At 41.3% G+C, this 202,545-nt stretch overlaps 10 protein-coding genes and 1 long non-coding RNA gene across 20 annotated transcripts in view; 5 read left to right on the forward strand and 6 right to left on the reverse strand.

Moving 5' to 3' along the window:
* Positions 1 to 1,902: 1,902 nt before the first annotated feature.
* On the forward strand, positions 1,903 to 3,636 carry LOC118160362 (heat shock transcription factor, Y-linked-like). Its single transcript, XM_035315010.1, has 2 exons — positions 1,903 to 2,521; positions 2,995 to 3,636. Exons 1-2 carry the CDS (start codon positions 1,955 to 1,957, stop codon positions 3,634 to 3,636), a joined length of 1,209 nt encoding a protein of 402 aa, XP_035170901.1. The 5' UTR covers positions 1,903 to 1,954.
* Positions 3,637 to 9,554: 5,918 nt separating this feature from the next.
* Positions 9,555 to 48,447, reverse strand: TXNRD1 (thioredoxin reductase 1). 5 transcript variants are annotated; one of them, XM_035341471.1, is made up of 15 exons: positions 48,295 to 48,447; positions 35,033 to 35,142; positions 32,719 to 32,841; positions 29,951 to 30,023; positions 29,715 to 29,834; positions 28,658 to 28,800; positions 28,416 to 28,531; positions 26,400 to 26,625; positions 23,986 to 24,078; positions 22,236 to 22,312; positions 20,413 to 20,569; positions 18,253 to 18,360; positions 16,081 to 16,176; positions 13,893 to 14,027; positions 9,555 to 10,887 (listed from the first exon to the last, which is right to left on the reverse strand). In XM_035341471.1, the coding sequence occupies exons 1-15, from the start codon at positions 48,368 to 48,370 to the stop codon at positions 10,825 to 10,827; spliced, it is 1,716 nt and encodes a 571-aa protein (XP_035197362.1). In that variant the 5' UTR covers positions 48,371 to 48,447; the 3' UTR covers positions 9,555 to 10,824. The 5 variants fall into 5 exon arrangements, with proteins under 5 accessions (XP_035197362.1, XP_035197390.1, XP_035197381.1 ...); XM_035341499.1 differs by lacking the exon at positions 48,295 to 48,447 and adding an exon at positions 38,208 to 38,214; XM_035341490.1 differs by lacking the exon at positions 48,295 to 48,447 and adding an exon at positions 35,702 to 35,811.
* A 7,749-nt stretch (positions 48,448 to 56,196) lies between these two features.
* On the forward strand, positions 56,197 to 74,597 carry NFYB (nuclear transcription factor Y subunit beta). 3 transcript variants are annotated; one of them, XM_035344524.1, is made up of 7 exons: positions 56,197 to 56,351; positions 66,481 to 66,574; positions 67,078 to 67,208; positions 69,035 to 69,232; positions 70,940 to 71,021; positions 73,863 to 73,942; positions 74,149 to 74,597. In XM_035344524.1, exons 2-7 carry the CDS (start codon positions 66,481 to 66,483, stop codon positions 74,179 to 74,181), a joined length of 618 nt encoding a protein of 205 aa, XP_035200415.1. In that variant the 5' UTR covers positions 56,197 to 56,351; the 3' UTR covers positions 74,182 to 74,597. The 3 variants fall into 3 exon arrangements, with proteins under 3 accessions (XP_035200415.1, XP_035200424.1, XP_035200433.1); XM_035344533.1 differs by having other exon boundaries at positions 56,212 to 56,379; XM_035344542.1 differs by lacking the exon at positions 56,197 to 56,351 and adding an exon at positions 57,493 to 57,520.
* A 965-nt stretch (positions 74,598 to 75,562) lies between these two features.
* Positions 75,563 to 79,369, reverse strand: LOC118177127. Its single transcript, XR_004755680.1, has 3 exons — positions 79,180 to 79,369; positions 78,908 to 79,025; positions 75,563 to 75,787 (listed from the first exon to the last, which is right to left on the reverse strand). It is a non-coding gene; the product is annotated as an uncharacterized LOC118177127 (long non-coding RNA).
* A 4,658-nt stretch (positions 79,370 to 84,027) lies between these two features.
* On the reverse strand, positions 84,028 to 105,270 carry HCFC2 (host cell factor C2). Its single transcript, XM_035341582.1, has 16 exons — positions 105,071 to 105,270; positions 103,257 to 103,405; positions 102,711 to 102,871; positions 100,964 to 101,172; positions 100,377 to 100,461; positions 99,264 to 99,367; positions 98,485 to 98,673; positions 97,010 to 97,195; positions 96,491 to 96,594; positions 95,326 to 95,488; positions 94,167 to 94,367; positions 92,895 to 92,965; positions 91,541 to 91,678; positions 89,405 to 89,590; positions 88,208 to 88,493; positions 84,028 to 86,994 (listed from the first exon to the last, which is right to left on the reverse strand). Exons 1-16 carry the CDS (start codon positions 105,234 to 105,236, stop codon positions 86,969 to 86,971), a joined length of 2,424 nt encoding a protein of 807 aa, XP_035197473.1. The 5' UTR covers positions 105,237 to 105,270; the 3' UTR covers positions 84,028 to 86,968.
* Positions 105,271 to 105,575: 305 nt separating this feature from the next.
* Positions 105,576 to 122,866, forward strand: GLT8D2 (glycosyltransferase 8 domain containing 2). Of its 2 annotated transcripts, XM_035341636.1 has the most exons (10): positions 105,576 to 107,047; positions 108,953 to 108,997; positions 110,379 to 110,474; positions 111,670 to 111,838; positions 113,701 to 113,818; positions 114,403 to 114,487; positions 116,791 to 116,903; positions 117,624 to 117,790; positions 119,400 to 119,512; positions 120,303 to 122,866. In XM_035341636.1, the coding sequence occupies exons 2-10, from the start codon at positions 108,979 to 108,981 to the stop codon at positions 120,473 to 120,475; spliced, it is 1,053 nt and encodes a 350-aa protein (XP_035197527.1). In that variant the 5' UTR covers positions 105,576 to 107,047; positions 108,953 to 108,978; the 3' UTR covers positions 120,476 to 122,866. The 2 variants fall into 2 exon arrangements, with proteins under 2 accessions (XP_035197527.1, XP_035197536.1); XM_035341645.1 differs by lacking the exon at positions 108,953 to 108,997 and having other exon boundaries at positions 105,577 to 107,047.
* On the reverse strand, positions 121,050 to 134,205 carry TDG (thymine DNA glycosylase). Of its 3 annotated transcripts, none has more exons than XM_035341619.1 (10): positions 134,085 to 134,205; positions 132,276 to 132,424; positions 129,443 to 129,672; positions 128,856 to 128,925; positions 127,328 to 127,463; positions 127,154 to 127,236; positions 126,978 to 127,072; positions 125,272 to 125,443; positions 124,857 to 124,985; positions 121,050 to 123,200 (listed from the first exon to the last, which is right to left on the reverse strand). In XM_035341619.1, the coding sequence occupies exons 1-10, from the start codon at positions 134,186 to 134,188 to the stop codon at positions 123,061 to 123,063; spliced, it is 1,308 nt and encodes a 435-aa protein (XP_035197510.1). In that variant the 5' UTR covers positions 134,189 to 134,205; the 3' UTR covers positions 121,050 to 123,060. The 3 variants fall into 3 exon arrangements, with proteins under 3 accessions (XP_035197510.1, XP_035197500.1, XP_035197518.1); XM_035341609.1 differs by having other exon boundaries at positions 121,050 to 123,203; positions 134,085 to 134,204; XM_035341627.1 differs by lacking the exon at positions 134,085 to 134,205 and adding an exon at positions 133,964 to 134,068 and having other exon boundaries at positions 121,050 to 123,203.
* C1H12orf73 (chromosome 1 C12orf73 homolog) lies at positions 134,134 to 135,499 on the forward strand. The gene is made up of 2 exons (XM_035341655.1): positions 134,134 to 134,294; positions 135,143 to 135,499. The coding sequence occupies exons 1-2, from the start codon at positions 134,187 to 134,189 to the stop codon at positions 135,236 to 135,238; spliced, it is 204 nt and encodes a 67-aa protein (XP_035197546.1). The 5' UTR covers positions 134,134 to 134,186; the 3' UTR covers positions 135,239 to 135,499.
* A 2,967-nt stretch (positions 135,500 to 138,466) lies between these two features.
* HSP90B1 (heat shock protein 90 beta family member 1) lies at positions 138,467 to 148,411 on the reverse strand. The gene is made up of 18 exons (XM_035341596.1): positions 148,242 to 148,411; positions 147,836 to 147,935; positions 147,040 to 147,181; positions 146,844 to 146,960; positions 146,295 to 146,626; positions 145,333 to 145,444; positions 144,510 to 144,626; positions 143,799 to 143,915; positions 143,033 to 143,170; positions 142,872 to 142,949; positions 142,723 to 142,788; positions 142,191 to 142,460; positions 141,724 to 141,969; positions 141,317 to 141,453; positions 140,854 to 140,932; positions 140,603 to 140,758; positions 139,959 to 140,057; positions 138,467 to 139,087 (listed from the first exon to the last, which is right to left on the reverse strand). Exons 1-18 carry the CDS (start codon positions 148,288 to 148,290, stop codon positions 139,058 to 139,060), a joined length of 2,385 nt encoding a protein of 794 aa, XP_035197487.1. The 5' UTR covers positions 148,291 to 148,411; the 3' UTR covers positions 138,467 to 139,057.
* A 22,489-nt stretch (positions 148,412 to 170,900) lies between these two features.
* NT5DC3 (5'-nucleotidase domain containing 3) lies at positions 170,901 to 195,826 on the forward strand. Its single transcript, XM_035341693.1, has 15 exons — positions 170,901 to 171,033; positions 171,073 to 171,209; positions 173,914 to 174,098; positions 181,059 to 181,133; positions 181,639 to 181,694; positions 185,313 to 185,403; positions 187,051 to 187,188; positions 188,281 to 188,341; positions 188,560 to 188,662; positions 188,787 to 188,888; positions 189,836 to 189,917; positions 190,282 to 190,368; positions 191,493 to 191,633; positions 191,992 to 192,056; positions 192,708 to 195,826. Exons 1-15 carry the CDS (start codon positions 171,002 to 171,004, stop codon positions 192,967 to 192,969), a joined length of 1,617 nt encoding a protein of 538 aa, XP_035197584.1. The 5' UTR covers positions 170,901 to 171,001; the 3' UTR covers positions 192,970 to 195,826.
* A 1,371-nt stretch (positions 195,827 to 197,197) lies between these two features.
* STAB2 (stabilin 2) overlaps positions 197,198 to 202,545 on the reverse strand; it is an 86,419-nt gene continuing 81,071 nt past the window's right edge. Inside the window, 4 exon segments of the mRNA XM_035341679.1 lie at positions 197,198 to 197,314; positions 197,962 to 198,081; positions 199,158 to 199,286; positions 201,455 to 201,562. Coding sequence (XP_035197570.1) covers positions 197,264 to 197,314; positions 197,962 to 198,081; positions 199,158 to 199,286; positions 201,455 to 201,562 — 408 coding nt within the window. The 3' untranslated portion in view covers positions 197,198 to 197,263.

The following is a 202,545-nucleotide window of genomic DNA, read 5'->3' on the forward strand; positions in this document are numbered from 1 at the left end:
AGTGGATATAAGTGGATAAAACACTGGAATTAAACTGTAATGTAGAGATCTTGTTCGCATGATACACATATGTGAATTCAGCTTAAAAGTCTAAATTCAGGCTTCTCTCATGTTGCAGAACCGGCAGTGAAACCTCTGCACACTGTAAAAATAGCACAGAACCAGTAACAAGGATGTCTGATTTACCTTGCAGGGGAGATATTTGGTTAGTTCTTTGTGTTTTTTTCTTTTTCATAGGTGTATGTACTTCTGTTTTTTAGAGAAATTACCCAATTAAGTTAATCCGTATTGCTTCATATTCCTGCTTCATGCATTCAGTGTATCTTTAGATATATCTTGAAATAAGAGAGCCTATAGTGGGCACACGGAAAAAAACAGGAGCTACGATCAGGTGAGATGTTAGTGACTAAGATGTGTAACTTCTTTTAAAGGTCCAGCATCCTACTGCAAAAATGCTTGTGATGGCTTCCCACATGCAAGAGCAAGAAGTTGGAGATGGAACTAACTTTGTCCTTGTTTTTGCTCAAGTCCTTCAGGAACTAGCCTAAAACCTTCTGAGACTGGGATTATCAAACTCAGAGGCAAACTCTATCGTTATTGCAGCTTGAGTTCAGATTGCCATTGGTCAGTATTCATAGTACTGTGAAGAGTTTGCTTCCTTCCAAACTAATTTTTAGTCAGAGGTGTATGAAGAAGAACACTGTATGTTTTTGCTGCTTGTGATTGTTTGCTTCCCTTGTAAGCTTTTTCACTTGTTTCTGTTTTATGGCCCTTTTACAAGGAGGTAGAAGCAATACGAATGCACAGCGAGGTGAAATATTTGTTGTTTGCTGCACAGGTGATTGAAAAATATGGAAAAGTTGGCAAGAAGGCCCTAGAAATTCTTCCAGACCTGGTGTGCTGTTGGCAAGGAACCTTCGAGATTTTGAAGAAGTGGCATCTTTGTTGCATGGTTCAGTGATACGCAGACAGAATGGCACTGAAAGTCTTTTGTTGAAGCTTATTGCTCAGGCCTGTGGTAAGTGGATAAGAACATATCTGTGCACGCATCTAAAAACTCGAAGACTAACATCTTCATATAAGATAAAAGTTGTGGTTAGTTTATCAGGTTAAACTGATGGAATATATCAGCCTCTGAAATTAGTACAACACTGAACTCTTTGTTGACATTGTGGCTTGGAAAAGGCCTGGCCTTTCTACTAAATCTTTACAGAAATAGCTCACTGCTTTTATCTTTCAAGCAGAACACCATTTTTCATAGTTTTTTGGTCATTAAGAGGATACACGAAGAGAATTCTGCAGAGATTTAAAAGGCTTAGAGAACACACTGATTTTGTTGGCTTGCTCTCTAAATTGCTAAAATATCAAATCAAAGCATAGGAAGTGAATCAAGAAATGAGGGGTTGCACATCTTCCGTTTATGGCATTAGCAAAATAAGACGTAGTGTCTTATTGTAGTTGGACCTACAGAGCAGCCTCTGGCAGACCACTGACATTGCAGAGCATCACCTTGCTGAAGCAGCGCTATTGAAGTCACTAAGCATTTGCAAGAAACAGTGACAAACTGGTAAGAGATTGCTGTTTGCTTTTGTTAACATTGCCTGCCTGGGAGACTGATTTCCCTCCCCAGCTGGAGAACCAAGAGGGTCACCAAGGAGGCCAGAAGGGGGCTATTCAGGGGACCACACAGGGAAGGGGAAGCAAGGTCCAGGTGAGGAGGGATCCCCTTTAAATAGCTTTATTTGCTCCTTGCTCTTGAGTCAAAACACCCATAGCTGTGTGCAGGACCAGCAACATGTCTGCTCTGGCTGCTCCAGCCAGAGCCACACTGTGATATCATCGTGGTGACACAGGGGCGTCATGGTGACGTTTGAACTTCCCCCACCAGAACCCCCAGACAGTCCGTTCAGTCTCACTTGCTCACTGGCAGGACAAAAAGTAGCTGTTCACAGAAATGGCTGCAGATGGAAACTCCACTGACAACGAGAGAAATGAAATTAAACAGGAGCCACTTCCAGAAGAAATATCATACGTTTTTGCTCCAGACAAGCTGCTTGAGTCTTCGGACTCTGCTCCTCCTGAACCTCTGGGACAGGATAAAGGAGCAGCTTGTGATGCTCCTGTAGCATCAATGCAGGAAGAAAAAGATCCCCAGGCTCTCACTGATGACCATGAGACCAAACATGTCCCTCATAATTCTTCTGAGGAGAACGCTGGCAATGGCAATGTCTTCTCATCCCTCAGCTTCCCAAAGAAACTCTGGCACCTGGCTGAAAGTGACGAATTTAAGGCCATCTGGTGGGGTCACTCTGGAAACTGCATTGTGATCGATGAGGAAATATTTAAAGTGGAAGTGCTGGGAAGGACAAGACCTCTGAAAATTTTTGAGACCAAAAGTATTAAAAGTTTCATTCGTCAACTGAATCTGTATGGATTCACCAAACTGCAACAGCGCTTGCAAAGATCTCCCTCGCTTCCTGAATTTCTGAAAGAAGAGGATGCGTTTTCTGCTCGTAGGAAGGTACCTCAATTGCTCCTCACGTGAACCAATTCTCACAATATTCTGGTGGGACAGATGGATGTTCCAATAAAATAAGCCTTGGCAATGGAGGAGATGAGGATAACAGTAGATGTTCTGATCTTAATTTCTTTTTCAGGCTACTTCCAGGTATTTTTGAGGTAGCATTGCTGAGTAGTAGAAATGCAGATAATACATTTGGGTTGTACCCAATGAGTTTGAACCCATGGAACAGAAAGATAAATAAATCGGGCTATGATGAGCCTATTTATTTTAAGATATTTGCAACGTACCAAAACTGTATCATCAGGACTGTATCATTAAGTTTTGGTCGGCCTAAGCTTTGGGCTTAAACTGACCAACAGATGTTTGCAACCCATGATTGCCTTTAACAATTAAAAATCTTAGTTCTTGTATCTTGCTGTTTCTCAGTCCCAGACTGGTAGCAACTAATTCTTCTCCTCTGCATTTTTTAGATACTCTACTACTATAACCCCATCTTCAAGAGAGATTCTCCCCACTGCAAGCGACGAGGTGCCTTGAAGAGGAAAGCCCTGCAGGCAGAGCTGGATGAGAGCTGCCCCAGCAGCACCCTATATGCCCAGCCTGGGTGGATAGGTGCTGATATGGATGAGGAGGACCCGCTGGCAGCAGCTCCAGCAGAAGACACACAGCCAGCAGCACCCGCGGGGTCCCCACTCCCCAAGCACTGGGCAAAAGCCAGCCCTCAAGCCAGTGGTGCCCATACAGCCTCGCAGGGAGCTGCTCCCACCCTGCCAGATCCTGCTGCAGCAGCAGGTAGGGACAAGCAGCAGCATCTGGACCCCTCCCTGCTGCTATCAGGCAGCAGCCAGACCTCAGCCGCCGCTCCTGCCCCCTCCCCACACCACATCCTACCTTCCCAGATACCCCTGTGCCCAAACGCAGGAGCTCCGAAGGCTCCCTCGGCTGCCCTGCCTCCCTCCGGCCACCCGCTCTTTCCAGAGTCCTTGCTGGCAGCAGCCTCTGCTATGGCCATGCTGCAGCCACCCAGCTGGCAGCCCCTGGCAGCCCCACACTGCCCGACCTGCACCTGCAACCAAGACAGGGCAGCTGCAGGCGACAGAATGGCACCCTAGGATGGGACAGCAGCACCCCCTTACAGGTTCCTAGTCCGTTAGTTCATAGATTGCTTGTTCTGGAGTTAATCTGCTTGAATAATACAACTTTTCCAGTTCCAGTTGTCTTTTTTTATTATTTTCATATGGGGAAATCCCAGATTGAATTTGTATTTTGTCTCTCAAAGGGAAGTAGAAGCAACCATTCTAACATCAATTTGATGGTTTTCCATAAGAGACAAGCTCTCTAGGTTCTTAGCCACAGAGAGTAAAAGACTGGATAATGTCTGCATGCCACATACACCAAGGATGCTCTTCCTCACAAAATCACAGAATTGTAGGGGTTGGAAGGGACCTCAGGAGATCATCGGGTCCAAACCCCTGCCAAAGCAGGTTCCCTAGAGCAGGCTGCCCAGGTAGGCACCTAGATGGGCCTTGAATATCTCCAGTGGAGACTCCACAACCTCCCTGTTCCAGTGCTCCATCACTCCCACCGTGAAGAAGTTCTTTCGCACGTTGGTGTGGAACTTCCTGTGCTCCATTTTGTGGCCATTGCCCCTTGTCCTGTCCCCACAAACCACTGAAAAGAGGTTGGCCAAATCCCTCTGTCTCCCACACGTAAGATATTTGTAAACATTAATAAGATCCCCAATTCACCGTAGGGTGAATGTTCGCAAAGTTAACTCTAAACTGGCAGGCAGTAACAACCCTTGATTTAATTTCTGAGCTAACATTTACAAAGGAGCTGAGAAACCAGTTGCTTTGGAGAGCCCAAACATGAAAAAACAGAGAACGGAGTTCAGAAGCTATGAAAAGATACATATTGAGCTTTTACATATTGAGCCTAGTTATAGGAATGTTATAATGGATATAAATTTGAGAAGTATTTTATATTGAAAACCCCCATTTCTTTAACATCCCAAATACCATTTGGATCTTCTGCTGTCAGTCCTGGGGAAAATCAAGTAAAGAGATGTCCTGGTTTCAGCCAGGATAGGGTTGTTTTTCTTCATAGGGGCTGGTATGCACATGTTTTGGATTTAGAAGAAAAATAATGCTGATAACACACGGATGTTTCAGTTGTTGCAGAGCAGTGCTTACACAGAGCCAAGGACTTGTCAGCTTCTCATGCTGCCCTGCCAGCGAGGAGGCTGGGGGTGCACCAGGAGATGGGAGGTGACAGAGACAGGAGAAGTGACCCAGACTGGCCCAAGGGATGTCCCACAGCGTGTGTGTGGTGTCATGCTGGGCAACAAAACTGGGGGGGGGGGGGGGGCCCACTGCTCAGGATGGGGGCTGGGCATCAGTCAGCGAGTGGTGAGCATTATGCATCACTTGCTTTGTACATTCTCCTATCATTACTATTATTTCCCTTCCTTTTCTGTCTTATTAAACTGTCTTTATCTCCACCCACAATTTTTTTTTTTTTCTTTTTTCTTTTTTCTTTTTTTTTCTCTCCCCATCCCACTGTGGGGCAGGGGGAGTGAGGAAATGGCTGTGTGGTACTCAGCTGCCTGCTGGGTTAAACCACAACAAAGCTGCATGTGAATACTCCGAAAAATATATATTATTCAGCTTTGTTTACTGGTCTTTTTCAGAAGTTTCTCATTGTTTTGTTGGACACAATATTTATACTGAAGCAAAGATTACATCCTAAAACCATCTCAAAATATTCAGTTGCAAAGTGGAAGCAGTGGTAATCCCATTTCAATATTTTTACATCCTTTAAGATAGGTCATGGCCCAGAGCAGGGGGGCTGAAACTTGATGATCTTTAAGGTCCTTTTCAACCCAGGCCATTCTAGGATCTGCGCTATATACAATGTTGTTACTATCAAAAATAAGTCTTTATGTGTAAGAAGTTACGTGGTTTCAGGACTGCTAATAACATGCTTTAGGAGAACTCCCCAAGACAAGCCGAAAACTGGAAAAAAAAATAAATGTGAAGAATAAAAGGGAGGAAAGACATCAGCAGATTAAAGCAAAAGTCAGTATGTTTCAACACGGAGGTTTAAAACTCTGCGAGATTTCAATGCAAGTCGGTTCCCTTCCTCCTGCTACAAGAGACTCCAGAACACCTTTTCTTCTGTTTAAGTCATAGGAGGCAACACGTCTAAATCAGGGACACTGCTTTAAAGTGTTCTATGGCAACTTCCCCACCGGGTTCCTTTTCAGGTTGCTTTGATTTCCACCGTGACTTTACCTTCAAAGCTACTTCACAGCACACCAGCCGATTGCTCCTGTGCCCATCCCCAGCATAGTCAAGGTTGCAGCTCTTGCCCTGACACGTGCTTTTTCTCATCATCTTCCTAAGCAACCTGAGGAAAAAGTACTCCATTCACGTGCAACCCAACGCGAATTTGTGTATATAAGACTACAAAGTGATGAAGTCTGTGTTCTGAAGGAAATAATTTTGCAAAGATCCTGGATTCAGAGTTGAAGAATGTTTTTGTAAACAAATGTGCTTGTAATGAGCAAAAAAGCACAGAAGGTGGAATATATGCAAATGTGCCTTGGCATATGATTAGAAAAGGTGTTTTGTGTCCATTCTATTACGTAGCACTTATAGACACCGAGAGTCCAGTGCAGAGCCCCAAGGATGATTAAGGGAGTGGAGCATCTTCCTTATGAGGAAAGGCTGAGGAAGCTGGGTCTCTTTAGCTCAGAGAAGAGGAGACTGAGGGGTGACCTTGCTAATGTTTATAAATATGTAAAGGATGAGTGTCAGGAGGACAGAGTTGGGCTCTTCTCGGTGACATCCAATGACAGGACAAGGGGCAATGGGTGCAAACTGGAACATAGGAGGTTCCGCTTAAATATGAGACAAAACTTGTTTTACAGTGAGGGTGACAGAGCACTGGAACAGGCTGCCCGGGGGGGTGGGGGGGTTGGTTCTGGAGTCTCCTTCTCTGGAGACTTTCTAAACCCACCTGGACGCATTCCTGTGTGATATGATTTAGGTGTTTCTGCTCCGGAAGGGGGATTGGACTAGATGATCTTTCAAGGTCCCTTCCAATCCCTAATATTCTGTGATTCTGTGATTCGTAGTCTCTGAGAATGGCAGCTTTCCCCGAGCAATTCCTCCTTCTCAGACCGTCCGTTGCTCTTAGAGTTCCCTGCCTTTGCCCTTGGTGGTGCTATCTTCAGGAAGCCTCTGGTTCTTAGGTACCCTCAGGCTGCACATGCAGGAGGCCAGCAGTGCCTGCCAAGGATGCTCCGGGTTGCCAGGCCCCTTTCCCCAGCTGTCAGGCATTCTCCACTGCCAGGCTTTTAGGAGACTTTTGCTGTCAGCCTTTTCCCAGTTGGGCCAGGTCACCTCTGTGGCTGCTCCCGTCCCCAACAGTTTCGCATTCCCATGGTGACTTCTCATTCCCTAAATGACTTCTCATCCCCAAGTCTCCCCTGGGGACCAGCCACCCGCAGCCATTCCCCATCAAGAGCAGACATCCCCAGACCATATTGCAGCACAGGCAGCTGGAGACGGCTGCGTTCAGGCCCCCCACTGACTGATGGAGGAATAAGTGCAGGCAGAGGCTTTGCAGGGTGGAAAAGTCAATTTAATACTGGGGTAATTGTGGCTGCCACCCACAGCCCATCCCCAGGTGAGGCCCTGCTCAGGCCTGGGGCCTGGCCTGCCGGCCCGCGTGGTCACCGGACCCCGGTTCCTCCAGCTGGACCCTTCGCAGCCAGAGTATGTCCCCGATGTTGTCATCCTGCGGGGACCATGGCAGTCAGCGCCCCGAGTGCCATGAAAAGCTTCGGGCAAGTTGTTGTGCCATGGAGGGGCTGCGCTCCCCGTGCCTGGGCGAGATGCTGCGGGACTGGTAGCTGGAGGGGCTCCTCTGCCACTGCACAACAGCTCCAAGCAGCGACTTCTACTAAAACATGAAAAATTGTACCTGTCTAATGTCCTCATATTAATGTTTCCTTCAAAATACAGTAGGTGTATGAGCTTAGGTGGCTGACGAGGCCAGCAGCATCCTGGCTTAGTCAGACAGTGTGGCCAGCAGGACTAGGGAAGTGATTGTCCCCTTGTACTTGGCTCTGGTGAGGCCGCACCTCGACTGCTGTGTTCAGCTTTGGGCTCCTCACTACAAGAAGGACATTGAGGCCCTGGAGCGTGCCCAAAGCTTGTGAGGGGTCTGGAGAACAAGTCTTACAACAAGGAGCGGCTGAGGGAGCTGGGGTTGTTTAGCCTGGAGGAGAGGAGGCGCATGGGCGACCTCACGGCTTGTGAGCTGTCGAGCCCAGCTTGGCTGCGTTGATGCTCTTTCTGATCAGCTAAATCGCTGTGCTAAGGAAGAGGCAGCACGTGTGCAGCGGGCATTATCCATCTGACTTCAGCTACCGAAAGGGAACCTCCAAGTCTCGTTTCAGCTGTAAATGTGCCATGAGCAGCAGTTTCAGCATGCGGCATTGGAGTGACCAATGCAGGCTTACCAGCTTAATGCAAACACAAGCTATTAACTTAAGGCAGGTTTTTATAGCAGCCATACAGCTAAGGGAGAAACAGTGCCAGCAGAGCCAAGAAAAGCACGAACGAGGCCGCTGCAAGTTTCCTGCATCCCCTATACCACCGAGGCACTGACCTGCTGTGCCCCCACCACACACCGCTCTGCCGCAGCCTGCCTGCACCACACAGGAACTTACAAGTAGTGTGTTTTGTTAGTTTGGGTTAAATACACTGATGGCACTGGGACAAGAAGCCCCCTCGTGGGAAAGTTTCATTAGAACACCAAACAGCCTTTGCTTATGGCCTGCAGCCTCTCTGGGGTCTTCTTCCCAACACCCAGGCACCTCAAAGTACCACCGAAGGAAGCATTTGTCCAGAGAGGCCTTGAGTCACCCCATCCCACAATTCACACCCGCGGGAGCACAAAGCAAGGAGCAGTGCTGCCTAAGCGGCAGGTTTCTTGCTGCGTGCCCCAGCCAGCTCCCACTGAAGTCTCAAGGTGGAGATGGAGACATTATCTTCTCTCTCTATCATCACACACAGATGACAAAAATACACACCAGAAAATATTTTCCTTCTGGAGGAGGAAAAGAAAAAGCCCTAGGAAAAAAGAAGAGCCTTGGACTTTTAAGTTTAAAGTAAATTAAAAGTAATAAAACCCCCTTTCTGAATTATGTCATTAATGTAGCAATGTACATCAACACTGATAACAAGACCCATGAGAAAGAACAGGTACATTTGGTCCAATCTTGCAAAGCCGTGCTCATATATGTCTTTATTCCCTACATGCCAAGCCATGCTCATTAGAGCATCAGATCTTTATTCCCTGCATGCCAGGATCAGACCTTCTTAGAGACATGCTTGAAAATAACGCTATTCCTGTGCTTCAATATGAAGAGCTGAACTGCTGAACAGCTCAGGAACCTGTGCTCCTGGCTTTCCAGAACACCCATAGACAGTAACTTGTGCAAACACTGGTAGAGTTGGTCCTAATTCATTCTTTATTTTTAAGCATGTCCTCCTGGTATGTTTAACATGGAAAAACTGCACATGAAATAGCCCCATACCCTGTTTCCAGAGAAGAATCTGCCTTCAAAACTCAAAAGACTAAAATGAATCACAGCTGGGATTATCAAGGTGCCCTCTTCTGGCCTGTTGAAAAAGTTGTCTCGCTATCCCCTGCTTTCTTTGCCTGGAAGAGCCATCAAAGCGAGCACCTGTTTGTGCAAACATTCCATTTATTTAATAAACTGGCCAGAGAAAAAGCACAACACACCATTCTTAATGCCATATAAAACTTTTTTTTTTTTTTTGTTTTGTTTTTTTTTTAAGAAAATCCTTCCATTATGTATGACTTTACAAAAATAACTTAAAGCACCATTCCAGGAATCTCAGTAGAAAACCATGGATTTGTTGCTGGGTAGAAGTTTAGGTACGAGGTGTTCTGCCCAGAGGGTGGAAGAATTTACCCCATTTTCACACCGCAATGAACTCCCAAGAGCCATTTAATTAAAGTAATCTGAACCTTCCTGCTAAAAGAGAGGCAAATGAAAAACCAGATCAAAAAGCACAACCATTTCCGTTACAAAGAGGCATTTTACCACTTCCTGATAAATATGGATGGAGTTTACCCAGCGAGAGAGTGAGCTTGGTTGTACTTTTCATGGAAACCTCCATTTCAGAAGTATTGTCTTCTTAATCAAATACAAAACAAAACATACACGAAACTAAATATAGCTCTTAGGCCTCGTCTACAAAGAAGAATTTTCACTACAGGTTTTCAGAAATTGAGTGGTGGTGGTTTGCCTGTTTGAAGGAAAGCCTCAGTACCACTGTGTTTAAAGTGGCCAGTTCACACCTGAAACCGTGCAGTATACAACTGCTCACCTGAAAAGGAAGGATTTATTCAGATTGGATACAGTTACATAACACACTTGGAAGTATAATCCATTCCAAATTGGAATTCTGTCAGTTCTAAACTGGACTGTTATCACAGAAGCTGTAAAATACAGCTCAGATGATCCGTGTTATATGCAACGTTGTTACTATGAAAATAAAAAGGCTTTATGTATAACAAGGCTTTGATAAAAACTATTCTCTTTCTCACCCAGAACATTTTTGTAAATAAGCATCTCTAAAAAGTCAAAAGAAAGTCATTTTGAAAGCCAAGAGATGTTATTCTAGATGATACTAAACTTTTTTCAGTGATACCTTCTTCCTCGTGATCAAACACGCAGATAATTGCCCCTCTGTTGGTACACAGCTCTGATCAGGTAAAATGCATGCTCACGAGGAGGACTTGTAATTGCAGTGTTAAAACCTGGTACACAGGGGCACTACACAGTAATCCGAACTTGTGGTGACACTATGGAGTTAGGATGCTCTTTGTTCAGCTAACAAACTAAGGAAGAAAAAAAAACAAAGTTGTTGCTCAGCTGTGCCAGCAGTTCTTCCATCACCGCCCACCAGACAACGCAGGTTTTAGGCTATGACTTCATGAAAGCACTTGTTAAATGCCCTGCCAAACAACAGCTGAGTTCAATATGCCCATTGCTTTGCTGATTGCCAGCCCATCACCACTAGTGACCGGCTCCCGCAGAGCTCTTCTCAGATGAACGGAGTGCTCTGGTTAAGATGTACACACTTCTGCAGACTTCTGAGGATGACTTCTCTCAAAACCTCTCTTCTTAAGTGCACGAGTCAGCCATAGTGATGAAAGTCAGTCTCTGGCAATAACAAGAATGGGGGTCTTTAACCTCAGCAACCAGCCTGAAGAGTATTTTCACCAGAACGCTTAGTCACGGACAGAGTGGTGAATACCTTCAGGGAAAGAAAAAAACACAAAAACAAATACTTTTTAGTACAGCTAGAATGAATCTTCTCTTCCGAAGATTAATTTGGGCATAACGTTCAAACCACAGCCGTTTCTTACAGTAATAAAATAATAATAAACCCCCCTACATTTTAAATCCTTGCTACTAAATAGCACACACACAAATCCCCTCTGTTCCCTTCATTTACCACATGGCCTTACTTTTACCGTGGAAACAAACAATCAAGGAAATCTCATGGCTTTATAGCACCTTTTGCCTTACTGCTGGTAAGTTTTTACAGTGTGAATGAGCTCAGCAATAATACTCTCCAGCTACTGTACACCTAACAAGTAAGTGGCTTTATTGCTTAGACAATTTCTTCGTTGGGAAAGTGAAGTTAACCTAAGGCTATAGCATTTGAAGAGAACTTAACGTTTGCCTCTGTGTCTTTCCAGATATTATGGAAACGTGGAGCTGATTGCTGATGAGGGTATTATGCCTGGGTTTTGTATCCTCTGGACAACAGCTAAGAAACACTTAAGCCTAGCTTGGAAAAGTCAAATCTTTACTGCTTTCAAGTCACATTAAAGAAAAGGACATATTGAACAATAATTATTGAAAAATTAAATGATATCAAAATCCAAAAAGAAAAATTACACAATACTGTGTTTAATATTAGAACTTTACTATGCAAATGATTGCATTGTTTTGCACATGACTGCATTGTTTTGCACAGATGCAATATAGAAGGGAAAAAAGGAAACCAAACTAAACCCACTTCTATTTAAATAGTTCAGAGTTGCAATAATTAGCCATCAAAGCCATCTCTCAGGAAGAATAAACTTAGCACAGAATAAAGTACATACACATTTCATTTATGCAAATAGCACCGAAATATCTAAAGATAATGGGGATCTGAAAGCCCTACAGTCCTGTAAGTAGAAGCTTTATTGCATTAAAGCTGCCAGAGCTCGTCGGAGAACATCAATAAATGATATGCCTCTTCCACTTTCTACAAGCATGTAAAACATTATGCAAAAGTCAGGAAGACAAATGCCTGTTTAATATATTATGGCAGAAGAACCAAAATATATTTAAACTATGGTGCATGGCTTGATACCGGGTTTCTAACTCTTCAGTTCTGATCCATGGACTGACAACCTATGGGAATTTTCATTTGTTGCTATAGAATTACAGAATCATTAAGGTTGGAAAAGACCTCCAAGATCATCTGGTCCAACCATCACCCTACTACCAATGTCACCCACTAAATCACATCCCTAAGCTCCAGGTCCAATCTTTCCTTAAGCTTCATCTGCTTTCTTCTTGTCCCAACTGCAAGCTCTGGGTCTGCTAGCCAGTTCCAGCAGCTCTGGGCACCACAGAGCTCCCCAGTTCCAGTAAGCCAGCTGGGAGTCTTTTGGTAACTAACTTTTTAGCTAACTCACAGAATCATCCCAGCTTTCAGAAAATACTTTTTCTTCATCACAGATGCTCAACTATATGTGCCCGTATTTCAAGCAGGGCAGTACAGTCCAAAGTGAGAGGTAACTCTCTATACTCCTGACATTCTACCAATCTGTACTTGCAGTTATTTGTACTTTGCCTTGCAAGAAATTCCATTCAGAGTTCAGGCTTTCTGCAGAATAAAATGCTGTTCAAATATGGGAAGTGAAATCTCGCCCTAACTTGCAAGCAGCGAGAAATAGGACCCTCAGTCTTAGTCTTCTTCAAGTTGAGTAATACTGTGTTTCACGAGTCTCTCTGAGCAGTCAGTTAGCACTAAAGCCAGCGAAGACGTCAGTATTTGATCCTGCAACACTGTCCCTTTACTGCTCAGATCAGAGCTCATGTTCTTTAGCCTTTATATAGATGCATCATAAACATCATTTTATTCAGCCAGATATGCACAGCCCTGACAAATTCCAAACAATTTTACATCTTTTTTTTCTTAGTAAAAGAGTACCATCTTGCACTTTGATTTTTGTTTACTGCATAAGAGATTAAATTAAGTAACAGGCATAAAAAACCTTCTGAAGACTGGCATTAAAAATGATCAGTGGTCCCTGGAGCTTTTTTTTTAAATAGTGTATTTCTCCAGAACCAATTTCTTCCTCCCCCACTCAAACAAATATGATTATCTGAAATTACCTCCCTAAATTACGTCTAATCATCGTTCTATTCAGTTTCAATTTTAGCAGCTCAGATGTCCAGAATAAATTATGACTATCAGCCTCTCTTCACACTGCATATGCTAATATCCTGCTCAAGTTCACAGGTTTGAATGCCTCACTCAAAGTTCCCCCTCTACAGGGCCCCTGATAAGATAAAGACTTACTGCCCCTCTTTGAGGGCTTGCAAGAACACTGCTAGATGATATTACAGGGGAAAAAAAAAATAGAATCCGTATTGCAGATGCTTTGAAGATGATTCAGATTGCTAGCAGTCCATTCCATTAAAGCAGCTCCTATTAAATTGCTTATACCACATCAATTTGAAAACACAACAGAAGTGGGCTTCACTTCTACAGACTGGTATCCTTGTGTACTTCAATTTAAATGCAAACAGCTAGAGAGTAAAGGAGAGATCTTCAAAGGGATAGAATTTAATAGAAAAACTGGCATGTAGCTGGTCCCCTTCCACAGCACCAGTTTATATGCCTATTTTGAGTACATATATCCAGAAAAATTAGCTCTGACAACCACCTCAGCAGAAATAGTACTGGAAGCCTCCAAAAATGTGGGAGGAAAATTCTGTACTTCCCAGTAGAGGGAGCACTGGGTTAGTGGAGACAACAATTATTTCATTTAAAAAACAAAAAAAAAAAACACACCACACATTAAATCTAAATGTTAGTTTTTTAAATATTAAAAAGAAAATTTGCTGTCTTTCCCTCCCCTCTAATTTCCCCTAATTCTGACTTCTTTAATAAAATTCTGATGTTTGGGTTTCCAGCAGCTTATCCCAGATTGCTACGGTAGCTGGGATAGGAAGGTGACTTCATATACAAACCTCTGCACAGACTGGATGGATTCCTATGGTGCTGTCTAGCTGTTCTTTGGTCAATCCACATTTAATAGCAGCTGCAAAACCTTGGGTGACTTCTCCAGCATTTGGGCCGAGGACATGGAAGCCAATGACTCTCTCCTAAATAACAATCAAACGCAAGCACAGTTATCTGTAAGGTCTTCTTACTGAGAGCATTCAATTTCACCAGTTCACAAAACATACCACAAATTAATGTAACCACAAATGTGAACTATCATTAGCTCCAACAGAAGAGACTTAGTGGGAAAAACTTCATCCACTCCAAGAAGGAAAAGATTAAACTAAGAACTCACGAATCTGCTTCCGTACACCTTCGTGCATTTGTCTTATGTTTACATCAAGAACATTCAAATTTAACACACATCATGATCTACGCTCAATTATTGTGTATATCCAAATTGCAAACGTACTTAAACTTTATTCAGGCAAGCTATTCCACTCATTCCAGTAAGACTAAGTAAAGGCAAACATCTTGCATAAAGGTTTGCAGTATCAGGGTCTATGCTAGCTGGCTGTGGTACATACCTACAGAAGAACTCACAACTTGATAGTCACTCGGTTGCTTAATAGTTGGAAAGAGCTATAAGCTAAAATTCTGGCTAAGAGAAGCGACAAGAGGTGTGTGGTAACTAAACTGACTACTGCTGTAGTGGTGTTCACTGCCACTGGAAGATAATATACCTAGAAATCCGCCAAACAAGCTAAAAGACATCTAGTTACAAAGAAGATAGTATGACTCCATCCATTACTTCTCATACCTCCACTACTGTTCAGCTGCAAAATATGCCAAATCGTGCACGTATCCTTACTGAACGCTCAAAGGAACAAGCCCTTTTAACGTGACATTTTATTTTCTTCAAGAGAGTTTGTCTTCTTCAGCAAAAGCTAGCTGCTGTGGGCTTCAGTGGCTTTCAGGACATTAACTGGTTTTTGCTAATCATCGACCTAGCCCCATTGGGAATCAAGAGTTATCTGCTCCTTCTGCTAAATAGCACACGTAAGGGAGTGGGATAACCAGTACGCTGGGAGGTTATTTTCTTTCAGTACAGCTGACGACTGGGAATTACCAGAAGGCTCATTTAAATAAGAAAAGCAATCGAGAGGTAGTAACTAAAATGGAATTATCCTTATTTTCCATTAAAAATATGCACATATGTAAACATAAAACCAGAGAAATGAAGTTGAGATAACTACAGTTTCCCCTATACATTTAAATAGTTACTGAACAAGGTTTCAATCCAGGGTAAGTTTCAGCTCAATCTCTAGATGTTTAAACGTATTTCTAATTTTCAGGACAAGAAAACATTTTAAATCACCATAAAGTCTTCCTATTTTCTTAAGTAACTTTGGATTAGGAACATAAGTATGGGTTCTAAAATAACTTCCATGTTAGTGCAAACTCCTCCAGAAAAAGGAGATGGGCAAAACCAAGCAGATTTGCAGACTTCACAAAATGACAGAACGCTTAGGAAGACTGCAGGAAGACAAATCTTTAACTGGTGATAAAAGAAAATAGGCAGAATAGATACAAAACTTCATTAGGGCTTGAACCTATATGCTAATAGCTTATTATTGCAATTAGCAATTTTGCTTGTGCTTCAGCAGGTACTGCGTGTTTCCTTAACCAGGAAGTCCAAGGATAATCCTGGCATTATCGCTCTAAATGAGATTTGTGCAGGCAAGATGTATTAATCCTGTTAGAACAACCTCAGGAGTTTTATAGACACACATGGATTTGCAGAGGTCATAAGATGCAGTGATTTCTGAGTGACCTCCACTTCACAGAGAAAAATATCCCAAAAAATCATATCCTGGTTTGGAAGGGGGAGAATAAGATAAATGGATTTGACTTCTAACCATTTTTTTCTAAAGTGAATCAATGGTTAGAATTAAGGAGCAGTCACAGAGCTCTCTTTTTGTCATATACAAAAAACACCATATACAAATGGTGACTGCAAAATTTTCTATTTTACTGATGGCTATTTTTGTATAAACAGAAGTATCACTACAAATACTTTTTTACGTTTCAAAAGGTAGGGAAAATGTAAATTCTTTTTTAACTTGATAAAAATAACCTATTTATCATTGTGGTGTCAATGGTCCCTACGATGAACATACAGTTTGTTTTCTTTGGAAGTAAAGACGTACTTACATTATCTCGAATATTGCAAATTATCTTCGCATAGCATTTGTTGTTGTCTCTGGATGGCACAGTCCATTCCAGTGGCCAGAAGTGACTATGGTACACCTGGAAATACAGCACAGATGATAAAAAGTTCTAATTACATAGCAGAGAGCATCTGCTCTCTCAGAGAGATCTTCCAAAAACTGCCAGTTTATCTTAAATTTGCATTGTCTGCTTCCAAAACCAGAGCTTTACTACTGACTGCAACTGCAACAGACTTAGGAGGGCAAAGCACTTTTGGAAATCATAACTTGTAAAGGCTTTCAACAACTGAGATGTAGCACATGGATGAACCATTAACTAACAGCTCTTCATTAGCAATCAGGCATGCACATAAGAGTTTGGAATACTTTAAGTCAGGTAGAGAATTCTTCCCCTTCATAAAAGCTGAAGAAAGCCTCTACAAAACAGGCATTACTGTCATCCAGTAAATTAAGGAAAAAAACACGGCTTTAAGTATATTCCAGTTCCAGAATGTGGTAACCATGCTCTCACTAAACTTGACAAATACAAGCGTTCTTCACAGAAGGCTGCACAGTCTCTGGATCTACCTGAGATGAAGGCAAAAATGCTCCCCAAAGTGAGAAAAGGGAAGAAATAGCCTCAGAGCCTTGGTTTAGGGACAGATGAGGAAATGCTTTTTGCACGGTCTCTTAGATTATGGAAAAGGACAACTGGAAAAAAAATAAACAAAAAACGGAAAAAAGAGGAAAATTGGAAGAAAAAAAGAGGGGGGAAAAAAAGGAAAACTGAAAAAGAAACCACACACCCCCAAACACATTTTCCTGTCTACCCCAAACGACATCACTGAACAGACTCCTGGCTGCAGATAAGGCTGCTTGTCTGCTCATCCACCTGTGTAGGATTTATCCCAGAAAATTATGGGGGTGTTTTGAAGCACAGGTCTACCCAGTACTCCTGATTGCTCTCATTATAAGCTAACCTCAACCTAATTACTATTTGAAAGAAGTTCCTAAGTGATTGCAACTTGAGTAAAAATATGCCCCTTCACAAAGCTGGAGAGAGAGCTCAATGCTTTCTGTATTAATGGAGCTACAAAGCAATTATAAACATTGCTATATAAAACCGAAATTCAATTTGGATGACAGATACAACTCAATATTCCTACTGAAGCTTACAAAGCAAAAGCCAATACACTGACATGATAAAGAGGTCAGAATCAACTAAATTAGGACTTCGCCAGAACGTCGATGTTTCTGGATGCACATTTTCAAAAATGTGAAACAGAAGTAGATTTTCCACAATAAAGGGTCCAGTGTTTCAAATGGAAGAGCACACACTTGACTCAGTAACAAAAATTTGACTCTGTATAAACAAAGTCTGTGAGCATAGCAGAATTTCAGCCTCTGTCCTGTAGTTAGGTTAACAGAACTCGACGTGCAGCCATATTAAGTCATATTTACCTCTTTTCTCAACATACCAAAAGTATATTTGACAAAGCTAAGAGGAAGACAATTCTCAGCTTTGAGAACCACCACTTATGTGCTTATTTCCCCAAATAGTGCTCCTCAAGTGATCCAAGTGGACATAAAAGAAGTTCAGATTACTGTCAGACACCCTCCCCTCATGCTTTCTGTAACGTGGTCTCCACAGTACTTTGTGAGAACAGTTTGGGACAGCAAGTGCCTACATATTTCATTCCCGACAGCAATCCCAGTGAATGAAAAGGGATTATTCAAGTGAATAAAATTAAGCACGTATCTGCCTACATTAGTCAAAATAAACAGGAAAAACATTTGTTTTTATAAAGTACAAATCATAATGACAAAGAATTTGCAACATTGTAGCTACAAAAAGCTCAGCTTTGACATTGAAACCAATTTATTACTTCCAACACCTTTAATTTATCCTGAAGTATTTGCAGAGAAGATTTTTTAAAATAATAAATATTCTACCTACAAGCTCTGTTTGTCAAGGAGAGAACATATTTACAACTAGAACTATCAGAATTGGGGACTATTTTTAAAGCATACTTAGGAACTGCCAAGAAAGACAAAAATATACAAAGTCTCCTTCTGCCCTTACATCAGAGTACAGAACGCTGTTTTAGTCAATTTTCAACATCATTTTAAATTACAGACTTGGAACTTAAAATCTAGATGAAATTAAGGCATTTACCTCAATGTTTTCCTCCCCAAATTTCTGTATTGCATTCTCTTCAGAATATCCACAAGCTCCATATTCTAAAGGAGTGAACACCGTGGTTGGAACATTCACGTAGTCACACTGTGTGGTATTCAAAATAAAACAAAAAACACACACAATATTAGTAATAACATCAGCACATTGAGTAAAAATTAAGCAGTCTTAAAGTCAGGAATAAAAGTTGTATTATTTGTAACTCTGAAAGCTGCTTTTTCTTTATTTTAAATGAAGCTACAGTTCTGGTGTTGTCCCTGTCAGAGGTGTTAACTACAGCAAGAACAGAAAGACAGTTCAAAGCCACGCTGACATTAACATGCATAGAGTAAGAAGGAAAAGGAAATGCAGTAGTGCCCTGCTTTAAAACATACCAGATCACAAGTGACACTGGAGATAAAAAGCAGTCAGATCAACTGCTTCTACAGAGCATTCTGTGTTTAGGAGGTAATGCTACAAATACATCACCATCCAAAAACCATCATCTTTTTCATCAACTGCAGCCTAGAAGATGCCAAAGGCATGAACTACAGCCATTTGCAGAGATAGCTAGAACTAAAGCTGTGTCCCCAGTCACATCCCATGAGAGTCAAAAAGGCCCGACTACTCTGCTGGCAATGATCTGCCAGGATGCATCTGCAGGACACAGCCCAAGATGCTGCTGGCCTTTGCCATGAGGGTAGATTGCTGGGTCAGAGTAAACTCCTTGTCCCCCAGCCATCCCAAAGGGGCTTCTTTGCAAAGCTACTTTCCCTCTGCTTGATCCCCAACCCACACTGGTGCATGGGTAACACCTTCCCAGGCACTGAACAGCAAGGTTCCCCTTGTTGAACCTCACGAGATTACTGTCAGCCCACTTCTCCAGCCTGGTGAGGTCCCTCTGAGTGACAGCACAACCAGCTGGTGCATCATTCATTTCCACCCCCATTTGATTCATCTGCAGCCTTGCTGAGGGATTCTGTCCCATCACCTACATCATTAAGGAAGATGATAAACAGTATTGTACCGAGTACCCGAGTGCTATGCCACAGCATTAATGCCTGGCCTCCAGATGGACTTTGTAAGGGTGATCACAGCCCTTTGAGCCCAGCAATTTGGCTAGCTTTTGGTCTACCTCACTGCCCACTTACCTCGCCCGTACTTCAGCTTGCCTATGAGAATGTTACTCTAAGCTTACTAGAATCAAAGTAACAACATCACTGCTCTCCCCACCTTCACCAAATCATTCTGCCGCCAAAGGCTAGCAGGTTGGTCGGCTCTAATTAATTTCCAGCGACTTTATTCTATTAAACTCTAATTTCTTTGTGTCTAGGTATCAACTAAGGCTCTGTTTACTATTCTTTCCCCACCTATCCCTAATACTTATGTTTCATACAATCACCCTTTCTAGATTAGTTAAAACAGCAGTGTAAGCCAGGATCCCACCTAAGCAGTTATTTATTTCTTGGATTGATTCAGAGCGATGATGCTTTCTTTAGCAGCATAAGGATTTTCATAACCTGAGAGACAGTTATTTGGCATCCAATGTAAATTCAGACCTATCTGTAGTACTGCAGTAAGAAGAAATCCTGGCTCCGGCTATGGTTTACTTAAACTTTGCTTGACTGATATAATGACATTAGGCACACTAATTCAAGATTCTGTTACTGCAATACCTGCCAACCTAAAACAAACAACTCAGTCAAACTCTAAATTCGGCTGATAACAGAACCTGATATGAGTAGAGCAGGCTCTACAATTGAAAAATTCTTCTACTTAATCCCCTTTCTACTTAATCCCATACCAATGCTACTCGGATAACATTGCTTAAAGGCATCTTCCTTTACAACTTAAAGTGTAAGAAGTACCCATGTTACTCCTATTTGAACTGGCATAACTTGACTGAAACCTACAATCACGTTATGATATGTAAACACTGGATTCATTAATTCAACTTCTCAGGTATAAATACGTGTTGACTTATTTGCACACTTGATCCTTCTTTCTTTGTATCCATATTCAGTTTGTAGCAAAACTGCGTACAACACTGAAAACATAAGGAAATGAAAATACTAGTGCAAGTAACACTGAAAATTAAGAGCATCACATCTCCTTAGAAGAAGTAGAGCAATGAGTGTTTTGTAGCAATAGGTTACTTACCTTAGTGGTTGCCCCACCATAAAGCCTCTGAACTAACAGTCTTCCTGCCTGGATTGCCACCGGTGTGAGTTCCAGCCTGTCCTGCAGTATGTCTCCGATAGCGTAGATATATGGCACATTTGTTTGTTCCATATCATTGACAGGTATTTTCCCTGTTCTGTGATTTGCATCAACAAAAATAAGATATAAGTATTCTGCTGTGAAGACTCAAGTGGTAAATAATATTGCAGCAATTGGGCCCTTTAGGCTTTAAGAGATAGGCATGTACTTGAAATCTGAGGAAAAGAAGTCATATTCACAATCTCATAACCTTGGTCAAGAAAGTAAGCTAGTGTAAATTTGGTCTCTACCAGAACTACAGGAATTTACACACTGGATAAGGAGATAGCCCCTGAAGTTGTGATTCATCTCCTGAATAAATTCTTTGGTGAGACATAACTGCTTTCCTCAAAATACACTACTACCAGCTGAACTGTTTACTGGAAACCTTGAGAAATGACAGGAAGAGAGATTCTCCCACTCAAGCTGTAGGTCGAAATAATTTCTCCACTACTGAAATTCCAGTCCAATGGATGAAGTAGTTTCTATAAACTTAACCTTCAGGCTTCTTCACAGAGACAAGTCAAGTTGTAAGACACCCTACTTAAGGAATACAGCAAGCTTTTTAGCATTAAATGTATTGAGCTAATGAAAGCTTTTAATTATTAATATTTCCTACTTCATTAATAAATGACATAGTGCAGTAATCACTGCAGGAAACTTATCGAACAAATCAACCTAATCTGACAGGCACAGAAACAGTCACAGTTACTTGAAGGACCAGTAGTGTTTTTTATAGAAAAATTAAGAAAGTTGTATTTTTAATTTTGTTAACAACAACGGAGTTTATACTACTAATTCTATAGTTAGTTCTATTAAATTAGTAACAGATGTTCCAATGTCAAACAAATACAGGCATGTACTCTTCTACAAGACAACATGGGTCTGCCAATTTTGAACTGAATTTTGAATTTTTTTTACTTTAGAACATTGCAACAGTTCTCTTTGGCAACATCAGTCACAGTATTCATACACAAGCTGCTCTGCGCACTGCTCTCCCACATGCTACCAAGTCACGTTCATGGTCCTGCATCTTTTCATCAAAGGGAACATGGTCTACATCCCTCATATCTAGAAGACATTTCCAAGTTATCAATATCGAAAATGCTACTAATAGCTCCACTCCCTGGTGTGATGACCTCACTATATTAAACCTGCAATTCTCTGCAGGAGAAAGATCGTTTCCAAAGGTAGAAGCCATAAGGCAAGAAATAAACTCCTCCAAAAACTAAAACACATCACTAACTCCAGCTGTGAGTTTAAGAATGCTACTTTGATTTTATATTCCAAAATAAACAGTCAGTAGTATTTACATTAAAAATGGAAACGAACCCTACCACACTAAAAGTCCATATGAACAAACAAATCTCTGTCCCAAGAGGTGGTAGAGATAAAAACAAGGTGATGGGAATAAGAGAGTATGAGAAACAACTGACAGATCCTAGAAAGCCCAGTCACTGGAAGAAGCTGACAGACCAGTCTTTGAACTGAGACAGAATGGAAGAGACACATTTGACTCTCAGTATTTAGGAAGTGACATTTCAGTATAAAAAAGAAAATGTGGTAGTACTATGCAAGGTAACACAGCTATCTGCTACATAGTCTCCTATCCAAACAGGAAACAAATTTCTCCTCAAAGCATTTGACTGAAGACTCACTGCTGCCACTGCACTAGTCAATGGCACCAGCTGTGTAGTCAGTGATATAAAGGAGTCTCTTCTTACTTTTCATTGATTTTCACTCCAACTTTGTCCAAACCAATTTTTCTTGTACATGCATCTCTTCCAATTGCTAGCAGCACCTGCAAAACAGCAATGCACATGTTACTGATTTCCTAAAACCTCAAAAGCACACCTGCTTGTTGCTATCTATTATTTTAATTACAGACTAAGGATCAGTACCTAAGGTTTGGTCGCATTAAGATGAATACATTAGTTACCCATTGTACGTTCACTGAGTTCAACACAAGCCACACCACCATCTTGACCTAACAATACCAAGTTTTAGCTATACGATTAAATGCAGCCAAATATCTTTCCCTGGAAAAATATACAAACAGTATTCTAAATAAATCTGTTATCATTTTTCCTTGCAAATTCATACTAAATTGTTATACCATATTCCTATATGTTGACACTAAAATGCTCTTTAAAGAAAGGGCTCTTTAGGAAGGAAACTCAGGTGCTTACGTACATAGAAGACAAAATCTTTGTTTTGATCAGAAAATAGCATTTACTTACATAGGCCCTCAACCAAGCTACTGCCAAATAATATTTGTTGAATATTATTTGTTTCTGCATTTGTTCAGAGTGATTTTTTGGACATTTTCTCAGGCCAAATTCTTACCCAAACCATAAACTTGGCTACCTTAACTAGAAAAACAAATTTCAATGTATAATGCCATGCAGAAAAGTGTTTTGTGCTTTTCAGTCTTGGACAACTGCCCAGTTAACTACACGACGTACAAGTGACAAAAGAACTTTGTTGAAGTTGTCCAAAATCTGCTTCAAGTCTTTTAGATGACCAAACCTGCCAGATCTTCAGAGCTAAAGGTTTTCAAATGCATCACACACAGATCATATAACAAGTGACAGTATTTCAGTGAAAGATGTAGTAGCAATGAGAAATCAGAAGTTTCCTTAAAACAAATAAATAGAAAAAGGCACTGATTTGGAAGTTAAAAAACATATTTCAGTACCACGGACCAAGAAAAATAGTATCACAATTCTGTGAAACAGCACTGCTGTTATTGTTTATCTTTCTCGTAATATTAGTACTCAAGAGGAACTGATGCATATCCTTGCTATGGAATAAGCACTGTGCAGGTAGATGAAGTCACTGGCACAGACTATTTTTTTGCTTTCAAGGCCTAAGAAAATGAATGGTGTGAGAGGTGATGGCAACAGCTAAACATACAAAGGCATACCTGCATGCATTTGCACTGTAATTTTACTGCTTTCAGTGTATAATGAAATTCCTTGCCTGACTTGCCATGGGGTGTTTGTTTTTGTGAAGATGTGGCATCAACAACCAATCTTAACAACACCTTAACAACAACACCTGTTTTGTTTAGCTCTTGTAAGGACCATTGTTCTATGCTAACTCCAGAACAGCATGCTTCAGTTACTATAACAGTTATTAAAAATCATTACTTATCGTTTATGACAAATATTTCCCTGGGGAAAAATCCTGCAACTGATTCCACATGACCGCGCTCCTCTAAATCCCTAAGCTAAAAAACAGGTTTCAAAAGCATGCAAGTGATTTGGTAAGGCACGTGAGACTCATGTCCATGGATTCTAGGACTTTTCTCACATTAATTACATGTTGATTGTGTAACATTAGCCTATTGTAATAATTGAAAATATATATATTTTTTTAATTAAAGCTAAACTATGGGTAAAAAGACCCCAGGAATCTTAACATTAACTGGAAGGTTATTCCATGTTCTTTACATATGTAGACAGGACTCACAGTATTGTATTCCCCTTCAATTACTTCATTCCCCTTTGTGGACTTGGCTGTGACTTTCAGTCTTCCAGGAGTTCCTTTCTCAATCTGCTCAACCTACATTTGGGGAAAAAAAAAATAATAAAGGTTAGTTTCAAATTAAAGTATACATATATATCCTAGTCCCACAATGTATCTTATGATCAAAAGTGAGTGCTTAATCATGACCTAAAATTCAAGCATTTGTTCTAAAGATATTTTCACCACTCTCTAGATTTGTATTACTTTCATATTTAAATATTTTGTTTCGTCTCCATGCATTTATTCTTATAAGTAACATAATAAGACCTCATTTCTGTTTACAACAGTTGTATTGACTGCTAAATTCTTGTCCAAGAAGCTGTTAGCATCAACTGAAGACAGATAAAGTGAGGAGAAAGGGAACTCCTAGACCTGGAAACAGAATCAGAGATTTTCTTAAGCCACATCTAGAGGACCATTGTGTCTTCCACGCATGGGGAAGCCACAATCATAGCCCTGCCCTTACTCCTGTTGAATGACATTAGTCCAATACATAAAGCTGCAATTGTCTTGCAGGAGAGGGCAGCAGCTGGCTCTAAATGGCTGTAAAACATCAGCAGCTTAAAAAGAAGCGAACAAGAAAACCCAGCCCTTCCAAGTTCCTCAAAGTAAGATGAAATAAAAATTCCTAGTTTTAGCAAGAGATCAAGCTTCTCCTCTCCCCCCATCCTGCTAACTGCAGTGGGTTACAGCCTATTCCAGTAAAGCAAAAACACCCCCACGTAAACAACAACAAAAAGATCTTTGCAACTGTGCTCTTTGTTCAGGGTAATAAAATATAAAGGCTTGTATAAAACAAACACCCTCCCAAAACACATGCAACCTCTACATACCAGAAAACAAAGTAGAAAGTGATGCTACTGGCTTTTTTGACCCCTAAAGGCTCCTTTTTCCTCTAATAACCAAACAAGCAAATGGAATTTGAAGCTACATAGGCGAGAGTTCTCTTTCGCCTGGACTGTGAGAGGACTATATGTTTAACTGCAGCCTTTCTTTTACCATCTCAGGAACAACTGCCATAGCTCTTACTTTATATTCAATATCTGGAGTCAGGAAATGAAATTTTCTGATTGTTTCCCTGTCCTTCATTTTTTTTTTTTTAATTTAAAAGAACTCAAACCTTCTGTCCCATCCTATCATCTTTAAAAGATCACTCTTAAATTGCTCCTATTTGAAGGTGGCATTATTTATAATCATTTTCTGTCTTCAAGTGTCACACTGAATAATAAGCAGAACATGCATAACTTCAAAAACAATGCAAGAAAGAGATGAAAAGATCTACTAAGGAGATATCCAGCAGTTAAAAGATATTCTCAACTAGAAACAAGGCCATATATTTTATTCACACTGAAATCAAAGACATACTGAAGAGACAGGCTTAAATAGACAGAAGTGTACTTTATGACTAGGGTGAGGGACTCTTTGCACAGCACATCTGGCTGGAGGAAACCACTTGCCAGTTAATTGAAATGATTTGCTTCTTTTAAGACCAATTTCCTCCTTTCCTATCCCACCAGAAGAATTTACAAAAAGATAAATTTGAAACAACCAAAAGCTAGATAGTCATCCCTGACCCTCTGTAGGGTCAGATCTACAGAGTGGTAACTGGCAAGAACATTTTTTAAATTACTCTTGATATTGGTAAGTGTGAAGAAAAAGAAACAAACTAAAAAAAAAAGCAACAAAACCACCAGTTTTCACTCTATTTAATACTTTAGTTCCTAAAGTGTTAAACTCAGTAGTATACTAGCTTAACACCAAATCAGAAAAATGCTTAATATATTATTTCCTATTTCATATTTAAGTACTAATCATTGTGGAAAAGCATTAAAAACAACAAACAAACAACACTGTTAGGACTCTCTGAAGCCTTTGGTAAGGCAATTTAACACAAGAAAAGCTCCAGAGCTTATCTCATCTACTTTGCAACCTGAATTTGCCTATACATATACCTAGCTGCCTGCATGCGTACCCCTATGGAATTCCAAGAAAATTAGGCATGTATGTAAGGTCTCTGCCAAGTAAAGGATAGAGATAGATACTTTAAAAGCTCCTTTCCTTTCTGGATGGTCCACTGGTCCTGGGCACTGTAAGCAATATTTACTGGCTGAGAATTTGAGAACTGACAAGATGACGACTAATTGTGATGTACTAGCCCTGGTCTTACAGGAAGTATACATCTTCCTACTTATCAGTCCACAAGAAGCCTTAAAGACTTCAGAACAACTGCTAGAATTTAAGTATATTCAGTATTTTCAGGATCTGGACAAGTAGGTAAAACAACATTTTAATGTAACCTCTACTACCTCATTAGGAAAGGTGTTTTACAATCAACTGTAGTACCACCTCAAACCTACCTTGATCGGCACAAACTCTCTAATAAATTTGATTCCATGTTCTTCCATATATTCACCAATTTTGTTGGCCATATCCTGGTCAAATCCTCTTAAAAGAATGGATCTCACCATTACAGTGACATCTAACCCAAGGCCTGCAAGAAATCCTGCACATTCCAAGGCCACATAGGAAGCTCCAACCACCAGGGTTTTCCCTGGACAGTAAGGCAGGGAGAAAAGATCATCACTAGAAAAAAGGGGGAACAACAACAACAAAAAAAGTTAGAGAAAAACAGGAGACTATGTTGCACTTTATATTTTTCTATTTTCTTTTGTAAGAATAGGATTTTATTCCTTTTCCTAATCACTATCAACAAAACTTATTTTTGGAAATCATGCCAGAATACTAGATCAGCATATGATAGATTAAAAAATTCTAATTAGGAGCACACACAAAAATCTGAAATACTCCAGAGAGCCACTAAAATATTGATTTTTTTAAAACAAACTTCTGAAAATTTATTGAAAAAAAAAAACAGGATATTTTTTCTGAATTGCTTCAAATATTTGCAAATTTTAGCTCCCGATAGCTAGAAGGAAGAGGAAAGGGTTTAGCATATAAATAAACACACCACCTTACCATCTTTGAAGACCTCTCCTTTTGCTAATTAATTATACACAGTGCTAAATACGCACAGACAATAAAACAAATTAATGTAAACCACAGTAACAGGCAGAGCTAGGAGTACAAAATTAGAGCAAACATTTATTTGCCTGCTTTCCACTTCTTTCAACTGCTTCATCAACTGCTTTGTCATTTCTGCCACACCTTAGAGTTAGACCCAGGCTATGAAAGCAGGGCCTGATGGAGGCATCATGCTTGCTCAGCAGAAACTCAGGCAGAGTTTGGCAAGAAAATTCTCCAAAGATTTAAATCTAAAAAAGTGTTGCTTTTTCAGACATCAACTGCAACCACTAAACAAGATGCTTTCTGCAAGTTTTGCAGTGGAATGAAGTGTGACTGTGTAATTAAAGGCTACATCATAGTTCCTAGCTCTCAAAGAACCCAGTTAAGATTATTACAGACAGCCTCAGTCAGGTAGTCTGTAACTGGCATTCCTGACCCTTCCATCTTATTGTTATTTTAAAGCTCTGCTTTACCAGCTATGTAATCTAATACCTTTAATTTCACTACCACTTAGTATTAGGGAATCATACAACATGGTGTTTGGGTTTCACAGGGCTTATGCCAGTTATTTACTTCATTATTATAGGTTTCATTATTATAGGTTTCTAAGCCTGTAATTACTACAGTAAGTAATATAGCAGTTAACCTGATACGAAAACACATTTTATCCATTTATCAATTTTATCTGCATATCACTTTTTCTTTTGTGTGTGTGTGCATGCAGTTGTAAAATTGTGCTAAAGTTGCTTGGTTTTAACATCTAGCCTGACATTTGAAGCAGGTTCTCCCAAAGTTGAATTCACTTCACTAAGTAGCTGGGAAAAAATTGGTTCAAGTTTCAAAACTGAGACTCCCAGAGTGCATGAAGGCAGATACATTTCAACCAGCTTCACAACATCGGCTACTTTTGAACTCCCTCTTTCCCTGACATTTGAGACGGAGTTTTTCTCCGTGCAGACTCTGCTCTTCATTACGAACAAAACTCAGTACATGAACAGAAAGACCATAAAGAATAAGGAGAAAGTGCGAGTATAACAGTAACAGGGGCACCAATGATGAATTAATTTTATGACACACACGCAAATGATTTCCGGTATTCTCAAGCTGCTAGAAATGGAACTGTTCTAGCCTACCACCCCCAGTCCAGTGGTGTCTACCAGACAATGTTCCCAGCACCTTGACATCTCTCTCTAGCTCTTCCCCTTCTCCTTACTTTCCTCTAAGAAGCAGAAAGAAACAATATAGAGAAACAACAGCATACAAGCAGCGGTGCTTATGCTTTACCACCATCTCTTACAGGTTAAGCATTTACACACAGTGAATGACTTCACATTCTTCCCTGTTCTTACCTGCTAATGCAGTATTCCTTGTCTCCAGGGATACCCAGGTAGCGTGGTCTTTCACCAGTGGCAATGAGAAACCTCTCAGCTGTGTACAGTTTTTCAACTCCTCTTTTATTTGTTGCCTGTGAACAAAGCAATGGTCCAAAGTGAGTATTTTGTAGTCCCACTAAGGGAAATATTATTCTTTGATGAACATCTGTATTCAGAAAACACTACAGGAAGACCCAGCAAACAGGGCTAGGCAGTACCTTAACTGTGTGTGGCCGAACAAATTCTCCATATGCGTTCTCATACGTGACTTTCTTCTCTCTCAGTGCTACTCGATAACCCCAGTTCAGTGAGCCAATGTAATTCTGAACCGATTCTGTCATAGTCATCCAGTTGTGTTTGACTGTTGGAAACAAAACATGTTTGTCTTTCATTCTGACAGACCTTTAGTTCCATAGCTAGCCCTATATTCCCAGACAGACTTTTTTCATGACCCAGTCACCTTTGTCCTATTCGTATTTCACTCCAAGGTAACTCTACTGAAATTCAAAGAACTACATCAGCAGAGACAAAACAAAAGGTCGATGAACCAGATACGCCTTAAGCAATGAATGACTTGCCTTCTGCCAAGCATTTGAGATATTCCCCCCCTCCCCTTTATTAGCATAGTCATAGCCTTTGACACATGGAACACTTAGACTTTGCATATCATCAATCGTTTTCTAATGACACATGCTCTGAGCAGGTGACATTGCTCAACAAATGAAGATTGTGCATCTCAGAGGTGCCTCTGTATGCTCCCCCTTACAGAATTACACCCTAAATAGATCCGAATCCTATAACCATGCACACTAGAGCTAAAGAAAATCTAAATATCTAATCTAAAGAAAAATTCAGCTTCTGATGTAGTAGCAATGCAGACTGAGGGAACAGTAATCCTTACCTGCAATTATTAGGAAGTTTCTGTTTCTAACAAACAACATTCTGGGGTATTCCTTTGGATGTTGAGTTACATCCAGAAATGGAGTAGTATCTTACTGCTTTTAGTCACACAGCAGTGTGAATAAATCAAATACTGACACAATGAGAACATATTAAAAACAGATCAAGTGCTGCAACGCAGTAAGTCCTGTGTCTTTAAACTTGAAAAGCACTTAAGTTTATGAGTAGTCTCTCTGAAGTTGCCTAATGCTGTTAAAGCCAGCACATACTAAAGTGCAAGAAGCACTTGACTGTGAAAAGAACCTCTGGATTTTCAGCACAAATGACAAAACTGCAAAAAATAAAAAGAAAAAAGAAAAAGTTCTCCTTCTGTACCTTCTTCTGTAAACTGCCATCCAAATTTGCGTGAATCTTGCAAGGCTTGCCCCAGTAAGGCTGCCTGGTGCATCAATTTTTTAGGTATACAGCCCACATTTACACAAGTTCCTCCAAGACCTGAGAGAAAGGAACAGAATGCATTTTTCACATCAGTGTGGCCGATCCCAAAGAACAATCAGACTCTTAGTAAGTAATGCTCCTTTACAACAAATTTGCAATGAAGAAAATTTTACCCCATGAATTTCCCAGAGGTGTAGGCGTGACAAAATCCAGCACCATCACTTTCTTTTCATATTTGGCAGCCTCCTGCAAAACAGATTAAATAAGACATGTATCTAAATATTAGAGGTTAAAATTGGAGTAGATGATAACATCATGCATTGATGAAAAGCTTTGTGACTTTTAATTAAGCAATAACGAATGATTTGCAAGAGAACAGCCAGACAGCCATTAATCTTCAGAATTAGTCTGTGCAGTCAGTAGGAAAAAAAGATGAAGGGGAAAAACAGGCATTTACTCTGCTAAACAAGAGCATGGCACCAGTTGATAGAGGACTTGGGGAGTCAAACCTCTTCTCGCCTCCATCCTGTCATTTTGTTTACAATATTTCCCAACATGACATTTACTTTTAATATGTTTAACAAATTCTTCATTAATCCAGTATTCCATTCATAGATGGTTCCTCAAATGTTTGTTTGAAACCACATCACACAATGACAGCAGCATTCACGTGGCCAAGAATTACCACTACGCCCATCCAGTCTTTCTCCTTGTAGGAAAGAAACACTCAATTTTGTGTACAATATGCAGTTGTCAGGATCAGCTCTTGCTCTTCACCCTAGTCAACATGCGGTAAGCTGACTTGACTTTCAGGATGCGCAGATGTCATCCATTCTGGAAAAGCAATGATTTATTTTATGGTAATTCCCCTGAGAAGTTTCATTAGCAAATCTAGAAGCAATGTGTGTGCATGATTCTGAGGACTGGAATTTCTATACTGACTCCAATATTCCCTTTGTGCTTTTAAGAGAAAGGCAAAAATCTGTGGCAATAAGTGGTACCAGAGAAAAACACTTCAGCACTACAGAACTGAGAAACAAAAGATTCCTCCATGAGATGCAGCAAAATAGCTTTGGTCCTTTGAATAACCACAACTGTGCTGCATCACATGATGAATTCTCAGACATGTAATAGCAACTATAGGCACAGGATATTACCCTAAGGCCTTGGGTTTGGTTTGGGAGGAGTTGGGAGTTGGACAGCTTTCAGCATTAGATTACTAGTAAGACTTGTTAATCCAAATAGTTGACAATCAAAATTTCAATTTTAAATGCATCTTATTTCATGCAAAACACAAATCATATTTCAAACAACTTAGGCTGTAGACACCTTAGGAAAATGTTAACGTATGAGATTTCTGCTTCCAATTAAAGATCAAGGTTGGCCAAGAGGCTCACTTCTATGCATTAGTAGCACCTTTGATAAAGTTTCTCAGAAAGGTGCTTAGGGATTAAGACGTGTTATTAATGCTTCCTTACAACAACAACTCTTTCAAACAGCAGTTTGAAAGAGCATTACTGGCATTAGCTGTCTAACCAGAACACACAATTCTCAAGCTTACACTCTGCTACATGTTCACATAATAGAGCACTGCACTGTACTGCCACCTCAATAGAGATCACAAACAGATATAACCACTTCTGCACGGTGATAAGCCCACACTAGCAAAACTTGCCCTGTAGGCTTTCAGACCTTGCTGGATTTAGTGCAATGCTGCGTGAACACACGGTTGCTTAGGGCTGGAGCTGCTCTCTGTGAACTGGTAGTGGTGGCCTGGCAGTGCTGATCTGGGTCTGTGGTTGAGCTTCTCAGAGTCAGCTTGGCAGCACTGGCACTCACTGTGGAGACAAGGCTCCAAAATAAAAAGTTCTGAGCACCATATGGAGAGGAAAGGGAAGTTGTTCACACAAAATTGCATGTGTTATAATGAAAAACACACATTTAATCAACCTAGTTAAATTGCCGTAGATATCCAGAATTTGGTACAAGAGCTATATGGTTGCTTTTTGTTGTTCTTGATTTGTTTTGATTCTTAAAGCACTAAACATATTAAATAAGCTAAGTATTAGTCAGAAGCCTACACACATAAAACAGCTTCATTTCAACCTAACGAAGCTGTTTTGAAATACACACATTAGCACTGATAGCGATGTTGACTTTATTGATCTACCATCCTTTGCTCCACAATCACATGAGTACACACTAAGAGGCAATATACTTTATATGCTGAATATTTATATGCTGAATAAGGTAATTTATCTCTCTGGCCATACACCTTTTCCATCCCACAGCTGAGAAATGATGCAATAATCATCACAGCTACAGTCTCACAACCTCGCATACGCATACAGCAAAGCAAAGCAGCCTCCTTATGGAAATTTCAACAGATGGCTTTTCATTACACCAAGCCGGTTTTGCATTCCTGTAAGTCTCTTTTACTCTTTTGTATTAAGCACCCCTAGACCCTGAAAACTTCTCTTTCCAGGTCCTCTGAATTTTTATAGATCTTATCTTTCACGACAACAGTGCCTTATTGACGGGCAAGCAGCAAACTACCAAAATAGATTACAGACATCCTGCATGTTGCAATCCACCACAGCTGTGCACTCTCCCACTGTTAAGATGTCTACCTACTGGTTTCTAACAGCATTATCTCTGATCAGTGGGCATACAGAAGAACCAAGTTTCACTCCATTGAAATGTCTACCATGACGTTTTTTATGTTTTTCTGCTTCCAAACATATGGAAAATAATATTGTATTCTATACCTATGATATGGATGAGACTGTCTTTAACCTGGAGGTAACTTCAAAAGAACTCCTGCTGAACAGGCAGAAATATTATGCCCCTACAAGTGTTAAAGATATTCAGATCCAAGATGTTGAGGATGTCAGCCACCCACTTAAAAGGCAAGTATAAATCTGTATTTTCTGTCCCATACCTTGGCAGCAGCCAGACCACCCGAGCCCCCACCGATGACAATGAGGTCATAGTCGTAGGAATGGGGCACTGCTGTATGCCCGTTCATTTCCAGCAGTTTCTGAGGATTGCCTTCTTTATGTGCCTGAACAGAGAAAGCAAAAAGGATTAGAGAATATTGAAACATTACCTATGGTGCTCAAAAATGAGCATTTTCATCAGCAAATATTGTGATATGGGAATGTAAGTGCATCTGTATTTTCTCAGCTCTGCTCTAAATTAGCTTTTTTAATCTTCATCTTCTTAATTCGTTGTTGGAGTTGTCAATCCGAACTATGAATTTCCTTGCTCTTTGGAGACCTGGGTTTCCTTGCAGAGCTTTGTCTTCTGCACCACCACAACTCCAGTGCCTCCTCATACTGTGGGCACCAGGATGAGATGCTTACCTGCTGACACAGGCATTCTATGGATTTATTTTATTCTTTTCATCTGCCTTGGACTTCCCTAATTAGTTTTTTCCCCCTCCTGCTGCATGTATGAGTAGGAAAATACAACAATATACAACACCATGACAATCTGCAATTACCAGCCTTACCAACTGAATTAACAGAAATGAGTGAGGAAAATACTTTCTGAAAACGACTTTTTTTTTTTTTAACATGACTTGTTTAGCTAACTTTGGAATCAAACAGATCACATGTGATCACTAAAGTTTCATGAGAGGTTTTGTTTTGTTTTGGATCAGATGACTACTACCACAGAAAAATAACCACCTAAGTCCTAAAATGCATTCTGACAGCTGTGTGTCACAAAGAACATTACATTAATCTTCATATATTTTTTCTAAAATGACTCTTTGTACTCAAGTTGTGGAGTTCCAATGAATAAGGACTTCAGACCCTCACGTCCTTCAAGCTGCTGGGAAAATTCTCAATGCCTCTCAAAATGCCCAACAAGATTTGGAGTGAGTAAACACAAGATGCCTCAACTGATACAAATTATTGAGTATCAGCTAAACACATGATAAAACTTCTAAGACTTAAAAAAAAAAAAAAGTAAAGAAACCTCACTACATCACTTTACAAATCTGGTCACTTTTATTCAAGTGTTTCTGCCATGGTAAACAGAATACAAGAAAACAGACACATTTTCCCTCTCTTCTCGTCTAAATTTTGTCTGGCATTAAGCTTTCCTTTGTGCTCAAGCCATTCTACAACTGCCTTCCTCTGAGGTTAGATTAGTCCCTCTCTCCAAGCATAACTGGTGCCAATGCATCTGTATTAGTGACAAAAAATCCCTGTCACTCCACCAGACCACACAGCAATTTCAGCAAAAATTCAGACTCTACTTCTGCCTGTAGAAAGTTACATTCATATTAGTCTTTCATAACCCTTGGCAGCATGATATTAGTAGAAACAAAACCTAGAAGACATCTGTCGTTGCTGTGAAAACATCCAAAAATACCTTGTCTTCCTTCCTCTTCTCTTCCCGCTCTGCCACACCAATATAAAACCCTACCACTGAATCTTGTCTGCACTCAGTTCTCCTTTTTTCTATTTTTCTAACAGTCATAAGCCAAACTTCCTACTGCAAACAGAAAGACTGAAAAGGAGCATGTATTGCATTATGATATGCAGTTTCACTTTATTCTTATTTAGGGACACAGAACAAGAGAAAGCACGTTGTTCATTTCTGAAGTATGCCTTCTTGTTTGCTCAGCGACAACAGGACGGTGTGAAGCTTAAGGGTAGACTCAAACTTACCTCCCACGCAGTCATCAGACCCAACTACCAAGAATTGCATCTTCACGATGTGTACAGATGTAAATTCTAAAGAATCTACAATATCTACGCATGGATTTTGCTTAGATCACTGATTATAATCATGCCATTTTTTTTTCTTTTCCTTTTTGGAAAAACGCTTTGTATTTTTACATGTGGATTAAGAAGCTTCAGCTTTTATTCCATTGATGGTGGAACCATTAGCTTTGTTTTTATGTTTCCTTTCAATGGAACAAACCTATCGTTTGGCTCATTTTTCATTAGCTCTTGATGAAAACATACTAAAAGCTTAGATCACGCTTAGCAGATTATAACCTTCCCTGCTGAAACCATCTCCTAGAACTCCGCTCTAAACCAGCCAGGATATTGACAAGCTTTGCTTCCCATTTAAGGGGGAAGTTTGTTCCTGACCATCAATCAGGACTGTGACCCCATACTGAGAATGGATCTCTTCCTTTCTTCTCCCAAGAACTGTACTTTTTTAAAAAGTCTACAGTCTTCTTATTTTTCCACGTCAAAACTAAATTACAGAGTTTAAAATGCATGTCCCCCTACCTTCAAAGTTTTCTCATGACCTCCTATTTGCTTCTCTTGCACAAAAACACCTGGCTGCGAAGTCTCTGTGGTTACTTCGCACTGCACTTCTTGCAGCTTCTGTGCACCCTCTGTGGAATAAAGGATAAAACAATGTAGTGTCTGGAGTGGCGCCCTTTATGTAGGTTGTGCTCCTGAAGCGAAATTGTCTGGGGGAGTGGCCTTGGCGGCTTCATCACTTCCTCATCAGCAGCACGCCTGTCTCAGGGGAGTGTTTCCTAAGGCAACTGATGAGTCATTTGCAACGTTAGGATGACTTGCTATATTTTTGTCTTTAATAAAAATCCCATACGAGAACTGGCTGGGATTCCGGGACGTTTTGCCAATCTGACCAGATGCCTGAAACAAAGCAAGGAAATACGGTCTGCTGTGGCTGAGCCTGAAACTTCAGTTTAAAAGCAAAATGGTGATTTCTACTTTTCTTACTCGGAAAGTAACTTTTTAATGCTGTTGTGCTATTATTTTTTTTCAGCCTAAATGTTTTAAAGTGAATTAGAAGTTCTGATTTTGCTCTTTCAATTAGTTCCTGTGGAAACTTCTCTGAAATAAATTTAATGATATAATTGCTTTTCTGCGCCCCCTCCCCCCCCAGCCCCTTTCTTTCCCCTCCAAATAATTTTTCTGCCTTACAGAGTTTGCTCCTCCTTTGAAATCCTCTAAATAACCATTTTCAAAAGTCTAGCAAAGATCTGTGCCTGCTCACTGGTCATAACTGATAAGGATATCCTACAGAAAAGGTAAAATATTAGCAGCATGAAAAAAATAACATCTCTACACATGGTGATACTTCATTTGGCAGTGCATGGCAAAAAAAAAATAAATCTGATACATGACTGGAAGCCACTATCAGCTCTGCCTCCCTATACGTAACTCTGAGTTATGTTAACCTTCATTTCCAACAAATGGGTCAGTACAGACTTGTTTGTGCTTAATCACATACATCCTTCGCACTGCACAACCATCATTAATTAACAAACTCTGACACGTGCACATAGTTAGACAAACAGCCACATTGAGCATGTATACATTCCTTGGGCAGGGAGCCTGCAAATCTGAAGAGCGTTCACCCAGACGCACACAAACACAAGAAGGCACTCACTGAAAACTGGTTTCTAAGCTTGCTGCCTTGGTTTTCCTTTCTGCAGCTTGGTGATAAAATCCCTCTATCTCACAAAGGTGTCAGGAAGAGTACTCGACTGATGTTGACAAAGGGGTTTAAAGATCTGAGTCATTACACAGGAGTTAATAGCAATATTAACAATGGATAATTCTTGGCCTATTCTAGCCTGGGGAAAGAACCCAGGAATTCATGTCTGCATATACACACAGACACACCTGGGAAAAGCAAAAACACAGGTTTGAACACTGGTCACCATCTGAGGAATTTTTCTTCAATATATTATCAACGCTACAGTCCTGAGGGTACCTAAAGCAACTGAAGCCTTGTAGTTTTTTTCCTGCAAGTCTGAACAGCCTCAGGAATGCTCATGTAAAATTGTATCTTAAATCAGATAAAAGCCTACTAGTTAGACAACACAGACATTTATATAAGCACCTCTATCTTCAGGCAGATCTCTGCTAGCGGTTCACAGCTTTAGCAAGAGCCCCAAAACCCAAAGGCAACCGTAACCTCTGGCAGAAACTTGAAAGACTTTTGTCTGCAGGTTGTTACTGCTAGGGGCCTCTCCCTTGTTGGCCCGGGCAATTTGCCACAGACAGAATGACAAAGCAAAAAATGCTTTTGCATCATGTGCTTGTTCCCCAGAAAAGTCCATCCATTAACAACAATTATAACAGCCATTGGTGGTGAATCGATGCCTTCCAGAAATCGATCAGCAGATACCATTTCTCAGACTGAGATTGCTCAACACCACCTGGGTCAGTGAGCTGCTCTGGACAAATCTGAGATATGCAACACATGGGATTATTCTTTTTGCTGGCCAGCATCAGCACGGACTTCAGCAAACCTGCAGCAGTTTGTGGCTACCTCAGGAAGATCCAGTGAGGCTCCAGCCCCCCACTGCCACTCTTTGGCTTTCGTTAGGCCCAGTCCAGGTGGTGGCTGCTGCCCGCCACCTCCCCTGCTGTGATGGTTTCGCTCGGGTGGGTGACCGAGCTCCACCACAACCGCTCTCTCACTCCCCCTCCTCAAAGAGGAACAGGGAGAAAATATGATAAAAGGGGCTCAAGGGTTGAGATAAGGACGAGGAGATCGTGCAGTAATTATTGTGATGGGCAAAACAGACTCAGCATAGGGAGATAGTAAGATTTATTGCCTATTACGAATGAGCTAGAGAGGTGAGAAACAAAGGAAAGAAACCAAAAGCACCTTCCCCCCCCCATCCACCCTCTTCCACCTCCTCCCCCCGAGCGGCGCAGGGGAACGGGGGCTATGGTCAGTCTATAGAAATTCTTCTCTGCCGCTCCTTCTTAGTCACTCTCGTCCCCTGTGCTGTGGGGTCCCTCCCACGGGATGCAGTCCTTGCTGAACTGATCCAGCGTGGGCTTCCCACAGGCAGCAGCTCTTCAAGAACTGCTCCAGATATGGGTCCGTACCACGGGGTCCATCCCTCGGGAGCAAACTGCTCCAACCTGGGTCCCCCACAGGCAGCAGCTCCTGCCAGGTCACCTGCTCCTGCGTGGTCTCCTCTCCACGGGCTGCAGGTCCGGCCCGGAATCTGCTCCGGCAGGGGTCTTCCACAGGCCGCAGTCTCCGTCGGTGCAGGGCCACCTGCTCCACCGTGGTCTCCTCCACGGGCTGCAGCGTGGAACCCTGCTCCACCGTGGTACTCCATGGGCTGCAGGGGGACAGCCTGCTTCACCATGGTCCTCACCACAGGCCGCAGGGGACTTCTGCTCCGGTGCCTGGAGCACCTCTCCCCCTCCTTCTTCACTGACCTTGGCACCTGCAAGGCTGTTCCTCACTCCTCTCACTCTCCCAGCTGCTGTGTGGCGCAGCGTTTTTTTCCCTGTCTTAAATCTGCTCTCACAGAGGCGCAAACAACATCACTTATTGGCTCAGTTCTGGTCAGCAGTGGGGCCCTTACCAAACATGGGGCAGCTTCTAGATCCTTCTCACAGAAGCCACCCCTATGGCCCCCTGCTACCAAAACCTTGTCACATAAACCCACTACACCTGCTGCCTGCCAAGTGCTCCCTGACGTGGGGTGAACTGAGGCACCAAGGCACTGCTTTGGAAGGGGATAAGCCTTCTTGGGTCTAAGCCTACTCTCGTCCACCATGCTGTTTTTATTCCCCTTCCTGCCTCCATACTCTGTCCGCATGCTTGGCACCAGCTCTGGCAGCCAACAGACCCTTACATGAGCTAAACGAATGCACTAGCCCTGGAGAAAAGAAAACATGGGTGGTTTTTGGTCAGACTCCTTCTGCTCGGAGAAGGATTCCCCAAGTGCCACAGACAGTACAAGGGAGCCAGCACGTCCACACTGAGCAGAGGAAGAGGAGGCAGCAAGATTTCTCTCACTGGCGGCAGCAGAACTGCTAGGCTGGCTCAGCGGGTCGTTAAATCCGCCAAGAAACCGCCCTTCTGGCATTTACCTGAATAAATTTCTGACACAGACCATGCTAGGCCTCACTGCCACTTCTTGTGCAGATCAAGAACGAACAACTGTGGTATTTTAAACCCATATCCTTACTGGGAGAGAACTTCCTCATGAACCAAAGTTCACGCTGGTACCGAGGCCTGGCCTCTGAACTTTAGACTTGTGTAACTCCTGGTGGGGGGTGAAGAAAGGCACGATTGGTTTCAGAAGGCCTTGACCACAGAGGAACCTGACAAGCCCTACAGAACAACCCAGACCCGCTTCGTGAGCAGAAATACTTCAGGATAAGAATTGCCTTATTCTGCAGAAGCGTTCACCAGCTGCGCAGGCAGGACGCGGGGCTAAGCAGAAAGCCCGGGCCTTGCAACTGCTCACCGTGAAGTAGCCTGAGGTGCTTCAAGGCAGAAGTATGTGGTGATTTAGCTGGATTCTGTATGTCACACAGAAGCCATTATTAACGAGAAGGAACTTCGCAAAATTTTTTACAAAATCATGTAATTAAAAAATAGCTGTCTTCAGTAGTGTAGAAGATGCCTCTAATTTTGTAATGCTTATGAACAGTCATGTGGCTTGCTTTAAAGTCTTATCCCCAGGCAGCTGAGGAATGCAGGATGTTTCATACGACAATGAAGATTTACCTTTTGCTCAAGTTAGCTTTGTAGGTGGAGAAAGTTTCAGCTTTTCCTTCTCTCTGCTCATTTCTGCCCTTGCAGCACAGGTCACTACCTCCCCAGTTGCACAAGCTCAAATATTTGGAAGTGATGGGCAACGGAGCCATTACATGATCCAGATTATATCAAAAACCCAAACCTTTAAAATATGCATGCCTCCAGCCTGGATTGTATCACAAATCCATGCTGAAAGGCTGCCCTGCAATCAGCTGAACTAGTGAAACTATGACGGAACAGAAACAAGGGACAGAAGGCAGGAAAGGATGAAAACCTCTTAAACTGGCTTTACCCCAGAGGAGCCACAATGCACCCATACTTTCAAGAGATGCAGGACCAGGGGATGAGAAATTTAAAAAATGGTAAGTAGAAACTGTACTTTGATGAGGCAGTGGTATAAGTTAGACCCTCAACCTACCTCACTTTTTTTTTTTCTTTTTTTTTTTTTACGGTGCCAGAGACACAGAGCAGCCTTGCAGCTAGCCAGAAGTAACTGAGCTGGCTGGTGTAGAAGTGTCAGGGCTTGCTAAGATAAGGACTGCGCGTGCTGTGCTCTAGTGATCCTGGCCAAAAACCACCGTTACCTTTGACAGGGTAAACCAGCAGCCCTGTGGCTATTCTCATTCCTTCCAAGAGCTGATTCAGCACTTGGCTGCCCCATCAGAGGAAGTTTAAAGATAGCTTAGGGGTACATTTGCCTCCCCACCTGTACACAGCCAAAGTCTGATCCCACACTAAGTCACTAACGTTAAGACAAACCAACCTGACATCATTTATACACACAGAATTCAGCGCCCACTGACGAGCACTGTTAATCAGAAGTGAGCACTGAGTGAGCGAGTGCTACTACTGAAGGCTGGTGTATGCGAGCCTTGAATCCTGCTGCCTACACACAGGACCAGGATATATGCTACGCCCTAGTACACCTCTAGCCTTCTCTCTGCAATTGGCTACTTGTCCTTAAAGATGCGTAAAACACCACGAGTCATCACTGCACAGAAATTACACTGCTAGATAAGATCTTTGCTCTTCCTCCTGAACGTCAAATATTAACAAATCAAAACCCAGAAGATGAAGCAAACTGCTTTCACACGCACGCGCACCAGCAGAAGCTTGCAACACAGAGGAGTGGCCAGCAGGTGGAGGGAGGGGATCGTCCCCCTCTGAGCTCCTGTCTGGAGCACTGCATCCACGTCTGGGGCCCCCAGCACGAGAAGGATGTGGGGCTGTTAGAGCAGGTCCAGAGGAGGGCCACAAGCTGAGAGAGCTGGAGAAAAGAGGGCTCTGGGGAGACCTCATTGCAACCGTTAGTATTTAAAGTGGACTTATAAAAAAAGATGGAAAACAACTTTTTACATGAACAGGTAGTGAAACGACAAGGGGGAACAGTTTTTAACTAAAAGGGGAGATTTAGATGAGAGGTGAGGAGGAAATTCTTCACTCAGGGGGTGGTGAGGCACTGGCACAGGCTGCCCAGGGAAGCTGTGGATGCCCCATCCCTGGAACTGTTCAACCAGGTTGGATGAGGTCCTGGGCAACCTGATCTAGGGGGTGACATCCCTGCCCATGGCAGGCTTCCATCCTTTTCTCCCTGGATCACAGGTCTGTTCTCTTATCTGCCAGCTTCCCACGCGTGCATTCTTCACATGGCACAAAGCAGCACCATATGTGGAAGCCTAGAAAATAGCAGTGACTTGACATATTGTTGAAATGCCCCAAAGGTTTTTGTGTGTTTGCAATGGTTCTCATAGGAAACATCTCTCCAGAAAGCAGATGCACAGGTTTTCTTGGCTTTAGAATTAGCTTGGCTTTATGCTCTCTCCATGTCACACCAGTAAATCCTTAATCCCATTGGTGCAAGTTAAGTAATTACAGTTTTCCTTGCAATTACTGACTATTGATACAAAAGAGCGTAGATCCAAGCCAGCCTTAACTTCACCAAAAGACTGGGATGTGTCACCTGGCCCTCTGAAGCCCTTTTCGACACTCATTGCCCTAAACCTCCTGAATTCAAGAACAAATGTGAACAGGGCATTTCATACATAGTTGGATTCTGACTCCCTGTCAAAACCAAAACCCACCAAGCTTCAAGACTTACAAATGAAAGAGCAAAGCATGTTCTCTTAAGAAATCTGAAGTTTTCTGTGCTCTGTTATGGTTTATATCTATTCAGTATGCTGTTGTAAAGCGCTTTAGTTTCAATTGCTAATTTAGTTTCAATTCCTAATCCACTTTTTATACCTAAGAGCATGAGACTTCTTCCATACATAAGTAAAGCATAGGTTGACTGGGAACAACATCAAGACATAACGAGGAATAATGCAACTTTGCACTTGGTTGAAACAGCTACATTAACAGAAACTGGGGGGGCTCTACTTTGGCACGGATTTCTGTTAATGATGAAGGGCCATAGGGTTATCCCAGAACACAGATGTACTTCATGAAAGCATAAATTCTTTTTTATCACAGCTATCTGGGCCAAAAAAAAGGCATTTAAAAGCATTTTTGTAAGTGGAAAAATCATGTATAAACAAATTTTCTTCTGAGTGTTTTTCAACTTAAGTTCCAAGCAATAGGAGAAAAAAATATAATTATCCCCAGCAAATTAAATGCAATTAACCTAAGAACAAGATAGGAAATGATGGAATGCTTCGTAGCTGTTTTCTCAAAGAACAATAGAAGTGTACTCAGAATTTTTAAACAAACCTCTACCTAGCAAAGCAAGAATTATAAAACCAAGACAAGACAAAGAAGAAACCCTGACAGAGGAATGATGAATGCCACAGCACACAAAAGACATTTTCAAGTGACTTCTCTCTGAGTCTGATTCAAAGCCCACTATGGCCCTTCAGAAACTCTTGCTCGAATGAAGGCCCTAAGTGACAAGATTCACTCCTTTCAGCTCAGTTTTCTAATGAGCATCTGGGGACCAACCGAGCAAAATCCTTCAGTCTGCTTTTGACTCAGGATGGGTCAGCCTTGTATTGTGAGAAGACTGCAAGGCACCAACTTTGCATCCAAGAACAAGAAGAGTTGCTAATGTAGGGCAAGAAGCTCAAAACCAAAATATGTCCTACTCAGCCTGCACACAACCAGGCACTCCAGGCCATTATCTGTCCCATCCTGACAGTGTGCAAAAGGGCTTCTGAAACTGGCCTCAATTCCTAGCAAAAGAAGTAACTCCTTCTTCCAGTTATTTATTTTCCTTCTATTTTTTCTAAGCATCCATGCAGCAGTGCCACAAAGTCCAACTCTAATACGACAAACTATTTTGCTTTACTGATTTCAGCAGGGACAGCATCATACTCCATGGCTTGTGATGAAAAGTCTTGAAGCATGTTTTTACCATAAATATTGAGGAACTTGACAGCCCACTCCAACAAGATCCAGATTTTCACACAGACTTCCCTAATAGCTCTCACACTACCAAAGCCTTTGGCAATATAAGACCACTGATTGCTACTTGTCTTAGAAAGTCTTCTTATGTAACTGTTTACAGTGAACCATATAGGATTTAGTGAGGTTGCTCTAATTAGCATTAATAGGGATGTTTTCTGTGAGCATAACATCACATGCTAACCTCAAATATTTCTAGAGCATCTACAGTATGAACTACTGCCTGAAACAGAACAAGCTGTATACGTTCACCAGAGGTAAACTTCAGACTCTCTCTTCCTTAGTAAAAAAGCAAGCAATGCTTAATTAATTAGGTATCTTTGAACACTTCCATTTTTCATTTTATTCCATGTTATTTCACTGTGAACTAAAATAAATAGGTTATGAAAAACTTAGGATAAAGCTTCTCTGGCTTTGGAACTTTAGTAAAACTTTTAACATCCCATATAAAGCTTTATATGCAGTCTCCATGGAAATAATCACCTGAGAGTACCAGTAACTTTTAACATGAAGTTTTGCCTATTCCCATCAAAAGTCCCTGCTGCTTTTGGATTTACCCTTGGTAGTATAATGCAGTGAGTAATCCAAATCAAAATAAAGGAAGCTGATTTCTGGTATGACTACCTGTAGGTGTATCATTCTTGCTGTGCTCACCCTTCATTTGGGATGACCTGCAAAAGCTGAGCTTCCTGATTTTTTTTTTTTTTCTGGAAATTCCTGTGGCCACTACAAACTGTGATTAATACTCTGATGCTAGAGGAGGAAGTACCACCAGCCACACTTTAACAACTGTGGCACCTGAGGCACTGGGAGGTGAAACTCAGCAGGGTGAGCACTCAGCAGGGCTGGGAACAGGATCTCCTGGTACTCTGCTGTTCATTAGACCTTACTGCCACCAGCCGTGCCTTTACTGTCTCTACCACAGTTAAAACCATTTATCCAGCCCCACACATCTCTTTGTAATTAGGGTTGCGTCTGAGTCATGTAAAACATCAAGAAATTAAGAAAAAGGTTCCACCCAGAATCATTCTTTCTGCCAAACAAGTCAATATTAATAATGAGCAAGGCTAGAGGAAACACAAAGGTTTTGCAGATGATCTCCTAGAACGTGCAAAAAGTTTAAGGCAGTTATTACACTGTGAAAAGCATTTGGGTGCTTTGTTTGGATGCCTGACATACTTGTTTTTAATCTGACCAGGGCTTGTAACAGGAGGAAAGAAGCACTTGTTTTTAACCCAGAGTAATCAACGTTTCTCGTCCTTGAAAAACAGAAGAACTTGGGTGGAACAATTTATTCCTGCTTGTAGCAGCCCAGCGAACAATGACATTGCATTTCTACGAGCTGAAGAAAACAGCATAACCCAGCAGATCATTGCCCTCAAACCCTTCCTGCAACGTAACTACTACAACCCACCACCAACCTGCCGCATGCAGATTCCAACAAAGACCTGACTGGAAATGGTTGTGAAGGATGGGCGGAAAACAACAAACAGCTCACTTTCGTGAAGCGAGAAACAACGCACACAAGCGTGCTTGCTTTGTGTCAGGCTGTGCAAACAGTGGTGGAGTTGAGGAAGTAGAGAGCTTCCTTACCGCCACAGTGGGAACGCAGTGCCAGAACACACAGGGGGGCGGCGGTGCCAAACGATGCCTTCTTCTCTGAGCAGCTCAGTCAACAAGCAAAACAGGCAAGTTTGCTACTGCAGAAGATGAAGTAAGAAGATATCTTGGTTTACTGCTTTAAATTGCACTACAATGCATTAGCACATTCTTAAAGAAAAGCTCGGGACTATGCTAGAATAGGCTCCTATTGTTTTCTATCCCACGCCAAGTAATAGCACCAGGGGAAGAAAAGGACACGCACCATTAGAAGGGAGACAAAATCTTATCTGCAGACACTACCTTAAGATTCTCATTGCAGGAGATACAAATACAAAAGGAGGAAGCACACCTTAAAAAAGAAAAGTATGCAAATAGAAGTGCTGGGTAGATAGCGTTGGGGCAGCCAACAATAACAGGGGTCACACAGGGTTTAACACAGATAAGTCTGACTACAGCATCAACAGTACGAGACATTGAGAGTACAAACAGCAATGAAAATAAGCTAAAGAAAGCAGCTGCTGTGAGCTTTTTAGAAGAAAAACAGAAAGTAAGCCAAGTTGAAGGTGAGGAAAGAGAGAAAACATCAGGTATGGCTTGACAAGTCAAAGGACGGCTTTTTCAGGAAGACATGTGATGTGACACCATGTTAAAAAATGAGGTTATTGGAAAGTATGAATGAGAAAAACAAGACCTGAAAAAGAATTTCTCATGAAATACCTAAGTCCAGGTGCTATGGACTGGAAGGCAGCTGCACTAGAATTGAACAGTTCAGTTGGAAGGGACCTAGAAAGATCATCAAGTCCAACTGCCTGACCACTTCAGGGCAAGCCAAAAGTTAAAGCATATTATTGTGGGCATTGTCCATATGCCTCTTGAACGCTGGCCACCTCAGTAAGAAGCCTGACCCAGTGCTTGACCACCCTCACAGTTAGGAGATTTGTCCCAGTGTCCAGGCTGAACCTCCCCTGGTGTAGCTTTATGTCACTGCCATGCGTCTATTCAACAGGCAGATAGCAAAAATATAGGAGGCATCAAAGCATTTTCTCAGGAGACAGCAGGTGTAAAGTTCACTCACTTTCAATCAATGGAAGAAGGAGATTAAGTTACCAATTCAACATACTGAATTAAGCCATAAGGCATTATTTCATCTGGTACTTGGTTTGCTTTCTGCAAGCACAGCCAAACAGATAGCAAAACATCCTACCAAGGGACGTCCAAGATAGGCTTAATGCAGGAACAGCCTTCAGACAGGAACAAACCACCACTGCTCTCCAAAAAAGTCTTGGAAACAGAGAAACCATACCAATGGCCTGGAGTAAAGGGACCAGTACAGTACATCATGAGGGACAAACACTGCTCCCAGTCACAGTGGAAATCAAGGGGGTGCCATAACTGTGGAAAAGAGGAGAAGGAAGAGCATGGACAACCATGATGTCACCTCCAGGAGCCAGGTCTGCTCCACAAAGGGTGCGATGACACATTTGTTATTGTTACACCTGAGCAGTTCACAGGCAAATTATATGGTCAAACATTTGCAGGAAATACTACAGAAATAATTTTTAAAAAATTGGGGCCTCATTACTCACGTGTTCACCACATGTGAATGTCGGTGCAACTCAATAACCACCAGTGTTGGTAGCCCAGCACAGAGCTAGGACCTCTCATATTAGCACCAGAAACGAGCAGCAACGATTTGAACAACACTTTGTTAATTCACTTGCTAGAATCCAACCCAAACCTCACTCCAAGTCTACTAGACCTTTCCAGGTCCACCAGGGGGTATGTGCTGTGTCCCAAGTGCCCAGTCCTGAAAGGAGCTGGACAACTTCAACTTACATGCAGGTCAAACTGAATTGAAAACACAGCCACTCATAAAATTCATCTAGCCTGAGGATCTGGGCTGGGGGGGAGAAACAGCACTTGAGAAGCCCTGCAGAAACCTACAGTATATTTCAGCATATTTTATAAGGCAAAAGCTGCAAGTCAGGATATCTTAATTCTGAGATGTGCAACTTGAGTGTCATTTTTGATATTTCTCATGATTCCTTTTTCAATAAAATGTCTGTTTAATAACACAAAAAGCTAACTTGTGTGGAGATAAATTAACAAGAAGTCAGGAAAAGCATTATCTTCTGAGTTATTTCCAATTTTCATACCTTTACACCCACAAAGTGCGTCATAAATACTGCTTATTTGAAATGCAACTGGTAACTAAACCAAATACTATCTGAGGATCGTAGGATAACCTTTTTAAAAGCACAAGCTAAGGACAAGAGAATGTTTTTAATAGCTACGTTACGCAAAATATATATGCGCATTTTATCTTAGAATTTTTACTTTTTCCTATGATAGCCATCATTTTCCTTGCCAGTTTCACTCATTACTGGCGTACTACTTTTTGGTTTTGTTAAACACCATTTTTGATCTTTCAGTCAATTTGAAACTCTGCATTTATTATTCCCATTACTGAAATGGTGGAAAGGTGGGAAAAGATCCAGAAAGTAATTAAGAAATTCTTAAAGCTAGGAATGACCAGATTTCTTCCTCCAGCTACCAAGAGGACACATAAGTTTAAATGCACCTTGTCTGAGAGATGTAAGTAGAGGTAAAAATATATATATAAATAAATAATCAAAACTAATCTACTCCCTGGTATGACTAACTGTAGAAAGTTAATTTAAGATAGTCCCTGTTTCAGAGGCATTTAAACAATGAGTAACTAGCTTATTTGAATTATGTTTCAGTTTTCAAGTAAATTACACATCACTATTTGCATTTCCGTAATTATTTGTTTTTAATCTTCTACTTAACCTCTTTTAACACCACCCACAACTCCCCTCATCTCTTGTCCTTGACGGATGTTAAAAAATGTGACTTGCTTCTTCATTGGGCTTGACAGAATAATCCACTAGTATGTGACCATCCCAGAAGCAAAGCTACCTAGATGCTGAAATATAAAGATTAACATCACAGTTTAATGCAACTTTACTGGAGAATTACGTTAATATACTCCCAACATTGTAGAACGGGTAGCAGGGAATAGTCATGTCTTCCACTGAAAAACCAAGATACAGCGGAGCATATAAATTCAAGGCCAAACAATATGTTCTTTTAAGTCAGGTTAGCCTAAATGACTCAGATTCACAAGGTTGAAATAGCTCATTAAGATGCAGGCTTCCTTTCTGAGCTTGTGTCAGCAGATACACAGTTGGCCAGAGGGTTGGATACAACTAAATAGCTATTTTTTTCTGCCCCAAACTCAGTGTTACCATACCTGCCTAGCTTTTGGTATGTGATTTAAAGCTTAAATGGGCATTTCTACTCTTAATAGGAACGAGGTAGTGGCAGCATTAGGTGAGGAACCTTCCCTAATGGGGTAACTACTGAGTGTTAACCCGAAGTGCTCTCAGGGAGCTGCATCACCCTGAAAGTACAGGGACAACTGGATGCTTTTGACAAATGCTTGAAAATGTTCTTTTTTTGTCTTTCCTGTCAGGGTGAAAGACCATCCAGCACTCCCAATGCCATGCCTTTAACTTTATGTTTGTATAACTGGAAGTTACTAAGCAATATGCAGCCACAACAATAAGCCTTTTTCAAGAGTTTTAAAGTGTTTTAAAGCTCCTGCCTTGCACAGGCACCTCTACTCTTTCTTTGCCAAGCCACTAACGATTTCCATTCTGCAAAATAAGCCTTAAAACGTTGTGTGTTACCTGAAGGCTGCCAAGGTGCTTTCGTTTTAGTGCTCTTCAATCACCGAAAACGTAAGACGGGCTTTCCAGACAAGCCCCTCTCCCAGGCACTCAGCAGAACCGAAAACACCCCTCGGGCAGCAGATGCCCACCCAAGCACTGCACCCCGAGTGCTTTTTCACTCCGGCGGGGCTCTGCAGCACACAAACACCCCCACAGGTGCGTTGTCAGCCGCTCGCCACCCCAAGCTCACCGCAACCCCGGCGATTCAGCCCCCACCCCCCAGCGGCAAACCCCCCTACCTGCCGGGCGCCTTCCCTCCGGGCAGCCTCCGGGCGCCTGCCGCACCGCCTTGCCCTTCCTCACGGCTCCCCCCATGCCGCGCCTCAGCCCCCGGCCCGGCTCCAGCGCGATGGCGCCGGGCTTAGACTCAGCCCCGGGCCTGGCGCGACCCCTGGCGGTGCCGAGGCGGCGCCGGGGCCCTCGCAGCTGTCGGTGCCGGGCCGGGGGCCATGAGGCGGCGCCCAGCGGGGCCGGGGGGTTTCGACCGCGGCTTCCCCCTCCCGTTGTTTCCCCCCCTCCCGTGAGGCGGGCCCCGGGGCTGGGTGGGAGGCAACGCGGCCTCTGCCTTAGCCCCCGGCCGGCCCGGGCCGGGCCGACTTTTGGAGGGAACTCAGCAGGTGTCTGAGAAGTATTTTTCTGGCAATTAATGCTCAGAAATCGTACCGAGGAGACCCTAATGGAAGCTGTGCGAGGGACCAAGACTGATGAGGCTCATCGCCCCGCTCCCCTCGGGGATCCGGGTGCTACTTGCCATCATCAGCTCTCAGCACTGCCTCGCTCGTGGCCCCGTTGTGGTGGCTCTCACACAAAAACAGGGCAAGAGCAGCGCTTGCCAAGGAGATTCCTGGCTTAAACAGAGAAGACAAAAAGGGTGGGATGAAAACCTACTGAACAGCATGCTGTTGTTACTGTCAGCTCCAATTTCAACTTCACCCTTCACCCTTCCTTGTTACACCAAACGTGGCAATTTATCCAACCTGTGTTCTTGCTTACAGCAAACGATGACTTTTTTGAGAAAGGTTTAAAGCAAATAGATTTTTTTTTTTTTTTTTTTGGTGGATGAAGCTTTTCAGTTGCACAAATTGGCTGCTGGGCCACAGGCTGGGTATGGAGGCTGCTGGGCTCAGAAGGGACGAAAGCTTAATGCTAAGGCACTGCAACAAAACGCATGCTGTAGACTCAGGAGCTCCTAGTCCAGTTCCTACCACCACCGTAGAATTGCTCTGTGGTCCTGAGGAAGTCACTTATACCCCAACATAAACTATAGGGTCTAGTCACCCTATAACACCTTCAGAGTTGTGATTACTTTGCTAATGCTTGTTATACCCAACGCCAACACACACAGGCTCTCTACTCTGACACAACAGTAACGATGAGTGACAGGGGAAAGGACTAATAGGAAGGGAAGACAACAGGGTAAAAACTTTGGAATCTTAAGGCTTGAGGCATTACATCACAGTCCTCAGCTTTTTTGCACACAAGAACTCAGCAATTCCCATTTGTGATGCTGTATTACTTGTATTACTCTTTCACTCTGCAGTGAGATCTCCAGGGTCAGCTGGAGTTTCTAATTAAAAACAACAACAACAACAACAACAACAACAAAAACGACAACTTTATAAGTGGAAAAAAGTCTCTGAACTCACTACGGAAATGATCACTGAGATTTCAGAAATAATGTCTTCAATACAGATATCTGTAATAGTATAAATTATGATGATAATGGGGATAATAACTGTTACATGCATTCAGGGGTTATTACCGCTTCAGAATTAAAGTTATTAAATTCATTTGCTGAATAAGCTTAGGGAAGGAACTCTATTCTGCCAAACCCCATCTCAATATTTCCATAAAATAGGGACTACAAGCTGACAATCAGTCAATGTGAGAAAAATCGAGTTTAAAGAATACCTTGGTGTGCTATTTCTGTCCTTGAAATCATTCACAATATTTCATTTTGCTTATTGTTTTGCAATTATGTTCTCATCATGTTTGCTTTCATTAGGAAAAGGAAAAAAGCTCATGTTCCTGTAGTGAAGACATTGAAGAAGGAGAAAAAAACGATGTCTAACATTTGAGACGTTTCATAAGACTGCAAAACAGTGCATCCAAAATACTAATTTTCCAAAATTACTTAAAAATTTTAAGTATAGTAACCCAGAGTCTGTCATTGCAGAACAGAGCCTTGATGCTGCAACCAAAGACTAGCATTCATTTTCACCTTCTTCATCCCACTCCTCCCAATCTGCTGCTTCTTCCTACACAGTTTTACTTGCACACCTCACCTCTTAACCTAGTTATTAGAACCGCCTCACTAATACTGCCTTCAGGCCATTCGAAGTGCAGCCTGAGAATTTATGTTCCTTAACTGTTCTTTTAATCAGACCACTCCTGATCTCAGCCTTCGTAAGGTAACTCCTTTCCAGTTTTTCCATAGGCTTCATGCTTTCTCATGAGTCACAGGTTGTGATTAACCCCAAGTTCCTATTAAATCCATTTTTTTTCTGATTTATTATTTTGCCAGATCATCCTCTCTCCAGTTATATCTACTTCTTTACCATGTTTGTGTGATTCTCCATAGAGGCCTTCTGTTTGCTTTTACAATGTTCCCAAGCTTAGAGTTCTTTCTGGGCAAGTCCAAGAAGTTTCTAAGTTTTTATTTTAACTTCTTCTAGAAATTACACTTTTTGAGGCTTATGAAAAGCCAGGCACGTCCATTTAGCTTAGAATTTATTATTAGCTGTCTGAACTGCACGCGTACATGAGGTCCGGTGCTGGACCACTGAAATGAAAGCAGAACATGATAACAAGAATGCCACATGGAAGAGGATGAAAGAAAAATACAGTATCACTATTGAGATCTCCTGATGCCTTGTCTGTCCATTACACACCTTTTCCTTATTCTCTGCCTTTCTTTGTTTTGACTCTTTGGGAGAGAGACTTTATCTTCCTCTCTGTTGCTTGACATTTCAATTCCTACTGCTGTCCCCCTCATAAATAATCTTCGCGCTGTCCTTTTCCAGTAGCAAGGACACACACAGGAGAGCAGTCTTCAGGATCATAAAAGTTTAAGGACACCCTGTATCCTCTAGTATCTCCTTGATACAAACATGAATTTAAATCCCTTTTGGAGTCATAGATAAGTCTGAGCACTGAAGTCTTTGGGAAACTGAAAACCTATTTCAGTTCCATTCCAAAGTACTGATTTAAATCTGCTTTGGGTTTGTCTTCTAGTCTGTTAGTTCCATCAACATGAAAATTTAGTGCAGATCTTCAGAAATGCTATGATAAGAAGCAGGACAGCAACGACTGTCTTGTTAAAAATATCTGTAGAACAAAAGAAAGTCTTGAAAATCTCATACATAGCGTCCTGTCTTAAATACTGGACTACCATAAAGCATAGACTGCATAAAATACCATGGTTGGTGCTAAGAGATCAGCTGTGATAAATTCAATTAATGTATAAGAAGTCTACAAAACACTTATTAATAAAAATAGCAATTACGTTAAGATATTAACTTAAATGAAATGTAAGGTGTCTCACACAGTTTTGAAATCTTGGTAATTTATAGCAAACATATTTGCTGCATGACTCCCAGTGAAGAACCCTGCAACAGAGACCAGCCACCTAAGAGTTTGGTCTCTCTCAAAAGCTCTTGATCTAAGCTCGTTCTGTAGCCAGCAGAGAAAGACAGGCATCTCCAGATGGCAGCTCATCTTCCAGAGACAGGCTTCCACTTCTAAAGAGTGGGCCTATCCAACCCTAGCCCTTAGTTTGGACAAATTTAAGTGAGAATTCAAGCTTTCATGATGAAGTTGACAGAAGAAATCTATGTCTCTGCCTACACTACAAATGTGACAGTGTCAGTATCTTAGCAATAGTTAAGGGGCACAGTTAAGAACCGCCTGTTATAATAGATTCTGACTTGGAAATCAATTTTGTTTTAGTGATGCCACTGACACAGTGGTAAGCTTTCATCTGTGCAGTTTGGAATCCCTACAGTCACCTCTACAGGTGAAACTACAAATACTGACAAGTGTCACAGCCTCTGAAAAGGTCAGCTACTTCCAAGGAAATGCTGAATTCCTCCAGTCATTCCAAGCAAAACTGAGTCATCAAATCTGTTACCATTGTGCAATTCCAACACATGGACAAAATGTGGGAACATACCCTTTTGAAAAGAAGATCTGATGATACAGAGCAAAATTTAGCTCTGTAGTCCTCTAGAGCCCCTACTCCATAGGCCAGGTGTATCAACACTGGCAGGCTTAGGGTTTTCCTAACTGTAACTTTGTAATCACAACTGAACTGGGCAGTAGTCCACCTCTTCACATCAGATCTTCATCCAATGTGCCTTCTGGGCTCCCTCGGCAATGCCCAAAACAGAGCTGTAATGGAACACGGCTTTTCCACCCATGGGAGATGTCGGGTTTCACCGCACAGCCATTAAGCAGCTGCTTGTTCTCTTGCACAGTAGAATTAAGTAAGATGTCTTTCACCATACTCATGCTACTGGGTAAATTCAATCCCACATATAGCTGATAATAGGAGAAGACCAAAAACACATAACCACAGAATACAGCTGAGTGCAGATGATAACAAATAAACCCATGTGAATGACAGTTGCAAACGTGCCATATAGGTAGCTACAGAAAACTAAGTTTTACTAGAGATACTGAAGCTTTTCTTTCTATTCTTTGTAGTACTTGTCATAAAGTTTGAAAAGCCAAATAATTTTATCCTTTGCCATTTAAAATGAACATTGATTTGTTCCCCGTGTTTCGAAAGGAGCCCAAACCATTGCAAATGTTTTTTTATCCAGGAGGCTATAATTGCATAATCGCAAAGCAAGGCTCCTGTCAGACTGCATCTCAATAAAAATGTGGCATTGCTTTGTGAAAAACAAAGTTAGAGTTTCAACTCCAACTGTTGCTGTATTATTCATGGCCAAGACTTCTGCCAAGATCTCAACTTATCTTTTAAATGATTCTGTCTGGACCACCTTCTTGCACGTGTACTTTGATGTTCTTTGTTGCTCTTGTGGTACGTTTATACTTGATGCTTTAGACATGTTTTAACAAATCAATTACCTGATTACAAGTCAGTTCTGCTGCAGGTACATTTCAAAGGGATTGCTGCTAGCCATATTTAACCCCACCTGGCTGAGAGTAACTAGTACATCTAAACTACAAGTAGTATCTTTGGATCTACTTGCTTGACTAGCTGTTCCATGGGTGAAAACAATGAGTTGATTTTTCTTTTTATCTAAAGAACAAGACTTATGCGTTCATGCACTGCCTATTTGTCTAAGCTCCCTCAGTAATTTTTGAAACATTGGCCAATTTTAATCAAATTTACTTAGTGTACATATCAACATACTAAATTTCTGTACATCTTATAAAAAAAAAAAAAAAAAAAGCAGTAATTTGCCCAAGGTTATATAAGAAGCATGCAGGAAACTGAATCCAAGCTTGCACCGTGCTCTTTGGACCATACCACCCAAATGGGCTGTAGTCACTTCAAAATCACACTTTGTCCAGCCCCCTTTTTGGCTGGATACCAATCTGCTGTGAATAAACACCTCCTTTGGTCCCCATGGTGGGGCTGTCAAAGCGCTGCCTTTTGGGTGCACTGTCACAATACAGCCCCTGCACATGACTCCCTTTCAGAGCTGTGGGACCAAACCATGAATGCTTCCTGAGCACTGAGTTCCTTCAAAATGTGGCAAAATTTTTACTGTTTAAAGGGCAAAAATAAAAGCAAGCTACAATGGGGTAACTAAACATTCTTTTCAACATATGTGAGAGCTACAGATCTATGGGAACATTAAAAATGTCCTAAACTTTAACTCATTCTATCTGATCTGACCCTACTGTGACTCCTGAGCTTGGTTATTTACCTGTAGAAAACTTCTGAATTTCCATATTCAGTCTTTTTTTCACATAGCACTGTTTGGCTCTGTATCATCTTCTGAGTATCTTTTAATTAGGACCGTCCTAAATGGATTGACTGCAGAATGTAAGTAACACACTATGGAAAGGAGAAATTATATTCAGTCCTGGAAAATTTAACATCTAAATGCCGTGATGAGGAATTTGAGACTGATAAGCAGCTAGGTAACAAAGCAGCAAGCGTTATACTAGATGATTTATCAAGGTTCTCACAAGACACCCCTAATACTGTACGGAGGGCAGATGCAGATCAGACACATTGCAATGCACCTTGTTGGGGTATACAGGATGACTCTAACACATGGTGTTGCAAATATATGGAGCTTAATGTGCTTAGCATATGGGTAAAATAATTAACCAATTAAAGACTCCATGCTAAATGTGTGATAAAAGCTGTTACTAATGGAGGAACACAAGATAAGAGCTATGTAAAGAAGAACTCTGTCTTGGATCTCCTGGTTTCAGCTAGCTGGCATACTTAACTGCTGAGAGCTCTTCTGTCACCAGTAACTGTGAGCACTTGTTCCCACTATGCTGTCCTAAAGAAAAACATTGAATAAAATCATTGGGCAAGTAATTTTTTCATCAATACAACCATGAGAAATGTCAGCAAAACCATCACAGGTAAAACACTTAGTATTTTTGTTTAGAGTTTGAAAAACATATGGTAGTAAGATTTAAGGGCCACGCTTTCAAAACGTCAACTAGCTGTTCAAAACAAAGGGCACCTTGTACGCTGTGCCCTGAAGAACCTGCACAACGGTCAGCATTTGTCTTTCTACTCACTTGTGAAATTCCAGGTTGAGATGAGAGAATCCATAGAAGGATCTTAAAACTGCAGAGCAAAGCGAATAGGGTATTGTCACGGTATTATATTCAGCGTACACAAGCTATAAAATACACAAAGGGGAAATGCATTCCCTAAGGCCCCAAAGTTAGCAAATGTTCTTTTATTACATCTTCCAGGTATTAAAAAAAAAAAAATAAATAACTAATTACTGCTCACAGTACCCAGGAGGCAGAATGAAGCCACATATAGCATTTGAAGCAAAAACCTGAGGCCATGCAAAATTTGTCTCATTTGATGTTTCCTTTTAAACTTGAAACTCAGTCCAAATCCACGGACATTTTAAGTGAACACGAATCTTTCTGATATATTGAAATATAGGAAACTAACATTCCTAAGTGAAAACAAGGGGCAATTTCTAAGGTTTATTGGCTTTTGCTTTGTTTAAATCCAAATGCCAGAAGAAAATTTGGAGAGGAATGTATTTGTGTGTCAGGTATTAACTTGGTAAAGAACGCTAACAATGGCCATTGTGAAACATGAGTTTCGTATCACTTCAGTAAAATACTTGAGACTCCCAAATAATGAAGAATTCCTACAGGTTATTAAGAGAACTGTATGAAATGAAGTCATGCCTGTTACCTCTACTGTGGAGGCCACAAAGAGACACACGTTGACGGCAGGTGTGGGGAATGTCTTTGGCTGCCTTCACCTACCAAAAAAATCACTCTCTCCCATCTTAGTGAATGGCAGGATCGGTGGATTATGAAGTGTTTCATATAAATGCTTCGTAAGAGAGGTTTATAAATCTCGGTGGAGAAGCCAGCCCAACGATCATCTTCACCGAGCAGACCGTATATTTTAAGAACAATAACAAAGCCTGAAAGTGGAAGGAAACCAGGCCCTTTAGGTCCTGTGTCACGGGGGGGGGGCGGAATAACGCTTTCAGGCCTGCAGCAGGATTTTATTTCTGTAGAGGGAAGGGGCAGGACGGCCTCGCAGCACCTCTCACTGAAGTTTTGTTCCAAAAAACGTTTGGGACTGAGGTGCGGTGGGCAACCCTCCTCCCTCAGTGACCTCGCCTTCCTCAGCCTCTTCCTCCTTAGCCTGCAGGAGGCCGAGGCAGGCAGCAAAGCCACTGGGGGCACGTAATATATTTCCCCCACAACTAACGAAGCCGGGCGCAGGTGTGGGGCAGCCCTGAACGAGGCCAAGAGAGGGTGCGAGGACGCTCGTAAGCAAGCAGGGCCCCGCCACCGAGGCGAGCGGGGAGGAAGGCGGCGGTGCGGGGCGAGGACAGCCCCTCTCCGAGCTCTGGGGGGTCCCAGGCTGCCCGGGCCGGGCACCAGGAGGCGGGCAGGGCCGAGCCGAGCCGTGCCGGCGGGAGGCAGCGCGCTGAGGGGAAGAGCCGGCGCGCGTGGCGGGGAGGCGGCGCGGAGGGAGGGCAGGCCGGCTGCGGGAAGCGGGGCTCCGCGCTGGGACTGGTTCCTTCGCAGCCATTTTCTGTCCAACCAAACAGCCGATTTGCGGAGGGAGCCAACCAGGGCCGCACTGGAGGTTTGTGCCTGGCTCCGGCCAATGATTGGTAACCGGTTCCACTGCAGGCTCGAATGAAATGTCCGTCTCCCTCCCCGGGCCCCGGCGCCGCCGCCGCGGGGACCAGGAAGTGGGGGGCGAGCAGCCCCGGGGCCCGGCCGCTCGCCGCTTTGTGCCGGGAGCGGGGGGAGCGCCGCCGGGGAGCCGAGCCGAGCGGAGCCGAGCCGAGCGGGGAGGCGAAGCGAGGCGGGCGGGGAGGGGGGGGAGCAGCCGGGGGGGGGGGGGGGGGGGGGGGGGGCTCGGCTCGGCTCGGCCGCCCCCGCCGGTGCCCCCTCCGTCTGCGGGAGGCGCCCCCCCCCTCTCCCGGCTCCATTTTGTGGCCGAGGAGGAGGAGAAGGAGGAGGCGGGGACGGGAGCGCGGTTGCCCCGCGGCCGTGCCCGCCGCGGGCCGGCCTGCCGCCGAGCCCCGGGCTGCCCCGGGCCCCCCCTGCCCGGCGGGGGGCGGCTTTGTGGCGGCAGCGGCTTTGTGCCGGCCCCGCCGTGCCCGCTCCGCTCCCTTCCCCTCCCCTCGCCCCGGTGCGGGGGGCCGCGGCCCCGTCGCGCTTCTGGCGGGCCCCGCCACCACGCCCACGGCCGCCCGGTGCTGGGCCCCGGGGCCGGCGCCGTTGTGGCCGCCGCCGAGGCTCCCCCGAAGGGCGTCAGGCGCGGGGAGAGGCCCCGGGGTGCGGCGGGGCCCCGGCTCCCCGCGGCGTGGGGAGCCACAATGAAGCGGCTGCCGGATAACGGGGAGCGCGGGGCGCCCTTCGGCCCGAAAGCAAGGGGCGAGAGGCACCCGGCGAGCGGGTGTGCGGGGCTCGGAGGGCGCAGGAGCGTGGTGCAGAGCGCTGGAGGTGTGGGTAGGAGCGTTTCGCTCTCCTGCCCCAACGCCGGGTGCTGTGGCAGCGTTGAAGGTCAGGGTGTGAGATCGATCAGCTCGCCGGGCTGGCGAACCCCAGCGACACCGGCGGGTTAACCAGTACCACGAGGGGCAGGTGGGAGAGATGGGCAGCTCGTCCCTCCTGGGTGTCTGTCTGCGAAGCCGGCGTGTGTTCTGCGAGCAAGACTCGCCTTGTTCCCAGGCGTGCTTCCGTGTGCCAGCCGCTGCTCCGTCCAGAAACTGTAGTCAGTGATCCCGAAAGGAAGAACACCGTGTAGGTTATTCAATCACATTGGAAAGGAAAATAACCACGTGCTCTAGTAATATTTCTGCAGCTATTAAGGTGCACGGGATGAAAGAAACGTATTGCAGGTCCCCTTGGAAGTGTAATACTACAAGAACACAAAATTGGTCAAATCCTAGCTTTACCAGTTCCATTGAGACTTAGCCAAAAAGCTTTGGGTTTGTAAAGAATTGTCAGGTAAAAGTTATCTAGTGGGCTTGGATTGGTTTGGGGGGGGGGGGGGGGGGGGCGCAAAATAATTGCTGACAATGACCTGAATTTTTCAAGGCAGGCAGGGAAGCGAAGATACGGATTTCAGCCCTTGGCTATGTTGCCCATACATTGTTTGATTTGGATAGACCTTATTGCCAATTTAAAAACAAACAACAGCAAAGCATTGCTGCTTTCTCAAAAGGAGCCCAGGTAATAGTGGCAAAATGGAAGGATCTGCTTTGGGCATTGTTCACAATCCAGCTTTAATTGGCTTGCAGGAATGGAGAAATGGTGTCTATGCTTAATCATTAGCATAGCGTTTTTAAACAGCAAGCTTAGTGATTACTATTTTTTTATGTGCTTTTGTGGCCTATGGCATGACAGCTCAATGTAAAGGAAGGATCTATTTGTAATTCTCTGGGAGATGCACGGTGGTTTAATCTGAATCGTTATTTATGAGGTCTGCATGAGTTCCTTGTGCTCGGCATTGTGCAGGTGATTATATATGGTCTTGGCTGTTGGCATTTATAGCCATGCAGTTACATTTGAAAGAAGCCAAGAAGACTGGATATTACTCATTAGGCTTTAATATTTGACAATTACAGCAGTTCAAAGTTCAATACAGATCCTCTTATTTGTGGTAATCATTACATGAAGGGAGGGAGGCAGTGTACAGAATTTCAGGGGGAAAAAGAAGGCAGTCCAAGATACTGCAAGGACAGGAAACATGAAATACTATTAAACCGTTTTGAAGTTGCATCTTCTTTTATATATATAAAAAAAAAAGTGGGGGGAACACTTGTGAGCCTCTTTTCAATTGACATTTTTGCAATAGTACTTTAGAAAAAATGTGGTATTTGGGAATTAATATTTTAGTGGCAGGATGCTCAGAAAAAGTGCAAAATATGCCACTGTACGCACATGCTGATGAACATTTATAAATAACATTGATAGAATAAATTGACGTGACAACAGTTCTGGTGATTTTGCCTAAAAATAGTGGCCTGTCCTGAAACTGCTTTGTGAAACTCTTACTTGCCCTGTTGCTTGAGAGGAATAAATTGTTCTTGACACTTAGTATCGATAATACCCCAATGAAGGAAAAAACATAGTCAACTTACAAATGTTAGAAAAAGCATTTATAGATTGCTGTTTTAGTAAACAGATGAGCTTCGGTTTTCATCAGAGATGCTAGCAAAGCACCAAAAACTTATTATGGAAACATTACAGGACCCTTACAGTCAGTGCTGCAGTAGGAGGGAGCTGGGGCTGTCTCTCTTCACCGCTGCTGCCCTGCTTTGGCTTCAGCAAAAAGAACAAAGCCACCTAAATTCCCTTGTTCATCTCAGGTTGTCTCCAGCTTCTCTCTCTTCTCTCTTCCTGCCAGAAATGAAGTCATGGATGGTGAGAGTTTCTCCACATTACTGATCCACTCAGGCTTGATGTAAAAAGTGTATGCGTTGTTAGTCCACCTGTATGTATTGCAGCTAACGGTGTGTCTGAGCAGCTCCTCAGCGTGGGTAGGAGTCGCTGCTTTCTAGAGCACAGCTGGATCCACGCTGCAGGGTGAGGGCGGAGGGAGCTCATGGCCTGTGACATTAGGGCTGGTAAGATGGGCCATAAATGTGTGTGGCGTCATCAGATAGTACTGATGCGTGGGGGGAAGGTGGAAGGGTGGAGAGGCCCTGCTTGGATTTCAGGAGGGGGAGGATTCCTCCCTGTGGTCCAGGGGAAGTTCAGTGAAGGCTAAGGAGCGTTAGTGAAGCTGTCGGGTTCTCTTGGCATCAGCCTGCTGCTCCTGAGGCTGTTCTGCTGGTTGGGAGAACACTGCGAGAGATTAGAGGAGCTCGAGATTGAGAGAGACAGCGTGGCATCTGTTTGTGTTCCAGGCATGTGCCAAGGGGTTTTATCTTTACGTTTTCTGTGGATGTGCTGGAATGATGCCCTGTGCCCATGAATGCATTTCCCAGTCTGTTTTCTGCTGTAGGAGATAGTGTTTTGCTGCCAGGTGAGAATTCAGTGGAAAATCAGATTCTCCAGAAGTCACTGAAAATCAAAGGGAATTAATGTTGCATTTTCAAATTAAAAAGTTTTTCAGTGTTTCGATGTAGGAGCAGCAAATGAAGGTACAGAAAGCCCAAGTAAAACTTTGTTGTCTCTGTTGGATGTTACGTATAGGTTTTTAGGCTTACATTTCCTGTGATAAGGGGTTGTGGCAAGATAAATCTATAACAGCTGAAGTGATTACTACCTTTAGCTTTAGTTACCATTTCTGTCCTGCTTCCATGGCAGGGACAGCCACATGGCAAGTTCCAAGTGCTTCAGTTCTTCATGTACAGTCTTCTGCTGTTCCTCTTGTGTGATAGCGGATCTGGGATAGTGGTGGTGTGCATGAATACCTCATTAAGTGCTTAGAAGACAAGACACACATGGTTTCCCTTGAGAGACCAGTTTCACAAACTACTGTCAGGTAGTTCTGAAGGCAAGATCGTCCTATCTTCTATTCTGTTTCTGCCTTTTATGCTCATGTAAGTCTAAGACCCATCGTCTCCTCAGTGCTAGCAGTTCTGGGCTGTGTTCTCACCTAGTTACCATTTAGCTGAGCCACAGATACCACTCTCTTAAGAGAGCTTTTAAGATTAAGCAGGATGCAAGATTTCCTGTAAGGTAGTGAGGTTTTATTCATTCAGTGTAGATATATTCTGGGAACAGTCTGAGTTGTCAGCAGCTGACAGAAGCATATTTTTTAAGCATCCCCCAGAAAACGTTCTACCAGATGGCAGTGTAAACCTGTATGTGCGCTCACTTGCAGCTTATCATTGAGTTTTCTTTGATGCCCTTGATCTGGAGTGTTTCCCTTTCAACATATTTCCCGGGTTACTTTTCCTGGATCTGTTCACTTGTATCTTCTTGGTCTTCTCTATTAGAGGTAACAGAGGCAGGAAAAGAACCAACTTTGTGCTGCTTCTGTGTCCAGATGCTTTTTGCCAACGTAGAAACAGTCTCAAGTTGCACCAGGAGAGGTTTAGGTCAACTCTCAGGAAGAAGTTCTTCACAGAAAGGGTGGTCAGGCATTGAACAGGCTGACTTGGTGGAGTCCCCATCCCTGGAGGTATTTAAGAGGTGTGTGGATGTGGTGCTCAGGGACATGGCTTAGCGGTGGGCTGGGTAGTTAGGTGAGTGGTTGGACTTGAGGATCTGAAGGGTCTTTTCCAACATAAATGATTCTACGATTCTGTGATTTTTTTAAAACTGACCTTCTGACATCCTTGGTTCTTGGTCTTGGTTCAGTCGGTGTGTGTATGTATGGAGATGCGTCGGTGATCTCCTTGTGCTGGAGGTGAAGGGTGGTCTACAAAAAAAGAGCTTTTTACAAGTGTGCAATTTAGATTACAAAACTGCAGTTTAGTGTAGTGCCTGCTACCAAACAGTGCGCTGGGAGCCCTCCTTCCTCATGTGATTTGGTGGCCACAGATGGAGGAGACACCACCTTGCATTAAAAATGTTGCAATTTCTGCATGCCAAAACTGCCTCTGTGCAAACGAGGTATATAATCTGCAAATAGTGTTTTTAAGATAGCTGTGGCAGGTCTAAGGGCTGCTCTGAGATTAACCCCCCCCCCCCAGCCCCTTTCTGAACATGAATTTTAGGATTATGTCTCCCAGGATTCTGTCTGTTTATGAATTTTAACAGCTACTTCCATCCAGAGAAGTCACTCTTTTCCTACTAAGCCTGCCAGCTTAAGAAGAATTGCTGTTTTTTTTAGTCTCCTAGGAACTTCAGTTACTGCAGGCAGCATGTTGTTTCTATGCTACGTTGTATTAAGTTTTCAGAGCAACTGTAGTGACACTGGAAGGTGGTTTTTTTTTTTTTTTAATGAGGGAAATTAATTAGAAACGTATTTAGAGCAGTATTTTCTCAGGATTTGATTGTGCCATATGTATTATGGACTCTGGGCTGACATTCAGTGTTAAATATGGTTTAAATGTGGTTTAAATGTCTGCTGTGGTTTAAATGACTGCTTGAGTTTTGATCGTCTGAAGTTTAAGCTGTAATACCTGAACAAACAACTGTGTGCTCATTATGAAGTAAGCGGGATAGAAATGGACACATTTTTAGGCAAGGTCATGTTTGTGTCAAACTCTGAACTCAAAGAAATATTAGTAGGGTGACTGTGTGGTATATTAAGTGCAGTTGCTAAATTCAGATACTGTGATGTAGCTTTGAACTAAAACCCAAAACGAAATCTGACTGCAGTTCTCCCACAGAACTTGCTGGGGTTGGAGTAATGTGTAGAAATACCACTCCTTTTCATGGAATCATTAAGGTTGGAAAAGATCTTTGAGATCACCTGATCCAACCATCCTGCTACCACCAAGGTCACCCACTAAACCGTGTCCCTAAGCACCACATCCAGCCTCTCTTTGAACACCCTCAGGGACGGTGACGCCACCACCTCCCTGGGCAACCCGTTCTGGTGCCTGACTGCTCTTTCTGAGAAGAAATGTCTCCTCATTGCCAACCTGAACCTCCCCTGGTGCAAGTTGAGGCTCTTCCTTCTAGTTCTATCATCAGTTACTTGCGAGAAGAGGCTGACCCCCAGCTCCCCACACCTTCCTTTCAGGTAGCTGTAGGGAGCAATAAGGTCTCCCCTGAGCTTCCTCTTCTCCAGACTAAACCCCAGTTCCCTCAGCTGCTCTTCATAGGAGTTGTGCTCCAGGCCCTTCACCAGCTTCAGAGCCCTCCTCTGGACATGCTCCAGGGCCTTGATGTCCTTCTCCTAGTGAGGGGCCCAAAACTTTTCACCATGAAGCCAGCCCAGCTGTGGAGCAGGCTCCTGGGGCAGTTGGGCCCTCTCCACCTATGGTGGTCTTTGAGATGCAACTGGACAAAGCGCTGAGCAACCCTCTCTGAGCTCAGAGCTGACCCTGCTTTGAGCAGGGGGTTGGGCTGGAGACCTCCTGAGCCCTTTCCAGCCATAATTTCCCCTGTGATCCAGCCAAATTGTCCTGTGATCCTGGATTAGCACCTGGCCCTGCTAAGCATTACACAGAAGGATGTTAGGCTGCCCATAGTCTGCGGCCCCAAGGTTGTCCTGGCACCTAAAAACCTTTCTTACAGTAATACAGAAGTAATTTCAGTAGATAGTAGGCTGTCAATGCCTGTTTGCTTTATTGGAGACAGATCTGCCTTTTGCAAGCCTTTTCCTTTCAGTTTTGCTGATCTAATTGCTGGTTTTGATCAGTAGTGTTGATAAGCTTCCCCTCAGAAAATTCTCGCTAATTATCAGATGACACATTATAAGTAGAAATGGAAACGCGGACACAAAAGAATAAAAGTAAATATGGAACCTGGAGGATACATTAATCTAATGAGGTCAAAGCTGCCAAGAGATGCAGGAGGCTTTTAGAAGAGATTCAAACAGGAATTGTCTTTTGAAGGCCAGTGGGGCTAATGAAAGCGTGTTGGTTCCTTAATGTTGCAGGGTCTTGTCAGTAAAGCTCCAGATGCGTATGTATGGAGAAGCTTTAGTGTGTACCTAGTGCTAGACATTAAGGATAACGTACGAAATGCAAGTGCCTGCAGAATGGGTGAGCAGACACAAGTGAATTGTCACATCACTGCAGAAATTTGAAGAATATTGCAGTCAAATGAAGGAAACTTTTCAGAAGAAACGGTTCATAGAAAACCAAAAAAAGAAGGGGACGGGGGTGGAGGGGAACCTCAAGGCATTGAAAATAGAGCTCGGGGCTGAATAAACTCAAAGCTTAACGTTTGTGGAGTCCATAATTCGGAGTTAAATTCTAATGGATCAGAGCTGAAACTGAGAACAAGACTACCAGAAAACCCTGAATTAATTTTGGAAGCAGATTTTGGGATTTAACAGACTGCAGAATGTGATCACTTAAAATTGAGGAAGGAAAAGTGACACAACTGTTTTAAGGAAGGGTGATGTCAGTTTTTGTGTTCTTGATGCTCAGGATTGCAATACCCTTGCATTGTCATTACAGTGAGCTGAGTAAGCAAACTCTAGACCCTTTGGAAAATTGAGAATCAACGTTAAGCGAAGAGCCTGCAGCATGCAGACAGAGCTGATTGGCATGGCAGTTGGCATGCGGAAAGCTGAGGTATAAAGCGCTGCCCTCCCTTTGGACAGAGCTGCTGTGTGAGAGGCAAAACCATTTGACAAAAGCCCGTCAAAAAGGCCCAAAGTGCTTTAAAAGAAGCAGCAGGTGCATGTGTGCAGCATTCAGTACGGTGAAGAAGAGGTGGAAGAGTTTTTCCTTGAAACAGTGCCGAGGCCACCTCCAGCGGTGGCACCGTTGCCGTGAATGTGAGCAGCACTCAGGTTACTCGCGCGTCTGTGGCCAAGCGTTGCACCGGATGCTACTTCAAAGTTTGAAAGCAAAAACCCAGCCCTTGTGGCCACAGGCAAAGTTCAGATTTGAGAGAGGCTGAATTACTCATGTTTCTGGTAGGTGCAGAAATAGCACAAGTTTGCCTCCCCCCCTCCCTTCCCTTTCAGGCAAATGGAGGCAGGCAAGCTGCAGGGGCTCAGCAGCAATAAAATCCTTCCCTTTCCACCACTCCCTGTTGGGACAGAGGTTGTTCCCCAGGGACGGGAGGGGTACCTGCATCTCGTGGGACTGTGCGTGGTGGTGGGGCCAGCGGGAACGGCTGTGGCAGGAAGAGCACGGGGATGGCACGGGGTGCCGAATGGGGATGGCAGAGCTGACTGTCTAGGAGCAGGTGAACAACAGAGCCTTAGCGGACTTGTCAAATCTTATCCACAGCCAAGAAAATCTGGAGCAAAGGTGTCTGTAAACGCACTCAAATACATCTTTGAATCTGTGAGCCAGTGTTGAAAGAGATCTGCATGCACTGGGAGCCCCTTCTCCATCCGTAATTTTTGCATTGTTTCCCCTCTCCAAAAGCAGCGTCATTACAATGTTACATATTTAAAAACAAACCACAAAAACCTGATATCTGGGAAGTATGGGAGCTAAATGCTCTGGAAAAGTTTATTTTTTAATACGCTAATTTTCAAGACATCTGCAACTGGAAAAAGGCCAAGATTGCTGAAGTTTTAAGAGACTCAAATTCCGACTTGTACTTGGCACCAATAAAATAACCCCTTTGAAAGTAGAACCCTTGTCTGCCACAGTTTCGTATTGGTCTGAGCTTTCTGCTGAGCACCTGGTGGTAGTGTTCTGAGAAATTTCATTATTCCTGTAGAAAAGCAAATGTGATATGGTAACTGGTTACCTGGGCAGAAGCATTTGCTGTTGTGTATCTGAGTGGTGTGTCCTGTGACAAAATGTGGATGCAACAAGCGGTGAGGTACTGGATTGCTGCTCACTTGTGGAAAGCCCTTAGTAAAGGGATATAAACTTTTAAGGGAGGTAGGAGGTATCTTTGCCTTTTTTTGCCTCCACGGGAGAAGGAAGCGCAATGTATTCAAAGTCTCTGGTGAAACAGCAGGCTTCAGAGCAGTGCTGTGAGATACCTTACTCATTTACAAAGTAAATTTGTTCCCAAAATTTTGGGACTTACCAACAAATAAATGGGGTAGAAGGACGGGAAGGGCGGGCACATCTCTTGGACTCCACTGGCTGAAATGTGGTCAGCAGCAGGGAAGGCATTGTGGCTGGTTTGTCATCCCTCCTTCTCCTAGCATTTAAATCACCTACTGAACTCTGACCCAGTCTCTAAAGCCTGAAGGAGAAGAGTTCTTGTTGGCCACCACGTAGGAACATTGTTAGAGGAGCAAAGAAGAGTGAGTGAGGCAGGAAAGGTTTGTCAGCTTGAGAAAAGCTGCCTGGGCAATGGAAAGCAAAGGGTGCACTTTGTATAAGAACTGTAGGTAACACATTTGGTGAACTGGAGTTATGTTTTGAGGGCTGTTCAGAGAAATAGATGCCTTGACTTGTTCTGGTCAGCCTGTCATGGCAACCACACAAGGCTGCTATCTGTATTTGTGGTGCATGAACCAAACGTTCTTGTGTATGGCCTGTGCCTTCAGCTGAATTTCTGGGGAGGTTTCACAAAGCAGTTTCATTATTTTCATTGTCAGAAAAGCAACTAACAATTTGCCTGTGACGGTGTGTTCTGCAGACTTAGGAGTTCAGGCTCTTAGCTGAAATTCAGCTGGGACTTGAGGAATAATGTCAAAAGCATCTTGTACTGCTGTATGAGTCTTAGGTGGCCTTACTACTGAAAAAATAGTGAAACTCCACTTTTTGTTGTTACTTTGCAAGATGAGGGGAGCAAAACTACTTTTAAGCACTTCACTTGTTAGCATGATCTTGCAGTTTAGTCTGATTGCCTGTGGTTTTGCATTTTCATCTTCGTAGGTGCTTGGCCCTGATACCTGATCTGGGAATGGGCAATAGTTTGTATTTAAAAAAAAAAAAAAAAAGTTTCCTAGGAAGTGTAACCTTTGTTTTAATGGAATGCAAGAACCTACCTCTCCTTTAGTTAAGTTCCTTTAGCTTCTCATTTTTGTATGAATGAGAGAAATAGCTGCAATAATTCTTGAGTATTTTGCATCTGAAGAACTGATCAAAACCAAACAATGAGTAAAGCCCAGCACCGATGAGTGTGCAGTTCTCAAATGGCAAAATACTTTACGCTCTGTAAAAATTGGTCTCACAAGCTTATGAAGTGCTGTTTTTCAGCAATAGCTCCACTTCCTGCACAGCAAACATACCTGAAAGCATTGCTTCTTCTGGTTTTAGATGGACGGTGATAGCTCCACGACGGATGCTTCTCAGTTAGGAATTGCTGGAGATTACATTGGTGGCAGTCACTATGTGATACAGCCTCACGATGGTAAGAAATGTACCAGTAAATACTGTTTCTCTCTGTATATAATTTCCTTCCATCTCTTGTACAGTTTTCTGCTCCCAGTTCGCAACTAAGAGTTTGCAGTTGTTTGTATTCGTAATGCTTCACCGTATAGCACATTTTTCCTGTAGTCTGAAGGTGGATTTTAGATTTATCAACACTGATACTATGTCCTTGGGGGTGATGACAAAACGAACAAAAACACATCTTGATCTTTTAAAAAACAATTTTTATTTTGACGTGACATTAAGAATGCTTGGTTTTTAGCAGCCACATAGATTTCTGTGCATAGTAAGATAAATATGATATTGAACATCCACAAAGATACCCTGATGTCACATCTATTGCTTTTTGCGGTTGTTTCTACAATGTTAATACACTGGTCTTTCAAAAATGATTAGTCTTTCAGTGTAATATTTTACACTTGATTAATTATTGCCTGTTGTCTATTGAATGCAATTTCTGCTAACTTTCCTTTACTTCATTAGACACAGAGGACAGCATGAATGATCATGAAGATACAAATGGGTCAAAAGAGAGTTTTAGAGAACAAGATATCTATCTTCCAATTGCAAATGTTGCAAGGATAATGAAAAACGCTATACCCCAAACAGGAAAGGTAATGTTCTTATCTGGTAAAGAAAGTTTATTAATGAGTTTTACTCCTTCCTCTGAGTGAACTTAAGCTGGTAGAACAACATTTCCAAATGATCCTTGTTTTTTGGAGGAAAGCCTTCAAAATAAATAAAATCTGTCCACTTTTCTTAGGGTTCTGAAAGCTTTTTTATAATTTTCATAATTACAGGAGCCTCAACTCTTGAGAGCCCTCTTCATAGGGCTTTCAAGGGCAGTTTTTATCAAAGATGTGTTCTCTGAAATTGTCATAACAAGGCAGACTTGGTGGAAAATCTCCAGTTGGCAAGAACGTTTTCTATGTAATTCTCTCCTATGAAATTTAATCTTGTGCTTTGATGGAGTTGTTTAAAATTTGGAATAAGTGAAATATAGTAGGGGAAATAAAAATCTATTTCTCATCCTGAAGGAAAGCGAATAGTTAGTCTTCCATTGCCTGAATTTTTACATGTCCAAATGCCAAAATGACCTAAGAAGCCTGCCTTTTATCATGTAGCAAGTAAAGCCAGATATTGAAAGACTTCTTTTATTTCTTTCTTCTAAGAACAGACTTTTAAAATCAATTTTAAGCCAAGACTAGTTATAAGTGTTTGAATGTTCTACCAGTTGATCTTAAAACTTTGCAGGACTCCTATTATTTGCCATTTGTCTATTGTATTCCAGTATTACTTCTTGCCCAACTAACTTTTTTTTTCTAGCTAAGGCTGCCTTTTTTTTTTTTTTTGAGATGCCTTTAAATAGAAGGTAAAATTTTCTTGCATCTGCTTGTACTTCATAGTGTTTAGGGCTTTCTGGAGTTCTGGGTGTTACATTTATATCTTTGCTGTGAAAATTTCTTCACTGGTCCATATTGTCATAAATTTTAGCAATCGAGATGAGATTTTTCTCAAGAATTTAGCATATGGGATGATGAGCTATCTTGAAAAATCAGGGCGGTCTTTGTGAAAAGCTGCAAGGGAAGCTGTTGGCTGATGAGTACTCCTGAGAATCTGGCTCTGTTCCTCTGAAAATACCAGAGCAACTAGTGAAGATTCTACATATTGTTACTGCTTCGTACAGAAAAAGAAAATACAAACAGGTTCTTAACATGGGAAGAATAAGAATATTATTACAATTCTTCATTTGGCTCCTGTCAGTTTCCCAAGTAATCATGAGTAATGGTTGCTGATATTTTAAGTCAGGTAAATTACTTTTGTCCAGCTGAAAACCATAATCAAATTTATTTCATTCTTGCCAGGGGCGTATGTTTCTTCAGTTGAACTCTCATTTGCAAAATTTATACCAGAATATTAAAGCACTAGAGAAGCTCACTGCTAGGCATATATTTTAGTCCCTTAATCCGGTCAGGATAAAAATACTTGTCATTGCCAGGTTTGTGAGAATGTACTACAGTGGGGTTGGAGCTACTGGGTCTATTGAAAGGAAGGTGAAAGGGGGCTGTGATATTGTAATGAACAGGTTGAAAGAGAAGTAACAGGTAAGCAAATCTGGGCACAATATTGAGAGGCATCTATATATAAAACCTTGTACAGAACACAATTATGAGTTCGGGAGATCCTGGCACTTGGTTGTTCTGCTTGAAATAGTAAAACTTCAGTTAAAATCATGTTGCAGCTGTGCTTCCACAGAGCAGTGATGACATCCAGCGGTTCCCTCATACAGTTGTTGCCTAAATGGGTATTATAGTCAGGTTTTGGGATGCTTCTACCTATTGCAACCTGCTGTGTTTTTTTTTTTTTTAGCTTTTGTTCTGTGTTTTTAGTTTTCTTTGGTCTTGATGAATCACTTTGTGATACTTTTTTTTCTCCCTAGATTGCTAAGGATGCAAAAGAATGTGTGCAAGAGTGTGTAAGTGAATTCATCAGCTTTATAACGTCAGAAGCAAGTGAAAGGTGTCACCAAGAGAAAAGAAAGACCATTAATGGAGAAGATATTCTCTTTGCCATGTCTACCTTGGGATTTGATAGCTATGTTGAACCTTTGAAGTTATACCTCCAAAAATTCAGAGAGGTTGGTATATATGTCAGCATTTCCTCATTTATTTGACCTGATTGTGTTTATTCTTAGCTCCATGTCATAATTGTGTAATGGCTACCTTGTATCTCACAGCTATTGTCAGGGACCAATTGGGACTAATGTGATATTTTAAAATGTTCCAGAACCTAGCAAGAGTGGGGGGGGAAAGGCATTTTGATTAGACTTGCTGATTCAAAGTAGTTAGAGCTTTCAACTGAATAACTTTTGTCTAATATATTGTTGGTAGTAAATCATTCTGTCCTTTAAAGGTGCCTATTAAGAATACTTAATTCAATCTTTGGATTCAGTCAATAAAACTGTACTAGACAGCATCCTCTGAGGATCTGGCCTAATGCCTACTGCTTTTCTGGGCTTCAGATATGCAAAAGGAAGTTTTTTCTCATCTTGGAATAATGATGTGCACCGAAGGCTATCTGCTACAATGTTTTAATCTGTTTGTTTTTCTTTAGCCTGTCCCTTAGTTTGCTTCTGATACTTCATACCTGCTAGGTATGTGATCAAAGCACTTTTCTGTATCACAGAAAAGTTCGGGGTTAAAATAATCATGGGAAGAAAGAAAAGCTTGGCTTTACTGGCATGAGTGAAGCAGGGATGTCTGAATTAACAGTACTGTAGAAGACGATGTTCTTCAGGCTTTCTCTGTTCTGGAAATCAAAGTTTTTTCAATTAATGGCACTAAGACTCGTTAGGGATTGTTAATTTGCTGATAGCACTTTAAACTTCCCCTTTCCAGAAGATCATTTTTATGGTGGGTTGTGAGAGGGTGTTTAACTGAGTAACAGGAGGTGAAATCTAAAAGTTGAAGCACTGCCGTCTGCTGTCTTTTTCTTCTTCTCTGTAGCAGTTACAGCACTTTGGATGGCACAGGCATGTGCATTAATTAAAAATGCAAGTGGTGCCGAGCTAGTTGCAGTTCTTCTGGAGAAGTCTGAAGTAGGTCTATTCTACTCTTCTTCTGAAGGGGTCTATTTTTTGCAGATGTATATGCTGTGGTAGCAGAGCATTGGGATTGGTTTTCAGCTAGGTGAATGGTTTGGATGTTTTTTCCTATCAATTTTTAACACCCATTCCCTCTCCAGGGTACTGTATAAAGTGCTGTTTTGAAACTTATGCATTTATTCTGCAGCAAACAGTTGCAGAGAACACATTTCTTACCTTTAATATTTTTCTGTGTGTTCTTAGTATAGATCATCAAACTTCACAGTTGTACAACTGCATGCATATGACTAGGAGCCTTGGCTTTCTGTGCTGATACCCTTTCTGGCTCTAGTCCTTGCTGTAGGGAAAGAAATCCAATATCTTGGTTTTAAATGTCAGCCCTTAGTTGTATGAGGATGGTGCTTGCATATTGTTGGTAAGCAAACACTCAGCAGTTCTGAGATTCTGTGATTTCTTGTAAATGTGCTGACTGCTCCTGGGTTACTGCAGATCTCTGACTTTGTGCAGCAGCTGAAAACCTTTTCTACTCAATTTTACAGAGTTTTTGTTTCTGAGGAGTATGGCTAAGATGAATAACACCCTTTTTCTCATACTATGCACAGTCTTAAATACAATAGTTTTGCAGGTCTTGGATTTCAAACTCCAGCTCAACTTCCAAACCTTGGATAGCGGTCTTGGGTCCTTGAAACAATCTCACACCAACAATACTCTAATACAAATACTTTTTTTTCTTCTCATCAGGCAATGAAAGGAGAAAAGGGAATTGGGGGAACAGTTACAACTGGAGATGGTCTAAGTGAGGAGCTCACAGAGGAAGCATTTAGTAAGTAATACTCCTTAATTGATTTCATTTTTACTATGGCTTTTCAAAAGCTAGCATTTCCTTTAGACATCAGAACTCTTAACTGAGGAAGACATTCTGGACTGACCACTTGTGTTACATCCCCTGAGGCTTAATTTGAGATGTCTGGAGTATACCCTGTGCCAAGATAAATTCTTCCCAGTCAGTAGAATTTACAGTCAGAATGAGCTAAGACGCCGGTAAATGCTGACATTCTAGTAATAGTTAATGTCAACTCTCGAAGATCTTTAAATTATACATTAGGGACAGGATTTTTCTCTACGCATAAACACGTATTGTAATAAAAGATGCAAACTTGAATTTTATCTCTTTTTTTTTTTTTTTTTAATAGCTACATATTTAGGCTCCATTTCTTCTACTTGAAGACTGTTGGGGAAAAATGAAAAATAAACATAATGTGATGACTTGGGGAGCTGGTCTTTGAGAAAGAGCCAGAGGAGAACATCATCTTCATAGGATTCTAAAACAATTAGTATTTCTTATGTATTCAAAAGGACAAACAGATTAGCACCTAAAAAGTATAGGGGAAGGAACATCATATGCATTTTCTATAATTTTTCTTCCTTACGCTGTGATTTAAGGCCTGACACTTGTTGGGTCTCTGCTTTGATTTTGTTGGTGCTGGATTTTTGCATAGTCTTCACTTTCTTTTAAATGTTAAGGTGGTACAGGAATTAGAGGGGTGACTCTTGTCATAGCTACTGATGAGATTATTTTTTTTTTCACTTAAGTACCTGATAAATCTTCTCTTTAAAATCATTGGTATACTACAGAACTAGCAAAAATTCAAGGCCTGAGGACTGAGATGACCTACTCAAGTTCTGAAACAAAACACACTTTGCTCCCAGTGTGATGACTTCAGCTATATAAAACAGTAGAGACTCTTATGCTCTCTCCTAGGTTGGAAGATGAGTTCATAAAACTGACTGGAATTTAAGAATGTAAACCTAAATACTACAGGAGACTTGAAGAAAGCTTTTTTTTTAAGTATATATTTTTAAAATTTTTCCAATTAAAGATTGGGAAATGCAAATAGCAAACTCTTATCTGTATTCATGTAATAGCTATTTTGGTTCAGAAGTAGTAGGGTACCAACAAAACTATAGACCCAATTTATTTAATTTGGATATGTTGCTTGTAGTTCCTAGATTGCAGATATTGGAGGTCTGTCCAGCTGAAAGGTTGTCAAATCAATATATAGATATTGTTCTAAAAGCTGTATCATGTATATACTCTGGTCTGTTCTTCATGCATTTAAACTGCAGCTCAGGAGTTGAAGGGGAAAAATAGTTGGAATGTTTTGATTGTGTCTGCATCCAGTACCTTCTTTGGGCCAAGAGGCAAGTCCACTAAAAGTTTTTACTTAGGGATGCTCATGCTCAGCTTGGCCTGAGTACAATGCCCACCAGAAATTGGAAACCAGAAAAAAGGAATCCCATTCCATCTGTGGATGCCCTGACCCCTTAACAAATTTGATACAGCCCCCATTAAGTGACAGAAGGCTGAAGATCTGCTCCTTCTCCCTTTCTCAAATATCCTAAGCCTGGGAGCCTCAGTGAAATAAGCGTTAACTTGCTGTGATTTGAAAAGAGCAGCTTTGGAAGAGAATATTAAGTCCAGGCAGGGTGCCAAGGGAGACATTGCAGTAGCAGATAACAGAAGAGGAGGAAAAAAATATGTCTCTGAAGTAGCTGATTGTGTCGTGTGCTGCAGGCATTTCTCTCCGTGGAGGTGCAGCTATAGATTCCTTCAGGGTGATGGTCTTGCTGCAGCAGTAGTAAAAACTGTGCTGCTGCGACACAGCCCTCAGCTCTTGTTCTTAGATCTTCACCACAGGTTAATGCCAGGCCTCTGACCTGGCTGTCTTGGATGTGGAACATGTGTTGAAGGGCGTTAAAATTTTAGACCTGCCCAAGCCGTTTCTAACTCTGATCTTAATGCGTCTCTTAATGTGCAGCTTAAGTGTTTGAAAGCTAATACGATGATGTTAAGCAAAACCAAGCGTCGGCTTTCATATTAAAGCTGTTAGGATTATGCTGTGTTTTTGTTTTTTTATGGGGTTTGCATCTTTCTTGTACATAGTAACAGCTGTAATTCAGAACAGAAAAAAGTCCCATTTTTTGTCTCCTAGTGGAGAATGGTATGCTATAGTAACTTGGAAGTTTTGCTGCTTTACTTCCAACTAACAATTTGAACGTATTTACTCTGAATGTCAGAGAGCTTACCATATGCGTTACTGTCAGGGTTTAACTGAAAGCATCGCTCCCTGAATTTTCTCCCCAGATGTCAGAATTGCTTTTTACTCAGTTCATTGGCCTTGTCTTTCCTCTGTGAAATTCAGAGCTTTGGTGTGGTACCCTGAAAGGAATGCTGAAGTCATCTAGCATAACGTCAGGTCTTTGGCTTCCTGTCAATACCTCTGCCAGTGCCTTTTTTTTTTTTTGTCACTGCCCTGCCTCTCTTCATCTCTGCCACCTTTCATGCTTCTTCCACATTCGGGTCCCTATTTTTATAAAGGAGCATGACTTTTTCACTGGCTTTCTCATCCAGATATGTGCAGATTAAGTGATGAAAAATCAGATAATGGATTTTGATTCTGAAGTACTAATGGGAATAAGCTCCTTGACACTTAACACTCAGTAACAAGCACGAGTGAACGCAGTGTAGTATGTAGCTGTCCTGAGAGGAACTGCTCTGTAGTCCCAGAGTGGACCACAACTAAATGTTACTTAAGTGACAGAAGCTACAAACAAGGTATCCTGCAGATCATGTCTAACTCTCTTTAAATGCTTTTTCTTTCAGCTAATCAGTTGCCAGCAGGCTTAATAACTACAGACGGCCAACAGCAGAATGTTATGGTCTATACAACATCATACCAACAGGTACAGTATCCCGTCATCTGTTCTCCCTTCTGCTGCTAACGTTCAAACGCTAGTTCAGCTGCCTTGTTCTGAAAAACAAAAATCAATGATTTAGTCTTTTGGTGGCTGTCATGACATTCCAACGCTCTGACAACTCAAGGCTGCTAATGTGATGCAATTTCAAAAAGAGGTTACACTGAACGTAAGCTTCCATTTTCTTTCTGTAGATCTCCGGTGTTCAACAAATTCAGTTCTCATGATTTGAAGACGACTTTGGATCTGGGAACATGAGACGCAGAAGCAGTGAAACTCTAACAAAAAGACAGTTTTAATGACTGGTGGAGAGATTTATCTCTTTGTATATTAAATAGCTGTAATGTAGCTACCTGAAGCTAGACTAATTGAGGTGTGAATTCAGACTCAAATCTTTTTCATGAATGATTTTAAAAAAAAAAAAACAAATTGGATTTTAAAGGTATTAAAGTATTTTTGTTTTGTACAAGAGTTTGTTGCTCTGTATAACTCCTGTATGCATTGTATATTGCAATTTATTACTGTCAGAGATTTGTAGACAGTTTCTTATTTTCATATTGAATCATGTTACTTTTGTAATTCAGGTAAACAGCTGGGTCAATTCATGTTTACCCTTTGAATAAAAATGTAAGGGTAAAGTTCATTTTTGAATGCAAGTTGCCTTTATTATAAAGATTGAGTTGGTCTTGGTTTTGTAACATGTCTTGCATGACAACCTCAACTAACTTTAGATGTCAGTCTATTTATTGAAATTTTGAAAGGGACTTTTTCTCATGAAACTAGCAGCTCAGAAGAATTGCTGCAACTGTTTTTTTTTTATGTAACTTGAGAATTAAAAGTTAATCAGAAACAAACAACGCTCTACTCCAGCTAGAGATTTAGAGCTTACAAACAGTGTTAATTAATACACTGATTGTGTATGATGCAGGTCTTTCTTTTTTCTTTCAGTTGCATTAACACCTTAGACGTACTTTGCTACGTTTAAGGTAGTCTTTGTGCCACTGAAATAACTTCCTTTTTATGTATGCTTTTTAGAATCCAGAACTTAGAAATCTGACGGTAGTGGGGGGTGGGTGGGGGGTTTTATAGTCCTTATGGTAAAAGACCTCATTTTAACTTTTTACTGAAATGTTTTAAGGTTTCTTGCGAGACTGTGGGAACTCAAATGTGTTAGCAACTTTCTGTGTACAGGCTGCGTGTGTGTGTGTGTGTATGTGAGCGAGTGAAACGTGGACATGTGTTACAAATCTGAAATGAAAGACAGACTTCAAGTTTGCTGTCTCTTTTCTGGTTTTGCAATAAACTCTAGATAATGTAGTTCTGTATATTTAGTGAGCTGTTTTAGTAGCATGGCTGTTCTTTAATAATTGGGTGGGTAATTTTGTTAGATGCCCTTTCTTAGCCCGTTAGTATAGGGGTGGTGGTTTTAGTAATTATCTTATTTGGACTAAATTTTGGAACCTTTGATATTTTTGTTTGCAGTTGACTGAAATGTAATAATTATCTTTCCATATACCTGCCATTAATTTAAACAAACCACACCTTTAACCTATTGCCATATAATTCTGTTGGTTTTGTCTTTGGAAAAAAAAAAAAAGAAAACACAAAATCGTTTAATAATGGAAAAATAACTTCAACTCAGACGCCCCAGAAGCCTGAAATAGCCAGTTCTTTGTTACTTAAAAACTTCTTTGTATGCGTGGATTTCAACAGTGTTTCTTACAAATCAGCATTATGCTGCCAGAGCCTCTGGAGGAGATCCAGCGTATCCTGTAGCAGTCTGGGCAGATGTTCTGGGTTTTGTGGCAGTCTGTCATTCTTCAGCAGCTATGACTAAACGAATGGAGTTTTTCATTAAATATACAACTGAATAACACGATCAGTACAAGAGCCCCTTCTGTTTGTATTCTGTTTGTTTGAGGCCATCATACCCTGTTCTCAATTGCACCCAAATCTGCAACGGAGAAAGCTGTGGTTACAGCTAAGGAGAAGCTAGAGGTTTGGCAGCTGAACGTGCACAAAGGGAGGTAAGGTCATCTGTCTCATTTGCTTGATAGCAGCTATATTTTCCTCAATCTGCCTGCTCTTCTGTGAGTTTAGGTCTAAGTGTGTTCTTGAGTTTGTGGTTTGTGTACCATCAAAGGTGCAAAGGAGCCGACAGTGGTCTGTTTTGCTTTTTCTATATTCACTCCCACCCCATGCCTCCCCCCAAGGCTGACGGACAAAACTGCATGACCCTTTTTTATCCGCTTCTTGAAAAAACACGTACAAGTAATAGTACAATACATTGTTTGGTTGCTTTCTGAGGCAAGCTAGTAAATTTTGCAGGGTACTGTAGTGCTGATAAAGCACATATCGTCCCGGGCATGGAAATAACCGAGGGAACTTACTTTTATACTAGTTAGCACAACCACTCAGCCACTGTGGAGTTCTTAATTTTGTTTAAAAAAAAACACATTCCCACCTTCCTGTTTTTAAATACACTAATCCTTTAAAAGTGGCTTAAATCAAAAATGAGCGTGGCCATTCCTGTTGTATCCTATCTGCTTCTACAAAACTGCCGTTGTTGTTCCCTGAATGTTTTGTTTGAACGAACAGCCCTGAACTGACCTTGAGATTAAGATGACAGTGGCAATTTATGCTAAAACTTTGGAGAAAGGTTACTCAAAATAGCATTGATGCTCAGACCTTTTTTCAAGGGGTTACTTTTTAGGTACCTCTCCACGGGGCACATCTTACTACCTTAGCTTAATGGATTTCTGTGTGCCTGATCCTTGTAATCTTCCTTTGTCCAGTGTTCAGGGTGGTTTTTAAAAGCACATAAGCACTATCTCTAATCAAAATGCAGTCATAAGAAAAGTCTTTCTCATTATAGTTTTGTGAGAAACACTGTAGCCAATAACATAGGCTCAGGGGAGGATCTCAGTGAAGTAGCAATGTTATTCGTGATGGCAGTGGCGGGCGTCCCACAAGCAGGAGCGCGCCTCCTAGTCACGCCGTACGGCTTATAGACTTTATTTCTCGACGGCCAGGACCCTCCCCAGTTTCCCCATTGACTGGGTAATCCAGGTTCACAACCTATCCGATGCTTCACAGACGGTATGTGGCCTTCAGTGGCCAGCCTGTTAATTTTCAAATTTGACTTTTTTACTGTTTGAGGTGGTAATGCTTCTTCACTTATCTGACTTGACACCGTGATTTTTGCCTAATTGCCCTGAGGAGTCTGTTTGTCTGCATTGTTAAGCTTTCTTATCACTGCAAGCAGATCTCAATACCACATTCCTTCCCTCTAAACAGTGTAACTCTGTGCAAAAACAACATTTTTGTTCCCACAGGTTTAATGGGATCTGAGGCTCTGCCTTTACCAGTCATGCTGATGTAGGTATGCATCTTTATTGTAGTATCTATTCCTTGGCTCTGGTCTCTGCTGCATACTGAGATATGTCTGGATGTTGTCATTAGGGAGTTGTGGCATGAGGCAGCACATCCTAAATATCGACTGACCCACGCTTACCTGCCTGTAGCCAAAAATCAGTATTAATTTTGTGGGCTATGTTTTAAGTTGCTGTCTTCCTTGAAGAGCCCCCTAAATAGGGTGAATCAAGTCAGATAAGTAGCTGATTCCCACTGCAGAGTTTCACAACGATGCCCACTAACATGCTATCAGCATGCATAGGTGCAGAAGGATGGAAAATGATTTTCTCTCTCGCCTTCAGCAGAAGGGGAAGCATATGGGCCACGGCACATCCCCAGGAGGTGCAGAGAGCACAGTGGAGAGCTGAGGGCTACTATTTTCCCCGCCACCTCGCTGTCATGATAAAAGCTGGCAGCAGGCTTGCTTATAGCTGTAACATTCTTCATTTTGTAGAGCTTTGGATGTGATTAATGTTCCAGTTAAGTCATGCAGACTTTCTGCTTCAACTATATTTACAGAGAGAAGATAATGTGCTTGTAAATCACTGCGTTCCCAAATTGTGCGAGCTGAACTTTTTTCAATTTTAATTTGCACTGAATAAAGGAAAGGAAGTTTTTCCGTTAAATGTAAGTGAATTTTCTTAACGTTTGTAAATCAAAATCCTATATGCAGATTCTAGGAGGAATAATGATGTAGGGAACTACCTTTTATAGAGTCCAAGGCCTCCAGGGGCAGAAGTTAAATATTGATAATGCAGACGTATTCCAGTTTCAAAAAGGTTTGAAAAGAACAAGAGCAGTGGTGGGAGGACACCTTTTGGCTGCGGTAGAGTTACAACATACCCAGTTAAAAGCATGGATCCATATCTCCTCTTCGAAAATATGAGATGTGGTTCTGGCATAATCACTGCCTTTCACCCTTTAAAATGTTGGAGAAAAAAAAAAAAGTTAAGCAACTGAAGATTGATCTGTTTACCTATTGATTTGTGAAATCGGCACGATGGTGGACTGCATGCCACAGCTGACCCTCTGCATGTAAAAATTTAATGGAAGGCTCTGTAGAAACTCCGTGCAAATTCCACTTGCGCTCACATCCAAGGCCAAATACCCTTGGGACTGAGTGCGGTTTGCTTGTACGCACAATAGTTTCCAAATTGGTGCCAGCTGCACCGAGCTTATTAAATTGCAGTCTCCAGCTCTGGCTGCAGAGGCAGCTACCCTGGTTTAGGAAACCCTCCAGGCACCCTGCCAGGGTCATTTCCTGGAATATCTTATTGCAGCAGGCTGGGCAGGAGGATCCATTTATCAGACACAATGAGACACCTGATTTGCCTTTGTATGAAAGAAAGCTGCTGGGGGGGTTAAATCTGCTGGGGAGAACAGTGTCCTTCAGGCCAGAAATTGAACTTGGGTGTGCCTGAGACTGAATGTGGCCCAGCCCCTACAGAATTAGAGACAACAGCTGACTTGAGGACAGCTCTGCCTGAAAGGGTTTGGTTCTGGCTAACAAATTGCAGCATTTCCTGGCTTGGTACTCACCCCTAGAAGGCTCGCAGCTGACCGCATCAGAGCTTGGGTCCCGTCAATGAAGAGCACAGTGCCGACAGAAGGACTCCGGGATGCGCAGGTTTGTCCCTGGGCGTCCGACTCCTCAGCCCTGGCCACGAAACCCAAACCCAGCCAGACGCCTGAGCGCTTCGTGTAACATAAGACGCCGGGAAAAACAATCTGGTGAGCAGAAAGCCACCTGGAGCCAGGCGGTAGGAAAAGCTCAGTGCTGGGGGAGAAGGGAAGGGAGCCAGAAGTCTCACCTCGAGCCAGCTGGAAAGTGTTTGTGCCACAGGCTAGCAGGCTCCATCCTTTTGGGGCGGGAATGCTGAGACCAGGGGCCCAGGGAGTGCTGCACCAGAGGCTGGGTCAGCCCTTGCTCTATTCAAAACCAGCAGCAGCAGCCACATCTTACAAATGAAGATACTAAAATGTTTTTTTTTCCTTTTTTTTTTTTTTTTTTTTTTCAGCTCAAAGCTGCCAGGCTGTGCTAGGTGGCTTGACACCATGTGCACAAAATCAGCCTGAAACCGACTGCTCCAGCTCACTTCTTGCTTTCAGAGCAGCCTTGGGCTGAGGGAGATGCCAGGCCAGCAGGCACAGCAGAGCACACCAGGGGGGGGGGGGGGGGGGGGGTTGCTGGTGAAAAACAGAGCAACAGCCACAACGAGGCCCCAGGGGCTGCAGGCTGGGGTGTCCAGCAGGCACCATGAGAAATGTTATATATATATATATGACATATATGTATATAAAATATCCTTTGAAGTTCTCTGCTAGGTGCCTGTGTTTTTTGATCTGGTCCAAAGTATTTCTCTTGAGTGGGTGCACTGAGATCAAGCTCTGTACCTGCCAGAAAAAGACATATTGATGATATTTGGCAATTCTTTTTTGTCTGGCTTGAAGGCTCTCATGTTGCTTCAGCTTCAGCTCCTACAGCTTTATCCTCGTAACTTGCCAAAGGCGAGAGGCTTCAAAGCCCAGATTAGAGCTCTGTCTTTCAGGCGATGACCCTCACTGCCCCCCCAAATCCAAAACCTCACCAAAGGTGGCAAGGCCACTTTCCCAGTGCTCGGGGGGAGCAGGCTCCAACTGAAGACAGAGAGTAAGTGGACAGGAGGACTAGCAAGAGACGGTCTATAAGGGAACTTTTAAGAAGAATTAGCTCCTTCTGAGCGATTATGAGTTGCTGTTGGAGCCAGGCCTCCAGCTAACCCACTGCTCTTCACTTTGCAGAGAGCCCTGGCTTTGGGAGACCACTGTTTCCCATGCTGATGCTCTACACTGTTGGCTCTCATGCTTTTGGCTTTGTTGGCTTTCTGCTCCCCCGTAGTCTGCCAGTAGCCGTATTTTAAGTGTTAACCTCTATCAACCAGCTCATATGCCAAGTTAGCATTGCTACCAGTGGCTTTCAGGAAAATCCTCCTAAGGCCTGCAGTGGCTTATTTTCCATTTAGTTTCACTTGAGCTTCAAGTCTCTACTTAGAGTTCCTTAAATTGGAAGAAGGCGCATCAACTCAAGCAGCAGATATTGCAAGTCCCATTCTTACAGAGCCCTTAGGGATATTAGTTACTAAGAAAATTTGCTAATGACTGAGATCAGGCTACTGGCCATGGATCTGCGTGGCCGTGCCAGTGAAGCATCCTTTGCCTTTAACAGCTGTCTGTTCTTTTTTCTGTATGAACCTTCTGACTGGGGATAATGCTCCATATTTGTTACCTTGTGTGCTTTACCTTGTTTGGTATCTAGAGTCCATTCCTTAATAGAAAGTGAATACAGATTCTAAAGACAGGGCAGCATTTGTTAATTCTATCAACTAAGGGTGTTAATAGTGTTCATTAATGCTGTTATCCAGTAGTACTATTTAGTCTGTATAAAAATCTACATTTCTTGACTGAAGTCTGCAGTAACAAGGCAAAGCCCAAGTCGCTGATAAACTGCAGTTCTTCTATTACATCTCTCACTGACAGCGTTCCAAGATGGATGAGCACGCGAGGCTTTACATGCAGAATAAAAAATCTGCAGGACCATGAAAAGTAACATTACCGTCCAGAAGAAATCAATTATTATTGTTGTTATTTAATATAAACAACTTTCCAGATCAGAATAAAATTAAAATAAAACCCAGTAGATCTGGCACGGGGCTAGAATTAGAAGGGGCTTTACCAGGTTCTGATACAGATCCATCTTACTAAAAAGTTAGCTGATTGGAAATGAAATATACGTCCAGCTACCCGCTGAAAACTTGCACAGCCACGACTGAAATAAATCCCCCAACATACTGCTGAAGAGAAGCTATTTAATAAACGTAGAGGAATCAAGCTGAATGAGGACAGCTGACTTGCACAGAACTGTGACAGATCACTAGCAGCAGGTAGATAAATGGCAGTCACGTTTCCTCGGCTGTTCGAGCAAGCAGTGCGCTCATCGGGCTGGGACTTCCCCTGTGGCACCCTTCCATAGGAAGCAATACAAAAGCTGCAGGCACTCACCTGCTGCCTGGGAAGCCTGCTCCGTGATAAAGTGCTGCTGTAACTATTTCAAAAGTCTCCTCCCTCCATGCAAAATATAATAAAGAAATAATTACAAAATCACTGCTAGAAACAAACATTTGGGGTACTTAGTGCCACTTGAAGTTATGAGCCGCTACTCGCACCTACACGTTTTTTGTTAAAGGAGAACCACCCTGCAAGAGAGTTGGAGTTCCTGGTGTGGGAATAAGAAGGTTTTTGCACAGAGTTACATTGTTTAAAGGTAAGGAATGTGATATTGAGATCTGCTTGCAGTGATAAGAAAGCTTAGCAGACGACCTTGTTAAATGCAGACAAACTCCTCAGGGCAATTAGGCAAAAATCACGGTGTCCTCAGGTAAGTGAAGAAGCATTACCACCTCAAACAGTACAAAAGTCTAAAAAAGTCAAAAGAAATTTGAAAATTAACAGGCTGGCCACTGAAGGACACACATCATCTGTGAAGCATCGGATAGGTTGTGAACCTGGATTACCCAGTCAATGGGGAAACTGGGGAGGGTCCCGGCCGTCGAGAAATAAAGTCTATAAACCGTACGGCGTGACTAGGAGGCGCGCTCCTGCTTGTGGGACGCCCGCCACTGCCATCACAAATAACATTGCTACTTCACTGAGATCCTCGCCTGAGCCTATGTTACTGGCTACAGAGTGTTTCTCATGCTGGCAAAAGTCATTTACAGGCGAGAAGGAAAGGATTACAAGAGGGTACCAACAAACCCAAGGAACTGGTGGTCGTGTACCTCCTAAAATGGCGCACGCCCAGCATATCTATTTTAAGAACCACTTGGAAATATTTTTATGACTTTCATGTGTGGCTAGCAGCATTTTATAATTCTGCCAGACACAGAAGTAACTCTCCCAGCACTACTTACCATTTGGGACACGCTGAAAAAGTCTTCTTCCCTTTTTCTCTTTGAAGATACCGTATCCAAGCTTTAATTTCCATTTTAAAGAGCTGCTCCACCAACTGAGGAATTATGTCACATATTAAGAGCAGATGCTTGTAAGAAGCAAAGGCTTCCTCAATAAAACAGTGACAGCAAAACAAAACTGGTCCCAATCAAGTAGATCATGCTGGGGGAGCATAAATCCAACAAGCATTGTGAAGTACCTCAGGCTTTTGAGGGACTTTGGGAACTGAGCAAGGAGGCACGCTCTGCCTTTTTAGATGCTGGCTTTTCAAAACATAACAGTAGGCACATATGGTTGGAGTTGGACAAATGGAGCCAATAAATAGCTCACGGAGATCTCTTAGGCCTTCCTCCCATCCCAGCACTCCTTCTTTTCTTCATGCCTGCTCCTGCAGCCTGGCTCCCTCCCTTCCTTTTGCTCTACCCCTCTGTTGGGCTGTTTAGCTCCAAACTCATAACATCCATTTAAATTCAGATTAAACTGGGTGCCTAGAAGAAGCCCATCCTTCTACGTTCAACTGACTTCTGGAAATTGAAATAAAAGGGAACTCGACTCAGCTTCAGATCAATGGAAAAATGCACCAAAGTTTTTTTTGCAACTACTACCAGGAGGAGGAACACGCTAACTGCTCACGCAATACCAGCAGTTAATGTTCCACCCTTGCCGTGGGAATCTAGAAAAGCTCCAATGGCAGAACTGGAAGCCACAGAATAGAAGCCCTGCCCTTTGGCTCACTAGAAAACGTTATAAAAATACACTAGAAACCAGCTAACACTTTACGGGAAAAAACAAGGATATATCTGAATCAGTTTTAGGATAAATCCACATAGAAAATTCAAGTCAGCCTTAATGAGAAAATAAGCTACATTCTGAGAATTTTAGAAAGAATGAAAAAAAAAACATTGTGGGAATTCTTCATTGATTGTTTAGGATGTCCCATTTGTTATCCACTAATGCACAGATCACAAACAATTGAAAGTAAGACATTTACTCAATCGTAATAGCTGGGAGCACAACAAGGAAATCAATTTGGAGTGGAGAACTTTTAGTTGTTTGTCTCTTAAGAGGCCCAGAAACCATTCTGGATCCCTTTCAGTCCACTCGATCTCCTCCCCTGCTTTTATAAGCAAGTATTACTTATTCCCCCAGGAGCCTCCCATAGTCAACCACAACTTGAGTTTAGCAGCTTGCCTCGAGACTCGGACATTTTGAGCAGAGCTGGAAGCCTTCTGAGCACATTAAGTGCTCATTCAAATCCCTTCCTTTTATCAACCTGTAACAAAGCAATACCAAACTCTTTGCCAATCACTTTGAACAGCAGCAACGTAGCTGTTGTATAGAAAAGGAAAGCAATTTTAAGAATTCTTGTCCCAGATAGGGGCCAGCAGGCTGCATGGCACAAAGGCATGGAAGGGGACAGAGAACAGGTGAAGAGCGCAGCAATTGAAGTAGAAGGGGTGGTGAGAAACTGGGGAACCACAACTAGGAGAGAAAAAAGCAACCAGACAAACCATAAGGTAACCAAGAAGTCACTTGGGAAGCACTTTTTATGGAAGAGTAGTGCTCAGTATTACACTGCTCATCTGTAAGCCCTCTTATTTCTCCCCAAGACAAGCACACTAGATCTCTTCTCTGTATTATCCCCTCGGAAAAAGCAGACATACACTTCACTGTTTACAACGCATTTGATAGGACAACCACTTTATTACAAAGAACAAACAATGCTTTGAAATAAGACTGATCAACTTTAGTTGTACAAAATGTCAGTTTCCTTGTAGAGGTCATTAAGTAACAGGCTGTAAGACTAAGTTCACGTCAAATTCGCTATCCTGAAATACCAGATAACAACAGTAATACTTATATCTTCAGAATTTATGGCATGATCATGTGCTCTACTCCAAACTACATTCAAAAGATATTGCTATAATTACTTTGAAAACACAAAGTGTAGGTTATTGTTCACTTTATTTCCACTTTCACAAGAACATTCTTAAGGTGAAGTTGTAGCAGCGTCTGCCATAACCGGCACAACTGTCCTGCACCTACGGTCACGTCACAACTTCCTTAGCAAGTTCAGTAAACCTAGACATTTCTACAACATCGATACTGTCGCCTGATAGATTTCAGCTTGTTACATGTCATTTAGTGACTTAAGAAATGAGTGGATCACACGGATTCTCAAGGAGCTGATGTCAACAGTCTTCCAAATGAATTTTAAAATCAAACAATCAATATTTGTCTGATATCTAGTTGATAGGCAAACAGGTGAGAGTTAGACATGTTCTAAATACAGTTCTAAAACAGACCACAAAGTGTATTTTACAGCATGTACCACAATTTCATTTTAAAGTAAAACTGCAAGGAATTGAAGATTTGCATATGATCACTATTCAACATCACCCAACTTGGACAAAGAAGAGAAAGTGACATCTTATGTCAAGTCAGTTGAAGAAAGCACACTTACAAGGAAATTATACTTTCATTGAAAACGCCACAGTTTTACCCTTTGGTAGTTGTGACATACCCACTGGAAAAGAAATTGTGCAAACCATGTGAAACCAAGTGCAAAAAAACTTCACCCAGACATACCCAACAGATTTTATTCTTAAATAACAACTCTACAATCACAGCTATCAACCAACAAAATCAAAGCCACAAGTGTTTTCTCTAAAGGCTTCTTTCACAGTACTAATAAGAAAAACCAAGTTATATTTTTCTAGTTAACAGCTCGTGTACAGTATTATTTTTAGTTATCAGACAGTATTGGTACTGAGATCATACCTGATGAAATGGACCATTAAAACACAAGTATTTTAAAGCCAGTTAACTTCAGGAAAAATTCCTATACATTCATACTATAAACACTGTTTAAAGTGAATCTGGGATGTCTGTCATTGTCATAAACACAAGGTTTTTCTCTGGAGTAAAACCGTGTGTTACCCCCGTGCCACAATTAACACTATTATAGCAATTTATGGTCCCCAGCACTTTTTATATGCTATTATAGCATGTGATGCGTTGCAATAATTAAGGCTGTATCAGCACTTCTGTTATAACCCTGGCTTTCAGGGTAGCTAAAACTTGGCTATAAAATCTGCTCTGGGATACGTGAGCTGTTAAATCTCTATCATCTTAGTAATACTTCTCCCACCAAACCAGGCACATCAATTCATTTACTTTATTTATTTACAAATGCTGTTAAGACAAATTTAACTGGCAGAGGCAAGTAATCCTACCTTGACGTATATTGTATTTTGGCATTCAGGGCAAAATTAAAGTGCAAAGTATAAACTTCATTGCACGGTAATTTAGATTTTATTTTAAAATAAACCTTAGGTGCCTCAATCTATTCACCTAGTGACCTTGTCCAACTCAGCCATTTTCCTCTACACTTTGGTAAACATAGGTTCCTATACAGATACATAAATAGCATTTAAAATGTTTACCTTTATTTCACTACTGTGAACAAATTTTTCATCTAGCACAGGAATGGATCAACCTATTCCTAGAAGTAATGCTTGTTGAATTTATCAGCTAGCTAGTTAATGTAAAATGATGCATAGTAAAAGGGAGATACTGAACTTGATTGGTAGAATATACTGGTAAAGCAAACAAGCACTTAAGAAGATTAACTGGAATAAATATGTCAAAAGTTGCCATACGATATGTGCAAAATTGCTTACCATGTATTCTAAACTTTGGTTAAAGTTTTCAGATTGAAGTTTTACAGAAACATTATGGAAGCAACACAAGTGATTACAAACACAGGAATGAGGTAAGTTATTATTAGTGCAAAAAGCAAGCATATGCTAAAAGCAAAGCATATGAATTAAAAAAAAAAAAAAAGAGAATGACTCTCATGGAAGTTTTAATACAAGACCAGAAAGGTCTCTTGTAAACATTGGTATTTACAAGTTTAAGATTTGTACAACTACAAAAGGATAATTCTAAATATTAGTAGTGCATTTACAATGATTTTATGTTTCTTTTTTTTTTGTAATAAGACAAATGACTAAGTATCTTTTTCCTTTTAAATTTTCAGGGGATATCTTTCAGGATTAAGATATTTGTTACAAATAGTAGAAAAATCATTTCTTTACAAAAAAAGTATATATTAAAATATTTATACATTTTAAGTTACTATATAATAACTGGAAATTTTTGCCTTGTACTCAGACACCACAATGAAGAATGTGGTATAAGAAACTGAAATCAAACAATTCGCTCATTTACCAAATCTTTATGAGTTATTTATGCAAGATCTCTAGCAATCCTGGGGACTCTACCTCAAACAGTACTGCATGTGCCAATTTATTTTTTTTATTTGAAACTTTGTGTGTGTGTATATATATATATATATAGTTAATATTTTAACTATCACTACCAAAAAGCTACTGGATAGAGTATGGTCCTCCACCCCACCATCTTCAGTATAGCTTCCATACGGTACTCATACCTGAGCAAGGCTCTGTAACGCTGATGTCTCAAACGTAAAAAAGGTTATATATCTTTAAGATAAAAACAATGCAAAAATAAAATATTTGTAGCATTTACAAATAGTACAAGAGTTACATTAAACACTACATTCGAAACTTGAAATTTATTATCTTGATTCTACTTTGAGCTTGATGTTTTCATATCTGCAAAAAGAAGGAGACATTGATAAACATAATTTAACTCGTGTACACGACCAAATGCTATCAAACAACTACTGTTTCATAGTTCTGTGATACAGATCAGGGGCAAAACCCTTGTCACTTATAGTGTTAAAACAGCACTATAGTACTAAACAGTAGGAAGACAACTCCTTCATTGTTGCTGCCCATTCTCAGAAAACAACCAGAGGTATATCGAACAGTTCACTTTCAACTGCACTCTGTGGATCCCAGTGCAGGGACTGGCAGGACAGCCAAGACCATCCAAATCTGTTACTCCCTGGAGGGTGGGAACACCCCCCTAGCTCTGCCTTCCTGACTTTCCTCCATGCTCCCAGGTCCTCTTGCTGAGGCAAGCCAGCTCCCAACTAGCAGAAAGCTTAGCCAGACAGGGAAATGATTATTTTTTCAGAACTGAAAATAATCATTCAGATGTTGGCACGAGAAACTGCCAAGATGACAAAATGCAAACTGGGACCAAGGAATCACTTTAGCCCAGTCTACGCTTCTGGATTATAGGCTACTGTGAGAAGTCTCAGTCCCTCTCCCAGCAGTCACTTGTGCTTTTTGTCTCCCAAGAACCAGCATTTATGCAGCTGCACAGCAACTGGCATTAAGGAACTGATCAGGCTGAAGTAATCTGAATTTCAAGTTGATCCATTCTCATCCCCAACTAATAACAAATTTGAGTGTAGGGATGAGATGACAAAACCTATTCCTAATAGCTCTAATAATAGACTTTAAAGAGTACACGAAATCACAAAAATGCACCTTCTGTCATTTTATGAAAAATTATTCTGGTAAGAAAGGGATAAAGATTGGGGGAAAAAAGACTACATTCCTGCATGTATCTAGATTACTTACTAATAAAATGGAAAACTTTAAAGCTGAAGTGAAGTCCAGGGAAATCAGAAGCTTACTGGCATTTTATTATTTGAGGGACTAAGTGAGACTCAATAACCAACACTCGATACCTGCTCATCTTTGCTTGTGAACAAATATAATCTCTTAACGTTAAGCTAAAAGTTAACATCCTTGTTTTCCTAAAACTTCTACAAAGAACAAAATGGCATTTCACTGCTGAGAAAAGTGCACTGCTAAGACATGCGCTGCTGAGAAAAGTGTTGGTTGTAGAGGCACAATCTGCTATTTTCTCTGCCACAGCCCACTTATATGCTGTGTCTGACACTGACTTTACCTTGAAGCCATCGAACTTGTGTGGCCGGTCCATATCCCCTCTCATTCTTTGCAGAAATCCGGAATACTATAGCAGGTCGTGAAGTGTAATCAACATGAGCATTTGAAAGCTGGGCAGCTGTCACTATACAAGATGTCTTAAGCCCACAGTATATTCTCATAAATACAAGCTGATTTGGATTTTCCTGTAATTGCGTGGAACGGATTGCTAAGTAGGCAGAATATTCCAAAATATTTCCAGAAGGTGAAGCAGGAGGCTCCCAAGAAAGATGAATACAGTCTACACTCTGAAGAAAAAGAGAAAATATGATACTATTCAGCTAACCATTAGACACTCAACTATATATAATACAAATAGTTATAAATACATAAAAACCTAAGGTGCATCTTAAACTTCTAACCTATTCTGTTATTCTTTTTCTAAAATTAACCTTTTGTTTCTTTCTTCTGGTACTAATGCAGAATCAACACAGATGCCAAAGGATATTTTGGAAAATAAGAATGCTTATTTTCCAATCCATTCTTTAAAAAACAAAGACACTACACTTCTAAATACAGGTTTACTTGTATGTGTGGATGTACCACATTTTCACCAGTAAAAAAGACAGTACCTTGGGCAAAGTGAAACACTAACCAATAAAACACATCTACCGTTAAAACAAGTTACAAATCCCAGAAAGACAAAAATCCCCAAGTATTTTTAAGGTGGAATTTGTTGGGCTACGGGTTTGCAAAAGTTATCTATTTGAAAGTGAGCAGTTTTAAGAGATAAAAATGCATGTTAGCTTATCAATTAATTACCCACAGTTGCCCTCTGATTTTACTAACATCACTGTTGTTTTATGCAAAAAGACTAAAACCTCATCATCCTTTGGAGGCAAAATGTCTTAAATTTTGTTTTAAACATGGTAAACCCCTATAAAATTAAGAATGCAGGAAAAGAAAACAATGGGAAAATTATCAGACAATTAAGATGTATCTTGCAACACGATCATTATAAAATATGTTTAGTGAGCTTCTTAAAGAATATTATGTTGAGCAGAAGTCACTAACTAAACATTTGACACTGTTGAACATTTCATTTTTCACTTAAAAAAAAAAAAAAAAAAAAAGCCAGCTAGCCAAATACAAGAATTCCAAGATTAAGCTTGTGAACAGAATTTTATGCATCAGAAGAAGAACTATTTACATTTCTCACCTTGGTGATTTTGACTGTTGAAGGAGCTCCGGGAAAACCTGGAATACACGTCTTGAATTCACTGACTTTACTGAAAGGCCCAACACCACAGCCATTAATTGCAGCGACTCTGAACCTGTACACTGTGCCTGGAAAAAGATCCTGTTTCTTAAGTAACCTGTAGTCTGGTACATCTGCGCTTTCCAGCTGAAAATAAAGCAATGCTTTTGTTACTTTAAAAAGTATTCTACACACAATTAGCCTAAAAAAAAAAAAAGACACGAAGTGGGTAGCAATAAACAGAGGTTGTTAAGTTTAACTGAAACCCAAACCTGATCTAGTGCTTTTGTATTTGAATCAGAAAGTTTCTGACTGAGGCACTAGCCTGCCTCAGAACAACTGCTCCAAGAACAATTCTCTCTCCCCAGGTAACAAAAAACATGAAAACCCCAGACATTTAAATTGAACTGTATTTCTTGTTTAGATTTACTTTGGAAAGTAAAAATAATGTAGCATTTCTAACTGTATAGCTTATTACGTAATTACTATACTCCTCTGTCCTCAAAAATATTTTTCTTTGAAAATTACTTACTCCTATAGTTAAGGAGTTAATTTATGAATAGGTAACCTAAATGTTTTTAAAGAACAGCAGAGTTAGTAAGTTAGTAGCAAGTTTCTGAAACATCAGGTGCTAGTGTATTTCCTCGCTTAACACATGCATTGATAGATCTTTGAAGCTTCCTATTGAACAATTTTCCTCTTGAATAATATGCAACAAATCACAAACAATATAAACACTGTAAATATACTACATATACTCTTTAAAACTGGTGCAATATTTATAATGAAGTGTTTTCAAAAAAAAACAAAAAACACTTTCTGTTCTTTTGTGTTTTAAGAAAACCTGTTGAGTAAGACAGCACCTTGGATACCTTCATCTACTCTAACACAAACACCAACACAACTCTTGTCTAACCCATGGTCCCATGGTTGAGACTGAAACCAGTTCTCCATGAAACACCCTCTTACTAAAAATAACTAAGTTCTAACAAGGTTTAAAAACCACCGCTATGAACAACAAAGCCCATATAACTGAAGCTTGTTCTACTCTATCTTTGTGAAGGTTTCTTTTTTTATACAATCAGTCCTACAAATACATTCTTGAAAATACAGGTACCTTATATAACAGGACAGCATAGTCAGTATTTACAGAAGTACAGAGAAGACTGGGGGGTTTGGAGAGTGCTCAGCTTGCCTATTAATACATACATAAGCAGCAGAAGTTAAAATCCATCCACGAGTTTTATTTTCTCTTACATGTTCTATCTGCAAGTAAGATACCTAAGCTGCTTACTAAGAGATAAAGTGCTACAGGTAAGACAGAGATCTGTTCTGGTAGAAGGAAGGCATGGCTAAGTAAATACTATAGTATTTACTTACTGTAAGAAAGACATTTGCTGACAGGTTACGTACAAGGAAGCAAATGCTGATTTCTGAGTTTTGAAATCAACTCATGCATCTTTTTAAGAGAAGCAGCCTCCTGGCTCTAGGTATTTCTGCCCATTTAAGTGACACGCAGTCAGCAGCTTTGTTTCTAATACATTTGGACATCATTAATCTACACTTCCACTATCAAGAGTACAAAGGCTTTGCAAATTACATGTGTATAATGCTTTCACATACAAACTTATATATTTAACAACACTTCTGTTTCACATCTAGTCTTTTTAAACATTCTAGACTCTTACTAGTATCTTTAAAAATGTATCCTTGATTCAGAGAGGAAACTGACAAATATTTCAGCACTGTAGGGAAATAATATATTTTAAAGTTATTTTTAAAAGTTTTTACTGGTTTGAAATGTCATTAAATTGAAAATTCCTTCCTAAGGCTACAAATAGAAATGCAGAAAGAATTAGCAATGGCACAATAAGATGTTCCATGTAATTAGACAAAAACAACAGGAAAAAAATGCACCTGGTTCAGGAAAAAGTAAAAAAAAAAAAAAAAAAGCCAAATATGTCAGGAACTTTGATCTCCAAACTCTTATAAACACCGGTTTGTATCAGAAAGTCCCATATTTTGTTTTCAAACATATGGGCATTGGATTCCAAAACACCTGTGTGCAAGGTATGTAAGAGAAAAATTAGCAGCTACCTTGTTAGAGTTGCTCAGTGTTTCCTCTGGCAGCAAGTAGAACTGGCTCACCACAGCACTGTTGTTCTTAAAAATTCCAACATCATACCACTGCCGGTCTCTTGTTTTCACCGGTGCCATCTGTCTTTGTGGAGTTTTCTAGTATTTGAAGAACACGTTATGTAGACCATCCATACACTTTAATGTAACATAAAAAAACATTTCAAGACTCTAGTGTATGTGCAGGAGAATCCCCTTTCAACATGTAAATCACTTCCTTACACTTTAAATGAATATGCATCTGTTACTGAAATACTGTTCAAAACCAACTGGTTCTAAGTATTTAGACTCAGTCCGTCATTTAGAAAATAGGAAAGCTGTAGATGGGATGTCATCTCTGACATTCTGCTTCAAACAGGAAGGGGGAGAAGTTCACAGCTGTAGAACTAGGAGTGTGTAGCAGCTGGTAGTTGTGAGTTAATTTTGCTCAGAGGCCAAGAAGAACTTTGCGATGTGGTTGTACATCAGCAGCTCTACCTGGGATTCTGCTGTATCTCAGCCCCAAACATACTCCCTTGAAAGCAGCTACTAAATTCATTTGCATCTGAGATCAGGGCCTCCACTGTGGCATGGGGCAATGGTTGCGGAGGGCATGAGAACTATTCCTGACTGGCCCAGAAAGACACATTGTCTTTCTTGCTTGTCTCCAGGCACCAAGGAGAGCACTCGTAGTGCTGCCCAGCGCGGACAGATGATGTTCCTGCTAGCATGGAAGAGGGGCAGGAATGGCAGCTGCTATTGGCAAAAGCACCCCAACCCTTTAGTAGCAGCTGCTTCTTCCCATCCTTAGCTCCACTCTTTTGGTGGCACCTTGGTTTTGTGTATTAAGTTGTAAGCAGGTGAAATAGGAGGCATTTACTTTTTTCAGGCAGTATTTACAGCTTGCATAGCCAGTCCCCATCTCCTCTAGGGAAAAACATCAAGATGTCAGTTCAGTTATGTTTCAAACCTACAGATCAGCAGCTAACACTATATCTGATCTAATACATATTTTAAATTCAGTTGTGCAGACAGAAAAACATTTTACATTTGCACATTATGCAGCAGAAAGACCACTCCACTGTGCCAGTCAATAAAAATGATTCAACAGCTGAAACACACTTGGATCTCCTCCCAAATACACAACTGCTACTTAGATTCCAATCTAACCCGCACTATGAAATTCACAACAGAAAATGTTTACCCTGTATTATTCACTTCAAGCCTTAAATATACCTTGCTTCTCTTTCAAAGAGATACAATTAAAGAAAAACAGAATAGCCCTTACAACTAACCAACAGAGCAACAGAACTTAATTATACTTAGGCAGACTTACAGAGGAGTGTGAATCATTTGTCTGTCCAGTACTGACCCTTGTTGAAGGCATGATATAAGCAGTTTCAGCAGCTAGAAACAAAAAATTACACTTAAGTTTTTCTTACAAATTAAGGTTTATAACACCAAGTCCACAGAATATAAAAGCTAACCTCAAGAGCAATTTACAAGTGTTTGCTGCAAAAGTATGTCTCAAAGTTCTTTTGCATGCAGTTTTATTTGTAACATGACCAACTAATTTTGGTTTGCTTTATATTCACAGAACAATTATAAGAGCCTGGCACTGCAGACTGCTTCAGATAATACAGACAGGACTCAGAAAATCCTAAAGTATGACAGAATTATGAAATCAGTATGAAATATTTGTGAACAAGTAATAAATATCAGATGGAGGCGCATACTGATGACACAGTATGAATCACCTAAGCATGAAATCTTAACACACTGCTTCAGAAATAAATACAGTTTGAATTCTGAATAAGAGCAATTAATCTTTAAACAAACCTAACAAATGGAAAAAGAACATTTACTACATTAAAAATTGAATCTTAAAGAAAAAAAAAAGAAACCAAAGCTCATGAAAAACTCAAGGGAATATTAGTATTCTATACTTGTGTTTGTTTTTAAAAAAACAATACTGTTCAGTAAAAATTACACTACTTGTATTCAGTAAGAGGATACTTTAGCTAACACTCAAAACAATAGCAAGCACAGCCTGTTGATTTTCATTAAAAACAGAATTGGAAAAGTGTTTATGTTTAGTTTTTGTATTGGTGCTTATTTTGGATACTTCAAGCACACTGTGAAGAGGTCACCACCTTTGGCTAGTTGTGAGCTAGCCACAGCCACATAAGCTGACCATATTTGTTACAGGGGTGAATTGTTTAAAATCAAAACCATGTAAGGTTATTATCTGTAGACTTTTGCTGATGAAACAAGCAGACAATCACTGAATGAAAGCAAAGATCCTACAGGCAACAAAACTGGCTGCCACTGCTGTTTAAAAAACAGACTTCTGCAAAAACAAAGATTTAAAGGATTTTTCACTTACAGGAAATAAAGTTGTTTACAAAAACATAAAAGGAATATCCTGATTTTAAAAGATGTGTAAATCATAGCAGAGATCATTCAGGCTGCCCAAGGTCCTCCATGGCCCAAAGCCCTATCTCAATCCCAGGTACTAGCCAAGATGAGAATCCCACCACACTACAGGAACTCTGATGGCCTTAGATATATATGGCTCAAAATACAGTATGTGAAACACATTTCAAACCTTCAGATTTTGAATTGAATGTTGTTAGTGAAGTTTCATCTTTAACAACTGCCCCATTTGTACTTGATGATTCAGTTTTAACAGCCTGCTGGGTTACCATAGTTTGTGTGCTGGAGACAGTGCTGGATACAGAAGCATCAGGCATTACAGTTCTTTTGTCCAAGTCATGTAATTCACCTACATTTGCTGAAGTCTGAGGACCTTAGAAAAAGAAAATATTAACCAGAATTCAATACTGATGACACCTAACAAATCTCCACTTGATATAACAGCTTTAGTTTCACATAAAAACAGACGTTAGCTCAGGCTTAGACTAAAATAGATCAGATTATATGCATTGCTAACACTTTCTTTACGTAACTACCTTAATAAGAACTTGTCTGTATAGTCATAACCAAATACATGTTAACAGTTGTATTCAAATAACATTTTCATTTGTGCTAGACGTATTCTGTATCTATCCTTTCTTAACCAATTTGGGGGAAAAAAGAATTCACACAAATGAGTATCACAGCTTTATAACAAGCAGTTTCATATTAACATCAGCGGAAGTCTGCTTGCTCAGCACTAAGATCCCGAACTTCCACACAATAATTAAAACACACTGCAAAGAAAATGAAAGTGGCAACAGCATAAATTACATAAAAGTCAAATATAAGCAGAACAGGTGTTTGGGCCTGGATTCACCCCACTGGACCTTCAAAGAAGTGCCTAAATTAATGCCTAGTCAGTTTCTTTTTTCTCTGCAGCCAGAGAAAAACATGCTCCTCTCTACATTGTCTACAATTTTAAATTGGCTGGTAACTTTTCACTATTAACAGTAGTATCGAAAGGAGCCTTGAGTTATTATAACCTTACCTAGTAAAATTAACCTAGTACTGTCCATCTGGTCTTTGATGTTAAGAAGGGCTATTTATGTTTAAAGAGGCACATTTGCCATCATAATATTGGATATATTAAGAATTTCTTGTCCCTTGCAAAACTTAAAAGAACTTTGGATTTCAGTTTTCCCCGCGTATCTTCTCAAGTTACGCACAGTAGCAACTAGATTTTTTATACTACAAAGGCATCTAAAATAATTTTAAATTGCAAGACAGAAATAATCTTATTTTGATTTTTCAATTCTCACTTTTTAATTTTTATTCTATAGATATCTTACTTGAAGTACAAACAGGCAAAAGAGAAGGGGCATTTGATTCTTTGAATCCTGTTGCATCTGCATGGTTTTTCATAGTCTCCTGTGTAATCTTGTTCTCAGGTGCTGCAACCTTTTCTTTTCCTTCTATTTTTAATAATGAGTTGGATGAAAGGGAAACTTGGACCTAAGTATTAACAAATAAGTTGTTTTGGTTAACTGCAAAGTTTGTAAATTTCAGTTGCAAACATGGCATGAAAATGCTTGCTCAAAAACATCAAAAGTCCTCCGACCAATCCCCCAGCACTTTAAAATACAACAAGCGACCAACCTCACAATCCACATTACTCCAGCCATCATGAAACAAAGACTGAAACCAAGTTAACTTGGAAGGGTCCCTGTCCCATACTACATTTTATCTGAGCGAGCTCATATTCTTATCACACACAAAGCTCATTCATACATACATTTAGCCTATTGGCGTGGGAGGACACAGGTCGGGATGGGCAGGGGGGCAAAATCACAATTACAGAGGCTTTCAACCACTGCTTTCTGGGCACTTATCTAAGGTATTTCTACTGTTGGTAAAATTCACAGTACTTCTACGTGTGTTTTCTGCAAGAACACATTATGAATTCCATACAGATCTAAGGGCTTACACAATTAAGAAAAGGTCCCCATTATTAAAAATGGGATCCTTTCGCCAGAGTTTTTCCTCTCAGTTTCTTTGTTATTGGCAAAACTGGAACATGTACAACTGCACAGCCAGAATACATAATAATTGGGTTTATACTGTAGTAGAAACCCACTGCTAAGCAGAGCAGCATGAAAACCTGAACTAGGAAGGAACATGCATTATCTTTTTTGCTTCCCACATGAATTTCACCAACATTTTGAGGGTGAAAAGTGTTATCAGGCTCCCAGTTAGTATTCTGGAAGCCAACACAGTTGCAGTTTGCTCTCTCTATTACCAGGAAGAGGACTTTAAAGACTGTGTCAATCATGTGAAAATAAGAAGGATGTAAAAAAGCATATACAACCACTTCAGCAGGTGTCTTTGTTGTTTGATTTGGGAATTTCCTAAGGTCTAAAAAGTAGGCAGGGACTTTAAAAACTGAGAAAGTGTTTTGGCAGTTCCCTTGCTTCCCACACTACGTCGCCACTTAAGCATTTCTCAGTTTACACTTACATTATTAGGAATGACATTATTTGCTTGGCTGGGATGATCCATCTTCATTTCTGGACAAGGGACACTAGTCAGTGATTGTGGAGTTTGATGTAGAGAAGAGCCACCTTTCAGGTAAACAAAAGCAAATCACAATCAGTTACATAAAACTCAGTATTAATGGGTGGAATCTATTCCAGTAAGCACAAGGGAGACATGAGGTTGCCTGAAGAATGACTTGGTTGTTAGACTGAAATGAAACTGTATGGCCCAATAGTCAATTAAAATCCCTTCCTCGCTGTCCCCTTTCTCAAATCATGCCCAGTACTACACAAATAGCTCCAGCATTCAGATAGCCAGAGCTGACAAGAGACAAGTTAAAGATTAATTTTCCATAGTTACGATGTAGACGTTTTGGAAATATCCAAAGAAATAGGGTATATCTCTAAGAGTCATCTTATTTAAAACAAACAACTCAGTTATTTACTCAAATCCCTACTCTGCCTTTGCACAAGCATTAGTGTAATGTGATCTGACTACTACCTTGTGAACTCAGCATGGATGTCTCTGGAGCCCCAGTGCCAGGTATTCCAGCTGCTGATGGCACTGGTGAATCAGCATGTAATTGAAGAAGATATCCTTCAACAGTAGGTACTTCATCCCATTTCACTTGAAAAGAGTTGGTTGTAGCTCTAATCAGCTGTACCTGTGATGGCGCTGGAGGTTTCTCTACAAGAAACCAATAAAATACAGGTGCCATATTTGAAATTGCCACTTTTTAAAAGCTTAAGAAATATCTACATAAAGCAAGCAAAATCAATAGCTCCCTTTTCACTTGTGTGTAATATGTGCCAAATTCAACAAGATGCATTGTCAAGTGTGCAAAGTCGAGCACAGAATTATAAACTGACATTCCGAAGCGTTCAAAAATGCTGAATTTTTGGTGCCTTTTCTCAGGGTTTTAATGGCTCTTCTGCTGTTGGTATGTCTTTGTGTTGTATATACATCATCACAGGCATTACAGTATAAGAGATGCTTTTCCTTTCCTGAAAGGCTATGTGCAGCTCTTTGGCTCCTAAAGCTTTACATACTCCTGGAAGGAATTCACAGAAGACTAAACTTCCTTTTTGCTTGCTCTCTCTAGCTAAAGTGAACTTTACTTCAAACTTCTGCACAGGCTGAAGCCCAGGCATGATTCAGTGCCGATGACCTGCTCTCCTCACTTACCCTGATGCTTGACCAGGTTGCACTATCAAGCACGTCGTTCCCCTGCCACTCCTTTACTTATTCTAACCTTATCCTGAGGGGAGGGGAAAAAAAGTCAAAAAGGAAAAAAAGAAAAAAAAAATTCTCCACTGCCCTAAATGTTTCACATTCTCCAATAACCATTCTTACGCTTCTGCTTGAGCAGGCAACAACTCCCTCCTGAAAGTGCTATTTTAGTTTCCTCACTCCTGATATATCTCTATGTCCTGCTAACAAATATCCATCATGTCAGCTACTAATGAGTGATTAATACTCCCCAAATCCCCTAAGCCCCAAAACAATTTGGTCCTTTCTCTGATTCAACAGTATCTTTTTTCAGTCCAGGAGATGAGGAAGCAGCAGCAGCAGCAGCAATGATCCCAAGAGAAGGAGGGGGTTGGTTAAAAAAAAATAAAATAAAGATAAGTAGCAACAGCAGAGATCACTCTAAGAAGAGAGGTCAGGAACTTTGAGTTTAGGTAAAACACCCTTTACCACCTTGTATCTACAAACTATGGCATGCAATACAGAATCTAGCCACAAAGTTCTTTCAGGGGCTTTAAATGTGCCTTTCTGTTTTTTTCTGTTTGAATTACAGCTGTAGTCTTCAAACAATCAACAGCGAAGCGTGGCTTATTTGAATAAGCTTTAAAATTTAATACACCTTTGTACTTGTTACAGCTTCAGAGCTTCTGAGCATTGATGATGCCAGCTTCCAGTGTATTAATAAAATATGGAACACAGCACAAGTCTCTCATTTATTTCTGACTCACCAGTATCAAGGTACCAAAGATCTTTGCAGCAAACTTGATTGTTCCAAGCTTTTCTGTAACCATCTCTACCACTCCAGATATATAGACGAGTGCCAACCGCTACCGCACAGTGTCCTGCTCTTGGCCCTGGTAACAAGTTACTTTTGTCTTCCTGGCAATCTGAGATCAGACCTATCCATTCTGTGGTATCTAGTGAATGAAACTCAAAAAAATTAGTTTCTAGATCTATTTCAAAGCATGCAACACAGATGTTAATACACTTAACTGCTCAGAGAAAATGAAAATATATCACATCTTTTTAAATAATTTTTATAATACTGCATTTGAATTTTCAGTATTACAAATAAAAGGTCACTTTCCAATCCATTTGAAAGGTACGTTCAGTTGACTCAGGATCAATTTTCTGACCTCTGCTTGCCCATCTCAGACAAACAGAAGATCAGAAATTGAGGATTAAGTGACAGTTCTATCACAGTTTAGAAAAAAAAAACTCATTTCAGGATCTTTCTTGTGTCCTACTATAAATGAAGGAGTGCTATCTACATTATCTAGTATTAAAAGTTGTATGAACAAAGATTTGCACCAGCAAACATGCTGAATGGTCAAAGAAAAAAACATTTCTTAAGAAAGATGAAAAAAAAAAAGATATCTTCTGTAGTCAACTATGTTTACAACTGTCTATCTTAAAACTTATCTCAGGGTCTTCAGAATATTTATTCTACTCCGTTAAGAAAGGATTATTTCAAAACGCCCACTCCAAGACAGACAGAAACACTAACCCAAATTAAGATAAGAAAATGAACCGGTACATTTCCATTCACCATCATGAGCAGAAATTTCACCTCCTGCTGACTGTGGAACCCATCCACCAAAAACATACATTCTGAAATATAGGAAAAGAGGGAAGAGGGAAGAAGAAAAGAAAAGTGAATTAACATTTCCAGACCTGCTGCATGTGCTCTCTCAAACTAGGACAGAACAGAAAATTTCCAGTGCTTTACAGTTCTTCCTTACATCAGATTTTGTGTCTTGTTGCAAACATCTACCTTCTGAAAATTTTGAATAAGTTAACTGATTAAAAATAAATAAAATCTCAAACAACTCCCCAGAAGCAGAAGTTATTCCTTTTACAACCAACCAACTTGCTAATACTCTCCAGAAGTCATGCATTTACATGGAATTTCTACAGCCCTTTACTGTAGACCTCTCAAGAAATCATTCTAAAGTTAGAAGACAGGTATCTAAGTCAGGTATCAAAACCTAAAAACAGAACACAGGCTACAACCTAATAACATTGTATATATAAAAAATGTTAAGCTCTCGGCTCAGGAAACAGCTTTCTCACTTCTTGCCCACCCCCTGCCTCTTTCTCCTCACCCTGGCTTGTAAACAGATAAAATGTACTGAAATCCATTTTGTCAGTGCTATCTGCCAAAACAAGTCATGCTGGCAAGAAACAAAGAACTGAAGAACAGACTACAGAAAAACTGGTCCACAAAAATCCAGAACAGTTTTGCCTAGAACTAAACTCTACTCTTTGGGCCAGTTAATTTGTGTACCTATTTCACTGTCGCAGATTCAGAGGCACTGAAGTTGGCTCCTGACAGAGCCAGCTCAGGTCCAGTTGATACTACCCCGAATGCACAAAGATGCATAAAGACACTTGGAAAACGAGTTGTGGGCTGGGCAGATCATCCTGCTGCATGGAAACACTGGCAGTTTGAGAACTCTAAATTAAAACTAGTACTTTTTAATTTCCACTGAGGTAGTATAATAGAAGTAGAAAAGCACTCTACAGGGCTGACGGTTTATACTGAGCAGTAGTGGATAAGCATCATCGTTCTCCTACTACGTGTACCTTTCTATAGTTGAGCTTTTAACAACAGACATACTTGTTTCCTATTACATTGGCCGTATGGAGACTGCGAGGAAGTGGAACTGTCCCTTTAGTTTCTGGTCTCGACCAGGTCATGGTTTCTAAAAGGAAAAGAAGAAAAATCTTCAATCAGCTTATTACCATGAATTTCTCAACCTGTATTTTAGGAGGCAATGCACCTCTAACATTCAACAAAACAAATTTTCAGCTTTTTAAGGTGGCCACTTTAAAAAAAGAAAGCACAGTAACAGCCACATAAAGCTTCTTTTAAAATTCATAAACAATTAGTTAGAATTTTCTATCAGTTTTCTGAAAGGATATATTAAGCTCATTTTTTAATGATTATTCAACTCTGTTATCACAGTGACATTCTTTAATGCAGCCTAAGAAAACAACCAGTCTCACAGCATAACGTAAATCCGTGAGAATGAGGATAATAAATGCAAACAATGCTGTATCCAATTCCAAAAATTACAGATTAACAGCATAGTTTAAGTCCAAATAACATCTGCACTACAGCATGCCATTAATCCTCACATACTTTAATTTTTCCTCGTTGCCAGTGAAGCCCCTGAACTGACTTCTACTGGCAGATGAACTCACCTATGTCAAGTTCCCAGAGATCGTTAAGCCGACAGCCACACATCCCTCCAAAAATATACATCTTTGGACTTCCCAAATCTTTTCTGCAGTATACAATGGCGGTGTGAGATTCTCGGGGAGATGGCAAGATACCTTTTGTCACAGGAATACTCCAGCCAACAACTCCAGAACCATGCTGCAGCTCCAGTTCATAAAAATCGTTTAAATATCTAGGGTATTATTGACACAGTATGAAAAATATGTTTAAAAACATGATTTAAGTGGTTTTAAATCCTGACTGCTTACAAGCATTACAACTTTTACAACCTTTACAAGCATTACAACTTTTGCCTTGGAAGAGCAGAGAATTTTAAAATCCCGAAACATTTGATGGCATTGTGGACAGTATCAAAACTAAACATTGTTGACAGTATCAAAACTGGTGATGGTGATAGGCCTGGAGGGGAAGACGTACGAAGAACGGCTGAGGTCACTGGGCCTGTTCAGCCTGGAGAAGAGGAGGCTGAGAGGAGACCTCATCACAGTCTACAACTTCCTCGTAAGGGGGTGTGAGAGACAGGAGACCTTTTCTCCATTAACACCAGTGACAGGACCCGCGGGAATGAGGTTAAGCTGAGGCAGGGGAAATTTAGGCTTGACATCAGGAGAGGGTTCTTCACAGAGAGGGTGGTTGCACACTGGAACAGGCTCCCCAGGGAAGTAGTCACTGCACCGAGCCTGTCTGAATTTAAGAAGAGATTGGACTGTGCACTTAGTCACATGGTCTGAACTTTTGGGTAGACCTGTGCGGTGTCAAGAGTTGGACTTGATGATCCTTAAGGGTCCCTTCCAACTCAGGATATTCTATGATTCTATGATTCTAAATGAATTTAAAACAAACAAACAAACAAAAAAGAACTATTATAACTTGTTGCCTCTAAGGAAGGCACACCATATTTACATCATACTTCATACACTATAGTTAGCGAAAGAAACATTCAAAACTGGTACACAGCATCCTTAGCAGAAATTACCACATATGGATGAAGATGGAGTGGAGTGTGAAGTTGTAAGAAATGCACTATGACATGGGACGTTACAAAAATTCTGCAACTCTAAGGTAACAAAGGTGAAAAGGAGCTGGTTCTTTACTGGTGCGTTCACACTGGCCAAGAGACAATTAGCCATGTGTTGATGAATCTATTGGCATGTTATTTTTAGATAACTTGAATCCTGGCATTCACGCTGAATACCCCATTTAATGAGCTTCAGATTGCCAGTTTGTAGCTCAGGGGATATAAGCACTAAACTGCAGGTGAGCATGGCATAAAATTTCACCGTTATAATTCAGTGTGCTGATAATAAAGGCAACTGCAACTGTTACTTTAAAAAATTTCTAACTGTTTTCCAGAGCATTGTAGAAGAAACTTCCATTATGAATTCCCTGATGACTCACAATACTTTGCTTCTTTAAGTAAACCTCACAAGCACGTGTTGTTAAAAAACATCCCCAAAAATATTAAGGAAAAAAAACACCCTATTTAGTTTTCCCTCCAAAGGTGTCAGAGCTTTCAGTCTGTGTTCCATAAAACGGGATTAGCAGAAGAAATATTTAAGCTTCTTAGCATGCATCGCCATCCATCCCACAACCAACCCAAATGCGAGTAGTCAGCAAGCAAGACAGCCTCCCTAGAATGTTCCTCTTCAAAAATCGCTGCATCTAATCATTTATTTTTAAAGACATTGAATTCAAACCAAAACAGCATACCTGGGAACATTATTATTTGAATCCTCACTCTCATTTGCCAGGCCACCGAATAAATAGCACTTGTTACCATATAAAGAAAAGCTGTGTCCAAGTCGAGGACAAGGTGGTGATCCACTGGAAGGAGCTTGAGGCTTTACTTTTTTCCAGAGCCATCGGCTTGCCTTAAAGACAAGAAATACATGCTGAGAAATATCTTCATTTACATTTGTTTGTACTCCATAAATTCAGATAATATTAACAGTCCTATGCATATTACGTGAATGATTTTTAAAGAGTGCTGAGCTTTTCTTAGGGCATACATTAATGGGGATACGTAAAAGTTACCTTCATAAAACATTAAATATTTTACGCTTTGATTAGATGGAAGTCTTCTTTTTCAGTTATTTATATTTGTTCCATCTTCAGAGTCTATTTAGAGTTTATTTTTCCTTGAGCAAAGCAAAGCTCATCTAACTGCACTCTGCAGTTGATAATATAAAATGTTTTATTCCTAAATAAATAAATGAAGTAGTCCTCAGAACTGGAACATTTTCATACATTTCCTACCTGTAATTCATATAAATCATTACTGTATCTTCCGTATTCAACCATTCCTCCAAAAACTAATATTCTGGTACCATCACAAACAAATCCATGCGCTGCACAGCCTGGAGGAATATCTCCCCTTACAGCAGGAAGGAACCACTGATTTGTAGCTACAATTAAAAAAAAGAAAAAAGAATAAAGAAAAAAAAAAGCAAACACTGAGAAGGAAAGGGTATTTTTAAACACCTCTACTTTCTAAAGAACTACCTTTTACCTGTCAGATGACTGTAAACGGGCTGTTTAGCTTTTTAAAATAAGAAATCAGTTTAATCCAATTTAAAACACTAAAACAAACACAGCTGTATCAAACCAATGTTATTCAATATATAAATGAGCACGAGGTCACGGTAAGTCAGTTACCAACGGCTGTACAGCAATTTAATAGACTTGCTTGAAAAAAAAGTGGCACTTGGAGAGTGTTAGTCCTAGAAACAGAATTATTATAGCTGCAGCAGCAGCATGGCAGCATGCCTGGACTTAATAACCCTATTGAAAAACTAATTACACTATTTTGGGATGTTAATATCTACAGAGCACTGCACTGATACATGGGAAAGGAGAGGCAAGAACAGCAACTGAGACTGTCTGGTACTGTAGCATATTGTCGTTCAAAGTGTTTTGGAACTAAGCAGTTACAAGAGATAGCCTTCTCCTTTTCCTAAGCTTTTTTCATGAGTAAGAAGAGGAAATGCATGAAATTAAAAGCTTCCAGAGAACATTGCCGTAGGGGATTAAGAGGTCCTCTGTGTGTTATCATGCTAAGAGCAGGGATAATGGGTGCCATCCCACACTCGGACACCCCAGGTCACAGCCCTGCATCTGAGCCCTCAGAAAACAGGTCAGTTTGAGCCAAACACACGTGTGGGGGCTGGAATGGCTGAGTCACGGTCGGTCCTTTTTGTCACTGCTGCAAAGGGGCAAACACCTTTGGAATCTGGGCGGGAAAATAAATTAAATGACATTAAGACTCACTTACAAGACACCGAGCACAACCCTTGTTCTAAAAGACTGCTTTATCTAAAAGCTTTATTTAGGTTACTTGTCATAACAGCGAGGTTAAGAGATTGCAGCCTTCCGAAACGTGACATTTTTAAGCTCCCACAGAATAAACTGCTTGGGAGAACTCTTAACACTAAGCATTTTCCTCTTAACGAACTACATCCAGAACATTTCCACCCTCACGGATTTTAGCTAAAAAAATAAATAATAATAATAAAACATTCAGTAAAAATATCATCATCTTTTGGGAGTGCGGGTGGGTACTTTTGAATTATTTTTAGAAGTTGGTGAGTTAAAAGGATGGCTGACGTGCTCTTAACTTTCACGCTTGGGTTGTGTTTCACCAGCAGCGATGAGAAGCACAGCTCAGCCACCTCACTCTTCCACCTCAGGCCGAAAACTGAAATCTCAGGGAAGTTTTCCAGCCTTCCGTCGCCTCATCCCTCCCTCAGGACGGCAGCCGCTGGCAGCTTCCCGCTTGAAAAGGCTGCCGGTGCCAGCCAGCGCGCTCATCTCCGCCAGCTGCCACCAGAGGGGGGACCCGGGCACGGCGGCGGAGCGCCCACCGGGGGAGCCCCCAGGCTCCAGGGCTCAGCAGACAGGGAGGGGACGAGGAGCACGGGGCGATCCCGGCGGTAGCCGTGCTCTCCGGGGGGCGAGGAGGAGGAGGAGGAAGAGGAGGAAGGAGGAGGCCCCCCAGGGACATGGCGGCAGCGCCGCCGCCGCCCTCTCCCCGCCGCCCCCCGCTCCCTAGCGCCCCGCCCCGCGCCGCGCACCCGTGTTGTAGACGTGCAGCTCGTCGGCGATGCCCTCGTTGCCGCCGCCGAAGATGATGACCAGCTCGCGGATGGCGACGGCGCGGTGCCCGTGACGGGAGCGCGGCACCGGCCCCGTGAAGGAAGACACCCGCCTCCAGCTCAGCCCAGCGGCGGCCGCCGCCATCTTACCGCCGCTCCCACAATGCACCGCGCCGGCGGGCCGGGCCGCAGGGGAGGGGGTGATGGCGGCGGGGCCGGGGAGGGGGGGTGGGGGAAGGAAAGGGGGGACGCGGAGGGGAGCCGGGTGGCTCTGGGTGCGGCCCCCGGGCTGTGACACGGCTCCTCGGAGCCAGGCTCGGGAGTGGCTGCGGTGCGCGGTGGTCCCATCCTCAGGAGCGCCCCTCAGGCTTAACTGGGCGCCCTGAGTATCGCCCTGTGAGGGGAGTCGGGCGCTGGGTGGGCGCTGAGGGCTGGGTGAGAAACCGAGGTTTCGGGTGTGCAGCTCGCGGCGGGCGAGCTGAGTCAAGCTGAAGATCTCGGTCAGCGGGACGAAAGCTATGCTTTTCCCTCTGTGATGAGGGCGTTAAGTGAGGCTGTAAACGCTTGGCTTGGAGGGAAACCCGGGGAAGGCGCTGCTGGCAGCGCGGGGGGAGCTGGTGGTCCCCATGCTGCCGCCACACGCGCCTCAGAGCTCGTCAGTGTGCACCTAGAACGCAAGGGACACTGACAGAACACCGGTGGGTTTCGATGAACATGAACATAATCCTGCATAAAAGTCCTGCACAACAGAAAAAGTGATGGCTGCGACCATCTCCACGAAGCGTGTAACTCCTGGTACTGCTCTTCAGTTATTTTTCCAACAAGCAGCTCTGCAAAAGATCAGTTTCTGTAGTAAATCAGACACGGATAATACTCTTGAAGCATATTTGAGACATATGGTTAAAAGCCCACGTTTTCAGATCCTAGGAGTGGAACAAAAATCTTAGTCAAAGTTCTAAAAATAAAACCCTGCATTTTAAATTAGGTACCCTTCATAAGTTGTGTGCTGTCTCATGCTAGAAATGTGAGATAGAATTTAAGGTGTATTCTTACTCCTTTCACCAGTGATGAAAGTCTTGTGATAAAACTACTTTACTGTGTAAGAGGAAGGCTCCTAGAAAGGAGGCAGAGAATTGGAATAAAAGAAGTGATATAGAAATAGAAGTGCAAAAGCACTCCAGGGGTGTTTGGGAGACAGGGCATCTACAGACAGAGTATTAACATCTGCATGATACCTTAATCTAAGGCCCCTCTGAATCCAAACCAAACCCATGGGTTCAGATTAATTTCTCAGAGATTATGGGATGAGACAATTCAAGTCAGAGTGCATGTTCAGTTGAATTTTGCAAGTTTCACTCCATTTCATACTTGCAACAACTGTGCACAGACCCTGGAAAAAACATTGGCTTTCATTTTGACTTTGGCATGTTGTTGTTTGGCTCTTGCACACTAGTTATTTGTTCACATTTACCACAAATAATCACTAGAAACCTAACCTGCAACTAGACTGTTGAAGTAACTTCTGGAGCGGTTTGTTTCCTTCTCTTTCCTCCACCCCCTTAAGACTTTTTGTCTTGTGGGATTTGTTCGCAATCTGCTAGCTGAAGCTCTAAGGCAAGTTTGCCAAATCTAGGGCTGCATCATCGTTCAGCACATCTGGAAGTGGTTTATGGGCTCTCATTCCTTCAGTGCCGCGTCTGGACTCTCTGCTATTCCTCAGCAGCAGAGAGAAAAGAAAACCAACACAACTCCAAAGTAAACTTTGAAGAGTTTGAAAAAGGAATTGAATCTTAAAACTGTTTCTGTGCCCTGTAAGGCCCTTGTACAGGGGACTTTAAAGGAGGACGATGGGCAAGGAAGCTTTGGCAAGAGTGCTTACATCTGTGGGCTATCTAGGATCCAAGTAAAAAGCTCTTCAGGAGAAAGGAGTCCCGAATACTGTGCTGCTTTAAAGAGGTAAAAAGACTAATTAAGCAGGAAATATCTGAGCAGTAATGTCATGTTTCTGAGCTTTCCCTTCTGCAGCCCCTTGTTTTATTACAGGATTTAGCAACTGACTTAGGGACTGCCAGGTTCTAGGAACTAATGTCTAAATTCAGGAAAAAAATGAGTAAATATTTATAGGAGAATAAATATTCCTTTCTTTAAAAATGAATGTCTAATTAATCTGAGTTGCAGAGACTTAGGAACTTTGTCATTTTGGAATTCAAACTTTTCTTATATGAAACTTTCTGTGTTTAGATTTTAAAGTTTAAAACATGATTCAATGTATGCTGATTTAATCATCTCTGAAGAGATCATGAGGCTGTGATTCTCCAACTTTCATTTTGCAGTGATCATCAGTGTTATTTGTGACTATTGTTACAAATTTAGTTAAAAGACTGTAGTCAGCTCTACTGAAGTCAGTGAAAATTGCTACTGGCTTAAGCGAGGTCAAAAAGTGATTCCACGAGTGCAGGATTTTTTGTTGTCTCTCTCCTTATCTAAATGAATAAGCTTTCAAATGGCTAAGACTACAATACTTGTGTAATGCGCAAGAGAATGGATTTCTAAGCAGCATTTTTTTTTATTCAACTGATAAGGTTGTTTTCATATCTATGTAAATTAATGCCACATGAAGAGAGTGGGCTGCTGGAATGCAGATGTGAAAGGAATCTCAGAAATATTCCTCTTTCTACAATTTAGTCATCTGTTGGGATCTAAATATATGCAAATATAAGTGGTTTGTAAACAAAGCCACATCTTAGCTTTATTTATGTTTTTATTATCATTTTACTTGTTAGTCAAAGTAGAGGCTAATTCAGGATGCTCCCTCACCAGCAGCATTAACCAATGAGAGGTGGTCATTTCTGTGACTCAGGTTTCAAGAATTTTTGCTGTTTCGTGTTCCTTCTCAAGGAATGAGAATTAACTTCATTTTAATACGTGGATAGAAACTGCAGTGTCTGTACTGTAGCATATCTACATGTCTGTAAACAGGAAAAGTGGGTTTTGATCTTGAAGATAGCTACAATAGTATAAGGGTTAGATCACACAGTTTTGTTTTCCTTCCCTCCTACCCCAGACTCTGATGGTGGTTTTTATTTTTATTTTTTGTTTGTTTTTGTTTTCATAAACAATACTAGTGCTTCCAGAACTCAATTGATTTTTATTTTTATTTTTTCCCCCACAGTTCTGTATTTTCGGGATTATGCTCTTTCCTCTCAGGTACAAAATCATGGCCATTCTCAGGCCTTGCTTAGAAGTACAGTTCCAGGCAAGGCTACTTCACTATCTTAAGCATCACAAATAATGTGCAACCCATCACAAATAATGTACAACCCATTTTGCACAAGCTCCCCTTTTACTGTTGCTGGAAGGATACTGCTGTTAGAAAATCTTTTCACAATTACTCTGAAATTTTCTCACAGTCTGAAAGTCACTGCTCCAATGTATGATACGTGTATGTTTGGGAACTGTATGCCAGCAAAAGCGTAGTGTTTGTGATTGTTCTTATGTTTTAGGTGAGATCAGAGATAAATGTAGATGTATTTACAAATTGCATCAGTTGGTGTTTTAATAATTTTTGTACGTTATTTTAAAATGTGTTAAAAATCATAGTTATTACTGGTGTAGGTGATTGGACTGAATGTATTAAAACAATTCATTTCAGTCTATTAGTAGGTTGAATATTAAAATATCTAATAGCTCTGTCTCAAAATATTAGTTATTTGTTACAAGAAAGTTATTTACAAAGATAGAGTGCTTTTACTGGTTGATAATGCTAAACCCTGTCCCTGAAATATTTAACTAGTGTTCACTGCTTGTATTCATGATTTTTTCCCTCTCTCTCTCATTTTATTTTTTTAAATTTTACTACAGACCACAGTTCATATCCAACAGAACATATGGCTCTTTTAAAGAAAAGTAAGAAAGATTAAAAACATTTAAAATATGTATTTTTAAAAGAGGGCAGAGATGTCAAATGTGATTTCTCATAAAACTGTTGTAACAGTTGCATGCAAATTTCTAACTAGTTTTGCTAAATTATACTTAACTTTTTAATCAAAACAAGTATTTTCCTGTAAACTAAGTCAGATAAGTACAGCAATCAGTCATGTTAATTTAATATTACTCACTACTTTGCTGCATGAGACTGAGTGCAGGTAACTGCCAGTTCCACGTGGGTTGCGCCAGGAGCACCCAACCTGACTTTTTGAACAGAACTCTGCACGTTAATGCTGTTCATACTCAAAATTAAAATGTGGCCCTGAGAAATTTGGGATTCTCATCACCTGTTGTGATCAATGACTGAAAATGGACCTCTGTGAGTCTTCAGTTATACACCCCAAATTTCACTGAAGTCAATGGGCTGTTTCCTCAGCTGATTTAAACAAGTGCAGGTTTGGTGACACATGCGTACCAATTTCAATTTATTCTCATACCCAGTTCTGGTTAATTGGCCCTTTTGAATCAAACGTTTCAAACTTTGTTCCCTTTCCTCTTTTGCATGCCTTAAATAAGTACCAACACCCTTATGATGGTACAAAGTAATGAAGTCAACACAAAGAACTCCATCATCAAGGTAACTGTTGGTGATGGTAGCGTATTCCTTCTCTGTCCTATCACTTAGCTGTCTTGGTACACACTCACAGTTGGTTAATGTTGAATGACTTAGGCTTGTCCAAGATACTCTGGTAGGAACTGGAAAATTGGAATATACACAAAGGTCTTTGCTTTTGCATGTTTTGTTTTGACTTTACTAATTACAGTGTCAAAATGTTTATGTAATCTCAAATATTTTGGAACATACCTGGTTTCAGTGGCATGCTGGGTTTATTTTTCTAGTACTGTTAAGAGTTTTTCTCAAATATACCTTGAAGATCTGCATGTTGAAATCAAATAAAATTTTACTTGTGTCTGAAGGAAGCATGAGAGAAGGAAAAAGCTAGGTAAAATAATTGGCTATTGAAGTCTTACGATGTAGCCAACGAAAGAAAGTTCCAGGATTCTAGTAATGTTTAGAAACACTAATGTAATAGTATGGATAACCCATATGTATTGGGAGCTTAATGATTTAGTGAGCAAACAATCCATGAAAATCAGATAGTTGGAAATACTTGTAAAAGGTCAGAGATATCATTACATTTTTAGCATAATGTTTCTAGTTTGATCAAATAGCGAGAGAAAAAAAAAAAAACAGCAAATACAGGTTTTGCTATGTACTAATTGCAAATTTGATTTTAAAAAGGTCCGATTAGTACTCTAGCTTTTAGAATGATTGTTAACAAATTCTCCCTTTTTTCAGTTAACCAGATCTTACTGTTACTTCTTGTCTTAACTGTATGTGCAATTCTGTACAACAAAGTTCACAAAGTGCCATCTGCATTAAAGAATGAAGCAGGTAAATGACTTTCCTTTCATTTATGTTCCTGTTTGATATTTCTTACCTCTTCATTTAACGTTTTTTCTTGTTATTATTAAGCCTGTTTGCCCTGCAGTAGATGAGCCACTTCAAATAAAACGGTAGGAGATTGATGGTACAATTAAAAATTGACATCCCAATTCACACATATCCAGATATCACTGATGCAGATGGAAGCTGGTGTATGGTCTTATCTGTGTGGAACATTATTGGAGTTGCCAAGTGATAAACTTCAGTCAGAACTTGTCCTTTGGGAATATGCTTGGCCTACCCGTTGATGTCAGATAGATCATTGAAATATTATCAATATAATATTCAGCAGAAGTTCTTGCTGGAATATTTATAGTGACAAAAACCCACTAGGGTTGATGTGGTTGGACTAGTATGTAGTGATTTTGCTAATAGCTTATTCACTGTTCCTAAGATAAATTCTGTCTTAGTAGAAACCATTTCTATTCAGTATGGTTTTGTTGGGCTGTCGAGTTTAATGGTTATGTTTCAACCAGTGTAAATGTATTCGTGTAAGTTCAGTAAGTTTATCAGTGCTAGGGGTACAAATTTTCCTTAGCAGTGATGTGAGCTGTTTCAGTACTGTTCAGATTTTTTTTCCCTTTTATCATTAACAACTTCCTGGTACAAAATTTTGCACTATTCTTTTATAGCCTGCTTCCCAAAGAAGTGAAGCTCATGCTCTTCCACTACACCATGTGGTGTACATGTTCTTCCATTACACCAGCTCTTCCACTTACCCCCTTCCTTTCATAATTTTGGAGCCAATTGTTCAATTTGTACTAAATATAACTGAGAAGTCTCAAAGGTATTCAGACTTCTTCAGGTTTCATGTGAATAAGCAGCAACATGGAGGACAGGTTGCAAGCAACATGGAGGACAGGTTGATTTGTGCTCTCGTGGAGCAGAAGATACAGAGAACTCTTTTCTGTGTTCTGTTTGGAGGCACCTAAGAGCCCAGTTAACCTGCATGTAGTTCTGGATTAGCAACAGCTCATGCTGTGTGCCTTGGCAGCTGTGGATGTGTAAAGGATGTGGGAAGGAAGTGGAGTGAATGTGATATGATTCCACTGTTTACAGAACTATGAGCTCACTCATATGACCCAGATGTGATACAAAAAGATTCTCAATTTTTTATTGTAATGCCTAATTTTATTTCTTGTAGTTGACTTGGAAAGTCCTGAGGAAATGGAAGAAGAAATCCCAGTTGTAATCTGTGCTGCTGCAGGCAGAATGGGTGCAGCTATAGCAGCAATCAGTAGCATCTACAGCAACACGGAGGCTAATGTTTTGTTCTACATAGTTGGGCTGAAGAACACCATCCCTCATATTCGGTATATAAGTGCTTTATTTTATTTCATGCTTTAATTAGGACCAGGTTGTGTTCTCCTTAGCATGGGTATAGGCTTTGGAGCACTTTCCGGGAAATGTTTCTTCCTTTTGTAGGAAGAAAGTACTTCCTTTTAAGTAGTGTCTTGGTAGCTGTCCCCAGGATTCCCTACACATAGGAAAAAGGATCATTGTGCCCTGCTTAAGGCACTGGCTGTCATAAAGGGGTAGGAAATAACCATAACATGCCTGTACCTGTGCCTTTTTGCCTTTTGTTGATCAGCTGCAGAAGAGAGCTTGTAGTAAGGTAAGTAAATAAGTACATACATGCTTACTTGTCACAAACCCACTTTGTGGCACTGCACTCAGCTCATGTGAACCTGTGTCTTTAGTTTCAGAGCAGAAAAGCCTGCTGTCTAAAGCTAATTTCAGGTAAGGGGGAGTGGTAAATGTAATAAATAAAGGCCCAAAGAAGCTAGTAATGAAAGCATCTTTGGGTGTTAAAATTTGCAGACATTCTCTAAAAGAGGGGGAAATGAAAGAGGGAAGGTGTGAACCAAATATATATATATATATTTTTAAGCAGTTCTTGCCTCTGACTACTTCTGTAGCTTGTGCACCTACAGTTTATGTCAAAGTGAAAATATGTGATAAGTGAGGTTCCGCAGAGAGTTTTTCCAGTCCGGTTCATCAGTAACCTAGAGAATAGAATGGAGAATGTTCTCTATGACTCTACAGTTGGCGTGGAGTTGGAAGAGACAGAAGATATGTTGAGTAACAATGATGAGCTGAAAACAAACTCCAAATGAGGTGGAAAAATGAGCTGTAAAACATGATGAAATTCAGTAGAGGTGGAAATAGCGGATTGTGTTGACTCAAGGTGAAGCAGAAGTTTAGTAGCACTTGCTAGATAATATGGGGACTCCAGGTGCATAATAACACAAGTACAATTTATCGTAGGTCAGACAGAAGCTTTATTAACTATGATTATAGTGAGAGAAAGGGAGTGGAGGGATAGATGCTGTCTGTATGCCCTCTTACTGTGCAATTGGAGACCCCATATTCTTTGACACACTCATTTTAAAACCTACACAACTATAACTGTTAACTGACCACACTATTGTGTAAAAAAACAAGGGGAGGGGAAGGCATGCTTCATAGTGAGATATAGTTGCGGATGCATATGACCTCTGGAGATGTGAGAAAACAACTTCCGATCTCCTAGGCATTTCTAGCACATCAGAAAAAGTATGGCATTTAGTTTTCTGTGCCTTACTTCAGGAAAGATTTAGAAGAGAGGTCAGAGTCGAACATCAAGCAATAATGACAGAAAATCTGACAAAATATTGAAAAAAAATAGTCTGAAAAAAAATCCTGAAACTGTGAATATGTGACAGTCATCTTGAAGAACATAAAACTTTTAAAAAGGAGAAAACTGACCTGTTCTTTAAAAGCATAGCAGATAGGATAAGAAAAAAGTGGTCTTTAACTATAGCATGGAAGTCAAGGAAATAATGTTTAATGATCACAACGGTGTAAAATGGGTTGTTTGTACAATGTGTGGAGTCTCTGGTTTTGGCACTTTTTTTTTCAGCTGTAGGCATAAATGATTTTGTCTCGGGGTAGGATAGATCCAGTGAGTTGATCTAAGCTGATAGATCAAGTTGATCTAAGTTGATCTAAGTTGATAGATCAAGTTGATCTAAGTTGATAAGTTGATAGATCAAGTTGATCTAAGTTGATAGATCAAGTGATTAGAGCAAGTAAGTTGATCTAATAAGCCTCTTATTTTCCTGTGAGTCTGAGTTAACACTGGAAGTACTCTCCACATGCTGAATATTTCTTTTATCACTTCTTTTTATCACAGAAAATGGATTGAAAATTCTAAACTGAAAGAAATAAAATTTAAGGTTGTGGAATTCAACCCCATGGTACTAAAGGGAAAAATCAGGCAGGATGCATCACGTCCTGAGCTACTGCAGCCTGTGAGTAAACAAACACATTACACGTTTTCAAGAATTTAATGCTCATTACAGGTTTTTAAATGTCCTAGGTCTCTGTTCCACTACACAGGAGGGGTGCAACCCCCAAAAAACCACTTCAGGTCCAAATTCTAAACTGTCATTCAAGAAGGAAAAGTGCACTGTAACAAGCTCCTTGCAACTTGTCTGTCTTGCTGGCATCGCACAGATTTGGTGGTATAAACTTGGTGTTTTGAATGTGTTGTATCTTTAAGAATATATTTACAGTTTATCAGAGGAGAGATGCACTGGTGCTTCTTGTGCCTCCATGATGCTGAGCTGGCTGCATTCTGCTATATCGGAGGTTAAGTTAGAGACTAAAGACTAATCTAAATGTTACTTGCTGTCAGAAGAAGCAAATCAGGTGTTCTGTTGTACCATCAGCATTGGTAACACTGCATCTGGAATACCGTGTCCAGTTCTGAGCTTGTCAGTAAAAGACTAACAGTTCTTTAAAAGAACTAATAGTTTACTAGTCAGTAAAGAGAAACTAATGCATTGAACTGCTTTAACACTTAGTATTTCCTTTTTCCCCACCCGTTTAACAGCTGAACTTCGTTCGATTTTATCTTCCTTTGCTTATCCAGAAACATGAGAAAGTCATATATTTGGATGATGATATCATTGTTCAAGGTAAGCTGACATCCAAAAAGCAGTTTCCAACAGAATTAGAATCAGTTACTGCAGTTTTTATAGTTGTCTGGAGATACGGCCTATAATGGAACGTGAGGAAACTACTAGGAGCATAGTACCTGGGAAAACTACAAAACTTGTATTTACATATTTAAAGGAAATTCTGAAGAAAAACTTCTCTTCATATGTGTTTTAGATAGTTGACTTTGATCAAAATCAACTGTACGGGTTTAATTTTAATTGGATTCAGTCAGTTGCTGAAAGATAAGGTATCATGCTTTTCACTTGGATGCTGTAGTATGTAGTTAAGTGTGACTTGAGTTTCCTGCTAGCATTCAAATTCCCACAAATGCTGCTCCACTATGAGCTGCTTTATAAGATATAATTAATCTTCTCTGCCTGTCTAATTTTCTTTTACAATAATTTATTGCATTTTCTTCAACATGTATGCTTACACTGGTTATCTCTGCTTTTTGTTTTTGTTATTCTGTCCTCAGTCATTAACAGAAATAATTAACTTTTTGTAAGGTTCTTAAGTCTTCATTTAAACTCCATTTGCATGAACACTTTAAACTGACCCCACCTCTTCACCTGCCCTCATGTGCGGGCTCCAGGTTTCCCCAGGAAGGTGATTACTTTCAGCCTGAATTACCTTCCTGGCATGACTTCAGGCAGTGTTCCAGCTGGGGTGACTGGTAAAAGAGGAGAGGTAGGGCTTTCCCTTTCGTTAGGGCTATCAGATTGTCAGCTGATAGTGTTTCTGGAACCACAGCACAGAGGTGTAAATTTACATTACAGCTAATGGTAGGCTGCTGCCTACGGAAGTGGCCTCTCCTGTCCGCAGACAGCTCCTGTTACTTCTCTTGTATCACACCTACGCTTGTGCAGCTGTGAAATAAGCTGACATTTTCTGGTTGAACCGGCAGAAGACTGGCTATATAACAAACAAAAACAACCAACCAAAAAACAACAACAAAACTTGTTTTCTTCTTTGCTTGCTCACCCTTGGGCCATGTAATCACAGGGCCCAGAAGAGGGGAATAAAGATGGGTGTGTGGGAGTGGAGGCAGAGGGAGGGTACCTCTGTTTTGGCAGCTGTTCCTCATGTCTTAACTGTAATGTGAGACTGCTCTCTATCAGATGTCTCTGGAGTGGGAGTTCTGACAGGGTAAGGAGTGATTGGGAGTTTCAAGGTTTAACTTTGGGACTGTTTATGTGTTGGACAGTTATTTCCTACAGTAAGTAAGGATGAAACATTTTGGGTGTCATCACCTTTTTTTTTCCTGCTTTTTCTCTTGAAAAAACACAAGTTATTTAGAATCAGGACAAAATACCTATTGAGGCTTGTTAATCTTGAACAGTTACTAGCTGCCCCATTTGAAGAATTATTATTATTATTTGTGGAATATAATTTCTATCCCAAGTTTTCCATCTGGCTGGTGAGTTTGGAGAATTTTTCTTTCCGAAATAGTAGTTCCTCTCTTTGCAGTATGAGGAATGTTTTCAGTTTCTAGTCTTTTATTGAGGTTTCCTGGTAATAGCAGCTTTACTTTTTCATGGCCTACCTGTGGAGAGTGCTAACCTCAGGCTAATGGACCACGTGTGGCCTTCCAACCTAATTCATCTTACCTATCTCCCTTGCCAGTAGCTTGAAGGGGTTTGGGTGCAGACTCCCCTAATTGCTGTAGCTGTACAGCGGTGGTGCTGTGCTTCCCACCTGCCCTGAAATCCTTCTGTGGGTATGTGCTAGGCAGATTGTGAGTGAGACATCGTGTTACATTATCTCCCTCCATCAGGAAGGAGTTGGGTGGTCTGGGAAGCCACAAACCTGACAGGCACCTTTCAGCTGGCCAGTGCTTATTAGTAAGCACTGGGAATCCAGCTATCTTACTACAAGGTTCAAACACAGGAACAGAGGGAAAAACTAATCTGTGCAGGAAATTGAAGAGACGCTTCTGAGGGACTGCAGTCATTTGCCTGTGCCCTCTTTCTCCAAATAAGAGCTAATTGAATGCGTAACTTTGTAACCAGCTTCTTAATGGTGTAATCAGCTGCTGCTTCAGCTGATCTTGGACATTTGAACAGCATTAAGGATGTATTGAATGCTGACGGCAATAGCTGAAGAAAGGCATCCATATATGGGACATAAACTTGAAAATTTCTCATATAGCAAAATTCAGCCTTCATTAACATCTGAGCTATCCCCTAAAATTAGTATGTTTGTAACTAACATGTCAGAGCAGAAGTTATCCTATCAGCTATGTAGCAGCTTACTCTTAAGCTTTTCAACTTTGTGTAACCAGGTGACATCCAGGAACTCTATGAGACTAAGTTAGCTCCTGGACATGCTGCAGCTTTTTCAGATGATTGTGACCTACCTTCTACACATGAAATGGTTAGAAGTGTAGGCATGCAGGTAAGGTGTCATTCTGGAACTCTAATCATGAATATATTGACTCATAAATGTAACACAGTTTTATCTATTTTCCCAAAAATGAAAGTTTTTTTTTTTTTTAATTTAATATTTTTGTACCACTTTTACAGGTAATTAAGAAGAACTACTTGCTGTAGTAACTCTGTAATGACATGGTGCTATGCAGAGTTGTTTCCTGTACTGGTTTAAGTCTTTGTTGCTCTTTGGATTCTACTAAATTATGTTCGGTATTTTATTAAGTTAATTTTGCTATCAGTAGATCATGACCACTCTGGAACATTAAATAAAGACAGAGTATACGATCTTTGTATTAGTTGAATTGGGAAGGAAACTCGGGAAGAGTTTTTGAAAGCAAATTTCTGAGTTGAGCTCCCCAAAACTGTCAGTCCCTCTAGCGTTACAGCTCCACACATCATTTAGAGTAAGCTACAGAAAGAAAAAATGTGGCAAGGAAAGAGCTTTATTCACCTCCAACGGGACAATATAAAAATAAAAATAAAAAGCAATTCAGTAGCTGGGCATACCTTGCCTTTCAGCCCCACGTCACATGGCGACTGAGACAGGTAATCATCACAGAAACTCAGCTTTGGAAGCGCGTACTTAGTCTCCATGTGAGCAGCATAGAGATGTGTTTACTCTCACTTTTATTGAGATTCACAGGGGATAAACACACTTCAAAATTTTCTTTTTTTAACTTCCCAGAACACATACATGGGATTCCTGGACTACAGAAAGCAAGCAATTAGAGATCTTGGCATCAGCCCCAGCACCTGCTCCTTTAATCCTGGCGTAATTGTTGCTAACATGACTGAATGGAAGCATCAACGGCTTACAAAGCAGTTGGAAAAGTGGATGCAAAGAAATGTAGAGTATGTATAGAGAAATCTAGCTTTGCACTTAACTGTAAACCGAGTACTAAAACTATAATTTTCTGTTTGTAAGCTCTTTAAAGTTTGCAACTTCACACTTTATTTTCTATGAGATACCAAAGTAACTCATGTTCCAGAATTTCCATGTGGTTATATCTGATTGAAAGTGTAGCAGAAAATGCCACCTGGAATATTACTCTTGTGTTTATTGCAAACCACGCTTAATCCTCAGGGACACTGAGACCATGTGGGTCTTGTTTTGATTCCACCTCACTTGGGACCAAGCCACTTAAAATCTTCCCTTCTAGAGGCCACTTTAGAGAAGAAGGAATGTTTTCTTGTTTGTGTAGGGTCTCTCCTACTGTTATGTCAGCCAAACAGTAATTGGACACCGTATTTCTTAAATACCAATAGAAAATGCTGCTTTCTCTATAGGCAGACCAAACTTGACATGATAGCTTTTTGGCTTTGACAAGTAAGTCATGAACACACTGAAACAAACACTGTTCATTTTTAATGTTTGTTGCTAACCTGCATTTGCAAACTTGACATTTACTTTCTTTCTCTGCAAAGAGTTAAGTTTAAATTTAGTAAAACTAAATTGAGACAGACTAGCTTCTGCTTTTGGACTACCTCCATTACTGGTTACTTTCAGAATTGAACAAAGCAGGAGAGATACAAATGATAAGCATGTGACTGAATGAAAAGTTAAATGTCTGTCTTTCTCACTCTGCTTAGGTAACGTTCTGAGAAGCTATTGCTCTGCTTTTTAAGGGCTTGAAAAAAAATCCATGAGTAGTAACTGCAGGTCTTATCTACAAAGACAATTTTCAACCATAATAAAACATTCATGTTCCTTCTAGCTGGGTTTTGAAATGACAGTGAAATAAATTGCTTAGTTAGCAGCTGAAACTCACGGTTTTGGAGGTTATGATTTTTGTTGTTCTGTAGCCTCTAAGCACCTCTTGATACTTCCCAGGTTTCTACCTCATTGGGCTAGACAGGTGACACGATGCTCCCATGTGCTGACTGGCCAGGCCTTAAGCACCCTGTGGCCAGACATCTGGCTGCTACCTGTTAAAGCCTCTCCTCACAGTAATGTTTGGCTTTTTCAAGCCCTGTACTTCTCACAAAGTTCACAGGAAATTAATATCCTTTAGATGTTAGTTTATACAAAGTAGACTGCCAAATCTGATCTGAAGTTGACTTACAGGTCTGAAAGTTGTGCAGGGGGGTGAAGGGGAAGGAAGAGAGAGAGAGAGAAACACATGGAAGCATGTACGTTTCCTTAGCAAGCCAAACTGAAATATGTTTAATTCCTTTATGTTGACATTTGTTTTTCTACTTTGGTTTTGCTAGCCTCATAGACTACAGGCAGCATGTGGAAGTAATTGGCTTCATGTTGGGTTTGACTCCCAGTTTACTTGGTAGCAACGATCTACTCAACAGGCATTGGAGTTGCAAATGCAAGCAATTAACAGCATTAGAAAATAGTATACTGAAAATAAGTCTGTTCAAAATGCCTTTGAATTTTACCAGAATACTTACATTTTGATCTCTGGACCAAAGACTCTTTGAGTGAGGTTCTGAACACTTTGTTCTTTTGCAGGGAAAACCTCTACAGCAGCACCCTCGGGGGAGGTGTGGCGACCTCTCCGATGCTGATTGTATTTCACGGAAAGTATTCTGCTATTAATCCTATGTGGCACATACGGCATCTTGGTAAGTTTAGCTTTCCACCATTTGCAGTTTGAACTAAATAGAGTTCTTAAGATTCCAGTGTAGGATGTTACATTACTTTACCTCACCACCTTACTTTATACCTCAGATCAACATTATGTAGCCCATGCTTCCTCCTTTTCCTCTAGCACTCAGTAGTCCTGCTTGCTTCAGGGTAGGGCAGAATGCATGTGTATCTTACCGGTAATCGTTAGTCAAATACCTTAACAGGTCAAGCAAACAAAATAGTTGTACCCCTGCAGAAAATAACTAGTAATCATGAAATTGGATAAGAAAGGAAAAAACAGTAAGTACCAAGGAGAAAACTACATGATTGGAGACCAACTAATCTATATTGTCCTAAACCATGGAAAGAATATATTAAAGATGTGAATGTAGTCACAGAGACTGAAAAAAACCTGACATTTTTAGCAGCCAGAGTAGAACACCAGGGGATGCCTTGGCAGCCTTTGTGTAGTCAACATTCTGGAGGGTGTAGTTAGCATTCACCTGGGGATGGTGAATTATGCTGAGACAAAGACAATAGCTTTATATAATAAAATGAATGGTACAAGGGATGTTTTTGTAAGCCCCAGATATATCATCAACACATTGTTGAGAGAAAACTGAGATTTTTCAGATGCAGAATTAGAGGTGTTAAATTGAAAAATGCTGCTCTATCATGCAACCAGTTGTCTATTGACAAGTAAGTGGAACCATACTAATCAGACAAAAAGTTTAACTGTGTAGTGTCTTCCATTATAAATTTTTTTTTTTCCATGTACCTGTGCAGGCTGGAGTCCTGATACCCGCTATTCGGAACATTTCCTTCAAGAAGCGAAATTACTTCATTGGAATGGGAGATACAAACCTTGGGACTATCCCAGTGTTCACACTGATCTCTGGGAAAACTGGTTTATTCCTGACCCTTCAGGGAAGTTCAAATTAACTCGTCCTGACAGCTGATACTGAAAACACTTAAGTACATTTATACTTCGTTTTGCAGCATGCAATAGTTTGAGAAGCAACATGTCAAATTGTGTAACTAACTGAATTTAGAAAACTAAGTATTTCTTAAATATTGTCATAAAATGACCGTGAGTTTTGAGGGCTTATGGGTGGAGAGGGAGGTGGGAGAGTTAGTTATAGTTCAGATTATCCTGACTTTCAAGTCAGGTGAGGAAACAAGTTTACTTGACAATGAAATACTTTCATTAAATATTTACAGAGGTGAAATCAGACAATGTGTTTTAATGCAATATCTTTATAAATAAGACTCTACTAGCTGCTGGCAGAAAACCGACACAGGAAATACTTGCAATATTACATATAAGGTGGCTTTAGTCTACTAGCCCCAATTAAATAGCCCCCCCGAAAAATTTATGCAGCCTTTAATATGTAGAGTTCAGTTGTGTGGTGACTGTTCTGCAGTGTTTCTCTGCAGAATGCCGTACTTGTGCAGTCAGACCGTATTACATACACCAGAGTGTATTTAGACCACTGCTAGCAAGATGCAAAAGCACATTCAAAGACACTGCAATACAATTCCTGATTTTATTGTGAAACAGAGATTTAAGACAGGTTAAGAACCTCCATATTACTGTAATGAAAAGAGCACCAGTTCTGAGGAAATACACAGAAATTGCACTATTTAGTGAAACGGTCATTATATACTTAATTGTATTTTACACCTAGATAATCGAGTAGGTGCCTCTGTTCAAGAAGAGACCTTTCCCTTCAAATCAAACAGGATAGCAGTACAGTAGTTAGGTACTACTGTATCCCCTAATCAGCAGTGCTAGTTACATGCTTCTGATGTTGCTGAAAAATAAAATTGAATTGTAACAAATCCCTGATACAAGATACTTTGAGCACCTGCAGGAAAATGTCCATGTAAACAGCAATACATGATACAGTACACATTAAATAACAGACAAGACAAATCCTATACCTTTTTGACAATATATTGAACAGCTTTATGCTGGAGCTAATCAACATCATCATAATGCACACTTCTGGATTTCAGACGGTCAGAATTAAGCCACATAATTTGGGAAGAAAACTGTAAACATCATGCCTGCCTCACAGCAGGTTGACAGTGTGTGATCTCCATGAGAGACGTTACAGCAGGATTACTATCTATGCCAACTAGTTACACTCAATGCGGGGCAACTGTCAGTGGCTGTGAGGAAAGGATAAGAATGGTACAGGAATCTCTGACCAGCACGGACTGTGGAGATACTGTTCGTATCTGTTTTCAAGTATGTGAAGCACCTTCTCTCATAAGATCATCAAAACTTGAATGTTTTGATCAGCTTATTGCTTTTACTTCATCTCTTCCTCACATCATAAAAGAGGGAAAGAAGATGATAGTTAGGCACAAGCATGGATTCTCATTTCTCAGGCCACCAGTATCGGCCAAAAGTGTGTATTATTTCAGCAAGTTCCAAAGAAGAGAGCTCTACCAACAGCTGACTTCTTGTTCATGGAACAGCTGCCCTTGTCTTCACCTTAGTATTTTTCACTTGTAAGAGTAGTAAGAATACCCTCTAAGGTCTTACAGAGTGAAGATAAATTAATGTTAAAAACAGCTTAATCACTTCTTCTTTCACCCTGTGCTAATTGTACCTGATAGAAATAACATAACTGTAGATATTTTTGCAGGGAATATGGTCTTTCACTTCCCTGCAATGTAACCTGTTTTCTTACTAGAGGTCAGGTGAAGAGACTAATCACACAAGTGACTGAGAATTTAAATGCCACAGATTCAAGAACCACTGTTTTTTTAAGGAATTCTAGTTTCTTACATTAGAATTTAAGGGGAAAATAGATGGAATGATAGGAACAACTTACCCTAAGATAGCTCAGCTAGAATATTTCAGGTCCTGTCCTGCATGACACAAATTTTCCTCCCCAGCATTTTGACTTGAGATGTCTCTGCTCCCTTAACCCTGAATATGGTCCAATCACTAGACAGACAGACCTCTATTCCTGCCCTAGAAAATACTCAGTACTCACAGCTGCAGAACTTAACCTTCTGCACTTTTTAAGAAAGTAAAAGGAAGTTTTAAAAAGCACAATTTGTTTAACTGTGCATAATTAAAAACACCACTTCATGTAAGGTAAGGGGGTACACCTCCCATTTTCCCCTCTAGATATATAAAAGGACTATGAGATATCCAAACACTGAGGCATCAATAGAAGTATACTGATGTGCTTACTACTACATTACAATTCATGGAATAAAATTAACGCCCCAAAGAAATTGACACAATGAGAAAGCAATTTGTCAAAAACTGCAAGAAATGGCATACATTAAATATAAAACTCATATACAAAAAAGGCTAACTTTTTTTTTTTAAAGTTTGGACAGTTCCTTAAAATTACCTAGTTTGTTGATTTGAGCCTACCACACACTTACTTTGGACTATAATAAAATAACTAAGGGAGATAAAATACTATTAAAATGCTTCAGTTGGAGAACCGAGGTACCAATCTTCACCACTGCATTAAAACTGCAGCATGTATGCATAGCTGAGAAGAAACAGCCCTTACGCACTGCTTCCCTCTGGTTCTTGTGTCATGCCAGCGTTGAATTCTGGAATCTGGTCTGCAAAGGACTGTGTCATCCACTGTCCATTAGGAACTTCACCAAAGGATGATGACCCCTCACAATACTGTGGATTGCCTGCTGCTAGAAAACAAACAAAACAAAACCAATAAAATATAGAGTTTAAAAAAATGTAGTTGGTACCATCAACTAAAATCAAAGAGTTAAAAATAAACACCCCCCCCCCCCCCCAAACGTCCCTACCCCTAAAGATACTTTCAGTTTCCATCTTCCCTTCTACTTTTCAGCTACCTATTCAGACTCCAACTTATTTCCTTTGAGTGTCTACTTCTGTAGATCCAGGTCATTCCCCCCAGTTATATTTTCTTCATATCTTCTTTGAAGGGTGAATTTAAGGGTGGTGTATAGGTAAATTAAGAGTCTAAATGTTTAAAAGAATACTTATTTTGCACTGTTTCCTATTAATAAAATTCTTCTCTAAGGACATTCTTTTTGACAAAATAGAGTAGACAATGTAAGTTCAATTTACAACATAAGTGAGATTAGTACTAAAAATTCATGACTTCAGATGAAGGTGGCAGTTACTACTTCATAGTATCATAGAAGGGTTTGGGTTGGAAGGGACATTACAGACCACCCAGTTCCAACCCCCCTGCCCTGGGCAGGGACAACTCCCACCAGACCAGGTTGCCCAAAGCCCCATCCAGCCTGGCCCTGAGCACCTCCAGGGATGGGGCATCCACAGCTTCTCTGGGCAGCCTGTGCCAGTGCCTCACCATCCCCGAGTGAAGAATTTCCTCACAACATCTAACCTAAATCTCCCCTCTTTTAGTTTAAAACCATTCCTTTATCCATTTTTTAAAGCCCCCTTTAAGTTCTGAAAGGCCTCTGACACTGTTTTTCAAAATTTTTTAGTTACAGTTGGTGGTATTTTGGGAAGTAAAATTCCCAACTTCTTAATTACAGCAATATCACTACACACTTCATTTTGTTCTTCTTTGCTCCTTTTTTATTTACTTACTATTTTTCCAAAAGTGTCAGGACTAAAAATAACACTTTACTTAAGTTGTGCGAACTTCAAGCAGAGAAAACCTACAGATAGCAAAAGTTTGTTTCTCTCCCACTCTTAAACTGCTTCCACACTAAAAGCTGAAGAATACCAAACTGCTCTATGTTCTGGGTTTTGGTGATTTCCCTCCCAAGATGTAAAAATAGTAAAGTTTGTCTTCAGATTATTCAAGGCAAACTATGGTCACTACACCAGCTAACCTAACACGCTACATTATTTGTATGACACCATTCAAATACTCCTCCTTCATCTACCCCACCAGTAATGGAACAATTTCAGTTATACTTTGTATTGTACTGTGATTTTATGTTTCACCATTCTCTGTCTTTGCTTTCCTTAGGAAAGGAAAAAAAACAAACTTCTGTCTGGAGAACACTGTGCGTTTATACAAAAGTCAATGCAATTGAAAACAGTGACTGTGTAAGTCACTAGTGATGTCTGTTTGTCACATCCTGGGAGACAGAGGTTAGGAGAACAGCTGGAAGTTGCAGAGAAATTATTTTAAATAGAGAAAATGGCTTTTCTCCCCGCTCCCTCCCAGAAAGGCTGCACATTCTGTCAGTTATGAGTCTAACTGATGCTATACTTTAAATATATTGTATGAATTGTGGAAGTGCTGAAAAGGTAGAAAATTAAGTGTATGCAATGGTTATAAAAAGCTACATATGACGGCTTACAGACCGAATGCCCCAAGCACCACTCCTTACCAGTTCCGTTTGAAGAGAAATTGCACTGTTCGCTTTCATATGGTGCACGATCACAGTAAGCTCCTCCATATGCTGCTTCATAACCTGGATCGTATTTTTCTTCTTTGACAGCCATCTTTTTAGCATCCTCTGCAGAAAGAGAAGACTTCAAGTATTAAGAATAAAAATCACAGAGCATTTTTATAAGAGAACATTTGAAAAAAACAGCCACACATTTTACAAGGTAATTCCAGCTCCCCTTAAATAATTAAAGCTGCATTAAAGAGTACAATCTCTAGCTCTATACCACATGATTTAAGGTGGATGATACATCTCCCCCCCCAACAAGATTTTTTATATTTCCTTTTGCTTGTGCATCTGCTAGTTGTATGTCACGCTACACCTTTATAAAGCACTAAGAAAATAAACACTGTACCTTGTGCAAGTTGCAAGTCGAATGTGTACTGCACTTCCTGCACCTCTGTGTTTGGTGCAATGCCTTTCAGTTGATCCCGTAAGTCTTTTAGCTTTATGTAATAATGAACTTTATCTTGCGCACGAGGAAACTGAGCACATCTTGCACTGGATGATGGCATAACGTAGCAGAGCTTGAGACACGGAGCAAGAAAAATAGCATTACTGGTCCCTGCATTATTAGCTAATATATATTGCATCAAGAACAACTCAACAGGTAAGCTCATGTTATTGTTTTAAACCTCTGTACGAACATCAGCTAATGCTGAAGGAGCTTCTGGGAGAGGATAAAAGGAGCCCTTCATTTTTCCTGGCCAGCTAGATGTCTTGCCCTAAAGACAGAGGCTGATTATCAGCTGTTGAAGCTAGGGCAATTTTCACCACTTGTTTATGTGCTGCAGGAGAGGTAGTACACGTGTGTGTTACAATACTCAAAATTTACAAGTGTATGCCTGAGAGTGGAGCACACGGCAGAGCTCTCTGAGCAAGTGGAATTTGGAGCCAGAAAGTCCGCAGAGGAGTACGTGCTACTATGCAAAAACCCCACCCCAGTGAGAAAGGCATCACGGGTTAATTAGCCTTGCTTCTTGGCCAAGTACATCTGCATCACATTTGCCAGGGTTTGAAATTCTGGAGTCAGCACGGGTGAAGCCAATTTAAGCGTCTCTGTCTCCGCCAACAGCCCTTTCTAAAGGCTTGAAGTTAGCTCAGAAAGAAGGAATTGTATCCAGTACATTTATTACAGCGCAGTATTTATGAACAAGTGCTTGTAAACTGGATTATTTATCTTTTACAAATACTACTTAAGAAGGAAGCCGTTTATTGCCAACAGCTCTTTAGGCTGCGATGGCAACACTCCACCATTAGACTTGAAGCACTAGTAATTTGGGATAGATAGAAAAACAACCCAAAAGTTTGAACTGAACAGGCAATGAAGCTCTGGAATAAGCTGTCTGGGCAGGTAGTGCAGTTGCCTTTGCTGGAGGTTTGTAAGAGCAGGTTAAACAAACCTATTTGTGATGATACATAGCTGGTCTCTCGAGATACCTTCCAGCACCAGATGTCTGTGATGAATGAGGTATTTTCCAGCGCTAGATGTCTATGATTAATGCGCTCTTCATCAAGATGTTGTATTTTAAGTGTCCAACTTAATTTCAAGCTGCAAATCAGCTTAAGAAGACTGAGTCTGATTAAAGTGCTTGGGCATGCCCAGAGCAGCAGTGCTGTAGTGTGGAACAGCACAATGATGGATTTGCTATTCTTTCTCCCCTACAGTGGCACTACGAGCACCACGGTCATGTTCAGTATCAAAACTCAGTGACAGCATACAGAGAATTGGACACAGATAATCAGACGAAAGTAGATGATGGTTACAAGGGCATGCATGTTTTATTCATATTTTAAATACTCCTCAGAGGATGAGCTAACCTGGTAGGCAGCATACACCATTTTCCAAATAAAATCTGCAAGTCTGATGAAGTTGTATAAGAGATGTGTCTGAAAGTTGCCCAATCCCACTTTCTCTGTTTAAATAAAAGCCTTTCGCATTCCTTGTACTTTGGTCAGACTTTGGCATTACTGTAAGTGGGGATAAGCCCTAAGATTTCATTGCTTTTGAAATAACCTAAATGGAGTGCTTTGCTTTTGTTCTTCAGTATCAGTACTTACAGTTTCTGTATCTGGCACCTTGTGTGGCTGCAATCCAAATTCCAAGTTCTTAACTCTTATTCCAAAAACTTCTCTACTAAATATTTCATAAATACCTAAAAATGCGAAAATGATGGGATTAGTGGACAAAAAAAAGCCATGGATAGAACAAACTCATTCAAAATTAAGATTCTCACATTTTCCATTGAAAGCTGCTATGCGAGGTTTATACTTTTGTAATTTCTGCATCAGAATTCGCCCTCCTTCCCGAAACTCTTTACTAAAAGAGAAGGTAAAAAAAAAAAAAAAATCAGTCAAAATTATAACAATTAATTCATTAACAAGCGTGACATTCTCCTGTGTTATCCTACCTGGAGAGGTCTTTGCTTCCAGGGGTTGTCCTTTCCACCATGTTTGTAAATCCAATGCCGTATTTATGTGGTAAGGTGTGGTCATCCATATGGTTCAGCTGTTCATTGCTTAGACCAGACATGAAGAGACACTTCCCTGAGAAGTAGGAAGATATGTATTTGCCTTTAAAAACGAACTTACAAAAACAAAAACAACACACACCACCAATAAAAAACCCTTGACTACCAACTTGGAGTACTGGAATGCTACAGAAGAGTCTATGTTAACAGAGCATCAGTTCATTTGGGGATGACTATTGCCCTATCTATACATGTTTAAAATAACCAAACTCACTTCGCCTATTCCAAGAGGACAGAAAATGCCCAGTGAGCAACAGGACTCCCTCACCACGATCACTGGTATGGAAAGCAGACTTACACTCTAGAAGCTCAGTATGGAGCTTTACATTTTGTAAATCACTTAGAAAGGGTATGAATATGAATATGGATTTTGAGGGAAAGATGTGGCGAATGCAAGGAGCGTCGGTTTTGTTTTACATCTTTGTAATTGCTTCTTGTGCTGGGCCCTCTCCAACAGAACGTGTTAACATCTTACATCAACAGTTAATGTAAAAAGATATAGCTTGTGTGATGTACAGTGCCAATCTCTTAAAGACAAATTAAGCACAGGTAGTTCTTAATGATCCAAGAAACTTACAAAAGCTTGGATTTGTCAGAGCACGTATATCTGGCCTGCTTCTTGGTAAAGAACACTAGAAAAAATAACCAAGCCTGATTTACTGGTCTGCTGGATACCCGAAGCATTTTGGCTGGAGTATCACAGGGCTGCAAATTAGCCTACGGGGAACTCCCTACTACCACAGGTAGAATGACTCCCACTAAGCAAACCAGAGTATTTCAGCAGAGTTCAGCTATGAGAACGTGCTGCAGAAAATGTTACTTAAACAGAAAAACGCACTGGAAAAAAAACACATCTGTCTGGAGAACTGGGTATGCTAGATACACATTCCTGCTGGGAAAAGGCAGTGGTTGTTGCTTTTTCCCCAAGTTAGAAAGCTTGTTTAGCAGGAATGAATAAATGCAAGAAGAGGCTTTGCTGAAATACTTCCTGGGGAAAATGCACATAGTCTTGTTCTGTATCAGAAGCTGATGCCTACTGACTGACCCCTGGTAACTCAAGTACTAGACATTTAATTCTTTATTCCTTACATTGCACACGTACACACTAAGAAGTTATTTACTAACATAACCTGTTAAACTGCGTTTACCTGACAATTTTAAACCTGCATTGAAAGTCACTGATTAGTCCTCTTTTACTTCATTCCTTTTTACGTGTGCTGCTTGTCAGAAAGTTACGGCATTTAAATCAATCTCAGAGTGTTAAAAGCAAAATCCTGCTCTCCACCCAAAAAAACAAACTGGTTTAAAGTGCCACAAGTTCTAACAGGGTTCTGCAAGTTCTCTAAAAAGACGGGAAAAGAAAAAACATAAGGAAATAGTTAAAAAGAAAGGAAAATTAAAAACATACAAAAATGGTTTCCAGGTCCAGGGTAATGATGTCCTTTGTAAGCTGCCATCAAGCCAGGGTTTATGCCAATCTAAAAGCAAGAAACCAGTCTGTTTTAATGCTTAGAACATGGCTTTCTAGTCAAAAATGTAATCAAGTTACAGCCAGGAAGCTTATTCATTTCTCTGAAGTTACTGTCAATAAACAATACCATATTATTGATATCTTCCATTGTTAGTTTAAAAATTTGACAGTTTTAGAGCAGGGTCTCACTTAGAGGTACAGTGTCAGAAGAGCAGCTCGTGGCGTGCATCTTATAACCACTGGTGTAGCACTTCCAGAAAATTGTCAAGTAATGGTCTTTCATGACTATGTAGTATCCGTAAGCCTTAGACTTCTTAGAAATTAGAATTATATTTCTATTAATTTTAACAGAAAATGCAAAGCAGCTATACACACAGGAAGCAGTTTAGATACTTTATCTTGCAAGATCTTGCCGTGTAAGTGATACAGATGAGCATGCAGAAGGAACCTAAGTCACAACCATTGTGAGTGGATTGCAAGTGCCTACGCAGAGCATTTCTACCAGCTCTTTGTGAGCTACTTACTATTACGATGTCCAGATCGAAGGTCAGAATATCAGGTAAAGTCTTGGTCAGAAGTTCAGCTTCCGATACACCATTAAAGCGGTCCACTTTTCTTTTGACTTTAAAAGTATCTGTGATCTTCTCCTGTTTGCCTTTTGACTTAGTCGTTTTTTCTTTTTTAGCAGCAGGCTTTTTGGGTTGCTTTGGCTCAGTTGCTTTGGCTTTTCTCTTCCTTCCTCCTTTTTTAACTTCTGAAACACAGCAAATGTATTTTCTGTACGTTTCTAATGCTGCAGCATGGACATTCAGACAGACTGAACTGAATGCATGAATACAAAAAGAAACCAAACAGAAATTTCAAAATTAAAGAACTCGAACAATTACCAGATGAATTTCATTTTTCCAGGCTCTGCATGGAGCCACCTTGGCTGTCTCTGCACCACAGGCACACACTATTCACAGGCAACTACGCTGACATAGGATACAAGAAGAACAATCTCATGGCCAGGCTGTGTTCTTTACATGCTGTGTGCAACAATCTTCTGGAAATAGTTTCAGTTGTTTTGGAGAAGATGTCAGAACATGAACTCTTAGCATTCCAAGCAACGCTAAACTAAATTATAGTCTACTATTCACATTTCAGCTTCCAAATACAAAAGTTTGTTATGGATTACATATCAAGGAAACCAAACCGCACACTAAGCAAAACATCTCAAATCTTACCTAGAGTGTAAGGTATAAACCTGTCAGAGAAACAAACACAGGAACTGAGCACTGCACAAACTATGCAAATTCATCATTTACAGAACAGATACATCCCAGTGCATCATATAGCAAGGTAACGTATGAGAGCTTACGGGTCTCAATTTGAATGAGTGACACCAAACATTAATTTTTATTTACAAAATGGAAACAAAGTAGTCACTACCTGCTCAACTGAAATTTGTTGTCTTCTGGCCCCTTAAGCCTGGAGATCGAAACAGCACTAGCAATAGTCACAACATGAACCTAGAAATTGCTATCCTTGTTCATTAATAATGTCAGGGTGCAGAATACCACTTGAAAATAGGGCAACTTACTCAGCAGCAATCAGCAAAGAGGCAAAGTAATCTGTTACTTTAAAATTGATATTTTGTCTTAATTTCACAATTTCTAAAAGACATCCTTCCAAAGATAACAAATAAATATGATGGATACCAAGGCACTGGCCTAAGCCTGCTAACTTTTTTGGGGGCTGTTTTTGTTTACAGTCAGCTTTCTTGCAAGAAGCCACATGAAATTCCCACCAAACCTTTGGAGCAACTGCTTAGGAAATCTGTAGTAACAGTACTCCAGCCAGTCGAGTCACAATGAAGGAGAGACGAGAAGGGTGCAGACTTGGTGAGGCATGTAAGCAGCTTTTCTTTCCTATCCCTTGAAGAACTAGGAGGTTTTCATGTACTAGCCAAACGCAGGAGAGTCATCCAGCTCAGAGCAGTTGAAGTATTTTGAATGAGGCAGGATAGATTCTAATGGTAAGACACCTACCAACCAGGCACTGTCATGAAAGATGAACTGCCTGGCCACAACGCCAGGGCAGCCCTTCAGAGGGCAATCCTGAACATTTTCCTTCTTTATCACAGCACATAGTTGGACATCGAATCTTTGCCCTTCATACATGCTCCTGCAGATTTCACAGATACTTGGTAGATTTGCAAGCCCTGCCTTCCAAGGCTTTGTTCAACTTCAAATTTTTGCAAAAATATTCGCAAGCAGCTTAATAACACAAGGTTACGGTCATCTAAAAAGACTTGAAAGTACAGTCCCCGTGTTCGTGGTAACTCACATTATTCCAGGAATAAAGCTGCAAAAGAAGCCTTACCATACAGCACGTGGGACACACGCTCACTGCGGTGAGTAATGCAGTGAATGAACTCAGCAGTCCCACCTATTTAAAGATGGAGGTTTCTTCCTAGGATCTCACCTGGCCAAACATTACAGCTAACGAAGAAAAACTGAAGCTTACTGAAGGATGCACGTAAGCAAGCACCATCATTGCATGAATTGGCTGCTGGATTGCTTTGGTACAGAGAGCTCTGACCACCTATGTGTTAGAAGCAAGACTGAACTCTGCGTTCATATTTGCTGCAGAACTGGAATTTAAGCACGGCAGAAACCACTGCCTTTTTATGCGGTAAACAGTGAGCGTAAGAGTAACAAGGGTTCTTTCCTTGGCATGGTTAGCGTGAAGTCTAACTCTACAAATTCTTAGTGAGGGAAAAGAAAGGCAATGCACAAGTACATTAAATACAGAACTTGTGTCATACATGGGACAGTTTCCAGTATTTTTTGTATTTGTTTAAATAAACTTCACTGAAACAAACAAACACACACACACATACCATCTATTAGCAATTCAGTATTTGTGGTTTCAACACACTAAACCACCAGTTAAACATAAATATTTCAAGCGAACAATATCATACTGTACTTCTCCGGCAGAAATTAAAATAAATTTCTACTTAGCCTGGAAAAAAGAAAAGCTTCCTTCTCTAACATAATACCAAAAACCAAGAAGTCAGCTAAAAATGATACGTTTATCCATTGAAGCCAAAGCCTGCTTTTCCTGGAACAAGATAGTTTTGTGAGACTGAACAATGTGAATACTACGACCAGGGCTTTCTTCTTAGCTTTTTTCTTGTTTGATAACAAATGTTTCTAGAAGATTGCAATTAACCAAATACTTTCTCAAAGAGCACCAAGAAGAGGAAATCCGACAGCTCTGAAGAAGCTGTTTATGACCAGTACAGACGTATGTTTTTTCCAACAACTCCTCTAACATTTTCGCTCACTTATTGTAGCCCAGTCAAACTACCTTTCGGAGGTTCCTGAGCAAATTCTGGCTCTGGCATGCCCTCTACAGTCGGCTGCTCAGTCATCATTTCCATGTTAGGCGGCGCTGTCATCATTTGGTGGAACGGAAACGCGTAAAAAGCCTGAGCTTGCTGAAGGTACGCGTAATACCTTTAAAAGGGAGAAAAAAAAAGAGGCATAACTCATCAACAATTCAGAAATTTAGTGATATAACTGCTCTACTAACAAGGCGGTACGTTACGCAAATCCATTAAGCAGCCCTGCTGCTTAGCAGACAGGAGGTGACACTGTGCCCAACATTAACAGCCCAGTTCTCTGAAAGCACAGAGATTTCCCATAACACTGGGAAATAACAGCATGCAGCACACATTAACCAGCCCGACTGTCTACCAAACGGCTCTCAACAGAATGGAGCTGGAACTCCTTGGCCTTTAAGTTTCCCAACTTTTAGATTTCTTAATGCTGCATCGGTTACTTTATCTGATGTGACAACGAATGGATGGATGAGTCATTTCGGGCTACGGAAAATTACAAGTACACAAATCATCATTACAATGCAGACTATTAAAGAGCTTTAAGAGTGTGGCAGATGCTGTCCAGTTATCCCACACTGGATCCCAACGCAAATATTGCTCGTATTCGACGTGGAAGTGCTCACACACGGATTCAATCTCCATCTGTGCACACAGACATCTTGCTCTATACAGCTTTTTTGTGCCACTAGACACATACAAAGCCCTCTCACCCCCAAATAAACTTCTGCTTCATACTGCCATTCCCTCGTGCCTACGTAGCCGCCTTGTCCATGGATTACATGGCAACACAAATACATCGAGCAGATGGCATGAACAGTAAATTTTCAGGAAATATTTTTATGAAAGTTATTCAATAAAAACATCAAATAATTTTTAGGTGCATAGAAATAACGCAAAGGCCACCCTTGAGACGTGAAGGGATCATTCTCTATTATGCAATGGGTATTTAAGATTTTTTAATAACCCCACTGTCCGCCAGATTTGGGCCGGAGCAGCCCCCAGGTGTGCCATCAGCCGCTAACTGGGACCCCAACACCTGCCCTGAATCACGGAGAATAAATTTGAACTTGGGCCGCCCAGGTTCTGGGGGGCTGCCTGGCGAAGTCACAGGGCATGTTCTGAGCATAGCGCAGCCCTCAGCAGCTGGCACGGTCGCATTTTAGGTAAAATACCGATGCAGTTACTGAACCAAACGAGACAGATTTCCAGGTTTGCATCGGGAAGCACAGCCGAGAGACGAAGAGTCTGGTTCATAATGCCCTAAGCGCCTAATTGCACGGAGCAGAGCAGTGAGACACGAAGTGAGAGCAACGCGAAGGCGTCTGAGCCAAGGACGGCCTCTAACAAGATGTCTCCTTGTAACGCACGTCTTATTACTGGGTATATTCGTAAAATCCCCCTCCTGTAAAGGAACTGCCTTTACAGGGAAGCTCCCTTTAAACGAGAGGCCTCGCACAGTATGGCAGCCAGGCCCTCCAACGCTTGGTGACCAGATGAAAGCCTCCCCCCACCCCTGCCGGGAACCCTTCGGCCCACTTCCCCGGCGCTTTGTTCTCGCTGTCCGCGTCGCGGGACGTTCACCAAACCCAACGTCCCCTCCCCGCCACCGGCCCGGGAAGGGAAGGGAAAGGAAGGGAAAGAAGGCCGCCGCTACCTGCCCAGCTCCTCGGCCTCCCCGCCCGGCCCCGGAGCGCCGCCGGCGGCCATGGGGCTATTGTCCGCGCCGGCCGCCCCCCGCCGCCCCCTGCCCGCCGCCCGCTCCCCGCCCGCCCGACCTGGAAGCGGTCGCTGTGCCCGGTGCCGCGGCGGCCCCGTCCCCCTGACGCGCATCCTGCGCGCCCGCCCCGCTCCGCTCCTCCCCGCTCCGCCCCGCCGCCATGCCCGCCGGCGTGCCCTGGCCCACCTACCTGAAGACGCTGGCGGCCAGCCTGCTGGCCATGCTGGCCGGGGCGGAGGTGGTGCACAGGTACTACGGGCCCGACCTCGTGAGTGCTGCCGGGGCTCTGGGGACAGGGGGCGGCCGGGCTGAGGGGTGTCCCCGCGGGGCTCTGCGGTGGTTTGTCTGGAAGGGCGTGCGGGACGGGAACGGGGAGGGGAGGGGAGGGGAAGGGAAGCAAGGCTTTCTCCCGCCCCCTAATGAAGTTGACCCAAGCTTCTCGTTAAGAAGCGGCGGCCCGACCACCCCCGCGGGTACCGCTGGTCGGTTTGGTCTCTTAAAGGCCCTAGAACTTGCAGCCGGGTCAAAATTTAAGCAAGGATGCCAGTCTTCTCAGGGACAAGTAAAGGGATACACGTTTTTAATAATATAACTTTATTAGAGGTAGATAGGCACCTATAAAGAACGATCTATATCTCTTTAAACTAGCAAGCATTTTGAGGAAAGATATTTAAAATGTCATCTGTTACCCTTTAAAAACGTAATCTCATCCATTTAATTTGTAAAACAAAACACTAGGAGCAGTGAGACTTATTTTCCCTTTCGGTGACAGGAAAACATTTACGGAAGGTTCATCTGGTGCTTTAAAGCCCTGCTAGACACCAAGCTTCCTCCCCCAGACGGCAAAGAGCAGCCTTTAGACAGCCTGTGCTTCCTTCTTCCTTTAATTCAAAGTGTGTTTTGCTACTCGAAATAAAAGTCAAATTACAAAAAGTCGACAGGTTTATTTTCAAGATGTTTTGCTTGTAAATATTATATGTACTCTGCTCAAAAAAAAAGAGGGGAATATAATGTCAATTTGGATATAATGCCATCTCTTACAGGGTATGTTAATGTACTGTTTCAGCGAGTTTAGTTTTTCTTCTGCTACAGCACTGACGTCTTTGTTTTTAACAGAGTATACCCGAAATACCTCCTAAGCCTGGAGAGCTGAGAACAGAACTGTTGGGTGTAAAAGCAAGATCGAGCAAAGCTGAAACATCCCAGCACTGACCACGCTTTACTTATGTTATGAAAACCAGAACTGATGAAGCGTTTGTTCAGCAATCTCTACTGCAGAAATCCACATGAAATATTCTTTATGCTACTTTGTTTCACTGAAGTAGAATTACAGGCAGCATACATTGTAAATAAATGCATGATGAATACTGTCAAAAGTCCAATCGGTTGTTTACCAAAGAGTGTATGATTTTATTTTAGACGTGATTTGCAGTGTAAATATCCTCCAAAATAAAAGGTGTGAACTCATATTGACTGTGTCTGATGGAGTTTGAAGCTTTTCAGCTGATGCCCTGGTTTTGGTACAGGTAATTTTCTTCGTAGACGTTTACATGATGTTACGTTCTGGATTTTTGGTGAAAATAGCAGCACTAACACGGATGTTTTAGTTGCTGCAGCAGTGCCTATGCAGAGGCAAGGTCTTTTCAGCTTCTTGCGCAGCCCTGCCAGCGAGGAGGCTGGGGATGCACCAGGACCCAGGAGGGGACACAGCCAGGGCAGCTGGCCCAAGGGAGGGCCCAGGCCCTGTGATGTGCCCAAATTTAAAACTGGAGGGGAAAGAAGTGTGTGAACAGAGTGATGGCCTTTGTCTTCCCAGGAAGCTGTTATGCAAGAGCCCTACTTTCCTGTGAATGGCTGACATCTGCTTGCTGAGGGGAGGACTGAATGCCTTGCTTGGCTTTGCTTGGGGGCATAGCTCTTACTTGTACCTACCCAACTGTCTTTATCAAGTTTCCTAACCTTTACCTTTCCCATTCTCTCCCCCCTCCCATGGGGCTACTGAGGGAAGAGCTGTGTGGTGCCTAGCTGCCTGCCAGGGTTAAACCACAACAGCTGACGAACGAGTGTAGGAAGCTAGAGAAACATGTAAAAACACTTAAAAAAACAAACAAACAAACTTTTATTACTGATCATTAGCCCTAATGAGTATCTGTTCTTCGGTAATAGAATCCTGATCGACTGTTGGCACTTACCCTCTTGTTACACTATAACAATAGTTTTGTTCTATGTAATACAGAACCTAGTACAGTAAATTACGGCATGAACAAATAAAGACTCCTTACAGCAGCACTTCTTGCACAGGACTAATGCCAGTTAGCTGCTGTTATAGCAGCTTTGTCTGTATTACTGACAGGAAATCTGTTTTGGTCCACTTGGTTTTATTAGTTAAAATGGAGCAAATATGTGCAAAACTGTTTGTACTCCATGTGGGCATCTTCTGTTTATGTACTGACTGCTTTTGAACAAAACACTAAGTGCAGGTTTACCTTTCAGGCCTCAGGCTCTCCACAACATTCTTCCACTAGGAACTCAAGAAGTTATGTCAAGTCAGCGTGCCACAAAGATGGTGTGCCAACCTTCCTGAACAGTATGCAGCAGAGCATGTAAAGGCTGGGAATCGCTTTTCCCTGACAAAGGCTCCCAGATTAGGCACAGGCTTCAACCTCAAATCTCACTCACATTTGACTTGGCTAGAAGCATCCTCGTTCTAGTGGAAACTGAGCAACAAGGAGCATGTTTTAGGGGAGCATGTACTAGGGGAAGCACTCATGGGTGCCCATCTAGTAGCAGCAAAGCTGCCAGTGTGCCAGGGTTGAATAGCAGTTACTACCCAGAATCGGTACAACTACAGGAGTGGAAAAAAACCTCAGTATGACTGCAAGACACTTCTTCCAGCAGCGATACTGTTTCACAAAGTTGATGAAAAGTTACAGCTGTGTGTTTGTGCCTATTAATACAAACAGTTGTCACTCCAGGGTAAATAAAGCAGCTGGACCACAGCCATGCTGCACATGACAGCCTCAGCTGAGGAAGATGAAGAAGCACAAAGCATGACTCCAAAGTGTGCTCTTTATTATTTTTGAAACTGAATCAGATAGGGCATCCTGTAACCGATCAATGCCCTCAGAACTCCAGCCACAGAACAGAGCAAAGGTGGTTTGAAGTTTGTAAGGAATAAACAGAAAAGGATTCCATGCCAAACAAGCCTACACCTCTAGTAACATTCCTACCAGGTTTCTGAGCTGCAAAACCAGACCGCAGGCCTAAGCCCTGTCTGCTACTCAGGCTGGTCAAGCATAGATAAGATGGGCATGCGTGCTTTCAATGCATTAAAGGATTTACTTCGTATTTCAAGCTTTATCTAGTGAATCTGGAACATTACAAGTTATTTTAAGAAATATTAAATGAAAACCTTAAAAGCAGTTAATTGCTACAAAACACATGCCTTAAAAATAGTGCTCTTGCCCTGTTCAAGAACTGACTAACAAAGGACTGCTGCTATTACAGCAGATACTACCTGCTAAACAACTCTGGAGTTAGACTACTCCTAACTCAACTTTGTGTATTAAAGACACTTCAGCAGTGAACCCCCATCCCAGTTAAGCTCCTCTTCCAGGAAGCCTCAAATAGCATACTTTAATAAACAAAGTCTATACCCATGAATAAACCCTAATTATTTGGGCAACACAGCCTAGTAAAAGTAAACAGGAACACAAGCTTTTCACCTCAGCGTTTAGGTGTCTTCACCCAAGTACAGGTGATTTCACCTAAGATCATGAGACTTAAGTTTCACTCTTTTGCCTGCCTAGTTAACAAGAGTGGTTCTCAAGTAGGAGCAGTACTTAGACAATAACTCTATGTACTTTCACAGAAGGCAAATAAAGAATCAATGTAAACCTTTCCTACCAACTCTGAAAAATCTGTTTCAAAAGTAGAGGCACTGGTGAGAAAACAGTACTTCATGCAAACACCACACAACTAATGTGCTAAGTAGAAGAGACAGTGGTGTGTCCAACTTAACTTGTCTATGTTACACAGTACTCCATTTGGTGTCAACAGATTTAGCTTGAATTAGCTCAAGTATGTACAGTGATTTGTCACAGTAGGGACAGAACAAGATCTAAAAATTCAGAAATAATAGCGTTAAAGATTAACTGTAACAGCAAAGAACTTGCACATGAAAAAAATGGAGAAAGGACTACTGTAGCTGTTGGGAAAGCTACCTGAGTTAAAGGCAGGGTTACTACAGGGGAGGATAAGGATAGTCTCCCAGAGAGATAACATGTCCAGTTATTCTTCAACCTTTTAATGAAAGGAAAAGCATTTTGCTGATCTCAGCTGCAATAGCTACCCCTGCCTGCTCTGTAAAGTGCAGTGAAGTCATACCCAGTGCCACTGTGGTTTAAGCACATTTCAGAAAGCCTGCTAGAAGCTCTCACTTTTTACAACATTGCCTTTCCATTCAAGCCAGCAGGACTTCAATTCCAATACTATTTTTAAATGCCCTCTCATCTTTAAGTTGTCATTATTAAGTAACTTCTTGAATACTCATTCCACACAAGCTTCAGTAGAGAGGTCCTAGATGCCAGGTGTACTTGGGATTGAACAGCACAGCAGATCTGTTAACACAAAACTGAGCCTTACACATACACTTTTGACTGCTGTGTATTTCACAAATGTGGCTGTACTAGGGTGGAATGGCATGAGGACAGCACATTCCCTATTAGACAAAGGACCTGAACACTCAAGACAATCCCTTTATTCTTGAAGATGAGCTGAGCTTACTATGTAAAATTTAAAGTTACTGGTGTTTGGGAACATTTTATTTTGTACATGACAAGATTTTACACCAAGTCAGTTAAATAATACAAATTTACATTCATGAGGAATGCTTTAGAAAAGTCAACTTAAAAAAAATCTCCTCTGCCCTTAACCCCCATACCATCCCTCAACCTTTTACAGTGGAAAAACACAGAATTTAATTCACATCCCTTCCTAGCCCCCCAGTGCAGGATGGTAGGCAAATGCAGTTTACAGTTCATCCTTCACATCTGTGGATTCCTGTGGAGACAAACAGAGAAATCAGAACATTGCTTTTTCAAAGTGCAAGAAGTTACAAAAGCTATTTCAGATGAACTGAAAAACTGTTGATGCTTCCCAAAGCACTAACAGACATAATATAACTTTTGAAGAGACATTAAAAAACAAAACTTCAGTTCACTCAGATTTAGTTTACCATCTTTAATACTTTAAGTTATCTGTCAGGCATAGTATTAGTATTGTTAACATCCCGTAACTTTGCTCCCTTATTTATTGTTATCACTGCAGGTTATGCTACTCTGTAAATGCAGTAGTGATAGCATTAAAACTAATAGTTATCTACAGTACAGTAAGTACTGTTCCATGTATTCTTAGGTAATCTGACAGATAATAGTAGGCAAATACATCTCTAAAAGCTTTGTATTTTTATTAGTCTCAAGATGTAATGTTACAGGACTCTTCCAAAAGCAGCCTAAGCAAGCAGGTCCAGTCGGGACTTCACAGTAACTTAGAAGTTAACATCACTGAGAAATCACAGTACTTAATGGCCAATTTGTAGAAACTACTGCCCACAAGCTGTATAAATCCAGCAGGTAACAGGAAGCTCATGGTAGGGGATTTACTATTACTTTTTGCCACGGGGCACTCATAACAATCTTTAGCTTAATTTAGCTCCAAACCCTGAATACATTTATTTTTTTCTTCTTACAATGAAAATTGATACAGAAGATTTGTGCAGTAGGTTTTTTCCCCTCCAAGAAAAGCTTGGAAAACCTTACACTGACAGCTACAGTCACAGAATGCTAAGTGAAGAAATCTGTTGTCAGGAAGCACCAGATAAAGCTGCACATAGATATAAGAGATGAAAGACGAATCAAACTTGAGACCTTACCTTCTGTGTTTCACTATCTTCAGCATCAGCATCCACCTCTTCCTCATCTTGCTCTGCCTCCTCAGCTGCATCTTCAGGCTCTTCAGGCTCTTCTTCCACCTGTGGGAGGGTCACAAACACTTTACTATGCATTCAAAGCTTTATTTGCTTACATTGTTTGCTAGTCACAGACTAGCTAAATACAGGCTACAGTACTACCAGTTCATAACATGTGCTCCAGGTTACCTGAAAGAGAAACCAGATTCTCTTCTGCACTAAAACACTATCATATTTCACCTGGCAGGATACCAGCTTAATTTCTTGCATAGCATTGAGAGAAGACCTATACCCCAACCTGTGAACTTCTTTCCCCATTAGTGAAATGGGCACATGCATCTGTCCAGCCCCTAATTTACTCCCACAGAACCACCACTTAAAGACAGCCATACTTGAAAAAAGCATAATGGAAAAGCAGAATCCCAGGCAACCACAAAGAATAGTGGAAGAGGATACAAGCATGAAAGGCTCATCACTTTCCCAGCCAGAAACTTGGACCACGCTTCTGAGCCCACTTAAGGTCAGGAAACTAGCTACATATGCAAGTCTACTGCTGCAGTTACATCTTAAAAGGTGTAAATATCTGCTACACATTGTAGGCTACTAACCTTTGCATCCAGGTCAATGTTTAAACTCAAACGAAGCATCCTTTCTATTCTGTCTCCATATTCTTTGGTGTCTGGTAACATATATCCTGATCTCAAAGTTGCAGTTTCAAACAATACCACTGCAAGATCTGAAACTGTTTTGTCATCTTCGTTTTCCTAATATGGAAGCACAAAAAACCCACAGACACAGCTGTTAATTAGGCTGCACTGACAGCTTTGCAGTCAGCATTTCACTACTGTTACTTACTTACCTTGACTCGCCTCAGCATATCTTTGATCAGTGGATGTCTGGGGTTTATTTCAAATGTCTTCTTTTGGCTAGCATAGTAACTGGAAAGAACAGAAGTCACATCACTAAGTTTTGAAGGATGGGACCCAGGCATCCCTTTAAAACCAAGAACACTGCTTATACCCATAGTAACAAGGTTATCTGCCCCCTCCCTCCCTGCTTAGTGAGCCTCTAAAAAACAAGTTATTGTGATAGTTCATCTTATGTCACTGAATGACAGATGCAAATACTACTGATGAGTATTGCTCAGTAAGCAGAGTTTTACCTACCAGGTTTTGAAACAGCAATTATAGAGGTTGCAACTTATTTATGAACGACCTTAAATTATGGCAGATCATTTGAACCACATGGAAGCTTCTTGTGCCCACACTAACCAAAGGTTCTTATCAACTACATTTCGCATCTGCTGCTAATGGAAAGCTTACTTTGTAGATATGTCCTTTCCAGTTTGGTAAGCTTGAGCTTTCATGATTCTTTCCATGTTACCAGACCATCCATACTGACTAGCCACAAGTGCACATGGAGACTGGGTTAAACGTTGAGAGAGCACAGCTTTTTCAATCTGCAGAAAAAAGCCTTGAAATTAGTTCAAATAACTCTTAAATGGAGTTAAACAGCTCAAATTTGCTACCACATGGCCACTTCAGTTTTTTATGAAAGCTCTAAGGTGACATTCTAACTCACTGCCTTCCTGAAGTAAAAGGTGTTAAAACATTTCTTAATCCATTGAAGAACAGACCAGGAAGTTATGGTCAGCTCTACAACCCCAGAGTTTGCAAGGCTTTGTATGAACTACAGCAGCATTTACAAATAAGCATTAAATATTTGTAACCTTGTCCTTCAGAGCTTTGTCTTTCATCCAGTTCAAGAGTGGTTCAAATTCCTTTTCCAAGGCTTCTCGGCTCTCCTTAGATTTTTCACTTTCTTCAAACTTAACTCCTTCTTTTGCTACGTTCTGAAACCTCTTGCCATCAAATTCTGGCAGAGCTTGAATACAGTATTCATCCACAGGTTCAGTCAGGTATATCACTTCGTAGCCCTTTTTCAGAAGACGTTCAACAAATGGTGACGACTCTGCCTGTATGAGGACAGACCAAGATACCAGTTAAACATTGTTGATACCAGCAGCTACTCAAAATTGTACTGCTATGTTACAAATGTTAACACAAGGAAAACTGAACTGCAGTAGTAACACAACCATGGCTATGCCATGCTTCACAGCAAGTACAAGCAGTTTACAATGTTTATTGTACCATAAAACCACAGCAGTAACATTTCTTTCCTTCCCTGCTCACTTACCTCCTTTCTGCTGGCACCTGCCATGAAATATATTTTGTCTTGTTTCTCTTTCATTCTTTCCACATACTGGTCAAGGCTTGTAAGGTTACTTTCATGATGAGAGGACTGGAAGCGAAGAAGTTTAGCCAGTCGTGTACGATTGGAGTGATCCTCAATAACTCCAAGCTTGACATTAGTACCAAACTCCTTCCAGAATGTGTCATTGTATTTTTCTTCTGCAATTTTCTTGATCATATCAAGAGTCTTACGAACAAGTTTCTTTCTGATCACCTAGGAAAAGCAGTAAATACAACGTTACAGCAATATGCAATTGAAAGATCCCTCAATTCAGCCTCACTGCAAAGAATGGGTTCACAACACTCAATTGTTCTGACTTAAAAGTGGTCTGAAAACAGCAATGCTTGGTTACCAATACTTTACTTTCACTCCTAACAATATTTAATCAAGCCATTTATCATCTAAACCTTGCTATTTATCCACTTATTTACTCTGAATGTGCCCCCAATTAAAAATATAAGACCAACTATCTTACCTTTAAGAGTTTATGCTGCTGAAGTGTTTCACGAGATACATTCAGAGGAAGATCATCAGAATCCACCTAGTTGAAGGAGATTTTTTTTAATTATAGCTAGCAGCATTTGGAAATAAAAATTAAGTCTTACATTTTTTTTTAATACTTACAACACCCTTAACGAAGTTAAGATATTTGGGCATCATGTCATGGAAGTCATCAGTGATGAACACTCTTCGAACATACAGCTGAATTACAAAGAGAACAATAATCAGGTTATGGGTTATTTTTTAAACAGAAAACTATAGCAATAATCACTTGCTTGTCTTACCTTAATGAAATCACTTTTTTTAGACCCATATTCATCAAACAAGCCACGTGGAGCAGAATTAGGAACGAACAAGATTGATTTGAAAGTTACTTCCCCTTCAGCAGTGAAGTGGATGTAAGCCATTGGATCATCATGTTCCTGTGAAGTGAAATTTTCTTTAAGTCTATGTTAGCAAAGTACTGGCAAGTCAGTTCTTCTATAACATGAATTTGCAAGTTATTACATAATTAAACCATCTAACCATGCTTTATGGAACTGAAAGCTCCAGATTCTACAGAGTTATTCACACAGAAGTTTTCTAGTAACTACTAGATGCTTCCTTTTTTTTTTTTTTAAAGCTAACCAAGGCGATGCCAAGACCATAGTAAGATACTCTTAAGTCATGTTAAGATTGTCTTTACTTGTAAACAGTGTGTGTCTACAAAGCTCCATTTCCTTCTTTCTTTTATCATGTACAACATCAACATAGCCACTCTTAAACTACATGAAATTTCCTCGTCAGTTGTTTAAATTAATCAGTAAGCTTCACAGGAGCTCAAACACGTTACCTCCCTACCTAGGCCACCTGCCAGTTGGGTGGCATTATCTTCTCCCTGGAAAAGAGAGCAGCTCCTAGCCGGAATGCCACACCTCAGAGAACCTGCAGTTCAGTCCTCTTACTGGCAGCAATTCGTTCTTCAGAATGAAGCACTCAGTGTTGCTTACACAGCAAGAAATACTACAGCAAGCCTACTGCTTTGGAACAATTTTGAAGCTTACAGCTTACCTTGGAAAAGGTTTTGTAAAAAGCTTTGTATTCATCCTCTTCAACTTCTTTAGACGGTCTCTGCCAGATGGGTTTTATGTCATTCATGAGCTCCCAATCCCAGACAGTCTTTTCAACCTAGGTATGTAAACACAAGAATAAAGATGTGTTCTTTAATTGACACAAAACCTGAATTAAAGAAACTCCACTGAGGCTGAAATCCTAAAATAGCATCAGAAAAATACATATTTCTAATCTACAAACTAAATTAAGACGGTGGCCTGGATAATCTCACTCAAGCATATGTATTAGCAATAAGCTAATACTGCTAATATGTGGCAACAGAGAGCAAGTCCACACTTCAGTGTACCCTGTGCACATTTCACATTCACTGAAGTGTTGTGATTACTCTCCTTCTGCAACTCTGAAAAAAGCTTCCCAGAAAAGACTATGTTCAATTTAAACCAGTCAGTGTCAGTTTACTTAATCCAGTATCACTGAGAAGCTTGCTTGCTGGCTCCATGCCTGAAGTAAGCTCTCCAGCAGGCTCCCTGCCTGACAAGACTATGGGTAGACATTCACCTTATTTCAACCACATCTTATTTACCATCTTATACGGTGTTTAACTCCAGTTGAATGGGACTGTTTGAAAACACACCTCTAGAAGACTATGAAAACTGCTGAAGTATCTGGCATGACTTAGAAGACCTCATCTAGTCTGAAAAAGCTTACCTTCTTTGTTTTTGGTTTCTTCTCCTCCTCCTCCTCTTCAACTGCAGCTTCATCATCATCTGTTTCTTCTTTCTCCTTTGCTTCCTCTTCCTCTATAGGTTCTTCTACAGTCTCCGTCTAAGTAGACAATTCAAAGTGATGTTTAGACTACTTACTAGAAGTACCTGCTAGATAACTATTCTATCAAATGGCCTAAATCACCCAAGTTAGAATAGTGCTGAGAGATTGATTGCCTGTTGCAAGCATTTCCTCACAGATAAGTATGTTTTTTCAGTCACATTTTTTATGACCACATGCTGTCTTTTGGTACTCTGGGAGGCCACTGTACTCAAATTTTAACATCTTCATAGCTTTACACTTTACCTTTAATAAAACACCACCTTTAATCAGATTGGGTGATGTCAAGCTAGTGCTACACCAAGAAAACATTGCAAGAACAACCATTAAAGTTAAAATGCTACCCAATATTGACGACACCTAACCATGCTTGAGAGCTTACCAAAGCTTCCAGATACCAATCAAAGCATGTGAAATAAAGATTGCTTCCTAATATTTTGCACAGTTTTGCTTCTTTGGTTAAAAAAAAGTTAATAAAACCAAGTTCCTTCAAAGTTTGTGATCTTAGCACAAGTTTGTGCCTTGAGTAGTAAGTAGCTAGCAAAATGCTAGCCAGTTCTTCCTTTCCACTGAATCTCACTAGCCCAAAACAGTTAGACTAGTAGAAATTCTATAGCATGCCCTCCTTCTTGAAGTATCTGGCCCTTGAAAGACCATGAGCTATGAAATACAGCTCAGTGTACAATGCTCTGGTAAATGCACTTACCTTGCTGCTCCACACATATATGGGGAAGTTTATGAACTGTGAGTATTTCTTGACGAGGTTTTTAACAGTATCCAACTCAAGATAATCAGATGCTTCTTCCTTCAAGACAAGGCTAAAAGAAAATACAAGAGTAAATGTTGGACTAGTAGTTTAAATAGTTTTACTGGAGGAGACTCATCTTTCCACTGTTGCAGCTCTAGTGACCCAAAATTATTCAACTGCAGCTCAACTAGCAAATCCTCTGGTATCTTTAAAATTCAGATACCTATTAAAACCACTTTAATCACATGGAAAGCTCCTTCTTTTTAAAGAATTGTCAGCATAACAAAATGCCTATAAATCTAAACAAAAGCCTCAAATCAACAGTGATCGGGACTTCGATTCACTCTGGCTTCGTTTGGATGCAGAGGACCAAGACAAACATTTTCCTGCTAATGAATATCATGGTCATGCTAATGCTTTGCCTTTCAGTAGTAAGAAGTCCTGAAAATGACTGAAGGGCTCCTCTAAGCCCAGATCAAATAAACTTATGTGCACAATGGAAAAAAACAGGGCTGTCCAACTACATCTAACTTCAAAGTCACATCAGACCAGTCTGACAGGTGTATTAACAATCACCTGTTTCCAAGAGAAGGCTCTACAAGCCTGTAGACATTCTGTTGTACCACAACTGCATCGAGAAACTGAATCAATCTACAGGCTGCTAAGTTTGTAATTACTTGCAAGCCATTGTCAATATGCTCACTGTTTTTTTCATTAATCTAACAGAATAAAGAACCATTACCAGCCCACATTTTGCATGCGGTTAATAGTTTGGATGTTTCTATTCAACTGGAAACATCCATACTCCAAGAATCAAACACTATATGTAGTTGCAATACCAAAGTCACAGACATACTCCAGTGAGAAAGATTAATCTACAATACATTTATTTTAAGCATCCAAGGAAACTTAATACTTACGTTATGGTTGTGCCACGTCCTAAAGTGTTTCCTCTTGGGTCATCAATCACAGAGAATTCATTTGAATCTGACTCCCAAATGTGCTGAGTATCATTGTTGTGTTTTGATGTGACGATAACTCTGTCTGCTACTAAGAAGGCAGAATAAAAGCCAACACCAAACTGGCCAATTAACTCAGATGTTGACTGGCTATCATCCTGCATTTCAGTCATCTTGTTTAAGAATTCACTTGTACCAGACTTTGCAATGGTACCCAGGTTTTTAATCAACTCCTCTTTTGTCATGCCAATACCCGTATCTGTAACGTGAAGCATGTTCTTCTCTTTGTCACACTAAAAAAAAGAAAAAGATTAAGTTTTACTTTATTTTAAATCTCACTACCTACTACACTTATCACAGAAGAGTGTTAAGGAGACTTGATCGTAACGTAGTCCTAATTTGTATTTGCATCAGTATTAGGCAATAAATGTAATGCCCTAATGATGCACTGTCTTCTTACATTCCTGCCACTGCTCTTCAGTGAGAGACAGCGTATCTAACATTTCTTACCTTGATTTTGACAGTGAGCTCCTCATTACCAGCAAGAGCATTTTCATCAGTCAAGGATATTAACCGTATCTTATCTAAAGCATCCGAAGCATTTGAAATAAGTTCCCTCAGGAAAATCTGAAACAGAATCCAGTTGTCAGGAATTCAAGAATACACATGAACATTTCTAGCATGTTCTACTGATACAGGTACTAACCTCTTTATTTTTATATAAAGAATTGATGATAAGTTTCATCATTCTGTTAACTTCTGCTTGAAATGCAAACTTCTCAGATTTTTCTCTGATTTCTTTGATCTGGGATGCATTTAGGCCATCTAGCTGGATAGCTTCTTCCTCTCTGTAAGAAGAATGAGAAACCGTCAAATGATCTTGCCTACGTACGGTTTCCACTAATTGTCTAGCAATCACAACAACGGTCTAACTAGAGAAGCAGTAACTTTTAACCACTAACACTGATAGCTCAAACGTGGTGATCAAATGAGATTTGCAAGACTTGTTGTCATCAGTTGCACAGCCACAATCTAAACTGCAAGAGAAAATCCGTGATTCCAAATAAGACTATTTCATTATTAAGTTCAGGGAAAAACACAGGTATATTACAACTATTGCAATGCTCAACATGAGGTATACTTCCAAGGATTGGTGTAGAGCTACTCAACCAGTGGGCACTAACCTGCACCATTTACCACATGCTGTTATGTGCAAGAATAACCCCCATTTATCTATTGGTTCTTATAGAACTGATGAAATTGGACAAAACCAAGTTAAATACTTCTGAGTCCAAGTTCTCTGTCTCACCTCTATATAAAAGGCAACAATCTTCTTTTGATATATTTTATTTTTAACATCTGACTAGTTTTTGCGTGTTACTCCCCCACACTCCAACCTCTGCGAGTTTAAGCATTACTGATACTAAAATTGATTTTTTTTTTAAAGCAAGACAGCCTCCTGATGCTTTAAAAGCTGCTTACCCAGCACCCCACCTACTAACCTCTGAACAACTTCATCGTCAGTCCGGGACCCTTCCCTGCTTTTACCCAAGTCATCCTCCACGGTTGCATCCACATCCACCTCCTCTGCGCCAACGGACGCTGGATAGAACGAGACAGGCAGCAAGCTGAGCCCCCCCAGTGTGTCCCTACCCAAATTGTCGGCTTCCCCCCCCCCCCCCAATCCCTGCACCCCCAACCTCCCCCACGCCCCCACCCACCTCCTGGGGGAATAAAGCCCAGAAATGCAGGGAGGAGCCCCCCCACCCCCCGGGAGCGTGCCCAGCGCCGCTCCCCCCCTCGCTTCCCACCCAGCGGGTGCCATCAGCCCCCTAACGCTCCCTCCCCTCAGCCTCCGCCGCCAGAAGGTTCCAGAAGGCAGCCGGCGGGATGTGGAGGGGCACTCACCGGCCAGCAGAAGCGCGCAGGCCAGAGCGAGCCCCCAGGCCGACCTCATGGCGACGCAGGCCGCGGTGGCGGAGAAGAGCACGGCCCTGCCCTACCGGCCCCTCACGCAACCGGCCCCGCCACCGCCGATGCCGCTGGCGCAGTCGCGGCCCTCCCCCTCCACCTTATCAACGGCGCCCCTCCGCAGCGCGAGGGGGGCTCCCGGCGCCTGGCCAATCGCGGCGCCCCACGCCAAACACGCGGCCAATGGCGAGCCGGCGGGGGCGGGGCGCGGGGCCGCGGCCGCCAATCCCGGCTTTCCATGTGCGGTTTCCTGCGGACGGAGCGTGGCCGGCGCCGGTTGGCCGCACGCAACGCCGCCCGGCCAATCGTTTGGGCGGAGGGGCTTAAGGGGTGGGGCCGGCGGCTCCTTTTAGACCAATCAGGCGTCGATGCTTGGCGCCCCGGCCGCGTGGGGCGCGTCCGCGTCCGGCAGCGGTGCGGCCGGTCCCCGCGTGGGCAGCTGGGTCCCGACGGCTTCCGGGGGCACCCGGGATGTTTACCGGGGACACGGTTGCCACGGCAACGGGCGCTTCCGGTCGTGGCGGCGCCAGCGGGCCTCTCCCGTCAGCTCTGAAGGCCTCCGCTTCCGCCCGTTGCTGCTGGCGGGTGCGCGTGCGCAGTTGCGCCGCGCGGCATGCTGGGAGTTGTAGTCCTGGGTGGGGGGGGGTAGGAAGGCGCCCCCTGGCGGCGGAGCGCGGGCCGGGCCGCCATTACGGGGCAGTGCGGGGGGCTTGGGCTGGGCTCGCCCCCCCCCGCCTCACACGGCCCTGAGGGGACAATGTTTGTGCGGTCACGGAGTCCTAGAATCACTGAGAAAATAAAAAAAAAAAAACAAATAAACAAACACCAAACAAACAAAACAAAAACTTGTAAAAGACCTTCAATATCCTCACATCCGACCACCCACCCACCACCACAAACCTACCACCAATCTGTGTCCCTAAGCACCACATCCACGCATCTCCTGAATATCCAGGGCTGGCAACTCCACCGCCTCCCAGGTGGCCTGTTCCGATCCCTGACCACCCTTTCTGTGAAAAAAAATCCTCCAATTTAAACCTCCCTGGTACAAAAAGGAAGCTGGAATAAAACGAGCTCCGCGCTTGGCAGGTCCCCGTGTTTTCTAGCTTTCTAGTGCTGATCACAACAACCACCCTCCAGAGGTTTTATTCTGACTCCTTAGTCTGCCCTTGGGGACGTTGTTTATTTATAATGTCCCACCTCTCCGGGGCTGCCAGGTTATCCTGTTTGCCCTGGCTCCAGAAGATCACGTCAGAAAATTACGTCTTCCAAGTGACCGTGGTGATGAGTGTGGTCAGAGGAAGGCCGTCATTGTCAGCTCGAGGCCGAGAGCGACGGCTCCCTTCCTGCCTGGGGATCCCTGCCCGCTGCAGCGCTGGTGGTGCCTGCCTCAGTTGCCGCCACAGACAGCTGACGTGGGGGGACCCACATACGGCTGACGTGGGGGACCCACATCCCCAGCTCCTGCAGGGACGATGTTAGAGAATGTAATGTGAAAATCAGCTAGAGTTTGTGAATTTGAGTAAAAGTAGGCCCCATGTTCAGAAGGCTGGATATTCCCATCCCTGACAGCTGACAAGTGATCAGATCTAATGCACCTATATTTGTATGTTAATAAGATACTTGAAGTGTCAAAGCCTCACGTTGCTTTCCTGAGAAAGTTACTCTGCTGAAATGTATGTCAGAACGACTAGGAAAATGTGTCTAGGAGGGTTCAGTGTCAGGATTATATGTAAAAATCTGACAGGTTTTCATGAAGGTTGTATATGAACTCAGAGAATTATTTTACAAATACATAATTGGAAGTACAGTTTTGTCACTCTCAGACAGACAAAGTTTGTCTTTTCTAAAACTCACCTATAAGCAGTTTCAGGATTTGATTTCCTAATAATGCGTATATTCCTAGAGGGAGGTATGTTGCTCCATGACTGAATAGGCATTTAAAGTCCATACATATTTGCAGAGTAAACTTATCTCCCACCTGTAGAACTCTTGCCTTAACATGCTTTGTGAGAGTTTCGTTATAGTAGTTATTTTCTTGGCAGTGGGAAAACGTAATGCTTCATTGCAATCTTTTTGAACTTTGGCAGCTGGAGTAGCAGAAATGCAAACCAATTCTGTTGTTGACTAAGCTAAACCAACAGAGATTTTAGATTAAGTTTGCTGAAATCCAAATCTTGTTGATTACTTTATTCTTATTATTATACAATATAGATTTTAAACATTTTTTACTTTTTCAAGGAGCCATGAAATCTGATAAATCTCTGTTTCTGTCTTATGCTTTGAATTTAGAGGTCAAGACTAGCCTTGTTTGCTGCATACAGATTGCACTGTTTGCTTTCCTTAAAGCCCAGCTGTATTACCCAGCACAAAAGTGACAGGTAAGAATGAGGCAGCTGCGTACTTACGCTCACTCAAAGAAAGTTTTGCCTCTTTGCAAGGAGGTTGGCAATTGAAGAAAATAACTTTGACTGAATATTAAACTCTTAAAATGTTTATTGTAGCTGTTTTAAAGCTAGGAACATATTATCAAGTATTGCTGTGAATGTTTTAAGCAAATCTCAGAATTTCCACTTAAATTTATTGAATTCATTCTTAATTTTTGCTTAAGAAAAATCAAGGGAGTTTAAAATATCTTAGTTGCACTGACAACTGCTGACATTCAAAAGTCTGAATATCGCTTTTCAGCTTTTAATACCAAAGTAAAGGTGCAACTGCTAAGAACTAATAGTGCTTCAGGATGAGAACTTAGCTACATTAAAGGTCCTGTAAAGCGTGTTCTATACACACTTGATTGTGTGCATAATGACTGAAAGTGTATTTAAGTGCTGTATTTACTCTTTTAACTAAAAACGTGAGGGCATGTAGTGATATGAGAAACACAGTACAGGTAATGCGTTTTTCCGTGCAAACAGTAGAGCAAGCCTCGCCAGTGCTCTGAGTGCAACTGTATCAGCTCACCCACCTGTTCCAGGAGAAGCCTGCTCACTGAAGCATGCCACACGATTCAAATTATAAGCTCTAACTAGCAAGAAGTGTTACCTTGACAGAAATAGCTGTAGAGATAAAATGAGGAGTTCAGATGACCCAACTCTGGGTATTTGGTTTAACCAGCTAAGTTAGCCAGCTAATCTTCCTAGGCTCCATCTGTAAAAAAGACACAGTTCTTCTCTCACTATACTGGCTCTGGCATATGTCAGACTCATTGCTGAGCTGATTAAATTCTCCATCCCAGCAAAATAGTCCGTAATTAAATCAGCTTATATCAGATCGAGCATGCACCAGATTAGACCAGGAGTTTATGGCTAGGAGAAGGTGATATCCCTCTTTTGAAGCCTTGTATGTAATTTAATGTAGGACAGATGTGTTCATGTGTGCAAGTATAAGGAAACCATAAAAGTAAACACTGAGTTTACATTATAAGCATGTTGCCTCTTTCAGTACGCAGTAAAATTGAAATCTGTAACTGATGCAACCTCTGCTTCAGGGACTAAATATTGTATCTACAAAACACGCTGAAGACATATCCAATTATTTAAGATGCTATACAGTTTTGGGGACTGAAGCAAAAAGTACTGCTATTAATTAGCTTTTCAAGCTGATTATTCAGATACTGGAAGATAATAAGAGTAACTACATACAGGCAAGATTAAAATACTTCTGTCTATAAACATTGGCATCTTTACTAAATGCTCATGCTATGAATTATTCTATCTGCTGTCTTTTTATCAAGAAATTCTGTTGAACAAATTACCATGTTCTGACTTCAGCCGCCTTCTGGTTAGGAGAAATACATCTTTTACCCACTACCTCCTTAGTCTCAGAATTATTGATCTCCACCAAAGAGGGCTTTCACCCCTGCTCTAGTTTTCAGAGCAGAGAATCCTGACTAAAAGGGTAACTCTTTCCTTCCTGTATAGTGAAAGGCTACTCAGCCAAATATTCTACATCTTCATATACAAACACTTTTAGGCCTGTTTCTTTGAATCTTGTCAAAACATGAGCTGTAGTGAGCATCTTCCTTACCCTGGAGGTTGAACTGAAAGGGGAACACTTGTCCTGATAAAACTAATACTGCATGTGTCCATGACGCCAACAAATGCAACAAGAACAGTTCTGAGAAAAGCAGTGTTTTCCCTGAGCTCTGGCAATGGATGATGACGGTGGGCTGCTATCCAAAGAGTTGCTTGCTTGGCTGCAGCAGGGGTCAGAGTCCTGGATCCAGTTAGGCACAAGCCTGCTTTCCACTCCTCCTCCTCACTGAGCATGGCAAAATGCTCTGCAGCTATAAAACTTGCTTGTCAATGCATGGATCACCTTTAATAATGACACTAGATTGGAATGCTGCAGTGGCCACACCTTGGCTGAATTTGTGATCTCAAGTAATATGGGCCAGGCAAAAAAGCAAAGTCAGGACCCTGAACATTATAGGAACAAACTTCCAGCTCTTTAAAGAATTAGGGGATCTGATCCCCTGGGAACCTGTCTTTAGGGAAAGAGGAATTGGAAACTCCTTAAGAACACTTTTCTTATAGCTCAAGAGCTCTTCATCCCCATGTGTAAGAAATAAAGCAGGGAAGGCAGGCAACCAGGAAGGCTGAGCAAGGGTCTGATGGTCAAACTGAGGCAAAAGAAGGAAATGCACAGGCAGTGGAAGCAGGGACACGTGGCCTGGGAAGAGTACAGGGATGACATCCGGATGTGCAGGGATGCAATCAGGAAAGCCAAGGCACAGATGGAACTGAGCTTGGCAAGGGATGCAAAGAATAACAAGAAGGGATTCTACAGGTACATAGGCCAGAAAGGAAAGGCCAAGGAGACTGTGCCCCCTCTGATAAATGAGAAGGGAGAGCTGGTAACACCAGACATGGAGAAGGCTGAGGTACTCAGCAAGTTCTTTGCCTCAGTCTTCACAGACATTCAGTCTTCCCAGGTCTCTCCAGTCTGTGAGCCTCTAGGCAGGGGCTGGGGGAGCAAAGTCCTTCTCACTGTAAGCAAAGAGCAGGTTTGAGACCACCTGGTGGAACTGAATCAGTACAAGTCTATGGGACCTGATGCCATGCATCCCAGGGTCCTGAGGGAACTTGCTGCTGGAATTGCCAAGTCACTCTCTATCATATCTAAAATGTCCTGGCAGCAGATGAAGTCCCTGGTGACTGGAAAAAGGGAAACATCATTCCATTTTTAAAAAGGGTAGAAATGAGGACCTGGGGAACTATAGACCAGTGAGCCTCACCTCTGTGCCTTGGAAGATCATGGAGCGGATTCTCCTGGAAGCAATGCCAAGGCACATGCAGGACACGGAGGTGATCCAAGACAGCCAGCGGGGCTTCACCAAGGGCAAATCCTGCCTGACCAGTCTGGTGGCCTTCTATGATGGAGTGCCTCCATCAGTAAGTAAGAAACCAACCAATGTCATCTACCTGGACTTCTGTAAGGCTTTTGAAGCAGTCTCCTGTGACATCTAAATTTTAGAGAGGTGGATTTGAAGGGTGGGCTATTTGGTGGATAAAGAATTGTCTGGATGGACGCAGCCAGAGAGTTGTGGTCAATGGTTCTATGTCAGTCAATGGCTTTATGTCAAGGTGGAGGCCAATGATGAGTGGCGTCCCTCAGGGGTCCATCTTTTGACTGGTGCTGTTCAATATTTTTGTCAATGACACAGACAGTGAGATCAAGTGCACCCTCAGCAAGTTTGCAGATGACACCAAGGTGAGTGGTGCAGTCAATACCCCAGAAGGAAGGGATGCCATCCAGAGGGACCTGGGCAAGCTTGAGAAGTGGGTCGATGTGAAACTAATGAGGATCAATAAGTCAAAGTGCAAGGTGTAGAACTTGGATTGGGGCAATCCCAGACGTGTATACAGACTGGGAGAGGAACCCACTGAGAGCATCTCTGTGGAGAGAGACTTGGGGATTCTGGTGGATGAAATGCTCGACATGAGCCAGCAGTGTGTGCTTGCAGCCCAGAAGGCCAACTGCATCCTGGGCTGCATCAACAGAGGAGTGGCTGGCAGGGAGAGGGAGGGGATTGTCCCCCTCTGCTCTGCCCTTGTGAGGCTCCACTTGGAGTGCTGCATCCAGGTCTGGGATGCCCAGCACCTGAAGGACATGGACCTGTTAGAGTGGGTCTAGAGGAGGGCCACGAAGATGATCAGAGGGCTGGAGCACCTCTCATATGAAGAAAGGCAGAGAGAGCTGGGGCTGTTCAGCCTGGAGAAGAGAAGTCTCCAGAGATATTTCATTGTGGCCTTTCAGTACTTAAAGTGGACTTATAAAAAAGATTATTTGCTGAGGCAGATAATGATAAGACAAAGGGAATGGTTTTAAACTAAAAAAAGGGGATATTGAGGTTAGGTATTAGGAGGAAATTACTCACTCAGAGGGACTGAGGTGAGGCACTGGCACAGTTTGACCAGAGAAGCTGTGGATGCCCCATCCCTGGAGGTGTTCAAGGCCAGGTTGGGTGGGGCTTTGGGCAACCTGGGCTGGTGGGACGTGTCCCTGCCTATGGCAGGGGATTGGAATTAGATGGTCCTTAAGGTCCTTTCTAGCCCAAGCTGTTCTATGATTGTATGTTTTTTTAATTGTTACAGTAACATCAGTTCTCTCACTTTACCTATTTTAGTTCTGGTTTCTGGAGAGACAACAGGAAGGAAAAAATAGCAAAGCATATAAAGCAGCATTAGTGCACTCACAGACCAGAACCCGAGAAGTTTTAGTATGACAGTGTACTTCATTTTATCTAAGGAATTGAGAGACTCTGTCAGTTTTATCCATTTATTTATTTATGTGATGGTCTCAATATTAATATTGCAACGAATCCTCTTTGTTGACTTAGGAAAAAGCCAATTAATTCTGCAGGGGAACTATGAGCTTGGTAATGTGAACAGGAACTGTCTGCGCTTTTATTGATTCATTTTGCTCTTGTCCTTATATTTTTGCCTGGGCATCCACAGTTGGCCACTGTTGGAGACAAGATACTGGGCTGATCCGAGGTGCCCATTCCCGAGTACTATGTGTGTTTTATACATGCTTCGTTATCTTGAACATCTTGAAAGCCTAGAGGCTCAAATGCAGTGGGTGTAGAAAACAGTCACAACCAAATCTGGAAGGAGCCTTGGGCACCAAAATGTTCCATCAAATTAATCCATCATCATTCATCACAGAAAGTGGAACAACTGCAATGAAATTTTGCAATTTCCCTGTATGTTTTCAATCTTTTCTTCACGTCCCCACCATTTTTAGATCACCAATCAGAGTGGTGAAAGATAGGAAGGTGAATACCCTAAAGCAGAGAACAAATTGAACTGAAGCTTCTCTCATCTTGGATTAATATTTTACTCACTGATTTGCTGGATAAAAGCAGGGTAAGTGCTTGGAATACCAGCTGCCTTTTGAAGCAAGGAAGCACTCTCCATCTTTTTTGAAACTTGATCTACTAAATATGCTCTGGGCTTCCCTTCTGGACTGAAAAGACGGGGAAGAGGGAGGGAGGTTTGTTTTGAGAAGGTCAGGAATGAGAGCTAGGTTCATCACTACTTGATGCAATAAGTATTTGGCAGTACCAGAGACTTTCAGTGCTCTGGGGACTTCAGAATGAAGACTGAGGTGCTGACAGAGTGTAGGCAGCTTCAAGACCAGGCAGCTGCTGAGGCAACATATCGGAAGCAGCAGTTTGGGACTCAGATATCAGACGAGGGGCCTGGAGATAATTTGTGACATTCTGTGTATTCAAGCTTCAGGAATTTCCAGGAGGCCCAAAGCATCTTGTGGGAACTTGGTTTGAAATACTTGTTTCAGACACTACACCTGCAGGAGACATTGTACTCGTACTGCTGTGCAAGTCCTATGAGTCTGAGGAAAAATTCACTGATGCTAGGCGGGCTGCTAACATGATTAGTGTTGGTGTTTAAACATCTAAAAGACTGGGGTCTAACTTGTTCCTTCATCAAATGCTTTTGGTATAAATATCTTTCAACATTAAGACTGTTCATAACATCCTCAAAATCATGTTAGGAAGAGCCCTTCATCTGTATCTTTTGTTGTTTTATGTTTTTAGTATTAACCTATTTAAATAAATGTTAAACACTGACTTAATACTGACTTAAAACTCAGTATCACACTTCCACCATTTTTAATTTTAATTTTTGCTTTGCTCCAAGTTTGATAAAAGCATTTGTTCTTCAAGTCTCATCTGGCCTTTGGGCTGCTTTATTGCTTTCCTCCCGCGACTGATGACTGCAGTGCAGCTGACACTGGTGGTGAAGTCAGTAATCTGTGCCCCCACCCTCCCAAACCGTGAGTATTTTTGAAGTCTGCAAGGTGTCCCTTGAAGTTTCATGCTCTGCATTCTTGTAGTAGATGAATTGGCAGAAAGGAATGGGTTTTAAGGAGCCTAAGATAAAGGGCAAAAGCTGTGAAGGTGAGGCACTGTAACTAGAAGATCACTGTACAGAGAAAATAACCATGTTGTGATAGCTATATAAACCTCCCAGGCTCTTCAGATGCTAAAACCTGTGAGTTTCAGTATCGCTGGAAATCTGCACCTGCAGTAATGTGTTTCTGTGGCTAAGAATAAAAAACCTATCAGAGGGAATATTACCTCTCTCAGAAGAGTTAAGGCTTTTTCGGGGCTGTAATTACTGTTCTCTAGCCGAGGACAGCCTAAGGGTGACCTGGTTCAGCACAAGGGCAGAGCCCAGCACCCACTACCAGCTCCCTTTGCTTCTCAGCGGGTGCTGCATCACTGAGTTTAGGAGGCCAGCTCCAGCTGAGTGTTTGGATTAAAAAGCCATGAAACCATTCCAGATCTTTCAGTTCAAGCACACGCATCTGCGCAACGCTGGACTGAAGTTTGAGTATGGGAAGGGTGGGGAAGGATAAGGCGGGCAAATTCTCTGTTTTGTTGAGCAAACGACCCAAAGCAGCAGGGACTTGGGCTCCATTTGTGAGGCGAGAGCTCACCCTAGCGGCCCCCGCGCAGCTTTTCCATTCAGGAAGTTCGTTTCTGCTACTTTTAAGAGATGTTTGACCATCATGTTTTCCACGGCTTTCCCTTAGCGATGTATGAATTGCTTACATTTGGCCCTTGCTTCTACAAGGGCTAGATAACTGAGAATTATTTGTCAAAACAAATCAGCAGAGCGCATTGCCTTTATATGCTCACCCTCATTGAGAGGGAGGCTGGAAAGAGCTGTCTCTTGGGTATGTTTCTTAAATTATTCTTTACATCTATATATCTGTGTGTGTTCATGTGTATCTTTAAAATGAATATTTCTCTAGCTCTTTCTAATAGGAAAAAGATTTTTTTTTTTTTTTTCATTTAGACAATTTACTGCCTCCTTGCAAACGTGTCATAACTTTTTTCTTCTTGTGTCCCAGAAATAGGGAAGATTAATAGACAACCTTCCAGCGACATTTGTTTGTGTCAGGAAAAAAAATATGCATTCCTCCATTCAGAGACAGCACAAGGAAACTGCAATAGCCAGAGAACTCAGCCCGTTGGATATACAGAAATGAGTGCTAGGACCTCGGTGAACAGCCGGAGGCACAATTTATTACTTCTAACTTTCATTTCTTGTATGTTAGGTCAAACCTGGAAAAAGAAAGTTAATTATATATATATAAATCACTCTTAGAGCTTTGTCAGAGTTACATAAAGTATTTTCTTTCATAAGTCATTCTGTGAAATCCACATCCATAGGAATATAAAAACCTGCATACCAATCGTGTGGCCAAATATATTTAAGAAGAAAGGAAGCTCTATATAGTGAGACTGTGAAGTGTATTTTAAGGATGAGACCACAATTTTCTCCATAATTAATTCTGAATGATGATAGTTTACAGTGACCAGGTGGGTCTGAGTCAAGCTGGGAAGTCACACCAGCCAAGCTGGGGTAGCTGGAGCGTAGACCACATAAAGACAAAAGAACAGGTCTGACCTTAAATGCAACTCAGGAGCCAAGGCAGGGGGAGACTTCCTACAGCTGTTTTCACAGGAGCCTGATGCAGGTTACACCGTTGTGCTGCATCAGAGCATAGCTTGGATGACACCTAAAGCCCACAGGGCTGGGAAGGAAAGGCTGTGTGGAGGAGGGTGGTCTGAAGCTGCTTGTGTGCTCGGCTCTAAGATGATGTTCTCTGTCTTTGGGGTATCCTAGCTTTTGGATGTTCTGGCTGTGCAAACAAACATGAAATCTGTCTTGCTGCTCTGACAGTGTGAGTTTAGGAAACTCCAGTAGCCACTTACAGTTTCATTGCTGTAGAAACGTCAGATAGCAGGAGCAGCTTGGTAAGTGGGCTACAGGATAACATAATGAGGAAGAAACGAGCTATTGACTAACTGACTTGGGTCTCTGTTTCATCTCTTGGTGTTTGAGGGTTTTATCCATAGCTGCCTCACTATCCTCTTATACATTAAAATATTTTTCTTTTTTTTTTTTTTTCAGTCTTTGTTACCTGTGTGTGTCTCATGTTGTGCTAAGGCTGCTGAAAATTGTTTCCTTGCCATTGTCTGAGTCCTTCTGCAGATCTGATCTGGGGTTGCCTTTCTACAGAATAATCTGTGTAAAATAGGGTGGGATGTTTAATAGCAGCAAGGGCACATCTAATAAGATAAGTGGTGTTGGTGGGATGAGAGTATTACAGTAGGTGACGAGTTGGCTGTGGGCTATGATACCACTGAGACTATAACTGTGTGTCACAGGAAAATAATAAAAAAGTTTAATGGGGGTCATTCCTGTAATTCAACGCTTATGCAGTTCTATCTGAGGAAGACTTCTTAGAAACTACTTTGAAATTTAGCCAGTTGTCAGGCAGTTGTAACTCGGTACTTTTGAAAGCAAAATGATTTTAGAGTGTATGGGGACTACTAGGACAGAATACAAAGCTGTAGTTTTTCTTTGAGTCAGAGGTATCTGCAATCTGATACTGATGGATGCTACAATAAAGCCATCATACTGCAATGTTACTTACCCAGAGCTGTATTATGGATTTGGATGTCTGAATGTAGAGAAGATGCTATATCCAGCAGATATCGTTGTAAAAATACCCGTAGGAACAACTATGTAAAAAAAGCAGAGAGCAATAAAGTTTAGGAAAGAAAAGAAGACATTAAACTGATGAGATGCTGTGTAAGATAAAATGCTCTTGAGCTGGAGTTAGGCTCATTAAAACTAAGGTGAGAGAAAAAGTGAATCATCTGTGTTCTGCCAAAAGACTGCTGTAATCAAAAGAGATGAGCACGCTGAAATCTGTTGTGATAGTTCTGTACAACGTGATTCAGAGGTTCTCTAGTTACAGGACCTAGATGTTGTTGGAGGTGAATGCTTCTTGCTGTGAATTTCTATGAATAGCAATGCTAACTATAGTGTTGTTTTAAAGCAGCAGCAGAACGCGGTGGATAATGTGCTGAAATTAGCAGTCTTATGAAGGTAATGAACTCATTAAATGTCATGGCAGTAGATTTTTGGGCCTGTCCTTAGATTCTTCTGACTAACTTATGTTTAAGAATGGCTTGTGAATGGGTTGCACTTTGTTTTAGCATTCAGCTTGGAGTGGAATTTCAGAGGGGCACGTTATCTGTATTTAAGTATGTTGGCAAGCATCCAGACTTTCAAAAGATGAGAACTGGCTCAATAGGACACCTAGAATCAGTCTTTGAATTCAGTCTTGACCCAGCAGTTCCATATTATTATTACTGAGAGATGCTAAGCATTGAATTCTCCTGAAAACATTGCCAAACATGGCCTGTTCCCATTGAAATAGAAGTAAAACTCTTACTGATTTCAGATGGGCATGACCAAGTCTCCAAGGATTTATTTCATATTTTTGTTGCTCAAATATGATTGTTGTAATGACAGAGGTGTGTCATAGTTTAAAGTGCTATTCTGTGTTATCGATATGGTACTTAATTTCCATGACTTCTGAAATGCAAGAGTTCTGCATCGCTTCCAATTTTTGACTGACCTACAGGAGATGCTTTCAGTTATTTGCAGAGAATGTTTTGTATGAGAAAATCCTCACCTGAACAGACGAGAAAGTAAGAGCTGAGGTCCTCTGGGTGGGGTGACGTGACATTGATTTAAAGAATTGCTGGCAGTCTTGTCAAAAATGCTTGTAGCCTCTGTTTCAAGCAAGATGTGCACCCTGAGCTTGCCAGATGGCACAGTGGCACAATGTAGGTTGTAAAGCCATATTTGTTATGTGTCCAGTTCTTATCAGTAAGAAGTTTCCAGAATAAACAGCTTGATTTGCTGTATGATGCTCTTACCTTGCCATGTTTGATCAGCAGGTGTGTTTGGGCATCATACTGCTTGCCCCGTCCACGTCCTCCATGACTGCAGAATGACCTGCCAGTGCTCGCCATCGCTGATGGCACTGGTGGTGTGCTTCTGGGAGGCTGTTGTTACTAACCCAGCAAATGTGCAGTAAGGTCTACAACACATAGTTCAGTTCCTTCAGATACTGAGATTTCTTGGCTGGGTATCTGCTGCTGAGTATGTCAGAACAAAGGCAAATGCGTATTTAATTGCATAGTAGAAAACACACAGAAGACAAAATTCTGTAAATTAACTGTCTATTTACTCTTTGTGAAATGAAATAGTCGGAGTCCTTTTTCCAATAAAAATGATGATAGGGCTGAGAAAGCTACTCAGATTGCAGATTGAAGCTGTACCAACTTCATCTGTGAGTTCACTGTAATTTCAGCAGCAGAGTGCCTGCAAATTCAGGTTGCTTAGTAATGTTGTGGACAAAGTTATGAAGAAGTAGTATTTTTAAATTTATACATGCTATCATTGACTTCTGTGTTTGAATGCCATTTGCTACTTGGATATCATTATTTTAGCATTATGCCCATGCAAGACAGTATCTGCATCCTATGTTTCTTGAACCAGTGCCTGTGAAGGCCTAGCTAAGTGAATAGCTTTGGGAAAAGAGCAGCCTAAAGCTGAGTTAAGGATATCTGTAAGTCACCACAGGTTCTAGATGTGGTGTGGCTATGCTAAAGCTAGTTACAAGTTACCATATAACTGTGGTGCATTGTCATGTAGTCGATCTTGTGGAGAGGATGCACAGAAGAAAGGAGAGCCATGCAGAGGCAGACAGATGACAAATAATCTAATTTATGAAACATTAAGAATATGAAGCATCTGTCTTTCCCTCATTTAATACTCGCTTATTCTTCTGATTATAGGAAGTAATATCAAACCTATCTGCCAACAGATAGCTATGGTAGAAGTGAACTGGAGACTTTCATTCCACATGCATGCTTTCAGATCTAGGCCCAAAAGACTGGGGAAAATAAAATGTCTTTCAACCAGTGAATGCTAGCATCCTGTTTTTTCAAGTATTGTAAATGTTGTGACACTGCTGGGCAGGAGTCCTTGAGAGCCTACAGGAGGCTGGTAAAATCTCCAGAAATAAAATAAAGCAGCTTGCTTAAGAGAGGATGAAGAAGAATTAAAAGACCCACCTATGCCAGATTTTCTAAGTTGCTCCCTAGGAATATAGGCTAAATGGAAGATTTGTCTACTACATATCAGAAAAGGGTATTGATGGATTAACAGATTCTCAGGAGTTAGTCTCATCTTTCTGAGATGGGGAGAGTCAGATCTGTTTGATTCAATTCTCTGAAGGTCTTCACAAGGTGCAGAACAGATGTGATGGGTCTTCTGTGGTCTTCAGTGAGTGTGCCTCATGCTTGCTGCTAAAGGTTACAATTCAAACACAACGGTCTGAGTAAGGAAGAAAAGCTTTTTAATTGGGACAGGCATACTCTTAACTTGTGGCAACATAAGATCTTATGCCAAATGTATGGAACTTTAAACTAATTTAATTGCAGTGGAAGTTCTCTTTTATACCATATCTTCAAAGCAATATGTTGCCATTACCTGTTAATTGATTTGATTGTAGGGGAAAAAGTAGTAGGCCATGCTTAAGGAGAACTTCACTGTTACATCAGACTGAAAGCCACAGTAAGAAGAATGCAGCTATAATGCCTTTTCTATCGAGTACACTCTCCTGGAGTCTTCAGGGTATAAGCTATATGAGTAGAAGCACTGAGTTAAATTTTTAAGCCTTTTATACCTAACTCTGTGGAAGGTGACTTTTTTTAGACACAGTCAAATTAGAATAAAGTTAAGACAAAAGTTTTCTATGTAAAAGATATTGCAAACAGTCATTTTCATTTGGAAAGAACCAAATCTAGTTATTATAATCAAATATATTATAAGGAATAGAGAAAAGCCGAAAGTATGACAAATGTGTTCTCATTTGCATTTGTGCTAAGGCTATGAAAAAACTGTGTAAGTGTAGCAAAACAGTGTGGATGCTTACTTTGGTATGAGTTTATTTTGCATTGTTCTGTTAGGATAGAACATTTTGTTCTATCCTAATAGAACAAAATCATCTCACAATGGGGTAAACTGAAATAAAACATTTGTAAACGAACATAACTTTTATATCTCTTCGTTTATTTTTCAGGTGCTATAATTAAGTTGAACAGGTGCAATTTTTCAAAGTAAATGAGGCCTGAGATCGTGCACTATTCTCTAACAGGGTAAGTTAAAATGTGTCAAGTATAACTTATGCTTCCTTTAAAGCTCACTTATTCTAATCCAGTGGTATAAAATTCATTTTTTTTTTCCTTGCATAACTCTTCCTCTTTATTTTTGATTGTTTAAATGTTGTTTAAGCTAATAACATCAAAATACACTTTCCTTCATGAGTAGTTCATATTAGAACTTGAGAGTAACATACTTTTCAGGTAAATTGTAATCTGAAATTTAGGGATTTTCTCAATGCAAGAGCAATGGATGCTGGAGGCAGCTGATGGAACTGAGGAAAAATTGTTAAAGATCTGTGATAGTTTTCCAAAGCCTCCAGCAACAAGTAGAAAATACTTCTAAGCATTTGATAGCATGCATATGCATCATACCTCTATTTCTTTTAGTACATATACCTTCAAAACAGATATAAACCTACTAGTGTGCTATTGCTGGGCTAATTAGTTTTATGGAGAAGGAAAGTATATAAACCCGTGGACTGATATGGGTCAGTATTACTTCTGCTACAAAACCAGTTAGATAGTTGATGGTGGGTGTTGGGGCTGTACCAGTCTGTATAGCCCATGTTAGCAGGGCTTGGAGAGGAGGGAATGATTCACCCATGTAGTCTGGTTGCAGGACTGAGGCTTCTGACTGAATTTGTGGTAAAATAAGCTTAAAACATGTTTAGTTCTTTGTTTTGTTTTCTTCCAATCTTGAAAAAACAGTGGAGATTGAAACATCCACCAGTCTTTTCTGTTAGGAATTAAAGCTAAGAGATGCAGAAGATCAGGTAAAATAATAGGGCTGCGTGGTTGAAGACAAATCCAATGGGTCTGGGCATTAGAGAGTAAAGTATCTAACTTCAAGGAAACATCTGTGAAGACATTACACTTCTACAATATCTCTGATGTATTCATTTTGGAGCCATACTGTATTTACATTTTTCTCTTGACTTTGAGATATCTGTTGTTTAAAAGAAGGTTAAAAACACATCTTCTTAAAAGACTTCTATGAATTACAGGCCCTGAATAACAGGATGACTGACTTGAAAGACTCAGTTTTCAGCTGTTTTTGATTTTTACAAAGTTTTGGCATGTGGACCTGAAAGCTGTTACAGCAGGCCTTTTTCTTTATTTTCTAACTTCAAATGAAGACTGTTTATAGAAAAAGTATAAATTGTTCTAAACGAGAATAATTTAGTTAACAGAGACATAAAATGTGAAGTTGTGGCCTATGTACTGCAGATGGATCCCTTGGAAGTTGACTGGGTGTCGCTGAAGAACTGCAGTTTGCACCTGCTCGTTAAGGACTTGTCTAAAACTCCTGGGGGATTCCATGGCGCGAAGCATGCTGCAGCCTCAGCAAGCCTGCTGGGCTATGTTAGGACATTCACACAAAGCTTGTATTCATCTTATGTCTTGATGTAACTTTGTTTGATCAGTTAAGTGTATTCAGGCAAACAAGCTGCACGTTAAAATAATCCTCTTTTAGAGCTGAGATTTCCTTGTGCTTATGTTTGGGGGAAGGGAGAGAGAAAGTTTCTACCAACACAGCGGTTATTTTTAATTACTATATTGTCTTGGCTTGAGATTTTTTTGGGGGGGATGAAGGATATTTCCCTTCCTGTTTGTAAGCAACTTACACTTTGCCTGGCAAGTTTAATCTCTCAGCTGGAGGTCAAGGACAGCTGGAAGAGTTCTCAAGTCATCTCAAGAACAGCAAAAAGTCAGGGCTATATATAAAGTGCTAAGCAATAAAATAAATATAATTAAATGGCTGCCTTGCTTAAATTGGCTATAAAGGAAATAATGTTTAATGTTAGTTAAAGAATTCTGAAACCTTATTCAAGCTTCATTAGGCTCTCTAATGGCTGGCAGCTGCTCATCATTTTCCTCCAAGCTTGTCAGTGTTATCTCTAGGTGGGTGGGTGAGTGAGAACAACCTGATTCCCCAGGTGGCGGAAATCTGCCAGCTGATGGGCTACAGCCTCTTGTTTTTCACCTACTCATAAATTCACTGAAAATTAGATCATGGGATGTTTACTGAGCCCTGGTCAGGTATAATGGAAATAGACAGGCCAGATTTGTCTCATGACGTGATACAACATTATGCTGTTAATCGAGTCACACATGTGCAGGGGGATTTTCTGGTGGCAGGGAGCCAAGACAGCAACCACTATGAGGCTGCCTCTTTCTGCTGCCCTGAGATGAGGCATGCCTTGGAAAATGACTTTCCCAGCTCCTACGCTGCCACCGCAACTCCTTGCTGGTTGCTTTTTAAGAGAGAAAGGGCAGTGTTAACTTTTTAACTTGTAGCGGAGGACACTCTGGCCCGTGCTTGCTTGTCTGTGTAGTCCAGAAATATTCTTTGCTCACTGAGCTATTCTAATTCCAATTCATATAATGTAGGAAAGCCTGAGCTGCCTTTCCAGTATTTCTGCCAGGACTAGAAACAGGTTGGTGTACGAGCACCGAGTTGTGTACAGGCTGTTTCCCTCCGCCCAGAGGGAGATACTTTGAATTATTAGCTAGGAGCAGAATAAATTAGCCCATGGGAACTCCAGGCTGCTGCTGCCCAAAGATTAGTTTTCAGATGACTTGGAAGCAGTCCATGCACTAGAGAGTAGGGCAACCAATTTTTTTGCTAGATATATGTGGGACGTGCTTCCTGTGGAATGTCACTTGACTACAGTGTGCTCCCTGGCATTATTACGTGACAGCCAGAGGCATTATGCGGAGCAGGAACACATCCCTTCTCCAATTCCTGCTAGAGAGGGAAAAATGCCTGGATTAAGCCACAACCTGGTGCAAATGTTTTAATTTGATAGCTTTCCTGTTGCTGCCACGGTGGGGATAAGTTGTCAGGCCTGTGCTCAAAATGGGGTAGAAAATCCAGGGTCCCAGTGTAAGCCAAGATGAAATCATGCTCTGACTCTTACAGGACCATGGGTGTGAGACTTGGATTTCAGGGCTGCCCTGGCTGAGACAAGGTTTTATATAAACGTAAGCAGATACTTGACATATTTCTAAGGCAAAATTGAATTAGATGTAGTTCTATGGGCTAGAGCAAAGCCTTGGTTTAGTTCTGAAGAATTTTACAAGTGTTTAAACTAGCCTGCAGGAGTGATTGAGTGCAGTACCAGACAGATGCCTAAACTTCCAGGCAGTTTGGCTGTCTCTGTGCTATATATATATATTGCATTTTGTGTTTGCTGTGAATTTAGGCAGACTTCACAGCTGCACTAGAGACATGACTGTGAGGTCAAATGGCAGGAAATCAACAGAAAAAAATAATATTATTTTGAGATCTGGTACAAAATAATTCAAAGCTGCTTATTTATTTATTTATTTATTTTAACTTTGCAGAGTCAGACTTCCCTTTGGAATGCTGGATAAGTGCTTGCCCATCACATAACAGGAACCATGTACTGTACTGTATGGCATATATAAAGCAGAATGATGGGCTTCTAGCTCTGCTGGCAAGTGTGCTCCCAAGTGGATGTGTATTTCATGTAAAAAGGAAGCTTTTTTTTGGTCGTTGATATTTGACCTTCTTAATACAACATCAGGCTGCAAAGCCTTTTTTATTTTTTTCAAGGCTGTACCCACACAGATTTTCTGTGCCATTTTGAGTTCTACTAAAACATTTAGGCCTTTGGCAAGTTTTATGGTGTCTGATGTAATGGCTGAAACATCACACTGGAATTCAGATGGCAAGGTGCCTGGATGGTAAGATTGTGCCACTTAAATTACCAGGAAGTCTCATAACCTGTTTGGCTTAAACCTTTCCCTTTGCAGGGAGGGAGGACTGACAAAACCTCACCAGGCGCAGCCAAACAGGATTTTCTTTAGCTTGGTTTGATACCAAAGTTTGTGAGAAACAGTACAGAGACTTCGGTTTCTGATTTCCGTTGCCTCCTTTTTCTGCTCTTGGTTATCCATCTATTCTTATGCATACAGTATGTGTCTATATTCTTGTTTTCTTAATTGGTTTTATAACTTATTTCATCCAGTGTTAGTATTGCTGCAGTGGTATTGAAGATTACAAATAAAGAGCTCAGAAGAAAAAGCTACTTCCTATAAATAATAGAAGAGGAACAGTGCTCACATTATTTTTTTAATATCAATACAAGAAGTGAAAAATGTATAAGAATTTAATGCCTGTACTTATCAAGAGAGATGTTTAATGGAATATTGAGGAGTTGTGTGCATAGATGTACACTTATGCATAATAATATGGCATGTTTGTTTTATGTATTGATTATATTTCTAGACTGCTCCAAAACAAATCATAACAGGACTCTGTACAAATTATCATTGGATCCAATAATTATCTTTCATATTGTTTTCCTTAATTACTACTTCAAACAAGACTTTATACACATCTAAGTATTTATTAAGTCTCCTTAAGCTGAAATACTAAAAGAATATTCATGGCATGGATGGCTAATCTATGAGTTAATAGAAATTAAACATGCATGCCACTTCTCCCTGAAGTTCTTCCAATTCAAAACAGCAAGGCAAGGAAAAGTTCCTAAAAGTGAATTGCATGGGAAGGAGGGAGGTCCCGAAGAGTAGGCTAAGAGTGGTGGTGGAGAAAAATGCTAGTTTAAGAATATCATGATGTACTGCAGTGATGCTGCCCTGAGTAGCTCAAGTGCTTTCCTGAATCAAGATTTGGATTTGAGGACTATTGCAAAATACAAAGGCAGGGGAAGGGAAGGCTAAGTTCCCATATGGAAACATTTGTCGAGGGGACAGGTACTGGCTGGCTAAAGGCACCCTAACAGGACACGGTTTTAAAGAGGACCCATATCAATATTGGCTGAAAACTGTTGTCAGCATCTGATGGTTCTGCAGTCCTCAGAGCAAAATTATCTAATGAACTTATTTAGGAAGACTTATGTAAGCAAACAACATATTAAAGATTAAGACAATAACATTCCTCAGAATCTCTTAAGGCAGAGAGAGACTTCTGATTCTTCCAAAAGAGACTGGGCAAAACCTATACAGAAGCCATCTGTCAGTCCAAGGTCATTCACCTCTGTAATAAAACACTGCCTGATATAGTCTTTCAGATGGTTTTATTGCTTACGAAGCTGTTCTGTTTGGAACATTGTACTGCAGAAGCGTGAGTAAGAAGACATCAGCTTCCCTGGCACTGCATTTTAATTTCAATTGATGGGACTTTAATGAATCTGATATTAGCACCGTTTTAGGCTTAACTTGAAAGCTCTACTAGCTGATTAGATATCCATCCTGCCGTCACTTATGTGCAGGAGTATCTTTGTTAGCCAAGCAGTTTCTGAGGTGTTGAGTGCTCTCAGTAATCACAGAAGTAAGCAGGAGCTGACAGTGCTGAGCAACCTGCAGGGAGACTTGGATGTTTCCCCCATGTGAACAAAACTATGAAAAGCAAAGAAATTAGATAGTGATGTAATTATAGCATGTATTACAAATTAGACCTATATGAGAAACACTTAACAGGTTCTCAAAGGTGTTTTATGTGTGCACATTTGGAGATCACATGGTATCTACACCCCGAATCTTCAACGACATTAAAAGAGTTGTTGTTTGCAAACTGGGGGTAGTTCGCAAACTGGCCTCTGATTATTCCTAGTCACAAAATTTAGTCAAGACGAAAAACATTTGGATCCTGAGCATTCTGTTTCTATTTTAAGATATTGTGTACATTATCCCCACACAGACCCTGCTTAATCCAATGGGCACCAAAAAGCACGATGACAGATATAAATCAGGGTTTGCAGCATGCATTTAACACCACTGCATGCCTTTTTCTTTTTAGGTCTATGCTATCTCTGACTCAATCTATGCAGTAAGACAGCCCTCTGAGACTCTTCCCCATAGGACAACTCTTTTGTGAAGCCCTTTATATTGGTTTTTATTGCCAGCTATGCCGTTCAGTTTGAATTTGTACCAGATAAGTGTCGTAGGTGTGGTCGGTTCTGAAAATATCAGGGGAGGGAAGTCTGGTATCTACAGAACCCAGATAAAGAAAAATGAGTTTCCATGTGTGCTTCTTCGTGCCAGTTTATGTTATCACATTTTCTAGCACTTGAGTTATTACTCAGAGACCAACAGACCAGGCAAAGGACAGAGTCATCTAAAGCCGAGCTGTTTAACAACGTATCTTTAAACACTTCTACATCATGTTTTAGTTCTGTCTCTTGTCTCACTGCTAACACTTGAGGATTACTTTAATTTGATTTGTGTGAATAACCCATTGGCCTCATGGGTCTTCATTCAGAAACAAACACCATGAAAGTTGCTCTAATGTAATTATTCTAACAGAATTACATGAAGGAGACAACTTCTCTTTTTATTAGCATTGTACACATCAAGCATATGCTCGTGTTACAGAAAGACACTATTTGAAATGCAGAGAGGATGATCTTTGAATACTCAGGAACTTAAGCACACCCGCACCATTTTACAGGTTAGTCCTGGCTATTTGGGGAGCTGGCTGCAGTGAAAGGAGGGTTTTCCACCACAACAATAGTGGGTTTCATATTCTAGGCCCTGTCCCTCACATGCATGCAGAAGGAATAAAAGTACAGTTTTCTAATGTGTTAGTGTAAACGATAAAACAAAATCAAAGCCTTAGGTTTCTTGGGGTGAGTGAGTATCCTTGAGAACGGCTCACTTACCAATGTAGTTATTATTCACAATAGTTATACTCCTGGTACTTGGAGACCGCTCTTTGTGTTCAGTAGAACATTGTGCCTTTTTATTGATTTCAGTTGAGTTGCACCTGGGTATAATTAGTCCATAGACTGGAATAATAATAATAAAAAAAGCCATTCAGTTCTAAAGCATTTTTCCTTTGTTGAAGGTGATTAATTAAAAGTTGGGGTGAAAAGAAAACCTATGATGCCATGAATCCAGAATGACTTTCACCAAGGCTCTTAATTTCATGGGTGACTTATTTTTTTTTCCAGTTGTACATGGAAAGGCTGATGCTGAAAAGTAAATGTCTCAATTTTCTCTGCCCCAGGGAGCCGTAGCAGAAGTTGTCTCCTACAAGTTTTTTTTTTTTTTTTTTTTTTTTTTTTTTTCTTACTAGAAGGTCAGAAAGCGAGTACTAGTGATGATAAATTATCTAAAGCTGTTTGTTCTCTTGTCTCTTCTAAACATTAACCATCTTCTTACCCCTTTTGTTCCCAGAATTTATCTTGAAGGATTTGTAAAAATGTGTGCTGGCATCACATACTGCGGTAATTGAAATAATGTAGGAGCTCTAATGAAAGGTGTCTGGTCTCTACAGGTAACAAAGCCTGGGAAGTAATGCTTTGGCTGAAATCCTTTAGACTTGTGCAGGACTCTGCTGCTTTAGAGGTGCATGGGAAGGAATGGCCGAGTGACTTCCAGGCATGAGTCACAATGGCTTATGTGGATCCTTGTGGTATTAAAACAAGCGGTGTTTGATGCTGTGTTGGAAAAATATAGCAAGCAATGCCTTGTCCTGGCATGGCCTGTACTGAACAACAAAAGATAATTGTATTTTTGGTGAGCAATATACTCACCAAAACCAAAATGGGAGATTGTTTGAGTTTGGCTTCCATATGTACAGGTGGGGGTGTCTACACGGGTGAATTCCCCACGGTTTCAGCATGCTGCATCAAGTGCTGGACGAAGGGAGAGGTGGAGTTGTGCACGGTGCCGCAGAAACGCAGCGGGGTCACCCTGTGAAGCCAGCTTGATTCCAGCGAGGCCACTTAGCTCCTGCTGCTGAAATGCCTCCTCGGGGTGCAGCTTGCGAAGGCTTTATTCGCACCGTAGCTGAGCTGGGGGGGCTGTGCCCGTACCCGGCCCAGGCTGGCAGCTGTGTGCCCACCGAGGGTGTAACGCTCACGGTGACACAGCCGCGGCGGTGCCGGCAGACGTCAGCGGGGATCCCTAGGAGGCTCTCACAGCCTCCTCACCCCACCTCTCACCGTGCACAAACCACCCGTGCGCCTGCACCCCGAGGCGGAGCTGCCTGCCGGCGGCCGCCCCCTCACACCCCCAGCAGGCGGCCGCCGAGCGGGGCTCGCTCTGGCTCCGCAGGGCCCCGGGGCGGGGCCCGAGGAAGTGACTTCAGGCGGCGGCACGGCTCGGCACGGCACAGCTCGGCACGGCTCGGAGCATGGCAGCGGCGGCGGCGCGGTCCCTGCTGGCGGCGGGGCGGGCGGGCGGCGGGCGGCGGTGCAGGGCCCGGGCCCGGGCCCTGCCTGTGGCGGCGGCGGGGGCCGCTCCCTACTGCACCGTGGCCCGGGAGCAGCAGCGGCGGCCGCCGCCCGACATGCGGAGCTACCTGTGGTCGCGATACAGGGAGGCCAAGCGGGTCACCAAGGGTGAGCGGGGACGGAGTGGGACCCGCTGCTGGGAGAAGGGACCCTGCGGGGGCGGGTGTCGCTGTCGCTGTCCGCCCCGGGGGGGTTTCCACGCGAGGGTCACGGCGGTGTGGGGTACGGCGCCTCGCTGCCGGGAGGCGGCTGCGGGTTTTGGGGGTTTCTTCCCCCAGCGGGACGGTTTCCCTTAGCGAGGAGAGAGCAGGTCCAGGGAGCCGTCCCCATGAGGTGCCCGCTGCCACGGGGTGTCATCCAGAGAAGTGAGCAGGCTGTAGCTGGCCCCTGGTTTCAGTGTATTTTGCCCGTGCTTCCACTACAACACCGTGAGACGCCTGAACCCGGGGCAGAGCGGTACCGCCGCGTGTGGCTGCGGGCACTGGTCCTGGAGGTGCAGATGCAGCGAGGAAGCCCAGCTCTCCAGCAGAAAGCAAAGGCTGTGCAGAGATGTGTGAGTTACGCCGAAATGTTTGCAGAACCGGGACCTAAAACCCACTGCTCCGTGACCAAAAGTGGCTGCCGCTGGCAGCTGTCTGATAGGCCGTGGAAGCCACCATACGAAGACAAAATGTTTTTAGCTTGTTGCTTCTGCCCTTGTTCTGATGGGGAAGAGCATTACCGAGGTGCTTGCATATTGCCAGCAGAAAGAGGTAGGCTGTATATCAGCGTCGAGCAGCAGCGCCTGTCCTGTGCTGGCAGTGCTCATCTGGATGCTGCTTTACCCTTGTGTGTTTTGCCCTTTAAAAAAGGGAAACAAACGAACAGAAGTGCGTTGTATCATAACACAACCCGACAAACACGAGTCTTTATTGCGCTGGGGGCAAACGACATTTGCAGACATAAAAGAGGTGCAATGTTTCACAAGTGGAACAGGATGCGGTGTTACAGGCGTCAGGCAGATGCTGTAGACTTTGGATGGTGGAATAAGGGAAAGGAAGAGGAGAGAGAATGCTTTTTATTTTGAGTATTTTTTTCTTTTCCTGTTTTTGGAATTAACTTTTTTCCAAACCACACCCAATAATACTTCAGAGCCGAGGTTGGAGCATAGGGTAATATTAAGAGAAAACAAGGCAGTCAGTGGGTGTGGGTTAGGGAAAGATGAGGCAAGAGCTTCTAGAATCATGCAGAATATTTTATTACCTCCTAAATTCCCAAGTGGCTTCAAGTATCTGACATTTTGTTTTATTACGATGTTAAGATGTTAAACCTGTTGTGATTTTTGACCCAGGGTTTATAGCCACTGGGGATGTTGTCTGCCGGCCAGAACATCTAATAGCTGCAACGTGTTTATGCTGTCCGTTTTCAGGCAGTTGCTAGTCAAGGTTTTTTATGTGAAATATCTTTGCTTGAAACATGTCAACTCAACAGGCTCCACAGTTGACATTTGAAAAAAATATTTATAACTGTAAAGTAGAAACGGGTGTTGTAACATGGCTTTGGAAGTTCACTTAACTAAGATTGTGACTTCAAGCTAATTAAATGATTCATGGCCCCTTTTATAGAATAAGAGTACTTGCCTTAATAGTAGCATGTCAAGTTCCACTTGATTAATTTTGTTATCTCAACTGAGCATAACGTTAATCTGCTGCATTATTGTAAGTTACTGAAGATGGTAGGAGGTAATGTTTTTGTTGAGGCTTATTTTGTTAAATCCCCCCAAATGATTATTTATGAAATAGAGAGCTTTTCATGTCAGCTTAAGCGTGGCAAATTCCTGGGATCTTGTTCAGTGAAAGAGATGCTGGACTGTAAATGGAACTTGGAATTAAACCTCGTGAAGTTGTCTGAAAAAATCAGGTGTGTCTGAAAGTTGAGTGGTTTCAGATGACCGATTTATTGGGGTTCTGTGTAAGTTCCTTAGAGTATTGTATCTACCTGTCAGCTGTGCAGCAACCTAAGGCATTGCTTTTATAAAAGAAATGTTTTCCTTTCTGTGAATTGGCCTGAGTTTTAAAATGCAGCATTATTTTTCTAACAGATCTGGAGTATCCGCAGCTACCTGCCTTGTTGAGATGGTTTCCTCCCATGGTGGAGCACGTAGTGTGTCTGTCCTCAGAGCAGCAGGTGTTGAAATAAGCTCAAGTACCTCCTTCTAGATGTATACGTAGAAAGTATCTAAACGAGGCATGTCCCCCTTTAAAATTGCCCTTCCAAGAACAGATTTATGATGAGAGTGCCCTTTTTTTCCATTAGTAACAAAGGCTGGATTATGAAGATAGTATTCAGGAAGGAAAGGAGAACTTACTCATAGTTTATCCTTCAGCCTCCTGAAGTTGCTCTTCCAAGTTGTCTAAACAAGAAATAAAAACAGCCTTTCTACTGACGTTGGTGCCGGTCCTGCAGTTATGGCTGTATGTAAACGGTCTCAGTTTCTCAGTATCCTTTTGATACTCCAAAGATAACTCCATTAATACATTTTTATTACTTAACAAAAATTAAATATATTGATTCTGGAATTCCTTGTGAAGCATGATTCCAAAATGAACCTGAATGTTCAAGGAATGTATGCTTCAAATAAAAACTGTGAGTCAATGAGACTAATTAGGGACAGCGTTCTCATTAGCATCACATTGCTAAAGGTTAGCTGGTATATTAGTGTGATAGTTTGATAGTTTCCATCTTCATTTAGCTATATTTAGAAATTGCTAATGGATTTTTATTTAAACTACAAGGTTGGTATAACTCTTTTTTGGCTCTCCTCTGTTCCCAGAGTTAGTTCCTTCAATTATGAGTAACATGCTGAACCCGGATGCTATTTTTTCAAACAATGAAATGAGCCTGTCAGACATCGAAATCTATGGCTTTGATTACGACTACACATTGGTCTTTTATTCTAAACATCTGCACACGCTGATCTTCAATGCTGCTCGAGATCTTCTTATTAATGAGCATCGGGTAAGTAGAAGTATTGGAACTACAATAAATTTATGGATATAGAGAATAATGGGTCACTCCTAGCTGAGGGAGACATAACTCACATTGTCATGCCTCAGTCCTAGCTTGGCTCCTTTGTAACACATTATGAACGACAGCTATATATGAACCACAGAAGTCCTGGTTTATTCTCAGATACAGTTTGGAGCAGAGGAGAATCTGTCAACAGTTAGGGAACAGGGTTTATATGTTTATTTATTTATTTATCATAGTGGTGGCAATAGGGTTCTGGTTTTGTTTTTTACCCGATTTTCAATTCTAGTAGTCACCCTAATGATATAAGAAGTTTGAAAGTTGTTTTTACTGTTTTATGCATTGCTGTAAGTTCACTGATTAATTTTCATGTGGATTGTTTTAGCCCGACTCTTACGAAGTCTGTGATTGTGCTGTGTGTCTGCGAGGCGCTCTGTATGATTCCAGCCGTTCAGCTGAGTTACCTAAAGGGGCAGAGCGTGCAGTGACACTGTAATCAGAGGCTGGATCCAAGAGAGATCAAAATAAGTGTTTAGCTCAGCAGTCCCCTAAGAGGGAGCACTGATCTGCTGTCTGGCCAAGCAGCGTGTTTGTATTGGTGACCAGTCGACATCCAGGCAGCTTGGAGCTGGTTTGGGGATGGCAGAAGTTACTGCGTGTCAGGAATCAAGGAGGGAGATTGGTGATTTTAAAGGCTGTGGGGAAAACAGAAGGTTTGTAGGGAAAAGGACTGAGGAAAGTGCGGACTGGAGAAAGTAAAGGTAATTGCAGTATAGGAAGTACATGAAAATAAAAGACATTAAAACACGGACTAGTTTAATTAACAAAACTGCTTGTATATTTTATGTAACCTAAATGTGAATGTGTGGTGTTATTCTACTTTCATGTTTTAATCCAAAGGTTAGGAGCTATATATAAACATCTATAAATATCTCTGGAAGAACAAACAAAGCTTCATGGGCTCTACAAGCATACACAACTTGATCCCCCTAAAATTTTGGCATGCCTTGGTAGCAATTTCTGTAGAATGCATAAATGTACTTTATAAAAACTACTTGGTTCTTGCAGGAACCTTTACAATAGCAGTAGGAAAACAGCAGTTTAAACATGGCTCAGTCTTCATGATTTGAATGAATGCAGATAGTAAGACCTTTACAGTTCTTGTTTCAATAAGAATCTCTTGAGCTGTAGTGAATGAAGCTACAATTGCTTTCTGAGACAGCTTGCTGAAACATATCATCTCTTCAAGTTTGAGGAGCAAGAGTTTTTGTAAATACCAACTTCTGGAGCTGGTTAGTAGTTTTCTTGATGTTAATGTTAGAAAAAAACTCTGGATATCAGTGTCCATTGTGACAGTTACAGTCAGCCTGAAAGATGACCAATTTTGTTCATGGCAGTGTAAGGTAATTCATCAGAAATTGCAAAATACCTTGTAGGAAGCAAGGAATTTTTGAAGGGTGTCCAAGAGAAGAAACATCAATTCGATGCTAATCTCAGAGGTGGCAGCAGGTGTTGAATGTAAACTCTTGCTCTTGGATTTGTGTCTTTCCTAATGTATGGGCCTTGTGCCACCTTCTCTGGATTGCTGTTTCAGTATGTATTGCCCTACCAAGAGTGGTGAGGGGGGTTAAGCAAACAGTGCAATTTTTATCATTATTTTGTTTGGCTTGGAAGGAAGCTTTGATCTGTGTGCCAGGACAGGCTCAATCTTCTTCTCATATGTACTGGCATGCATGCAAAAAGACAGCTTACCATCAGAATAAATTAAAATAGGAAAGTCATGTATGCAGGAACTTGAAAAAGTCAAAAATAATTTTTCCTGTTCATACCTGGTTTGGCCAACTTGAGCATGTGCAGTAAATTGTAGACTTGAATTGAACACATTCTGGACCCTCCCCTGACATTTTCCCATAGTCCCTGGCCAAATCTACACATCCTCCCAAACTGTCTTTAGGCTTTTGGTGCTGTTCTTTGTTCAAATCAGGAGCCTCACCCACGTTCTTTGGAACCAATAGTAGGGACGACAGTTGAGAAGTTGACAGAAGGTCTGTTTTCTTTAAATGCGGATGCCTGTGCTTGGTACAAGCACAATCTGCAGCCATTGCAGAGCAAGTCCTTTTCAGCACAGATGCCAACATTGTGGAAAAATTAGGATTTCTTCATTTTACAAATAGCTAGAGCCTCTATTGCGAGGCTGCCTAATATACCTACCCTCTCTCCCCCAGGCATGTAAGATAGCCATGTACCTATGGAGACTTGTAGGAAAGGTGGAGGATATGCCTGAGGTGCATCAAGTTCTAAGGCAGATGCGGGTGGTTAATCAAAGAAGTGGACTAGATGATCTTTCAAGGTCCCTTCCAATCCCTAATATTCTGTAATTCTGTGATTCGTAGTCTCTGAGAATGGCAGCTTTCCCCTAGCAATTCCTCCTTCTCAGACCGTCCGTTGCTCTTAGAGTTCCTTGCCTTTGCCCTTGGTGGTGCTATCTTCAGGAAGCCTCTGGTTCTTAGGTACCCTCAGGCTGCACATGCAGGAGGCCAGCAGTGCCTGCCAAGGATGCTCCGGGTTGCCAGGCCCCTTTCCCCAGCTGTCAGGCATTCTCCACTGCCAGGCTTTTAGGAGACTTTTGCTGTCAGCCTTTTCCCAGTTGGGCCAGGTCACCTCTGTGGCTGCTCCCGTCCCCAACAGTTTCGCATTCCCATGGTGACTTCTCATTCCCTAAATGACTTCTCATCCCCAAGTCTCCCTTGGGGACCAGCCACCCGCAGCCATTCCCCATCAAGAGCAGACATCCCCAAATGAAATTGCGGCACAGTCAATGGGCAGCAGGAGAGGGCTGTGTTCAGGCCCCCCACTGACCGATGGAGGAATAAGTGCAGGCAGAGGCTTTGCAGGGTGGAAAATTCAAATTAATACTGGGGTAATTGTGACTGCTACCCACAGCCCATCCCCAGGTGAGGCCCTGCTCAGGCCTGGGGCCTGGCCTGCCGGCCCGCGTGGTCACCGGACCCTGGTTCCTCCAGCTGGACCCTTCGCAGCCAGAGTATGTCCCCGATGTTGTCATCCTACGGGGACCATGGCAGTCAGCGCCCCGAGTGCCATGAAAAGCTTCGGGCAAGTTGTTGTGCCATGGAGGGGCTGCGCTCCCTGCGCCTGGGCGAGACGCTGTGGGACCGAGAGCTCGAGGGGCTCCTCTGCCGCTGCCCCAGCCCCACATTGCACCGCGATCTTCTGCAGGGCCAGTGGGATGAGGCTTCGCACCGGGCGGGCGGCACCAAGTGCACGATGGCTGCGATGGGCCCGCGGCACATTGGGCAGTTGGCTCTTTCAGCAGCCCAGACATGGATGCACTCCAGGCAGAAGGAGTGCCTGCAGGGGTCGATGCGAGCTGGGTTGAACATCTGGCCCAGGCAGATGGGGCACGTCTCGTCCCCGGGGGCTTCCTCTGGCTGCTCCTGCTGTGGCCGGTTCATGGTGCCTGCAGCCGCCCCGGCATGGAGATGGTCGTCCCCTGTGGGAGGCTGCCCTGGTGCCAGGCGCTTAGCAGCAGCCTGTGGTCCTCAGCACCTCCCTTGCTGGTCACCAGCAGGACCTCGATGCCTCCTCTCGTGTCGCTGGCTGCACCTCGACACGTCGCGTGCCACCAGCAGGACTACTACAGATAGAACCAGGAAGAAAATATTCTATCAGCAAATACACCTTAGCTTCCTAGGTTCAACCAAGTTGCTGACAGTACTGTAGCAGGAAATATTCTTAGTATGGATTACAAACATTGCTATTAGAATGGCAAATATGCTGATGATAGGTTATGCTTCACAAGACTACACTTGGGAGAGATGAGGTACATATATGTGTAAGTGTTTGATAACATTACTGAAGGACTTCGATGGATTGTGTGCAACACAAAGAGCTTCGCGTGTGCTTCCTGCAACACCTCCGCCTCTCGCCTTCCAGCAATGGGACTTCGAGCACTCGAGTACCAACAGCCGGACTGGACGCTCAGGGCACTTATGGCCAGCCACCCTTTGTGAGGCCGTAGGGTGACAGTGACTCTGTGGTGGAATCACAGGGGTCTCGAGGTGCCCCGATGGCAGCACTACCAGAGGTCACCTGACTGTTGTGAGAAACTGCTGACGTGAGATGGCTGCTCCACGCTGACAGGAACCATGTCTGCCAGGCTGGGGTCCAGCCCAGGACGTTGGCCTGTGGCCTGGGAACTGCCCCTGGGAGCCAGGGATGTCCTGGAATTATCCCCACATACCTGGTGCAGTTAATAAAGAATACCTGCTTTCTAATTCTCCAAAATGAGTCTTGGAAAGTTGCTTTGCTTTTTGTGTTCCCCCATTGATAAGGACACAACAAGAAACTGAGGAACAACTGATCCCCTGGCAAGGTGGCAATTGGCCAGAGACAGTGGGAATGTGCAGGAGAAATGTAGGGTTGTTTAGAGAAAATCAGGAATCGTGCTGTGGAGGGGCTGTGCTCCCTGTGCCTGGGCAAGATGCTACAGGCTGGGAGCTGAGTGGCTGGAAAGCTGCCTGGCAGAGAAGGACGTGGGAGTAGTGGTTGATAGTTGGCTGAATATGAGCCAGCAGTGTGCTCAGGTGGCCAAGAAGGCCAGCAGCATCCTGGCTTGGATCAGTCACAGTGTGACCAGCAGGACTAGGGAAGTGATTGTCCCCCTGTACTTGGCTCTGGTGAGGCTGCACCTTGAGTGCTTTGTTCAGCTTTGGGCTCCTTACTACAAGAAGGACATCGAGGCCCCAGAGTATATCCAAAGCTGTTGAGGGATCTGGAGAACAAGTCTTACGAGTAGCAGCTGAGGGAGCTGGGACTGTTCAGCCTGGAGAAGAGAAGGCTCATGGGAGACCCTTATCGCTCTCTACAGCTACCTTAAAGGAGGCTGTTGCGATGTGGGGATTGGTCTCTTCTCCCACGTGCCTGGTGGTAGGATGAGGGGGAATGGGCCAAAATTGCACCAGGGGAGGTTTAGGTTGGATATTAGGAAGAACTTCTTTACTGAAAGGCTTGTTAGGCATTGGAATGGGCTGCCCAGGGAAGTGGTTGAGTCACCATCCCTGGAGGTCTTGAAAAGACATTTAGATGCAGAGCTTAGTGATATGGTTTAGTGGAGGACTTGTTAGTGTTAGGTCAGAGGTTGGACTAGGTAATTGTGCAGATCTCTTCCAACCTAAATGGCTATGTGATTCTTTGTTTTTACCTCATAGCTAAATGCATAAAGCAGGATCCTTAATCATTTATCTTTTATCCTTATATTTTAAAGCAAACAAAAAGCCCAGCACCCTCCCTGCTCCTCCCAACAACAAAACCCTCCAAAATGCCCAAACCACACAAGCAAAGAAAAAGAAAACCGTATAAACTCTTTTGCATCAAAAATGAGTGCACGTATAAGTGCCCCTCCTAGCTACTGATAATAATTGTTTTTCTGTGTCTTCATGCTACAGAGAGGGAAGAGCGAGGGAAACTGTGTTGTTCTCCATAACAGATGAGAACTGCTTATTTTTTATCAGTACATGATTTTCTGGGATGGCAAGGGTGTATCTACTGTTCAGCAACCCCCAGGAAGTAATATACTTTAGTCACTGTAATGCTCCCCTGAAGTGACTCACCAGAGTGACTCACCCGGATGGGGCTTAATGCCCTGCTTGCTTTCAGGATCTGATCTTTGCGAGGTACCTTGGGAGGTACTAGCTCCGCGGATGAAAGTCTGATCTTACGTGTAGATGTGTTGTTCAGGTCTATTTGTTTTAGGATGTAACATGATGAATACATGAAGAAAATGATTTTAAGCCTCAGTTGGATTTTACTTTCCTAATGAACTGCTGGCTGGATGCATAGTGTCTACATGTTTGGCATTTCCCGCTGATCAGCAGACGTGTGTCTGGCAGTACCACACATGCTATGTGAAATTCTTGGAATTTGCAATCACCAACTTTGCCTTTTTGGAGGCAAAGTTTGTGATTCAACTTAGTTTCAACTTTCCACTTGTTACAAGGTTACAAGATTTTCAACTTCCAATTTACCAGCCATTCTGATTGCATTCCCAAAGGCCAACCAGGGCGAGATGCGCCAGTCTCCCTGATTGTCTTTGGAAGCTGTGGCAAACATGGCCTGTTCCTCTCATACTAATCCCCAGCTTTGAACTGCAGGCTGTAGGAGTCTTGTTCTTCTCAACCCTTGTTAGGAGAGCTTGGCTTCTCCAGGCAACGTCAGCTTTTGTGAATTCTCTTCTTCCTTACTCCCCATCTTTGTGCTTGCAATAGTCTGGGGGCCTGCATTTCAAATTAAGGGTCTAAGATGGGAGTGTCACCAACACTGCGGGAGTCAAAACAGACAGTTGTGCTTCTTTTCATTCTGGAAAATGCCAGAAAGGTGTCTTCCCCCCCTCACCCTCCTCCCTTCTATTAACATTGATGATAATTGGTTGATCTTTCTTCCGGTAGAAGTGAGCAGTAAACTTCAGGCATCTCTCTAAATCTGGCCATGTACTTGCGTTTCTAGCTCAAAGTTTGAGTTGGAAACCTTGGTATAAATCGGTTTAATGGGAAGACTTCACAGTACAAGGGAATTCAGCTTTTAAATTCTTAATTTAGTTTGTTTTCAGCAGTGCATATATTAAAATAATGTGATGAACAGAAGGCTAATGTTCAAAGGTGATCAAAACAGACTGCCTTGATGTTCAGCTTTAGGTACTGTGCTTGACTTGGGTTGGAAACATTGTCCTCGGATCTTTGAGAAATGTTTGACTTGCCTTGCACTGTATGTATATTCCTGCAAATCTCACCAACCTATCAACAGGTATTTTCTAAAGATGGGCAAGAATGAGAAGCACAGAAAACATAGCCTGTTCAAATTTCACAAAAACAATTTTTAGATTTTGTTTTTTAATAAAGAGTTTTAAACCAACCTGTTACCCTCTTTTCTTAGTATCCTGCAGAAATAAGAAAATACGATTATGATCCAAATTTTGCAATAAGAGGACTTCATTACGATGTACATCGGGTATGTATAAGTATCTTTTTTTTTGAGTTATGTTGTGCTGAAAACCTAGCCAAAGAAAATAAATGAGTCTTTTAATTTTTTGCAATCTCTCACTCTGATGTGTAAGGATTTTGTTTCATGTTTTCTTTCATTGTGAGCTTGGGTATTTTTTTTTAATAGCTCTCATGTATGAAGTATTTTGAGTATTTCATTATGTGGGGAGTGGGGAGAAAAGATGATTGAGAGTGCAACAGAATAAACCTCAAGCATTCTGCTTTTATTAGAAGAAGATACGTCTTCATGACTAAGTTCAGGTCATTGGGTGTTTCCTTGGTGATTTTGCAAGCCCTAGGTAAAAGCCATTGATAAAGTATTTTGGAGGCTGTGAGGGCAGTTGAAGTGAAGGTGCTCAGTCATTCTGGAAGCAGAAATGTTACACATAAAATAGCTTTCTATTTTTTTAATAGTTTTATGTCAAATAATTTATCTTTTTTTATTTTATTTTTTTTTATTTTTCCCCTGTAAGGCATTATTAATGAAGATTGATGCTTTTCATTATATTCAGCTTGGAACAGTTTACAGGTAGGTAAACTTATTCCCTATAATAATAATACTAAAGTATGCTCTTGTTTTTAAATTTTCTACTTGCATTTATTTGTGTACATCTTCCTTCGTATCAGGAACAGTTCTCTGAAAAGCATGGGCATGACTGAATATTGCAGTCTTGCTGGAAGGGGTTTCTTTGCTCCTGTGTGTATGCACAGACGTGCATACACATTTACTGACTGGTACAGTACAGCTGATTTGCCCAGTCCAGAGCTGGGTAAGTTGGCAAGCTGTTTGGTCACATAGTGCTGACTCACTTTGTTTCCGGCTGTTAAATTGTGCTGAAAGACATCTAAAAATACACAGATGACTTCTCCACTGGTGCTTTCTATGCAAATAGCTGTCACAGAGTGTCTATTAGCATGACTTGAGTGTGGTTGCAGATACACTTGAGAGGTTTTGCTGTATTTGTACAGAGCTTTTAAGTTTGGAAGGACGATGTGATCATAGCTTTGTGTCCACACAGAGTGACACTTTTTGAATTTACTGAATTAATGTAAAATTGGTAGTCTCAGTGCTGTACTTTGTTACATGGCATAGGTTTACTGCAGGTGATCTTAGATACGAGAGTCTTTAGTATGGCTTAGTTTGTGGTAATGAAGCAATACACGATTGATATGAACACCACACTCAATGCCATACTTTAAAATAAACAACCCCAAGCACTTTTCTTAATTTCACTGGACAAAAAGTTTTCCTTAGGTGACAAAAGACAATGCAACCTTGAGGTAATTTACTCTGGGGGTTGGTATGTAAGCATATGGTATCACGAAATAATGGTAGTGTGCTCATTACTTCATTATTTACAAACTGGGCAGATAGGTACGTGATTCAGTCAGAAAGAAGAAATGATGTCATGGTCCAGCATTAGGATGATATTAACAGTGTATTGGCTGTCTGGATCTGCCAAAACAATGTGAGTTCTGTTTGTATGATCATCGGACTTGTACTGAAACTTTATACCATTTACTTGTGTCTTATACATGCTGATGTAGAATAATTACTGTATATTTCAACTGTCAAAAAATGGTTGCTGTGTTTTTTTTTTTCCTAAGCAATCATTTATACAGGGTTAGGAAGGAACCAGATGACTCAATCCTAAAGTCAGTGGTTGTAGATTCATTTAAAGAGGCTGTCACTTCAGAAGATTTTGAAAGAGCCATTAAAATAAAATATAAATGTCGATTTCTAGTGAGGGAAAAGCATAACTCTCTATGGTCATATTAAAAAAAATTAAAAATTACTTTTTTTGAAAATAAAAGTCAGTTGGTGAGTCTAAAGCTTCAACTGCTGTGCTAGCAAATGGTGGCAGGTTTTCAAGACAGGATGTACCTGAGCGTAAGGAAGAAAATAATACCTTGTGTGTATAGTATTTATACAAAATGTTCTATATATAAATTTTCAAGGGGCAGGTAGGGTCAGTACTGAACTTCAGAAAAATGCTAAATTGCCAGATTAAAGGCTAGGTGATGTAATCAAATATATATTTATCTGTAGAGGTGTGTAGTAGAAATACTAAGATTGGTATGAATGAGGTACGAATGGAAACATTAATCCAAGGACACCGGAAGGAATGTTGATGGAAGGGGCAAAAGGCTGGCATGTGTTGGTGATACCTGGATCAGTTGATCATCAAGATATCTGTACGTTTACCTGCTGTTCTCCCATATGGGGCTGAGGGGAACAAAAAAGAGAGCGAAGGCCTTGAGAGAAGACTTCAGGAAGAGAGAAGGTGTGACTGAAGCTGTAGAATGACCCAGATGAGAAGACAAGTGGGTGGTGAGTCCGTCAGCAGTGTTGCCTTATAATTCAGAGTGGGACAGGATGAAGAGGGAGAAGACAGCTGCTGCTGTCAACTCCTAGTACAGAAGGCACATCCAGAGCCAGCACATGAGCACCAATGAAGAAGACACCAAAGAGATGTTGAGATTAACTGAAGAGCTAGTGTCGCTTGTCTTCCACACCCAAAGCAACTCTGGACAGACTGCTTGCCCATATACGTTCTCTCAGTTTTGTGTAAAATAAGATTACTTTTCTCTTCCGTACCATCCTTGAACATTGCTGTCAGTTGCTGTGTATCTGTACTTCATATTTTTAACCTGTTTTGTGCTTTATACATTTGTAGGCCAATCATACTGCTGAAAGCAGCAGGACTTGCCCAAGTGTACAGCCTCATTTGCGCTGAGAGATTTTAAGCAATTCTGGCACAATTTTCTGACAAGGCACATTTCCAAGAACAGCAGTGGAAGCACTACTTTAGATGAACTGTGGTGTTTTTAGTGCCATGCTGTGAGTGGAATAGGATAAACACAGTACTTCTACAGCTGGACTGTGTACAGTGTCATGACTACGGGTCTTTTGACAGAACTGATCTGCAGCTTTGCCTACACAGTCTTCTCTCTCTGGATTTCACAGATGTTTATTGCCCTCTCTCTGGATTTGTGTTTCAGTAGGTCCAGATCTGTAGCAGTCCGTATTCAAGTACCCTTTGGCATAGCTGTCCACACACTAGAACATGAGTCAGTCCTTGGTTGTGATGGTATTGGTAGACATTTCACATTTTTGTTGCATTTCTTTCTGTTTCCTGCTGTGGAGTGGATGACATGAATAACTTGGTGGAAGCTCGTATATCATGCCATTCCACTGCAAGGCTGATAGAAACTGATAGCTGAAAGCACTGGGCTTACTCACTCATTTATTTACTTTTAATGTCTTACAACACTTTGGGTGTGATCAAGAAACGGAGGCTCTGAAATCAACTGCCTTGCGTGCAGGGCTGCAAAAGCATTCGAGGAGAAAAGGAGCATATAATCTAGCTTTTGTTTGCGTTCTTCAGTCTTAAGCAAAACCTCTCTGCCCTTCCTGTCCACTTTTGTGTCCTCTGGTGAGGATTATTGCATGTCTGCAGTGTTCAGGTGCTTCAATACATGATGCTTCATGCTGTCAATATTTAAAAACAATTAAAACAAAATAAAAACACTTGTAAAGCTCTTCCTAACATAGTAGTTGATAAAGAGACTGTGGTGACAGATGATGTCTCTTTTTCTCCCCCATTTGTTGTTATGCTGCTGTATTTTCATTATTTGTCAACAATCCTTCAAGTAGTCTTAAATTTTGGGAAGCTGAACTGTTGGTAGAGCTTAAACTCTTACTGAGTTAGAGGTTGTGTATGTGTTTGTTTCCCTTCAATCTTCAAGGGCATGCTGCAGAATAATCTGGTTTAAACTCTATCACATCATCAGTGCTTTATGAAACAAAGGCAGACTGAGGAATTACTTTGTGTTCAGAAACTGGAAGCTCTAGCTGCTTCCAAACCCTTGAGGCAGACTTTCAATGGAGACTAATTAGCTTTTTCTCCTCTTAAGAAAGTGAAAGGGACTTAAATTTGGAATGTGTTCCGCCTGCGTCAGCGTGTTAAAATGTTACTTGTTCTGTAAGGAGAGATGGTGTTCTAACTTAGACCAGTGTGTTCTTATGTCATTATTAGTATTGCAGTAAGCTCCAGATTTAAGTGTTAATCTGTTAGGGTTTCATTCAGTAATTACTTGAAAATTTTAGTGTGACATTTGAACTGAAGCTTACGTTGCTTTCCAGAGGCCTCAGCGTTGTCCCAGATGAAGAAGTCATTGCAATGTATGATGGTTCCCATGTCCCCTTGGAACAAATGAGTGACTTTTATGGAAAGGTAAAAATACCAACTGCTATTTAAAAACTAAATAATCTTCTGAAGGGGGGAGGGAGGCGGGGTTACATTTTGTTCTTGTTCCTACTAACAGTTATTTTCCTCAATGCCTGGTTGACTTATGGTGCTGGACAGGAAGTTTGCCCTCTGAAGTGACAAACACCCTTTTCTTTCTCCCACTTGCTGTAGTTTCTTCTTTCACTGTTCCCTTTCCCAGCCATACAGGCAGAAGTAGAACACGGTAAAATCAAGCGACTCACGCAGTTGCACAGCAAATCTGATAAAGGCTGCGCAGTGAACCGTATCTGGTGCCTTACCTTGGCTACATACTTTTTCCAGGTGGTCTAATGGCTTCTGTGATGTAGCAGCATGTAAATGTACCGAGGCTTCTCTTGCATATTAGCTGGTACAGTGACAGTAAGAGAATTGGACAAAAAATGAAAGCTTTTCAGTTTAGGATTTGACTTTATGGAGAGGTTGATCTTACTGGAAAGTTCCTTCCAATTTTCCAAAAATACATGCTGTCTTTTTAGCCAAAACCAAATTAATTTGAACTCCTTTACTTCTGGGTGTTCATTCCTTGCTGACAGGAAAGACCTTTCTTTGTGCTGTGGGGCACTTTGTTTTACTATACTTGTTCCTTGTTTTAAGGAACAGAACTTAGAATTACCACCTTCGGTCTCTGGAGCAGCAGCAGTAGTTTGGAATATCAGCCTGGTATTCCTCATCAGGTGTCTTGGTCTCCAAAGATCCATTGATCTTGGAAAGGACATGGACAGGACAAGAGCACATGGGCACAACAGAGGAACTCCAGGAAAAGCTTTTTCTTTTTTTTTTTTCACTTTCAATTTTGGGGGTGACTGAGCACTGGCACAAGTTGCCTATAGAGGTATTGGAGTCTCCACCCTTAGAGGTATTCACAAGCTGTCTGGACATGGTCAAGCCAACCAGCTCTAGGTGGCCCTGCTTGACCAGGGACACTGGACTAGTTGGCCTCCAGACGTCCCTTCCAACCTCAACCATTCTGTGATCTCGACCAGTGTGCTGTCTTGAGGAAAGCTGTCTGGCTGTTTTACTTAAGTATTTGTTCCTGTATAATGAGGTTCTCTACTTACATGAAAATTACCTATAGGTTCAGCTTTCGCAGAGTGGGCATCTATTCTTCTGTTCTTGCATTAGTAATTGTAGATTCTTACAGCTTTTTACTATCTTTTTACAAGAAGGCAAATTGGTTTGCATTTCTACTTAGTATTCTACTTTATTCAAAAACCCCACCAGACTTCCCCCCCCCCACTCACCCCTTGTCAACAATCGCTGCTTCTTACTTGTAGAATTGTAGACATTTGGTGAAGAGGTCTTTAGGTGTTCTTCCTGATTTAGCTGAGCACTGTCTTTTATGTGTTTATAAATTAAAATATTGCTCTTAAAGCAGTGGTTATTCATGATTAATTTTTAAAATAATGCCAATGCTTTTGTTGGAGTTACTTTATTGGAATTCTCTTAATTCAGCAAGAATCCTAAAGCAATGAGAAGAGTGGTGGCAAAAGCTGAGTATTTCCAACTATTCTGAAGTGTTTATATTAAATCAATGAAAGTTCTTATCTGAGAAATGTTTGACCTTTCTTTTTTTTTCTTCCCACCCATATGTAGAGCTCACAAGGAAACACAATGAAGCAATTCATGGATATATTTTCCTTGCCAGAAATGACACTGCTTTCTTGTGTAAATGAATATTTTCTGAAAAACAACATAGACTATGAGCCTGTTCATCTGTACAAAGATGTCAAGGTATTAACTTTGAAGACTTAGGTAAACCTATTCATTTGTGCATCCTATCTATGAGCACTTTGAAGATTCAACCTCCTGTGTTAACTCCAGACATCAACTTTAGGTTTTGTATAGAGTAATTATTGCTATAAAACCATAAAAAACATAAGTAAAACGATGGTAGACCTTGGAAATAAACTGAATGTTTTAGGAATTTTATTTTAAATCTAGTATTTTATGGCAGTTGTTCTTTCTTCAGGTTTGTGGGGAGTAAAGTAAAGAAGCTCTCATATGGCAATAAAGCTTCTTTTGCTTGCTATTGAAAGTCTATTTTTCTTGCTAGCAGGAATTGTTAGTCTGTAGGGAATTCCATGAAACTTTCAGTTGTACTGCCTCTGTATTTCTACTAGTATAAGAATTTTTTTTTTTTCTCTTGCTTTTGGCATATCTCTTTTGCCTGTTTGCTTATGTTCCTACTCCAAAAAAGTCTAGTAGTAATCACTGGAGTAATTTGCCTCTCCCGGTTCTGCAAGATGTATCCTCCAGAGGAGTTAAAGTTGTGTTATGGTTACTTAAGAACAGAAGAGGTCACTCTCAGGTTGATGGTGTTTGTATGAGCTTTCTACCCAAACTCTTTTCATGTCCCCTCTTTTTGAGATATATTGAACCTGCGTAGTTAAGTGCGTGCAATGGGCCTGAATATTGAACTCACCCATGTAGATCAGATAGGCTTTAAGAAACTTTTGACCTCCTGCTAAGTTTCCCTTGTGCCTGGAGTTACATAGTCAGAAGGCTAATGTTTTTGGCTTTTGCTGAAAGGTTTCTAAAAACGTCTGTACATTTAACTGCTCAGTGTTACCAATGTTTTTGAAGCCCCCTAAGTGGCATTTCTAAAAGCATTTGTAGCATTTATGCCCTTAAACCTTGTGTAAGTGCCTGTATTTGTATTAGCATCCTAAACTGAGAGCTGCCAAATGCTCTCAGAGTCTTACAGCTCCTTTGCTTAAGGATTTAGCTTATTTTTTTTCTGTTTGTATTTTTTTTTTTAATAACCAGGGCATTTGGGAGTGATAATCTAAAATCTGACTTGTGTCTCTGTTGCTTTCCTGACAGGATTCAATCAGGGATGTCCATATCAAAGGAATCATGTATAGAGCAATTGAAGCAGATATTGGTAAGTACTAATGAGATCATCTGTCAAAGCTTTGTGTAATGATATTTCTGTCTTCCTTATTTAATATCATTAATTCTAAGTTTTAAAGCTTGGAAGAGGTATTTCCACTTGCATAGGTTGCCTTTGTTAAATACAACATCTGAACCCTTGGTTGAACACAGAAAAACATTCTGTTGAAAAACTTTAAATTAATACTTTATTTTCACCAATCCTCACAGAGAAATACATCTGCTATGCTGAACAAACTCGTGCAGTGTTAGCAAAGCTGGCTGATCATGGCAAGAAGATGTTTCTTATCACAAACAGTCCCAGCAGTTTTGTGTAAGTTTGTTGTTCAGCTATACATATGTAAAGGATGGGGAGGGTGAGGTGGTTGAATGTAATTCGTCACAGATAATAGCATTTCTGTTAGGCTTTGGTGTTAATAACCCTTTGTTCTTTTTAGGGACAAAGGCATGAAGTTCATAGTCGGCAAGGACTGGAGGGATCTCTTTGATGTGGTCATTGTACAGGCTGATAAGCCAAACTTTTTCAATGATAAGCGAAGGTGGGTATTTATTCAGTAAAGACTGATACAAGCAGCTTATTCCATATAAGGCTATAGAGCATGTTAATGAAATATTTTGATTTGGGTGCAACATACAATTAAATTGTAATGACCTTAAACAGGATTTAATTAAATACAAAATGCAGAAACACCCAGTTCTGAAGGACAAATATTACCATTTCTTACCCGAGAAAGTTGCAATAGTTAATACAGGCCTACAGGACTGAGTTAGGGTCATAGAGGTTGTTCTAAATACCTTTTTAACATTTCTTATTGGAAATCTTTTTCATTGCTTGTAGTTTTGTTTAGTCACGTGTAATATTTAAAGGGCAGACTGGCTGACAGGCTGTAGTATTCGGACTACTTGTTCAGTTAAGTAAATACATTTGCAATGTACTACATACTACATATGTACTACTTTTGCACTTGAAAAATACCTCTTCCTTATGTGTACTTAGGACTTTGAAAGTGAGATTAAAGTGGGATTTTTTCCCTCTTTGCTTAATTTTCAATTTAATTTCAAAAAAAAACTTTGCTGTCCTTCCAGACCCCAGTCCTGTGCCGCCTCCTTCAGTTGTTCAGTTGTACAAAGTGAGGTATTGGGCAAGATTTTAAATGTTTTTTATTCCTTTTTGGGATCACTCCTTCTTAATGGCAGACCATTGTCACTGTTTTTTGCTTTCTGTCTGTGGAGGCTGGTTCCCTGCCATAGTTCTTAATGGTTGTTCTCAAACTCTGTTATAGTTTTTATCAGTATACTGTGTAGATATATTGCATTTACCTGGCTAAAGCTGAAGTTTTGGAGCTTTACCTTTTCTCTCACAAAGTATTTAGATGCTATAAGGCACATTTTCCTTTAGAAAGATGAATATTTTCACTTTTTTCACTTTTGAAATATTCTGTCACTTTTTACAGCAGCGTAACAATTGTGTGTAATTCTGTTCTAGACCGTTTCGAAAGGTGAATGAAAGGGGAGTGTTGCTTTGGGACAAAATTCACAAATTGCAGAAAGGCCAGATTTACAAACAGGTACCCTTTAAGTAACTTTCTACATTTTCAATTCAGATTTAATACCCGTTCCCTACAGTCTTAAACTTCTTTAGATATCTTAAAGGCTTCTGAAAACAAGGTATTTTTTAAGAGTTATTTTAATAATTTTGGTAGTTCAAATTAATTGTTGGTATTATATGTCTGCAGTTTACTTGCCTCTTAATGTGGCAAGTGAAAAGTTATAGTATTACTGAAATTACACATTGCACTTGAGATTCGTAATATATAAACTGAGAGCAAGATTCTTGATAGAAAAATGTATTTAGGTGTGTACTGAATACCTTTTTCCTGCCTGTGATTGTGCAAGCTGCATACTGCTACAATGTACGTGTCATTTCTGCAGGGTAACTTATATGAATTTCTGAAGCTTACTGGCTGGAGGGGCTCTAAGGTTCTCTACTTCGGTGATCACATCTACAGTGACTTGGCAGTAAGTAGTTTGCTTTCATGAAACAAGATAAAAGATGAGACTTTTTGTTGGATTCCCTCTCTTCTTCCACAATTATTCAGTATAATGCTCTTCCATTTGAGATTTCTGAATACAGCAAAATTACAGTTGATAGTTGCTTTTCTTGCATTGAAGACAATTGGTGCCATAAAAGGCTGACCCTGTTTTCCACCTGACTTGTAGCATTTAACTTGTTTACACCCTGAGCCCAGGGATGTGAGTTTAAATTCCTGATCCAGATACCGATTGTGTCAGATGTAGCAGAAAGTAAACATGGATATCCAAACGTACAGGATGTAGCTGTTTTGGATGACATTTGCTACTAAGTGTAATAAGAGCTGAATGAACTTCTGTTTTGAATGGCAGGAGGCAATCTTTCTGTCACTACTAGTAAACTGTCTTTCTTCCTGAGATCTTGCTGGAGTTTGCAGCCCCCCTCTCTGTCTGTTTTCATATTACCTTACAAGCAAATGTGCTGTTCACTCTTACTTCAGAATAAGCTACCATCACTTAACTCTTCCGTAATTCCTTGTATATTAATTCCTTTACAAGACTGATTGTCAGCCATGCTGCTGTATTGTGGTTCAGCAGTAGATGTTAATGTTTTTGCCCAACATACTTTTAAAAAGAAAACTAAGCCTGGGTGCTACGTAGGGCTGAGGGCCAAGTGAAGAAGGAGGTAGCTCTATTCTTCTCTGGCACAATGGAGGAAAGAACAGAGGTAGCAGCTGCCTCATCTTGTACTTGTCAGGAGAAGCTTGAACAGCTGGAGGTCCTGATAGGGCCTTATGTCAACTGTGAGTGTATGGGTAGACACCATGAACCCAACACGATTTCCTCCATGTGCTTCTGACAGCAGCAAAGATCTCATCTCATCTCTAATATCTTCCTCTAGGAAGATGTGGGATTTGGAGCTTATTCTAAAATTAAAATCTGTTGCATGTTGGCACAATTAAGTCCTGCTGTTTAATATGTCTGCTTATGCAGTAGAAACAAGTTAAATTAGTACACTTTGGGAGTAAAGAATGGTCAAATTATTCAATTCCTTTAAGTAGTTCTTTTTAAGACTAATACTTGCATTCTTTTTAATACGTTTTGGTAAATAGGATTTGACCCTGAAGCATGGCTGGCGCACTGGTGCAATTATTCCAGAGTTACGATCAGAGATTAAAATCATGAACACAGAGAAGTACATTCAAACCATGACCTGGCTACAGACTCTGACAGGATTACTGGAACACATGCAGGTTTGTTCTGCGTATGTGTAATCGGTTCTGTATAGATGAAGGGATCCAGCTAAGTTTCTAAATGCTGAACATTGATGTTGCAACTGGTTTCTGTCTCACTGAAGTCCCCAGTTTAACTGCAAATAAATAATTGCTTTAATTATTTGCAAGGATTAGTTTTCTCAAAATTTTGACCCCTTCCACCACTGGTCATGCTGTGTTGATTCCCGCTTTCAGTTGGTTAAGGTACATGCGTGATTGTTGTATAATGATTGCTGAAGCATTCCTCATCTTCTGTTAGCCAATAAGAGTTTATTAATGGAAAGGTTCATTTATGAAGACATCCCTAATTATCTGTCATCTACACTTTACGTTCCAGGTTCACCGTGATCCTGATTCACAGATGATTTTAGAAGAATGGAAGAAGGAAAGAAAGGAAATGAGGTAAGAAATGGAAGTTGGGCTATTTGCAATATTCTTCATGGTAGCCAAGTGTTCAATGTGATGCATTTCACAGGTTTCCCCAGAATTTCTCTCCATTCTTGATTTATATTCTCTGGTAGCTACTGACTTTCTAGAATATTGCTTCCACAGAAATGTGGAAGTAAATGAAATAGGAGCAATGCTTGGCAGTGACTGACTAATAACAGAAGTTAATTCCAAGATGTGTTTAAGTATTTTGTGTACATTAAGCTAAATCTTTTTTTTTTTTTTTTTTTAAAAAAAGGTCTTTTATCTCTGGGACCAGTGGATATCATTAGGATTTAGATAAATGCAAAAGTCTTCTCTAAATTCTCTAGAAGTGAAAGCTGGAGATGTCATGTTTCAGAAGTAAGGAGCATCTTACCACTGTTTTAGTGGGAGAAATATGAAGCTCTTTTCACTACTGTGATGACTAGATCTGGGCTTCATATATGCAAGGAGTGGAAAAACTTTATATGGTGCACTTAAGTGTTTTGAAGGGAAATGGTGAGAGAATAACACACAGCACAGGTTATAGGAGCTGCTTGCTTCAAGTTCTGGAAACTAGCTGATAAAGAGATGTGTGCGGGTACGTTCCATTCATTCTCTTTGTTTTCTTTTTTTGGGGGACAGGGAAATGAACAGGAATTTCTTCAATGCACAGTTTGGAAGTTTATTCAGAACAGATGAGAATCCCACGTACTTCCTAAGACGTCTCTCTAGATTTGCAGACATCTACATGGCATCGCTGAGTTGTCTCTTGAACTATGAGCCTGACTACACATTTTATCCAAGAAGGACTCCTTTGCAGCACGAACTTCCTGGCTGGTCAGATCAGCTGTGCACTGGTACATTCAGAATACCCTTCCTACAAGAGACGGTTCAGATCAAATAAGCACTTGCCTTACTCTCTCTAAAATGGGCAAACACATCCTTTTTTTGGAATATGGATGCATTTTATTTAACTCACTTAAATCTGTTACCTTGATTTAGATGTAATTCATACTTGTTCTCAATAAGCATAGCACCTATTTTCTCCTCTTCTGCTCGGAGATGTGGAAACTCTAACACACAGGTGATATAATGGACTGCCAAAATAGCAGAGGGCTGGGAGAGAGGACAAATTTGAGGAGGAAAGGCTGGTGATGTTCTGGGATGGTTGCTTTTATTTGTTCTTTGGAAACTTAGATCTGCAGCCTTGTGGCTTACAAAGAAATAGCTGTGCTGTCCTTTCTGGCTGAAGTTCCTTTCAGAACTCTAGCTAGAGCCTGTCATGGCTCTCGGCACTGAAAAGCTTAAATCCAGTGTTAGTCATTCAGTGATACGCTGTTACTAGCCAGTTTATGGTGAGACTGAGAGGGATATGGCATAAGCAGTAACTTCCTGTTGCTGTAGCTAGAGCATTACCTGCAACTGAACTGGTGTAATGCTTGGGTGCATCTCTGGAGCATTACAATGACTACAGTACAGGCATGCTCAGGCTGGTGGGCTTCTTTTCTTGCCTGTACATCATTTTCTGTTCTTGTACTGTCTGTGCTTGGCTGTAGGTGGACCTGAACCTAAACCTGACAGTGACAGGAAGCTTGGAGTGCTTCAGCTTCCTTGTGCTGACCTTGAAGCCTTTCTTTTTAAGTTTCCAAACTGTTTAAATACCCACTCTCTGATAATAAAGCCATTGCAACAGGTCTCACAGTGTGCATTTCAAAGTGGAGGCAGAATTCCATCAGGCTTTAGATTGATCCTAAATGCTGCTTTTAAAACTTACAAGTGTCTTACAGTGGCATGCAGTGCAGTTTTGAAGTTCCCTTGGAGATGAGGTACTTGATGTAGCCTTCAGTAATGGACTTCTGCATTCAAAAGTAAACACGCACAATGGGCATGTGAATCTGGGGGGGAGGAGGGAGACGAGATGTGAGCAGATGAAAAACAGTTTTCTGATGACATTTTTTTTAGCTCAAGCCCCCAGAGCTGGACTGGGGGTGATGGACAATTTGCATCAAGCAAAACAATTTTAACTGTGCAGGTGAGAAGTCTTATAGGATTACTAAAATTGTAAGGAAGGCACGAACACAAGCTTTGCGTAGCATATATGTTCCAAAGATTTGAGCTGAAAAATGTCTATTTTGCACAAGGAAAACATCTGTTGATGTGTTTCCTCGAACAGGCACTTTATAGAACTGATATGTAGTTGTTTTTAAATCAGGATGCTTTCTTGTCTCTGCATCCAAAGGAAAGTTATTATTTTTGAACTGGTGCTTCCTGCTCCAGCCATTTTAGAAGGCATAATGACTAATGGTTTTCAAATTTTAGTTATTAAGGGTTCTGTTCTTGAAAACGTATAATTGACAAAATACATAGCATTTGGTATCCTTCATTTCATTATGGGATATCACTTGGTTCATACCGTGATAGTCAGGTAAACAAACTTTTGGTGACCAAAAGTTTTCGTGTTTGTTTTTAAACTTGTATTATATGCAAGAATCTGTACTGAATTCCAGATGCAGTATCGTTCATGTTTTTAAAAGCGTGTTTGCAAAGTAAAGAATGTATTTTAATCTAGCCTGCACAATTTCATATGCAGTTTTCCTGTATGCTTGAAATCAGTCTGAAGTCCTGAGAGGTGCTTATGGATTTTATATTCATGGTTTTCTTGTGCTCCTATTTGAAACTTGCCATGCAACACTCCTGAAGTGAGTGCTTGTGTGTGTGTGTGGTGTGTTTAAACAGAAGAGTATACCTGAAATGAGTAAGTTCATCTGACAGTCCTGCTGTTTCGGTGGAAGAAGGTAGTTTGGCTTTAGGAGGAGAGTTGTTGGTGGGGCCATGCAAGAAATATTTAGCATAACTCGATAGTGCAGGCTGTTCTGTCAGCTGAAAGTTGCGGATTGAAATATCCCCAATTTGCCTTCATTTTTTTATCCTCATGCTCAGCTAGAACTGAACTTGGCATTACATATGCGTAGCACCTTTCATGCTTTAGAGATCTCAATGAACTGTTTAAAATAAAACCCACTGTACATTTTTCATGTCACTACCAGCAATTAAGAGTGTTGTTCTTCAGTTCTGCGTTATTGCATTTGCTAATGCTTTGGTTATAGCTCTTGTGTTTCTTCTTTGAAAGCTGGCTAGGAGTCAGTTTGTTTGCCTAATTTTCCTGTGTTAACCAGGAACAGTCTTTTTGGGTTGGATGATACTACCAACAAACTGCCCATTTTGTTTCAAGATGATTTTTCCTCCCTCTCAACTTATAAACTTCTGTACAAAGCTGTGACAGCAGGCAGCTGAAGTAGAATGTTGTTTATGTTGCATGACTTCTTGAAACAACATTGCATGAAAAGAAAATTAATTATGGAAGTGTTATGTTCTTTTAAAAATATATAATATGAATTTAAGTGAGAATTTTAAAATGCATTATTTATTTTTCAGTGCTAAAATATTACTCTTTTAAAAATGTATTGTGTTTTTGTAATTATTTCAAAAAACTCGAGCTGCATACCTTGGTGCTCTCTGCATAATTTATTTTAACCTTATGTTACTGACTTCCAAGAGATTTTTGAGCACGTTGAAAGGGCAATGTCTGCTTATGTTCATTTTGGAAGTGTAGTTCATTTGGACACCGAAGTAAGAAGAATTTTTTTTCTGTTCTTGTCAAAACCTGAGAGGAGAATAGTCTGTCAGTAAAAGAAGAGTTTAATGAACTATGGAAACTTTTTTGTGATTAAAAAATATTTAATGATTATTACAAAAATAAATGCTTGGACTCTGTCTTCTGGTCCCTATGAGCCTTAATTTTTTGGGTGACTTGGGAGAAGCAAAGAACAGGAATTGTATTGTTGCAAAACTGTGGGGAAAGCTCCCCAAACATGTCTGTACGTAAGGGTGCGTGTCCTTCCAAAATTTCGTTTTACTGTCTTTAGAGAAAATCAAGAAGGAATGTGCTGGGGCATGAAGAGGAGTTAGGGAAATGACTTCCGTCTGTGGCTTTCATTCGGTCATATTTACACATTAGATTCTCTTGGCTGTCCTTGATAGTTGCATTGTCAGCCCTGGGTTGGCCTGTATGCCTTCCTCGGATATGAGGCATCCTGGGGGTGTTCTCGGAGGCAATGGATGCTTTCCTGCAGTGCCAGCTTCTCTCCCTCCCCCCCATGCAGAAAACACCAGGAGGTATGTTGTAGCTGAACATTGCTGCTGCCTGCAATAAAATCTTTCTTGTCTTGCCGTTGTGTGGTTTCTAGCAATCAAAGTAGGGTCTGATTGACATTTAATAGTAAGGTGCAGAGAGCTGCTACTGCTGTGCATTGGTTGAAAGGCAACATTGATGTGCTTGGCACAAATGTGGTATGTAAAGAAACAGACAGCTTCTGGTCCTTTCAGACCTGAAAATCTGAATGAGGTCATGAAATGGCAAGGTATGTTCATCGTCGCTATCTACTTTTTCACAAAAATGGCTCAAGGAAAAATTGGTTACTATTTTAATACCCTCATATACCCTATACTTCTTGCTAAAGCAGATACACATAATACTTCCCTTTGTACAGTGATATGAGATGTAAACAAAACCCAGGAAAGCTGGAGAAAATACAAAAGCTTTAGAGCAGGCAAGTGGGACAGACAGGAAGCTTGCATTTCCTGCTCTGAAATCCTTATAAGCAAGGATACTAATAAAAAAAATCCCCTCGGTTTAAAAACTTCAGGTTTCATACATGTTCTGTTTTATGCTAGGTGGGTGTATTTACAACCAAGCCAAAACAAAGGCATAGAGCTGGAGTAATAGCAAATATATTTGCCAAGTAGCAGCCTTGTGTGTTTGAGGCCATTTGACTAAATGACTGTACAGAAGAAGATTTTGGACTAAATTTTGTACAGAAGAATGAAAGTAGTGAAATAGGAAGCTAGTGAAAGTTTTACACTTGTCATAGAGAAGCATCTCTGGATGGTTTAAGAATCGAGACTCACTTTTGCATTTAGCACTCATAGTCGATATTTCTAAGAGGTAACGATTCTGAGGTTGGTAACTTTGCCAACCCTACAGACTGCATGTTAAACAAGGCTGTACTCTGTGATTTGTTTTTTAATTTATAATGAGATTTTATTCCCTGAAAGCTCTAGGTCTCTACGTGCTTTTTTTTTCACAGTAAATGCAAATAGAAGTGTGTTTTATAATTGACTAATGCCAAATTCCCTCTTTAGTTCTGATCTTGCGGACCACTCATCACAAGCTGTTGGTCATCTGAATCCTATAGAAGAGAAGGAAAAAGTAAATCAGAGTTGAACATCGTGCAACAAATGAACTTCCCTTTCTGGCAATTTGTCCACACAAATGGCAGTCTGCACCTGCTACTTTTGCACCAAACAAGTCTCTTTACTGCATGGAAAAAGGTTTACTGTGTTTTTTAAACTCTGTGTATATGGGAGTCTTGCTGAATTGGACCACAGAGGCTATCTGTACATTCTGGTCTTACTCAGACTTTCCTTCCCTTGTTTCCCACCCCTTTCCTGCTGCATTTCAGACTCTGTCAAAGAGTGCTAGCATGCAACTCTGCTGCGTTTGCAGCAAGGAGAAGGAAAGACAAAAGTCTTTTTAAAGTTTGTATAGATGCATCACTGGCATCTAGCAGCATTTGAAGTCCAATTTAATTCATCTCTCTTTGAAGGTAGGCCGCAGCCTCACAAGTCATTACTTGAGATGGAGCTCTAGACCATAGCCTCAGTTTTGCTTCAAGTGGGCTGATGCCATTTCTAGCTGGGCTAAGAAAGCCAGGATCCTGAATGGTATTTCCCCACATATTTTTTTTTCCTTCCCAAGCAGATATTTTCACTTTATTAAGTCATTTCTTCTTATCATGACCTTAATTATGTGTATCAATTCAAAATGTACACTTACTGAGAAAAGATCATACGTAGGTTCTGGTGGAGTCAGTGCAGAAGAATTTTCGTAGGAGGGGTTGGTGATATTTGAAGGCTGGGACTTGTCCAGTGATGTTCTGTCAGTGTCATCTTTTGACTACATAAAATCACACAAACCTGCTTAAAATCCATCCTTCTCATACAATGCATTCAGTGGGGCACTTAGGTTTCTCCACTGACTAGCACAGTGTTGTGAGTGAACTTGCTTTATCATCTAAATCTGTGCCTCTAGGCATGAACTGTATTCTGGGTGACTGTAACATCTTGGATCACTTAGCACTGATACCTTTTTCCTCCCTTCTTTTTAAGCCGCAGCAAGGAATGGGAGAAGTAGTACTGCGCTGGCATTGTGCCTACCATGAAAGGGACATGGCTGAGCGCTCTCAGTGCTACCACATAGAACTAGAAGCGTTTCCCCTGGCTTATGGCTTCCTTTTTGTTTCTAGAAGACAACTCATATTATGCAGAAGCTAGAATAAGAGGAGGTTCCTTCCAGGTAGACTTTCTTTTGGATGGATTCTGGTGTATGTTATAACACTATCATCCTTCCCTACTCTGAGTAGCTTGGCTGTTGGTGCCTGGTTTTCATCATCATGATCCTATGTGAGGCTAGGTTAGTTGAGTGAAAGAAGACATGAGAGTTCATCAGTATAAAAAATTGTGCTTCTCAATCCTGATAAGCCCTTCAATTTTTTTGTCTTTAAATCCAGCCTTTTTCCTGTCAAATGTTTCAACCCTCAGAACCATAAAACTATTAGCAGTGCCATGGAGGGGATGGGAAGAGAACAGAACAAGTTCACTTGTTCAAGTGGTTGAAAGTTATCTGCTTCCCTGAATGGTGAAGCAAGGAGTTCTGCTCTGGTGCTGTTCAGATGTAAGCTTTTGGCCAGTCCTTGGAGCTGGAAGTGTGTGTCAGTGAGAGCTGGAGCCCTGGTAGGACACCCCAGAGGGGTGCAGCAGGCAAAAGTGATCTAGTGCCCAAGGCAGATGTGTAAGTCTTCCCCACCTTCTCCATGTGTTAGTATGAACAGTTCAAGTATGAGTGAAAAAAAAGGGATCTAGAATGCATCTAGCTTAATGAAGCACAAGGAGAAATTGGAGTCTGTAACTCTGCAGTGTGGTGGGTGTGGGGAAGTGCTGGCTCCCTGCTTTGCACTCCTTTCTGCCTCTTACCTTGAAGTGCTGGAAGCCTGTGTTTTTCCTTCTGAATCTGAGGTACGAGTATCCAATAAAGGCCATGACTCCAATAACCAGACATATGCCAAAGAAGATCCCGGTTCCGGTAGTGGCATGGAGAGGAACCTGGAAGCACAGAAAGAGGGTGAGCTATGGGGTGGTCACCTTCCAGCACCCAGCACATGCAGCATCTCCTTGAGCTACACCTTAGCTCACAAACTGCTTTTGCAGTAGTTTCCTGGTACGTAATTCCCTGAGACAGTTTAATGTGGCCTTCTGATAATAATTGCAAACTAGCTCTTCTTAGGTACTCTAAACTGGACATTGGCTCCTGTGCATCTTCATCTTGTTTATGTTTTTGAACATACAGGGCCTGTCTAAGTCATCTTTTACCAGTCACGGTTTTGAAAGTAGCCACAGAAACTCAAACCACATTGGCCTGCAGAGAAGTGGGTACCAAAGACCCTTAAGTAGCTTTCAAAACTTGTAGTGTAAACCCTAAGGATCTCTTTATGAGTTCAGGCTCATTCTCCACTGCTGTGTGTGGGCAGATAGACAACCCTCTGAGCCATGCTTACCAGGGCTCAAATCAAACTGCTCTGAGGTGTTCACTGCCTTTAACTTGAGATCGTTCTTCAGTCAAGCACGTAAAGTGCCAATTCAAGCAGCTCTTTGCATGTTCCAGGATAGACTCTATGTTCCTACATAACTTCTTAATAAATACGTAGGTGAAGAGCTGAAGGAAATTCACATGTCCTCTGGATTTAGTCTATATGGGAAAAATGCCGCCACTCTAGGGCTTTGGTTTGCCTTCTGCAGCTCTGTGGCCTGATATAGCTTGGTGTCATGAAGGGGACTGGCAGAGTTGGGGTGATGATAATTTTGCCTGAGAGATCGCAGGGCACTTGGAATGTGATCTCCCTGGAGTATGGTGCTCTTTGCTGGCAATCCTGGAAGTGAAGAGGGGTCTGCAGTGGGGAAGAGATTCAAAGGTCGTTACTTTGGCTTTTCCAAGTGATACCTTAGCTCTGTGTCCCCCTGCTTAGAAAACTGACTACTAAACTTACCCTGGCAAAATAATCACATTATTGTCCTAACTGATACACCCTCCTTATTTCTTTTTTAGAAAACAAAGTAATTTACATGGTGCAGCTGGACAACTAAATATTAGAAAATGTTTACTTGCCCTCTAGCATGTGAAAGGAGTTATAAACTATGCAATATCATGTTCGTATAGACTGACAAAAATTGCCTATTATTTTGAGTCAGGAGATAGGGATTCTCTGAACGAACTGGAAGTGAGAAATAGGGTATGAATACAATTAACTGCATGGACTGAAGAGGCAGCCAGTTAGTCACTGCCTAAATCAGAGCTGGGATAGACATGCCAGAAATGTGAATGAGACCCCTCCAGCACATGGAGAGAGGGACCATAATGGATCGCCCTGATTTCAAAAGAAATCCTTTTTGTTAAGGTGAATGTCTTGTAGGAAGAAAAGTAAGAGCTGCAGATGATCGCTGTGCACTTTTCCGAAGGGTGACAGGTCTCATTTCTGTGAGACATACGGGTTGCATTGTGGGTGGAGAAAATGTTCACTTCCCTTTCATACAATGTAGCACACTTTGCTGGTGTGAAATAAAGAGAATTATGTTCCTACATCCCCAGGACAGGGCCCTGTACCATTGTAACGTCAAGCTGAAGCAATGCAGCAGCTAGCTTGAGTTGCCTGCTCTCGAAGGACAGCATCCTTTGCATCCCTTTCTGTACTGTTATTTTGCCATACACTGTTATTTTATTACTATTATTATTATTTATTTATTTTTATTTTTGTTTGTTTGTTTGTTTGTTTTTGTCTGGTCTTTTTAAGGGGTGAGATGACTGGATAACTAGAGACATGGCAGGAATTTATGCATGAAAAAAAAATAAAATCAGGGTTTTCAAAGCATCTTGTTGTTTAGGATAGTAATGAGTGCAAAGCCAAGAGTGAAATGTTTTCCTTAGAAGCTTGAAAGGTGTTTTCAGAACAGCTTAGATGGAGTTTTATAAAACCTCGGATGATTGGGTAACAACTGCTAGTGATTCGTTTGAAGAAAAAATAAAATTTGGGAAGAACAAGCTTCACTGAGACCTTACTCTCAGTTTCTACATTTCTTTCAAATCTTTCAAAGTATCCTTTTAAACTGAAACTGTATATATGGAAGGGAAACTGGGAATATATGAATGCCTGTGTTGAGTTTGGTATGATATAAGCCACAGCCACCTACCACCACCCAACAAGTCACCATGTACTTACAGGTGCTGGCGGAGCCTTCAAAGGCTCTGAAATGATGTGGATTATCCCATTGGAAGCGATTATATCCCACTCGACAATAGCGCTTCTGTCCACATATCTGATCTTGTTCTGCAAGGACAGAGAACAATGAGAGCTGAGCTTTTCCCTCCTGCCTTTGGGGCTGAAACAAAGCTTGAGCTTATTTCCCCACATCAGCTACTGACACACTGAGAAAAATTACTGGTGGGCTTCCACCGCTGCCTCACTGGACACCAGCCTAAGATGGTCCCAGGGTTGTCATGGTTCTTCTGTGCATGAAGTCACTATCATCCTTACTTTTATATTGAGCTCGTCTGTCCGTCCTTCCATCCATCCTTCCTTCCTTCCTTCCTTCCTTGCTTCCTTGCTTCCTTGCTTCCTTCTCTCTCTCTCGTTCTTTCATTTTTCTTTCATTTATTTTTTTGGTGATGTTTATAGAGGTGGCAAGATTAGGAGCATTGTTACTCGTGTAGAGGCAGGAGAAGTGCCCAGCTGCCTGCTTCTATTACAGCTCTCTTGTGTGCTGAGGATGCCCTGGCACAGAGGTTTCTGATTTGAGAGCTGTGCCAGCACTGACTGGAAACTGCAGCCCACAGTTTATTTAGTGGACTAGTATGGGGGAGCAGGACTTTGGTCCTGTTCCACAGCTCACTAGGATGTAAGAAGGGGCCTGCTCAGGTTCTCCAGGGAGGACGAAAAGCTACATCTTTCCAATCAACTTTGGAGGGCTGGAGCAATGGTTGTGTTAATGGCTCAGAGTCTCCCCTTGGCAGCTTTGGAAGACATTAGGTAAGGGAACACCAGGGATTTTTTAAGGAGAAACTCTTCTAACTCTTAGATCAAAGTGATCTGAAAGAGCTCCTAGCATGTTAAAGAGGGACACAGGGACACAGGTTAGTCTTGTGCTGGTGTACCTGATCTCTCATGAGGGTGTGCTTCATTAATGTGATTTCTGCATTGGCAGTATAAGGTGGTCTCAAATATAAATCAAGTGCATGATAATTCTCATGCTAAAGGAGTGTTTTATTTATTTTATTTTATTTTATTTTATTTTATTTTATTTTATTTTATTT

Source organism: Oxyura jamaicensis, chromosome 1, assembly GCF_011077185.1.
Source record: "Oxyura jamaicensis isolate SHBP4307 breed ruddy duck chromosome 1, BPBGC_Ojam_1.0, whole genome shotgun sequence".
Classification (NCBI taxonomy): domain Eukaryota; kingdom Metazoa; phylum Chordata; class Aves; order Anseriformes; family Anatidae; genus Oxyura; species Oxyura jamaicensis.

Bases quoted from the DNA above. Each gene is read 5' to 3' on its own strand.
- HSP90B1 (XM_035341596.1), bottom strand. From the start codon at position 148,290: ATGAGGTCGGCCTGGGGGCTCGCTCTGGCCTGCGCGCTTCTGCTGGCC. The intron at 147,182-147,835 runs GTTAGTAGGTGG...TTCTTCTTACAG, and splicing joins GACGATGAAGTTGTTCAGAG to AGAGGAAGAAGCTATCCAGC. The intron at 140,933-141,316 runs GTAAGCTTTCCA...TGTTCTTTCCAG, and splicing joins GGAAAGGACATATCTACAAA to TTACTATGCTAGCCAAAAGA.
- C1H12orf73 (XM_035341655.1), top strand. From the start codon at position 134,187: ATGCCCGCCGGCGTGCCCTGGCCCACCTACCTGAAGACGCTGGCGGCC. The intron at 134,295-135,142 runs GTGAGTGCTGCC...TGTTTTTAACAG, and splicing joins GGTACTACGGGCCCGACCTC to AGTATACCCGAAATACCTCC.
- NT5DC3 (XM_035341693.1), top strand. From the start codon at position 171,002: ATGGCAGCGGCGGCGGCGCGGTCCCTGCTGGC. The intron at 185,404-187,050 runs GTAAAAATACCA...ACCCATATGTAG, and splicing joins TGAGTGACTTTTATGGAAAG to AGCTCACAAGGAAACACAAT. The intron at 188,889-189,835 runs GTGGGTATTTAT...ATTCTGTTCTAG, and splicing joins TTTTTCAATGATAAGCGAAG to ACCGTTTCGAAAGGTGAATG.
- GLT8D2 (XM_035341636.1), top strand. The intron at 113,819-114,402 runs GTGAGTAAACAA...CCCGTTTAACAG, and splicing joins GTCCTGAGCTACTGCAGCCT to CTGAACTTCGTTCGATTTTA. The intron at 119,513-120,302 runs GTAAGTTTAGCT...GTACCTGTGCAG, and splicing joins GTGGCACATACGGCATCTTG to GCTGGAGTCCTGATACCCGC.
- TDG (XM_035341609.1), bottom strand. From the start codon at position 134,188: ATGGCGGCGGGGCGGAGCGGGGAGGAGCGGAGCGGGGCGGGCGCGCAG. The intron at 127,464-128,855 runs GTATGTTTTTAA...CCTACTTCTCAG, and splicing joins TGGACCTGGAAACCATTTTT to GGAAGTGTCTCTTCATGTCT. The intron at 123,204-124,856 runs GTAAGGAGTGGT...TTTGTTTTCTAG, and splicing joins TTTCTCTTCAAACGGAACTG to CAGCAGGCAATCCACAGTAT.
- HCFC2 (XM_035341582.1), bottom strand. From the start codon at position 105,236: ATGGCGGCGGCCGCCGCTGGGCTGAGCTGGAGGCGGGTGTCTTCCTTC. The intron at 92,966-94,166 runs GTTTGAAATGTG...TTTTGTTTCTAG, and splicing joins ATTCAATTCAAAATCTGAAG to CTGCTGAAACTGCTTATATC. The intron at 91,679-92,894 runs GTAAGTCTGCCT...TTCAAATACTAG, and splicing joins CAAATGATTCACACTCCTCT to AAAACTCCACAAAGACAGAT.
- TXNRD1 (XM_035341471.1), bottom strand. From the start codon at position 48,370: ATGGGGGGAGCCGTGAGGAAGGGCAAGGCGGTGCGGCAGGCGCCCGGA. The intron at 26,626-28,415 runs GTAAGAACAGGG...CCTTTTTTCTAG, and splicing joins AAGGAATACTGCATTAGCAG to TGATGATCTTTTCTCCCTGC. The intron at 24,079-26,399 runs GTAGGTTTGAGG...CCCCAAATGTAG, and splicing joins GAGAGTTTGTGCCGATCAAG to GTTGAGCAGATTGAGAAAGG.
- LOC118160362 (XM_035315010.1), top strand. From the start codon at position 1,955: ATGGCTGCAGATGGAAACTCCACTGACAACGAGAGAAATGAAATTAAA. The intron at 2,522-2,994 runs GTACCTCAATTG...TGCATTTTTTAG, and splicing joins CGTTTTCTGCTCGTAGGAAG to ATACTCTACTACTATAACCC.
- NFYB (XM_035344524.1), top strand. From the start codon at position 66,481: ATGGACGGTGATAGCTCCACGACGGATGCTTCTCAGTTAGGAATTGCT. The intron at 69,233-70,939 runs GTTGGTATATAT...TCTTCTCATCAG, and splicing joins ACCTCCAAAAATTCAGAGAG to GCAATGAAAGGAGAAAAGGG. The intron at 73,943-74,148 runs GTACAGTATCCC...TTCTTTCTGTAG, and splicing joins ATACAACATCATACCAACAG to ATCTCCGGTGTTCAACAAAT.